The sequence below is a fragment of the Pinus tabuliformis genome, chromosome J (assembly GCF_031772625.1).
Source record: "Pinus tabuliformis cultivar Carrire ecotype Pingquan chromosome J, CPIR1, whole genome shotgun sequence".
Lineage (NCBI taxonomy): Eukaryota > Viridiplantae > Streptophyta > Pinopsida > Pinales > Pinaceae > Pinus > Pinus tabuliformis.
The window spans coordinates 465,914,820-466,203,177 of NC_142295.1; the positions used below are offsets into that span (position 1 = coordinate 465,914,820).

General features: G+C 37.8%; 1 pseudogene; it reads left to right on the forward strand.

Annotated features, from left to right (window-relative positions):
- Window positions 1-10,472: 10,472 nt before the first annotated feature.
- LOC149227858 (uncharacterized) lies at window positions 10,473-151,861 on the forward strand (annotated as a pseudogene).
- Window positions 151,862-288,358: the final 136,497 nt, after the last annotated feature.

Here is a 288,358-nt window from a genome sequence, read left to right on the forward strand (position 1 = left end):
TTGTTGTGGTTACATGCATGATAGATGTTAGCCAATCAATGTGGTCATATACACGTTCGTCCGTTAGTCATGCATGGTAGTTAACTTCTTGTTATATGCATTGCGGTCATACACATGATGATTATGGTCATTGCATTTAAGATCTTGATGTTATAAGTATCATGCTAATATGGAGTGGCCTATGCAGATGGTTACTGTTACGATATTCAGGTATGAGTCAATATACTTGTGATATTGTGTCGTACTAATCTAGACTGACTTGTGCAAATATTATAGTCTCCCTTGAGATACAGTGAGGTATGAGTTTGATTATGTCGTTTATCTAAAATGGTATGTTTACAGGTTATTTGAATGTTTGATTAATTGCATGATATGAGTATGTGTCTATAAGTTTTCATGAAGGAATGATCTTGTTTTAAAGCAGTTGTACTGACACAATATGTGTTGAGACAACTGATATGCACTTGAGTGCAAGTGAGTGCTAGTTGTAGTATTATGACTAATGATTGTGAGTTGATTATGACATGGTTGTTAGTATTGGTAAAGGTTGATTTCAAATTAATAGACATGAGGTCTTGATCTTTGGAACATGTGACTGACATGTGTGAATGGTTGCAGGGGAACATGCTTGGCATTAGCATGACAAGGTAACTTAGCGTGATGTGATAGCACATAATAAGACTCAATTGCAGCAAGGAAAAAGGTAAAAGAAAGGAATTGGTGAGAATTCCTTTGGATATGTTTGGAAATCGCATTTCCAATTGAATGAGTGCTTTGCATGAATATAGGAAGTCTTATTAACCTTGATTTTGTTTGACATTATGTGGATATGTGTTATATTCCACAGGTATAACAATTGATTTCCAGTTCTTGCTAGAATCGTGAAGGAATTGGAGTCCCTTGAGATATGATATATGTATGTGTTCAGTTATAGGTCAACATGTTGGGTACAACAAGGTAAGGTAACTGGTATATTGTTACGTTTGTTATGCATTGAAAATTATGTGTTTATGGCAATATGATGTAGGCAATTGCATGGCAAAAGAGACTACCATGAAATCTTGAAAGGGCTCGGGTTGAGCTTTATTAGGAACCCATGGATATTGAGTCATGGTGTATGTTGAAATTTTTGTGCTTTCAGTGCTTTTTTATTTGTTTGTGATTTATTTGTAGCTTTGTTTATGTTTGGTGCATGGCCATGCCACTTTGTTTGTGGTGTCGTATTGCTATTAGTTTCCATGGTTTTCTTCTTGTTTGTTTCTTGTTCTTGCCTTTTATGTTTTGAGGGCCTTGGGAATTGGTTGGAGAAAGAGGAAATTTAATGGATCATGGGGGGAGCTGAATGCAACCCAATAGGTAATGTAAGACCCAGATGAAGCCCGATGCATGAGTATAAGGGCAGCTGAAGGCAAAATTATGACAACCAGTTGGATTGGTTGGGTCCATTGGGGTAAATGGATGGTGGTAGGATAGACATGAGAAAGGTAATAGGAAAGGTAAAGTAAATGGATTTGAGGCATCAGATGCCTTGGTTATGTTGGGAAATGTTGTTCTCAATGTTGTGCACAAATAAAGGGAGATCTCTTAATCTTGACCTTATGATATCTGGTAATTGTGTTGTGATTATGATTATGCTGATGTTTATATATGTATGTATGTATGTCGTTGTCTGACAGGGTCATCAGGGATCATGATTTCTTTATGTTAATATTTATATGTATATATGTATGTATATATGTCATTGTCCGACAGGATCATCAGGGATCATGCTTGTGGAGGACTGGTTGCTTATGCAGGTGAATGGCATGAAGAGGTTCCTGGTTGATGAGGAATCAAGCAAGCAGAGTAGCCCTGATAGATCTATGAGTTTAATATCATGTGGATATGAATTGAGATTATGTGCTTATACTATGCCTATGTTTATGTCATGGAAAAGTATTGTTGAGGGATACATCAACAAAATGAAAGCAGTGTGATATGTGGCATGCTGGGACAAGCATGGATATTAGAAAGACATTAAAAGCAAGGTTGCTTGGTAGAGGCAATGTGGTTGCTGGATGTGCAGTATTGTTGTGGTATATATTTGTACATGTGGTGTCATGTACATGTTGTACGTGTGGTGTTGTGCACATGTGGTGTTGTGTACACATTGTATAGGTGGTGTTGTGTACATGTGGTGATGTGTGCATGTTGTACATGTGGTGTTGTGCACACGTTGTACATGTGGCGTTGTGTACAAATCATGCATGCGGTGTTGTGTACATGTGGTATTGTGTACACGTTGTGCAGGTGGTTTTGTGTACATGTGGTGTTGTGTACATGTTGTGTAGGTGGTGTTGTGTACATGTGGTATTGTGTACATGCGGTATGGTGTACATGTGGTATTATGTACATTACGTACATGTTATGCTGTGTATATGTAGTATTGTGTAGTCAGTGTATCCTAACATGTGTATTTATTATATTATACTATGTGTACATATATGTGTTATGTTGTACACTGGGTGTGGGTGTATGTGTTGTGTTGTACACAAGGTGTAGGTGTGTGTTTTGTGTTGTACATTGTATATGTATGTGTTCTACAATGTGATGGGACAGACATGTATGGGACTATTTGGATGCCCTTGTCATTAATATTGAGGGTTGAGGTGGTTTAGTCTCTACATTCCCTTGTTGTTGATATTGAGGGTTGAGGTGGTTTAGTCTTTGGATGCTCTTGTTGTTGATATTGAGTGTTGAGGTGGTTTAGTCTTTGGATACCCTTGTTGATGTTGAGGGAGGCGGTAGTTTAGTCTTCAGATTTCCTTGTTGCTTGAAGAGAAGAGAAGCTATTGGGTGCTTATCGGGTTTGGAAAACTGAACCAGTGTGTATATGTGGTTGAAGAGAAGAGAGGCACTAGGTGCATTTCAGGCTTGGAAAACCAAACTAGTGTGTATACGTGGTCAAAGAGAAGAGAAGGCACTGGGTGCTTGCAGGGTTTGGCAACCAATTCAATGTGTGTACAAAAAGGACAAAGAATAAAGGCTGAAGCAAAATAATCATTTGAAAGATAAGTGCAAGTATTTTATTTCAGTTTTTTATTATGCATGTGATCTATGATTTTGATTTATGATGGTTGCATTTGATCTATGATTCTGATTTATGATGGTTGAGTTTTTAGCTAATCAGATGTGATATGTTTATACACGATGATTTGATTAAAGAGTTAGTTTGACTTGTTGTGTCAGGAAGTAAACAAAATTGTAGGTGTACCTTATTGATGAGCCATCAATGAGGTATGATTTAAATTTATTTCAATTCCTTTTAGCCTAATGTAAATTATGTGCTTGGTAAAGGAAAGCAGGGAAATGCCCGGTTAGGGTGGTTGAAACTGACAGCAAAAATTAGTATCCGCAGCAAAAAGGAATTAGAACAAGCAACAATATGTTTGTAAAGCACTTCAGGAGCAAGGCCATTGTGGGACACTCATACCCAATAGTTTCCATTGATTTCCATGAGCACATTATGATTGGTATGATGGTTTTGAGGTAGGGATATGCCTTGGTTTTTGGACCTTCTAATGCGAGGAAACCTTACCAAGGGATGGATTTCCCGGGAAGGGGATGTTGAGTAACTTGGAAGGTGAGTGACTGCATGGAAGGGAATGACCATATTGTTCGAGGGACTGTGTAGCATAGAAGGGAAGGCCGAGGAATTAATTTTTTTTGGTCATTAGCATTTCCATATGGAATCATAAGCACATTGCGAGTGTTCCCTGGAACAGTGAGTCAGAACTTGTTCACTAAGGGAACAAGTAGTTTAAGGATTGTAGCATTGAACATTGGATATAGGTTTGACTTTGGTAGTGGATTTTGGACTTCCTAAGAAGGAGGTGAATACTGGTATTAATTTGAGGGTAGAGGTGTGAGCCTCTGGATTCCCTTGTTGCTGATGTGGGCAACATATCCTTTTATTTGTTGGTTAGAGAAAATGTGCATATGTATATATGTGTATTTGATTGTGAACACTGCATCAAGTTGGATTTATAAAGATCCATGAACAATATGTTTATTTGTTGGTTCAAGAAAATGTGCCTAAGCATGTGTGGTTGTTATTGTAAATACCATAATGAGTTGTGTTATAAAGCTACTATAAACAATATGGTTGTCATGTTTTCAATGGGCTGTCATTGTAAATACTACAACGAGTTGCGTTATAAATCTATATAGGTAATATGTTTTTTTTTCAACGGTTTGTTGGTCATAGGTGTCATAGAACACCGAGGACGGTGTTCCCCTAAGGGGGAGGGGTTTGTAACAACCCCGGGTTAAAAGTTCATGTAATAAAGGTTAATAAAGGAAAAATAATACCAAGGTCATGGGACACTTATTCTAAGATAAATGTTGGGCAAAACATCCTAGTGGATGTCACCTTCGGTTTATTATGGCTAAGGAAATTGGAAAAGGCAAAGAGGCATTAATTGGCATTTGTTTATGAAAATAACTATCAGTACAAATTCAGAAGTTAGCAGCTCCCCCTCCTCCTCATCAGTAGGCAATGGCTCGTCCAGGGCTTGAGCACATTCTCCAGGCGCCTCCAGTCGAAACATTTCTCTAGGGTTCCTTAGAGGGATCCTCTCTTCTCCGAGACTCCCGGCTTCGTATCTTTTTGTTTCTTTGATGATAGATTGTAGATTTTGGGGCTACTAGACATATGACAAAGCACCGACACCTCCTCTCAGATTACAGTGATCAGCATAAAGAAAGGTGAGGAGTTCACTATTGGTGATGACTCATCTCTCCTAGTGTCTAGTTGTGGTACTGCTAAAATTGAGAATATTGTGTACAAAGATGTTATCCATGTTCCTGGATTGGGACCAAACCTTCTCTCTATCACTGCATTAAAATAGGAGAAAAGGGAGATGAAGGGTCACAAATTTGCACGAGAGGGAAATTGAAGGAAAAATAGAGGAAAATGAAGAAAATAGAGGCCTCAATGATAAAAAGGATCTTGAAGATCAGTTCACATCCTTTAGTCAATTTTTCTTTGGAATTAGTTTTAGAAAGAGAGAAAAGAATGCCAAGAGGAGAAAGCAAGTAAGCGAAGGAAATCCAAGGAAATCAAAGGAAGGAAAAGGATAAGTAAGGACAAGCAAGGAAATCAAGGGGAAGGTTGGATTAACAACTTCAGCAGGAAGATTTTGCAGGTAACAGGTTGCATGTGTGGTTTCCTAGCTGATATGTGAATGCATGGTACATGCATTGGTTTATTTGATTCATTCCCTGTCATTGTCATGGGTTTGGTCGATTTGGTAATGGTTTTAGACTTGCCTTGCCATTTCCTGGATAACCATGGTGTGATGGGATTCTTTTCTTATTAAGATTTGGATTGTCGGAAGGTTTTGGAACCGGGTGAGGTGGTCTCAGGAAAATTCCCAAGGGTTGGGGGTAGAGGTGGTTTAATCTCCAGGAAGCCCTCGATAAGTGGGTGAAGACAAACAAATTCCTCAAGGTAATGGTGAAGAAACTTTGAGGCATCCAATCTTGTTTGGGTTTCTTGATCTCTTGACTGGTTTTGGCGAGATCGTGGTAGCCTGAGGGTGGAGGTGGTTTAATCTCTGGGAACCCTAGTTGTTTATGTCTTGAGATCCCACATTCATGCTTGGAATATGGCACGTGGGTGATTGGCTGAAAGAAATATTTGGTTCAACCAAATCTATGGTTGGGTGGTACATGGAAATCCCTGACTTGGTTGGATTTTTCATTAGTTAATAAGAGTTATTTTCCTATTGTATTATATGAGCACTTGTACTTGTTATTATGGTGATTTGATTGTTGTTATATCGTGGTTAATAATCTAGTTATATGTTGGTTTTAAGCATGGATTTGTAATGTACTCTAGTTATGACTTGTTCAAGATTTGATAAGTATTCGATGGTTATTAAATGCATTAGCTAACAAGTGTTATTACAACTATTATGAGAGGGAATTAGACCTTCTTGGTGATTCTCAGAGAAGTTTCAAACACCTATGATTAGATATGCATTCATGACCTATAGTTTACATGTTCACCACATGTTTGACAAGATGACTGTCATGGTTAGGCTTGGTTAGGTCAAGTCCTTGTTCAAGTTTTGTATGATTAGCATTGTCGTCAAGTCATTTATCATCCTGGAAAGTCTTAGGAAATTCAAGGTAGTGGTCTAGAGGTTGGCCTGGAATTGTGGCTCAGATCTCAAGACCACACCCTCTGAACTGAGGATTTTGGGTTACAACCACACTCAAAAAGGCTTGTGCATGCAGATGGAGTGTCACAACCACTCATGTATGCTTATGTATGTGGTTGGGAGTCCAAGTCACTAAAGAAGTAGTCTAGCTCAAGGTTGGGTCACCTGAGGTGGTTCTTTGGCCCCTGAGTATCCTAGAAGCCCTGTTGGATGTCAGTTTGTGGTTAAAAAGTCTCAGTCGTCATCCCCACTTCCATAACTAAAGCTTGGAGGTTAGTTCATGTCATAGTAACTCTTCTTCTGGTGGACTGGTGAAATTGAGTAAATGTGGGAGGGGGGCGTTAACACTTGCATATAATTACATTGGCACTAAATCTGAACGTTCATGACAAAGGAAAGTTCACAAGTCCTTTCAAGCACCCAACTCAAGGAATACTACCAATGCATGTATCACTAATATTAACACTTCTAAACCTTGATATTTTGTTTGACATGTTAATTTTAATTAAGTAGAGCATACCAAATTTCTAATTAATGTATTTCATATCTTGGTATGCATGGTTTTTGACTATTCACTTTTTTGAACAATTTGTGGACCACAAAAAGGCTTCATCATGGTGGCCAATACTCTCTAATACTCTCCGTTGTAAGTTTCAACTTCAACCTTTTTATTAATATTTTTTTTTCCAATATGCGTTAAGAAAAAGTAATAAAGTTGGTCTATAAAATACTACCCTATCAAATCATGTAGTATTTTTTTGGGTTTTTAAAATCGGTGATATAATAAAAGAATTTTTTTAATAATTAAAAATATTTAATTAAATTTTTGAATACATAGATCAATTTAAAATTGAGATTAATTATTTTAAATATCAATATTATATTACTAATAAATTAATTTTTTGGAAAAAACTAACGACACTATTGAAGATTTTCGCTGAGCTACTGCGCGCGCTCCTGCTCCCCAAGTGCCCCTGAACGACCTCCTCCCTACTCCGCGGTGGCCTGGGCCTTGGCCCTCGCCATGGCCCCTCCTGATTCACCACAGGAAATCCCTGATCCTCAGAAAGCTTTTGTAGATCTTGTGAAATCTCTCCCTCCTCAGCGCCCCAGACCTGTAATTTCGAAATTTGTTAAGAAGCTAGATGTTCTTCAAGAAGTTTAGCTGCCCCCAACCCTTCCTCGCATGGCAGCATTATCTCTTGCTGAAAAAGGTCTAATAGGACAATTCACAGGCCTCTGGCCATCTCCAAGAACAGTCCAAAGATGGGTTGAACGAAACTGGTCAGATAAAATCCAAGGGAAAATATCAATTAGGTTTTGCGGAAAAGGATACTATACATTCCATTTCGAATCCAAAGAGGACAAGGATTTGATCTTCAGGAATGGGTCGTACTTCATGGACTCCAGAGGCCTTTACCTCAATAAATGGACCCCAGATTTTGACCCAGAACTGGACATTCCCAGTGTTGTTCCGGTTTGGGTCCGTCTTCCCCATCTCCCTCTCCATTGCTGGGGAGATGAGTCTGTCCGAGCCATTGGGAATGCTGTAGGCAAATATATCGATCGTAGCGAGCCGAAGGACAACATGCAAGCCTGTGCAAGGATCTGTGTCGAAGTGGATCTAGGACGAGGATTGCCCGAAGCAATAAAGCTGAAAGTGGATGACTGGAGCCATGTCCAGCAACTGGATTACGAGCAGATACCATTTAAATGTAAGGTATGTCAAGAATACGGGCACTTTGCTAATAGATGCACTAAACTTGTTAATGCAGAGAGCGATGAGCAGGATGGTCAATGGGAAACAGTCAAAAAGAAGAAATCAACTCCTCCATCTAAGCCTCCTCTGGAGTCAGATAACCCTGGATCCTCTGTTCTTCGCCTTTCCTCTTCCTCCCCCTCTCCTTCTGTTCCCCCTCCGCCTGATCCGCCCCTTCCCTCCTCCTCCAACCCCTTTCTTGTCCTCTCCTCTCTTGATTCCCCCCTTGAAGACCCTCCTTCTGAGCCCTCTGACCCCCATCCAATCCAGATCGCCTCATCCCAGCCCCCCTCCGATCCTCCTCTCTCAAGGATTACTAGAAGCTCTTCGAAAGAACATGGAGCAACCAACGACACTTATAAAAAACCAGGACCAGGCAGAAAATCAACTAAACAACATAGGGATGAGAATGCCCAGAAAAACATAGCTATGGGCACTCAAACCCCAATCGAATCCTTCATTCAGGGGCATCAAGAGAAAGAGATAAGCCACAAAGATCAAGAGAAGCGAGCACCTCTCCGCACGCCCAATACACAATGGTTAAAATCCTATCTTGGAACAGCAGGGGCTTAGGGAACCCCTCTAAAGTTACTGCCCTTAAAGACCTAATTCACAGTGAGAAGCCAGAAATTATGTTGATCCAGGAGACAAAACAAGATCAACAGGAAATGAAAAAAAAATTAGAGCAGCAGAAACAGTATATAGGAAGCATCAGTGGCTCAAGAGGAGCCTCCGGAGGAATTGCCACCCTCTAGGACAATAGTAAATGGAACTGCACCTCAATCGATCTCCATCAAAATTGGATCAGAACAGCTCTTGAAAGCAAGACAGGCAGCCACCCAGTGATCATATACAACGTTTATGTTCCCAACCATTACAGAGACAAGGAAATTTGCTGGAGCGATCTGAAGACAAGCATCGATGAGGAGACAAATACAAACATAATTGTCGCAGGTGACTTTAACTTGGTCCTGCACGCCAATGAAAAAAGGGGAGGATCCTTCATCCCAGATCCCTTTAGAGGCCGTTTGGAGATCATCGCTCAGGAGCACGAGCTAGTTGATGTCGTGCCCAAAAACCGCAGGTATACATGGAGTAATCGAAGGATTGGCACTGGTAACATAATGGAACGGCTTGATAGATTTTTAGTCAGCATTGAGTACCTTTCATCCTTCACGGTAGGATACGCCAACATCCTCAACACCTCAGCCTCTGATCATTACCCCATCACTCTCACCTTAGAAGCACACTGTCCTCTTGGGCCTATCCCTTTTAAATATAGTCCCCTTTGGAATTGGATTCCAGCAGTTGGAGACATCGTCCAGAAAACCTGGATCCATCATGTTGAGGGCTCCCCAGGCTTCATTTGGGAAACCAAGCTAAAAAGATTCAAACAGGTTATAAAGGAATGGGCTAAGGAAAATTACCAAGAGCCAGAGAAAGTCAAAAAGAAAATCAAGAGTGAATTAGAGAGTGTACAAATAAGGATCGAAGAACATGGCTTAACGCAGCAAACCAAGGAGCAAGAAAGTGTATTATACGCACAGCTGAGTCACATTAATAGGGAGGAGGAAATCAAGTGGCGCTTAAAATCCAGACAATTATGGCTCCAAGAAGGAGACAAGAATACAACCTATTTTCACAAACAGGCCACTGCTCGAAAGCTCAGGAATAATGTCAGTACAATCTTGGATAATGAAGGAAATTTGCACAACACCCAAGAGTCCATAAGAAAAGCTGCCTCCAAGCATTATAGAGACCTCTTATCTGAAACCAAAGGGGAAGAAGACTACTCTGACTTTCTCCAGCATTTACCCAAAGGAATCACAAAGGAAATGAATGACAATCTCAACAAGGAAATTGAAGAAGAGGAAATCAAAAGAGCAATTTGGAATCTGCATCCTGATAAGGTGCCAAGACCCGACGGATTCCCCATCTGTTTCTATAGGAGATTCTGGAATCTCATTAAAAAAGACCTAGTCAAGATGATTCGATGGGGTCAAAGGAAAGGGAAAATTGGTGGGTACACCAACGCCACCTTCCTTGCCCTCATCCCCAAAGAAAATTGGCCATCTTCCCCCTCCAGATTCCGACCCATCTCCATCTGCAATTCTTCCTACAAAATTCTGACCAAGATTCTAGCCACTAGACTTAAACCCCTCCTTTCCTCCTTGATCTCCGAAAGTCAGGGAGGCTTCTTTTCTAACAGGCAAATCACTGATTCCATCCTCCTTGTTCAAGAAGCCATTCACTCGAGCCTATCTAGGAAGGAAAAAGGATTTGTCCTCAAGCTTGACCTGGCAAATGCCTTTGACAGAGTTAGGCACTCTTTCCTTATTGCTGTCTTAAAAAAGATGGGATTCGAGACCCCCTTCATTAACATCATCGTTGCTTGCATCTCTGGTCCCTGGATTTCTCCCCTGATCAACGACAGACCTGGTGAAGCATTCCAGTCCTCCCGGGGTCTGAGACAGGGCTGCCCCCTCTCTCCCTATCTTTTTATTCTCATGGCAGAATCTTTCAGTCGAGTTCTAGATCACAATCGGAGAGTAGGTCTAATAACTGGCATCAAATTCGGGAGTGGAGCCAAGAACATAAATCATTCACAGTTTGCTGATGATACTTTATTAATTGGAGGCGCCTCCACCACAATAGCAAGGCGATTCAAGAAACTTCTGGATCAATTTATGGGGTACTCTGGAGGATTGGTCAACCAACTCAAAAGCTGTATATATGGATGGAACTCTTCAAATCAGGTTATCCACAACATTGCAAATATATTTGGTGTCACATGCAATCTGGATTGGACCCACTTCTCTTATTTGGGTATGCTAGTGAGTCTTGGTCCTTTGAAGGCTGGAACCTGGAATGAAATTATTGACAAGGTTAAGAGGAAGGTGCAACAATGGGGTTCACTGTGGCTCAACCCAGCAGGTCGTCTCATTCTCCTCAAGTCAGGTATCACCTCTCTTCCCCTATATCGCTGCTCCCTCCATCATGCTCCTGCCACTTTCCACCACAAATTGGAAGTTGTTTTACGCCACTTCCTTTGGCAAGGAGGGAAAAATGACAAAAGCAAGTTTAATCTTGTCAGCTGGAAACAGGTTATCCAAACTCAAGAAAGAGGAGGCCTAGGTATTAGATCGCCAAAACTCTTGAATCTAGCCTTTGGTGCGAAAATTGTCTGGAGATTTGTCACAGGACCCTCATCGTGGTGGAAAAGGGTGCTGGAGACAAAATACCTCAACTCCCCCAGGCAACAACTCTTTGATTCCAACATACCAAACAGAGACTCCTCCAAAATTTGGCGACTATGCAAAAAAGTCCTTCCACTTATGATCCAAAATATTTCAAAAGTTCCTTGGGGGGGAGATAACATCAGCATTGGAACAGATAGAATCATGGGACAACAGCCCATAAACATGTATCAGGAAGCCAGGCCCATCATTGAGTTTCTTAACAACAGGGGTATCCACCACCTGGCCCAAATATCCTGCTGGGATCCCTTCTCCCATATTTGGACAGGATGGTCCTTCCCGGAAATCCCCAGCGAGTTAAAGCCCAATCTAAGCTATCTTCAGACCCTCTTGCACAATAAAGCCCCCATTAAGAAAAATGAGAGTGATGGATATCGTTGGGACTCAACTGGAACAAGCTATACAGTCAAAGCAGGCCATCAATTTTTATGCAACAGCACCTTCCCCACGAATTTATGGAATCAATGGAAAATTGTCTGGAGATCAGAAGCGCTTCCAAAAATAAAATTTTTTATATGGCTTCTGTTAAAAGGCAAAATATTAACAGCGGAGAACCTCAAAAAAAGAGGCATCAATGGCCCATCCAGATGTCCCAACTGCTGCAAAGCCGAAGCAACTATGCACCACCTATTCGTAGAATGTCCCTTTGCAATTGATTGCTGGCAAAGGCTGTCTACCACAGGTAATTTAGCTTGGAACTCTCAGCAGTCCGTAGCTGAGACAATACACATTTGGAGAAAACGCTGCCCATGGAAAGAAAAAAGAAGTAACCTGGTGAGGAGAGTATGGAACACTCTCCCCTACACCTTACTATGGCGAATCTGGTTAGCAAGGAATAAATTTTTTTTCCAAGACAAAAGCTCAACAACAAGAATGATCTGCAACAAGGCTAAGAGTCTTGCCCTGGAAACTATCTCAGTGAAGGCTACAGGGAATATAGATGCAATAAAGTATAGTGTGGAAGAACGAGACTTCATAAGTTACATACTGGAGAAAAATTACAATGTGCAGAAAGGCAGCATGAAGGAGACCCAAAGCAGGGTAGAAATGAGTTCATGGAAACTTAGATTAAAAGAGGAAGAATTCGCTAATTGGATCCAAAATTGCAACTGTTTTTTATCTATTTTTCGATGGGGCATCCAAGTCAAATCCCGACATAGCTGGCATAGGGGGACTGATCATCAATGCCAATGGGGATCACATCCTCCATTATGAGTGGGGTCTAGGGAAAGCTTCGAACAATAGAGCTGAAGCATTAGCCTTGTATCAGGGTCTAATTCAGCTAAAAAAAATGGGGATAAGATCGGCAAAAATCTTCGGGGACTCTTCCATTGTCATCCGCCTCATGGTCCACCAAAAGGATTCGCCCAATATTCACCTACAACAGATCAACAAGCATAATCAGTTGCTGCACCAAACAATGGATGATATACAATATTTTCACATTCTCCGCAACCTCAACAGGCAGGCCGATGGTTATGCGAATAAAGCATGTGACAGGTCACCCGGCAACTTGTGCTGCAACACCGAGGAATCCTACCAGCCCCTGCCATGATCCACATCATTCATCTTAGTACCAATCTGGTCAGCTCCGTCAGACAGGATTGGAATCAGGCTTCACAAGTTTTCAGCAAAAATGCAATCTTCAGAAGGAGTTGGCAAAGATTTCGCCTACCCTGCAATCTAGTAATTATGATCAGTCCCGCCGGCATCTATCCTTTCAGATCAGCCTCACGGGCTTCTCAAGACTGGCCTCCGTTCTCCTCGAGCCTCCCTCAAGATTGCCCCATCTTTCCCGTGACTGGCTCTTCCTATATATGTTCCTGCCCTCCTCATTTCTTCATCGCCTCGCCCTGCTCCTTTCCTCACTGCTCTTATCTTTGCCTTCGTAATCAAGAGGTCTCGAGCCCACTTCTCTGGGCTCTCTCCTCCCCGTCCCTCTGTTGCCCTCTTCTGGGTAGACCTCTATTGTTCGGCCCTCAGTGTAGCAACTCTTCGCCCGCCCTCGCCTCTGTCAAAGTTTCTCTCTGCTTTTCCCGACTCTGTCCCCTTGTTAGTTCTGGCCTTTCAGTTCTTTACAGTGTGCTGTTGCTCTCCGACCCTCTTCTGTGGTTTTTGGCATCGAAAATCTCAGTATCCCGAGCAGTGAGATCCTATTCTTGTTGGTCCTTTTCTATTTGCCCTTATTTTCTATTCCTTCCCGCTACAAAAAAAGTCAAGGCGCCAAGCAGGCAGCAGGGGACGAAAAACCGGAGGAATCAATTGCAAGACATATCAGTCATATAGGAATAGATTAAAATGTTTTGCAAATGTTTAAATTTGCTGTTTGAATATGTAAGAATCTACAGTAGTCTAGATAGTTTTAGAAACAGAACAAGAAGGAGTAGGATCAAGGAGAGATATGTTTTGTAACTCCTTTGATTCAGGTAGCCTCCAACACCTAATGTATCTTAGGAGCTCTGGCTCTCATCTTTTTTTCAGCCACTAATACAAGCATCCGACTTTGTTAAAAAAAAAAACAATTAATTTTTTGGAGCTTTTTTGGTGGAAAGTGGTAGATTTTATTATACCTCAATTGATAATTTATAATGAGTAATGCTCTCATTTATAATTGTAGAATTTATTATTATTCAAAAAAAGCATACCACTTAATTGTTATTCATGATGGTAGGATTTACCATTATTAAAAAAAAACATACAACTTAGTTGTTATCTATGATTGTAAGATTCACCATTATTCAATAAAAAAAACATACCACTTACTTGTTAGGAATGATTGTAAGATTTACCATTATTCAAAAAAGTTCATTCTACTTAAATGACCCGCTCTTGTCCATGAAAGGATAGTTTTTTAGTTTTACGACATGTACTAGATCTTGATTTATTAATATATTTTTTCATATCAAAGTCATTACAACAATATATTCAATGTGAGTTTAACATGCCACCTAGGTGAGGCATCCTAGTTAGTGACTGCCTGTGAGCGAGGATGTTGGTCCCTTATGTCTTGGGTTCAAGTCCTCCCTGGGTGAAAAATGTAATCAAAGTGATCAAAAAGTGAACAAATGTAATAAAAAAGTTAACAACGAAAGAATATACAAAAAAAATGTGAGTTTAACATGTCACTTGAGGGAATTGAACTTGGGTGGAGATGATGATAAACATTCCTCCTAACCACCCAAAATAAATCCAATTGACTAACCATATTATATTATACTTTTAATAAATCAATTTTAGCTTTGTTATTAAAAGTGGTAAACTTTATTATAACTTCATTGATAATTTATAATAAAGATAATTGACACTTATGATTGTGCACTTTTCCATTATTAGAAAAAAGTCATATCACTCAAATGAATTATTGTTATCCTCAAGAGGAGATATTCTTACTCTTACTGGAAGCATTAGATCTTCTTCTTTCTTTCTTTCATTTTATGTGACTGGCAGAATCAACAATTGGGGTGGTCTCATACTTGTGCGATATGTGGTCGATTCCATTCACTACCATTATAACCACCAGGTGCACCATGCTTGTCCCTAATGTGGACACAAATTAATGAGGGGATCAAACTAAGGACCTCATAATATTTTACATAGCATGTTTTATATGCTTTTCCAAGTGAGCTACCCCTAAGGTGCTTAGATGCATTGGATCTCAGCCTTTAATATATTTTCTTATGTTTCATATGTTGAAAAAGGAAAAATATTTTATTATTTTATTGTTGTTATTTGGTATTAAGCGGAAAATCAATAGTGTCACACGGAATGAGTCGATCTTGCGGACAAGATAGACCTTCCTAGAATCTAACGATATCTAGTGACAAGCAAGCCAATCAAAAACTATCTTTCTCTAAATATGCAATTACAAACAAAGGCAAACAAGCGTTTTAGGCATACCTTGGGTCCAATGCAAGTTTGTGGAAGCCTCACTCCTTTGATCCAAATGAGCTCCCTTGTAGCGAATCTGCAAACACAAAAAGGCAAACAAATTAAATAGCACCTGAAAAGCCAATATCGTAAAGCATACTTAACATGATGATCAAGGAATTCATGAAACAAATGACATAGGACAATTTGTTGAGAAAAATGAATCTGATTGTATTAATTCAAATCAAAGAAGAACTTTACAACCTATGCCTTGATGCTGTACAAGCTTCTCCCAGGGTCCAATAAGAAGTCTCCTCTACTTTGACAAGTTTCACTCTCTTCCCAATGAAGCCAAAAGGTATGTGATCTCTCCTCTCAAGCTTAACTAGGAAGTCTCAATTCCACCAGCATTTACCCTAAAAAATGTTCAGCTTCTAACCTCCCTAGCAACCAGCCCAATGCCTTAATTTATAGTGCAATGGAGGGAAGTTACTAGGTCCTCCTTCAAAGGGATAAATCCCTCCCTCAAAGGGATAGCTCCTCTCATCAAGGGATTAGCTCCTTCTCTTTTGGGATGCATGAACCACCTAAGAGCGACCAATCCACGTCAAAATTCCTTCTAGAATCATCTAGAATGAACCTAAAGTGAGTTTTTTAGAATAAACTTGTGCCTTTTTGACTTTCACAGGGGTCCGCACCCACTCCTTTAGGGACAGAGCGGGTAGGTCCGCAGGTATTGTGAACAGGGGGTGCAGGACTGCAGGCAACAGTGAGAGAAAGTGTGGAACCAGAGCTTTGTTGATTTTCAATGTCTTTCTCTCATTTTCAAAGCTTGAATTGAAGAGATGAGGTCTGAGACTTGCTTAGGAGGAAAGTACAAGTGATGATAGACCCATACTGACTGCAAATAGTCATGGTGACGATATTTTTGTGTAACAGATTGCCCCCTAAAGTGCGAAGTCTGTAGTAGATGAGGATTTCATTTATCATTTAGGAAGAGTGAAGTACTTTATCATTTCGAGGATCATCTTGTGGAGAGCTCAGTCAGAACCTGTAAAAACATTCAATGCAAAATATATATAAGAGATCATATCATCGCTAAGGTAGGCATTCCCATACTCAGATCAAAACTGACTAGAAAACTAACTACTGCTCTGATATAGGAATGATCTTGTAATACATCACAAGTATAGAGACATGTAGACACAATATGGACGCAACCATCTGTTTATGAATAGTCCACAATATAATGAATACAAAATTCCTCGCAGCCTAGATTGCGAAAACTAGATCCAGGGTCTTCATTTCTACTTCTCGAAACAGTACGATTCTATCCATGCGAATGAATGTGTTGAAGTCGAACATGGTAGAAACCACTTGATTACCAGTCAATGATGTAAACTGTTAACAAGTGTGAGAGAAACCACCAGTAATGTCAATGGCTCTCAAAGTACCCAGTACAATCCATGAGAAGTGAATAGATGTGTTGATGTCGAACATGTCACGGAATCCTTTGATCGAAGGTCAATGATGCAACTTAACGTCAAAGGCGAGAAACCTGCCATTGAGGCATGTAGATCCCAAGGTACTGACGATTTCTAGATCATCTTTCTAGATAGTGAGCTGAAGTCGATAGAAAGCGATCCGTCGTAGGCAAGCCCACAACACGAAATCATAGATCAAGTTGAAGAAATTTAGTTGCAAGCACTGACTCAGGGATGGTCAAGATGGATGACAGATATTTTGCAGATGAATGGCTTATTGGCACTGACCTCTTGAACACATAATGACACAGCAGATGGTTTGGTGACAATTGACCCAAAGTTAATACCCAGAAACCGGCTGAAGGCTTTCAATGTGGTTTGATCAACTGTTAGGCAAAGGATTTCCCAACCCAGGTGAATAAAAGTGTCGTGTTCAAGAGTGGTTACAAAGTATGACAAACAGGCTCATTTTTCTCTCTTTTCCCCCACCATTTCTGGCAAGTACCTCTTTATTTTTGACAAGCTTGAGGAGGATAACATTTGCTTGATTATAAGCTCATCCTTCGGATGAGTCCAACTTAGTTTAAATTTGAACCCTAAGAAGGAGTGGTTCGTTTCTATTTGTAATTCAACAGGTCCTTTACTGTTAAATTTTAATGAGTCCAGTATAGGAGAAACTCGGCGTTTTTCAATTTTAGAGAGTCTAAAAAAACTTAAGAAGACTCCAGGGTTGACTTTTTTCGTAAATTTGTGTCTCCCAAGCCCAAAAAGTATAAAATAATACTTGAGAGAATTGCTTGATCTTTACGACCAAGGAGTACTTTTCGTAATTAGTGCCCCTGATCCGAAAAAGTAAAAAAGCGATCAATGACGCGTCGTTTTATAACCAATATCGAATTTAAAATGACAAAAATCTGGCAATCCTTTCATGTTTTTACGGTCAGAAAAAGCGCTGTAAGTGGACTGTCTTTTTAGTTCCGTTTTAACGAGTTTAAAAAGAAAAACTCGATGATATTTTCATGTTTTAGGAGTCAGAAAAGAGCTTAAAGGTGACTCTAAATGTTTTTTCGTCGAAAATGACCGATTTCGCCTGAAAAATCCGTTATCTTGAACAAAAATTGCAACATTACTCATACCTGTTTGAGATGGATAAAAATGCTGCAAAAGTTACCTTTCTAAAGTGAAACATAAACAAATTTACAATTCATTTATTCAACAAACTTATAAAAAGGACTTTCGTCAATTCATTTTTACCATTTGAAATTTGGGTGAGAAAATAGTGCTTTTGGTCAAAAACTTCCCGTGAAGATTGCGGAAAATCCATCCGTCGGAATTGAACGCCATCTCCTCCAGGTAATCCACATCATCCTACTCTTCAATTTCAACTGTTTCAATTGGTTTTTAGGGTTTTATTTCATTTTTTAGAGTGTTTTTAGGCTAGAAACCCGCGCGCGGGGGCCCGCAGGCATAACACTGGCAGCCCACGGACCCCGACTTTTCCTCAATGGGGAAAAAGTTAGGGGTCCACACCTTCCATGAAGGCAAGGTGTGGATCCACGCACTGTCTCTAATAGAGAGGGTGTGGTCCCCGCAGCAAGGGTTTCTAACCCAAAAATTCTCAAAATTGACCCAAACAATTTAATTTCTTGCATTCTAATTTGCCTTTTTGTTGGATGTAGAGTATACATCATGCTTGATTGGCGAGAACGGGAGCATGAGGACGTAGATCTTGCTGCGTTAAATCACCAACCTTCGATCGATGCATTGAAGGCATGTGGCTTGTACAAATTCTGGGCTATACCTGGCATGAGGGCCCAAGTGGACTTCTTGCAGTGGCTGGTAGACAAGTGGAGCATACAGGATCAGTGCTTCTTCATTGGTGGCCACCAGCTCGAAATTGAGCTGGCAGACATATAATTTTTGACTGGTTTGCCTAAGAGAGGCGAAAACTTGACTCTATTCGGGACTAGGCCAGGTGGCCAGTCTGTCGATAGCCTCCAGCTAGAGTTCTGCAACAACCAGGCTAGAGACAAAAGGATAGACATTAAAACCATATCCTGTCATAAACTCATGGTGATCGCATTTACTGTTACCAGGCTTTGCGGGAGCGCCGCACTACATATTTCCACTGGATCCCAGATGCGGATGGCAGTTGACTGCTTTCGAGGCACCATCTTCAACTGGTGCGATGCTGTGTTGGCTAATGTAAAAGGCCAACTGACTAGAGCCAAGAATGGACAACTGAAGACCTTTGGTTAAGGTGCTTTACTTGTGAGCTTTGGTCTAGAGAGGGTCCCGATGTTGGTCCCACAGCACCTCACTGTTGGAGCTGGGCTTCCTCGAGAGCCCAATGCGATGGGTTGCAGTTATGGCCCGTCATCCTGACAAGGGGACAGAAGTCGTTTGATTCAAACCTGAGTATTTCCATTGGTTGGAAAACCAAGTTTTTGCTATTCAAGACTTCCCTTACGCTGGGGTAGATTTTTGCGGTGACCCAGACATGGCTCTTGCACCAGGAGAGAAATGGGATGACTCAGGTAAAATCATTTTCAACATTTTCCTATTAATTTTTTTTTTTGTTTTTATGTCGTCCCAAAACTGATAGTAAAAGTTTCAAATGTAGATGTGGGTCCACAATGACCAGCCGCTCTCTGGCCTTACGAGAGGAAACAACCAGCTGCAGCGGCACCAGCCCCACAGGACGAATCAACAGAGACCTTGGCCGAGTTGGAGAGTCATCTAGAGTGCTTGACAGGGGACATTCCAGAGACCGGCATAGATGACATTCCTCGTCGACTACAGCGCTATGTGATTGGGGTCCTAGGACCTTTTAGGAGGTTCCTTTGTAAGGTGGCCCGTACAATGGTTTCTTATCGAGATCATCACTAGTGATAGGATGATCACTTATTGTAGACACATATGACATTTTTGATTTTTGTACTTATCATTTTTGCCGATCATAAGGTGTTTTTCAACCTATGATCGAGGACGATGTATAATTTGACACACTCCTATATTATACTATATCACTATTACCAGCTCATGTTGTAAAACATGTTATGGAATGCTTTTAAATTTACATGTATGATTATTGCAAATGTCTACTTAACATTCGAGAAGCAATTGCATCTGCTAATGTATTTAAAGATCTTGGAATATGCTGATATTCAATATAATCAAATTCACGTTCCAAGAGACGCACTCTCCAAAATAATCTCAATAACACTGGATTTCTAATGGCATATACTCTATTAAGCTATAATACAACGAGTTCAGAATCTAACCTCACTATCAAACTACGAATCCCAAATGAAATAGATTCAGATAATAACTCAATCACTGCACTATACTCTGCAATGTTGTTCGTTGTTTTACCGAGGCTTACCCCATGCATAGATACCAACTCGTCAGAGGGTGAATAGATAACCCAAGCTACGGAAGAAATGTTCCATGTATTATGACAAGCAGCATCAGCGAAACCAATGTATGTTTGGAGAGGCATCAACATCTGAAATATCAAGAGTAAAACCAAGATAAGAAGGAATAATGACGAAAAACACTCTCTAAGCTAAGCACACTTTTTAAACTAAAACACACCAGGCTAGAAAGAAAACTATCTTAACTAAAAATCTCCACACCCATTCTTTAAGCATAATACCTCTTCAGGTAAAGACCATTTCTGGGTTTACCTAAAGAGTCCACGTCAATGTTGATCAATTCATAGGCCCCTTTTGCTAGCTTTTGCTTGACAACATAGGGACCATGCCACATAGGAACGAATTTCCCAGTGCCTAATTTATCATTAGCTTGATCGTACAATAAGACTAGGTCTCCTTCCGAAAAATTTCGAGGGGTCACATTTCGATCATACTGAGCTTTAATACGTTTTGCGTGAGTTTCGATCGCCAATGCAGCATCACGTCGATTCTCATCTAATTGAGCCAAGTATAACAAACGTTTTTCCTCTTCGGAAGTGGCTGGAAGTAACTCGATGGCCATTTGCAATGACGGGATTTCGCATTCAATGGGTAACATAGCTTCCAGACCATAAACTAGTTGGAAAGGAGTGAACCCTGTTGACGTTTTTACTGAGGTTCGATAAACCCAAAGCACTGAACATAACATGTTATGCCAATTCGACCGATGAATCCCAATGATTCGTCGGATCATGATAACTAAAACTTTGTTGATGGATTGAACCAGACCATTAGCTTGTGGATAATAAGGAGTTGAACTATCGTGATGCAAGCCAAGCTGGCCTGTAAGTTCGGTCATCATAACGTTTCGAAAATGATGCCCATGATCAGTGATAATCGCTTGTGGAACACCAAACCTAGAAATTATATGATTGAACACGAAAATTGCAGTTATTTTTCTGTCTGCCTCAAATGTAGGCATCGCCTCGGCCCACTTGGTAAAATAATCTACCGCAAGGATGATATACGCATGCCCCCCGGCCGAGTGAGGGTTACATGTAATAAAATCGATACCCCATTTGGAAAAAGGACCAACGACAATTATAGGGTGGAGAGGAGCAGGTGGAGCATGCATCTTTCGATCAAAAATTTGGCAGTTGTGGCATTTTCGGACCGCGTTAATACAATCTTTAAACAAGGATGGCCAGAAGTAGCCAGCGCGCAATATCTTTTGGGCTGTGGCATACCCAAACATATGACCACCACACACTCGAGAGTGACAGTCATTTATAACCCTTTCAGCTTCCTCATGAGTTAAACAACGTCGAAAAACAGAGTCCGCCCCGCGGCGATAAAGAGTATCTCCAATAATTCTGAATTGTTGGGACTGGAATCGTATTTTTCGACGTTCTGACCTTGAAATTTCTGGCCAAAAGGATTGGGTCTGGAGATAAATGATGATATCCCCATACCATGGATCTAAAGTGCTGATTAGAAACAAGGATTCATCCGTAATGGGCTCCTCCGTCACAGTTTCTGTGTCAGCACGCGGGAAGTCACACATTAACTCCGCAAAAACTAAAGATTTCTTCGACTTAGAGTTTTCAAATTCCAAGTCGAACTCCTGCAGGATCACAATCCATTTGGAGTACTTGCCCCCTAACAATTGCTTGGTCAAAATATAGATCATAGGGTTGCAATCAGAAATTACTGTAGTTTTACGTAGTAAAATGTAGTGACGAAAACGTTGGACAGCTTGAACAGCTGCCAATGCCAATTTCTCCACATGTGAGTATTTTAGCACAGTTGGATTTAAAGTTCGACTAAGGTAATATATCACATGTTCAGTACCGAATTCATCTTCCTGAACTAACACCATTCCAATGGTGGAATGGGAGGCGGCGAGATACAAGAAGTAGTCCTGGTTGTAGTTGGGAGGATGTAATAACAGTGCATGGGTCAACGCGTGTTTTAGTGCATCAAAATATTTCTGAGCTATCTCATCCCAATAGAATGGAGTATTCTGTTTCAACAACCAGGTAAAACCCTTTGTAACCTCGACGTAGTTACGAATGAATCGTCGTAAAAAGTTTGCTTTCCCTTGCAAAATTTGGAGTTGGCGAAGACTCGAAGGAGGAGGCAATTTGACAATAGCCTCAACCTTCGAGGGATTAATGCGAATGCCGGCTTCCGAAACAACAAACCCCAGCAACCGACCCGTTTCTATACAGAAAACACACTTGTGTGGATTTAACCTAATCCGATAATGCCTACACCTCATAAAGATTGCTCGTAAATAGATGAGATGATCAACTCGATGTAATGAATGAGCAGGAAAATCATCGAGATAGGGTTGCACAATGTGCTTGATGTCATGAAATGCATAAGACATGGCCCTTTGAAAAGTTGCCCCGACATTCTTGAGCCCAAAAGGTAATTTGCAATAAGCAAATGTCCCCCATGGACAAATGAAAGCCGTTTTTGGTTGATCGGCAGGTAGAATTTTGATTTGATTGTATCCGGAAAAACCATCCATGAAGGAAAATATTTCATTGCCAGCACAATCATCAATGATGTGATCGATATAGGGAGTTGTGTAATTGTCCTTTGGACATGCTCGATTAATGTCCCTATAATCGATACATATTCTTATTGTCCCTTGCTTTTTGTTAACCAGAACAATATTTGATACCCAATCCGTTAACGGAATCAGATAAATGAAACCTGCTTTGAGTAATTTTTCAACTTCTGCTTTAGTCGCAGTAGCTTTTCTCGGGTGAATCTGACGCAAACGTTGCCGGACGGGTTTAGCGTCCGGGTAAGTTTTGATTTCAAGAACAACAATTGCGGGGTCAATTCCTGGCATTTCCTTATACGACCAGACAAACACGTCGCGGAATTCTCGAAATAGGGCCTTATATATTTGAATTTCATCTTCCGTACACGAGTCACCTATATGAAAATTTTCAACAATTCCAGGCTTAACCAAAATGTCAATAGGAATAGTTAGAGAAATGTTTCCCAAATTTAACTTTGAATCAAGATTTTTCATTGGATTTTGAGGTTCCTTCACATATTCAGTCGTAAAAATTGATGAAAAATCTTTTTCAAAACGATCATTCTCGTGTAAGAACGAAGATCTGTGATGGAGATCTTCCCATGGTAAATCATCGACACATAGGATTTCACGAATTTTCTCATCAGAGTGAACAAGTTCAGAAAACGTTGTTGAATCCAAGTTTGATGTGAAAAGTGATTCCTCATGGACCACATTCATTAAGTCAATTTTGGTTGAAGATGGGTCGGAAAACGACTGCACGACCTGATATGCAATTTCATATAGACTCAAAGGCATAACATCACCAAATGAGTCTATCTCAGATTCGAAAGGTACGATCCAAGGATCATCATAAACAATGGTGTCTGACGAAATCATATGAATGGTTGCAAAAGAGGACGATGTGTTGATCAGAGGAAAAGGAAAAGTTCCCAGTAAACTGGCATCTTTAACTAGTCCTACTCCAACATCCTTATACGGGATAGTCGTTTTGCCGACATGCTGAATGCTTTCAGAAGAGGCTGGGTCGGACGAAAAGTAAGTCAACTGGTCTATTGCTACGATCTTTCCATTATGAGGAAAATTTATAACCCGAAATACTGATGAAACAACAGCGGTCATAGCGTAAGACCAACTACGACCCAAGAGAAGGTTGTAATCTAGAGGGGCATCAACCACCTCCACATCTAGATTAACAGTTTTTCCTTCAACCCCTATAGGTAAATCCTATAGAATGCAAAAAGGATGAAACCCACGGCCATCAAAGGCCTTTAGAATCATCGGGGATTGATTTAGTGAAGGAGAACCAAGAGATCTCCAACACTGTATCAACATAATACACGTTGAGGCTCCCTCATCAATCACAGTCCTATGAATAGGTCTGTTTTTTACTATCACTGGGATCTGGAAAGCCATTTGATGAGGTAAGCGCGGTGTACTATTTTCTAGATCGAAAATTATAAGGTTCGAGTCCTGAACGTCAACAGCTCCTATAGCCGACAAAAGTAATTTACGTTGTGCTGGACATGATTGCAGCACTTCCAAAGCTGACATTGCTGAAGGTGAAACAACTAAATCTTCAACAATGTTATAGTTCTGAGTCGCTTTCGCATGTGGATTGAAAGCTGACTTTCGAAGTATACCTTTGGCGGGCGGTTTGATTACTAAGTCTGGATTAGGTTTCTTGATCTGCAGTGGATCGGAACCGGGAGCTGAGGTTGATGGGTTAGAATGAGAAGATTCTGCTTCTTTACCATCAACAGGACTTTTACTACCATAATCATGCGATCGAGTCGCAATCCTAACATGGGACATCATCAGTATGGGTTATTCATTGGCATTTGAGGAAGAACCTATCATCATACTATCTTGACTTGGAAAAGGATCCTTCAAAACAACAGGCATTTGGGAACCTTTGACAATATTCGCAACCTCTGCACAATGAGGGCAGTCTCTTGTAAAATTCTCTTCGTCACAAATGAGACAAGGATAACGAGGTTTACATTTTTCATCAGTTGATTCTGCTTTTTTTGGTTTCTCTTTCAAATTTTTGTCTGTTTTATTTTTCTTCTTCCCTTTCTTCTTACCATCGGATTTTGATTTGGCTGTAGATGATTCTACAACATGAATATCGGCGGAAATATCCGCGTAAGAATCTCCTGTCGGGGAATCTGGAAAGGTTATGATAGGAGAAGAATTCTTGGAAGTCTTCTTCTTACTTTTGGTATTAACCATGCCAATCATACCGTCAGCATCATGAGACCCTGAAGGAGCTGCAACGATTTGATTTTGCTTAGGAATATCGGGGATTTTCTCGTGTAACGTACCTGACTGAGTATAAACTAAGTCAAGGTACTCTGCTTGAGCAATTACTTGCTCCTCAGTAACGACTCCGGCCTTAGCTACATCCTCAGTGATCTTTTGCAATAAAGATTTTACAAACCATTCAGTTAAGCTCTGATCCGGAATAAAAACCTTCACTAAGCACCGTCGACGTCTCCATTCATGAATATGATCCGAAATGTAAGTGGACGTCGACTGCTTTAATGAAGTTAGTAATTCCGTGCCATTGTCATATCTGACTGGCAACTGAAAATGAGCTAAAAACGAGGTAGCTAACTGACTAAAGTTATAAAAAGTGGCTCGCGATAACTCAATGTACCACTTGGCCGCAAGACCAATTAGAGTGCGCTGGAAAAGCCTTAGACATATTGAATCATCTGAAATGGAATTAGACGCACACCAAAGGTGATAAGTCATCACATGGTTCGACGAATCCTCTCCTGATTTGCCTTCAAACTTAGGAATATCACTAGGCAACTTATTCGGCATTGGCGGCCAAAACGAAAGATAGTTAATGGGATCGTTTGTTAGGCAAGACAAGTCAGGAAAGTCCAAAGTTGCGATAAACGGTAACTGACGATTAGGGTCCCTAAAACTCTGGGTCATGAGACCAGCCCCAGGAGGAGGATATCCAAGATAACTAGGAATTGGAATTGCATTTGGGATATTGTATCCTCCCGGAAAACTAGGATTAACCGGACCGTACTGGGGTTGTTGAGGTTGTTGATATGTATACCCATGGTACGATTGATACTGATAGATTGGCTGCTGCACAGCAGGACCGAATTGGTATTGTCCCTGGTACGGTTGATAAGTAAATTGTGGTTGACTTGTGACAACCGTACTTGAACCAGGTTGTCCTATAGGCATCTGAACCGAAGTTTGAATTGTGGATCCAGACTGAGGTAAAGATGTCTGAGAACCGGAGCCGTCGATACTCTAGAAGTAGGTGGGGTAGATTGAACAGATGTTGCAGCAGTTGCAACAGCCGTTTGAGGCGGATTACGAGGCATACTAGGCCTAGGCTGAGAAACTACCGAAGGTACAGAAGTTTGAATAATAGACTGGACAGGTTGCTGGTGTGAACCAGAAACTAAGGGTTGTCCAGTTTGAGATGACAACTGTACATTCGGTTGCAAGACCTGTTGAGTTTGCGATGGATCCCACACTAAGTTCATTCTGGGGTACGGACCCATAATAGGTTGAGAATATTGAGGACCATAACCGGGTTGAGGGTAGGGTTGATAATTCAAAGGTACATTTCCCGTTCCTTGAACATATGATTGACCGGAGGGTGGTTGGAAACCTTGGTTCGAGTACTGACCTTGGGGTTGATACCCTTGAGGCATGTACTGATACTGGGGTTGACCTTGAGGTACATATTGATACTAGGGTTGACCTTGAGGTACATATTGAGTCTGGGGTTGACCTTGAGGAACGTACTGTCCCGTAGGTATGTACTGTCCTTGAGGTTGCCCCTCAGGTGCAAATTGGGTACCTTGAGGTTTCCCCCCAGGCGATAATTGAGGATTTTGAGGCTGCCCCCCAGGTGGTAACTGGCCACCTTGAGGTTTAGGATTAGGAATAGTACTTGACATCATGAGAATATCTTCTACACTCAACGGCTTAGTACCATTGTTTCCAGTTAATAACCCTTGTTCAATGGGTTGAGGAGATGCTCCCACAAAAGTACCAGAAAGTGACTGATACCCAGAGGGAACAGAAGGACTGCCATACAAAAAGGATTCTGGCGATTGAGAAAACATGGACGACTGTCTTGACATATTTAACGGAGGATAGTAACCTCTAGGTGTTGGGTGATAAGGAATACGAGGTGGTGAAAAACTTAGCCCCGGGTTTTCCAAAAAATTAGTCAATGAAAGATACCAAGCACTGATCCTAGGTGGACTGTAAAAAATTGATTCACGCTCCATAAGTTCAATAACAGGTTGATTTTCAGGGATAGGGATGCCTACTTCTTCTTCCGGAGTAGCAAATTCTTCAATAGCTATAAGTCCAGAAAAAAGATTTTGGGTAATTATTCTTTCTACCCTGGGTGAACCAGGACCACTAGAAGTTGGAGAGGTAAACCTCGATGTTGGAGTAGCAGCAAATTCACTTTCAGGTTCAAATATTTTAGGTTCCTCACCTATATCACTAGTAGATGAAAATCTACCAATAATTTCGGAAACAGACACTGATTGTGGATTACAATCTGCTACTAAAGCTTGAAAATCAGGATGTACTACTAGAGAAGACTCTCCTTCTTCAGGTGACCCAACTCTACTGTCTCTAGGAGTTACGAAGGCTCTTAACCCTTCAGGCTGGCTCGGTGAAAACTCAGGAGGTTGGCCCCAAAGTCTACGGGACTTCCTCGGTAATTCAGCCACGATTAAAAAATTTAACTACTTCACACGCAAACAAAGTAAAATCTCAATGAAAACCACCTAAAGCCTCTAAAGAACCAAACAAATTTGAATCACACGCCTAAAGAATCTAGGAGATCAAACCACACACAAACAATAACTTCCCATACTGAAAACACTAGTTGGTGATGAAGCCCAACGTCGCAAAGTTCAATACAGAAATGGCGGTTGGAACAGTTACCCCGACAACCTGCTTAATGAATAGACTGGCACAAGTTCCTTCACTAAACCGTCTCGAGTGAAGAGAACCCCCCAAAAAATCCAAGTGAGTCTAGCCGACCTCTGCTCCATGTACAGTGGAATCTTCCCACCATTGTCACCTTAGGAAGAATCCTATAGAATATGGTCACTAAGGTTACCAACGGAAACAAATATACCTGGGGGAACAGTCTACAATCCGATACGCATGCAAGGGCAGAGTAACAAGCTCAATCCCCTTGAAGGATCCTTGACATAATCCAAGGTTTACCAACAAGTGACCCCAGGCTCCTCGAAAATGGTTAATCCGAGGTTTACCGTTTTTAATACGTGAATATCTGGCGTCGTTCCCAATGAGGAAGGATTGATTCCCACACTGGTTCGAACACGATCTCGTGCTTCTCCTTTAAGAGGAGCTTTCCCAGAGCATAAATGCAACAATTGGATTTCTCTCCTACCGCAAGATACAGCTACTTGTTTGTGTTACTATCTTGGAGAGTTAATTACTCCCTACTCCAAGACACTAGCCTAATCTATGTTGGTGTATCAGAGCCCTAGAAACAAAAAGATTACTAGATAGATTTTACTTTAAGCGTTATTTTTATTGGTTTTTGTTTAAGTCAAGAGGTGCGGAGATGAAACTCATGGTGTGAAGACTCGACTCAAAATCACTAAAAAATGCACTTAAGATGATTAAGCAATCTTTTCCCTTCAATGAACTTCTAGCTAGGAAAGAGTTTGAGAATGCAAATGCTTGTAAACACAAATCTTTCTTAACAAACAAATTAAAAGAAGAGCTTTTTGTCTTTTCCAATGCACTCAAAACGAGGCAACTAGTTATTTTCACAAAAATTTCCCTTTTCTTTCAAAACACTCAAATACTACAAAAACAAACTTTTTCCAAAAGAGACTTTTTTATTTTTTATAAAACACTCAAAACTATGGAACTAACTATTCTTGAGATCTATAAACTATAAAAAACTATTTGAAGCCAAAGCTTACAAGATGTCTTTTTCAAGGATGTTTTACATAGCTATAAGCAAACTAAGGACTAATTTGTCCAGAATCACAAATCAGTCAAAAAACAACCAATTTTTGTTTTCTTTTCTAAAAATGACATCCAAACTTTTGACACAAGATTTTTCGAAGTTTCATAAAGAGAAAACACAAGGTGGATTCCTCAACAAAGGTATATTTTGGAAATGGTCAGACTCATAAGAAGGCTAGTAAAAACCAAGGTGGTCTGAGGCTTCTACAGCTTCTAAGCTCAAAACTACTACAAGACAAAAATGAAAACCAAACCCAACAAACAAAACTTCTAGGAATTTCACCTAAAACCCTAACACCAATGGAATTAACCTAAGAAAAGCTTCTGACAGGTTATATGCAGGTCTGGGCAGGGGATAATAACATCTAAACAAAAACTAAGCTAACTAACTGAGAAAATCTTAGGTTTTCCAAAATTTTGACAGGGTCCACAGGCCCACAGTTAACACAGGTGCGGTACCGCTCTGTGCTAAAAGCAAAAGTACGGATAGGTCCGCACTGTGTCCCAAGCCGAGGGTGCGGTCCTCTCCCAAAGTTATGAAAAACAAAAAATAATCCTAGATCTGCTAAATCCACCCAATTCCACACACAACAAGCCAAAAACAGAAAGAAAAACACAGTTTCTCAGGTCAAAGTAAAAACAAGGAAAAAATCAAGTCCCCAGCGAAGTCGCCATTTTGTCACACGGAACGAGTCGATCTTGCGGACAAGATAGACCTTCCTAGAATCTAATGATATCTAGTGACAAGCAAGCCAATAAAAAACTATCTTTCTCTAGATATGCAATTATAAACAAAGGCAAACAAGTGTTTTAGGCCTACCTTGGGTCCAATGCAAGTTTGTGGAAGCCTCGCTCCTTTGATCCAAATGAGCTCCCTTGTAGCGAATTTGCAAACACAAACAGACAAACAAATTAAATAGCACCTGAAAAGCCAATATCATAAAGCATACTTAACATGATGATCAAGGAATTCATGAAACAAATGACATAGGACAATTTGTTGAGAAAAATGAATCTGATTGTATTAATTCAAATCAAAGAAGAACTTTACAACCTATGCCTTGATGCTGTACAAGCTCCTCCCAGGGTCCAATAAGAAGTCTCCTCTACTTTGACAAGTTTCACTCTCTTCCCAATGAAGCCAAAAGGTATGTGATCTCTCCTCTCAAGCTTAACAAGGAAGTCTCAATTCCACCATCATTTACCCTCAAAAATGTTCAGCTTCTAACCTCCCTAGCAACCAGCCCAATGCCTTAATTTATAGTGCAATGGAGGGAAGTTACTAGGTCCTCCTTCAAAGGGATAAAGCCCTCCTTCAAAGGGATAGCTCCTCTCATCAAGGGATTAGCTCCTTCTCTTTTTGGATGCATGAACCACCTAAGAGCGACCAATCCACGTCAAAATTCCTTCTAGAATCATCTAGAATTAACCCAAAGTGAGTTTTTTAGAATAAACTTGTGCCTTTTTGACTTTCACAGGGGTCCGCACCCACTCCTTTAGGGATAGAGCGGGCAGGTCCGCAGGTATTGTGAACAGGGGGTGCGGGACCGCAGGCAACATTGAGAGAAAGTGCGGAACCAGAGATTTGTTGATTTTCAATGTCTTTCTCTCATTTTCGAAGCTTGACTTGAAGAGTTGAGGTCTGAGACTTGCTTAGGAGGACAGTACAAGTGATGATAGACCCATACTGACTACAAATAGTCATGGTGACGACATTTTTGTGTAACAAATAGCTAAAATAATAAATCATTGTTGCTATCATGAATCAAGTAACGTCACTACCAAGAAAAAAACCCCCTTATCCTAATATGATAGACCACAAACCATACCGAATGAGGTTTGTCAAGATTCAAACTAAGGTGGGCAGAATTATCGTTGTGATCCCATCCACTTAGGCTACCCCTCAAGAGCAAAATAAATTTGAACTTATTTTAATGAGTTTTCAGGTATTGAATAAAGTTAGCCTATAAAATCTAACCCATTCAAATTATGTAATGCATTTTTCATTTTTAGAATGGGTGTTATACAAGATTATAAAAATTTAGCAATCATAATTCTAATTGAAATTTTGAAGATATAGATCAATTTTAAAATGAGAAAAATAAACTTCTATAAGTGTTTATCATTAATAATATTAATAAGATATTTACCTAGATGGGGTGTCCACAAATGAGGATGTGACTACTGTTGTGTGTTGCTCATTTTCCACATTGGATGCTATTATACTCCCTTCATCTACAAGGAAAGGAGATGTTACGACATCCCCACTCAATGGGAAGGTAAATCATGAGGAGTAATACAAGCTTCTCCCCAATTTCGTTTAGCTCCATGTTGTTGTGGGAAGGTTTTGGAGACTCATACTAGATTCTTTTGGTAATGAGATGTTTGGGTAGGTGGAATTCCAAGCAAGAGAAGACAACATTTTAGCTCAAGCATCATGATTGGCTGGAGAGCACTTGAAGACTAACTAGCCCTGTGTGTTTAAAGCACTCGGGGGTAGCCTTCTCCATGGCTAATTGAGTAGAATTTTATGGTAACCACTTGTTCCCTCTATTATTAGTTTTTTTGTCTTTTTGTTTCATTGTCTTAGTCTGGGATGGGATAGAGGACTAAAATGTAAGGGTCTCTACCAGGAAAAGGTCATAGCCTAGTCTATCCCAAGGGTGACAAGGTTGACATGGCCCTTTTGTCTTACTTTATTTTGGGTGGGAAGTGTGTCATGTTTGGTTTCTGTCTTTGGGTGGCATATTGTTTGTTAGGGTGGAATAGCTTAAGGTGCTGACCTAGCTAGAGGGGGGAGGAAGAGGGAACATAATATGGGTGCTTGCAAAGCCTCCTCCTTAACACACCCCAATCATCACTCCAACGTTGCAGGTGGCACATGGGAGGTAGAAAAAAATTACCATAGTAAGTGCTTGAAAGGGGCAAAAGGGATGGAAAGCGTTGGAGAAGGAGATGGAGGTGAAAAGGTAGAAACTCATGGAGGCTCAGACTCTTGAGGAGTTTCAAGAATAGGTGTTTGACTAGGTCCACTTGTGCACATGGGAAACTAATTTTTTCAAGATTGGTGAAACATACTAAGTAGTGAAGACTATAAGAAGTTCTATAAATATGCTAGTTAGGGAGTATCTCCAACCCCCCCTTTGTTTGAAGTCATGGTTTAGGCATAGTTAGTATTTTTTTTTTTTTTTTTTTTATTACTTACTATGTATAGACATAGGCAAATAGTTTTTTTGCAGATCCTTTTTGAAAAATTAGTTGATACACTATATCAAGAAATGGACATGATGGATGACAATAGGTCGGTAAGGGAATTGATTAGCTCGTGTGTGTATGTGTGAGAGAGAGAGAGAGAGAGATTATGTTATAACTTTATTTTCAATTTATAAGGAGGATAGTTGTTATCCATAATTGTAAGTTTGATCATTTTTCAAAAAAAAAACATATCACTTAAAATGACCCACTATGATCGGTAAGAGGACGAATTATTACCATTATTAAATATATTTTATCTTGAGTCATTAATCTATTTCCTTATATTTTTATCATGTTGCTAAAAGAAAAATAAATTTTAACTTATTTTTAGTCAATTTTTACTTATCACATAAAGTTAGCTTGTAAAATATAATCTTAGTTTATAAAATATGAACTTATTAAATCTTAATAATTTTTATTTATTTATTTTTAGTTAGTGATATGCAAAATTTGAATTTTTGAATAGATATATTAATTTAAAAATGAGGAAAATAACCTCTATAAATATTGATTATTAATAATGCCAATATCATATTATCAATAAATCACTTTATTTAAAGGTGGTTATATTTATTATAACTCCATCATAATGTGTACATTTTTTTATCCATAATTTCAAGCTTTATCATTATAAAAAAAAACAGAAACAAACCACTTAAAATGACCCATTATAATTCATAAGCACATTAATTGATGCTTATTCTTACCAAATGCATTTCATCTTGAGTCGTTAATTTATTTTTTCCTTAACTTGGAAGAAAGAAAAAACCTAAATTTTAACTTAATTTTGTATATAATTATTATGTATAATATTACATTTTATGTTAAAATTTAATTTTACATTATTAGTACCCTCGATTGGGGTGTGAACTGTCACAATATCCCTCTCGGGATTTATGACATGAGTGATAAGATGGGCAGATCAATTGAAGCGCGACCACCTCTCGTCCCAAGTGTGTGTGGTAGCTGGCAAAGGACAACAGTTGGAAGTATTGCATTTAATGCGATAGAGGGCGTTGCAAAGGTAAATCACCAAGTGGTGGAGGAAGGAAACCTGTTTAATGCAATTTCCCCAGTTGAAGGTGGTGGTCGCAGTGGAGGTCTTTGGCGCTCAGAGGTCAGAACGTCGGCCTGCTCGGGTTGGCGTTGTCGGTTCCTGGACGAGCTTACCACCCTTCGGTTTATGACACTGGTATATGGTATGTATCTTTCTCTATGCCTTTGCCTCGGTGTTTGTGGCATGTTCGAATGGAAGAAAGTAGGGATGGATGTCATGCTGTTGGTAATAGGAATGATGGACGGTCTAGAGTTGATTGTTTGGTTCTGTGGAAAGTCTATGTTGTTTTAATTTCTTGGTGTGTGATGGAAATCTTGTTTTCGGAAATGGGCAAGTTGGGTGGTTTAGGGGTCGTAATTTGGAAGCCTGGACAATTCTAGGTGTCTCTGTTTGTTATATCTGTGTTGTTTCTTTTCCTATTTCTATCTTATTTGGCATACTTTTATCTAAAATGGGTATGTGTGTCCGTAGTTGGTTTCCCTACAAATTCCATACTGGCTGGTGTGCAGAGAGGGAGGGTTATGTAAGGGTTGGGTGTTTTTTTACTTTCGCTCTGAAAGCTTCTACTTTGCATTTTATTTATGATTACTCTGTGGTGAAATATATAATCTTGAAGCTCAGGGAGCCAGTTTTTGTTGTTTGGTCCATGCAAAGACTTGAATTATTTAGTCCTGCTTTGCATTATGGTTCTTCTGTGACTATAGTCATATGCTACTACATCCCTCGACATTGGAAGCCTCCAAGGTTTCCTCTTAGATTTTGGACTTGGATCTCTCTCAACAATCAATGTCTCTTTCTTGTTTTTAATGTAATTGTCTCAGACCTGAGTCATCATAGTGTGTTCTATGGCTGCGGGTTGACCTTTTGGAGCCGACCCTCGTCATGTCCTTACTGTGAGTCTATCCAGTGTTTAGTCAAATTTATAACAGGTAAGATGGTGCGTTCGACCCCTAGTGCTTACTCGTCAGGAAATGACGGCCAAAGCAAGAATAGGAAGAAAGAAATGAAAGGTGGCAGGGGTTCCCTCTCTGTTATGCCTCTGAAAGAAAGGGGCAGAAGGTCGAATGCACAGGTCATACAGGAAGCAGTGCAATTTTATACAGTTGGTACTCCAGCCTAGGTGCGTTAGCTGATTGCGTCTTGGAAATTGGTGCTTAACCAACATGCGGTGACTGAAATGCAGGTGACAGAATGACGTCTCTTAGCTTCGGATCTGGGGCATACCCGTGGTCATACCACCAAGTACAAGTAGATAGTTCTTTTATATTGGCTCATGAATAATTTGATGACTAAAGCGATTATGACTGTGTCAACCAACAACTAAGTTAGACACTGGCCTCGAGGATATCTAGAATGAATTTCAACTGATCCAATTCCTGACACAACAATAGAATATTCTCCTGTGTCATATTGAGAAGAAAATACAGTGTCCCTTTCAATCAAAGTTACTCGGTTCCAGTGCAAAGGACCCTGCTCTGGTAGAGTCCTCTGAAGATGAATAGTGTTTAGGATGTTAGATGACTTTTTTATTATCTATATGTATGTTATAAATGTTGAATAGTAGGTATTGTTTTAGTTATTTTGTTGTGGATGCACCTTGGTAATTAGACACTCAAGCCTATAAGGCCAAGTTTGATAGACTTAAACTCGTGAAATTTTGGATGGCTTATAATGCGTTTCGGTGGCCAACAGATTTGGTTTCCCAATGGGCAGGTTGAGGCCACCGAATGACTTTTTACGATTGTAACTTGCCTTGATTATGAATGAAAGAAGAGGTCCTACGAAGCTTACAAATTTTTTTTATTTACATTATTAGTACCTTTTGAAAGCCAAGACTATAGCGATCCTTTTATCATTGACTTTGTATTAACTATCCATTTAACTATAATTTTTTGCATTAATTATATTCTTTTAAATTAACAAATATAATATTTATTTTTTTGAATTAATGAATTGTATTTATCTACTATGTTATTGGTGGATAGATTTGAAGTGTTCTTGTGCAATTGCAAGTAAGACTCCATTTTTTTTTAGCTTTTGCTAAGTTCCCTGGTTTTCGTTGACTTTATGGTTCTATAGTTAAGGCATATTAGTTAATTTTTAAAGTATTTGTGTGTAGTGAGATTGCAACTTTTGTTGAATTGCCTCACATTTTTTAGCTGGATGGCCACATCAACTTAGTTATTCTTTAAAGCTAGAAAATCATAAAATTACTCACTTGTCACAATTTTATTGGACAATGTACCTAAACCTTACGATGTTAGATCTACACTGAGGTTATTTTATTTTGACATTATTCCCCAAACTCTTCACATAAAACATATCAAACATGAACATCAATTTCTCCCTTAGTATGATTTCCAAGTCTTTTATTTAAATAAATTAAAAGTGGTTTTGGTTGCAAATAATGTGGAAAGTGAAAGCCCAAAAGTGATGTTTTTGTTACGTTGACATGGGAAATCTCCAAAAAAATGATGGCCTCTTGGTAGCCTCCATATGGTAAAGCTTCCTTGGAAATCCATCCAATTAACGTTTAGATAGAAATGTCCTCACAAATTTCATAGATATAATTACAAATTTTTGGTTGGGAATTATTCATTTTTCTCTTCTTCTTTCCTCGATTTTTATCTTTTATTTGAATGTTATAACTTTAGAATTCAAGATCCCTATGCTAGTGCCATACAATTAGTGAGATAACAACCCATCCTACTTTATTTTGGCATGAGCTTTGCAATAGGCAAGATCAATGTCTTTAATAGATGGTCAGGGCTACCCAATACAACCACCCAAATTTACCATTTGCAGCAATTAATTGACAATGGAGAATATTCATATGTCAATTTTACACCTTTGGTTCTCTTCTAAGTCTCGGGTGTAGCTTTTAAACCTGCACAAATAATTCCTGTAAACATATTCTCAATATAAAACATCAAAGACTCAATAACACATGCACACAAGGAAAAGAAGATTGGTTTTTCTATATCTCTCAATGATTGCATAGTCGTTATACAATTCTCTATTAAAATATGGTTTCCTTCTATATTGTAACTCTAGTTAAGAGTTGATATAGTCGAACTTAACCACTAGTAGGCTATCAGGTTGTGTTATAACCGAGCCACTAGGAGGAAGAGACATTCCAATTTTTTTAGAGCATTTTGTTCCATAGCTTAGCAAAGATAACCAAGAGGGATATGAGGTAGAGCACATAGAGAGGATTTGTCCATTGCAGTATCCCATCGGCCACAAGCCTTACTTCTTTGTACTTGTAGCCATATTTCACGATAGAGAAAGAGAACGAAGCGACCCCACCTTGTAGTTGGGTTTTCTCCCGAAAGGGTTTCCCAGAGCATATTTTGTGTCTTATGTGTGTGTGTCTAAGCTTATTTTGTTATTATCTATTTTTCTTCATATTTTCCATTCACATGCATGCACTAATTATAGTTAAATCTACAGATCTTAAAGTTTAATTAAACTATAATAGTGTAGAATCTAAGATTTTTAATAAAATATTATTAGATCTATTGTGACGAACTGTCCAGTAGAATATCCATGGAAGTTTACGAATCATATTCGTATCAGAGCGAGTTTTTTTCAGGTATTTTGTGGAGTTTGTAGGGGATCTAGGTTGGCAGGGTCGAAAATCGTAAAACCCTAATCATGGATGACGAATATGTAAATGACCCTCGTGATCTTGCAAAGGTGAGGTTTTCACGGCTGGAACAAGAAGTTGCAGAAATAAATTTTTATGTAAACCTAATCATGGTGGCCCTGAGAAATATTCTAGGGAATTTGGAGAAGATGGGGGTTCAAATTCAAAGGAGAAATCATAAGGGGGAACAGGAGATTGGGAAGAAACAAAGAACCAGTCGAAGAAAGAACCCAGGAAAGGTCAACCTGGTTCGAGTGTCATGAATCAGTCCCTATTTAAAATGGAAGCAAAAGTAAATATCAAGTTGTACCACGATGAGATTGACGCTCTGAAGCTGAACCATTGGTTGTAGCAACTGGAATTTTATTTCAGCATACATCAGATCGAGGAAGGGAAAAAGATCTCATTTGAGCGACTAAAATTGGAGGGCCACACACTCACTTGGTGGGAGAGCCACACAAAAATCCTAAGGTTGGAGTGAGAACCTCCAATGACTAAGTGGGAGGATTTCAAAACCCTCATTAAGTCAAAATTTTATCCCATTGGTTACATGGAGGACCAGTGGATCAGGTGGCATTAATTTAGGCAAAAGTTGGGCCAAAGTGTGTAAGAGTACACCACAAAATCTAAAAAGATGGCTATAACACTGGGTATCTCTCCAAAGAACCCAGATGTACTCCTCAAGTATCTGGGGGGGTCTACACCACCATATGCATGAGAAAGTGATGCTATTCAAGCCCAAAATGGTGGATGAGGCTTCTGTATAGGCACAATACCTGGACAACACATTTCTCAAGAGAGCGCACTAAAGTGGATCGAAGCAGAAGGAGAAACATGACGCTTCTAAGGAGGGAAAGAAGAAGCAAAAAGGTGCAAAAGATAAAACTATGAAAACCACAACACACTAGTGCAAAGATATTAGCAACCACTGAAACCACTGCAACATTGATGGCCATACAGAGGAGAAGTGTTGGAAGTTGAATCCGTAGATAAACCCGAAGAATAAGAAGAAATATAATAAGAAGAAGAGCCTCATGACCACTGATTCGAGTAACCAAGTTGAAAGCAACTCGGACGTGGATGAGAAGATCGTTTGTACATCAATGCAGAAGGAAGTGAATCTGAGTAACCTTTAGCAGCAGGAAGAGAAAGAAATGACCGAACCATATAAATATACAGGTCAAGAAGACAAATATTAATGCTCTGTTTGACTCAGGATCATAGGGGAATCTCATTGCAACATAATTGGTCAAGAAGTTGGGGTTGGAAGTTCATTATCATCCAAACCTATATCCACTGAGATGGGTAAATAAAGATGCATAGTTGAAGATAACTAAACAATGCAAAATTATATTTGTTGTCAATGTTGATTTTATTGATGAAGTAGATGTAGATGTGGTTCCCCTTGATGTATGTGGAGTCGTGTTTGGGAGTCCATACATGTACATGTGTGATGCAATATTCATGAGGAGAACCAACAAGTATTGGCTCATCAGGGATGGAAAATCATTCATCATCAATGTGCATAAAGGTAAGTTGAAAATTTCACTGTAAAGTGCCAACTAAGACGAGCAATTGATCAGTTTCGGCAAGAAGTATGTTTTATTGTTTTTACGAGAAAGTCAATCTGAAGAGGAGTCAATAAGGGCCAAGGCATCCCTGGAGGGGTGTACTAAGAAACAAAAACAACAATGGCAGGAGTTGTTACATGCATATAGGGATGTGTTCTGAGATCCTAAAGGACTACCACATAAGAGGGAAGTGGAGCACGAGATACAACTATTGTTGGGCTCCTCCTTACCAAATATTGGGTTTTACAAGCAGTCTGTTATAGAAGCAAGTGAGGTGAAGAAATAGTTGTATCAACTACTGGAACAGGGTGTGATTCATCCGAGTACATAACCATGTGGGTCACCCATCGTCATTGTGTCGAAGAAGGATGGGACTTGGTGGATGTGTATAGATTACAAGGTGTTGAACAAAACTATGCTCAAGAAAAGATATCCCCTTCCCAAGTGTTATAGACATTTTTGGGCACTGTAACCCCAATCATAAATGTCCATAAACCAAGGGCTCCTAAGTCCCTAAAAGTGTTGTTCCGACCCCTAAAATAACATGGTCAGCTGATTACATCATCTCCCAGAAGTTCTCCATGACAAACTACTCAGAACTGGTCAAAACTGGACCATCTCACCTGCTCCATGGTCAAAGTGCGCTGCATCCCACCTAAATGCACACGGGAGGTGCGATGCATACTGAAAAGCACTTCTATGGGGTGCGATGGGCAAGAGTGGACAAATGGCAGGGTCAATTTGCGAGGTGGAAGATCATGGAATCTTTCAGAAACTTCTCCTGTGACACTTGCCTCTCTGCATTCGCCCAGGGATGAGTAAGAGATCATCAATGTCCAAGTGGAATCAAGAACTATCAGAGAGAGGACACTAATCAAATCTCAGAAGCTGACTCACCCCCCTTTCAAACATCTATATATGGATCCCTCATCCCAGAGATCCAGAGGCTGGAATTTTGTATCTTGCAAGGAAGTGCTGCTGGTTTCTTGGTGTAACATCATAGGGTTGGGTGACCTAAGCTTTTCATGAGGTGAAGAAGGGCTTTCTTGCTGAGAGGATGACGCTAGGTCAGACCAATTGGTTGTAATCCTCTTTGCTATTCTTGATTATTAATAAAGCTATTCAAGTTTTCCTCCACATTCTTGTATGATTGATGATATATGCATTTGTGTGGTCAATATATATCTGGTCCTATATTGTTTATGATAGTAGATCTCTGTTCTTGGATAGTGTTATGCTGCTTTGATTCCATAGGTGCTCTTTGAAGTTGGGTAGACGAGGAAGCGAGTGGCAAAGATCTATTAGAAGGGAGAGGAATCAAGCAAGGAACCAAGCGCAAGACAGAGGTTGGTCTCCTTTGTTCCCCTCTTATCTACTTCTCATAAAGGAAAACAAAAGTAGTTTTAGTTAGTTTGTTTCTAAGATAGCTACCAGTCTTAGTGGGACTAGTAGCTCTACATAGACACTAGATTTCCCGATAACAAAATGGTGACTCCACTGGGGAACGAATAGATTGTTTGTTTGTCTATATTTGTTTTCTTTATAAACTTACAGACGAAGCCTGAAGTCAAGCCAGCTAGCCTTCGAATTGCATTTTCTATGGAAGTGCAAAGTAGATCAATGCTGCTTCAGTCTTTCTCCGGGTTTTGTTTATGAACTGAACAATTGATTTACAAACTCTCTAATTGCCCTTGTGGTGGCTCTAGTAACCTCCTTAGATCTACCCCTGTGATTTATTTACTGATTATCACTTGCTCAGCCTAAATCCCTGAACTGTGCTGCAAACTGTGATCAAGAACTGGATCAAAAGTCTCGCACTGTACCATCGCACCCTCTCTTCAAGGATATCAGTATGCATCGCACTTCCCGTGTGTTGTAGGTGGGATGGATACTGGAATCCCTGTGTAACAGGTGCGCTTATCAGAAAAGGCTAATTTTGCCTCCAAAATTTCGTTTTTCTTCACTCTTTTCAACTCTATTAAGGAGTTTTGCTGTCGGTAGTCAGTATACCTCTGTTTGAAACCCCCTTCCTTGCCATTATTCCACCTCCATTGTGGAAATAACTGTAAATGTTTTTATGTATTGTGAGCCATTTTCAGTTATCTTTTACAAATAAGTAGCGTAATTGAACTGTTGTTTCTTGATTTGGAAGTGTCGCAAGTGTCGTTTTCAGTCATAGAAGAGAATCCGATTGTTCTTGATAGTCGATTACACTGTTACTCTTGTATTTGATTTGAATTGGTAGTTTTTCAAGTGACGAAAGCAAGTTTTCAATTCCAAATCGCAAAGTGTCGTCATTGTCTTCATTTTGTCTTGAAAAGAAGCTTGTTAGTAATGTCACTTTGAAAAATAATTCAGATTAGCGCTTAGCTTTCTTTTATCATTCACACATTAAGAAGGCTGAAAACAAATACATGCATGTGCATTTGCATTTAGACTATTTTTTGGTTTGATTTAGGACAGTGCATATAGTGTGTGCTCTCTGCTCTATGTTGAAAGAATATGATCTCTCTTTCTTTAGTAGGTAGGATTTTCATTGCAAAAAGAAGATTAAACGATTGTTTATCATCTTAGATTGCATTTTAGGAATTGTATATCTACATCACGCGGTGAACCTGAAAGGAAAATTTCTTAAGTAAGATCAAATGTAAAATAAATTTAATGAATCTAAAAACGCTTTGGAACCTAGTGCACAACATTTAGAAGTCTAGGCTAGAGACGTATTTTGGCGTCGTAAAGCCTGGTAACTGTTGTTTTCATTGCTGGTTGGGTGATTCCTCCACTTTGAGATGACAAGTGCCAGTACGGACTTGTGCTCCCACGTACCGTCGAGTATATATCGGGAGACCACAATAGGATTTATCCTTTATCCATAGGAAGCCATGTTTGCCGCCCTATCAATCGCAATGCACTGAACATAGCATTCGAGAAGATTGACTACCGAACCGTAAAAAGTATTCTGCAGTTTTGCATTTGGTTTGGTAATCCCTCTGTCTAGATTTCCAGAGTAGTCTCTTTCATTCCTTTTTAGACTCCTTAAAGGAAAAGGTCCATCTGAGCACTTGTCACTTCAAGCTCATTAAAAATTGAAGGCGACTAGAGTCATCTTTTGTTTTTTCTCGACTCTTAAAAATTGAAAAAACAAGTTGTGTCAAAGCGTCTAAAATTCATTTAATTCGGAAACATATTTCCCCTTGATTTTTAGTTGATCGAGTAATCCGCAATCGTGGAAGAGAGTCAATTTAAACCCCATCATTCGCAAAGGCTTACGAGTCAACTGTCTTTGTCTCCAGAATCAAAACTGTTATAGACGAAGCAAACTCGCTTAACCGGTTCAAAATCCCCTGGTAAAGTTAGAACGAGTGTTCCGACACCATCGGAGACACCGGTTACTCCAAAAATTTCTAGTATCCCTACCTCTATAGAAGAAGTTCCGCAGCCATCAAAGGACAGTAGAGCTGATCCTAGTGTGAAAGTAAACACTTGTATTACTGAACTAGCTCCATCTATAGCTGATTCGGAAGGTGTTATTCCCCAAACATCTGTCACCGCAGAATCTATACCTTCTTCGACACCGGAAAATTTTTATGGACCTGACGGTCTACCTCTTCCACCTGGTCTGATTGCCATAGAAGAGATTGTGGAGGATCCTCCATCGCAATTTGGAGTCGGGATCACCCTATATCCTTCTTCATCAAAAATTAGTCTACCGTTATCAGAAGCTCCTATAGAATCGCTAGGAAATATTTTGGATATACTAGAAATGTCTGAACAACTGGCGACATCCAGGACTGTGTCATCTGACACAGCGATGACAGAACTTCCTGCTGTCACTCCAACAATGTTCGCCGGCATACCATCTGTCCCAACTAGCTCTCAATCGCTAGATGGGGCCCACTCAGGGGCTATTTCGACAGTATGGTCCGTTCCCGTTTGTTCATCCGGAATAATATCCGAGAACTCTTATGTTGAGTCTCAACAAATTGATCCTTCACGGTGTCAATTTGGGCAGTCTAGTCCTCAAGGGCAAAGCATTCCTTTAAGTACCGGATTACCGCCGTATGGGGGGCAATATACCCTTTCATTGTCTCCTCCGGGAGGACAACCATACAAGATTTCACAACAAAATTCAGGTTATGCTGGAATTACATCTAGCAGTTGGGTACCAGTACTGCCTCAACAACCAAGAGTTGTATACTCGATGCAACAATGTTTACCTATGTCAAATATACCAACTACGCCGGCTATTGTGACAGTGTCACAAGTACAAGCGTTGCTTGTTGTATGCCAACCTCAAGTTTCTCAGGTTGTAGTGCAATAGCCTCTTATCCCTGCGACTCAACCACAATCGCCATCTAGTGGAATGACACAGGCCCAAACGGGTACAATTACCCCTCATCTTGGTCAAACAGCCAGTATTGGACAACAACACATGGCTTCACAACCATGGCTGGTGCAATATCAACAACCGCAATTCCAACAAGTTTACCAGGGATCTGAGCAACAAATATTTGCAAATAATGGGCAGCCGTATATTCAAAACGGTCAAAATCAACCATTCTATAATGGTTATGCCCATTAACCTTACCAAAGTTACCAACATCAAATGCATTATGCTGGTATGCAAAGATCAACTGCTCAGGCAATTCCATCTTATCCTGGGTATGCTTCGCCAAACCTGAATCAACAGTTACCCTTCGTGGCGACTTTAGAGTTACCAGATCTAAATCGGCTAACGAACGATCCAATTGCTTATGCCCCTTGGTTTCCAGTGATTCCGCATAAACTTTCGTCAGATATTCCTAAATTTAATGGGAATCTGGGTGAAGACCCGTCGAATCATGTGATGACATTTCATATGTGGTGTTCATCAAACACCCTAAACAATGATTCAATTAGGCTTCGCCTTTTTCAGAGAACGTTAACTGGTCCGGCAGCAAAATGGTATATTGAATTACCTAGAGCTTCATTTGATAACTTCAGTACCCTAGCCATAACCTTTTTAACCCATTTTCAGTTACCCATAAGGTACGAAATGGGAACAGAACTTCTTACCAATTTCAAGCAAACGATGGCCACTCACATATCCGATCATATTCATGATTGGCGACGTCGTCATAGAATGGTAAAAACGTACGTTCTTGATCAACTTTTAGATGAATGGTTTATAAAGTCATTATTACCTTCCATTACAGAAGATGTGGCAAAGGGAGGAGTCATCACTGAAGAGCAAGTTATTGCTCGTGCACAATATTTAGACTTGATTTATACTCAGTCTGGCACGCTCTACAATAAAATCCCTGACGCTCCCAGACCGGAATTTTCCGTTCCTCCTCCTCCTAAATCGAACAATGACTCTCATGCCGGGGATGGCGTGATTGGTACAATAGACACGAAATCAACAAAGGCTACATCTAAAAAGGCCCGTAAGATTTCTAGTCAAAATGCAAAAGAAGAACTTCTTGCCTCGGAAGTAAATGCCGTCTCAACTGACAAAGGCAAAGAAACCAAGCAACCAGGAGGCAAGAAGAAAAACAAAGGGAAGAAGACGAAACATGAGGAATCATCACCTGAAAAATCTTCTGCAAACCCTTCTGGAGATAAGAAACCAAATCGTCCATGTCTTATATGTGATGAGGATCATTGGACAAGAGAGTGTCCATATAAAGCTGAGCTTAGAAAATTCTTCAAGAATTCGAAAACCTCGGTGGTATTAACTGATCCGTTTCCAAATCTAGAAACAAATATGGTTGCAAGTGATAATGCTTCCCCATCCCAAGTGCTGATGTTGTCGGTTTCGAAACAAAAAAATGATGCTTTGATAATGACAAGGAATAAAGATTACGGGAATCCACAGCTGTCAAACAACAAGGATAAAGATCAACCTAGTAGTTCGACAACAACTTCGACAGAAGTTGCGCCACCCATCATTCCAGAGCTAACAATAAAACCGCCAAAGGGAGTAGTACACAAGTCGACATTTAATCCTCGTGCCAGAGCAGCACAACATTATAATATAGTGGAAGATCTGGCCCAATCGCCATCCGCTATGTCGACACTTGAGGTACTGCAAAATTGCCCCTCCCAAAAGCAGGATTTATTATCAGCAATAGGTGGGATTGACCCAAAGGATTCTAATCTAGTGTCCTTTAATCACAAAGGATATGACCCTCAATTACCAGCTCAACTAGCTTTCCTCATTCAAGTGAAAGCCCTCAACAAGACTGTTCATCGAACAATTATTGATGAGGGGGCATCTACATGTATTATGTCGATGAGTTGCTGGAAAACTTTAGGATCTCCAACCTTGTCGTGATCTTCGACGACATTAAAAGCATTTGATGGACGAACATATACCCCATATGGGATTTTAAGTAACTTGGAATTTGAACTGGGGGGAAAACAGTAGAAATAGATGTTGAAGTAATCGACGGAAACCTCGATTACAACATTCTGCTGGGAAGGCCCTGGATATATGCTATGGCTGCCGTTGTGTCGACCTACTTTAGAAATATTTCATTTCCCTTTCAAGGAGGAATTACAATTGTCGACCAACAAACATTTCTCCCCAATAGTTCCCAAGTTACGGGAAGCATTCCAATGATCCATGGAAGCCCCCATTCGCTTCAAAATATCGGAGTAGGCCTACTAGAAGACCCTATATTAATGGGGACTTTTTCCCTCCCACCTCCAATCAATCTGGCGGCAGTGGCAATAGTAGAAACCTGCAATATGATATCTTCTATTCAAAAGATCTCAGAAATCGATATTAGCATGGATCATCTGCAGGTATTGCCTCCAAGCCCACTAGAAATATTGTAGCAATCAATGTTTTTGGCATGGGAGGCAAACCCAAGTCAATGCTCATCAAGCGTTTGGATAGATAGGTCTAAGGAATATGGCACCCCTTTAGATCCTTGGTCGCAAATGCAATACACCGACGAAGGAATTGTTCAGTCAATGATAATTGACAGGGTGCCATGGGAAGATTACAACCATCGTTCCCATCTTCTGGATTGTCAAGAAGATACTCCTGATGACCTTCATCATCCTTCAGTTTTTGATTTCCTATCAAATACTGTAAACACGGTGGATTCTGAGCGAAACTTGTCCAATATCTAAGAGACTATCGCCATAAATATCTCGACCAAAATAGATCTTGTAGAGAATCTTTATGTTGGCAAATGTTGTTCCCCTCCAGAAATGGAAATATATAAATTTCTTTTTCGCGAATTCAGAGATGTCTTTGCTTGGTCATATGATGAAATTCCAGGCATTAACTCAAGTATAGTTGAACACGAGATAAAGATGTATCCAGATGTAAAACCAGTACGACAACAGCTCGCTGCCATCAAGGCAGAAGTTGAAAAACTTCTCCATGCTGGTTTTATTTACCTAGTTCCTCTAACCTATTGGGTATCGAACATTGTTCCTGTAATGAAAAACAAGGAATAATTAGAGTGTGCGTCGATTATAGGGATGTAAATCAAGCTTGTCCAAAAGACAACTACCCTACACCCTTTATTGACCAGATAATTGATGATGCCCCGGTTGTGAAATATTTTCATTTATGGATGGATTCTTTGGGTATAATCAAATAAATATCCGCCCACAGGACCAATCAAAGACTGCATTTATTTGTCCATGGGGCACATTTTCATATCGCAAGTTACCCTTTGGTTTAAAGAATGCAGGGGCAACACTTCAGAGGGCAATGAATTATGCCTTCCATGACATCAAAAACATCGTTCAACCACATCTCGACGATCTTCCGGCTCATTTGCGAAAGAGGACTGACCATCTGCAGCATTTGAGAGCCATATTTCTACGTTGCCGACACTACAAGATATGACTCAATCCACGTAAATGTGTGTTCTGTGTCAGTTCTGGTCATTTGCTTGGCTTTGTAGTCTCAAAGGACGGGGTTCATCTTGACCCATGTAAGGTTCAGGCAATCATAAATTTTCCTTCACCTTCAAATTTGCTTCAGATTCAGAAACTCCAAGGGAAAGCAAACTTTTTGAGGAGGTTCATTCCAAATTACGCCGAACTTGCTAAAGGTTATACACGTCTATTGAAAAAAGAAGTACCCTTTGTGTGGGATCAAGTCGCGCAAGCTTCCTTTGATGCTTTAAAAGAATCCCTAATGAAAGCATCATTAATGTACGCTCCTGATTATCAAAAAGAATTTAACCTGTATCTGGCTGCAGCAGATACAACCATCGCAATGGTTTTAGTTCAAGAAGACAACATAATTGAACATCCTATATATTATTTGAGTAGAAACTTAAATCCTACAGAAATCAAGTATTCCTACGTTGAAAAGCTAGCTCTCGCAGCTGTTCAAGCGATACAGAGATTTCGACACTACATCCTCTTTCGAAAAACTACCATTTTATCAGATTGCAACCCCATGACTTATATATTGTCGCGACAATTGCTGGGGGGAAAATATTCAAAATGGATAGCAATTCTTCAAGAGTTTGATCTGGAATTTGTAAAATCCAAATCGAAGAAATCAATGGTATTCGCAGAATTACTATGCGATCTCCCATCGTCGTCCAATGATGAAACATCCGAAGAAACCATCGTGGATGAATCTTTGTTTCTGATATTCTCAAGCAATCCATGGTATGGAGATATAATCATCTATCTCCAAAGCCAAAAATATAGGTCTAATACCTCTCGCTCGGAACAAAAACGTATTCGATACCAATCAAAAGACTACATGATCGTTGGTGATACACTTTACCGTTGTGGTGTCGATACAGTTCTCAAGAGGTGCCTCACCCATGAGGAGGCGGAAGAAGTCCTGAATGATTGCCATTCAGGCACGTGTGGGGCACATCAATCTGGTTACGCTATGCCACAATTTTTTTTACGAGCATGATACTTCTGGCCAACAATGTTCAAAGATTGCATAACCGCAGTCAGAAGTTGCCATGCATGTCAAATTTTCGATAGAAAAACCAGAAGACCACCCGCACCCCTGCAACCAATAGTTGCTGTAGGGCCATTCGCCAAATGGGGCATAGATTTCATGACATGTAACCCCACCTCGACCATTGGGCATGCGTATATCATAGTCGCGGTAGACTATTTTACCAAATGAGCCGAGGCGATGCCTACATTAAACAACACCGACAAAATAGCTGCCCTTTTATTTTTCAATCATGTAGTTGCCAGATTCGGCGTTCCACAAGCCATAGTCACAGATCATGGATCACATTTTCGCAATCACATGATGGTTGAATTGGCTGCCAAATTGGGGTTGTCCCACGACAGCTCTTTCCATATTACCCGTAGGCCAATGGACAAGTTGAAGCAATCAACAAAGTCTTGAAGCGGATGCTGCAAAGGATGATTGGAGTCCATAAAAGGAGTTGGCACCTAATCCTGTACTCGGCCTTGTGGGCATACCGAACATCGGTAAGGAATGCAACCGGGTTTACACCCTTTCAACTGGTGTATGGCCTAGAAGCAATCTTACCAGTTCAGTGTGAAATCTCGTCCCTCAAACTCGCAGTCGACCTTCTCCCCGGAACTTTAGAAGAGGAGGCTCATTTCTTGGAACTAATCCAATTGGATGAAACCCGTCGTGATGCCACTTTGGCTAACGAAGCCCATAAGAAATGAGTCAAAGCGTAGTTCGACAAGAATGTCAAACCCCGTGTCTTCTTAGAAGGTGACTTGGTCTTACTTTACGACTAGGAATCTGATAAATTGGGAGCAGGTAAATTCAAATCCTTATGGATGGGCCCCTATATTGTTAAATGTGTGTTAGAAAAAGGAGCCTACGAGTTAGTAGATTATGACGGAATTCCACTGGCACAACCCCGTAACGGGTTGTACCTTAAGCGTTACTATGCATGATTCAGTGTAGTAACCCTTATGCTTTTGTTAATTTTTTGTTTTCGCTAAGGGTAATTGTTTTGGTCAGGTAATCCACTTTTTACATTTGTTGCAGATGTTGAACCTATTGGAATCATTTGTTGGATATGTTGACGGGGCGAGTCGTAGGTCGCGGAACCTATCTTCTGCGGCCTGGGCCATTTTTGATCCAAGCGGCGAGTTAATAAGTTTCAGAGGGGTATGTATTGGTCGGTCAACAAATAACATCGCTGAATATAGCGCGTTGATAGAACTCCTCTCTGATGCCATCACCCATGGCATACGCCAACTTGTCGTCAGGCTAGACTCACAACTCGTCATCCTACAACTCATTGGCATCTACTCCGTCCGAAATCCAGCTATCTATCGCATGTTCCTAAGTGTCAAGATTTTGGAAAGGTAATTTGTTTTTATTCAATATCAACATATTTCCAGAAACTTAAACACATTAATAGACTCATTGGCAAATTATGTGTTAGATAGACATTTGCAACATTCATAAAAAGAAGCATTTCATCAATATTTGCATCAGGATCATGTAACTTAACCAAAATAAAACTCCGAAAATAAAATATATATATATATATATATATATATATATATAACTGTTTATGGTTTACACATAATGTTCTGTAACCAAGACAAAATTGGTCAGATGACCCAAAACTCAAAATGCTAGGGGGCACCCTAGTCTAATGATGCTGGTGATAACAAGTCACCGCCTGTGCAATCATGCGTAAAAGCCTAGTCCATCGACTCGGCATGCCAGTAGTATGTCACTGCAACCTCAGAGGCAGCTCGTCAGTCCTCACGTCCGGAATACCAAGAGTGAGGCCTTCGACCTGATCCTGCAATGCTAAAAGAGTCTCGACCACATCAAGGTTGCGAAGGATAGCCCTTCCCACAACCTCTCCTGCTGGAGTGGCAGCTGGCACTCTCAGGCGTACTACTGGTCGAACTGGTCCAACATCTGCATGAGTACATGAGTTTTGATTAGTCCTGATAGAAGAAAGCACAAGAACGTTATAAAGAGAAATGATAAACAGAGATATGGTCAAAGAATTTACCGATGACACCCCACTGCTCGCCAACCGATAGTACCAAATCCGGGTCACCTCGAAAATCCATACCAGCATATGGATACTCAGAAAAAACCATCTCCTGATGGTTGAACCACTCGAAGAAGGTATCAGAAAAGGAAACCTGGGACTGACCAGCATGTCTGGCCATAAGGTCGACCCATCTCTGCATCCGTGGCTCAGTCGGTGGAGGTAAACCAAGTGAAACATACTGCGGCTGCATTAGTAGGATCTTTTCCAAGGCAAAAGCGGTCAAAATAGAACCATATCCAAAGTTCTTCAATCTTCTGTTTTTCACCTTGGTCAGTTGTTCTTTCATCACAGAGAGTACTGCATCACACCAGTTGAACACCTTTGGTTCAAGGCATTCCAGGGCATACTGCATATAAGACCTGTTGGCCACATGAAGAGCCGCACTACCAGCCAGTCTAGCAAAAGTGAACAGAATGGTCCTCAGGGACCTGTCAGTGACATCTCAGATATTGATCTTGCTGTCCTTACTCGGCTGAGATCCCTCTCTATAATACCTGCGAATGTAATTTCTCATGGATTCACCCCCACGGGCCGAACCTTATAATGAGATAGGGGCACCATGCCTCGATAAGCCGGTCAAAAAATAGATGTCCACAATAGTCAAAGGGATGGATTTGCCCCTGATCTAGAACACCTGGTTGGTAGGATCCCATGCATCGAGGAAATATTGCAACAAGTTGATTTGTTGCCTCATGCTAGAGATGCAGAAAAACTTGAACAGGCCACAGTTCCGCAGTGCATTTACCTAACCGGATCATGTAAACAAAGCATGTCCTCTTCTTCATGCTCATTTTCTCACCATGTAACAGGCATTTTGCTCCAATGAATCTCTGAAAACAAACAAGAGAAGAGTCAGGATCCTGATTTGGTGAAAAACATGCAAAAATTTCCATGAAAAACTGTGCACAAGTTTCCCTCCTTGCGCCCATCGCACCCCCAGTAGTGTACTGGGTGGGATGCATGTTGACTGGCCAATGGCCAAGCCAACATGCATCGCACCTTTCGATATAGGAAGGGTGCAATGGGGCCATGGCGAATTCTTCAAACCCTAGGGACTCAGAAAAACCAGGAAACATGCTCAGAATTCAAAAAGGAAAGAATGAAACTGAAGAGCTCAGGTTTAGCTCTTACCTGGTCCAGACGACGCCAAGAATCGTCCACATAATCTCCCGTAATCAGCTGGTGAAAATCAAGGGGGAAAGCACCTCCAAAGCTCCAACAAGCCAAAGTCCAAATGAAATGGTAAAATGAGAGGTAAAAACCACTTTTAAATTACTTTTCACATAATTCAAGTAAAATATTAGTGTTTTGACTCATTTTTCAAGCGTATATTATTTGTTTCTAGCTAGTTTGATGAAGCAATTGAATAGGCAGTACAACCTTTGAAGGAACAAAGTTGTCAATGGTAAAATCAAGGTAATCAATGACCATTATATCGAGCAGTTTTAACGCAAAATTCAAGCTCGTTAAAAAATAAACATAAGCAATGAGCAAACGTTCCCCCAGAGTTTAAGCTCATTAAAAAATGAACCAATTTTCGGTAAATAACCATCATGAATGCATTATCATCAGCCTTCGAAGCCTTGGTCGTGTTCTCATCATCACCTCCACTCTGTATTGGTAGATCATTCACCTCCATTTGATTGTTTACCCTTTTTGAGGAACAGCTGCGAAGAGTGATCCTGTTAGCCATCCTTGTGACACTGCCGTGATTGTAAAATTCCAAACCTTACCTGGAATTAGCTGCTACCCAAATTTATCACTCGTTCCTCGAAAAGCGAGTCTCCTTTAAGCTCTTTTCATCTGACTCGTAAAATATGAAAAGATTGCTGAGCAATTGGCCTCTCCAGCTCGTTAAAGTGATCGAAAGTGCTATCCCTCTTTTAGATTTAATCTTTTTGGACCTGAGGGATTATTACACAAAAAGATCGAGCGCTTGCTTTGTTCGGCTCGTTAAAATTACCGAAAATTCATCCCTTTTGTATTATTTTATACTTTTTCGGACTTAAGGGATTATATGACGAAAAAGGATTGTTGGAGTTTTCTTTATGTCCCTTTTCAAACTCTCTAAAATTGAAAAGGACCGAGTTATCTTTGTCGTTAAACTTGTTAAAACCGAATAGCGACAAACTTGTCCATACAGACAAGAACGAGTTTCACTATCGCTAGGCTCGTTAAAACATAGCGATGGGTTTGCCCAAAGGGAAAATTATAGAACAAGCATATGTTATCCTCCTCAAGCTTGACAAAAATAAAGAGGTACTGGTCAGTAATGATTGGGGAAAATTGGGAAGAAAACTTGAAGAGACTTTATTGGTAGCAAGTCTCTCTTGAACATGACACTTTCACTCCGCATCCGAGTCGGGTTGGGTTGTTCCGTTCACTGGTCATATCACCATTGGTCCATCACACCATCCATATTTGGGGTTAACGCTACCAATCCATCATGTCAGTGTCGCTGGTATGTTCAAGAGAAGTCACTCAGAGAATTCACCTATGTCTCATCCACCACAATACCTTTACGGTCCATTCTTTCATGACTGCCACACTGAACCTTATATCATCAGATCGTTTTCACCTCCATTAAAATCATTTGCTCCGTTCCGTGTCATAGATGTGGGATTCACTAAGGCCCTCCTATGACGGTTCGCTTCTTGTCGACATCAGCTCATTATCCAAGAAGTCGATCTTGGAACAACCCTTTCAGTACTTTGAAGCTTGCATGCCTCAACGGCAAGTTTCTCACTTTCGGCGACAAGTTTACATCAATGGCCTTCGACTGAAAGATTTTGCGTGGTGTTCGACGCCAAGTCCCTTATTCACACCACGTGAATTGTACTGTAGTACCTTGAGGGTCATCATCATTATCGGTGATTCCTCTCGCGCCTGTTAACAGCTTACATCATTGGCTGGTAATCAGGTGATGTCTTTCCATGTTCGACTCCAGAACATCTCTCACATGGATCGACTTGTACTTTGAGTGAAGATCGAACGAGATTGAAGACCCCGGATCTAGTTTCATCCATCCAGGCTGTGATATATATTCAGGAGAATAAAGACATCAAATGTACATCATTGCTGCACAGATAATCATCCAATCAAAGGATGATGGCTCTACCAGAATCATCAGTCTGCACTCAGACGATTGTCTGTCTTATGTACATGAGAATGAATTTATAAAGCTGAGCATGGGAATGCCCGCCTCAGCTAGATAATGAAAATATTATGAAGATAATGTATTGTATTGTATCTTATTATAGGTCACCTTCCAGCTCGAAAAAAACTTCAGATCCTCATGATAAAGCATTTCACCCGACATCGAAAGATTAACGACCTCATGCTTTAGGGGGCAACTGTTATAGACATTTTTGGGCACTGCAACCCCAATCATAAATGTCCATAAACCAAGGAATCCTAAGTCCCTAAAAGTGTTGTTCTGACCCCTAAAAGAACAAGGTCAGCTGATTACATCATCTCCCAGAAGTTCTCCATGAAAAACTACTCAGAACTGGTCAAAACTGGACCATCTCACCTGCTCCATGGTCAAATTGCGTTGCATCCCACCTAAATTCACACGGGAGGTGCGATGCATACTGAAAATCCCTTCTATGGGGTGTGATGGGCGAGAGTGGACAAATGGCTGGGTCAATTTGCGAGGTGGAAGATCATGGAATCTTCCAGAAACTTCTCCTGTGACACTTGCCTCTCTGCATTCGCCCAGGGATGAGTAAGAGATCATCAATCTCCAAGTGGAATCAAGAACTATCAGAGAGAGGACACTAATCAAATCTCAGAAGCTGACTCACCCCCCTTTCAAACATCTATATATGGATCCCTCATCCCAGAGATCCAAAGGCTGGAATTTTGTATCTTGCAAGGAAGTGCTACTGGTTTCTTGGTGTAACATCATAGGGTTGGGTGATCTAAGCTTTTCATGAGGTGAAGAAGGGCTTTCTTGCTGAGAGGATGACGCTGGGTTAGAACAATTGGTTGTAATCCTCTTTGCTATTCTTGATTATTAATAAAGCTATTCAAGTTTTCCTCCACATTCTTGTATGGTTGATGATATATGCATTTGTGTGGTCAATATATATCTAGTCCTATACTGTTTATGATAGTAGATCTCTGTTCTTGGATAGTGTTATGCTGCTTTGATTCCACAGGTTCTCTTTGAAGCTGGGTAGATGAGGAAGCGAGTGGCAAAGATCTATTAGAAGGGAGAGGAATCAAGCAAGGAACCAAGCACAAGATAGAGGTTGGTCTCCTTTGTTCCCCTCTTATCTACTTCTCATAAAGGAAAACGAAAGTAGTTTTAGTTTGTTTGTTTCTAAGATAGCTACCAGTCTTAGTGGGACTAGCAACTCTGCATAGACACTAGATTTCCCGATAACACCAAGGTAGATGATATGTTGGATTAGTTGCAACAAGCAAAGTACTTCACCAAGATGGACTTGAAGTCTGGATATCACAAAGTTCAAGTCAAAGAAGAAGAAACCTAGAAGACTGCCTTCAAAACCAGGCAAGGTTTATATGAGTGGTTAGTCATGCCATTTGGACTATGTAATGCACCAACTACATTTATGAGATTAATGAATGATTTACTACGTCATTTTATAAATTCATTTGTTATTATCTATTTGGATGATATATTGGTATATAGTACTACCCAGGAGGACCATATTTCACATTTGACACAAGTGTTGGAAACATTGAAGAAGCACCAGATGCTAGCAAATCTCAAAAAGTGTGAGTATGGTCAGTGCCTACTAATGTTTATGAGGTCAGGAGTTTCATTGGGGTAGCACAATACCTAAGGAAATTCATAGCCTCATTTTTAGTAGTAGAAGCACTAATCCATGCCATAACAACAAGTGGCAAGAGTTTCCATGGGGAAAAGGTCAACAAAAGGCTTTCGAGGAGATAAAGAAGAAGATCAGTCAAGCACCATTTCTAGCATTACCAAACTTGTAGCAACCCTTTGAAGTGGAGATAGATGCGAGTGGGTATGCTATGGGAGTTGTCTTGGTACATGGAGGAAGGCATGTATGCTACCATTTTAAAGTATTTCATGGGGAAATCCTTAACTACCCTACTTACGATAAGGAACTCTACGTACTGGAGCAAGCTATGAAGAAATGGAAGCAGTATCTGATGGGAAAAGAGACAATAATCCACATAGATCACCAATCGTTACAGTACTTTCAAGCCTAGAGTAAGCTACAACAAACCAAACATTACAAGTGGATGGGGTTTTTACAACAGTTTATTTGGTGATCAAGTATAAGAAGGGAAGCACAAACAAGTTGGTCGACATGCTTTCAAGGCCACTCACATCAAATATTACAACTTTGGGGACTCTTATGCACATGTATCCCTTCACCCATGATGCATACAGAGAGGCATATTCAGAGGATGAAGACTTCAAGGAGATGTATCAGTATTTGGAGAGTTAGAGTCATGTGCATGATGGCGATAACACCATTGAATACCATCTCCAGGATGGGTTACTATGCAGGCTAGATAAGCTATGTGTTCCTAAAGGTGAGTGGTTGTAACTAATTAGAGAGGCTCACACCTCCAAGGTTGCAGGGCACTTTGGTTTAGGGAAGACTGTGGCTAATTTGCAGAGGTATGTTTATTGGCCCATGATGTAAGAACAAGTAGCTAGGTTCATAAGAGGATGCATTCTTTGTTGTACCAAAAAGGATAGTAACATGAAACCGGGTCTATATCATCCCTTACCTAAACCTACTCGTCGTTGGGAAAGCATTTACATAGACTTTGTGGGAGGTTTATTGACAACCAAGAAGGGACATGACTACCTATTCAAGGTAGTTGACAGGTTCAACAAGATGTGTGTTTTGATGTCTTGTAAAAAGACCAACAACGGGCAATAAGCAACAAATTTGATCTTTGGATAGGTTTGGGTGCACTTTGGGATACCAAGGAACATCATTTTAGACATGGATACAAGATTTCTCAGTGAATTATGGACTACATTGTGGGAGAAGATGGACACGAAGTTGAAGATATCTACAACATTCCACCCACAAATATATGGGAAGACATAAGTGGTTAACAGGAGTTTGGTGAAGCTTCTAAGGGGATACAACTAGAAGCATTCGAAGGCCTGGGATGAAAATGTATTTTATATACTACATTCTTACGACAGATCAGTCCACACTTCTACATGAAAGTCCTCATTTGAAACTTGTTTTTGATATTTACTGCTTTCACCATTGGACATTGCATTTGGGCAATAAGGAGGAGTGAGGGAAATCTTACAGGATACACTTGGAGGGCTGAAATTTTTATAGAGAAGATCAGGCAAATCCATCTATAGGTACAAGAAACACTGCAAAAGTTATAGGAAAAGTATAAGGCTAGACATGATCAACACATAACAAAGAAATTGTTCAAGGTGGGAGACAGAGTATGGCTATAGTTGAACAAGGAGAGGCTGCAAGGGCCTCGTAAGAAAATCAAGGCTATGAGGTATGGTCCATTTGAGATACTAAAAATGTGAGTGATAATGCGTATCGACTTAATTTACCACCATACATGCGCTTTTCCTGTGTGGTGAATGTAAAGAATTTGAAACTCTATGAGCCTTCCATGCTAGATTAGGAAGATGAACATGTCCTACCTTCTGTGGAGGATTTGGCACCAGATGCTTAGGAAAAGTTGACAAAAGATACAGTTTTACAGAGGAGATTCATAATTACAAGACAGGGGCAATATTAATTTTGGCAAATTGGGTTGAAGGGACAACTTTGAGGCAAAGCTAAATGGTACACCAAAGAGAAGGTGGAGGAAAAGTTCCTCACCTCATTCAGTAGAAGCTTTTTGGGATCCAAATCCTCCCAAAATGGGGAGGTGTGATATTTATTGGATCATTATATTGTTTTTCATCCATCTTGATGCAATCCGAGTGGAAAAAGTGGAGGAATCAACTCAGGGGACCATTTTTACCAATGGGACCCAATTTGGAAAAATAGGGCCTGAAACCTTTTGGGAACGTTTTGAGGCATCAAATGATGTTTGGGGGTAAAACTTTGTTGCTTTAGTGTGGTACCTTTTTATTTTTTTCTACACACAAAGATATTTCCAACTATGCAAGAAGCACATCAATCATATTCCATATGAAAAAATTATGCCACTCAGAAGTTGACCTTCCTTTTTTCACACCTATAATTCAAGAGGATGTCATGTCAGCCCCCATTATTCATGGAAAAAGGCCTAGCCACATGACTGTGATGTAAAATACCCTTGAAGAGTCTATATTGTAACTCTAGTTAAGAGTTGATGTAGTCAAATTTTGTTGATCTAAAGATGATTTGAGGTTGTCATTGATGTCAACCCAAGCAACACAAGTACTCCCCCTGCGATTAGGGCACCTCTTCCTATTTCCTTCTCTCCCCCTTTTACATCAATGGAAAATGGTAACTCCCCCTGACACACAACCATCCTACAGACCTGTACACACTTCCACTCCCCCTTTATTTTATGAATAAGGAAAATCTAATGAGAACTTGGGAGAATCCCAAGCTTCTGGCGAAGATATTCAAATGCTTCATGAGGTAAAGGTTTAGTGAAGATATCAACGATTTGTTCTTTTGTACCAACATATTCAAGTTTAATATTATTTTCAGTGACTTGTTCTCTAACAAAATGGTATTTAATGGGAATGTGTTTTGTTTTTGAATGCATGACAAGATTCTTGGAGATGCTGATGGCACTGGTGTTATCACAGAAGATGGGAATAGGCTCACTGAATTGTACTTGGAGATCTTGCAAAGTTTGTTTCATCCAAAGTACTTGAGTACAACAAGCTGCCACTGCAATGTATTCTGCTTCCGCTATAGATAGCGAGATTGAGGTTTGCTTTTTGATCAACCATGATACGAGACAACCACCTAGATATAATGATGTTCCACTAGTACTCTTACGATCATTAACACTTTCTGCCCAATCTACATCTATAAAGGCTTGAATAATAAGATTGTTTCCCTTGGGATACCACAAGCCATATTCTATTGTGCCCTTTAGATATCGAAGAATTCTTTTGACGACAATAATATGTGATTCTTTTGGTGTTGCTGGGAATCTTGCTACTTGTCCAACTGCTTGCATAACATCTGGTCGGGAGCCTGTTACATATAGAAGACTACCAATCATAGATCTGTACAACCTCTGATCCACATCCTTAGATGAGTTGTCTATTCTCAATTTGCGAACCTGTTACCATCAGAGTAAGGACGGGTTTGCAATATTCCATTTTGAATTTCTTCAACATTTCCTTGATATACTTGGCTTGACATATAAATATTCCTTTCTCTTGCTGAGATATTTGAAGCCATAAGAAGTATGTCAACTCATCAAGTAAAGACATCTCGAACTCACTTTTCATTTTTGTAGCAAAGTTCTTACTTAGTCGATCATTATTGCTACCAAATATTATATCATCCACATATACCTCAACGATTGTTAAATTATCTTTATCTATTTGTACGTAAAGATTGCTATGAGCAGTACCTTTCTTGAACCCTTGTTGACGTTGTTGGGTTGTGTTATATTCTTTCCACGACTAACCCGCGTAGTGAATCGGGGGGTTAGAGGGGGGTGGGTAGCCCCCCTCTACGGGGTCCGGGGCAGCGCCCCGGGAAATTTTTGTTTGGACCCTATATTAGGTTTGGCGAACCTACCTATGGTTTTCGGTCCATGGTTTTGGACGCGATGGTTTTCGGTCCATGGTATTGGATGCTTCGGCATGTATAAATATGTATTGTAACATTGAAAGGAAATTAATGAAAAATATAGCTGGTAGTCCCGGTTTTGGGATCCAAGGGAAAATCTATGTGTATATGTGTTTTATGTGTTATGCTCTCGCATTGTTTATTTTTCTGTGATTTAGAATTCGTATGCAGGTAATTTTTGTACGGGGTTAAAACCTACATTTGGTATCAGAGCTATTTTGGCTTCAAGGGGACGCCTTCGTTGCTGAGGGGTTTTGTTCAGGTCTATGGTAGACCCTGTTCAGTGGGAGATCTGCGAGATCGAATCTGGTGGTGAAAGAAGATGGCGAGCAGCGGAAAGATAGAGATCGAGAAGTTCAATGGTCAGAGTTTTGAGTTGTGGAAACTCAAGATGGAGGATCTGTTGGTGGATAAAGATTAGTGGATCGCGGTAGATCCACGTACTAAACCAATGGGAGTAACCGATGAAGAATGAAAGAAGTTGGATCGGAAGGCAAAGAGCACAATACGATTGTGTGTCTCAGATTCAGTATTGCTGAATGTATCAGGGGAAGCTACGGCGAAGGCTTTGTGGGACAAGTTAGGGACTTTGTACCAATCTAAGTCTCTGGTGAATAAACTGTTCTTGTGGAAAAAGTTGTATAACCTGAGGATGAAAGTTGGAGACTCGGTGACAGAGCATCTGAAAGCATTTAATACTGTGGTAAGTCAGTTAGCATCTGTTGATATTAAAATTTCAGATGAGGATAAGTGCATCAGTTTGTTGTGTTCTTTACCAGATTCGTGGGATAGTCTGGTTATTGCAATAAGTAGCATTGCAACTGCTTTGCAGTTTGATGAAATAGTCTCAGCCTTGCTGACGGAGGAGATGAGACGGAAAAATATGGAGAGCTAGAATGGTGATGCCTTGTCTGTACGAGGACGGTCCCAGAATAGAAACAAAAATAAGTCATTGAGTGGGAGATCTAAATCTAGAGGGAGATCTAAATCTCCAGGAAAACCTGTAAAGGTGGTGTGCTGGAAATGCGGAAAGGAAGGTACTTCAAAAGGGATAGTAAATCTAAAGCTCCTGATAAAGGAAAGGGATCTGATGATGCTCCTTCTGTAGAGGCGAAAACCACCTCAGATGAAGGTGGGGATGTGTACTTGGCTTCTTCAAGTACACATGTAGATCATGAGGCATGGTTGATTGACTCAGGTGCATCTTTTCACTTCACTCCCCATAGAGAGTGGTTCTATGAGTATGAGAAATACGATGGTGGTGATGTCTTCTTAGGAGATGATAGGAAGGCTAGAATCATTGGTCGAAGAAAAGTAAAGTTGAAGTTGCAAGGTGGAAGGGTTAGAACACTTCAGGTTGTTCTGCATATTCCTGCATTGGCCAAAAATCTGATTTCTATAAGCAAGTTGGATGATGCAGGTGTAAAAACAGTGTTCGAGAATGATACCTGCAAGATGGTTCAGGGAGCACTGGTATTGATGCGGGGAGTTCGGACTGGAACTCTGTACAAGATGCAAGGTAGCACTGTTGTTGATGGGTGCAACAGTTTTGTAGTTCCTGAAAGTGGAGCTGGCAATCTAGTGGTCTCTGGAGAGAAGACCATGTTGTGGCATCAAAGGCTTGGAAATATTGGAGAGAAGGGCCTTCGAATACTTCATGGTAGAGGTATGGTAGAAGGTATGAGTAATAGCTCTCTGGATTTTGATTTCTGTGAAAATTGTGTATATGGGAAGCAGAATCGGGTGAGTTTCCCCTCTGGTGCTAAGAGGGCGAAACATATATTAGAGCTTGTGCATAGTGATGTGTTTGGACCTGTGAAGGTTCCATCACTGGGTAAGTCTGTGTACTATGTATCATTTATAGATGACTTCTCAAGGAATACATGGATATATTTCCTTAAGAAGAAATCTAAAGTCTTTGACAGTTTTAAAGAATTTAAGGCTCTGGTGGAAAATCAGACAGAGAAGAAGATAAAGGTGCTAAGGACAGATAATGGTGGAGAGTTTTGCAGCAATGAATTTGAAGAATTCTGTAAGAAGTGTGGTATAGCATGGTAGAAGACTACTCCATATACACCTTAACAAAATGGAGTCACAGAAAGAATGAACAAGACATTGATGGAAAGGGCAAGAATAATGCTCAGTGGTGCCGGATTAGGACATGAATTCTGGGCAGAGGCGGTGGATACTGCATGTTACTTGGTCAACAGGTCACCTTCATCAGCGTTGGAAGATAAGACTCCACAAGAATTATGGACTGGTAAGAAACCCTCTCTTTCAAATCTGAGGGTATTTGGATCTGATGCATATGTACATGTTCCAAAGGAGAAACAAACCAAGTTGGATAGTAAATCTGAAAAGTGCATCTTTATTGGGTATAAGGATCGTTTAAAGGGTTATAAGCTTTGGAACCTAGTCACATGGAAGGTTGTGTACAACCGAGATGTGGTGTTCATAGAGGTAAAAGATGTTATTAAACATGAAGTCCAACCAAAGGAACCTGATAAGATAGAGTTTGAACTAAAGGATGAAGAATCAGACTCTGCAGCAGAGGAGGAATAGAAAGATGAAGAGCCACAAACTCCGACACTGAGAAGATCAGTTCGAGAAAGAAGGCAGCCAGAAAGGTATAGTCCATTTGCTTTCTGTTCAAATTTTGCTTTGTCTGTTACCGATGATGATCCCATAACTGTGAAGGAAGCAGTAGATTCAAAGGATGGAAAACACTGGAAAGAGGCCATGGTTGATGAAATGGCATCTTTGCACAAAAATGAGGCTTGGGATCTGGTGGAGTTGCCGGCTAGAAGGAAACCCATTGGCAACAAATGGGTGTTCAAAAAGAAGACAAATGCAGAAGGGAAGGTGGAGAAATACAAAGCTCGGTTGGTAGCAAAAGGTTATTCCCAGGTGCCGGGAATTGATTTTGGTGATATTTTTTCTCTTGTTTCCAAGGTAACTTCTATTAGGTTACTTTTATCTGTTGCTGCTGCTTTTGATTTTGAGGTAGAACAGATGGATGTGAAGATATCTTCTCTTCACAGGGATTTGGAAGAGGAAATATACATGAAGCAACCTGAAGGCTTTGCGGTGAAGGGTAAGAAAGAACTAGTATGCAAGTTAAAGAAGTCTCTGTATGGGTTAAAACAATCACCAAGGATGTGGTATCAGAAATTTGATACATTTTTACGGGGACTTGGCTTCACCAGAAGCAAAGCAGATCACTGTGTGTATTTTAAATTAATTGGTGACCGTGTTATTTATCTGGTCTTGTATGTGAATGATATGTTGCTGGTTGGAAATGACAAAGAAATTATCCAGGATTTGAAGACCCAATTGTCCTCCAAATTCGACATGAAAGATCTTGGTGCTGCTAACTATATTTTGGGCATGGAAATTAAAAGAGATCAGGCAAAGAGGAAGCTCTAGTTAAACTAGAGGAAGTATGTCGAGACAATACTGCAGAGGTTTAATATGCAGGATAGTAAACCAATGAAGGTTCCTATTCCTGTAGGTGTGAGGTTATCTGCTGAACAGTGTCCCAAGACACAAGAAGAGGAAGAGGACATGTCTCGTGTTCCATATGCGAGTGAAGTCGGTAGCTTGATGTATGCAATGGTCTGTACTAGACCAGACATTGCACATGCATTGGGAGTATTGAGCAGGTTTATGTCAAAACCAGGGAAGGAGAACTGGATAGCAATGAAGCGGGTTTTCAGGTATTTGCGTGGCACTAGTGATTATGGTTTGTGCTACCAATGAAGACCAAGATTGGATAGAGTGTTGGATATTTGTGGCTTTGTTGATGCAGACTGGGCTGGAGATCTGGATCAGGGAAGATCTACAAGTGGGTATGTGTTTAACCTATTTGGAGGTGCAGTTAGTTGGATAAGTAAGAAACAATCTGTAGTGGCACTATCAACTACAGAGGCAGAATACATGGCAGCCACTCATGCAAGCAAGGAAGCAGTTTGGTTGCAGAGATTGTGTTCAAGTATGGGGTTAGCACAGGGAGCTATAAGAATAGACCGTGACAGCCAAAGTGCAATTTTCTTAGCAAAGAACCCTACTTATCATTCAAAGACAAAGCACATTGATGTTCAGTATCACTTTGTGAGGGATATGATAGAAGACAAAAAGGTGTTGCTGGTAAAGGTGGACACTTTGAAGAATACTGTAAATGCATTGAAAAAATCCGTGAGCTCTAAGAAGTTCTCTTGGTGTAGAGAAACAATGGGCATTTCAGGGCTGGAAAAATGACTAAGCTCTCTTGTGGCCCCCTGTGGAAAGAAAACAACAAGTGGGAGATTGTTGGGTTGTGTTATATTCTTTCCACGACTAACGCACGTAGTGAATCGGGGGGGCGGAGCCCCCCCCTTCGTTGCGCCGATTGCACAGCGGGGGGTTTGAGGGGGGCGGGTAGCCGCCCTCTACGGGGTCCGTGGCAGCGCCCCGGGAATTTTTTTTTTGGACCCTATATTAGGTTGGGCAAACCTACCTATGGTTTTTGGTCCATGGTTTTGGACGCGATGGTTTTCGGTCCATGGTATTGGATGCTTCGGCATGTATAAATATGTATTGTAACATTGAAAGGAAAATAATGAAAAATCAAGCTGGTAGTCCCGGTTTTGGGATCCAGGGGAAAATCTCCGTGTATATGTGTTATGCTCTTGCATTGTTTATTTTTCTGTGATTTAGAATTCGTATGCAGGTAATTTCTGTACGGGGTTAAAACCTACAGACGTAGATATCCATCAAGACAAGCATACCATGCTCTGGGAGCCTGCGTGAGACTATACAAAGCCTTCTTTAACCTGTAAACATAGTCTTCTTTTTTTGATAGTAGAAAACCTTTAGGTTGTTCGATGTAAACTTCTTCTGAAGGGTAAAAGTCAGCATTTCTGAATGGCGAATTAGAAGAAGAAGTTTACATCGAACAACCTGAAGGTTTTCTACTATCTGAAGAAGAAGACTATGTTTGCAGGTTAAAGAAGGCTCTGTATGGTCTCAAGCAAGCTCCTATAGCATGGTATACTCGTCTTGATGGATATCTACGTCAACAAGGGTTCAAGAAAGGTACTGCTGATAGCAATCTTTACGTACAAATAGATAAAGATAATTTAACAATCGTTGAGGTATATGTGGATGATATAATCTTTGGTAGCAATGATGATCAACTAAGTAAGAACTTTGCTACAAAGATGAAAAGTGAGTTCGAGATGTCTTTACTTGGTGAGTTGACACACTTCTTAGGGCTTCAAATATCTTAGTGAGAGAAAGGAATATTTATATGTCAAGCCAAGTACATCAAGGAAATGCTCAAGAAATTCAAGATGGAAGATTACAAATCCATCCTTACTTCGATGATAACAGGTTGCGAATTGAGCATGGATGACTCATCTAAGGATGTGGATCGGAGGTTGTACATATCTATGATTGGTAGTCTTCTATATGTAACATCCTCTCGACCAGATGTTATGCAAGCAGATGGACAAGTAGAAATATTCCAAGCAGAACCAAAAGGATCACATATTATTTCTGTCAAAAGAATTATTCGATATCTAAATGGCACAACAGAATATGGCTTGTGGTATCCCAAGGGAAACAATCTCATTATTCAAGCCTTTACAGATGCAGATTGGGTAGGAAGTGTTGATGATCGTAAGAGTACTAGTGGAACAACATTCTATCTAGGTGGTTGTCTTGTATCATGGTTGAGAAAAAAGCAAATCTCAATATCGTTATCTACAACGGAAGTAGAATACATTGCATTGACATATTGTTGTACTCAAGTCCTTTGGATGAAACAAACTTTGGAAGATCTTCAAGTACAATTCAGTGAGCCTATTCCCATATTTTGTGATAACACCAGTGCCATCAGCATCTCCAAGAAGCTGGTCATGCATTCAAAAACAAAACACATTTTGATCAAATATCATTTTGTTAGAGAACGCATCACTGAAAAGAATATCAAACTTGAATATGTTGGTACAAAAGAACAAATCATTGATATCTTCGCTAAACATTTACCTTGTGGAGCATTTGAATATCTTCGCGAGAAGCTTGGGATTCTCCCAAGTTCTAATTAGATTTTCCTTATTCAGAAAATAAAGGGGGAGTGGAAGTGTGTACACGTCCACAGGATGGTTCTGTGTCAAGGGGAGTTACACTTTGACATTGATGTCAAAGGGTGTTGTGGGGAAAAATGCCTATGCAGGACGATCCTATCCACCTAAGGTGTGATAGTGCCTTAGCAACAAACAGAGACAACTATTCTAGTATTCTTTCCTTTATGAATTAAGAATGAAGAGAGAGATAGATGGACTAACCGGTGTCTTCCGTTTGTCCCTCGATCCAGCTTCTCTTCTCTTGGAGAGTTCCCAGCCACTTGCCTTCTTGCTCGCCCAGCTTCAAGAGGTTTCTGCAAGATCACAAGAAGAGAACACTACACAAGACATGGATTCATATTCATAACTAGTTCAGGATTAGAAATAAACTAAACATACTAATGCAATCATACATCAAGAATACATCAGCATATAGGAGAAACCAAGATAGCTTTATTGATGAATAACAAGGTTCAGGAAGAGATACAACCCAGAGGGCTCCAATCCAGCATCTCCTTCCCAGCAAATGGAATTCCTATCTTCACCCCCTTCAAAGAAATAAGCACCCAATAGTTCCAGTCTCAAACCAACAGCAATTCTTTGCAATAACAAAATTCCAGCCTCTAGATCTCATGGAGGAGAGATCCATATATAGATGTTTGGAGAGAGGATGAGTCAGCTTGAGATGTGACTAGTGTCCTCTCCCTCTGTCAGTTCTTGAGTCCACTTGGAGGTTCTTGCTTCCACTTGGAGATTTGGAACCTCTTACTCATCACCAGTCGAATTCCCTGAGGCAAGTGTCATTTTGGAAGCTTCCTGGGTTTTGACACCTTGAGAAATGAGCTTGCCACTTGTCCATTCTCGTTCAGCGCAGGTAGCCAGTGTTCCAGTTGACATTCAACGCAGGTAGCCAGTGTTGGCTTTGACATTCAGCGCAAACAGCTAGTGTAGCCACTGAAATGATCCTGATTTGACTTGTTTTGAGTAGTTTTTGGTGGAGAACTTCTGTGAATTGCTGTGGTTTGTTAGCCTTGTTCCTCTAGGGGTAGGAACAACATGTTTAGGGACTTTGGATCCCTTAGATTATGGACATTTCATGCTCAATGCTGTAAGGCACAAAAATGTCTATAACAGTTGCCCCCTAAAGTATGAGGCTGTTTATCGGGTGAAATGCTTTATCAGGGGGATCCGAAGTTCATCCAATGCTGGGAGGAGACCTGTAATAAGATACAATACAATACATTATTTTTCATACTGCTTTCATGATCTAGCTGAGGCGGGCATTCCCATGCTCAGCTTTATAAATTCATTTTTCTGTACATAGAACAGACAATCGCCTGATGGTAGACTGATAATTTTGATGAAATTAACATCCTTTGAGTAGGATGATCATCTGCTGCAATGATGTACATGTCAATGTCTTTATCTTTCCTGAATATATATCGCAGCCCGGATGGATGAAACTAGATCCGGGGTCTTCAAACTTGTTCGATCTTCACTCTAAGTACAAGTCGATCCATGTGAGAATTGTTCTGAAGTCGAACATGGAAAGACATCATTTGATTACCGGTCAATGATGTAAACCGTTAACAAGCGCGAGAGGAATCACCGATAATGAAAATGACCCTCAAGGTACTGCAGTACAATTCACGTGGTGTGAATAAAGGACTTGGCGTTGAACACCACGCAAAATCTTTCGGTCGAAGGTCATTGATGTATACCTGTCGCCGGAAGTGAGAAACTTGCCATTGAGGCATGCAAGCTTCAAAGTACTGAAGGGGTTGTTCCTAGATCAACTTCTTGGATAATGAGCTGATGTCGACAAGAAGCGATCCGTCAAAGGAGGGCCTTAATGAATCCCACATCAGTGACACGGAACGGAGCTAATGATTTTAATGGAGGTGAAAACGATCTGTGACATATGATTCAGGGTGGCGGTCATGAAAGGATGAAGGATAATGTATGGCAGTGGATGGGACACGGTTGACTTTTATGAACGACTTCTCTTGAACATATGGCGACACTGATGCGATGGATTGGTAGCATTACCCCAAAGATGGATGGTATGGCGAGACCATGGATGTGACCGGTGAATGAAACAACCCAACCCGATTGTGGTACGAAGGAAAAGTGTCATGTTCAAGAGCGACTTGCTACCATCAAAGTTTTCTTTAGTTTCTCCCAAATTTTCCCCAGTCATTGCTGACCAGTACCTCTTTATTTTTGTCAAGCTTGAGGAGGATAACATATGCTTGTTCTATAACCTGCCCTTCGGGCAAGCCCATCGCTATGTTTTAACGAGCCTAGCGATAGTGAAACTCGTTCTCGTCTAAAGACAAGTTTGTCGCTATTTAATGATTTTAATGAGTCTAACGACAAGGATAACTCGATCCTTTTCACTTTTAGAGAGTCTGAAAAGGTACGTAAAGTTAACTCCAAAAGTCCTTTTTCGTCATCTAATCCCTTAAGTCCGAAAAAGTATAAAACAATACAAAAGGGATGAGTTTTCGATAGTTTTAACGAGCCGAACAAAACAAGCGCTCGATCTTTTTGTGCAATAATCCCTCAGGTCCAAAAAGATTAAAATCTAGAGGAGGGATAGCTCTTCTGGCTGCTTTAACGAGCTGGAAGGCCAAAACTCAGCAATCTTTTCATATTTTACGAGTTAGATGAAAAGAGCTTAAAGAAGACTCGTCTTTTGAGGAACGAGTGATAAACAGGGTTAGCAGCTGATTCCAGGTACAGGTTGGAATTTTCCAATCACAGCAGTGTCACAAGGATGGCTAGGTGAAATCACTCTTTGCAGCTGTTCCTCAAAATGGGTAAACAATCATATGGAGGTGAACGATCGGCCAAATGAAAAGTGGAGGTGACGGTGCAAACACGACCAAGGCTTTAATGGTTGATGATATTACATTCACAGTGGTTATTTACCGGGTAGGTTCATTTTTTATTTTAAAATGAGCTTAAACGCTGGTGGAAACACTTTCTCATTGCTTATGTTTATTTTTTAACGAGCATGAAGTCCGCGTTAAAACTGCTCGGATCTTGCGTTTATTTTTTAACGAGCATGAACTGTGTGCTAAAACTGCTCGATCTTATATGGTCAAATCTTGATTTTTACCATGACTAGCTTTGCCCTTTTCAAAGATAGTACTGTATCCTCAATTGCTGCATCAAACTAGTTAGAAATGAGTAACATTTGCATGAAAATGAGATTAGAACCCTAATATTTTGCTTTGAACTACGTAAAAAGCAATTAAAAGGTGTTTTTACCTCTCATTTTACCATTTCATTTGAACTTGGTTTGTTGGAGCTTTGGAGGTGCCTCTTCCCCCTTGATTTTCACCAGCTGATTCCGGGAGATTCTGCGGACGATTTTCGGCGCCGTCTGGACCAGGTAGGAACTAAACTCTAGCTCTTTCTTTTCATGGTTTCCTTTTTCCATTCTGTGCCTGTTTTCCTGTTCCCATGAGCCCCTGGGGTTTTGCTAGGGCGCTCTTCCATCAGCGCAGGCAGTCCATTCGAAACCTGTGTTGAATGTCAAGATGCATGAAGGCAGTTTGACCTTCAACGCAGGTAGGACACTAGCCATTTGCGTTGATCACAGAAAAACAATTCTATTGCACAGTTTTTGATGAAATTTTGCCAGTTTCTCATCAAATCCAGGATCTTACTCTTTCTCTTGTTTGTTTTGCAGGGACTTTTGAGCAAAATGACCCTCACATGGCGAGAACGAGAGCATGAAGAAGAGGACATGATTGCCCTCCATGACCCTGTCACGGTGAACGCGCTGCGGAACTGTGGCCTGCTGAAGTTCTTCCGTATCTCTAGTATGAGAGCACAGATCTATTTACTGCAGTATATGATTGATGCTTGGGATCCTATTAACCAAGTATTTCAGATCAGGAGCAAATCCATCCCTTTGACCGTGGTAGACATTTACTTCTTGACTGGTTTGTCGAGGCGGGGTGCCCCCATTTCTTTGTCAGGTTCGGCCCGAGGGAATGACTCCGTGAGAGATTATGTCCGCCAGTATTGCAGGGAGGGATCCCAGCCGAGTAGAGACGGCAAGGTTGTTATCCGTGAGATTACTGACAGGTCTCTCAGGTCCATTCTGTATACTATTGGTAGGATGGCCGGTAGCGCATCTCTTCATGTTGCCAACAGATCTTATGTGCAGCACGCCTTGGAGTGTCTCCAACCGAAAGTATTCAACTGGTGTGATGCAGTGCTTCTTCAGATGAAAAGTCAGTTGAACAAGGTAAAGGACGGGAAGCTGAAGAACTTTGGATTTGGTTCTATTCTGATTGCCTTTGCCTTGGAGAAAATACCACTGATGCAGCCTCAGTATATTGCACTCGACTTGCCTTCTCCCACCGAGCCACGCATGTAGAGATGGGTTGATCACATGTCTAGGCATGCTGGTCAACCTTAGATTTCTTTTACTGATACCTTCTTCAGGTGGTTCGAGCGTTAGGAGATGGTCTATTCCGAGTATCCATATGTTGGTATGGATTTTCGAGGTGATCCGGACTTGGTACTGCCGGATGGCGAACAGTGGGGCGCTATTGGTAAAATCTTCGACCATATTACTGTTTACTGTTCTTATTTATAATGTTCTTGTGCTTTATTCTATCAAGACTTTAATCAAACTCATGTGTGCATGCAGATGTTGGTCCTGTTCGTCCAGCAGTTCGCCCGAGAGCGCCGGTTGCTGCCCCAGCAGGGGAGACTGCCGGGAGGGTTATTCTCCGCGACCTTGATGTGGCCGAGACCCTTACAGCTGTGCAGGAGCAGGTTGAGAGCCTTACTCTCGGCATTCCCGATGTGAGGATTGATGAGTTAACTTTACAGTTGCAGCGACATACTACTGGTGTGCCTCGATGATGGACTCGTCTCTTGCGCATGATTGCACAGGCCGTGACGTGCTATCATGAGCATCACTAGGCTAGGGTGCCCCTTAGCATTTTTGAGTTTTTGGGTCATGCGACCGATTTTTGTCTTGGTTACAGAACATTATGTATGAACGATAAATAGCTTATATATATATTTTGATTTTCGTGGTTTATTTTGGTTGAGTTATATGATCCATATGTACAACATTGATGATGTGTCTCTTTTTACAAATGTCGCAAATGTCTATCTAACACATAGTTTGCTAATGAGTCGGTTAATGTGTTTAAGTTTCTGGAAATATGCTGGTATTGAATTAAATCAAACTGTCTTTCCAAAATCTTAACCCTTAGGAACATGCGATAAATAGCTGGATTGCGAACGGAATATATACCATTGAGTTGTAGTATTACGAGTTGTGAGTCTAGCCTGACGATTAGTCGGCGTATACCATGGGTGATGGCATCAGAGAGTAACTCTATCAACGCGCTATACTCAGCGATGTTATTCGTTGATTGCCTGATACATACACCTCTGAAACTTACTAACTCGCCGCTTGGATCAAAAATGCCCCAGGCTGCGGAGGACAGGTTCCGCGAACTACGACTCGCTCCGTCGGCGTATCCAACACATGTCTCCAGAAGGTTTGACGTCTGCAATAAATGTAAAAAGGTGGATTACTCGACCGAAACAAACACTTTAGCGAAAACAAAATACAACAAAAGCATACAGGTTACTATTTAAGCATAGTAACGTTTGAGGTACAACCCATTACGGGGTTGCGCCAGTGGAATTCCGTCATAATCCATTAACTCGTAGGCTCCTTTTGCTAACACTCGTTTAACAATATAGGGGCCCATCCATAAAGAATTAAATTTACCTGCTCCCAATTTATCAGATTCTTGGTCATAAAGCAAGACCAAGTCACCTTCTGAGAAGACACGGGGTTTGACATTTTTGTCGAACTGCGCCTTGACTCGTTTCTTATGGGTTTCGTTAGCCAAAGCGGCATTACGACGGGTTTCATCCAATTGGATTAATTCCAAGAAACGGGCCTCTTCTTCCGAAGTTCCAGGGAGGAGGTCAATCGCGAGTTTAAGAGACGAAATTTCACACTGGATTGGCAAGACTGCTTCCAGGCCATACACCAGTTGGAAAGGTGTGAACCTGGTTGCATTCCTTACCGACGTTCGGTAAGCCCACAAGGCTGAGTACAGGATTAGGTGCCACCTTCTTTTGTGAACCCCGATCATCCTTTGCAACATACGTTTCAGGATCTTGTTGATTGCTTCAACTTGTCCGTTGGCTTGCGGATAATACGGGGTAGAGCTGTCGTGAGATAGCCCTAGTTTGGCAGCTAATTCAACCATCATGTGATTGCGAAAATGCGATCCATGATCTGTAACTATAGCCTGTGGTACGCCGAACCTGGCGACTACATGATTGAAAAAGAAAAGGGCAGCTGTTTCACCAGTGTTATCTAATGTAGGCATCACCTCGGCCCATTTGGTAAAATAGTCAACGGCGACTATAATATACCCATGCCCCCCGGTTGAGGTGGGGTTACATGTCATGAAATCGATGCCCCATTTGGCGAAAGGCCCAACAGCAACTATTGGCTGTAAAGGTGCGGGTGGTCTTTTGGTTTTGCTATCAAAAATTTGACAAGCATGGCAACTTCTAACTGCGGTTATGCAATCTTTGAACATGGTTGGCCAGAAGTATCCTGCTCGTAAGATTTTTTGTGTTGTAGCATATCCAGATTGATGCCCCCCACACGCGCCTGAATGACACTCATTCAGGGCTTTTTCGGCCTCTTCATGGGTGAGGCACCTCCTCAGAACTGTATCGATACCACGACGGTAAAGCGTATCACCGACGATCATGTAGTCTTTTGCTTGGTATCGTATACGTTTCTGTTCTGAGTGAGAGGTGTCAGGCCTGAACTTTTGAGTTTGGAGATAAATTATTATATCTCCATACCACTCATTGCTTGCAGATATCAGAAACAAACTTTCGTCCACGATTGACTCTTCCGATGTTTCATTGTTGGACGACGATGGGAGATCGCACAATAATTCTGAGAAGACTAAAGCTTTCTTTGATTTGGATTTTACAAATTCCAGATCAAACTCTTGAAGGATCACTATCCATTTTGAATATTTTCCCCCCAGCAACTGTCGCTACAATATATAAGTCATGGGGTTGCAATCTGATAGAATGGTAGTTTTCCAAAAGAGGACATAATGTCGAAACCTTTGTATCGCTTGAACAATAGCGAGAGCTAGCTTTTCAACGTAAGAATATTTGCTTTCTATATCATTTAAGTTTTTACTTAAATAATATATAGGATGTTCAATTCCATCGACCTCTTGAACTAAAACCATCGCAATGTTCGTATCTGCTGCAGCCAGATACAGGTTAAAATCTCTTTGATAGTCCGGGGCATACATTAATGATGCTTTTACTAGAGAATCTTTCAGAGCGTCAAAAGAAGCTTGCGCCACCTGATCCCAGACAAAAGGTACATCCTTTTTCAAAAGACGAGTATAACCTTTAGCAAGTTCTACGTAATTTGGAATGAACCTCCTCAGAAAGTTTGCTTTCCCTTGGAGTTTCTGAATCTGAAGCAAATTTGAAGGTGGAGGCAAATTAATGATTGCCTGAACCTTGCAAGGGTCGAGATGAATCCCATCCTTCGAGACTACAAAGCCAAGTAAACGACCAAAACCAACGCAAAACATACATTTGTGTGGATTGAGTCTTATCTTGTAGTGTCGGCAACGTAGAAATATCGATCTTAAATGTTGCGGATGATCAGTCCGCTTTCGCGAATGAGACCTATCTACCCAAACGCTTGATGAGCGTTGATTTGGGTTCACCTCCCATGCTCGAAACATTGATTGCTACAATATTTTTATAGGGCTTGGGGGCAAAACCATTGCATGATCCATGTTGATATCGTCTTCTGAGATCTTCGTGGAAGATATCATGTTGCAGGCTCTTACCAATGCTACTTCCCCTATATAGACTGGAGGTGGAAGTGCGAAAGTTCCCATTAATGTGGGGTCTTTCAGTAGGCCTACTCCGATGTCTTGAAGTGAATGGTTGCTTCCATGGATCATGGGAATGCTTCCTGTAACTTGTGAACCATTAGGGAGGAAGTCTTGTTGGTCGACGATCGTAATCCCTCCTTGAAAAGGGAATGCGATCTTCCTAAAATAAGTCGACACAACAGCTGCCATGGCATAGATCCACGGTCTTCCTAGTAGGATGTTGTAATCAAGATTCCCATCGATGACTTCAACATCTATTTCTACTATTTTTCCTCCTAGTTCAACTTTCAAGTTATTAAGGATACCGCACGGGGTATAAGTCCTTCCGTCGAATGCTTTCAATGTCGTCGAAGATCGCGACAAGGTCGGAGATCCTAAAGTTTTCCAGCAACTCATCGACATAATACATGTAGATGCCCCCTCATCAATAATTGTTCGGTGAACAATTTTGTTGAGGGCTTTCACTTGAATAAGGAAAGCTAGTTGAGCTGGTAACTGAGGATCGTATCCTTTGTGGTCGAAGGATACAAAATTGGAATCCTTAGGATCAACCCCACCAATAGTCGATAACAAAGCCTGCCTTTGGGATGGGCAATTTTGTAGTACTTCAAGAGTCGACATAGCGGATGGCGATTGGGCCAAATCTTCCACTATGTTATAATGCTGCGCCGCTCTGGCGCGAGGATTAAATGTCGACTTGTGTACTACTCCCTTTGGCGGTTTTATTGTTAATTCAGGAATGATGGGCGGTACAACTTCTGTCGAAGTTGTTGTCGAACTGCTTGGTTGATCTTTATCCTTGCCGTTCGACACCTGCGGATTCCCGTAATCTTTGTTCCTTGTCGAAATCAAAGCATCATTCTGCTATTTTGAAACCGACAACATAAGCACTTGCGACGGGGAAGCATTTCCACTATCAACCAGATTTGTACCTGGATTAGGAAACAGATCAGTCAACAGCTGAGGTTTTAGAACTCTTAAAGAATCTCTTAAGCTCAGCTCTTAACGGACAATCTGCTGTCCGATGATCCTCCTCATCGCATATCGGACACGGATATTTCCTATTTCCAGGAGGGTTTGAAGAGGTTTTTCCAGGGGATGACTCACCTTGTTTCTTCTTCTTCCCTTTGTTTTGCTTCTTCTTGCTTCCTGGTTGATTGGTTTCTTTGCCTTTATCTGCTGATACGGCATTTACTTCCGAAGCAAGAATTTCGTCTTTTGCATTTTGATCTGAAGTCTTACGGGCCTTCTTGGAGTTGGCCTTTGTCGACTTCGCGTTTGCCGTGCCAATCACACCATCGCCGGCACGAGAGTCACTATTTGATTTAGGAGGAGGAGGAATTGAGAATTCAGGTCTAGGGGCGTCAGGTATTTTGTCGTAGAGCATGCCAGATTGAGTATAGACTAAGTCTAGATATTGCGCACGAGCAATAACTTGCTCCTCTATTACGACTCCTCCCTTGGCCACATCTTCCGTTATGGCAGGAAGTAACGACTTTATAAACCATTCAGCTAACAACTGATCGGGAACGTACGTTTTCACCATCCTGCGACGACGACGCCACTCATGTATATGATCGGATATATGAGTGGCTGTTGTCTGCTTGAAGTTGGTTAAGATTTCTGTTCCCGTTTCATACCTTATCGGTAATTGAAAATGGGTTAAGAAAGTCGTGGCTAGGGAGCTGAAATTGTCGAACGAGGCTCTAGGTAATTCAATATACCATTTAGCCGCTGGACCCGTTAACGTCCTTTGAAAAAGGCGAAGCCTTATCGAATCATCGTTCAGGGTGTTTGATGAACACCACAGATGAAAAGTCATCACATGATTCGATGGGTCTTCACCTGGATTTCCATTGAATTTAGGAATGTCAGATGGAAGTTTGTGAGGAATCGCTGGCCACCAAGGGGCGTAAGCAATCGGATCGTTGGTTAACCGGTGTAAATCGGGTAACTCTAAAGTTGCCACGAATGGTAACTGTTGATTCAGGTTAGGTGAAGCATATCCAGGGTACGATGGAATCGCCTGAGCAGTGGGTCTTTGCATACCAGCATAATGTAACTGATGTTGGTATGACTGATACGGTTGGTGGACTTGACCACTGTAAAGTGGTTGGTTTTGACCGTTTTGAATATACGGTTGTCCACTGTTCGCAAAGATCTGCTGCTCAGAACCTTGGTATACTTGCTGGAATTGTGGTTGTTGGTATTGCACCAGCCACGGTTGTGAAGCCATGTTCTGCTATGCTATACTAACCGTTGGACCAAGGTGTGGGGTAATTGTACCCGTTTGGACCTGTGTCGCCCCACCAGTTGGCGATTGTGGTTGTGTCCCAGGGTCAAGGGGCTGTTGCATTACAACCTGAGAAATCTGAGGTTGACATACAACAGGCAACGTTTGAACTTGCGACACAGTTACAATAGCTGGTGTGGTTTGGATGTTCGACATAGGTACACATTGTTGCATAGAATACACAACCCTTGGTTGTTGAGGTAGCATAGGTACCCAACCACTTGATGTAATTCCAGTATAACCTGAATACTGTTGTGAACTCCCGTATGGATACCCTCCCGGAGGGGGTAATGAAAGGGCATACTGCCCCCCATACGGTAGCAATCCGGAACTCAAGGGGATTGTTTGTCCTTGGGGACTGGATTGCCTAAATTGACCTCCAAATGGATCAATCTGGCGAGTCTCAACATAAGAGTTGTCGGATATTATTCCGGATGAACAAACTGGAACAGGCCACACTGTCGAAATAGTCCCTTGGTGGACTCCTTCTAGCAGTTGCGAGCTAGTCGGGACAGATGGTATGCCGGCAAACATTGTCGGAGTGACGGCAGGGGCTTCTGCTGTCGCTGTGTCATTCGACACAGTCCTAGATGTTGACGGTTGTTCAGACATTTTGAGTCTATCCAATAGATTGCCTAGCGATTCTACAGGAACTTCCACTTGTGGTAGGCTAACTTCTGATGAAGGAAATAGAGTGATCCCGACTCCAAACTGTGTTGGAGTACTTGCTTGCGGATCCTCTACAATTTCCTCTATCGCAATCAAACCAGGTGGAAGAGGAAGACCGTCAGGTCCGTAAAATATTTCTGGTGCCGAAGAAGGGGTTGAATCGACAGCGACAGTTGTTTGAGGAGCAAGACTCTCTGAACCGGTCACAGATGGAACTGGTTCAGTAACGCAAGTATTTGCCCCCAGACTAGGATCAGTGTTACTGTCCCTCTGCGGCTGTTGAACTTCTTCTGTAGAGGCAGGGGTTCCAGAAATGTTTGGAGTAACCGGAATCTCAGATGTTGTTGGAACACTTGTTCTAACTTTGATAGGAGATTTCGAACCGGTTAAACGAGTTCGCTTTGTCCATACTGTTTTCTATTCCGGAGACAAAGACGGTTGACTCGTAAGCCTCCGCGAACGACGGGGTTTCAATTGACTTTCTTCCACGATTGCGGATTACTCGATCAACCAAAATACAAAAGGGGAAAGTGTGTTTCCGAATTAAATGAATTTTTTAGACGCTTTTAGACACAACTTGCTTTTTCACTTTTAAAGAGTCGAGAAAAAGCTAAAGATGACTCTAGTCTCCTTCGATGTTTTAACGAGCCCGAAGTGACAAATGCTCGGATGGAATTTTTCTGTTATAGAGTTTGAAAAAGGCCAAAAGGAACTGCTCTGGAGTTCTAGGTAGAGGGTGTGCCAAACTTTTCGCAAAACCGCAGAATACTTTTTAGGGTACGGGCGGTCGATCTTCCTGAATGCTGTGTTCAGTGCATTGCGATCAGTAGGGCGGCCGACACGGCTTCCTAAGGATAAAGGTTTTATGCCTATAGGGGTCTCCCAATATATACGCGACGGTACGTGGGAGCACAATCCGTACTGGCGCTATCGTCCCTCAGGAGGAATCACCCACCATCCACGAGATCGACAGTCACCAGGCTTAACGACGCCGGAACACGTCTCTAGCCTAGACCTCTATGTTGTGCATTATGTTGCAAAGCGTTGTTAAATTCATTCAATTTATTTTAGGTTGATCTTTTTAAAGTTTGCCTTTCAAGGTTCACCACGAGATGTATGATACACATTCCTAAATGCAGTCTGAAGATGATAAGCAAGCTTTATATCTTTCAACTTTGAAAATCCTAGCTACTAAGGGAAAAGAAAGACACCATCTTTTCTCAAAGAGCAATCAACACACTCTAATGCACTTTTCCTAAATCAATCATGCAAACTATCAAGATGCAAATGCACAATGCAGGTGTTTGTTTTCCGCTTTCTTAGTGTTGATGCCTACAAAAGAAAGCTTTTTGCACAATTTTGAATTTGCTTTTAAATGACAAATACAAACAAGTTTACTTTTTCGAAATCAGAAAGGGTAGAAGAGGTTACAACACTTAACAATTTTCAAAATAAACTTTTGTTTCGACACTTTAAAAGAGACAAACTCAAACCAATAAGCAAAAGCAAATGTATAATCAACTGTAAACAGCCAATGAACTCTCTCCTAAGATCACAATAAACAGATCTGAATCAAGGGCTACAGGATGATTACTTCACTCATGCAAAGGAAGACTGCAAATGATGCCACAAACACATAAAAACACTCACAGTCTTTTTGTACAAAAGGAGGCGGAATCTAAGCAGAGAAAAGGAGTTATCCGACTGGTACCTATGCTGGTTATAGGCTGCAAAAATCAGAGATCAAAACAAGGCAAAACAGAGCAGAGAACCCCAGCTGCACTAGGACAAACTGGTTCAGCGCAACCTCAACACAGGGGTTTTGACATTCAGCGCAGGTAGCCTTCACGGGACCTGCGTTGAAATGCAGAATCCCTTCACTGGGTCTGCGCTGAAGGAGAAACTCTCGTTTCCCACAGGTTCTGGGTCACAGATTGCTATTTAATTCACTGTTTCAGGCCAAATAAAAGCAACAAGCAAGGTACAACTAAAGGGATGCTTTGAGGGAGTACTAAGATCTATCACAAAGGATCATCAAATCATTTGTGAGTCTATAGTTTAGATCATAGACAAGTCCAGTGATTGGATCAAAGCAGCAACTGTCTACTTTGCATCCGGGAAAAGCAGATGCAGTTCGATTGTTGCTGTCAAGTCTATGAAGTAAACAATGATAGAAACACAAATAAAATGACTAAACAAATCTCCCCAGCGGAGTCGCCAATTTGTTGTGGGGAAAAATGCCTATGCAGGACGATCCTATCCACCTAAGGTGTGACAGTGCCTTAGCAACAAACAGAGACAACTATTCTAGTATTCTTTCCTTTATGAATTAAGAATGAAGAGAGAGATAGATGGACTAACCAGTGTCTTCCGTTTGTCCCTCGATCCAACTTCTCTTCTCTTGGAGAGTTCCCAGCCACTTGCCTTCTCGCTCGCCCAGCTTCAAGAGGTTTCTGCAAGATCACAAGAAGAGAACACTACACAAGACATGGATTTATATTCATAACTAGTTCAGGATTAGAAATAAACTAAACATACTAATGCAATCATACATCAAGAATACATCAGCATATAGGAGAAACCAAGATAGCTTTATTGATGAATAACAAGGTTCAGGAAGAGATACAACCCAGAGGGCTCCAATCCAGCATCTCCTTCCCAGCAAATGGAATTCCTATCTTCACCCCCTTCAAAGCAATAAGCACCCAATAGTTCCAGTCTCAAACCAACTGCAATTCTTTGCAATAACAAAATTCCAGCCTCTAGATCTCATGGAGGAGAGATCCATATATAGATGTTTGGAGAGAGGATAAGTCAGCTTGAGATGTGACTAGTGTCCTCTCCCTCTGTCAGTTCTTGAGTCCACTTGGAGGTTCTTGCTTCCACTTGGAGATTTGGAACCTCTTACTCATCACCAGTCGAATTCCCTGAGGCAAGTGTCATTTTGGAAGCTTCCTGGGTTTTGACACCTTGAGAAATGAGCTTGCCACTTGTCCATTCTCGTTCAACGCAGGTAGCCAGTGTTCCAGTTGACATTCAGCGCAGGTAGCCAGTGTTGGCTTTGACATTCAGCGCAAACAGCTAGTGTAGCCACTGAAATGATCCTGATTTGACTTGTTTTGAGTAGTTTTTGGTGGAGAACTTCTGTGAATTGCTGTGGTTTGTTAGCCTTGTTCCTCTAGGGGTAGGAACAACATGTTTAGGGACTTTGGATCCCTTAGACTATGGACATTTCATGCTCAATGTTGTAAGGCACAAAAATGTCTATAACAAAGGGGGAGAGAAGGTAGTAGGAAGAGGTGCCCTTATCGTAGGGGGAGTAATTGTGTTGCCATCAATGCCAAAGGGGGAGATTGTTGATCTAAATATGATTTGAGGTTGTCATTGATGTCAACCCAAGAAGAACCAAGGATGAACCTCAAATTACATGGCACATTGTGAATCATCATTCATGGTTTCTCATCTCATAACCATTATAGGAATACTCTACTCAAAAATATCTTTCTATTGGTATATAACACTCCTTGTAATTCCTCACGACTTGTAAGTTATTCAAGATTGAAGTTAGTAACCCCAATTAGTGGGCTAAAAACCCATGGGGTTATGGAATGTAATTTATCATTGATTTTGGTCATTTAGTATTCAATAATTGATAATTTTTTAAACTCCTAAAATCCCTCCAACATTCTCTATAGAAGCCCCTCTCAACTCTATAAAAAGAAATCTCATATATCCTCCAAATGTAGCGATCGTGGAATTTTCGCTATAACTTTATTTCTATGAAGTATTAGATGCTGAAATTAAAACCCATTTGAGACAAGCTCCTGATGAATGTTTTGACCAAATTTCAGATCTTGGTTCGCTATATTTTCGGAGATATGATCTGTGGATGTTAAGGTTTTTGCAGGCTCCCGAATTTCATCTCAAAGATGTGACCTTGGGAAAATCGTCATAACTCTCTTTCTGAGAAGCATATTGAAATTCTGTCAAAAGTGGCAGATATTGCATAGAAATTAGTTTTATATGTATCAATTTCAGAGCCAAAAGAGGAAACAGTGACACGTGGCACGCCGTACAAGTTCGCTCTACTAAACTAGTCCATAATTAGGTCATTATGAGAGATTGGGCATAACTTTTCATTGAAGAATCCAAATCGGGTCAGACCCATGGCATTGGAAATAAGACTCATAGGGATACTACAGGATTGAAGATCACATATTGGGGATCTAAAATCATAGAGATACATTAGATTCAATATCGTGCTCCTAGAAGGCAAGAAAAAAAACTAGATCAAGTGCTGTCAAGGGGTGCAAAGGACCAGAGTTTCTAGGGCAGCAAAGAGCAAGGTGCAACAAAATGATGCAGCAGAGGTAAGCTCCAGGTAAGTATATTCTGTATATGCATGTTCATCTCTTAATTGAATTAGATTATTTGTATTCTAATTTGTTGCTTTTGTTTAGCACTGACATATGCTCTGCAGGATGAGGTAAGTTTTGCTATTAACATGTCATAAGTATTTCCTTGAAGACTTTTTGCAGGTTTATATATTCATCAGGAGAAGACTCAATGCATAATCTAATGTTATGAAGAGTGAGAAAGGGTAGCATGACAAGAGAAGTAATCAAGGTGTAGAACAACAACAAGAATTTCACCACATGAAGTCTTCAAGTGGGCAACACCGCATACAGTCATTGTAAAAGTATCATTGTACAAAGTCATTGTAAAAGCATCATTGTAAAAGTTGTACAAGTGTCTATCTACCAAGAGTTGGAGAGGCAGTGTCAGGAGATCTAGGATCATCATTAGGTGGTTGTGTCATAGTTTGGGTTATGGTCTAGTGTGTCTTCTTCTTCTACATCATTCTATATCATTGTAAAGTGGACCATTTTCTGTGGTACGAGAGTCCATTCTTCTTTTATTCTTCTATAGGGTGGTAGGGTGGTGCTAGGGTGAGTTTTAGCTCATTGGATGTTGGGGTATCCGTTCAGTTGACTACTGAAGAATCTCGGGCGTTGGAGCGTTCATCTAGTGGGAGCTAGAGAAGAATGCTTTTATAGATTATAGGAAGTTGTAGCTTTCTTTTCAATTGGAGTTTAAGATTAAAGAATTATTAGAAAAGAGTTTAGTGGTTTTTGTCCTGGAGGGGGTTTCCACCTTAAAAACTGTGTGCATTTGTGTTCCTTTTGTTTACCGCTATCATTGTACAAACACTGATAATAATTGAAGATTACTAATGCTTTGAAAGACTAATAATAATATTAATTGAAAGGCATACTGATTCACACCCCCCCCCCCGCCCTCCCAGTATTTCCAACAAATTTAACCACCAGTAGGCTATTGAGTTGTGTTATAATTGGGCCACTGGGAGGAAGCGACATTCCATTATTTCGAGAGAATTTTGTTCCATAGTTGAGCAAAGATAGCCAAGAGGGATAGGAGCTAGAGCACACACATATGATTTGTGCACCGTAGCAACCCACGAGCCACATGACTTACTTCTTTGTATGTGCAACCATATTTCCTGACAGAGAAAGAGAGGGAGAAGTGACCTCACCTTCCAGTTGGGTTTTCTTTGGAAAGGGTTTCCCATAGCATAATTTTTGTCACATGTGTGTGTGTGGGTGAGCTTATTTTTCCCATTCTCTATTTTTCTGCATATTTTCCATTCACGTGCATGCACTAATTACTGTTAAATCTATAGATATTAAAGTTTAATAAAACTGTAATAGTGGAGAATCTCAGATTTTTAATATAATATTATCAAATCTATTGTGACGAACTATCCAGTGGAATATTCACAACAGTAAACAGATCAAACCCCACCAAGGGGGGCCAATGGTGACAATTATATGGGGGGGGCAAGGCCCCCCATTAGGAACTAGAGTATAAACATGGGTAATCATGCAAAGAATATAACACATATCCAACATTCTCCCACTTATTGTTTTCTTGTTATATAGGGGGTCATAGGAGTACATGATCAATAATCCAAGGAAGTAATGCCCATTGTTTCTCTACATCAAGAGGACTTATCAATGCTCACAAATTTTGTTAATGAATTTGCAACATTATTCAAAGTGTCCACCTTTACCAGTAGCACCTTCTTCTCTTCAACCATATCTCTCACAAAGATATACTTTACATCAATATGCTTTGTCTTCGAATGATAAGTAGGGTTCTTTGCTAGGAAAATTTCATTTTGATTGTCACAATCTATCCTTATAATTTCTTGTAGCAACCAAATACTTCAACACATACTTTGTAACCAAATTGTTTCCTTGCTTGAATGAGTAGTTTCCATTTATTCAATGTTTATAATTGAGAGTGTTGCTACATACAATCTCTTACTCATCCAACTAATTGCTCCTCCAAATAGGCCAAGCACATACCCACTTGTAGATCTTCTACAATCCATATATCCAAATTAATATGCATCAACAAATCCATGTGTCCAACACTCCATCCAATCATGGTTTTCCTTGATAGCACAATCCATAATTAGTAGTGCTATACAAGTACTTGAAATCCCTCTTTATTGTTGTCCAATGCTCCTTCCCTATTTTTGACATATAACTGCTCAATACTCCCACTACATGTTCAATGTTTTATAGGGTACAGACCACTGCATACATCAAACTTCCTTCCACACTAGCATATCAAACATAAGACATGTCTTCTCCCTCTTCCCGTGTCTTGGGACACTAATCTACAGATAAATTTACACCTACAGGATTAGGGACCATTACAAGTTTACTTTCTTGCATATTACATCTTTGCAATATTGTCTCAACATACTTATTTTGAAGTAACCAAAGTTTCTTCTTTGTATGATCTCTTTTAATTCCCATACCCAAAATGAAATTTGTAGCACCAATATTCTTCATGTCAAATTTAAAGGACAATTTAGTTTTCATAACCTAGATAATTTCCTTGTCATTTCCAATTAGCAGCATATCATCCAGATATAAGACCAAATAAATAATATGATCACCAACTAATTTAAAATATACATAGTGATCCACTGTTCTCCTTGTCAAGCCATGTCCCTATCTATATATATATATATATATATATATATACACACACACACACACATATATACATATATATATATATATATACACACACACATATATATATATATATATACATATATACATATATACATACATATATACATACATATATATATATATATATACATACACACACATATATACATACATATATATATACACACACACACACACACACACACACACATATATATATATATATATACATATATACATATATATATATATATATATATATATATATATATATATATATATATATATATATATATATATATATATCAAATATCAAATATTTGATACCACATCTTTGGTGATTGATTTAACCCATATAGGGACTTTTTCAACTTGTATACTAGTTCTTTATTTCCTTTCACTACAAATCCTTATGGAAGATTCATGTATATCTCTTCTTCCAGATCCCCATGTAGGAATGTTGTCGTCACGTCCATATTTTCTACCTCAAAATCAAAAGCATCAATAATTTATTAAAGAAATCTAATAGCAACTAACTTGGCATCAGGAGAAAAAATATCACCAAAGTCAATTCTATGGATCTAGGAATAACCTTTGCCACTAACTCAACTTTTATTTCTCCACTTTTTCTTTTGCATTCAAATTCTTCTTAAACACCCATTTGCTTCCAATCATTTTTCTTCTAGCTGGCAACTCCACTAGATCCCAAGCCTCATTCTTGTCCAAGGCTCCCATTTCTTGAACAATGGCCTTTTCTACAATTTTCCATCCTATGAATCCACTACCTCCCTAACTGTTCTAGGATCATCATCAGTAATAAAGAAAGAAATTTTTTAAATGGAATTCAGGTGGAGTATACCTTTCTGGTTCCCTTCTTTCTCGAACCAATCTCTTGAAAATCGGAGTATGTGGTTCTTCTTCTTCTTATTCCTATTCTTTTGTAGAGTTTGATTCATTATATTTCAATTCAAAATATATTTTCTTTGGTTCTTTATCCATTTATAAGACTTCTTATTTATTAACATCTTTCTCTTCACTAAATATCACATCTCGACTATGTTAGTGTCAGTCAGTTCAGCCTGTCACCCGTGATCAAATATGCTCTTACAAGGTGTTGTTAAGGTGTCAAGTCAAATTTTTGTCATTGTAGTGAATCTTCAAATAAAAATTTGGTTAGTGGTTGTTGTGTCTAGGTCACTGCTGCTCCCTTCACTTACTCATGGTCTTCATCACTCATCATGGTCATTGTCTTCTTCGAGGTATCATATCTTCATTTAAATGTCTTGGGTCATGAAATGGTTAAATTCCTCATTTTAGGTCATGGTCTAGGGTTTCACTCCATGTGTCGTCATGATACCATATGTCAAAACAAAAACATGTCCATCATGTGAGTTAGTGGATAAAGGGAGTTAGCAGCTTAGGGAAAGAAAAATAAAGGTAAAGGTAATGTTTTATTTCAAATAAGACAATGCTGCAGTACACTACCTCGTCTCATCATTTCTCAAAGGGACATATGATGTCATGCCACTACCAAAGCAAAAATCAACTTTCAAGCTACTAGGACACATCATCTCTAAAGATGGCATCTGCATTGATCCTACAAGAGTGGAGGCCATTCAACAACTACACTTCCCTAGGAACAAGAAGGAGATTTAGTTGTTCAATGGGAAAATTATTTTTTTGAGGAGATTTATTCCAAATCTAGCTGAGCACTTGAAAGAAATGACAAATATGTTGAAGAAGGACAGCGAGGTAAAGTGGTCTTTGGAGGCTAAGAAATCATTTCATGCGCTAAAGTTTGCATTATCTACTGCTCCTATTTGATTAGCCCATATTATACTTCAGATTTCATCATCTTTTCTTTTTCTTCTAAGCATACATTAGCAACAGTCCTAATGCAGAAAAAAGATCAAAAAAATGAGGAGCTTATAGCATTCTTCAGTCACACTATAAGAGATGTAGCATTGAGATACAATATCATTGAGAAGCAGACATTGATGTTGGTAAAATCCCTCAAGGATTTCCGAGTTTATATTCTACATTCTCATACCATTGCTTATCTCCCTACTGCAGTAGTAAAAGAAATTCTTGTGCAAACAGATCCTGAAGGCAGAAGAGGTAAGTGGATTGCAACCATGATATTTCCGGGAAAACTAGTGTCTATTCAGAGCTGCTAGTCCCACTAAGATGGGTAGCTATCTTAGAAACAAAAAATTCAAAGTAACTTGTGTTTTCTTTTATGAGAGATAGATGAGAGAGAAGCAAAGAATACCAACCTTAGTCTTTCGCTTGGCTCCTTGCTTGTTTCCTCTCTCCTTTGATAGAGCTTTGCCACTCTTTTCTCACTTGCCCCGCTTCAAAGAACACCTGTAGAGTCAAAGCAGCAAAATGCCATCAAAGAATAGAGATCTATAACCATAAACAATGCAGAATCAGATGTACATTAACCATACAAATGCATACACAAATACAAGATTCAGAAATATACAAGTATATGGAGGAAAACTCAAATAGCTTTATTGATAGAAGTAGTAGAAGAGAGGATTAAAACCCAGCTGTCTGATCCAACATCATCCTCCCAGCATGAAAGCCATCTTCACGTCATGAAAAGCAAGATCACCCAACAATACAATGTCTCAAAGAGAAACCAACAACACTTCCTTACAAATTACAAAATTCCAGCCTCTGGATCTCTAGGATGAGGGATCCATATATAGATGTTTGCAAGGGAGTGAGTCAGCTTTTGGGATTTTGATTAGTGTCATTTCACTGATAGTTCTTGGTTCCACTTGGAGATTTCATGATCTCTTACTCATCCCTGGGTGAATTCAGAGAGGCAAGTGTCATACAAGCAGTTTCTAGAAGATTCTCTGAGTTTCCACCTAGCAAAATGCCTCTGCCATTTGTCTGCTCTCGCTCATCGCACCCTACAGAAGGGATTTTCAGTATGCATCGTACCCTTTGTGTGTAGTAGGTGAGATGCATCGCACCCTCAGCATGGAGCAGTCTGTATGGTCCAGTTTTGACCAGTTCTGAGCAGTTTTTCAGGGAGAACTTCTGGGAAATGATGTAATCAGTTGACCTTGATCCTTTAGGGTATGAAACAACAATTTTAGGGGTTTGAGAGCCCTTGGTTTATCGACATATGTGATTGGGGTTGCAGTGCCCAAATATGTCTATAACAATTGCCCCCTAAAGCATGAGGTCGTAAATCTTCTGATGTCGGGTGAAATGCTTTATCATGAGGATCCGAGGTTTTTCGAACTAGAAGGTGACCTATAATAAGATACAATACAATATATTATCTTCATTATATTTTCATGATCTAGCTGAGGCGGGCATTCCCATGCTCAACTTTATAAATTCATTTTCATGTACATAGGACAGACAATCATCTGCTGTTGCAGACTGGTGATTCTTTGCATGAAGAGTCATCTTCCCTGGCTAGATGACTATCTGTGCAACTTCTATGTACAATTGAAGTCTTTATTTTCCTGAATATATCGTAGCTGGGATGGATGAAACTAGATCTAGGGTCTTCAAAACTCGTGCAATCTTCGCCCGATGTACAAGTCGATCCATGTGAAAAGATGTTCTGAAGTCGAACATGGAAAGACATCGCCTGATTACTAGCCAATGATGTAAGCTGTTAATAGACGCGAGAGGAATCACCGATAATGATGATGACCCTCAAGGTACTATAGTACAATTCACATGGTGTGAATATATGAGCTAATGTCGAACACCATGCAAAATCTTTTGGTTGAAGGTCATTGATGTAAACTTGTCGCCAGAAGTGAGAAACTTGCCACTGAGGCATGCAAGCTTCAAAGTATTGAAAGGGTTGTTTCTAAGTCAACTTCTTGGATAATGAGCTGATGTTGACAAGAAGTGACCTGTCTTAGGAGGGCCTAGATGCATCCCACATTTACGATGCGAAATGGAGCAAATGATTTTTGTGGAGGTGAAAATGATCTGATGATATGAGGTTCAGGAATGGCGGTCATGAAAAATGAAGCGTGGATGTAATGCAGTGGATGAGGCGTTTGCTGGATTGTGAATTCTCTGAATGAATTCTCTTGAACATATTGGCAACATTGATATGGACTGGTAGCGTTAACCTCATGGATGGCATGGTGGACCAATGGTGACCGTGAATGGAAAAACCCAACCCAACTCAATCACGGTGATGGAGTGAAAGTGTCATGTTCAAGAGTGACTTGCTACCAATAGAGTTCTTCAAGTTTTCTTCCCATTTTTCCCCAGTCATTGCTGACCGGTACCTCTTTATTTTTGGCAAGATTGAGGAGGATAACATATGCTTGTTCTATACTTGTCACTATGTTTTAGCGAGCCTAGCGACAATGAAACTCGCTCTTGTCCGTATGGACAAGTTTGTCGCTATTGTTTTAACGAGTTTAACGATAAAGATAACTCGGTCCTTTTTAGTTTTAGAGAGTCTAAAAAGAGAAGAAAAGGAAACTCCACTAGTCCTTTTTCGTAGTATAATCCCTTAAGTCCGAAAAAGTGTAAAATAATACGAAAGGAATGACTTTTCCGATCACTTTAGCGAGCCGAAAAAGACAAGCGCTCGATCTTTTTGTGTAATGATTCCTCAGGTCCAAAAAGATTAAAATATAGAGGAGGGATGGCACTTCCAATCACTTTAACGAGATAGAGAGGCCAATTGCTCGACAATATTTTCATATTTTACGAGTCTAAAAAGAGCTTAAAGGAGACTAGTTTTTGAGGAACGATTGATGTTTTCGGATAGCAACTAGTTCCAGGTAAGTTTGGAACTTTTCAATCACAGCAGTGTAAAGAAGGTGGCTAATAGAATCACTCATCACAGATGTTCCTCAAAAGGGTAAACAATCAAGTGGAAGTGTATGGTCAACCAAATGAATGGAGGTGACGGTAGGAACACAACCAAGGTTCAAAAGGGCTGATAGCAAAGCGATCACAAAGGTTATTTACCAAAGGTGGTTTCATTTTTTAATGAGCTTGAACCAGGGGAAAACTATGCTCAGTGCAGGTTTATTTTTTAACGAGCTTGAACCTTGCGGGAACATTGATCTTTTTCCTTTTTATGTAACTTAGGAACGACCAAACTATAAAGCTAAAAAGCTAAAACCGCTAAAAAGCTAAAAAATGAAATTGGTCGTTTTTGCTTGTATAAAAAGGTTTGCATGCCCCTAGCATAAAAAAGTCTTCAGTAACCATATAGAAACTTACTATGGTTAAGCAGGATGATTTTCTGCCAATACTTAGACAAAACACTTCCTGCACTTTGTTTGCCAAATAGACAAAGGTGAAAGGTCACTCGGACCGATCACATAACTTACAGGGAAACTTATCTCTACAGCTGGGTTTGTCCGCAAAATAGACAAGGGTGCATGCCCCATAAGCTTCGTTACATTCACCAGATTATCATAGTAATTAGGTGGATGGAATGAAGGTTCCTTTACGAGATCAAGTGAAAGACTCGACTTGGAACTTTGCTCAGCCTTGTTTCATTTTTTAATGAGCTTGACACAAGACAAGGAATTCTGCTCAGATCCTTGGTTTCATTTTTTAACGAGGTTGACACCAGTCAACGAACTATCCTCTGGCGACCTTTGATCACAACTCATAAGGGGTCATGAAGGAAAGATCTGGTTCCAATGCCCCTAGTACATATTGTACCACATCACTTAATTGAGTCATGTCAGTCAGATTTTCAACTATGAAAACCTCGCTGTGATTGACACTATCAAAATGGTCAGAGTCCTTCTTAATCTTTGATGATGTAGAAGATATCATATGACAGGTTTCCACTGTGGCCACTTCCGCCAGATTACTTGGAGGCAGAAGGGCAAAAGTACCCATTAAGGAAGGGTCTTTTAGGAGACCTACTCCTATATTTTGAAGCGATTGAGAACTTCCATGGATCAATGGAATGCTTCCAGTAGCTTGTGAACTGTTGGGGAAAAAGGTTAGTTGGTCAACGATTGTAATTTCACCCTGGAAGGGAAATGAAATCTTTCTAAAATATGTTGATACAACAACAGCCATAGCATAAATCCAGAGCCTGCCCAGTAGGATATTGTAGTCAAGGTTTCCATCAATGACCTCGACTTCAATTTCTACTGTCTTGCCCCCCAGTTTGACTTGCAAGTTACTTAACATCCCATACGGCGTGTATGTTCTTCCATCAAACGTTTTTAATGTTGTTGATGATCGTGACAAGGGTGGAGAGCCTAAAGTTTTCCAGCAACTCATTGACATGATAAGGTAGATGCCCCCTCATCAATGATTGTTCGATGAACAGTTTTGTTGAAAGCTTTTACCTGTATGAGGAAAGGGAGCTGGGCCGGTAACTGAGGTTCATATCCTTTATGATTAAAGGCCACTAGATTGGAGTCTGCTGGATCAATCCCACCTATCGCTATTAACAAAGCCTGTTTTTGGGATGGGAAATTTTGTAGTACTTCAAGTGTCGACATGGCGGATGGCGATTGGGCTAGATCTTCCACTATATTATAATTTTGTGCTACTCGAGCACAAGGATTAAATGTCAATTTATGTACTAATCCCTTAGGTGTTTTTATTTTTAATTCAGGATTGTTTGGTGGAACAACTTCTGGCGAAGTTGTTGTCGAACTACTGGGTTGATCTGTAGCCTTGTCATTTGACGACTGTGGATTTCCATAATATTTATTCCTTGTTGATATCAAAGCATCATTTTGTTGTTTTGAGATGGATATCATAAGCACTTGGGATGGGGAAGCACGATCACTAGAAACTAGGTTTGTTTCTGGGCTCGGAAATAGACTAGTCAACACCGCTGGGGTATTTGAAGTTTTTAAAAATTTCATAACCTTAGCTTTATGTGGACAATCTTTCATGAAATGCTCGTCATCACATATGTAACATGGATAATGAGGTTTCTTTTGCCTAGTAGGGTTTTCAAAAGATTTTTCAGGAGGTGAATTTTCCTGTTTCTTCTTATTATTTTTCCCTTTCTTCTTGTCCCCTGGTTGCTTAGGATTTTTGCCTTTGTAGGTTGACATGACATTGACCTCCGAGGCAAGAGGTTCTTCATATACTTTTTGACTAGAAATCGTACGGGATTTCTTATATGTAGCCTTTGCAGTTTTTGTGCTTGTCATACCTATCACGCCATCGCCAGCATGAGAGTCTTTATTCGATTTAGGAGGAGGAGGAACGGAAAATTCCGGTCTAGGAGCATAAGGAATTTTGTCGTAGAGCGTGCCAGACTGAGTATAGATCAAGTCTAAATATTGCGCACGAGTAGTGACTTGCTCTTCAGTGACAACTCCTCCCTTAGCCACATCCTTCGTAATAGAGGGTAACAATGACTTTATAAACCATTCAGCTAAAAGTTGATCAGGAACGTATGTCTTCACCATTCTTCGATGACGGTGCCACTCATGAATATGATCAGATATGTGAGTGGCTGTCGTCTGTTTAAATTTGGTAAGGAGTTCTGTCCTTGTTTCATACATTATGGGTAACTGAAAATGGGTTAAAAAGGTAGTGGAAAGGGTGCTAAAGTTATCAAATGAAGCTCTAGGAAATTTTATATACCATTTAGCTGTCAGACTAGTTAACGCCGTTGAAAAAGGTGAAGCCTAATCAAATCATCATTCAAGGTGTTGGATGAACACCACAAATGGAATGTCATCACATGATTCGATGGATCTTCACCTGGATTTCCATTGAATTTAGGAATATCAGAGGGAAGTTTATGAGGAATCGTAGGCCACCAAGGGGCGTAAGCAATTGGATCATTTGTCAGTTGGTTTAGATATGGTAATTCTAGAGGTGCTACAAAGGGAAACAGTTGATTCAGGTTAGGTGAAGCATACCCAGGATAAGATGGAATCGCTTGAGCATTAGGTCTTTGCATACCAGCATAATGTATTTGATGCTGGTAGCTTTGATAATATTGATGGGCATAACCATTATAATATGGTTGTTGATAACTGCTTTGGAAATGAGATTGCCCATTACTTACAAAGACTTGTTGCTCAGGTCCTTGGTATGATTGCTGGAATTACGGTTGTTGGTATTGAACTAGCCATGGTTGTTGGACCATTTGCTGTTTTCCAATACTAGATGATTGACCAAGATGAGGAGTCATAGTACCTGTTTGAGCCCGAGTCGCTCCAGATAAGGAGGCACTGACCTGAGGTTGTGATTGAATCACTGAGACGAGAGGCTGTTGTATTGCAACCTGAGAAACTTAAGGTTGACATACAACAATAGCGCTTGTACTTGCGATACAGTCACAATAGCAGGTGTAGTGGGAATATTTGACACAGCATGGACTGGTTGCATTAAATATACAACCCTTGGTTGTTGAGGCAGTATTGGTACCCAACCGCTGGATGTAATTCCAGTTTGACCTGAACCTTGTTGTAAACTGTCATATGGTTGTTCTCCAAGAGGGAACAATGAAAAAGCATACTGCCCCCCATATGGTTGTAATCCGGTACTTAAAGGGTAGATTGGCCTTTGAAGACACATCGGATCGACTTGTTGAGTTTCAACATACGAAATACTAGATGAGAATCTAGATGAAGAAATAGGAACTGACCATGTTGTCGAAACAGTCCCTGATTGGACTTTGACTTGTTGTTGATAACTTGCCGGGACAGATGGTATACCAGCAATCATTGTAGGAACGACAACAAGAAGCTCTGCCATAGATGTGTCGGTTGACACAATCCTAGATGTTGATGGTTTTCAGACATGTTTAGTCTATCCAAAAGATTTCCTAGCAATTAGACAGGAACTTGCGATGAAAAAGAACTAACTTCTGTAGTAGAAGGATGTAAGTGGATACCAATTCCAAAATGCACTAGAGTACTGGGTGGAAGATCCTCCACTATCTCTTCTATAGCAATCAGTCTGGGTGGAAGAGGTAGACCATCAGGTCTGTAAAATATTTCTGGTGCCGAAGAAGGTATAGACTCTACAACGATAGATATTGGAGGGGTGACACCTTCCGAATCAGCCCTAGATGGAGCTGGTTCAGGAATAGAAGTGTTTACCGTTACACTAGGATCAGTTCTAACGTCCTCTTGTAACTGCGAAACTTCTTTTGTAGAGGCAGGGGTACTAGAAATAATTGGAGTAACCGGAGTCTCTGAGGATGTTGAAATACAAGTTTCAAATAAACCAGGAGACTTCGACCCAGTTAAACGAGATTGCTTGGCCCGGAATGGTTTTTTTTTTCCGGAGTCAAAGACTGTTGAATCGCTATTCTCCGCGAACGACGGGGTTTTGATTGACTTTCTTCCATGATTTCGGATCACTTAATCAACTCAAAAATTAAAGGGGAAAAATGTTATTCCAATTTAAATGAATTTTAAGACACTTTAACGCAACTTTCTTTTTCAATTTTTAAGAGTCGAGAAAAAGCTAAAGGTGACTCTAGTCGCCTTCGATTTTTAATGAGCCTGAAGTGACAAGTGCTCAGATGGACCTTTTCTTTTAAGGAGTAAAAAAGGAACAAAATTGACTGCTCTGTAAGTCTTGCTAGAGGGTTTACCAAATTGATCATAAAATTGCAAAATACACCTTGGCGATAAATGATAGAGAAATTACCAAGGACTTATGTACGATAGTCAATCTTCCCGAATGTTGTGTTCAGTGCATTACAATCGATAGGGCGACAGACACGGCTTCCTAAGGATAAAGGATGATAGCCTATTGTGGTCTCCCAATATATATACGACAGTACAGAGAGCACAAGTCCGTACTGGCACATGTGTTATAGACAATTTTGTGCCTTACAGCAATAAGCATGAATTGTCAATAATCCAAGGGATCCAAAGTTCCCTAAACATGATGTTCCTACCCCTAGAGGAACAAGGTCAGCAAACCAACAGCTCTCAGATCAGTTCTCCGCTTGAAAACACTCAAAAACAAGCAATCCTGAAATCAAAGCAGGTGCTCCACTAGGCTTCTGCGCTGAAACACAACTGCTCCATGGTGTACCTGCGTTGCAAAGCAGGTAGAACAAAGCCCACCTGCGTTGGGCGAGTTTGGACATGTGGCACAGTGAGTCATTGCTTTGGAATCTTCCAAAAATGACACTTGGGTCAGGTATTTCACCTTGTGATGAGTCAGAGGCTTTGTTTCTCCAAGTGGAAGCAAGGTTCGCCAAGTGGACTCAAGAACTGAAGATCAACTAAAGATTAACTGAAGAGAGAGAGGACACAAGGCAGCTACACATCAGTTGCAAGCTGACTCATCCTTTCTCAATTCATCTATATATTGAGCTCTCTCCTATGAGCTCAGGAGGCTGGAATTTTGTGCAAAGTAATGATATGCTGTTGGTTTCATTCTTGAGTTATTGGGTGATCGTTTGAGAGAGGTGAAGAAGAGCAATTCTTTCTGCTGGGAGGTGTTGCTGGGTTGGAGCCTGCAATGGTTGTAATCCTCTCAGAATCTTTATTTCTTCATTAATAAAAGCTATTGAGGTTCTTCTATGTGCTCTTGTTTCAATTATGTATTGTGATGATTGCATGTTTGGTTTACACTAATCCATGAACCAGTTATGATTGCATGCCTCTTGTAGTTTCCTTCTTTGTTGTTTTGCAAGATCTCATTGCAGCTGGGCGAGCAGAAGGACAAAGAGCTAGGAACAAGCGGCCAAAGAGGAGAGTTTGGATTCGACATTAAGCGCAAGGCAACGGTTAGTGCTTTCTCCATCATCTTTTGCTTTCATAAAGAAGTAAATCTTCAGTAGTTTGTTTTACAGTTGTTGCTAAGGAACTGTCACCCTTAGAGTGGGTTAGGGTCATCTGAGTCGGATACTTTTCCCTACAACAAACTGGCGACTCCGCTGGGGATCGTATCCGTTTGATTGTGTTTGTAGTATTTTGCTATTCATTTCCTGAACAAAAGAGTACCAAATCGAAAAGCTTTTGACTATATCAAAAGCGAAGTAGAGGGGCTGCTACTCTTGCTCATTGTCTGAGCAGATTCATGATTTGAAGAGCTGATCTACAAAGATCCTTGTAAGCTCTTAGTGATAGCTTTGCACCTTCTAAATCATCCCTTTGATTGTGCTTGACTGATTGCTTCTGATTTGAGCAAAAACCGTGCATTTTTGAGAAAATTATGACCCGGAAGCTGTGAAAACGCAAATCTCGTTTTCCAAAGCATGTAGTACACAGGCTACCTGCTTTGCAACGCAGGTCCCGAACTAGCTATCTGCGCTGAGAGCCAGTTTGACTGTGCAGAGCCTGCGTTGACCCAAATTTGCTTAGTGCATTTGGGGTTTCCTCCTTTCTCTTGCCTGTTTTCACTTAGTTTTGCTGCTAGGTGTCAGTCTTGTGCCTGTTTTGAAACCAATATTACTTGCCATCATTCTGCCTCTGTTATATAACGAAATTGTACTTGTTCTTTGTATTTCTTGCTCATTTACAATTTCCCATAACGAAAAGTAAACTAGTCATGCTTTTGGCCTCTTAGATCTGAACCTGTGTTAGGCGTTTTGCTGGTCTAAAGAGTTAGCTTGTTTGCTGTCCATAGCTGGTCAGTCATTTTACTTTCGTTCGTATGGTTTGATTTCATGTATTTCCAGTGATTAAGCAAGTGAATCTTAAGGTGTCTTTTGATTTTGGACAAGCTTGTTTACTTTCGCTTTAAATCGAAATCAAAGTTATATAACCACTTTCTTTTTGTATCCATCCACATTAAGAAAGGGAAAAGAAAATACATGCATTGTGCATTTTGCATTTGAAAAAAGTTTGCATGATGATTTAGGAGAAAGTGCATTAGTTTGTGCTGTATGAACTGTGTGAAAAGAATTTGCCTTCTTTCTCTCTCAGTAGTTAAGATTTTCATCAGTCAAAAAGATTTGAAAAAGCTTGCTTCTCATCTTAGGCTGCATTTAGGAATTTGTCATATACATCTCGTGGTGAACCTTGAAAGGCAAACTTTAAAAAGATCAACTTAAAATATACTGAATGAACCTAACAACGCATTTGAAACATAACGCAAACATCTAGAGGTCTAGGTAGAGACGTGTTCCGGCGTCGTTAAACATAGTGACTGTCGATCTCTACGAAGGTGGGTGATTCCTCCTGAGAGTCGGTGGCACTAATACGGACTTGTGCTCCCACGTACCGTCAAGTATATATTGGGAGACCCCTATAGGCAATTATCCTTTATCCATAGGAAGCCGTGTCGGCCGCCCTACTGATCGTGATGCAGTGAACACAGCATTCACGAAGATCGACCACCCGTACCGTAAAACGTATTCTGTGGTTTCGCGAAAGGTTTGGCACACCCTCTGCCTAGATCTCCAGAGCAGTTTCTTTTGGCCCTTTTCAAACTCTATAACTGAAAAGGTCCAACCGAGCATTTGTCACTTCGGGCTCGTTAATACATCGAAGGCGACTAGAGTCATCTTTAGCTTTTTCTCGACTCTTAAAACATGAAAAAGCAAAGTTATGTTTAAAAGCGTCTAATAAAATTCATTCAAATCGGAAACACAAATTTTCCCCTTTATATTTTAGTTGATCGAGTAATCCGCAATCGTGGAAGAAAGTCAATTGAATATCCGTCATTATCGGAGGCTTGCGAGTCAACCGTCTTTGTCTCCGGAATCGAAAACAATCCGGACAAAGCGAGCTCGTCAAACCAGTTCAAAATCTCCTGTAAAAGTTAGAACAAGCGTTCCAACAACATCTGAGATTCTGGTCACTCCAAACATTTCCGGAAACCCTGCCTCAATAGAAGAAGTTCAATCGCCACAGAGGGACAGTAATACTGATCCTAGTCTGGGGGCAAATACTTGTATGACTGAACCAGTTCCATCTGTAACCGGTCCAGAGAGTTTTGTTCCTCAAACATCCGTCGCGGTCGATACAACCCCTTCTTCGGCACCGGAAATATTTTACGGACCTGACGGTCTTCCTCTTCCACCTGGTCTGATTGCGATAGAGGAAATTATAGAGGAACCGCAAGTATCCACTCCAATTCAATTTGGAGTAGGGGTCACTCTATTTCCTGCTACAACAGAAGTTTGTCCATCACCAGTGGAAGTTCCTGTAGAATCACTAGGTGATCAATTGGATAGACTAAAAATGACTGAACAACCGTCGACATCTAGGACTGTGTCGAATGACACGGCGACGACAGAATTACCTGCTGCAAATCCAACAATGTTCGCCGGCATACCATCTGTCCCAACTAGCTCGCAGTCGCTAGAAGGAGTCCATCAAGAGACTATCTCGACAGTATGGTCTGCTCCTGTTTGTTCCGGAGTAATGTCTGGTAACTCTCATGGTGAGGCTCATCAAATTGACCCTTTTGGGAATCTAATTAGGCCATCCAGTCCTCCAAGGCAGGCAGTTGCCTTGAGTTCTGGGTTGCTACCGTATGGGGGGCAGTACCCATACGGGAGCTCTCAACCTTATTCAAGTTATGGCGGAATTACAACGAGTAGTTGGGTACCTGTGCTATCCCAGCCACCGAGAGTTGTATATTCTATGCAACAGTGTGTACCTGTGACAAACATCCCAACTACACCGGCTATTGTGACCGTGTCGCAAGTTCAAACAATGCCTGTTGTGTGTCAACCTCAGATTGCTCAGGTTCTCATGCAACAACCACTTGACCCTGCGACCCAACCACAATCACCTACTGGTGGGACAACACAAGTACAGTTGGGTACGATTACCCCACATCTTGGTCCAATGGTTAGTGTAGTGCAACAACCCATGGTGTCGCAACCGTGGATAATGCAATACCAACAGCTGCAATTCCAACAAGTGTACCAAGGTTCTGAACATCAAATATTTGCGAATACTGGACAACCATATATTCAAAATGGTCAAAATCAACCACTTTATAGTGGCCAAGTCCATCAACCGTATTCATCATACCAACATCAACTCCATTATGCTGGTATGCAAAGACCGACTGTTCAGGCGATTCCATCGTATCCTGGTTACGCTTCACCTAACTTGAACCAGCAGTTACCATTCGTGGCGACTTTAGAGTTGCCTGATTTACATCGGTTAACAAACGATCCAATTGCTTACGCCCCTTGGTGGCCAGTGATTCCACACAAACTCCCGTCCGACATTCCTAAATTCAATGGAAATCCAGGTGAAGACCCGTCGAATCATGTGATGACATTTCATCTATGGTGTTCGTCGAACACTTTGAATGACGATTCGATAAGGCTTCGCCTCTTTCAGAGGACATTGACAGGTCCGGCGGCAAAATGGTATATAGAATTGCCTAGAGCTTCGTTCGACAATTTTGGCTCCCTTGCCACAACATTCTTGACCCACTTTCAATTACCAATAAGGTACGAAACGGGAACAGAGATATTGACTAACTTCAAACAGACAACCGCGACTCATATATCAGATCATATACATGAGTGGCGACGTCGACGAAGAATGGTTAAAACATACGTTCCTGATCAGCTTTTAGCTGAGTGGTTTATAAAGTCATTACTTCCGGCTATAACGGAAGATGTAGCAAAGGGAGGAGTCGTAACAGAAGAGCAAGTTATCGCTCGTGCACAATACTTGGATTTAGTATATACTCAGTCCGGCACGCTCTATGACAAAATACCAGACGCCCCTAGACCAGAGTTTTCAATCCCTCCTCCTCCTAAATCAAACAGTGACTCTCATGCCGGTGATGGCGTGATTGGCACGGCAAACACGAATCCGAAAAGGACCAATCAAAAGAAGGCCCGTAAGGATTCGAATCAAAATGCGCATGAAGAAGTTCTTGTTTCAGAAGTAAATGCCGTATCGACAGATAAGGGCAAAGAAACCAATCAACCAGTAAGCAGGAAGAATCAAAACAAAGAGAAGAAAAAACAAGGAAATTCGTCTCCTCAAAAAACTTCTTTTGGAAAAGGGAAACCACCTTCTGGGTGTCAGATATGTGATGAGGATCATTGGACAAGAGATTGTCCATATAAAGCCGAGTTTAAAAGATTCTTAAAGAATTCACAAACCCCAGCTGTATTGACTGATCCGTTTCCTGATCCAAGTCAAAATCTGGTTGATAGTGGAGATACTTCCCGGTGCCAGGTGCTAATGGTGTCGACCTCTAAACAACAGAATGATGATTTGATTTCGACAAAATGCAAAAACTGCGGGAATCCGCAGTCGTCGAACGGTAAAGGAAATGATCAACCAAGCAGTTCGACGACAACTTCGACAAAAGTTGTGCCACCATTTACTACGGGAAGCATTCCTATGATCCAGGGAAGGAATCACTCTCTCCAAAATATCGGAGTCATTTTCCTAAAAGACCCTACTTTAATGGGTACTTCCACATTGCCGCCTTCAAGTAATCTGGCGGAAATGACCACAATGGAATATGAGACCTTCTGTTTCTAGCGGATCTAAAACTTCGAGGATAGTTCCTTTCTCAAGTCAACCTCGTTTAAAAAATGAAATAAGGAGTAAATGAGGATAGTTCTTTTACTATGTCAACCTCATTAAAAAATGAAACAATCCCCTTTCCAGATCTAAATGGTAAACCTTCATTCCAACCAACAAAGTTGAATGCAATGAAGCTTGGGGGGCATGCACCTCGTTTTGCGTTATTATGCTGGGGGCATGCAAGCGTATCTTCGAGCAGTTTTAGCAATGTTCATGCTCGTTAAAAAATAAACGCAAGAATTCGAGCAGTTTTAGCAATGTTCAAGCTCGTTAAAAAATAAAGGCAATCATCGAGCAGTTTTTGTGCAGAAGTTCATGCTCGTTAAAAAATAAACGTAAATTGTGAGCAATCTTTCCCTAGTAGTTCAAGCTCATCCAGAAAAATGAACCGGTAAACAACCTCGAGAAATGTAACCTTTGAAAGCCATATTAAAAGCCCTTGGTCGTGTTTATATGCCATCACCTCCATCTGTTCATTTGGCCAATCGTTCACCTCCATATTTTTGTTTACCCATTTTGAGGAACAGCTGCGAAGAGTGATTTCACTTAGCCATCCTTGTGACACTGCCGTGATTGGAGAATTCCAACCTGTACCTGGAATCTGCTGCTATCCCTGTTCATCACTCGTTCCTCAAAAGGCGAGTCTTCTTTGAGCTCTTTTCACTGACTCGTAAAATATGAAAAGTTTGCCGAGTTTTGGCCTTCCAGCTCGTTAAAGCAACCGGAAAGCTATCCCTCCTCTAGATTTTAATCTTTTTGGACCTGAGGGATTATTGCACAAAAAGATCGAGCGCTTGTTTGTTCGGCTCGTTAAAGCAACCGAAAATTCATCCCTTCTGTATCGTTTTAAACTTTTTCGGACTTAAGGGATTAGATGACGAAAAAGGAATTTTGGAGTTAACTTTTCGTGCCTTTTCAGACTCTCTAAAAATGAAAAGGACCGAGTTTTCTTTGTCGTTAGACTCGTTAAAATGATTAAATAGCGGCAAACTTGTCTTTAGACGAGAACGAGTTTCCCTATCGCTAGGCTCGTTAAAACATAGCGATGGGCTTGCCCGAAGGGCAGGTTATAGAACAAGCATATGTTATCCTCCTCAAGCTTGACAAAAATAAAGAGGTACTGGTCAGCAATGACTGGGGAAAAATTTGGGAGAACCTCACAGCATTAATGGTAGCAAGTCGCTCTTGAACATGACATTTTGTCCTCCGTAGCACATCGGGTTGGGTTGTTTCATTCACCGGTCGCAGAATCATGGTCCTCGCCACACCATCCACCATTGGGGTAATGCTACCAATCCATCACATCAGTGTCGTTATATGTTCAAGAGATGTGGTTCTGTAAAGAGTCAACCGTGTTCCACCCACTACCATACATTATCCTTCATCCACTTCATGACCGCCACCCTGAATCATACATCACAGTTTGTTTTCACCTCATCATAATCACTAGCTCCGTTCCGTGTCACTGATGTGGGATTCATTAAGGCCCTCCTTTGACGGATCGCTCCTTGTCGACATCAGCTCATTATCCGAGGAGTTGGTCTAGGAACACCCCCCTCAGTACTTTGAAGCTTGCATGACTCAATGGCAAGTTTCTCACTTCCGGCGACAGGTATACATCAATGACCTTCGACCAGAAGATTTTGCGTGGTGGTCGACGCCAAGTCCTTTATTCCCACCATGTAGATTGTACTGCCGTACCTTGAGGGTCATCATCCCTATCGGTGATTCCTCTCGCGCTTGTTAACGGTTTACATCATTGACCGGTAATCAAGCGATGTCTTTCCATGTTCGACTTCAAGAAATTCTCACATGGATCGACTTGTACATCGAGTGAAGATCGGAAGAGACTGAAGACCCCGGATCTAGTTTTATCCATCCGGGATGCGATATATATTCAGGACATAAAGACATTTGATATGTACATCATCGCAACAGATGATCATCCTTTTAAAAGGATGATAAATTCGGCAGAGAATTATCAGTCTAGCATCAGACGATCGTCTGTTCTATGTACCAAAATGTATTTATAAAGCTGAGCATGGGAATGCCCGCCTCAGCTAGATCATGAAAAATGTATGAAAAATAATGTATTGTATTGTATCTTATTACAGGACACTTCTCAGCAGATTGAATGAACTTCGGATCCTCTCAATAAAGCATTTCACCCGATAAACGACCTCATACTTTAGGGGGCATCTGTTATAGACAATTTTGTGCCTTACAGCAATAAGCATGAATTGTCAATAATCCAAGGGATCCAAAGTTCCCTAAACATGATGTTCCTACCCCTAGAGGAACAAGGTCAGCAAACCAACAGCTCTCAGATCAGTTCTCCGCTTGAAAACACTCAAAAACAAGCAATCCTGAAATCAAAGCAGGTGCTCCACTAGGCTTCTGCGCTGAAACACAACTGCTCCATGGTGTACCTGCATTGCAAAGCAGGTAGAACAAAGCCCACCTGCGTTGGGCGAGTTTGGACATGTGGCACAGTGAGTCATTGCTTTGGAATCTTCCAAAAATGACACTTGGGTCAGGTATTTCGCCTTGTGATGAGTCAGAGGCTTTGTTTCTCCAAGTGGAAGCAAGGTTCACCAAGTGGACTCAAGAACTGAAGATCAACTAAAGATTAACTGAAGAGAGAGAGGACACAAGGCAGCTACACATCAGTTGCAAGCTGACTCATCCTTTCTCAATTCATCTATATATTGAGCTCTCTCCTATGAGCTCAGGAGGCTGGAATTTTGTGCAAAGTAATGATATGCTGTTGGTTTCATTCTTGAGTTATTGGGTGATCGTTTGAGAGAGGTGAAGAAGAGCAATTCTTTCTGCTGGGAGGTGTTGCTGGGTTGGAGCCTGCAATGGTTGTAATCCTCTCAGAATCTTTATTTCTTCATTAATAAAAGCTATTGAGGTTCTTCTATGTGTTCTTGTTTCAATTATGTATTGTGATGATTGCATGCCTCTTGTAGTTTCCTTCTTTGTTGTTTTGCAGGATCTCATTGCAGCTGGGCGAGCAGAAGGACAAAGAGCTAGGAACAAGCGGCCAAAGAGGAGAGTTTGGATTCGACATTAAGCGCAAGGCAACGGTTAGTGCTTTCTCCATCCTCTTTTGCTTTCATAAAGAAGTAAATCTTCAGTAGTTTGTTTTACAGTTGTTGCTAAGGAACTGTCACCCTTAGAGTGGGTTAGGGTCATCCGAGTCGGATACTTTTCCCTACAACAACATGTCGTATCAAAGAGGAGGAATCACCCAAACTATGATGAAAACAATAGTTACTAGGTTTTACGACGCCAGAACACGTCTCTAGTCTAGACTTCTAGATATGTTGCGTTAGATTCCAAAGCATTTTTATGTTCATTGAGGTTTATTTTATGGTTGATGTTGCTTAGAAGTTTGTCTTTCATGATTCACTATGTGATGTAGATGTGAAATTCCTAAATATGCAATCTAAAATGATAAACAGTCATTTATGTTCTTTTAGCAATGAAAATCCTAGCTACAAAGGAAAGAAGATAACGATTTTTCTTTCAGCAGAGAGCATAGAGCACACACTAAATGCACTTTCCTAAATCAAAACAAGCAGTCAAAATGCAGGTGCACATGCATGTATTTGTTTTTCCGCTTTCTTAATTTGTGAATGAAAAAAAGAATGCTAAGTACAGATCTGAATTATTTTCTTTCAAAGCAACAGTACTAACAATTTTCTCTTTTCAAAACGAAAGGAAGACTAAGATGACACTTTTTGATTTTGAATTTAAAACTGTTTTTGACACTTGAAATACTAATATTTTCAAAATCAAGTGCAATGACAAAAGTACAATCAACTATCTAGAAGAGGAAGACTTTATGACTCTCTTCTTTTGATTCAGAATGACAATTACGAAACTTGCATCAAAGATGACAGTTCGATTAGGCTAATTTCGACAAAGGAGGATTGCAAATGATCGACAAATACACAAAAACATTTACAATTCCTAACTGATGGAGGCTGAAATAATGTGAAGGAGGATGGTTACAACAAGAAGGTACTAATCATGAACAACAAAACTACTGAATAAAGTTGAAAACAGAGAGAAAAAAACAAAATTTCAGAGAAAAAAACACAGTTTACTCCATCATCGCACCTGCAACATAAAGAAACAAAGATGCATCTCACTTACAACACACGAGAGGTGCGATGCATCCAGGTTTCACAGTTCAGATAGTGCGATGGGCCAGGGAGAGAAACTGAGCTCGGTTTTTGCTCAAAACTTGCAGCTAAATTTAGTGATTTATACTGAGTAATGATGTACAGTAAACACAAAGCATAAGGGTAGGATTTTATGAGGTTCTGAGCTACCACAAGGGCACTTAGGATGCTTTGTAAGTCAGATGTTTAGTTCATAAACCAACTCGGAGATTGACTGAAGCAACGTTTATCTACTTCGCAATTGCATAGCAAAGGCATTTCGAAGGCTAGCTGGCTAACTTCAGGCTCCGTCTGTAGTTTATAAAGCAAACAACAAACAAACAAAACAAACTATTCGTTCCCTAGTATGGTCGCCATTTTGTTTCCGGGAAAACTAGTGTCCATTCAGAGCTGCTAGTCCCACTAAGATAGGTAGCTATCTTAGAAAAAAACAATTCAAAGTAACTTGTGTTTTCCTTTATGAGAGATAGATGAGAGAGAAGCAGAGAATACCAACCTCAGTCTTTCGCTTGGCTCCTTACTTGTTTCTTCTCTCCTCTGATAGAGCTTCACTACTATTTTCTCACTTGTCCCACTTCAAAGAACACCTGTAGAGTCAAAGCAACAAAATACCATCAAAGCATAGATATCTATAACCATAAACAATGTAGAATCAGATGTACATTAACCATACAAATGCATACACAAATACAAGATTCAGAAATATACAAGTATATGGAGGAAATCTCAAATAGCTTTATTGGTAGAAGTAGTAGAAGAGAGGATTACAACCCAGCTGTCTGATCCAGCATCATCCTCCCAGCATGAAAGCCCTCTTCACCTCATGAAAAGCAAGATCAACCAGCAATACAATATGTCAAAGAGAAACCAACAACACTTCCTTACAAATTACAAAATTCTAGCCTCTGGATCTCTAGGATGAGGGATCCATATATAGATGTTTGCAAGGGAGTGAGTCAGCTTCTGGGATTTTGATTAGTGTCATTTCATTGATATTTCTTGGTTCCACTTGGAGATTTCATGATCTCTTACTCATCCCTGGGCGAATTCAGAGAGGCAAGTGTCATATGAGTAGTTTCTAGAAGATTCTCTGAGTTTCCACCTAGAAAACTGCTTCTGCCATTTGTCTGCTCTCGCAAATCGCACCCTACAGAAGGGCTTTTCAGTATGCATCATACCCTTTGTGTGTAGCAGGTGAGATGCATTGCACCCTCAACATGGAGCAGTCTGTATGGTCCAGTTTTGACCAGTTCTGAGCAGTTTTTCAGGGAGAACTTCTGGGAAATGATGTAATCAGTTTACCTTGATCCTTTAGGGTATGAAACAACACTTTTAGGGGTTTGAGAGCCCTTGGTTTATCGACATATGTGATTGGGGTTGCAGTTCCAAAATATGTCTATAACACATGCTGGAGTATGACTTGGAGATAAAGCCTACAAATCTCATCAAAGGACAAGGGTTAGCCAAACTCATGGCCGAATCAAATCTACGTGCACTCGATATCAATTTGATTGCTGCACTATTAGAAGAACAAGAAGAAGACGATCCTTTATTGTAGATGTACGATATGTTCATGTCCTCATCCTGGTATTCCGACATTGTCTATGTCTTGCAGCATTTGAATCCCCCTCCGGAAGTCCCCAAAGGTAAAGCTAGATCACTGAAACTCAAAGCTTCAAAATATTGTGTTCTGGATGGTGTTTTATTTTGGAAAGATCCTGGAGGTGTGCTACTGAATTGTTTGGTAGAAAATGAAGCTAAAGATATAATGAAGGATTTTCATAAAGGAGATTGTGACAGACATCACTTTTGGAAAACTACAACAAACAAGATCTTAAGAGCTGGCTTCTATTGGCCCACCCTCTTTTCTGATGCATACAAAACAGTCATGAGCTGCCATGAATGTCAAATTTTTCAAGGAAAGAGGAAACTTTTTCCATTACCACTACAACCAATTTTGATTTTAGCTCCTTTCCAGCAATGGGGTCTTGATTTCATTGGTGAAATCCGTCCTTCATCTTCAGCACAACATAAATGGATATTAACAGCCACCGACTACTTCACAAAGTGGATTGAAGCTATCCCAACCAGGCAAGCTACTAATTATGTCATCATTCAATTCCTGGAGTCCAATATTTTGTCTAGATTTGGCTGCCCACAGAAAATAACTACAGAAAATGCTGCTGCTTTCAAATAAAAAGAATGGTGGACTTCTGTGCCAAATATCATATTGTGCTAGGACATTCTACTGCTTATCATGCGCAAGGGAATAGCCTTGCTGAATCTTCCAATAAATCTTTGGTTAACATCATAAAAAAGGTCCTGGAGGTAAAAAAAAAAAAAATTGGCATAAAAAACTCATCAATTCCTTGTGGGCGGACAGGGTCAGCACCAAAAAATCAATAGGTATGTCTCCTTTTCAGCTGGTATACGGAGTTGATACAATATTTCCTTCATCTCTTGCTGTCCTAGTAATGAAAATCCTACAGAAATTGGATAGTGAAACTAATGACATACAAAGGAGAATAAATCAGATGATTCATTTACAACAGACAAGAGAAGAAGTTTTTTAGAACACATCCAAACTCCAAGAAAAGATTAAAAAGATTTATGACCACAAAACCAAGGAAGACAATTTCAATCTGGGAGATGTGGTCCTTCAATGGGATGCTAGAAATGAAGACAAAGGTAAAAATGGTAAGTTTGAAAACTTATGGAAGGGACACTACAAAATATTTACTTTCAGAGGAAAGAATGCTTTCTTGTTGGAAGAAATGGATGGAAGAGATTATCCAGGAGGGGCGACCAATAGTAGGCTTCTCAAGCACTACTATGTCTAAAAAATCGTGAAAAGTCATCATCATTGTACATACCGGTGTGTATTTTACTTCTAGCATTTCAACTAGCTATCATAAGAGTTTGAAGCCCGAAGTGAAGGCGCTAAAGCTCTTTAAGTTAGTACTATCTTAATTTTTTTTTTATTCAGTTTTTCTGTCATGTCAAAAGGTCAGTCAGTCTTAAGTCAAATGTCAGTTTTTATGCATGTTGACTACATTGCCCAATGAATAAGGCTACTTGGCCTACAGTGTTCTTGACACCTCCAAGGAGCTGCCATCCCCAGTTGGAGCCAATGTTAGTGTCAGTCTTGTTAGACTGTCACCTGGATAAAATATGCTTTTACTATGTTTTTCCAGGCTTTCAAAATCAAATTTTTCTAATACTAGGTTTACACAGCAAATTTGGTCATTGCTTGGTCAGTCTAAAGATGAAGTCATTGTTTGGAAATTCACTCATGCTAGTTGCCTATCACACTTTATGAAGGCATCAAAATAAAAATGGGTCAGTCATCATCATCATCATAATCATTCCATTTAGGTCTCAGGTCATCCATTAGGTCGCTAGGGTTTCCAAGGTCCATCATTTTCATGAATAAAACCAGCAGTGAGTAAAACATGACAAAGAAACTTTTGGAGAGTTGATCTTGATTTTTTTTTTTTACACACTCCTTGTACTCTCATGTTATCAAAGGTTCCAGAAAAAGAAGCTCCAACACTTAGGAAAGCAAAGGACATCTCAAGTTTGCAATGGTAAAGGTAACTATGTTTCATAAAGTGAAAATCAGTTTCTAAAGGAGGGTGGGTCCCATTTATTTTTTGAAAAAGCGAGGAAAATTTCCCTATATAAACTCAAAAGCCCCATAACTCCTTCATCCACATCCTATTCACTCTTTATCATCAAGCTATCTCACCCAAAAAAGAAAAAAATTTGTTTTCCTAGGAGAAATTAGAAAAAAATTGTAGGCACTGTGTAGAAGCACTGCGTTGCGCTTAGGAGATAGGTGCTATGCTTAGAAGAACTACGCAGCGCTTTGGCGCTGCGCGTAGGAACATTTCGCTGCACGTAGGACAGAGTGCCCCGAAATTCATCAAAACTCTCCCAAACTTCATTTTTTCACTTGCCAACTTGATTTCACTCACTTCTAATCTACAGAACAAGTAAGTACACCATCATCCTCCATCTTTTGCTTTCCCAATTTCATCTCATGTCAATGATTCTTCAAGTTAGGGTTTGTAGCAAAATTTGCATGGGAAATGTTAGGGTGAAAATGGCCATCATTATTTTTAATTTCCAAAACATGTAAAATGATATCCTACACTTGCATACATGTTTAATGAGCCATTTTGACCATTTTACCCACCTCAAAACAAAGTTTAAACACTCAAAAAGCAAAACCCTAGCTCATTCCTAGAGGTTTTTGAGCAAGTCTCATCATAAACCTTGTTGTTCCCACCTACAAGAAAATCATCTTTCCACTATTTCTCCACTCATTTTCATCAGCTTTCAAAGTCATCTCACCTTTCCCAATACCCCTCCCATCATTTTGTTAAAAATCACCTACATATCACTTCATTTCCATTCACACCTCACATCTTATTTTCGCTTCTTGCTGCTAGGGCTTTGTGTCATCATGGAGGAAAAATCTTCGCCAGAAAGAAAGAGACAACATAAAGGAGGGAGGATCCTCAGATATGAACCATCAAATTGTAATACAATCAACTTCTATCCTTTCATCAAACAATGCTTTGAGGATGTCCACTGCTTGGAATTTTGCAAAAGGGTGAGTGAGGTGGGATTTCATGAGCAGCTAACAGATTGGGTATCAACACAACTGAAAGGAGAAACTGTTGTCATTGCTGGTGTTGAGTTTAGTTTCTCAATGGCCTCCATCTAAATAGCAACTGGGTTACCAGACAATTGCAAATATTGGTTCAAAGGAATGAGCCTAGATCTTGAAAACTACAAGCCTTTCTTGAAGATGCCATACAGAGATACACATACTCACCTCATGCCTTTCAGATATTTATTGGAGAAATATGACCCTTTGATGAAAACTGTAATGAGGTTCTTCACTTGTGAAGGTAGATTCTCTAGGTTGTATGCCTATCATATTCGCCTCCTGATGCATTTCACCTCTCAAAAACCACTCCACATGTGTAATTATCTATTTAGGAGCATTTCCAAAATGTCTGAAAAAACACAATTAAAGGACAAAGAGCACTCCCCAAGCTTGTTCCATCGCAGTCTCACCAAAGCCATTGTCCTTCACCAGCTGGCAGAGAGAGGTATGGCTTGGGAAACCTTTTTAGAAGCAACCTTGAAATGGCATGAGAAGAATGCAGCATCTCAGTCTCCTAGTGCGTCAAAACAACAAATAGAGGTGGGGTCATCTAGAAAAATAGTGGAGAAGACTCAGCTATCCAAACACGAGGTGACTAAAGTGTATAAGAAGGGGCAGAGGCTTGTGTTTTTCTTCTCACAAAGAGAAAGGCGCCAAGCCTTCTTCATCGACAAAGCATGAATCGACACCAAAGGATAACGACACAGTTGAGCATGAGTTTGAACTAATTGATCTAGGGACTCAAGATCAAACCACCAACATGAGACAAACTATCATGGATAAGGACTACCAAATCAAGGAGCTAGCAATCAATTTGGAAAGGGAAAAATATGTTATATCATTCCTTGAATAGGAAAACAGTCAACTCAAAGAAAAGGAGTTGATCCTAAAAAAGGAAAAATCCAAGTTAATGTAGCAAGTCGGAAAAGGTAAGAAGATCATGAAATCAAGAGAGCTTGAAGCATCAGAGGTGAGAGGAAAAAGGAAAATACCAAGAAAAAGAGGCCTAAAGAAGGCATTGGAAGAAGAGGAAGAACACATTCTCTTAAATGAAGACCTAGACCTAGAGGATAGGATTGCTCTTAAGATCAATGAAGACAAGGAATACTAGCTCAACAAGGTGAATCAACACTTGGAGAAGATGCTTGAGAAGGAAAACATGGATAATCAATTGCTCATACATATGGCGCACCACTACCAAGCTCAAAACATGATCGCCAATGCCAAGGTTAAGCAGCTTGAAAACAAGCTTAAGAAAACCAAAAAAGACCAAAAGGATGGGGTAAACTTGGAGATGCTTGCTAAAGAATCTATGAAGGTTTAAAAACATATTTTTACACCTTCCCTCCAATTTTGAGCAAACTCTGAGCATTTTGAGTTTTTTTGAGAATTTTTGGGCTAAATTAAGGAAATCAGCTGCTCCAGAAGGCGCTGTGATTTTCCCTTAGGCCTACAGTTGAGGAAAGGTCTACATTTTTGGAAAGCTCTTGCCATCCTCTAAAAACCCATTTGCTCATATTTTGCAGAGGTGGCTCAGTTTTGGAGAAAAAGGCAAAAAAGTGACCAAAAACTAGCATTCTGGACCATTTTTTGATAGGCGCTGCGCTTCTGGAGTGACCTTGGGAGAATGGATTTTTTAAGGCCTTCCCATGGTCCAAATTCTGAAATTCAAACTATTCTGGAAACTAGAATTGAAGGGCTAGTTGACTGTTCTCTCAGTTTTTCATTTTGACCCTTGGAAGGCACCTGAAAATTAGCTCAAAGTCGGCGCTGCGCTTCTGCACTTTTTTGTGTTTCAAATTGTAAATTTCACTGTGTAAATTTCTGGTTTCTAGTTTGACTTAGTCAATGTCAAGATTCTCTATGCAATGGCACTAGTTACGAGGCTAGGTGATGTAGGCATGAATAAATGTACATCATAGGTAGTTTTTTGTGTTTATTAGGCCTCATAAAAGAAGCAAACTCCTAAACAAACTCTTCATGAAGTGTTTGAGTTTCACCTTCTCACTCTCACCTGTTGGTTGAGAGAATCTTGGAGTCAGTTCTTCCACCAAGGAATTCAACTCCTGAAGGTGGGTAAGTGGTCTAGGAGAGTCTATATGTATGATTTATCTTCAGGAGAAGGAGGTTGAACTTTTTGTGAAGGAAGCTTGCATGTAATCATCTTTTTAGCTAATACAGAGACAGGTTGCAACTATTTTCAAGGAACTCTAGCCCAGTGAGTTCATGGTGCTTGTACTTCATTCTTTTTGTTTTCTAATGGTCTAAACATCTTTATCTACATTATATTTCTTCTTTCTATGAATGCCTTACAATAAAATACACAGAATTCTTGTTTTTCAAGCTCTGTTATCTGGTTTTCATAGTTATGTGTATGTCTTCCTAAGCTAATGAAATCATGTTTATTTATGCTCATTAGTTTCTTCCACACTATATCCTCTATACTACACTGACAATACTCAAAATACACCATGGCTTCTGATATCTAGCTCCTTCTCATATTTTCTCCTGCACTCCTACAGCCTAGACCTATTTGTGGCTCCAAACCCTAAGTTTAGAAAACCCTAAAAACCAAATTTTCACAAACAAACAAACAAATACACAGACTATACACAACTTTCTTAGTTTCTAAGCTCCAAATATTATAACATTTCGAACCATCTTTATAACCAATAAAGATGCACCTGTCATATTGATTCGAAATTAAACAGGAATGCAATAAAATATAGATATAACCACAAATACCTAGATGCAACAGAAATAATACTTCATTTCATTAATATCAAAGAACTGAAATATGCTTACAACCAGAATGGAAATAAACTAGCTCGGCGATGGTAGGTTATCTTTGAGAAGAGATGTGGCAGATGCATGCCTCTGAACTGTGTTATAATGAGGCTCAAAGGCCTATTTATTTTTTAGAAATAATGGAAATCCCTAAACATCCATAAACCTAACCCTAGGAGATGAAGCACCAAAACTGTGGGCCCCATTTGGGTAAATTGGTACATCAACTTCCTGGGGTTGTAACTTTGGCATATGATCTTCGTTTAACACGCACAATAACTCATTAGAAATATCTATCTGAGGAGTACAACTTCCATATGCAAACATCAATATGAGCCTCATGTTTACCCATTAAAAAAAAAACATCATTTAGGGCCTCAAAATGGCTCCGTAAGTTTAGGACTCGAAAAACTGCCAAAAATAGTAAACTGTGCTACAATTAAGGAAATTGAAAAACTGAAAGAAACATTGGTGGGGGTCCAAGTGGAATATGTGGGTGGCCACAAATATCCACCTGGATTAGTCCTCCCCCCTTAGGAAGCAATGGCCCCATTGCATTGAGTGTCTCCATGAGATGGGGAACTTCTGCTGAACTTGGTTCCTGGTGAGCCACTTGCCTTGGTGTAAGAGTTGTCCAACTTTGACAACTTGATACAGTTGGATCTTTTGTTGGCGAGTATTCTTGATATGTGTGTCCATGATTTGATCAGTTGTGGCCTGTTCCATGAAGTTTGGGTTTAACTCTGTTGGTGTCAGTTGTTCTACAATGTCAGACGTGTTCAATAATGGTGGAAAGTATGGATGAAGGCGATCCACATTGAACACTAGGTGTAGGCCAAGGAACGGTGGAATGCTAAGCTCGAAATAATTGTCCCCTACAACCTTAGTGATGGTGTACGACCCATATTAGAGTGGCCAAAGCTTATGGTGGGGCCCAACGAGGTGCTCCTTCTGCAAATGTAGCCAAACTTTTTCGCCCACTTGGAACTTTTGTGGCACTCAATGTTGATCATGTCATTGCTTGTAATTTACATTTTCTATGTCCAATATGTCATGGATCTGCTAGTCGATGTGTTATATATGCTCAATGAAGTTGTTAGCCTTGTCAGCTTCAGACTAGATAAGGAACGAAGCTCGTCTGAGAAGCTACAAATGGCATGGACACATCAATGGGACATAGAGGCTGGAATCCCAACCCCACCTGAAAGGGGCTATGGCTAGTTGAGCTATGGAGAGATCTGTTATAGCTGTGATGGAAATAAGGGAGGATTTCGTCCCATGTGCATGGATGCTTCAAGTTGTACATGCATAGAATGTGTATGATCATCTTGTTGGCAACCTCTATTTGGCCATCAATTTGGGGGTGGAAAGTCGTCGACTTAGTCAGCTTGGTATCTAACATCGACTAGAGACTTGACCAAATTTTACTTAGAAACTTTTTGTCCCGATCTGAGATAATGGACCATGGGGTCCCAAAGTGTACCCATACTCATTCAAAGAAGAGCTTCACAGTGGCTTTTGCTGTGATAGTCTTCTTGCAGGCTGCTATAATAGTCATATTAGAGAATCTGTCCACGAACACGAAAACATAGTCTTTTCCATGCTTATTAGAAGGGAGGCCCGACATGTAATCCATGGATATGGATTCCCAAGGTCAACTAGGAGTAGCCAGAGGAGTATATAGGCCTTATTTTTTGATGGTCAGTTTGGCAATGGCGTAGGCAGTGCAAGATCTGATGAACTTCCCAACATCTTGTCTAAGGTTCGGCCAATAAAAATACTTCTGCAACACTGCCACTATTTTTTCTACTCCAAAGTGTCCAGTGACTCGACTGTAGTGCGCCTCCCAAATCATCTTGGCATGATCACTTGAAGGAACACAAAGGTGTCCTAGGTGACATAATAGAGTATGCTAGAGGTGAAAATTTGGAACTTGATTGCCTTCGAGGAGCGTCTAGTATGTGTTGTCAAATTCTCGATCGCTTTTGTACAAATGCGATCACCTCGAAGTCTCGTGCCCACGAGAATCGAGCATAGTGGTTAGTGACATGAATGATGGTCAACTGAGGAAATATGCAACATTATTGGTGCTGCCCTTCTTGTAATTAATGTTCAAATGGAACTGATGCAGGTATGTGGACCATTTCTGATGGTGATAATTCTGCAACTTCCCTTGTGTTTGTATGAATTACTGGGGTCAGTGGTCTGTTTGGATGACTGTTTCCTTTCCCAAAATGTAATTCTTCCATTGTTGTTAGGCTTGCACCATGGAATACATCTCTTTGTCATAGGTGGGATACTTTCAGACTGTGTCTGAAAGTGTCTCACTGTGATATGCCACTAGATGCCCCTGCTAAGTAAGAATTGCACTAATAGCATAGTTAGAGGCATCTATCTCAATCGAAAATGGTTGTTGCAGGTCTAGTAGTGTGAGAACTGGTGCAGAGTAGAGGCGATGCTTCAACTTGGAAAACAACTTCTTTTGGGATTCAAACCAAAATAAATTTTCTTTCACTTTGCCCTTGCCGCCTTGACTCAAAGGCCAAGTGATATGAGAGAACCCAAACACGAACCTATGGTAGAAATTGACAAGAACTAGAAAGCTGCGGAGCTCCATTAGAGTGCTTGGGGTTGGACAATCCCAAATGACTTGTATTTTGGCTGGGTCCACATGCACACCCTGCTCATCAATGATGTACCCCAAGTATTGAACCTAGTTCATACCAAAATTGCATTTGTCCAAATTGACACACAGTTTGTGTTGTCGTAGAGTTTGGAGGACCTGTTGAATATGGCAGAGGTGCTCTTCCCAACTCTGGATGGAGATCAGGATGTCATCCAAATACACCACCATGAATGAGTTGGTTAAGGGTTTCAAGATGTCATCCATTAGCCTCATAAAGGTTGCAGGGGCATTCGTCAACTTGAAAGGCATGTCCAACAATTCGAAAAAGCCCTCCTTGGATTTGAAGGCAATCTTCCACACATTAGAGGGTTCGATTGGTACCTGGTGATACCCAGACTTCAAGTCAGTTTTTCTGAAATATTTGGCCCCCCTTGAGTTGGTCTAGAAGGTCATCAATCCATTAGATTGGATACCTATTTAGGACAGTGAACTTGTTCAACGCCTGATAGTTAATACAGAGTCTCCAGGTCCCATCCTTCTTTTGTACCAACACGATCGAGCTCCCACAGGGTGATGAACTTGGCCTGATGTGCCATTTCTACAACAACTCTTGAATCTGTCTATTGATTTGATCGTTCTCCAGAGCAGAGCATTGATAGATTGGTCCATTGGGCAACGACACACTTGGGTTTAGATCAATGGAGTGCTTGACCTAATAGTGTAGAGGTACCCCTATGGGTGAGGTGAAGATGTCCATGTACTCTTCCACTACCTTGTTTATCTGTTGTTGTTGTACGGAGGAGCCCTGTTTAGAGGCTATGGCCACAATCTTCTTCTTTCCCTAAGGGCGAATCATAAGGAAAACAAATTTCCCAGTTTGGGAAATGATCTTACTGTTGGGCCTAGACTCATAAACAACATGTCGCTTCCACAACTATGATTGTCCTAATAATACATCTCAAAATTCAAGAGGAGCAACATCACACAATACCTAATATGCTAAGGGCTTGATGTTGTCGGGAAGGCAACATTGTTGGCTGGTGTGGAGATCTCACCCTTGGTGAAGCCACCCGATGGTGTATGATTGCAGGTGTACTGTGGTTGCTAGGTCGAATTGCTTGACGACCTCTACTAAAATAAGGTTGTTTTGGCTCTCGTTGTCGACAATGAATTGCAACAGAGAACCCTTCACCCACATATGGGAGTGGAAGAGGCTCCCACCCTCCTTTGGATCTTCGGGCTCATTCCTCTGGATCTTCGTGGTGGCAATGGTGGAACTGACTTCTGCATCAATAATCTTCTTCCCTTTTTCATTCCCCTTATCAGGTTCAGACTCAGACTCAGAACATGCATCTGATTCGAAAGCCTTCAGCTCAACCACTGGTGATTGCTTGGCCCGACACTCACTTGTGTTGTGACTGGGGCTCTTATGGAACTCACACCATTTTCTCGTGTCCTTCTTTGTCGTCGTGGTGTTTTTCTTTGCTCGCAGCTTCGATAGGTTTACCTGGGTTGCCCCACCTTGGCTTTGTCCTTTGTTCTGCAGCTTGGGGGCGCCTTTCCCTTGCTTCAGATTCACAGATCCAAAGTCTCGCTTCTTCTATTTAAATTTCTTCTCGATCTTGACAACATATTGATAGGCAGTGCTGAGTGAGGAGATGTCTAGGAATTCCATCTCATCCTGGATGTAGTTGTGTAGATAGTCGCGAAACTTGAGTACCAAATGTTGCTCATAATCCTTGATACCCAACTTCGTGCGAAGGGTATGAAAAATATTTGTGAACTCTGGCACATCTTGGTCCCTTCCCTGCCGTAGTGTGGTCCACTTTATGTATTTATCTTCATAGCTCCTGACAGGGTAATATTTCTCCTTGATGTTGCATCAGAAATAATTCCAAGTGGGTGCAACTGAGAATAGTGAGGGTTCACTCTCGTCCTTCTTATCGCAGTAGGTTTGCCACCAGTCCTTGACGTGGGGGTCGACTTTGACGAGTGCAAAAGAAATATTTTCCCAGTTGGAAAAGTCATGAACTGAGAAATATCCTTTTAGCAGACTTAACCATTTATCAATGACATCCGCATCTATATGACCTTAAAATTTGGGGATGTTAAAGTTAACTTGTACCTTAAAGGGAGTGGTGCTCCTACAGTGGTTGTTGAAAGGTAGTTGCCGAAGAATATGGGCAAAGTTTTCCATCATCACATTCCTCTGTCGCTTGAGGGGTTCTTCAAGCAATATTTTGAAAGGATCTCATGCTCCCTCATCTTTCTTTTCTTCTGCCATGGGAGACCGTCGGGGTTTTGCGGGGCTAGTCTTGCAAGGGTTCAACTAGTTCGAGCCCTAACTCCTTATACCCCGACCTCATTGGGGACATGCAAAGAAAAACAGAGAAAGAGCAGACCTCTTTGATACCAATGATCCAAACTTAAATAGGAACGCAACAAAATACAAATATAACCACAAATACAGATATGCAACAAAAATAATACTTCATTTCATTAATATCAAAGAACTGAAATATGCTTACAAACATAATGGAAATAAACTAATTCGAGCGATGGTAGCTTATCTTTGAGAAAATATGTGGCGGTTACATGCCTTTGAACTATGTTACAATGAGTCTCTAAGTCCTATTTATTATTAAGAAACAATGGAAAACCCTAAACACCAAAAACCTAACCCTAGGAGATGAAGCACCAAAGCTATGGGCCCTGTTTGGGTAAATTGGTACATCAACTTCTCGGGGTTGTAACTTTGGCATACGATCTCCGTTTGACGCACACAATACCTCATTAGAAATATATATTAGAGGACTACAACTTTCCGCTACAAAAATCTATTAAAAACTCTTGTTTGCTCGTTTACCAAAAAACCATCGTTTAGGGCCTCAAAACGGCTCCAGAAGTTCAGGAATCGAAAAACTGCCAAAAATAGTAAACTGTGATACAATTAAGGAAACTGAAAAACTGAAAGAAATAGTGGTGGGGGTCCAAGTGGAATAGGCGGGTGGCCACCAATATCCACCTAGATCACATAGTTTCTATCCAACTCAATTATGTTTTCCTTTGGAAAATGTACATATGCATCATAACCAAATACCCTAAAATGTGTGAGAGAGGGATTCTTCCCAAACCATACCTTGTGTGGAATATTATCATCCAACATTGATGGGGGTGATCTATTTACTACGTAACATGCAAAATCACTGCCTTTGCCTAAAATTCATGTCCTAACTTGACCCCACTAAGCATGCTCCTTGTTCTTTCCATCAATATCATGTTCATCCTTTCTGCAACTCCGTTTTGCTCAGGTGTGTATGGAGTAGTATTTTTCCATGCTATATTGCACTTCTTACAAAACTCTTCAAATTCCCTCTTGCAAAATTCTCCACCATTATTTGTCCTCAACATATTTATTTTCTTCTCTATCTGATTTCTCATTAGAGAATTGAACTCTTTAAGTCTATTAAATATTTCAAATTTCTTCCTAAGAGAATATATCCATGCATTCCTTGCGAAGCCATACATGGTGCATATATTTACCTTGTGATGGAATCGAAACAGGTCCAAACACATCACTACGCCCTACCTGTAGTATTCATTCTGCTATTCTAGCCCAGAGGAGAATCTCACTTGCTTTTGCTTCCATATAAGCAACGTTCACAAAAATTAAAATCTAGATAACAATTTGACGTACCTTCTACCAAACCATTACCATGTAATACTCGAAGGCCCTTATCTTCAATATGTCCCAATCTTTGGTGCCACACCATAGTCTTTTCTCCAGAAACTATAGGATTTTTTCCTTCTTCTAATCCACTCTCAAGAACAATGGACCTATTGCAACCATCACTAGCAGTAATTCCCAGTAACTTATATAGAGTTCCAATTCAAACTCCCCTTAGCAATACCATTACCCCTCACACCATCCTACAATCATCATTTTTAAACATTGTTTTTACACCTGCATCACTCATCTTGCTTACATAAATCAAATTTCTTGTCAATCCTAGGATGTGTTGAACATTAGGGAGTGTTCCTTCCACCCATGAGCTTCAACTTGACTTTTCCTTGTCCTATGGTTCTAGTTGTTGAATCATCTCATAAGAAAACATTTCTACCATCATATCATTAATACTAGAAAAACCACTCCATGTGGGGAATCATATGAAAGGATGAACCTAATTCAACCAACCATGCCTCATGTTCTACGCACTTGGAGAAGCCAAGTACACATCCCCTCCTTCATTCAAGGAGGTTTTGTTTTCGTAGAAGGAGCACCATTAGATCCCTTCCCTTTCTCAGTAGTTTTGGATCTACAATATTTCTTGTAATGCCCTTCTTTTCCACATTTCCAACATAGCTTTACAATTTTTCTTGGAGATTTAGATCTCCCTCTAGATTTAGATCTCTCGTTTGAGGACTTACTTTTATTCTACTATGGGAGTCTCCTCTTACAAACAATGCATCTCTGTTTTGGATTTCCATGCTTTTCTATTTCATATCTTCTCATAACAAGGATGAGACTGATGGAAACTTAACTAAAATGAGAGGGGGGTGAATCAGTTTAGCACATTCATGGACATTAAATTTGTTTTATTTTAATTGGTTAACTGAACTATTGAATGATTTCTAATGTCTCCATCTATGCGACAACATATGAGGATTCCAAACCAGGTTCTGAGGATTCCAAAGCCAGTTCTGATGTCTGCAACAAGATCGAATGAGATGGGACAGTAGATGGGAATGTCATACGAGTTTTTTAATGTCGTAACAACCATCCTGTGACCTGACCTGGTGTTTCTCCAACGCTAGCTGCATGCACAATTGCTTAAAATTCATTGTAGGTTGAAGCTAACAGAAAATCCATGGAGTGCGTTGCTAATGTCTCTAGCAATGTGACAGTAGATGAGGATTCCAACTCGGATCCCATAAAAAAATCCGCAGTAAGTGAAATGCAGAACAGTAAGAATGATAAGCTTGGGACAATGACATCGATAACCACATCGACACATCTACCCACCTCGATAAGCAAACACGTTGTGAATCTGTCCAACAACCGAATTGACCAAAACACTCTTGATCTCCTTGAAAAAGGATTAAATTTTTCCATTTCCCCTCGCACCATTCCCAAAGAAGACATTCTTTGCAACATTGAGTATGGGATCAAGGAATTACCTAACAACATTAAAGAAACTATTAGACAGGACTGTTCGATCATCCTCAAAAAATCCCACCCTCCCAAAAGAAATATTTCCAAACAAGAGCATCTAGCATTCAAAACCTTAGACCAAAATCCTAATATTGTGGTCCTAAAAGTTGACAAATGTGTTGCAACTGTCATCATGAAACAAACGAATATAATGAAAAGATGATATACCAACTCACCAATAGTGGTTGTTACATTAAATTAAAGAAGAATCCCATAAAAAAGATCTCTAGGAATGTACAAATCTGATAAAAACAAGTAGAGAGCATAACATTAAAAATATAATAGAAAACAACCCCTACACCCCTAGGATCTATGGAGCCCCAAAGATACACAAAGAAGGTATCCCCATAAGACCCATTGTCAATACCATAGGAGGTCCCACTTACCATCTGGAAAAATACCTCGCTAAGAAACTTAAACCTCTGGTTGGTAACACAAGTTCCTTTGTCAAAGACTCCACTCACTTCATCAATGAGATCAAACATTTAAACCTTGATCTGAATGACATATTAGTCAGTTTTGATGTTAAATATCTCTATACCAACATTCCCATAGATGAAGCCATGAAAGTGGTCCATAAAATCACAAACTCTGACACAACCAAATTAATTGAAGTTTGTCTCAAATCAACCTTCTTCAGTTTTAAAGATGAAATTTATGAACAAACTTGCGGTGTAGCCATGGGATCTCCTCTATCTCCTATCATTGCCAATCTCTTTATGGAGGATTTTGAAACTAGAGCCATTGAATCTTCCCCATTAAAACCCAAACTTTGGGAAATATTTGTTAATGACACTTTCATTGTTTGGCCTCATGGAAAAGAAAAATTAAACATTTTCTTGCAACACCTAAACATCCAATCTAATTATATCAAGTTGACCATGGAAATGGAGGAAAATGGCAGTCTTCCCTTTCTTGACATCCTAATCAATAGAAACTAAGATGGTTCCATATCTCACTAAGTCTATCGTAAGAAAATCCACATGGAACATTACCTGCATGCCAACTCTCACCACCATCCATTCAAAAAAATTGGTGCTCTCAACACTCTAGCAACCAGGGCTGTACGTATTTCGGATTAGGATCACTTTGAAAAAGAGAAGAATCATCTTATGGATGTATTCGAAAAGAATGGATACAATAAACACCAAGTGATCAAAGCCTTTAAGAATGCTAAGAATCCCAAAAACAAACAACCTCTAGATGATCATGTGGGCAAGGTTCACCTCCCCTACATATTGGGCACAACAAACAAAATTGTGTGTATTTTAAAAAAGAACAATATTAGAACCACTTTCAAACCCATGAACACCATGAACAGATGCCAAAAATTGGTCAAAGACCCCTTTGATCCCAAATGCCATAAGGGAGTTTACATGGTTCCTTGTTCACGCGATAAAACCTACATTGGGGAAACCGATCGATCTATCCTAACTAGGATTCAAGAACATGCCGCCGACATAAAACACAACTGCTCTAAAACCTCAGCTTTGGTTGAACATTCCAATAAAATCAATCATCATGTTTGTATTGAAAACTCCAGTGTGGTGGCCAAAATCGATCATTATCACCATAGAAAATTTAGAGAAGCCATAGAAATAGGTAAACACCCTAACAACCTCAATCGAGATGAAGGATGGAAAATAAGTGACAATTGGATTCCTACTTTAACCTCCTAAATCACCCTCTCCTAACATCTCCCTTCCCTCTTTTCACTTGACCTTTCACCTCCATTTCTAACCTTACTTCTCTCTCTCTACACCTCACATTCTAATTAATCACTAACCCTAATTTTAACTTAATTTTTAATTTAGATTTTAACTAAAAATGTAAGATTTATTTATTTATTTGTTTATATATTTTTAATAATTTTTTTTTAAACTAAAAAAATTAAAATAAATAAATTAATTAAAAAAAGATTCTAAATTAAAATTATTTTTATTTTAATCTTAATAAAAAATTTGGATTAACATTAATATTAATATTATTAATAATTAATATTAATTCTTAATAATTTATTCTAAATTAAAATTAATTCTAATCATTTATTCTAAATTAAAATTAATTTTAAATTAAATTAATTATAAATAAAATCAATTAAAATTATTTTTATCTCTTTTTTTTTTTGTTAAGCTTGGAAGGATTCTAATTTTCGATTTTACATGTCCATTATTCACCTCACAACGGGGGAGAGTAGTACAAGATTCAAACTCAAGATCTTCGGTTCGGTGAGACTTCATTCCACGACCATCGCCACTTGAGCTACCCCAAGCAGAAAAAATTATTTTTATCTTAATCTTAATCAATTTTTTAAAAAAAATTGGATTAATATTATTATTAATATTACTAATAACTTTTAAAATTTAACAATATTCTTAATAAAATTCTAAATTAAAATTAAATAAATAAAATTAATTATAATTATAATTAAAATGATTTTTATTTCAATCTTAATTTGAAATTCAATTAATTGCAATTAAATTAAAATTATTAATTGTAATAATTATTAAGTATTATTAATAATTATCATTAATTATTAATTATCCTTCTGTTACACTAAAAAATGTCACCTTGACTACTTACAGTTAGTATGGCTCAAATCAACAGTCATGCTACCCTCTTAGGCAAGTCTCATGCCTCTGTTATCCATCTCAAACTCAAAGAAGAGAGAAAGTCTTGTAAAAACTATGTTTATCTCTGGGGTCGCAGGTTCTCTCTAGCCTTACCTGCGGGGACGCTGACCATGTTCACAAAATCTGCGTCCATGGACGCTCTGTATGTTAAGGGACAGGTGCGTCCCTCTGTAAAAGGCAAAATGCGCGAGTTTTATCTTGAAAAAGTTACTTGTGGTTACTTCTAGAACATTCTAGAGGTCGGTTTGATGAAATGGATGCGCCTCCAGTTGGTTCATGTATCTCTATTAAGGGGGAACTTATCCCATCAATAAGGGAGCTATCCCACCCAAAGAGGGGGATGATCCCATTGATAGTGGACCTGAATAACCTCTTTACAGCACTATAAATAAAGACATTGAGCCAGAGGGAAAGGAGGTTGGAGCTATACATTTTCTTTGGGTAAATGCTGCAGGATTTAGGTCTTCCATTAGAGCCTTTGTGAGGAGAGATTGTCTTTACTTGATTCTACTTGGAAGAGGGTGAGCTTTGTCAAAGTAGAGGAAAACCCTTGATGGACCCTGGGAGGAACTTGCACAACACCAAGGCCAGGTTGTAAGAGTTTCTTTGTTTCGTTATTTATACAAACTGGTTTATTTTTCTCAATAGCTTGTGTTAATGAGTTATTTCATGTGTTCCTTGGTCTGCATGTTGAATATATGTTTTATTATATGAAATGCAAGTGCTTGGTAATTGTTTGATTGTTTGTGGTTGCAGGAATTGACTTGAAGGAGGAGCTCATCCGGATCGTCAAGAACGGACTTCAACAACAGCGTTTTGGAATAAGGTAAGCCTAAACACTTGTTGTTTTCATGTTGTAAAAGGTGTATTTAGAGAAAGATCACTCCATTTTGTCTTGTTTGTCATTAGAACGTCTTAGACTTCTAGGAAGGTCAGTCGTGTCCGCACCCTTGACCAATTCCGTGTGACAAATTGGCGACTCCACTGGGGATCGAACCCAGAATCTCTGTTGTTCATGAAATCAAAACCTACCCGGATGCTAAACCCATTCGGCAACGGTTGCGTCAGATTCACCCTCGAAAAGCGGCTGCGATTAAAGCAGAAGTCGAAAAGCTGTTGAAAGCAGGTTTCATTTATCCGATCCCGTTAACGGATTGGGTATCGAATATTGTTCCCGTCAATAAAAAACAAGGAACAATAAGAATCTGTATCGACTATAGGGATATCAATCGAGCTTGTCCAAAAGACAACTATCCTACACCTTATATCGATCAAATTATTGATGATTGTGCCGGAAGTGAGATGTTTTCCTTCATGGATGGTTTCTCAGGCTATAATCAAATCAATATTCTACCTGCCGATCAACCAAAAACGGCATTCATTTGTCCATGGGGGACATTTGCTTATTGCAAATTACCTTTTGGGCTTAAGAACGCCGGCGCTACTTTTCAACGGGCGATGTCTTATGCATTTCATGACATCAAGCACATTGTGCAACCCTATCTCGATGATTTGCCTGCTCATTCTTTACATCGAGCTGATCACCTTGTCCATTTACGAGCAATCTTTATGAGGTGTAGGCATTATCGAATTCGGTTGAATCCCCACAAGTGTGTTTTCTGTATAGAAACAGGTCGATTGCTGGGATTTGTTGTTTCAAAAGCCGGCATTCGCGTCGATCCCTCGAAAGTCGAGGCTATCATCAAATTGCCTCCTCCTTCGAGTTTGCGCCAACTCCAAAGTTTGCAAGGGAAAGCGAACTTTTTACGCCGATTCATCCCAAACTACGCCGAGGTCACTAAAGGTTTTACACGGTTGTTGAAACAGAACGCACAATTCTTTTGGGACGAGATTGCCCAACAATCTTTTGATGCACTGAAACACGCGTTGACCCATGCACCGTTATTGCATCCTCCCAACTACAACCAGGACTACTTCTTATACCTCGCAGCTTCGCATTCCACCATTGGAATGGTGTTAGTTCAAGAAGATGAATTCAAAGCAGAGCATGTGATATATTATCTTAGTAGAACCTTAAATCCCACTGAGTTAAAATATTCGCATGTGGAGAAATTGGCCCTGGCAGCCGTTCAAGCTGTCCAGCGTTTTCGTCACTACATTCTTCTTCGCAAAACTACGGTTATTTCGGATTGCAACCCTATGATTTATATTTTGACAAAACAACTGCTAGGGGGCAAGTACTCTAAATGGATTGTTATCCTGCAAGAGTTCGACTTGGAGTTCGAGAAGTCCAAGTCTAAGAAATCTTTAGTTTTTGCGGAATTGATGTGTGATTTCCCGAGTGCTGACACAGAGACTGTGGCAGAGGAGTCCATTGCGGACGAATCTTTGTTTCTTATTAGCACTTTAGATCCGTGGTATGGGGATATAATCATCTATCTCCAAACCCAAACCTTTCGGCCTGAAGCTTCCAAGGAAGACCGTCGAAAAATTCGGTTTCGATCCCAGCAATACAGAATTATTGGAGATACACTTTATCGCCGGGGGGCAGACTTAGTTTTTCGACGTTGTTTAACTCACGAAGAGGCTGAGAGAGTTTTGAATGATTGTCACTCTGGAGCATGTGGCGGTCATATGTCTGGGTATGCCACAGCTCAGAAGGTGTTGCGCGCTGGCTATTTCTGGCCGTCTATGTTTAAAGATTGTATCCTTGCCGTCAGAAAATGCCACAACTGTCAAGTGTTTGATCGAAAGATGCGCGCTCCACCTGCTCCTCTCCACCCTATAATTGCCGCTGGTCCATTCGCCAAATGGGGCATTGACTTTATTACTTGTAACCCTCACTCGGCCGGGGGGCATGCGTATATCATCCTCGCGGTTGATTATTTTACAAAATGGGCCGAGGCGATGCCTACATTCGACGCAAGCGGCAAGACAGCTGCAGTTTTCGTATTCAATCATATCATAACTAGGTTTGGTGTCCCACAAGCAATCATTACTGACCATGGGAGCCATTTTCGAAATGTCATGATGACTGAGCTTACAAGCCAGCTTGGTTTGCGCCACGATAGCTCTACTCATTATCCGCAAGCCAACGGTTTGGTTGAGTCAATCAACAAAGTTCTAGTCATCATGATTCGACGGATCATTGGTATCCATCGAACGAATTGGCATAACATGTTATTTTCGGCGCTATGGGCATATCGAACTTCAGTGAAAAATTCAACAGGTTTCACCCCTTTCCAGCTAGTTTATGGCTTAGAAGCTGTGTTACCTATTGAATGCGAAATCCCATCACTTCAAATGGCTGTCGAATTACTTCCAGCTACTTCCGAAGAGGAGAAACGGTTATTATACTTGGCTAAATTAGATGAGACTCGACGTGACGCTACTTTAGCTATCGAGACTCACGCGAAACGAATGAAAGCTCAGTACGATAAAAATGTAACCCCTCGAAGTTTTTCGGAAGGAGACCTAGTACTATTATATGATCAAGCTAACGATAAGCTAGGTGCCGGAAAATTCGTTCCCATGTGGCATGGGCCCTACATTGTAAAGCGAAAGCTAGCAAAAGGGGCTTATGAGTTAGTTGATTTTGATGGGGACTCTTTGGGTAAACCCAGAAATGGACTTTACCTAAAGAGGTATTATGCTTAAAATGATGGGTATGGAGAAATTTTTAGATAGGTTAGATTTCCTTTCTAGCTAGCAAGTGTGTTAGTTTAGTCAGTGTGCTTAGCTTAGCGAGTGTGGTTTTTCGTCATTATTCTGGCTTATCTTGGTTTTACTCTTGATATTGTAGATGTCGACGCCTCTCCAAACATACATTGGATTTGCTGATGGTGCTTGTCGTAATACACGGAATATCTCTTCCGCAGCTTGGGTTATCTATTCGCCCTCTGACGAGTTAGTTTCTATGCATGGGGTAAGCCTCGGTCAAACAACGAATAACATTGCAGAATACAGTGCAGTGGTTGAATTATTATCCGAATCTATTTCATTTGGAATTCGACGTTTGATAGTGAGGTTAGATTCTGAACTTGTTGTATTACAGCTTAATAGAGTTTATGCCATTAGAAATCCTGTGTTATTAAGGTTGTTTTTGAGAGTGCGTCTCTTGGAACGTGAATTTGATTACATTGAATATCAACATATTCCAAGGTCTTTGAATACATTAGCAGATGCAATTGCTTCTCGAGTGTTGGACAGACATTTATAATAATCATGCAAGTAAATTTAAAAACATTTCATCATACATGTTAAACAAGATAAGCCGGTAATAGTGATATATATAGGTAGAAGTGTGTCAAAAATATATACATCGTCTTCGATCATAGGTTGAAAACACCTTATGATCGGCAAAATGATAGTACAAAAAGTCAAAAATGTCACATGTGACTACAAAAGTGACTAGTCAATCACTGGTGGTGCTCTCTGTACGACACCACTGCGCGGGCTACCTTACGCAAAAATCTCCTAAACGGTCCAGGGACCGCGACTACGAAGCGCTGAAGCCTGATAGGAATGTCGTCCATAGTAGTCTCAGGTATATCTGCCGTGAGACGCTCTAGATCATGCTCCAACTCAGCTAGTACTTCTGCTGTCGCATCCTGTGGGACCGGTACCGGTGCAGCTGGATGTAGTCTATCATAAGGCCGGAGGTTGGCTGGACGCTGTGGTCCAACATCTGCATTTTGAAAAAGTTTTACTATTAGTTTTGAGACGATATATATAAAAAATACAAAAAATACATAACTAGAAAACTTGTGAAAATAAAAGTACCTCTGTCGTCCCATTGTTCTCCCTGTGGAAGAACCATGTCCGGATCACCTCTGAAATCCATTCCGGCATACGGAAAGTCCTGTATCACAAAAAGCTGGCCCTCTAACCAGTCAAAATAACTATCTGAGAATCGAACTACTGTCGCGCCCTCGTCAGGATGCCGGGCCATCACCGCAACCCATCGTATCAGCTTTGGCTGCCGAGGACCCAAGATATCAACAGTGAGTTGCTGAGGGATCAGCATTGGAATTCTCTCCAAGGCAAAGCTCACGACTATAGGCCCATATCCAAAAGTCTTTAGTCGTCCGTTCTTTGCCTTGGTCAGTTGGCTCTTCATATGAGCCGACACAGCTTCACACCAGTTGAAAATGGTGCCTTGGTAACAGTCAATTGCCATCCGCATTTGGGATCCGGAAGCAATGTGTAAAGCGGCCGCGCCGCAAATTCTGGTAACCGTGAACGCTATGACTTTGAGTTCCGGTAGAGTGATGTGTTTTATCTCTATGCCTTTTGAATGGTGAGCCCCACGTGTGCACCAATCCTCGCGGAGACTATCAAGGGATTGGCCACCCGGCCTAGTCCCCGCAAGACTGAGTTGCTCACCTCTGTTTGGCAAGCCAGTGAGAAAGTATACATCCGAGGGCTCTATCTCGAGCTGGTGCCCTCCTATGTAAAAGCATTGTTCTTGAACGTTCCATCGCTCAACCAGCCATTCCAAGAATCTTACCTGGCCCCTCATGCCCGGTATGGTCCAATATTTGTATAATCCGCATGCTCTTAGGGCATCCAGGGAAGGTTGATGATTTATTGCAGCTTCATCTTCCTCTACATGCTCTCTTTCTCTCCAGTCTAACATGATTAATGCCCTGCATATCAAAAATAGCAATTAGAAATTGATTTGGGAATTTTTGGTGGTTTTTTGAGAGAGTTGGGGTTTTGAAATGCGCGTTTCTCGGAAGACGCACCCCGGCTTTGTAGCACAGGGCGCCCGGACGCAGCTGGCCTGAAGGCGGGCTGCGTCTTCCGACCGTTTTCCCGTATGAGAAAAAGTCGGGGGACGCAGGTCACCCGAAGGGCACCTGCGTCCGCCGAGAGGCGCATTCCAAAACCAAAACCCCCCAAAAAATGAAACTAAAACCTAAAAATTGATTCTAAACGGATAGAAATGCAGAGTAGGATGTGTAAAATACCTGGATGAGACGGCGTTCGATTCCGACGGTCAGATTTTCCGCAGCGACCACGGGAAGTTTCTTGTCAAAAGCTCCTTTTTCAACCTCAACAGTGAAACGGTAAAAATGACATGGTAAAAGGTCTTTTTATAGGTTTTTTGGATGAATTAGTTCATTTTTTACCATGAAAAGATGTTTTTGAATGTATTTTTGCCTATTTTAAACAGGTATGAGTAATGTGTTGCTTTTGTGCAGGACAAAGGGATTTCGAGGGAAATTGTAATTTTTCACAAACAAAAATATCAGAGTCATCTTTTAAGCCCTTTTCTGACTCCTAAAACATGAAAAGATCGCCGAGTGTTTCTTTTTCACTCGTTAAAACGGAATTAAAAGACGGTCCCCTTTTAGCTCTTTTCTGACCGCAAAATCAGGAAAAGATTGCCGGGTTTTTGTCGTTTCGAACTCGATAAGGAAATAAAACGACGTGTCCTTGATCGCTTTTTACTTTTCAGGTCAACGACACTATTATGAAAGTACTCCTTGGTCGCAAGATCAAGCGGTTCCCCCAGGTATTATTTTATACTTTTTCGGGCTTGAGGGACACAAATATACGAAAAAGTTCAACGTGGAGTCTCCTTTAGTTTTTTCAGACTCTCTAAAATTGAAAAACGCCGAGTTTCTCCTATACTGGGCTCGTTAAACTTTTACAGTAGAGGACCTGTTCAATTACAAACAGGAACGAACCACTCCTTCCTAGGGTTCGAATTTAAACTAGGTTGGACTCGTCCGAAGGATGAGCTTATAATCAAGCATATGTTATCCTCCTCAAGCTTGTTAAAAATAAAGAGGTACTTGCCAGAAATGGTGGGGGAAAAAAGAGAAGAATGAACCTATTTGTCACCTTTTGTCTCAGAAGAAACTTTATTACCGCTCTTGAACACGACACTTTTCATTCACCTGGGTTGGGAAATCTTTTACCTCACAGTTGACCAAACCACTTTGAAAGTCTTTAACCGGGTTCCGGGGATTAACTTTGAGTTATTCGTCACCAACCCATCTGTCGTGTCGTTATGTGTTCAAGAGGTCTGCAAGCAAAAACTTTCATCTGCAAAATACTTGTCATCCATTTGACCATCCCTGAGTCAGTCCTTACAGCAACATTTCTTCAACTTGAACAATGATTTCGTGTTGTGGGCTTGCCTGCAACGGGTCGCTTTCTATCGACATCGACACATTATCTAGAAAGATGACTTAGGAATCGACAGTACCTTGAAGTCTGCATGCATCAATGGCAGGTTTCTCGCCTTTGACGTCAGTTTACATCATTGACTTTCGATCAAAGGATTCCGTGAAGTGTTCGACATCAAAACATCTATTCACATTTCACGGGTTGTGCTTGGTACTTTGAGAACCATTGACATTACTGGTGGTTTCTCTCACGCTTGTTAACAGTTTGCATCATCGACTGGTAATCAAGTGGTTTCTAACATGTTCGACATCGAATCATTTAATCACATGGCTAGAATCGTACCAATTCGGGAAGTAGAAGTGAAGACCCTGGATCTAGTTTCTACCATCCAGGCTGCGAGGAGTTTTGTATTCATTATCTATGTAGACTAATCATAAACAGATGGCTGCGTCCATACTGTGTCTACAAAAGTCTATAAAAATGATGTACTGCAAGATCATTCCTGTATCAGAATAGTTAGTCCATTAGTTAAAGTTTTGAATCTGAGTATGGGAATGCCTACCTCAGTGATGATATAATCTTATCCATGTATTTTGTGTTGAAAATTGCAGGTTCCAACCAGGCCATCCACAAGACAATCCTTGAAATGATAAAGCGCTTCACCCTTCCTAGAATTACAAAACCCTACTCTATTCCAGGCTTCGCACTTTAGGGGGCAATCTGTTACACTAAAAAATGTCACCTTGACTACTTACAGTTAGTATGGCTCAAATCAACAGTCATGCTACCCTCTTAGGCAAGTCTCATGCCTCTGTTATCCATCTCAAACTCAAAGAAGAGAGAAAGTCTTGTAAAAACTATGTTTATCTCTGGGGTCGCAGGTTCTCTCTAGCCTTACCTGCGGGGACGCTGACCATGTTCACAAAATCTGCGTCCATGGACGCTCTGTATGTTAAGGGACAGGTGCGTCCCTCTGTAAAAGGCAAAATGCGCGAGTTTTATCTTGAAAAAGTTACTTGTGGTTACTTCTAGAACATTCTAGAGGTCGGTTTGATGAAATGGATGCGCCTCCAGTTGGTTCATGTATCTCTATTAAGGGGGAACTTATCCCATCAATAAGGGAGCTATCCCACCCAAAGAGGGGGATGATCCCATTGATAGTGGACCTGAATAACCTCTTTACAACACTATAAATAAAGACATTGAGCCAGAGGGAAAGGAGGTTGGAGCTATACATTTTCTTTGGGTAAATGCTACAGGATTTAGGTCTTCCATTAGAGCCTTTGTGAGGAGAGATTGTCTTTACTTGATTCTACTTGGAAGAGGGTGAGCTTTGTCAAAGTAGAGGAAAACCCTTGATGGACCCTGGGAGGAACTTGCACAACACCAAGGCCAGGTTGTAAGAGTTTCTTTGTTTCGTTATTTATACAAACTGGTTTATTTTTCTCAATAGCTTGTGTTAATGAGTTATTTCATGTGTTCCTTGGTCTGCATGTTGAATATATGTTTTATTATATGAAATGCAAGTGCTTGGTAATTGTTTGATTGTTTGTGGTTGCAGGAATTGACTTGAAGGAGGAGCTCATCCGGATCGTCAAGAACGGACTTCAACAACAGCGTTTTGGAATAAGGTAAGCCTAAACACTTGTTGTTTTCATGTTGTAAAAGGTGTATTTAGAGAAAGATCACTCCATTTTGTCTTGTTTGTCATTAGAACGTCTTAGACTTCTAGGAAGGTCAGTCGTGTCCGCACCCTTGACCAATTTCGTGTGACACCTTCCCTAAGACATGGTCGACTACCATCATTCCCGTTCCATCACTATTTCATACCTCTATTTATTCATTCCATCGAGATTTGCCTTATACACTTATTGATCTATCTTGATGATGAGCCACAATGGATGGCTCGAAACGTCGATTCAAACAATTATGGATGCGATGATTCCGGAAGAAAACTCCACACAAAATACAAATCGCAGAAGCCTCAAAACAATAACATGCACCTTATGAACATATTTAAAACACAAACATGTAATCATGTAAACCACAGCATAAAATCAACACATAAAAACATCACATATGGACACCAAATATAAGTGGAAACCCATAAAGGGAGAAAACCACGACTTTGTTATTGTTGTGATGCAAAGGCAAGCTCCAACTCCCTCATTACATTAGATTTTCTATAGGCACCAACCTACAGGAGGTTACTACCTCAATTTCTTCTGCAAGCTACAACATACAAGGAAGCTGAAACTCCCATAAGTTTTCTACATACTACAACCCACAGGAGGTTGCTACCTCAACATACTCCAACATGTTATTTATCAAGATGCATCTTGAAAGGAGACTAAAATCCCCTGATAGATAAAGAAAACAATGTGTTGCTTACCTGGTCCATAAATCTTCATAGCTTCATCTCTCTCTCTAGTTCTTCTCCTCAAATATGATTCACATCTTCTCTATATGTGCAAGGTGATAAGCAACTCAAATAAGCTCTTACATTCTAAAAAACTCTCTAAATTTTTAGCCTTACAACCATACACATTTTTATAAAAAATCTTTGATGGTTGTTGATATTCTAAACATGAATATGAAGTAAAAATACTTGTCTCTTTGAATTCCACTCATTCATTCCACACCTTTTAAGATTTTTAACATTAAAATAAAATAAATGCTTCACCGAATATTATTTTTGGCCACATGTAATGACTAAATCAACAATCATAATAGCCATAGACTTTGCAACATACATTATAAATACATCAACAATTATATCATCACAACATCAAAAGCATAACAACATTCTTCATGCCTTTGCCTTGCATCATGTATTTTCCTTGCTTCACAATAATGTTTGATAACAAACCAACTTAATATATGCAACTACATTTCCATAACTAACTCATCAACACAATTGTGCATACACCAACTATTCCATGATAATTTGTTGCTCCTTTATTCTATTGTCAATAGTTCTATCATATCTAACATACCTTGCACCCAAACATAGAAAGCATTAAAATGCATACCTCTACCACACTTTTGTCAAGCATCATGAGCACCCAGCATCACAAACACCAAGCATACCTTGTACATCAACTGCAACATAACTTGTTGCTCATGTTGCTGCTTTTCCATCTCTTTCATCTCAAGCATACCAAGTCATCAAGTATACTAAGCAAACCTTGCTACTCCTATTGTTTCTTTTCCATCACCTTCATCTCAATCATACCAAGTCATCAAGTATACTAAGCCAACCTTGTTGCTCCTACTGTTCCTTTGCCATCAATAATAATAATGCCAACAATCTTCCCTTTTCGAATTTATGGCAACACTGTGTTCCTCTTCCATTTTGTCTTAAAAAAATATTATCCATACCTTTGCTTACCTCCCCCTTTGAAATCAATGGAAATGGGTATGAAGAGTGAAGAAAATTCTCTAATTGTGTAAACATCCTCTATGTAAACTCCTTGACTGTGTATAATTTCCTGATCTCCTTTTTGCATAAATGATGGCGTAAGTAAAAGTAAATATGGACCCTTTAAATGCTTATGCTTAGACCAATTGACATCATTTCCATATCTGCTAAATGCAGTACAAATGGTTAAAGGTTGAACTAAGGTTTTGCATCAAACAACCTTGAATGAATTGAATTACTAACTCTAGGTCCAGACTCATTTCTACACTTGGGACAAGCCCAAGTATTACCTTCCTACATTTTCAACCTAATGTATTCTCCATGTCTATTATTCAATCACACATCATAGAAATGGTTAGTACAAACACACCATATCCTCTAGCGTGATGCATGCACTAATCCACACTAGTATTTTTCCTTGATTTTGATTACAAAGCCAAACAATGATAGCAGTAGAAACATCAATGAAAAAGCTACTATTTTTTGTTGTTTGAAATCTCTTCATTCATCCATGAAATTCATCAGCATGCAAGGAGTCACTCTTCAAATTCTACGACTCTTTTTCATTGTATTTTTCATCTCTACATTCATAATAAAGTGATCACTTCTTTGTATTGCTTCCCATTCACCTCTCCCTATATAGTACTATGGTGCTGCATTTGATGCGTTGCTATCTCAACATTGCTATTTCTTTTAGAACCATTCAAGATGGATTTGGCATTTGAACATATATGACTTTAGAGAACTATTTATACATCCATATGTGAAGATTCTTCTAGCGATGCCTTCATTTTGGAATGAGACTGCTCAATGATATAGCCAAGACCACAAAGAATATTATAAGAATGATTATTTGGTGGGAGATATTTTCTTTGAAAATTGAACTATGTCCATAGGTGACATCTATTATTCAATGTTAACTTGCCAAAGTGAGTGCATTTGTAGTAAATGATGCTCAATAGTTTGATTTGTAAACATCTTTACCCAACAATTCAGGATTTGTAGAAAGTGATATGTTTCCCCTATAAACAATATTTAATATTGGTGCCAAGTCACATCTAAGCAATTGTAGACATTTGACATCAATGCTGCATTTAATATATACACCAAGCTTGGATTGGAATTTCTCCATAATACCATCCAATCATTGTATACCACTAGAGATCAAAGATAAATGGGGAATTGATAGGGATGTCCTTCACTACAAAACTACATGCAGGTCACAATTAAGTAGAAATGGTTATGCCCATTCCACCCTGTCTCAACATGTTTGTTAATTAATAATGCACCAACAAAAACCCTAATTCACATAAACAAATTCCATGTATAATATCAATGTACCAATATAACCAACCAATATAACACTCATCAATGTTAAATTATGTGCCTTATATATCAACATGTATGCAACCTTATATATCAACACCAATTACAACAATAATATCAACGTAATCAACACTATAATGCAACACAAAGGAGCAATATATAACGTAGCGTAGCACCTTCAACACCACCAAATCTATTTGTATTGTAACATTGTCCAAGGAAGGCCAAACTATCAATTGGAAATACTCATTGAACACTATTCTTTATTGATGAAGCTAACCAAGTTTGAGATTTGGGGTATTCTTTTATTTTAACGATTCATTACCATAACTAATTCTTAACCATAGTTCCGATGCCATGTATCGTAAATCTCAACCACAGTCCCATGCTAATGAAAGTTGCTAGCTCATCTGCATATGTAGCATCCCAATGAATCTTTAGTCCTACCACTAATGATGTCTTCTGCATCCTTGTATGAACTTATATTGCGGAACTCACGACTTCAGCTTGCATCTAAGCGTGCTTAGAATCCTAGGAAGGCCATTGAATGTCACCTGGTGAAACACCACCATATAATATATCAATGAAAATGCCATCATATAATAACACAAGTAAATTTTTGATACATTCAATTAATATTAAATAAAAATAATAAGAATAGAGTAGGTTTGCTTATGGTCATTTTATGCGGATCCAGTACAGTTGATAGTGATTTTTGCACTGAAAAATTATGACACTGATGTTCTGAACAATATGAGACTCTAGCAACTTATTCAATGAATATGATCATCGGATAAGCTTATAATTTGGATGAATATGGAAATCCAAGTAGGAGAATGAATGTTAAATAGTGGGCGCTAATGCTTCAGTATGGTCTCGCTCCAACATAGTTTTCAGGAGACTCTTTTTTTTTTTAATTAATTCTTTATAAGAAGAGAGTTATATGAGAAGAGTTTCCAGGAGACTTTTTCTTTCTTTTTCTAAATTCATTATAAGAAGAGAGTTATATGAGAAGATGGAGATGCACAAACCAACATTGAGTTGGTAGTTTGCTAATGGAAGGGCATAAGCTTCCCAATGCTAAGACTCCCACGGGAGGAAATGTGCATCGTGTACACATAGGTCGAATTATGTATACACTGTGATAGGTAGTGTGTATATATATATGACTTGTCAAACTCAAGTGTCATCTGGTAAAACTCTCAACGCTTTTCACCATTATATACTGACGCTGCACAATATGAATTGAATATATAACATTGTAACCATTGCCGTAGTATATCAACGTTGTCGTATATATGTTGCAATATATATAGATAATGCCCATATGTGATATATTACACATTGCAACGAGTTGTAGCACATGAAATTGCCAATTTATGATATTATGCCAATATATAATCACAACAATATATATAATGTCAATATAACACATGATACCAATTCACATATAATATCGAGGATAAACAATTGATATAATTTGGATGCATTTGTTGACAACATTTGGATGTGTTATGCTTCCAAAATTTTTGTTTGTTACCTTTAAACCTAATTCTTTGTCACCTCCTAGCATGACCTCCCTCTGTACTCCCATTCCAACTAAGTAACGCTTCATTCTACCACTGCTTCCTGTAGACTCTTCCCATTTTGTCTCTTATCACCTCCGTCTCTGTTTGTCATAATCATCGCACTACATTACCTTTTTGACTGTTCAATGCACATATCCAAACAACCACACCATTACAAATACATACTCTCATGGTCGCTGAAGTCTCTTTGGAAAATCAAAATTTTGCTTCCTTCAGTCTCCTCTTATAATTATCTTCCGCAATTTAAATGTCACGTAGTTTTTGATTTTTCAATCTCATAGTTTTGTTCTAGTCATTCTTCTCTCCACAATGTTTAGTCATTGAATTTTCATTTACATTTGATTTGATTTGAATTTCTTTTTGAACAAGATTCAGATATTGAGTCATGCTGCATTGTTTGTATATTTGTTTGCTCCTGTCATATTTAATTAGACTTCTCGACGCTCGTCATCCGCACAACCTCCAAAACAATTCTTGAACTTGGAAATTTGTCTAACATTGTTGACCATCTGGATTCTTGCTTTCATGTTATAGAATTTGGGTATTTTTTTTTTAAACTTTGGGGGCCAACAAATGGAGAAGCCTTCCTGATGGCACCATGATTTATATCCATTTTTGCGTTAGATGCAATCCTTTCCTCATTTGTCCCTATAAACACACCATTTATTGATTCATTGTCTCACAAATCTTGCTGTTTTATCTTGGTGAGATTATTGAAGCTTCCAAATGTGATGAATCCATTAGAAATAATCAATGTTTCTACAACGGAATCTACTTCTGGAGATGGTGTATAACAGAGGAAGCATCCTGGCAGTCTTACGAGCTCTACCACATGCTTTTGCCTTGTGTCTAAAGGATCTACCAATGAATCTATAAATCAATAATCAATAATCTGCAAACCAGTTGTATTTGGATATCAAATCCATGTAGCATATACTGGAGAAGGCCTTCTTCTCTTCAATTGCATAGATACCTTGCCAAATCCCACCTTTCTTCAAAACTCTTTCTCTAAAACTATGTGTCTTTGCATCTACCTTAATAACCGCAGAATAAACGACCACCTTGTAATTTCTATAATCATGGCATGCAAGAGGTGTTTCTTTGAAATAGGAGACTGAATATCTGAAGTAATATGATGATACATAACCAATAAATAGTGCCCATTTAATGTCCATAGGATTATCCCAGGACCGAGGATAGAGATTCATAAATTGCTTACCCCATCCCTTATGTGCAATATCAAGCTCATCATCTTCGCCCTCTAGATGTATTTCATGGATAACAAGTGATTTTGACCAGCATTATGAGAGTCTGGATCAATTTCCAGGAATTGCTCATATGCCTCTATCTGAAACATTATATTACCCGCATCCTTGTGCGAAACCCCTAGATTATTATAAGCTTTTGCATATGCAGGATTTTCCATTATAGCCTTTTCAATAATGCTTGCAACAAGATCCATTTTACCCTGGACAATGAGACCACTTTAAGATTATTAGGAGAATGTGAAAAAACTAGATTTGATCAACAAATCCATCTTTTAGCACTCCATAACTTTGTCAAAATTATCCTTGCCTTTGTAAATGACTCATAAATTATTGCATGCTTCCGCACAATGTGGATTGAAGTGCTGGGTAAGCTCATACATCACAATTATCATGTTAAATTTTAGTAGTTCACCATATGTAATACACTCACATAAACCCCACATACTAGACACTCAAGATTGACCTTATAGGTGTCACAAATTTCTTAAACAATGGGTCCTATGTATTCTTCTTCAAATAAGAATCGGCAAGTGCTTCAAAAATACTTCCTCTTTTTCCATCATTTATTGATCTGGGTGGCTCTAGAAAGACACATAGGACAAAGAGGGCTCAAAAATCAAAGTGCTCAGAATGACTTTGAATTAGGACCATAGCGTAAATCTCGTCGCCCTGATCGTGGAGGTGCGAATGGTTCATCAAACTGAGCTCGTATGAGGGAGAACGGGTTAGTCAAAGTTTGGTCAAAGTTGCGCTACGGGGCCAGGTTTAAGTGTCCTACAATTTGACTGACCCCAAGGCATGAACCTAGCTCCCAAAATCGGTCGAAATTGTTGTCTCGTTAATTTTCCCAATGACCCTTATTTTCTAGAAGTTTCAAAACACCTTTCTCTTTATAAAAATCCAAAATATATATTTTGATTATTATAAGACCGATGGGCCACAACCTCCCATTGGCCAAATCGCAAATCGCATCCATAAACCAAAGTTATTTTAAGGCCGACGAGCCATAACTCCCTGCCAGCCTAATCGCCCCTTTAAACAACAAATCGCATATATGTGTTAAGACCGACAGCCATAACCCCCGCCGGCCTAATCGCAATCACAATCAACATATATTTAGGATCGGCAGCTGTTACCCCCGCGGAACCCTCCATACATTCTATCGCGTATATATATATATATATATATATATATATATATATATATATATATATATATGTATACATATATATATATATATATATATATATATATATGTATATATATATATATACATATATATATATATGTATATATATGTATATATATATATATATATATATCCACGTATTACGGGGCGCGGGCCATCAAAGGTGGACCTGGCCCAAACCCCAAAGACCAACCATATTATATATCACCGATATATATATCGGCGAAACCACCACATATCGTGCCGATATATATGCGATAACAACGCCATATATAGTGCCAATGGCTGATACCTCAAATGCGCCGATCGCCGATTTTATCACCGATATTATATATGTCAACCACCATATCCGATCACTTTAATCCACCGACATATGTAAACGTGCCGATTTCATATACGGTTGTGTCAGTGCGGGGTTTAAAGGGCGGGCTGCCCAATGCGGACCCGACCCCCATTAATGCATCATTTTGGTTTATAAAAATATATATGGAGAGGCAAGATTTGATCCCCCAACCTCTCCTCAACCAACGTATATTTTTACTATTGAGCCATAATTGCTCATCTTGGTAAATCCAACCAGGGTTTTTTATTTAAACTCAGAGTTTTACCTTTGCACATAGTTCAAGGAGGCAGAAGGCGGACACGCTTTTCGAGGCAATTAATTAATATTTTAATGCAGGGACCATGAATTTTGCAAGAGGGCAAAATCTTCACTTTGTCAGAAATTGACAAATTTTATATGGTTTTTACACCTCTCATCGACACGAGCGCAACGATGCTGTCTGTTTCTCCATCAAAGTTTTGCATTTTCGGTTATCTTCAGAATACACGTGGAACTATGATTTCAGCGAAAATAGGTAGCAGAACCATGAGCCTTGAAATTTTCCCAAGGAGGTAAAATTTTGTCATGTTAGATTATAGTCAATTTTATACTTGTTTTTCATGGTTTTCCGCAGGGATCGCAATGGCGAGATCAAATTCGCCATTTGAGTTTCAGATTTCCAGTCCATCCATGGAATAAAATCTTTGAGAAATCCTGGGGGAATCTAAAAGATTCCTTGAGCCCAGAATTCTCAACTTCTCAGAATTTGGATTTTAGACAGTCAATTCAGCACTACTCGATGCAAAAAATATGATGGTGTCTTCATATTTCTTATTTTCTCATTTCTTCTTCTAGCTAATTTTCTAAGTGCTAGTGTAGATGTCCACATTCATGTGCGAGTAGTCATCTTCATACGATCGATGCCTTGAGATCGATGGTCCGAGCAGCTTTAGCAGTGTGACATCCACTTCTTCAGATGGCCCTTGGTTGTGAGGTATATGATGTTTTCATGTGCTGATGATTGATATGTTCCTCTTCTTTTCCGCCTACAGATGTATTCATTAATGTTCCTTTAAAATGCAATTTAACACATCACGAAAGTAAAAGGTCTTGGAAGGGTCCTTCGTCACACCCAGACCTGGATCATTTATGAAAGTATAATATGGAGATTGGTTCTGGTAGTTGGCAACAATAATATTTCTCATTGTTGCAAACATTGTTCTTATTGAAACAAGCCATCTCAATTTTATTTATTTATTAATTATTATTATTATTTTTCCATTTCTCATAGGGATTCTCTTTTTTCATTCCCATAATGCTGTCAACTTTTGGGGTTGCTCCCCCCTGCGATATTTCACATTTCATGACTACTACTCCTCTAACTATGACATTAACAATATTCTTCTTTGATTTCATGAGCATCTCCCCTAGAGACCAAGCTGACTTCAATTCATTAAAGTCATTGGCTACTCCTTTTTCTTCCTCTTCCACACCTTATTGTTCTACCTTCTTTTATATGCATTTGTTTTTGACTAATTGTTTCGCCTGCCTTGTTTTTCTTCCATCATATGTTTTGAATTCTTTAGTGTATTTGGTAGCTTGCAATCTTTGGCTTTATGTCCAAGATTGTTACATTTGTAACACCTTGTTTGTCCAAGAAATGGAGCGAATGGTGTGTATTTTCTTGAGTTATTCCTACTCTTCTTTACATACATTGCATTCAACAACTTTATGTCAAAATTCATTACACAAATAACAATAACCATAGAAATGACTTATGTCCCTGGTGGCAAATTGCCTTCTTTGTTTTCTTCCTTGAGGGAACCTTCTTGTTTGTTGCATCTTCCACTGATTAGTCACCATTTACTTTCTCTTACATTTTGCTACAACATGTCCAAGATCATGGTAATAAAAACACTCGATATCTTTCAAGGAAGCAAAAAATCTCCTTTGAGATATGTTGATGGCAAAAAATGACCAAAATTAGCATTTAGGTAGACCACCCGATTAGGGCCCCACTTAAGCCCTTATCCATTTGGGATGGTGGTTATGACTGGTTCTAATGGGTCTAATTACCCTCTCATCCTTCCTGCTAACTTGTGATATATCTAATTACTTATCGACAGGAAGAAACAATCAAAAATACCTCCTTGTAGTGCACTTCCAAGGAAGCAGCCCTTAAGCTGAAACAAGGGCTTAACCAAACCACACTAGAGTTTTCCCATGCGTAAGGATACTTCTAAAAATCTATTGAATTAATTTCTAAATGCAAATCTACTCTAAAATGTAGGCAACAAAAAATATATCCTAAATCTATCTCGATTGGGAAGATATAGATATGGCCCCAATCGAGAGCAAGATAATGAAGTTTGGACCAAATTTTAATTTAGAATAAAATGAAGTCAATAAGTGAAGGAAATAGTTCTAGGACTTACTACTAATTCAAGCAAGTATACATATTCAGCGATCTGACGAATAGTCATAAGATCTCTGCTGCAGATACATCTAAATCCAAATAAAATGAATTCAAAACCAGTGACATGACTGCATTAAGGAAATAGTTATCATAAAACAATCATGTAGTTAACCCTAATGACATGTCCATATATTCAAATTCATTTCTGAACTTGATATCAATTAGATCCAACAAGAAAATATAGTTTTTCATTGATTAAATAAACATATAATTAAATTGAATCCACAGTAGTGTAGAACTCATAAATTAGACACTTATCTGGATCAACAATTGAATCAAATTGAATTAAAAGAAGACTATCAATTGGCCTTTAACCTTGATGATAGCGTACAAAAGTTTCAAATCTAATCAAATCTCTCTGAGTACGTGAAATTCTTAGAAAATTTCATGATAGCATGAAATTTTCAGAGTTGTAACACATATTTTTAAATATGGTCCAAAAGATACCTAATTCTCTATAATATTCAGTCCCCTAAAGTAGTGCAAAAAGCCCTCTTTTTGCAAATAATTGGAACCCTTGTCTCCTTCTCAAAATTATTATTTATAACTTACAAAAAATCTCCCCAAAACTAGAGTTGTTGAAGGAAGGACTCAAATTTCCGATTTTAGTTGAAATGAATCTATTTCTTGTTCTTGCTGGTGCAATTCCAATGATCCAAGATCCCTTTGCTTCATCCTCTCCAACAAATTATCTGCGAAAAATAAAATTAAAACCAATTAAAAATCAAGAGAAAACTCAGATTTCTAAATTTATGAAAAGCCATTAACTAATTCAAATCTAACTCATCAAATTAATAAAATAAAATTCTAGCTTTGCATTAATTCTCTTTGGATATATTCTCTAGTAAAATTGTTAATATGAAACGAATTTGAAACAACAAGCCCTTTGAGCAAATTAAAATGCTTTAAAACAAACTCCAAAATTGATCTTTTTTATGTAATTTCATTACCTTCACTTATGCTAACTTTTTTGGAGTGTTTAATGACCAAATCTAGTCATGAAACTAGCTCTAGATTCTTCTCCATGAAATAAACTCTCCAACAAGCTCTTGCTTGCCTCATTTGACTGAATAAATTCCAAAGATATTTCTTTACTAGAATTACATTTTTGGTCAATTAATTTTAATGTTTTAATTCAATAAAATTAAAAAAATATAACAAAAACAAAAAAAAACAAACAAAGAAAACAATAAAATATTAAAATAAATTATAAATAAACCAAATCAATTAATCACAAATAAAAATGCCCCAAGGAAGGGCTTATACATTAAATGTGAGGAGAAAAAAGTGGAGAGAGGGGCATGTGGAATGTGGAGCCTCCTCCCAACTCCATTATTAGTCCCTGCCTCTGGTATCGCAGGGACTATAGCGTTCGATCGAGCGTTGACCGGGTATTAAATCACTTTGACCGATTAACTAATTGTAGATTTTCAGAGCTTAACCAAAGTTTATTGCTAACAATTTTGCGTTATGAAAATTTTAACCAAACTTTTGAATTGAGCCTCTTATTGCAAGCTTCACGTGCCCCAATGCTATTTTTAGCGAGGGGAAGCTATTTTATCCTAAGTTTTTTAACTGATGGTTGGGGCAAGTTATTTTATTTAAAGTTTTTGAAACAAAGGTCGAAGCAAAGTTTTCGTTTTCAAAGTTGTTGAGACAACATCGCATAAACCCGTCGAGCTTACAAGCTTACACTTGTCACTGTTGGTTGCCAGGATTGTTTACAGCTGCCACATTCATTCCACCACCCTCTTACGCCCTCTTCCTCTCTTCATTGCATCGCAAACATGTTGTTCTTCTGCTCTTCATTCCATTGCATGTTAGCTTCCGCTCGGGTTTGTTCAGGCTGCCGGGATGAAAATTCATTGAAATGATCTCTGTTCCAGGCACGTTTATTGAAATGATCTTTGAGGTAACAACCACAACCCTCTGTATTCCCATGCTGAAGTCACAAACAAAAAATTCTATTGTTGAATATGAAATACCTGAAATTGTTTACGCTTCTTCCTGTATGTAGGATTAGTGGTAGCATCAATCTAGCTTGATAGAAGGGCGAATGCACCCATTTTCACCGGCCTGGTAAAACAGACAGAAAAATCACAGGGGGTTGCTAGCATCGTTTAAAATCTGTCGAGAAATCCTGTAGAAACAAGGCAGCAGACACAGATATCTAATCTTTGCTAGCGTGATGGTAATGACCAGAAGAACAAACATGGATTCCAGAACTTCATGCTCATCAAAGTTGAGCTTGTGGAAGGATTTCATCTCCCAAAAAGTTCCGCCTGTAAATTTGTTAGCACATATTCATTCAATGTTTTCTTTTCTTTCCATGCACATATTCTTGTTGTAATGACAATGTCCAAATTATTTATTGCAAATATTTTTGTTATAATTAATTACATGAAAGATTTCATTGTTATTTATACTACGCAGAAAATACTTGTGTAGCAACGGAGCGGAAGACGCAAGCTGCAGACCAACCAAGGCAGGGGGAAGGTAAGTAGTGAGGCTCAACCCTTTCTGATTCCTTCGCCCATCTCAGTTATACAAAATAAAATAAAAAAAGAGAAGCACCGCTTGCAAAATATTACACTCTTTCTTCTGAACAATGAAAAATGTTCCATTTTTAAATAAGTTACTGGTCTAGTCGACTCCTAGCTAGCTGGGCCAGTGCAGAAGCCTAACTTTCATGGACTTGTCAGTGAATAATCTTCAGGGTCCGATACCACTCGGTCTGGCTTCTCTGGATCACATAATGGAATTAGGAATATCTAGAAATTCCTTGACGGGGAATCTCGACGGGAGATTTCTAGCCAATTGGACGAATTTGGTGTCGCTTCAGCTGCAAAACAACTTAATCTCAGGGAGCATACCTCCGAAGTGGGGATGTTGAAGAGACTCGAACTCCTATTCCTCTTTCACAATTCCTTTGAGGGGCACATTCCGACAGAGATAGGGAACTGTTCCAACTTGCAGAAGCTTGACATTTCACATAATTCTTTAACCGGACTGATTCCTGCCGAGCTCGGAAAGTTAACATCTCTCGTCATACTGAATCTCTTTGAAAATGGCTTGACGGGAAGAATTCCAGAGGAACTCAGAGAATTGAAGGCACTGATAATGCTAGACATTTCCGGCAATAATCTGATGGGATCCATACCGGAGGGCATATTCCGGCTTCCTAATTTGAGCCTTCTTTATCTGCATAACAACAATTTATCTGGAACAATCTCTGGCAGTTTTGGAAAATACAGTAATTTGACAAAGGTAAGCCTATCCAACAACAGTCTCACCGGAAACCTAAAGACTAATTTCATATTGTGTTTGGTGGCAAGAAGTTGAGAGGCGGTGGTAGCCAGCTACCTGAGAGGTGGCAGACGACCTCTTCGATTCCTCGGCGGGCATTTGCGATCACCTAGAAGACGTGCGTGACATCAGTGAGAGGCAACGTGGGTTGCATGCAAGCACGATGTGGACCAACGTGGGTTGCATATCAGCAGGGACTACCGCTGCTTGCGGATCTTGTTTATATACACAATGTAACGTAGTATAAAGCCTCCTTGGGAACAAAAAATCTCTGTACATTTATATATGGTAAATGCTTTCTTGGTTTGGGGAACGTTCCCCATGACCTCTTTTAATGTTGTTTTCCCGAAGGATATGGTTGGGAGGCCTAGGGAGAAATGATTTCGGAAGAAACCTCCGAGAAGTTTTGTGAGGTTTTTTCTGTGATCATTTCCTCTTAGGAATTTTTTTGGCTTTTTTTAGTTTGCGTGCGCGCATATATATATATAAAATAATTAAATATTTATAAATTAATTATGTGTAATTAAAATAAATTAGATTAGTTTAATTGACTAACAACATTTATTGATAGAAATTTAATTAAATAATTAAAAATGTTATTTACAAGCTAAGTAATCTAATTAGCTTAATTAATTGAAATAATTAATTTATTTCAACTATAACAATAATTAATTTATCTTAACTAAAATTAATTAGATTAACTAATTAAATAAGTTATATTACATATTTAACTGTACAAATTTATAAAAATGATAAGATACACATTTACATATTTTAATGCCTGGGCAATGAAATTCAACCAAACTTTGAACAAACGTCATTTTCAAATCACAAGTCCAAATTCAGCTAAATTTGAGTTGTTGGGAAGTTGGCGAGAAACCACACAAAATGGAGAAATCAAAGTGGAAAACCGAGAAAAGTGAAAATATCCCAAATAAAGTATCATATAAGTGATTTGACCAAAATTTACATGGAGCGTCCCCATAATAAATTTTCAAAAATTATTGGGGTGTTGTGGCCACAACGATTGGCGACACACGGTGATGAAAGAATTATCTCTTGTTAAGATAATAAGACTACGTTTTACCAAAGATTGAAAATAAAGCTTTCCATTTTTTTTCACACATAGCACCATTCCCAAGGGTTCCACATAAGATAAAAAAAAGTAAAAAAATCCCATAAAGATAAAATCACTTAAGTGTCCAATTCTAAGACAATGAATCTAAATATAAGGAATAATCATTCTCTTATGTTCTCTCCATCATTGGATAGTAAAGATAGTTAGGAGGTGTTAAATATTAACACGCATCTATTAGATATAAAATTACCTCTTTTCTACCGACATTGGTTCATTTCCAGCAGGCCTATTCAGTACCCTGACGAAGATATCTCAGTACCATGTATGCATCGAATCACTGCCAGCAAGCTTGTTTAGTACTTCGGTGGGTTTGCACACACTTCCCAGACATATGTGCCTTCAACTTCCTTTTGCCACCCTTTTGATTAACACATTTTGAGAATTGCTTTTAGCACATGGGTAAAGAGAGAAGGTGATGTAGATTTATGAAGGAACGAAAAGAAATATAGATATAAACAGAAACACAAAGCTACAATGAAAACATAACTCATTAATAACAAAGTATTGAAAACAATTTACATGGAGAATGGAAATAAATTAGCTCATGGAATGAAAACTTATCTCTAAGAAGAGGTGTAGCGGTTACATGCCTTTTGAACTGTGTTACAATGAGGCTCAGAGGCCTTTTTATTATTGAGAAATAATGGAAAACCCTAAACATATAAAAACCTAACCCTGGGAGATGAAGCACCAAAAGTCTGTGTGCCTCGTTTGGGTTAGTTGGTACATCAACTTCCTGGGGTCATAACTTTGGCATATGATACCTCGTTAGAAAGATCTATCCGAGGACAATAAATTTCGATAGAAAACTTGTAATTGCCACACCTTTTTTCGAGTCTTCCCATTTTCCAAAAAAAGGTCGTTTAAGGCCTCAAAATGGGTTCGGAAGTTTAAGACCCAAAAAATACCAAAAATAGTAATTTGTGCTACAATTAAGGAAACTGAAAGAAACAATGGTGGGGGTCCAAGTGGAATAGGAGGGTGGCCACCAATATCCACTTTAATCAATTAGGTGGTACAAGAGGTTTTATACTTAAAGCAAGAGATGTAATACCATTTGAGTTTGACCCCACTAGTGTTCTCTTCATCTACCAAAGTAGAGAATTTTATACATGGATGAATATGGGAGGGATTCGAAGCAAAAAATGGAGACAATTCATTCCTTTATAAAGATGAGCTTATACCACATGAATAAAATCTTGATGTTCCCCATGGTCAATTAATGCACGAAAAAGGTGAAAACTTGATAAAAATGACTTTTAGGTAGATGAAATCCTATTGAAAAGGGAGAGTAAAAAATTTCCCCATGCATGCCCACCAAGGTTGCGTAAGAAAGATTCCCCCATTAAGATTTCAGAAATATTACTCACTCCAAACTAAACAAATTGGAAGACCACATTTTAAAAATTGCAAATGGAAAAAGAAAATTCAAACCAGAAGGATAAGATGAATGGAAAGCCAAGGTTCATAGAAAACTTTAGCCAAACAATATATAAAAATATACCTCAACTAAAGAGTAAATATGAAGAAAACAAGTGCGTCTGACTTAAGTCGAGATGTTAGGAATTTTTATCTTGCGAAGTTGTGCATAATTAGGCTTTTTAGTCAAACAAAACTCCTAAATCTAGACAACAACAATGATTAAAAGATGAATTTATATCAGATGTCCCTTGCTTTACAAAATTCTTGTTTCAAAATCAAGACTCAATTGAAAACTTAGCAAGGGTTTAATGAAGGCATAAAAAAAGTTCAAAAATTCCTTGATTTAGCTTATTTGCAATTTGATTAGTATCTTAATGCTTTGCCTAGCCCAAAAGCAACCAAAACGAGACGAGTGAATTCCAAATATTAGCAACCTTGGGTTGTTAGATTTTCAAAGAAATTCTCAAGGACTTGCAAAAAAAATCTTAGATCAACTAGAACCTAAAATAAATTTGTGACCAAAGTCATAATGGAAACTAGTAAAAGATGAACATAAACATATGAAATTTATCTTTGAAAACTATGGTTATAATTTACCTTAAAGGTCTTGACCTTTTCCAAATTCTAGGCTTTACATAAGTAATCTCCTCTTATGATAAAAATAAAAAATGTGAAAAAAATGCAACCTTAATGAAATTTACATATGCCCATGATTATCAGTTTTATTAAATCTACTCTAAGGTGAGCAGTAAGCCTATGAAAAAAATTTACCAAGAGAGAAATGGTTTCATGCTCATGATTAAATTTTCCTTAAAATGTTTAGATCCGTGCTTTCAATAATAATACTAACATGAAAATCAACCCAATTTAAAATTGCTTTGTGTTGCTACTTTGATATTCTTTTTGCAAATTTATATGTAATGACCTTCTCTTCGGGCTTTCCATGTCAAAGTTTACAGAACTTGCAGAGCTAATTTGCAGGAAACATATGTCTAAGAAAGGGGATTTTGCAATGCAATAGTTGAACTCCATGTTGAAATATGACAACGAAAATATTCCAATTTAATTTGTCCTTGAATTAAATTGTGAATTAAAATCGAATTTAGTCTTAACAGCTACTTGGAAATAATTAATTAATTTATTTTAAATTAATTAGTTGGAGAAATTCAAGTTAGAAGTCTTTCTGAAGTCATGTAAGAGTTATCCCTTAAATTAAGGAGATAAGATTGAGTTATATTTGAGTTGTAATTAATTAACTCAGTTTAATGATTTAAGTCTAGTTAAATTAGTTCCAAATTGTTTGAGGAACTAATAGTGAGTTAACAATCAATTGATGCATTAATGCACTCAACTAGTTTACTCCAGTTAACTGAAGATTCCCTCATCAGAAACTCATGCATGTCTATTATGAGAAAGACCTAGTTGAGATTAATGTTCAAGGACAATGTACTATCAGTTGCATGTGTTTTGTTGTGGAGAAAACTCATGCATGCAGTCAAGGATTCATCCTTGAGGATTGCGCTGTTTTGAAGGTTTGCTTTTTCCACTTGGTAATAGGCTAATCATCCACAAGGAACATCACAAGGAAATAGGAGCTTGGAGGGCAGAGAGGAAGGCTGGAGAGAAGCCAAGATTGCGTATGAGCATCTGTGAGGATTGTACTGAGAGCTGGCTAGCTGTGAGAGCTAAGGCTTTGTATAATTCCTATGTATTTCCACCATGTATGATAATACAATAGTGTGGGGTTTTTATCTGAGACTTTCCCCAAATTATTTTCATGCGTATTGTGCCATTGATTATTCTTCTTCTGGTTATAACGTTCAGCTTGATCTTTAAGCTTCCGCAAATTGATAGTAGAAGTAGGTTATAGTATTCTACTTTGATTTATATTGCATTATCGGGTTAACCTATCACATATTTTCTACATGGTATCAGAGCTATGAACAGTATACTGAGAAGAGAATTCAAAGTTTGAAGTTCAGGGTTGCAGGTGCAAATCGAATTCATATCATACTTCAAGGTTGGACAATGGCGTTCTATGGCTTGAGACTCGAGTATGCCTTGGAAGGTAGCTTGAATTACATAGCATGGAAAGATATAATGGAGGCTGTATTAGAAGGCAATGGCTTGAAGGAATTCATTGATCAAGAAATCCCAAAGCCAACTTCAACTAATGCACAAGAGTTGGCTGAGTGGAAGAAGTGTGTGGCAAAGGCGAGACAGATCATCCTTGAGGGAGTTCAAGACCATATTGTCTCGAGTCTCCATGGGAAGGATACTCCATTTTCAATGTGGAAGACATTGAAGGACCTCTACCAGAACAGTAGCAACCAGAGGAAATTGGTGCTCAAGGTTAAGCTTCGAAGAATCAATGTGGAGAAGGGCGATACTATTTCCACATATTTGAACAAGCTCACTACCTACAGAGATGAGCTTGGCAGTGTGGGAATAACTATTGCCGATGATGATATGGTGAGCCTCGCTCTCCTTGGCCTTCCAAAGAGTTGGAATAGCTACCAGGACTCTGTGAATGGAAGGGAGAAACTGCTGGATTGGGAACGATTGTGGTTGAATCTTATGTAGGAGGAGATCAGGAGGAGCACATGAGATGGTTCTTCATCCAAGAATGATGATGAAGAAAATCTGGCCTTAGCAAGTAAGGCGAGGAAAGGGAAGGGGAAGGCTTCCCATCTCAAATCGAATTCTTCTCATGGAGGGAAGAAGGGTGACATGTCTAAAGTAAGATGCTTTAAATGTCACAATATGGGACGTTATGCGACTAATTGCCCATCGAACAAGTCCAAGAAGGGATCCTTAGAAGGATCAGAAGGTGAGGCATTAGCCTATCAATTCGAAATGGACTTTACCCTCATCGCATGCATGGTTTCATCGATGATGGGTTATGTATGGTATCTTGACAGTGGAGCCTCATTCCACATGACCAGTGATAAAAATTTATTCAGTGCCTTGGATGAGAAATACGTCAATATGCGCATAGAGATGGGTGACAATGGAAGGTATAGTGTTTCAGGAGTGGGCATAGTTGCTTTTTAGAGGGAGCATGGAGCTCCTCTCACCTTGAAAGATGTGATGTATGTGCCTGGACTGAAGAAGAACTTGGTAGCGGTCGCGATGTTGGAGGAAAAAGGCTACAATGTTGTCTTCAGTAAAGGAAAGGCGTTCCTAAGACACATAGCCACGAGTCAGACCAAGAGGATAGGGATTCAGGTGAAGAATCTCTATAAAATAGAGGTAGATGATTATGCAACATTGAGTACAAAAGAAAAATTGGTGCAAAGCCAAGACATTGGCGAGTTGTGGCGCAGACGGTGGGGCCATTTGCATCATGGGGCTTTGAAGATAATGCAACAGATATCTACAAGACTTCCCAAAGGTAAACTTGAGCAAGTTGACACATGCAAAGGTTGTACCTTGGGAAAGTACACCAAGTCTTCCTTTCATGATCAAGATAGTCTAGTAGAGGCTATCTTAGAGCGAGTTCATACTGATTTGTGTGGACCATTCTCGACAACATCCACAGCGGAGCAAAGGTATTATGTGATTTTCATTGATGACTATTCTCGTAAATGCTGGATTTATTTCATGCAGAAGAAGGACCAAACTTTCCCAAAGTTTTGTGAGTTCAAAGCTTTGGTCAAGAAATGTTAAGTTATTGTATGTTCTATGCTTATAACAGTTTACTTCTTTTTCTTATTATATTCCACAGATTAGCAATCACATGTACATAAAGTAAAGTGCAGATAGAACATTAAACGATCGACAGAAAACAAGCCAAGACAAGAGACACAAGATGTGGCGGCTAGCCAGGGACAAACCACACAATGTGTGGGGAAAACCTTTGATGAAATCTTCTTTTATGTTCAAGAATTCAGCAGAGAGAAATAGTACAATAAATCTGATTCATATCAGCAGTAGCAAACCCTAGATCAGTAGCATCAGCATTAGCGGCTTCATCATCAAACTAGGACAGACGATATCTCACAAACCAACTGTCGGATTGGCTTGATTCCACCACCAAAAGTTGCGGCTTCCAGAGGAGGTTCAGATGAACCTACAACATAGTTTAGATGAGGATATCTTCTAGTACAAGCAGGTCAATCTTTACTTCTGCAGTTGCAGCTTCAGTTTCGGAAGTTTCCGGCTTCAAACTAGGGCAGTCGATATCTTGCAAACCGTTCGTCGGATTGACTTCATTCCACCACCAAAAGTTGCAGCTTTTAGAGGAGATCCAGATGGAACTATAACGTAGTTCTAAGGAGGAGATATAATGGTCAACTCTAGTCAAACTTTGGATCTGCAGTTGCAGCTTAATGTTCAACAACTTCCGGCTTCACATGTGTGAGAGAGAGACCCTTTTCTACGCAATAAAGAAGAGACTCATTTCTGCGCAGTAGAGAGAGAGATGTGATGAGATGAGTGAGTCCAAATGAGGAAAAGTCATCCTATATTTATACACAATGTTGGTGATTGAATATATGCGACTGTTGGGCTTCTAAGCCTACATGAGTTGTTGGTCGGCTTGATAATAATTCCATAATCAAAATAAATTCATATCTTCATGAATACTTATCAGAATCGGATGATATTTATATCAATCCTACACCTCTCGATGAGAGGAATTTAATAAAAATATTATCAGCCATGAATAGATGACCCACATGAAGTTTTTCCCTAGTTTCCAATTTTAACAGTCCCTCTCAACTAGGGAGAACTTCATCTGCATATCGGTCATTACTATTCATCCATCAAATGCATTGCCCTGTACAGCCTATCCCTTTCCCTGCTCTGCTCTATTCTACCTGTTCTGCTCTATCTTGTTCTGCCATGTACTGATCTGTATTGTTCTGCTCTGTTCTGCTCTGCTCTTGCATTGTTCTGTTTTGCTCTGCTTTTGTCTGAATTATGAAGAAGAAGAAATGATCGAGGCTGTATCATACTGACTCAAAGTCAGTGTCAGAGTATGTACCACTAGTCCTAGACCAGTCTCAACCAACCTGAAGTCAACGTTATAGTGGGTACAACTCCACTGATCCCAGACTAGTATCATCCTCCACTGACTCAAAGTTAGTCTCAGAGTGCATACCACTGGTCCCAGACCAGTCTCAACTGACCCGAAGTCAGCGTCATTGTATGTACCACTCCTACCACTGGTCCCAGACCAGTATCACAGTCTCAGAGAGTGTACCACTGGTCCCAGACCAGTCTCAACCGACCCGAAGTCAGTGTCATAGTATGTACCACTCTCACTGGTCCCAGACCAGTACTGCACTGGCACGAAGTCAGCCTCAGAGTATGTACCACTGGTCCCAGACCAATCTCAACTGACCCGAAGTCAGTGTCATAGTATGGTACAACTACTACCACTAGTCCCAAACCAGTATCACTGATCCCAGATCAATGGAGGTCATCCTAGCGTAGGGAGTACAGTAGATACAACGATGCGTCCATTGGTACTACTATGGTCCCTAACTTCATTTCCCTCTTCATTGATCAGATGAGAGGTACTTCCCATGGGTCCTAGACTGCATGGGTAGGATGCCTCGACAGGAGAACTAATCAATCCTGTCCTCACAGGAGAACACATCAATCCTCCTACAACTGCCATGGAGAACACATCAATCGAGGCCTCACAGGAGAACTAAGCATCTTGCTACATAGGAGAGAGAATCATCCTGTTCCACAAGACAACGAATCATCTTGTCCCACAAGAGATCAAATCATCTTGTTCCAGTGCACACCACCAGGGGAGGGTGAGTCACCCTGTGGTCGTATGTTGCTCCTGTAAGAACCGAAAGCCCTCAAAGCTCCCAGAGCTCAATGTATGCAACATGCAGGACCCTTGTACAAGGGTTTCTTGAAGACTCCAAGCCATTTGGGAAAATCACAGATTAGATCTTTTCTCGGGACTTTGATAAGGTGTATCGACCTGTACATCATCTTAATGCGATGGAGCCTCCTTACTCATTGACTTACAATATCCCAGATGATGTCTATCTGCTGGAGCAATCGACGTGTTATCACTCAAGAAAAATTTCTAAATTGTTCACATCAGTTCGATTGTTTGCCAAAGGGTTGGTGTCAATTTTGGGTCTATTCTTTTCATCTGGTTTTAGAGTCTAAATAGTTTGAATAGGAGTCTTGTTAAGAGTATTGTTGGTATGTATAAAGGGGTCAATTCTTTGTTTTAGTCTATCATTGGTCTCACATCTCACATGGATATCATATGTCCAAACTCATTTCAAAGCCGAAATTGTCTAGGTGATTTCGTAGCGCCTGTAATCATTTTAAAGTGGTTTTGCAGCACATAAATCCTTTTTAGCAGTTTCGCAGCGCAACATGTTTTAGGTGGTTTCGTAGTGCATAATTCATATTTTGCACTGGCTGCGCTACGAAATTGGGGATTTGTTCGAATCCATAGCCATTCTTTCACAGCTGTCATATCCATCAAAATCCATCAACAGTTGTCAGCCTATACACTTCGTCTATCATATCCGACCGCTTATCCTCATCATTAGGTCGTTAGGTGTCTTGGTACTGGCACATGTTTGCAGTTGTATTTTACTTAGCGGTTTTGGTCGTTCAATCAGGGTTTTCAAAATAGTATCAGAGCAATCAGGGAAATGTTCTTGTGGGTTTTGCTTCTATTCTTCGAATTTGGAGCAGTCTGAAACTATTCCTTGTAAACAATCTTGAGCTCAGTTTTCAGGGATATTCTCATTGTACTGGATATTCTGTTTTCTGAGATTTTTCACCCAGCTGAAAGACACACTTGAGATCCGTGATTTTTATACACGACCTAAACGAAAGCCAAGCCATCCATATCCTCGGAAGGCAGGCACTGCTAGTCAAATTGGTCCATCAACAAATGAAGAGGAGAACAGGTCACTATCAGCAGTTTCATCTGCACCTGACAGATTGTGTGCAGGTTCCAATCTAGGTGGTGAAACTCGGAAGAACGCAGCATTTGCTCCATACAATGCAAGACTGGGACCACTTCAAACACATGATAACATCAACTTGCAGGAAACAAATATGGAATCATCCAGTACAAGCATTTCACCATCAAGTCTCAAGCTATTTGGCCAGACGGTTTTAGTTCCAACTAATGAGTCAGGCTTAGATGTTAATGTTAAAGGAGCTTTCCAAGAGTTTACGTCTCATAAGAAGGAGAGACACTCATTAGATGGTCAAATTCCTGAGAATTCAAAGTTGGAAAAGATGAAAGGATCGTTGCATAATGTTGGTGTGAAGGCTAAAATGAAAGTAGTTAAATCTGAGAATGCCTTGGGGGTGACATCCAATATTCCACCATCAGACTCAGAGACCAGTATGCTCGAAGGTAGTGGTGAATCAAATGCAAATATGCCCTGCAGGGAAATCCATACAGCACAACAGGACTCGGATGAGCCGCTATCTGAATTGGATAACAACATGAATTCCCTTTCTAGAGAGCATCAAGCCTCTGTTCCTATATCCATTTATTCGAGACATATTCCAGTGCAAAATGTTGAAGGAGGGGCAGAAGAATGTGTGGCAATCAATACACTGAATGGTAACGGATCATTGTCTGACATAACTGGGAAGATGAAGGCAGATGTTCAAACTTCATAGCTAAATGTTTTTCCACCCTTTCCTGGCATACCAGGTTTGTCGTGTCCCAAGTCTGGACATGCTGATGGTTTGCCAGAAGTTTTACCATCAAGTTCAGATCCCAACATAACTAGCTGTAATGAAGAGTCCTGTGATGTAGAAATGCAGATAGAGAAACCAAATTGTCAAGTGGAAGAATAGGATGATAATGCACTTTGTATCAACTTGCCCAATGGAGAAACTACAAACAGTAGATAGGTTATAAAAGAAAGGTCATCAAGTGGTTCAAATACACCTTCAAGTGCTGACCCTGAAGTTGATCCCTGTTTGGGGATGAACACTGAAGTGAAGGGCAATAGTGAAAGGGATTTTGAGTTTAACTGGGTTGGTAGTGGAAGTTCTGATGCAGGAGGAGAAGAGGTATTAACCAGATTCATACAGTTATATTTGGAACAGTGAATGGTGTTATCGGTGTCATTGCATCCTTTCCTCAGGAGAAATATCTATTTCTTGAAAAGTTGCAAGCAAATCTTGTCAAAATGATCAAGGGAGTAAGGTGCTTAAGCCATGAACAGTGGCGATCATTTAGCTATGAAAGGAAGACTGTGTTTTTGAAATTACACAACAGTTTTGTAGCACGCTACGAAACTGCTGTAGCTGCATATTACAATTCAGTTGATCAATTATGATTGACAAAGCGGAAAATATTTTTGAAAGGTTTTGTCATCACACAGGTACATGAAATGGTGGACAGCACATCAAGGATGTGGCAGTCTTCTCTATTTTGGGTAATTAAAGGATAAAGGACATGCTTCTTTGGATTCGAACATTTTGAGGTAAACCAAAGACCAGTAAAACAGGGATAATTTCCTATGTTTCAGGACAATGGAAAACGTGTGACATTGAAGACCAACATGGAGCCTTGAAGATCCATCACAGCCAAACTAAAAGAGACCACTTGTCAGGGAATAAATCCTGATTGTAATAAATGCTACATTCAGCATGATGTAGAATTAGAATCCTAATTGTTTTAGGATTCTAGAGCTGTCAATTAACAGTCAGTTGTATTTATTAGTTAGTTAAAGGGTTAATAGGTGTCATTAGAAGTAGTTTTCGAGTTCCCTTAATGTTTAAGGAGGAATCTCGATCAGTTAGAATAAGAGCTCTATATATAGCTGAAACAGCAATGTAATCAGGGTTGGAAATTTTATGCAAAAGCTTGTATTTGGCCTATGTAAGACTCATTTTCAGTAATACATGCTTGACTTTACTTCTCAGGATTCATGAAGGATTTTTTATGTTCAGAATATGTGATGTTGTCATTTTCTTAATTCTTACAGTGGTATGGATGTATAATCACTCAGAATTCACTGAATGTGCTCTGACTTCCTGTATACATTTATAAACTGTGTGGTCCCATATGAGTTTATGTTCTGAATGTTTAAATGCTGAATGCCCTGACTTCCATGTAGGGTTGAGTTCATTGTTATATTGAGGTGTTGTTGACTCCATAAGCCCAATGGATAGTTTTGTTTAATGTGTTTCCACCATTCATATTTTTCACAGTTGTTCTATAAGAGTTAGCCATCTTATCTTTAATCAAAATCATTAATCCATCAAGAGAGAGCCCTCTCAGGTTGAGGAGGCTAAGCCTTAGCCTAAAGTAGGTTTGAAATAGTTACTTAGAGTCAACCTGACCAGCAGCCTATTAGGGCTTGATTTTGAGATAACACGACGAATACGGGATTCCTCAATAATCAAATCTCACCTCTAGTTGTTACAGAGAATCATAGTGGTATGTGTTCAAACAGCTCACTGAAGAGCTTCCCCAACCAGACAGCTTCAAACGAGATCATACTCATAGATATGTATTCGTTCTCGGTGGTGCTTATGCCAACCGACTTCTGCTTCCTACTCATTCATTATATCAAAGCAGATCCCAAGGAGAAAAAACACCCGGAAGTTCTCTTACGGTCCTCCACATTGCCTGCCCAGTCAGCATCTGTGTATCCAAATAGTCTCACATCTCCGGCAGTGTATCTTAACCCATAAGTGATAGTGCCATGAAGATATCTCAGCATATTCTTGGCACCAATCCAATGTATGTGGTGGGGTTCAACCATATGTTGACTCAACGTGTTGACTACGAAGCATATATCTAGACGGAAGTTCACTAAGAACATTAATGCTCCGACGAGTTGCCGATACTTGGTAACATTTCGTAAAACAGGTCCAGCAGCGCTACCGCTTAACTTCTTGAAGTCAAGCTCCATTAGTGTAGTTACAGGCTTGCAATCCACCATACCGAATCTTTCCAATATCTTCACCACATATTTTCCTTGAGATAGGAAATTTTCTCCTGGCTTCTGCCACACTTCAAGTCCTTAGTCCTTCATTTCAAATTCAAAAGCCAACTCCCTCTTACATTTTTGAATGAGAGGGTGTGAACCTATTAGAAAGAGGCCATATACATACAACACCAGCATGAGAGGCTTGTCATCTTCAACCTTAAAGTAAAGGTTAAGATCAGCTTCACTCCTAGTGAATCCCAACTTCATCAAGTAGCTATCAATCCTCTCATACCATGCTAGGGGTGCTTGCTTTAGCCCATAGGGAGCCTTATTCAACTTGCATACATGAGATTTTCAATCATAAATTTTAAATCCTTTGGGTTGCTCCACATAGACCTCTTCTTTGATTGAACCATGCAAGAATGCGGTCTTGACATCCATCTGATGTAGGTTCCATCCTTGTGAAGCCACAAGGGTTATGATCAAGTGGATGGTCATATATTTGGAAACAGGTACAAATATCACATCATAGTCTATACCTTCCTTCTGGGAGAAATCACGAGCAACAAAACGAGCCTTATACTTTTCTGTACTTCCATCTGCTACATGCTTTATCTTGTAAAGCCATTTGGAAGTAACAACTATCTTGTCCTGGGGTTTGGGAACTACTTCCCAGACATCATTCTTCATGATATAATCATATTCTTCGGTCATAGCATCCTTCCATACTTGATGCTTGACAACATCTGAGAATGATGAAGGCTCATTTTGTATGATTGTGCTCATGATGGTCAGGTATCCCTGATACCTATTAGCTTTCTTACTTTCACGAAAGGTTCCTCGGGGTGCAGCATGTCCTTCAGCATCATCAAGTAGCCCTCTAAGCCATGAAGGCCTCTTCCTAGAAGAGGAAGGCTGATGGGGAGGAGGATCAATCAGATCCATGGGTTCTTCTACATCAGGCATTGATTCATCATCCTTTTCTTTTGGTTCCCTGGTGTCAGCTTCTTGAGAGCTCCTCAAAGTCGGAAGATTGTTCACCTTGCAGAGAGCCATATCTTCGTCAAAGGTGACATCATGATTAATTATGACTTCCCTTTGATCGGCTACATAGATTTTATAGCCTTTAGTATTTTAGCCATAGCCCACGAAAATTCCCTTCTTTCTAGATGCACCCAATTTATTTCTTTTCTTGTTCGGCACATGAAAATATATAGGGCTTCCAAAAATTCTAAAATGAGAAAAATAAGGTTTCTTACCGGTGAACTTTTCTTCAGGAGTCTTGGAACCCAATGCTTGATGAGGGCATCGATTTTGTACATATATGGTAGTGTTTGCAGCTTCAGCCCATAGAAACTTCGGAAGTCTTTGATCATGTAGCATGGCCCGAACAACTTCCATAATCATGCGGTTCTTCCTTTCCACCACACCATTCTGTTCAAGAGTATATGGTGTAGTAGTCTCCCTCTTGATGCCAGCCTCTTTACAAAAATCATGGAACTCATTAGATTCATATTCAGTCCCATTATCAGTTCTTAAGATCTTGATCTTCTTTTCGGTTTGATTCTCGATCAGGGCTTTGAAGTGTCGAAACCAAGAGAACACTTCATCCTTCTTTTTCAAGAAGTATATCCAGGTATTTCGAGAATAGTCATCTGTAAAAGTGAGATAATATGAATATCCTCCCAAGGAGTTCACAGGCATCATACCAGATATGTCTGAGTGAACTGGTTGTAATATATCAGAGGTCTTGCTTTGACTTGAAGGGAATGGTCCCGTTTTGAGCTTTCCTTCGGCACATCTCAGACATACACCTTCTTTCTCTACTTGGAATTCGGGCATCCCTGTTACCATTTGTCTTACATCGGGTAGAGGTTTGTAATGAAGGTGGGAAAACCTTCAATGCCAAAGTTTGGACTGAAGAGTTGTGTCACAAGACATGACACCTAGCGGACTTCCACTGACTTGATATAAAGAATCAAGTCGAAACCAAAGAGTGAAAGCATCTTTAACATTATTTTTCCATATACGTACCTTGCCATCACTGAAGGTTACCTTGTAGCCTTTTGTTAGGACTCAGAATTGATCAATTTTGACCTTATATTTTTGCCATAATATTATCCTTTTTCAGTCATAGGTTGAAAGCTTTGATTGTATAATGACTTAATCACCCCAAGGTACGAAGTAACTCTCCGCATATCTATATGTTTAATTGTTCATTGCATATTCATGAATATCTTTATATTTATCTTTGGAAAAGTTAATTAAGTTGCCAAATAATCGCTGGACTGTTTAAAGTCTGCAGGAATTATAATTATAGTTGCTGTAACACCAGAAACAGCAACTACGCAGTTGCTGCAACACCAGAAGCAGCAACTACGCAGTTGCTACAGCCAGCAACGACAACCATCTAAAGCAGGAGAATGCTATTTTTGCAACAACTGGAAATAACAAACGGCAACTATCTGGAGATCGCCAGAATTCCACGCTGACGCGGCATGATCAGCAACTGCCCAAAAAGGGCAAAACACAGTTACAGTTGCTAAAGTATCAGGAACAACACGGGTTTACTAAAACAGCAACCATGGGGAAACGGCGAAGGATAATACGAGGATCCTAAGAGGACGGTCGAAGTTCGGTTACCAGCTGCGTAACAGAAATAAACTCAAGAAAGAATACACTGTTGCACTGTTATAACAACATTCTGTAACTCTTATTTTTGGCTAACTAAATGAACTGTGATAATCTATTGTAATAGATGTCTCCTCTATAAAGAGGAGACATCTACATTAGAGAAGGGGGGAGAGAAATAGTTTTTGTAAGGGGAATTTTGAAAGACAACAGCAAATTCTGAACTTTTATTGTACTGAATCTTTTTGGAAGATGAATAGAAGATTGTTCTGAGTACTTAATCCAACAGTTGTGTTCTGGGGAATCTTGTGAGAGGGACTGGGCCCACCTTCTTCACAAGATTCACCCATTTACTTTTCTGTCAAGTGTGTAAGTGTGTTTGGTGACTTATTTATCCTGATACTCTGTTTGGATTCTGTAGCATTACCTCTGATAGTTTCCTTTTTGCTGGCACTCTGTTTTGTTAATCGTTTAAAGCTGTACTTCACCGGTGAATTAGAATTTCAGTGTGTTAGAATTTCAGTGTGTATTAGCAATCTGGTTACAGGGGCAGGTGTTGAACGTCCTTGCTTGGAGGATAGGGTCCTGATCCTCTGATAACAGAGCATCCATCACTTTTCTTTTCGGATTTGTTATCTTAAATTAACTGCTTTCATTTTATCTTCACAGTACACTGTTATGGCATAACGTGAGAATTACGCATACTACAGATTTTTAATGATTTTAGAGTTAAGTACATACAGTACATGGTAGCCTTTGCAATAAAAAGACTTTCCCAGGTTGACAATTTAATGTGGTACTTGATTGTTAATTAATAAACAATTCAACTAGCCAACATTTTGGCGCCGTTGCCGGGGAAGGCAACTAGAGATTTCTAAAGGCATTAATGATTTCTTTTTGAGAATAACAGGTGCATGAGAGGACGCAAGAAACCTAATTTCACAGGCGGCAAAGGCGGAGGAGGAAGAAAAACTTATATTGACGAAATCATCTCAAAGGCTAAAACATCACAGAGGACAAGTTCCTGGAGACCTCAGATCCAGTATTCCTCACAAACAGATCGACAGACGGAGGAAGTACTGAGACCTGAAAGGAAGCTGGAAGTACTAGAATACACTGAGGAACCGGTAGAAGAACCTGAAGAAACAGAAGATACAAAAGATAAAGCAAGTGATTCAAGAAAAAGACCAATGGAGGATAACAGAACAGAAGGAAGAGGGGAAAATTCACTCTCTACCCTGGAATTCCCTATTGGGGAGCTCCCGAGAGGGGAAACTCCCATGAAAAACATTCCACTCTCAGCATTACCCAACTTTCATGGGTTATCCTCTGAAGACCCGGATGAATTCCTCTTTGAATTCGACATACTATGTAGAAGTTATGATTATGTGAGCCCTAATCAGAAACTAAAACTGTTTCCAGCAACACTGAAAGGGAATGCGTTAAGATGGTTTATGAGCTTAGGAGCTCAGGCAATCACTACCTGGGATCAGATGAAAGAAAGCTTTCTGGCTAAGTATCAAGATTACTGTCGGACAAGAGAAAGGAAGGAAGAATTGTTTAAAATGGTTCAGAAGGAGGACGAGAATCTGGAAGATTTTGTGGAAAGATTGCAGTATAATCTGCAGCGGTCTGACCATCCTAATATGAGTAAAGATATTCTGAAGACTATATTGCTGAAAGGGGTACGAGATGACTGCTTGGACATGTTAAACATGCTGGGAAAAGGGGACATTTCCAAAGAACCATTTGATGAAATTATCAATCTCTGCATGAGATGTTCAAGAGGAGCAGTAAGCAGATCAAAAAGCAGGGACAATGTATATTCAAGAGTTCAGAAGTCAGCAAGTGGAGGAGCAACAAGGGCTGAAATAGGTAATTTATTAGAAGAATTTAAAACTGACATGTTAAGCTCTTTTGCTTCACAAATTGATGCTCTGCAGGTAAAGAAGAAACAGGTAGAAGCAGAAGCTGCCCTAGCTATTTTTTGTTCCAAATGCAGAGAAAAACACCCACTCAGGGAATGCTCACTAGATAAGGCACCAATCTGCATGATCTGCGAAAAGGACCATGAGACCCAGCAATGCCCCTCTCTGCCTGGAATTAAAGCAGCACTGCAGTCAACTGAAGAAGAGGCTGAAGCAGTGTACCTGATGACACAGAGGAGGCAATGGCCACAGAGACAAGGTATGAATTCTAACACAACATTTAATCGTTGGAATAATCATTCTCCTTTTCAAACAAATTACCCACCCATGAAACAAATGCAGTACCCACCCTTTAACGCAATGAGTTTTCCACCTATGCAACAACCAAATCTCCCTTTTCCTGATCCTACCATATGGAATCCTTGGGCTCCCCAGCAACCGTATTTCAATCAATGGAATCCAGGCTGGGCAGCCCAACAGATGCCATTTCCTCAACAACAACAGTCTCTTTCCTTACCATCTAATACTCCTCCAAATAACCAGGCAATTAGACCGCAGCTGCCTGTGCAACCCAACCCCAACCCAAATAATAATAAAGCTTTGCAAGTAATTGATATTCAAAATCAGCCTGTCTTCCCCATGCAATGTAACGATATCCATCTTCGTTCAGGGAGAATTGTTGAACCCATCATTGATGACATCACTGACTCTGATAAAGAGGAAGTTAGAAAAGAAAAACCTGCTAACAATAATGCTGAAACAGTCGAATCAACATCTAACAACATTGATCAGACAGCAGATCCACCATTCCCTGAACGATTGGCTCTCACTAAAACACTGGAGCAACCTGCTTTTAACCTTTTGGGTGAACTACAGAATTTATACGTTAAAATTCCATTGTTGCAAGCGCTAAGAGATGTTCCCATTTATGCTAGGACTGTTAGAGATATCTGCATAAAAAAACCTGGAAGAAAAGCTAAGGACCCCCTCACAGTTCATGTGATGGGAGAACTGACTGCTTTAATGACAGAAAAAGATCCTCCTATGAAATATGGTGACCCTGGTCACCCTACAGTAACAGTGCAGGTTGGAAAAACTCTTGTCTCTAAAGTTCTAGTAGACTTAGGAGCTGCAATAAATATTATGACATTAGAAACAGCACAATTGCTTCAGTTAAAAAACTTTATTAGGGAAACACCAACCATCCTAGAATTGGCTGATCGCTCTATAATTAAACCTGAAGGGGTCATTGAAGATTTAATAATTTCTGTAGAATCCTGGAATTACCTAGCTGACTTTGTGGTGTTACAAACTAAAACAAAGTTGGGGGGTCATCCGCTGATTCTAGGAAGACCTTGGCTGGCTACAGCAGATGCTTTCATTAACTGTAGATCAGGATCAATGACCATCTCTAATGGGCAGGAAACAAAACAGCTTACCCTTTATCCTCATGCTACACCCATGATTAATAATGACAACTCTGTATGGGTAATTATGAGGATGAAGAAACCCAACCTATACTGACTATCGGACAAGCCTTAACTTTCAAAGATTCTACCGAAGATGAATTAAGCAGCAACTTCATTTTTGAACCTTCTTCGGTCAACCCAGAAATGTACAGTCACTTTACTGCAATCTTGGAATATGAAACTCAGCAGAACTTGGAAGATAAGAATTTATTTCAGACAGCAGTAGGCAACCCCTCCAAAAGTACAACAATAGAAATTGAGCCTGGCAAAACATTAAATATAAATTCTAATTTAAGTGACAATGAAAAACATCAATTAATGAAGTTACTCCAGGAAAATAAAGAATCATTTGCATGGGACTATACAGACATGAAAGGGATCTCCCCTGAGCTATGCACTCACCGGATTTATATTAAAGAAGGATCTCGGCCAGTCTGTCAACCCCAACGGCGAATGAATCCCAATCTAAGGGAAATTGTGAAGGAGGAACTTCAGAAACTCTTGAATGCAGGATTTATATACCCTATATCTGATAGTGAGTGGGTTTCCCCACTTGTAATTGTACCCAAGAAAAATGGTAAATGGAGAGTATGTGTGGATTACAGAGCACTGAATAAAGCCACTCAGAAAGACCATTTCCCTTTACCATTCATCGATCAGGTATTGGATAATTTGGCAGGTAAGAAGTTCTTTTCATTCTTGGACGGGTTCAGTGGATATAATCAGATTAAGATTGCACCCCAAGACCAGGACAAGACCACGTTTACTAGCCCTTGGGGGACCTTTGCTTACAGGGTACTTCCATTTGGGCTATGTAATGCTCCATCAACATTTCAAAGAGAAGTGATAGGGATTTGTTCTGATATGTTAAATGATTCATTAGAAATATTTATGGATGACTTTACTCCTTATGGAGTGACTTTTGAGGATGCACTGCAAAATCTTGAAAAAGTACTTAAGCGGTGTATAGAAGCACACCTTGCCTTAAGCACTGAAAAGTGCCATATGATGATGAATCAAGGTATTGTATTGGGTCACTTTGTCTCATTCCTAGGAATTCAAGTCGATCCAGCTAAAATACAGGTAATTCAGACTCTCCCTATCCCCAAAACACAAACTGATGTAAGAAGCTTTTTAGGACATGCTGGATACTATAGAAGATTTATTAAGAATTTTTCCAAAATAGCTTCTCCTTTATTTGTGTTATTAACAAAGAATGCTGAATTTAAGTGGACTGATGATTGTGAAAAAGCATTTAATGAACTTAAACATCAGTTGTCTGCAGCTCCCATTTTGAGAGGACCTGATTGGGCACTACCCTTTCATATATCCTCTGATGCCTCAGACACTGCAATTGGAGCTGTCTTGGGTCAGGAAGAAAATAGTCTTCCCTATGCCATTTATTTTATCAGTAAGAACATGACACCAGCTGAATTAAATTATACAGTCACTGAGAAGGAATTCTTAGCAGTTATTTATGCAATAAATAAATTTCGACATTATATTACTGGCTACACTACTTTTGTGCACACTGATCACTCGACCATTAAATATTTGATGAATAAATTAGTTACAAATGCCCGAGTCACCAGATGGTTGTTATTATTGCAAGAATTTGACATCACAATTGTAGATAGGCCAGGAAAAGAAAATGTAGTTGCTGATTTCCTTTCTCGATTAAAAACTGATGAAAATGCTCCAGTAGATGATTCTTTTCCTGATGAATATTTATTTGCAGTATCTGCTCACTCACCTTGGTATGCAGACATTGCCAATTATCTAGTTGCAGGAAAATTACCATCACACTTATCACACAGGGAAAGAAGAAAGATCATCCAGCAAAGTGCTAGGTACAACTGGATAAGCGGGTGTCTTTTCCATACAGGAATTTATCAGGAAATCTGAAGGTGCATTGGTGAAGATGAAATTTATGATGTACTAAAAGCTTGTCATGATGGCCCTTGTGGAGGACATTTTGCAGATAAAAGAACAGCACACAAGGTACTCAGATTGGGTTATTATTGGCCATCACTCTTTAAAGATGCTAGAAAATATGTCAAGGCCTGTGATAGCTGTCAAAGAATGGGCCAGCCTAATCACAGGGATGAAATGCCTCTCAATCCCCAGGTAATTCTTGAACCTTTTGAGAAATGGGCATTAGATTTTATAGGTCCCATTAATCCTCCATCCAACCAAAGAGTGTATATATTAGTATGCACATATTACATGACTAAATGGGTAGAAGCTAAGACACTCTTGAAAGCTAATGAAGAAGCAGTATTAACATTTTTATTTGAAGAAATCTTTGTTAGATTTGGATTGCCTAGAGAATTAGTCACAGATGGAGGACCTCCTTTCAACTCTCATGGCTTCAAAAATACGCTTCAGAAATATCATATTAAGCACAAAATGACTACACCTTATCACCCCCAAGCAAATGGGCAGGTAGAAAGCACCAATAAAGTCATAGAAGCCATCTTAACAAAAACAATAAAGGAAAATAGAAGGGACTGGTTTCAAAGGTTGCCCGAGGCATTGTGGGCGTATAGAACTACTTGGAGGAATACCACAGGTTTTTCACCCTATGAATTAGTTTTTGGAAAGAATGCTATTTTCCCTGTAGAGTTTGAGATCAAAACTTTAAGAACTGCTTTAGCTGTTAACCTTGATTTTACTGATGCACAGACAGCCAGGTTACAACAACTTCAAGAATTGGACGAGAAAAGACTGGATGCCATCCATCAGACAACCATGATACAGCAACAAAGGAGCAGGTGGCATGACAGAACCATCAAGCAAAAGCAGTTTCAGAAAGGTAACTGGGCTCTACTCTATGATTCCCATTTTGAGAATTTCCAAGGTAAGTTAAGAACAAGGTGGTTAGGGCCTTATGAAGTGGATGCTGTTTTTCCAAATGGGACAGTTAGACTTTTAACAATTGATGGAAGCAGAACACCGCTACTAGTGAATGGCTATCGACTTCGGTTATATCAGAGGCCTATTTCTAAAGAAGATTTTAAAGCCACTTGCATGGCAATTAAACAATATTCTTTTCCGGGGGAACTTGTTGTCCCTCAAAGCACTTAAATATTTTTTTACTTATGCATTTTTTTTAGATTAGATATTCTTTTTATTTAATTACTAATAATCCCTGCCAAGGGTTACCATATTATGTTTCAGTATTTTGCAGATTTGAGCTGTGGGAAATAGCTGAGAACGAAAGCTTTAAAGGAATCACTTTTCGGATTTCAAAATTCCCGTTGCTGCAACACCAATTCCTGTTGCTGCAACACCATTTCCTGTTGCTGCAACACCGATTCCCGTTGCTGCAACACCTTTTCACGTTACTACAACATCTTTTCCCGATGACGTAACATCATTCCCAGTGGCTGCAACACCGATCCCCGTTGCTGCAACACCACTTCCCGATCCCGTAATACCTTTTTAGCAATCCTCTCATTTACAAAAACACCAGTCTTATCACCTCAGCCCCCAAGAAACGAGTTTTTATAAAATACACCACTTTTTGTGATGATTACAATCCTTCACTATCACTTCCCGTCATTATTATTAGAAATCGCCGGTATTCCCATGCTCCTAGACCCGTGGTAATCATTATGATCCAGCAAAAGATAAGACAAGACTTTTTGACGCAGCAACCAAAAAGGTAAAACATAAAGGTACGCATGATTATGTATGGACATTAAATAATAGTTAATGCGGAGAAGCTGATAGGACTACCAAATAATTGTACTTCCAATCATATCACTTACGCGTAGGGGGGGGATTACCAAAGCACTCTCATAATTACATACTACGCCAACTGCCGCCGTCCTTAAACTCTCCCGGCAATATGTAAAAGTCACCTTATCACGGCATGTTACCATTTGCAATGGTTTACTCTGAATTGAATTCGGAAACTCGGCTCTGAACTGTGAAATTCACTGAACAGCAGCTATGGGAGGAAATCTCATTACACATGAACCTGGCACAACAGCACTTCTTGAGCTCTATCCCGAAGTTTATCAGATCTTTCTGCAAGCGGGATGGATAGATTATTTCAGGAGACTTCCAGACTTCGATGAGCAGCAAGTCCTCGAATTTGCATGCAATTTAACAGAAGGATTCTCTGTTGTTCAAGGAGTCCAAATCCCAGTCACGGAGGAAGTCATAGCCCAAGTTACCGGGCTACCAGCTAATGGCATACGATGGTTCAGTAGAAAGCACTTGATCCTTAATGTGCAGCAGGATTTTCTTCAACCTGGCGAGCAGGTGGAACCGAAGGGCAGAGGTGTAGCACTTCAGTCATTGCCTCAACCATGGCCGAAAGTTGCTGAATTTGTAAAGCAATACCTGACGTGCGAAGGCCGGTACCAGGTAATTTACCAGCACGATTTTGTCTTGTTGAATCATTTGAGGAATGTTCAGTTGATAAATATGCCATATTATTTATTGCGATGTCTCAAAAATATGTCACGTTATACTGTCAACGCAAAGCGTCCGCTTCTTTCCCTGAAACACCACCGTTTAGCCCAATTGCTGATAAATAGAGGCCTCGCCTTAAATAACCCTCCACCCCCCATTAATCCCCACCAAGAGGCAAAATTCCACAGCCGGAACATGAAATTCCTCATCAAGAAGAGGAAATTCTTCATCAAGCTGAAGACATACCTCAGCAAGATGAAGAAATCCCTCAGCAAACAGAGGACATTCCTAAGAAAATACCCATAGAAATCCCTCAGCAAACAGAGGACATTCCTGAGCAAATACCCGTAGAAATCCCTCAGCAAACAGAGGACATTCCTGAGCAAATACCCGTGGAAATCCCTCAGCAAGCAGACGACATTCCAGAACAAATGACCAAAGAAGTCCTCCAGCAAACACCCCCACAAGTTGCTGAAAATGAACAATCAGCGGTAGAAATACCCGCAGAAACAATCCCATCCCCCAATAGAACCAATCCTTCCATTCCCATACTTGGTATTTCTACCGATGACTCTGAAGATAACATCCCTATTACTCTCCTCAAACGGAAAATACAGCAGAAAAAGGGAACCCCACAAAAAAGAAGAAGAACTAGGGCTTCGGCTAAAGCAGTTGCTATTTCTGCCTCTATCCCTAAGAAAGTTAGCCGGAAAAGAAAAATGTCTGAATTCCCTGCTCCTCTACCAAAGCAAAGGACTCGGTCGTCTGTAATAGCTGAAATTCCTAGCCATACCTTCCCTAGCTCACCACCCATCACCTTAAAAACCCGCATTCCCACCAGCCCTGGAAACTCCTCTCCCTCACCCTCGGAGGCTGAGATGCAGAGTGTTCACAGTTTCGTGACATCATATTTTAAGACAGCTGACACATAAGAACCAGCTGTCGACACCCAAGGTAATATTGGCCAAGAAGCCGCAACACAAGAAACAGCTACTACCCCAGGTGACACACAAGAACCACCTGTCGAAGGTATAAGGGATCAAACCAATGATGAAGCACAACCTCTGCCTCCACTAGAACCTGCTACTCCACAAGCTCAGCCGACCATAGCTGCTCTGTAGGAAGAAATTGAATTTCTGAAGTCCCAGATTCAGGACTACCAGGAGGAAATAATAAGGGTCAAGGAAGCCTATCAAAATGAATTTAACCTGCATATTTTAGCACGAGTAGCATCTGCAGCAGAGAAGAGTAAGGACAATGAATATGTGTGTGCCAATTGTGGCGAGATATTTACTCAAGCAGGATACAAGGTAGTGGCAGAACCAATGAATGAAGTTCCTGTTGTTGTGGTGGAAACAAAAGAACATGTTGTTACACGGATGGAAACACCACAACCCTTTGCTCAGACAGAAGAACCTGTTGTCACACAAGAACCAACAGGCTCTCCAGAAAAGGTGCAGGAACAGACAGAAGAACCTGTTGTCACACAAGAACCAACAGGCTCTCCAAAAACGGTGCAGGAACAGAAAGAAGAACCTGTTGTCACACAAGAACCAACAGGCTCTCCAGAAACTGCACCAGAGCAAACAGAAGAACTTACTGACACACAAGAACCAGTAAGCTCTCCAGAAACTGCACCAGAGCAAACAGAAGAACTTACTGACACACAAGAACCAGTAAGCTCTCCAGAAACTGCACCAGAGCAAACAGAAGAACTTACTGACACACAAGAACCAGTAAGCTCTCCAGAAACTATGCAGGAGGTAACAGAGAATAAAGAAGAGGAAAAGTCACCACGGCCTACCCAAATTGCCATGGAACGAGAAGAAAAAGAAGTTACAGCAGGAAATGAGGAAAAAGGCATAGACTCACCCCGGCCTACCCAAGAGGAAGAAATGGTTACAGAAGAAAACAAAGAAGAAAACATGGACTCACCCAAGCCTATTCAAACTGCCATAGAAAAAGAAGAAAATGAAGAAGAAAATATAGACTCACCCCGGCCCACCCAAATTGCCACAGAACAAGAAGAGGAATCAAATACACAGGAATCAATACAGAATATAGAACATGAAGAATAAACAGTAGCTGGAAATGGAAAGGAAGACATTGGATCATCCCGGCCTACTCCAATTATCACAGAGCAGATTACCCTTGTTGATGCCTTTACACAAACAAAACTTCCCTCTATTAGTGATGCATGCACAGAAACAGACAGTTTTCAGGAACTAAAAGGAAAATGGTGGAGAGAATATGAGCTGTCACAAGGCAAAGCATTCCAACAGCAAAAGGGGACCTGGTTTAATTATGCATATAAGAACTGGGAAGCACTTGAGCAGTGTAGAGCTCAGTACAAAGAAATTAAGGAGCTAAAAGCCAGATTGTCCCAGATGTTTGAGTTATTCCAAAGAATACTTGCCACGAGGAAACCCTCTTTCAATTATGCAACATTTTTGAGGGAAAGACTCACATTCTTACAGATAAAGGCTGTTAGAGAAGGTAGACCTCATCAGGTGGTTACATCAGAGCAATTTATGCAAACCTTTGCAGAGGCACCTAAAAATGATCAAAATTTGTTATGCGAGCTCTATCTCCATAATGAAGCCATGTCCGAAGAAAGAAACATGAATATGATACCTGTTGTTGGTGACATACAGCTGAGAGCCTTCATCTCCTTTTTAGCTAACCAACTTACATGGCAAAACGCCTTTACCTCAGCTCAACATAATGAACAGAATTGCCTTCTGTGGATTAGAGTTGAACTGCAGAACGCAGCCACCTTCATTGCACAACATCTAAGAATGGTAAGTGATCCTGAAATGAAGGACCACGTTAGGCAACTACAAGCAGTGGTCCTGAGAGACTGTCAACATTATGTGAGAACTAAGGCACCCTTGGCTGTCAAGGCAAATAACTTGTTTTGGGAAAACTGCCCCAAGGAGAGGCAGGAATATCACCCTTATAATCCACCTAATTTACAGGTAGCACTCTCAAGGGTACCTCACTATGTTAGATGCATGCAACACTGTGCTGAAAATTGGATGGGTTATAGATTTAAATTTCCACTTCTATGGTTATCTGGTGAACAATACAAGGGCCAGTTTGGATTATCCAACAACGAAGAAGCAGCAGCATGGAGGCAAATACAGACTGTCTGTGGGTTCAGGAAGAAGTTTGATGCCACTTCCTATAACTATTGTCTCAGTAATCTACACTGTTCATCCCAGTACTCCGACTCAGACTCAGAGTAAGCATTGCATAGGGACATGCAATCTCTTCAGTTGGGGGGGATGTTAGGACTCAAAATTGACCAATTTTTACCTTATATTTTTGCCATAATATTATCCTTTTTCAGTCATAGGTTGAAAGCTTTGATTGTATAATGACTTAATCACCCCAAGGTACGAAGTAACTCTCCGCATATCTATATGTTTAATTTTTCATTGCATATTCATGAATATATTTATATTTATTTTTGGAAAAGTTAATTAAGTTGCCAAATAATCGCTGGACTGTTTAAAGTTTGCAGGAATTATAATTATAGTTGCTGTAACACCAGAAACAGCAACTACGCAGTTGTTGCAACACCAGAAGCAGCAACTACGCAGTTGCTACAGCCAACAACGACAACCATCTAAAGCAGGAGAATGCTATTTTTGCAACAACTGGAAATAACAAACGGCAACTATCTGGAGATCGCCAGAATTCCACGCTGACGCGGCATGATCAGCAACTGCCCAAAAAGGGCAAAACACAGTTACAGTTGCTAAAGTATCAGAAACAGCACGGGTTTACTAAAACAAAAACCATGGGGAAACGACGAAGGATAATACGAGGATCCTAAGAGGACGGTCGAAGTTCGGTTACCAGCTGCGTAACACAAATAAACTCAAGAAAGAATACACTGTTGCACTGTTATAATAGCATTCTGTAACTCTTATTTTTGGCTAACTAAATGAACTGTGATAATCTATTGTAATAGATGTCTCCTCTATAAAGAGGAGACATCTACATTAGAGAAGGGGGGAGAGAAATAGTTTTTGTAAGGGGAATTTTGAAAGACAACAGCAAAGTCTGAACTTTTATTGTACTGAATCTTTTTGGCAGATGAATAGAAGATTGTTCTGAGTACTTAATCCAACTGTTGTGTTCTGGGGAATCTTGTGAGAGGGACTGGGCCTACCTTCTTCACAAGATTCACCCATTTACTTTTCTGTCAAGTGTGTAAGTGTGTTTGGTGATTTCTTTATGCTGATACTCTGTTTGGATTCTGTAGCATTACCTCTGATAGTTTCCTTTTTGCTGGCACTCTGTTTTGTTAATCGTTTGAAGCTGTACTTCACCGGTGAATTAGAATTTCAGTGTGTATTAGCAATCTGGTTACAGGGGCAGGTGTTGAACGTCCTTGCTTGGAGGATAGGGTCCTGATCCTCTGATAACAGAGCATCCATCACTTTTCTTTTCGGATTTGTTATCTTAAATTAACTGCTTTCATTTTATCTTCACAGTACACTGTTATGACATAACGTGAGAATTACGCATACTGCAACTTTTTAATGCTTTTAGAGTTAAGTACATACAGTACGCGGTAGCCTTTGCAATAAAAAGACTTTCCCAGGTTGACAATTTAATGTGGTACTTGATTGTTAATTAATAAACAATTCAACTAGCCAACACCTTTGTCTTCCATTGCCGAGATGGACACCAGGTTCTTTCGGAGGTTAGGTGCATTTAATACATCCTGGAGTTTCTAGCCTTCTTGAATGGTTGACCTCTTCCTTGATTTCTAGCATTCCTTTTACCCTTACTATTGAATTTTCCATCCCTTCGATTACCATGAGAGGGATTTTGATCATCGTCACGGTGAGAGTCCTTTCTATCAGGGCATTCCCTTGCATAGTGACCTGCTTTATTGCAAATGTAACATTGTCCTTTTCTTCCACCCTTAGGTCCAACCTTTCTTTTCAATTTGACCCAGAATTATTTCTTTTCTTAGCATGAGAAGAAAAAGCAGCAGGAGGACCTTTAGGCAAGGGCATTTCTTGCTCTTCTACCCTTGTTTCTTCTTGAATGCATCTAGCCATTAATTCCTCGAAACCAGGAATTACATTATTGTTCAGAAGAGTAGTCCTGAACACATACCATTCGGATGGTAATCCTCCAAGAGTTGTGAGTGCCATTTCTCTGTCAGTAATAGTCTCCCCAATAGATAGGAGATCGTTCTTGATCTCGGTGATTCTTAAGAAGTATGCTTGCATACTCTCATCTTTACCCTTCTTGATTTCCCTCAGCTTATTTCTAAGAAACAAAACTTGATTTGCATCATTAACTTTAAATAAACTCACAAGTCTATCATAGATTTCCTTGGAGGTGTCTAGATCAGAGATGTAGGCCACCAAGCGCTTGTCGATAGAGTCCCGGATGATCTTCTTCGCTTTAATTTCTCTGTTCTTCCATTTGTTCCTGGCAGCAGGAGGTGCATTTGATGGAGGCTCAACAATATTGCCTCTCACATGATCCAACACTCCTTGATCCTCAAGGGTTAGATCGATAGACATCTTCCATCCGTGATAGTCAGCTTTCTCACAGAGCTTGTCTTCGGCAGGAAAGAGTGTTGAGGACCCCATCGTTCTTTTAGGATAGCTTTGCCAATCTTCTCTTCAGTGATTGCTCTTGCTCTTGCTTGGGCTTTGTCTTCACCTCAGCTCTGATACCATGTTAAGTTATGGTATGTTATATGCTTATAACAATTTACTTCTTTTTCTTATTATATTCCATAGATTAGCAATCACATGTACATAAAGTAAAGTGCAGATAGAACATTAAACGATCAACATAAAACAAGCCAAGACAAGAGACACAAGATGTGGCGGCTAGCCAGGGACAAACCCCACAATGTGTGGGGAAACCCTTTGATCAAATCTTCTTTTATCTTCAATAATTCAACAAAGAGAAATAGTACAATAAATCTGATTCATATCAGCAGTAGCAAACCCTAGATCAACAACAACAACATTAGCGGCTTCATCATCAAACTAGGGCAGACAATATCTCACAAATCGACTGTCAGATCGGCTTGATTCCACCACCAAAAGTTGTGGCTTCCAGAGGAGGTTTAGATGAACCTACAGTGCAGTTCAGATGAGGAGATCTTCTAGTCCACGCAAGTCAATATTTACTTCTGCAGTTGCAGCTTTAGTTTCAGAAATTTCTGCCTTCAAACTAGGGCAGTCGATATCTTGCAGACCGTCCTTCGAATTGACTTCATTCCACCACCAAAAGTTGCAGCTTTTAGAGGAGATCCAGATGGACCTATAGCACAGTTCTAAGGAGGAGATATGATGGTCAACGCTGGTCAAACTTTGGATCTGCAGTTGCAACTTCAGGTTCAACAGCTTCCGGCTTCACATGTGTGAGAGAGAGACCCTTTTCTGCGCAGTAGAGAAGAGACCCATTTCTGCGCAGTAGAGAGAGAGAGATGTGATGAGATGAGTGAGTCCAAATGAGGAAAAGTCCTCCTATATTTATACACAATGTTGGTGATTGAATAGATGCGACTGTTGGGCTTCTGAGTCTACATGAGTTGTAGGTCGGCTTGATAATAATTCCATAATCAAAATAAATTCATATCTTCATGAATACATATCGGAATCAGATGATATTTATATCATTCCTACACTTCTCGAGGAGAGGAATCTAATAAAAATATTATCATCCATGAATAAGATGACCCACATGAAGTTTTGCCCTAGTTTCCAATTTTAACAAGAAAGAGTCAGGGAAGAAGATCAAGGCCTTGAGAAGCGACAATGGTGGAGAATATGTCTCTCAAGAGTTTAAGGACTTTTGTGCAGTGGAAGGAATTAAATAAGAGTTGACGACACCTCATAACCCACAGTAGAATGGGGTGGTCGAGAGGAAGAACAAAACTATTGTAAGGGTAGCATGAGCAATGCTGCATGACCAAGGCATACCACTTCACTTGTGTGCTGAGGCATGCAACACAACAGTCTATTTGTAGAATAGAAGCTCGCATCGCATACTTGGGATAAAGACACTAGAGGAAGCTTTCTCCGGTAAGAGACTAGATGTGGGTCACTTCAGGATCTTTGGCTCATCAATATATTGCCATGTGACAAAGGATGCGCAGAAGAAGCTTGAGCTGATAGTAGAGTTGGGGATATTTGTGGGGTACACTGATACACCTCACAACTATCGGTGTACTTGCCTACCAGTCGGAGGACAGTGGTTCGTAGAGATTTCAAGTTTGATGAGAAGAAGGCCATGTGAGTTTCCCTTGAGAGGGAGATCCAACTACAGGCTGTGGAGGAACTATTGGTTCCTAAGGAGGAGGAGCCTCATACTGATGCGGAGCAGCTGCATGTAGAGGTTCCAGGAGTGGAGTCATCCACTCAAGCAGAGTCTTCTAGAGATGGATGGAAGCGCACAAGAGAAGCCGACAGATTGTTGGAGGATGCGAGAGAGAATGTGGGAGCACCATCTTCTCAGCGCAGACAGAGGAGGTCAACTGAGAGGTACACTGGATACATGGCCCTTGCTGGGGAATGTTTTGATATCGAGCCATCTTCCCGTGAGGAAGCAGTGCAACAGATGATTTGGGTTGATGCTATGGTGGAGGAGTATGACTCCATAGTTTGTAACAATGTTTGGGACGTGGTTCCAAGACCGGAGAACAAGTCAGTTGTGAGTTCTTGTTGGCTTTACAAGGTAAAGCAAGCTGCTGATGGTAGTGTGGAGAAGCATAAGGCAAGATTTGTTACCCGTGGATTTTCACAGGTCGAGGGGATTGACTATGATGAGAATTTTGCTCCTGTTGCAAGGTACTCATCTATCATATCGATGTTGGCACTATCAGCACAGATGGGTTGGAAGATCCATCAGATGGATGTGAAGACAACATTCCTTAATGGCCAGATTGAAGAAGAGGTGTACATAGAGTAGCTAGAAGGTTTTGAGACCTTCGATCATGAGTCACATGTGTGCCGACTCAAGAGAGCGTTGTACGGGCTAAAGCAAACACCTCGTGCTTGGTACACTAGGATAGACAACTACTTCACCGGGTTGGGCTGCAAAAAGAGTGAAGCAGATGCAAATATGTACCACATTGCGGTGAAAGGTAAGCTGTTGATCATCGTACTTTATGTTGATGATCTCATATTGACTGTTGATGATCAATTGATTATGTCTTGCAAGGAGGACCTTGCAAGAGAATTTGAGATGAAAGACATGGGTCTCATGCATTACTTCCTTGTAATGGAAGTGTGGCAGAAGGATGGGGAGTTGTTTGTGAGTCAAGGCAAGTATGCCAACGAGATACTCAGGAGATTCCACATGGAGAAGTGCAAGCCCCTGTAGACTCCTCTAGCAGGTAACTAGAGGAAGGAGGTTGCTAGTTCAAGAGAAGTGGTAGAGGCTACTGTGTATAGGCAACTTGTGGGTTCACTGATGTAATTAATGAACACATGACTAGATTTGTGCTGTACGGTGAACCAGCTGAGTCAAGCGATGGTTCAGCCTACCAAGATGTTTTGGAAGGCGGCAAAGCATGTATTGAGATACCTCAGAGGCACATCTTATTATGGATTATGGTACAGATGGACAGAGGGAGTGAAGCTACAAGGCTTCACTAATGTAGATTGGGAAGGGAGTCCATCAGATCGGAAGAGCACATCAGGAGGGATTTTCAACCTTGGGTTAGCGACAATTTCTTGGTATAGCAGGAAACAAAGGTCATTGCACTCAGCTCGGTAGAGGCAGAATACATGGCTGCAAGTCAGGTAGCATGTGAGGCCATCTGGATGCGGAAAATCCTAGTTGGTTTGTTTGATTAGAGGATGGATCCAACTGTGATCTATTGTGATAATTAGAGTTGTATCAAAATCTCTGAGAATCCAGTATTTCATGGTAGGTCCAAGTACATCGACATTCGATATCATCATCTTAGAGACTGTGTAGCGAGGAGGATCATGTTCCTACAGTATATTTCGACAGAGGAGAAAGATGCTGACATTTTGACAAAGGCAGTGTCAAAGTGTAAATTCGAGTTCCATAGAGACAGGATCGAGGTGGAAAATAATCCCTTTCTTGTTGAGAGGGAGTGTTGAAATATGGCAACAAGAATATTCCAATTTAATTTGTCCTTGAATTAAATTGTGAATTAAAATAAAATTTAGTCTTAACAACTACTTGGAAATAATTAATTATTTTATTTTAAATTAATTAGTTGGAGAAATTCAAGTTAGAAGTCTTTCTGAAGTCATGCAAGAGTTATCCCTTAAATTAAAGAGATAAGATTGAGTTATATTTGAGTTGTAATTAGTTAACTTAGTTTACTGAGTTAAGTCCAGTTAAATTAGTTCCAAACTATTTGAGGAACTAATAGTGAGTTAATAGTCAGTTGATGCATTAATGCACTCAACTAGTGCTACTCCAGTTAACTGAAGGTTCCCTCATCAGAAAGTCATGCATGTCTATTCTGAGAAAGACCCAGTTGAGATTAATGTTAAAGGACAATTTACTATCAGTTGCATGTGTTTTCTCATGGAGAAAACTCATGTATGCAGTCAAGGATTCATCCCTGAGGATTGCATAGTTTTGAAGGTTTGTTTTTTCCACTTGGTAATAGGCTAATCATCCACAAGGAACAACACAAGGAAATAGGAGCTTGGAGGGCAGAGAGGAAGGATGGAGAGAAGCCAAGACTACCTGTGAGCATCTGTGAGGATTGTATTGAGAAATGGATAGCTGTGAGAGCTAAGGCTTTGTATAATTCCTATGTATTTCCACCATGTATGATAATACAATAGTGTGGGGTTTTTATCTGAGACCTTCCCCAAAGTATTTTCATGTGTATTGTGCCATTGATTCTTCTTCTTCTGGTTATATTGTTCAACTCGATCTTTAAGCTTCCGCAAATTGATAGTACAAGTAGGTTATAGTATTATGCTTTGATTTATATTGCATTATCGGGTTAACCTATCATATATTTTCTACACTCCAATTAATAATTTCACACAAACATTCGTCAATCGTAAATTAGAAAAATAATCCTATGTAGAGTAAAATATAAATTAAGGAAGAAAAAACATGAGATTATACATAAAACAGAGTGAAAGAATTGTCAAGAGGTAAATAGCTAGATGGGGCATACAAATGGCAAGCACTAATTGGAAAATAAATATGATGAGTGAGTCGATGTATCTTCCAACACCATCCCAGAGAAAAAAAAACTTCCTAGAAGAATCTATCCCAGAAGAAACTCAAAGTAGGGCTTGGAATATCTTTCGGGGTTCAAATAGTCTTGGGTGATATGGAAGATGGACATACACAAATGCTACATGGAAGAAGAAAAATTGGCTGTTAGAAAACAGGTGGCAAGTGGGTCAGCCTAGAGGTGACATTTAGTGACGCATCTCCAACATCAACTCGGAAGAAATTTTCCGAGAGGAAACTTGTGTGGAATACTTGTGAACATGTTCCGTGGTGATTTCATTTGGGGCTATGAGATTATATGATTTGGGAAAATCGTGTGGAAGTCAACCTCATAAAAAAAATTCCTGATAGTAATGAATGAACATTTGCTTCGAGAAATTTTCGGGAGAGTAAGTTCCAGGGTGGCGACTCAAAATGGGAAAATGTGACATGAAAATCAACAATAGTTGCTTTTGAAAATTTTCTTTCTTAGTGCGACATATTTTGGAAAAGAGTTATAATGCAAAGGGATAAAAATTTACCAATGAATCAAGGTTATTTTTTTCCAAGTGATAAATCTTTGCTGCAATTTTTCAACCTTTCCCACTTTTGCAACTTTTGCCTCAATTGTTTGCTTGCCCACATATCTTTTCAGGACGAAAAAGCACTATTGTATTTATTGCTTGCCCACATATCATGCAACTCTTTAAATGCTTTATTGCCTATCAATGACATAATTCTTTATTTCTGAAATTAATTTCCCGCCATTCCTAACCAAGGTCAAGCTATGCCAACAAAATAAGATCATCATTACTCATTTCATAAATTTGCAAAGAAAAATAAATACATATGAAGGCACTTTAACATATTGATTAAAATTAAAATTTTGATAAGATGTAAACTTCCCTAAATATTTCCATAGGTAGATTTTATTGAGGTGATTTTGAACCATTCTTTTCCTAAGAGGTTTACAGCTCGCTTATTCCATACCTGCATTTTAAAAGAAAATAAAATAAAGACAATCTAACTAAACTATCCCTACTCCTATCCTAATCTAACAGGGTAGATTAAAAACTAAGTAAAATCATACTTCCAGTGAAGCCATTCCATTAAATTTATTTCTACACAAATGTAAACATAAAAAAATAATAACATAAATAAAATTACTGTTGAACTATTAAAAGAAAATTTAATCGTGGTATGTACAATAGTTTTTTATGAATTAAGTAAAATAAATTTATTTACAAATTTCCACCCTTGAAAAGAATTCTCCAACCATGTTTCGAATGGATCATACAAATTAGGATGGATCTCTGTTAATGGCTAGACATGATCCCAAGGAGGACATGATGGCATATTGAGTTCAAATAATTTATCTTTAAATACTCTAGCTTGAAGTGATAAGTTAATATTATGTACAAAAGGCAGAACACCATCATAAATCTTCTTTAGATTTGAGATTTCCAAGCAATCCTTATATTGACCATGAAAGGTTGAATGGAAATCCAATGAATCTATTAGAAGCTTTTTCGATGGGTTATATGGTTGGCCAAATTGTAAGGTTACTCTTTCAAGCACCGATTTTTGTTGAGAATATATGTCAAAGACTAAAATAAGCTCACATGTCATAAGCATCAAGTGTAAAAAAAAAACTTGAAATGCTTGATGCTCATCATTTAGGCATTGAACTTTATTTTCATTAATTATTGCATTTGACAAGAGCTCAAGGGTTGATTGCTTAAAATGGCAACATAAAATGTTAAAAAAATTAAATATAAAATTCCTCAAGAGATTCGTCTACATCCATGTAAAGATTTTCAATTTCTAAACACAAATCTTCATAATTGTAATTTTGATGGGCTAATAGAGATACCTTCATAGAATGGTTCCATGAATGTATTGATTTAACTAGAAGAGTTTTGAACCATTTTCAAATCCATCCTTGGAATGTGAGAGTAAACAACCTGCAAATTTCATTATCATTAGTAATATCGAAAGATTCACATTTATGCACAAACTGACAAAAATGATCTAAAGCATAAATTTTACTCTCACTGTCATACTTCATATTAGACAAGGATTCAAGATGCCTCTTGGGTATGCCTATAGTAAGATTGTGTGAGCTAAAAGCATGACCAAAAGTAAGAATGTACACAAGAACCATGGCTAGTTAAAAAACTTTTAAAACAAGACTCCAAACAGACAATCTATATGTGACCCTCCTTTTAGTGCTAAAAAAGTTGATGGCCAAAAATGACAAAATTCAACATTTATGGAGACCACCATATTAGGGCCCCAGTTAAGCCCTTATTCATTTAGGATGGTGTCTTTGACTGGTTCTAATGGGCCTAGTTAGCCTTTCACCCTTCTTGTTGACTTGTGATAAATCTAATTACTTGTCAACAAGAAGAGGCAATCAAACATACCTCCTTGCAATGTGCTTGCAAGAAAGCAGCTCTTAAGCTGAAACAAGGGCTCAATCTAGCCACACTAGGGCTTGCTCCTATGTAAGGAGACTTCTAAAAATGCAGTGAATTAATTCTAAATGTAAATCTACTCTAAAATGCTGATAACATAAAATAAATCCTAAATCTATCTCAATTGGGAAAATATAGATTTGGCCCCAATCGGGAGCAAGATAATGAAGTTTGGACCATTTTTGAATTGAATAAAATGAAGTCAATAAGCCAAGGAAATAGTTATAGGGCTTACTACCAATTCAAGCAAGTATATAAATTCAACTATCTAATGAATAGTCATTATATCTCTACTAAACATACGTCTAAATCCAAATAAAATGAATTCAAAATCAATGACATGAGTGCATGAAGGGAATAGTTCTCATAAAACAATCACGATTAAAACAAAAAAAACACTTTGTCATCAACATGCTAAATAATTAACAGTAATGACATGTCCATCTATTCAAATTCATTTCTCAACTTGATATCAATTAGATCCAACAAGAAAATATAGCTTTTCATTGATTAAATAAGTGTATAATTAAATTGAATCCACTGAAGTGCAAAATCCATAAATTATACACTTATCTAATCAATAATTGAATCAAACTGAATAAAAATAAAGCTATCAATCAACCTTTAACCTTAACATTAACGTACAAAAGTTTCAAATTTGATTAAAGCTCTCTAAGTACATGAAATTCTAAGAAATTTTCATGATAGCATGAAATTTTTAGAGTTGTAACACATCTTTTTAAATCTGGTCCATAATATATCTAAATATCTACAAAATTTGATGCCCTACATTAGTGCAAAAAACCCTCCTTTTGTAGAGAATTGGAACCCTTGTCTCTTTCTCAAAATTATTATTTATAATTTACAAAAAATCTCCCAAAAATGAGAGTTGTTGAAAGAATGACTCAAATCTTTGATTTTAGCTTGAAGGAATCTATTTTTTCTTCTTGCTGGTGCAATTCCATTGCTCGAAGATCCCTTTGCTTCACCCCCTCCAATGAATAATCTGCAAAAAAATAAAATTAAAGCCAATTAAAAACCAAGAGAAAACTTAAATTCCTAAATTTACGAAAAATCATTAACAAATTATAGCTTCTCATTGCTTCTCGTTGGAGTTATTCTTTGGTAAAATTGTTAATATGAAATGAATTGGAAACAACAAGCCCTTTGAGCAAATCAATATGCTTTAAAACAAACTCCAAAATTGATTTTTTGTTCCAATTTCATTGCCTTCACTTCTGTTAATTTCTTTGGAGTATTTAATGACCAAATCTAGGCATGAAACCACCTCCAAATTTTTCCCTGGCTTTTCAACGAGCTCTTACTTACCTCATTTGTTTGAGTAGAACTCAAAATATCAACTTCCAAAATTTGAATTCCAAAATTAATTATTTGTCCGAAATTACATATATCTGAGTAAATAAATTAAAAAATTAATTCAATAATTTTTTTAAAAATATGAATAAAACAAAAAAACACAAAGAAAGAAAACAATAATTTTTTTAAATAAATTATAAATAAACAAAATTAATTAATCACACATTAAAATGGTCTAAGGATGGGCTTGTACGTAAAGGGTGAGGAGGGAGTGGAGGGGCCAAGTGGAATGTGGAGCCTCCTCCCATCTCCACTATTTATAGACACAATGTAACTTAGTTTAAAGCCTCCCGAGAAACAAAAAAAATCATGTAGATTCTAATAAATGGTAAATGCTTTCTTGGTCTAGGGAACCTTCTCAAGGACCTTTTTTAATGTTATTTTCATGGAGGTTAGGGTTGAGAGGTCCGAGGAGAAATGATCTCGAAAGAAACCTCTGAAGTTTCTTCTGGGATTATCTCCTGTGGAAATCTTTAGGCCATATGTATATATATATTATTTAATTATAATTACAATATAATTACATTAGTTAATTATAATTAATAAAATTAATAATATTTATAAATTAATTATGTTTAATTAATATAAATTATATTATCTTTCTTAATTAATTAATTAAATTAATTGATAAAAGTTAATTAAATTATTAAAAATGTTATTTACAAACTAAGTAGTTTAATTAATTGAATTACAATTAGCTTATCTTAATTAAAATAAATTAGAGAAGTTAATTAAATAAGTTGTATTTACATATTTAACTATACAAATTTATAAAAATTATAAGATAGAAAATTACATATTTTAATGCTTAGACACTGAAATTCAACCAGAATTTAAACAAGCATAATTTTTAATGGTAAGTCCCAATTCAACGAAATTTGAGTCATTTAGAAGCTGGTGAGAAACCATACACAATTGAGCAATCAAAGTGATAAACTGGGAAAAGTTAAAATCTCACAAATAAAGCATCAAAGAATTGATTTGATCGATATTTACATGGAGGGTTTCCATAATAATTTTTCAAAATTTATGTGGGCGTTGTGGTCACAACAATTGGCAAAACACGAGGATGAAGCTGTTATCTCTAGTTAAGATAATAGGACTAGATTTTACCAAAGATCAGAAAGAAATATTTCCACAATTTTCTTGCACATGAAACCATTCCCAAAGGTCCCACATAAGATAGAATCTGTTGTCACCTTCTAAAAAGAGAGTTCTAGTTGTACAAAGAGGGAAAAAGAATAAAGATGTTTATGTTTGGAGCTATCCTCCAAGCCATAGAAGCACTGAAAACTAAATTGGACACCATCTAATGGATAATGCTCGGAACTAGCGTTCCAACAGTATATGGAACTCCCCAAATGGACTCCAGAATCAAAAGTTAGAGTAGGTTGAATGTTACCCTTGAAAACCAGAAAGCAAAGGAAAATGTTTAAGTTTAATCTCAGATCTCACAAATCAGAGTTTTCTAAAGAAGAAACAGGGGAGTGCATCAGCAATCATAAATCAACGATTGTCGATATCAGCTTATTGCTGATGGGAGGTCTGAGAGCATATCGCAAAACGGTGGATCAGGCAATGAGGCAATTGACGCTTTGTGTAGTCAAGCTCTGATAGTGCATATTCACATATCGGCAATTGGGGGTCCATGGAACATGTCATATCGACGCATCGCAGGTCAGATGTACAACATATTGGAGGTCCTGTATTGACAGGTCAGACAACATGGAAAATCGGAGGTTCAAGAGATCCCACATATCGACAATCGCAAATATCTAAGGTTCCAGCTATCCCGCATATCAACGATTGCAAGTATCAAAGGGTGCAAACAAAGGCGCTGTTATGAGATTTTCGATTGCGATATCTCGGGTGGGCCCAATCAGCGTTTGACGGTCGAAAGTGTCAAAGGGAGAAAAACAAAGGCGATGTTATGAAACCACTGATTGCAATATCCCAGGTGGTACCAATTGGCGTTCGACGGTCGCAAGATATAGAGGGCATAGACCCTCCCTTATCCTTTTTCCAAGTGGGCCAAACCACATCGTGCATCGAAGATCATAATGTTGGGGAGGAGGCACCAAAGGTGAACATCAGAAATCATCGATATACGGGATTCCATGTGACAAAGAAAAAAACCCTTAGAGGGGAGTCCAAAGGCCCTAGCACTCGATGACTAAGCGCCTGGCCATAGCCCCTGGTCACATGAAGAAAAATGGGCTAAAGTGGATCAAAATGCCTCGTCCCATAAGGGATTTTAATGGGAAATCATGATGTGATAGCTCCATGATGAGGTAATGCAGAACTTTAAAGGCGTGGTGGGTCGGCAATTGAGGCATTTAAGAAAGGAGATAGAGCATTCAAAAATCAACATGGGATGACCCTGCTAGGCCCCTTGTGACATGAAATTGGGGTCGACACTGACAGAGTAAATGAAGACATGGAAGCTCTGGAGGACTTGATGATCTAGCATGGTGCTCCATGCAGGGGGAAGACAAAGTACTGCCTAGGCGACCTCTGCTTCTGTACTGTGGCATTAAACTGATAGATGACCGTTCCTAGTTCTGAAGAATGAATGATTAAAGTAGTATAGGCATAAGCAATTGGACTCAACTGAGTGACACAGGAGGCCAAACCTTGGGCAAGCAACAACCTGAAGCAAAGGCGATCCCATGGATGGGCATGGAGATATTTTGTTGGTGTTTTCATCCGATTGTTGAATCATTTTTTTATCCTGTAATGTGTCGCCATTTAATGAAGCAATTAATCTTTTGTAGTCATTTTTTGGCCAACGAGCCATCTTAGGCCGAGACAGCTAGTCGATCCAACAAATGAGGCTCGACTGAGATATTTTGTTGTAATTACTATTCAATGCTCCCGTCTCTAGATAAATAGTGGGAAGCAACACTTCACAAACATTCATAATCCTAAAGAAATAACTACATGTTATTTTCGAGACTGTATGACTTTATGATATGCATCTTTCAAAATATTAAGGAAATGGTGGTGATTCCTCCTTCGAGTACTATGGTATGTTATCCCTCTATTAAATTCCATTATGTTCATGTTTCCTCTATGAATTCATGTAATCTTAGCTGCTAGAATTTTTTCATATCTTTTTACAGATTCATTTGTATTGACTCGTTAATGCATGTGCCTGTATGGATATTTTATATTATCTTTAAAATTTCACTCCATGAATCATCACATCCATCCTCTTTAATCCATTATTTCTAAATTTAACTCAGATAAGTGTAGAATTCTAGAGGCTTCAAGTTCTATGTGATAAGTGTAGAATTCCCAACGCTTCAAGCTCTATGTGGTGAGTTACTCTATCTCCTTATCCTCTCTCATTGCTCTGCCAAAGCTTATTAAACTGTAGGTCCTTGAAATACTCACCCTCCACTAGTTGATACATATTTATGTGAGTTGTATATGTGAAGAAGTACCATAAATACCTAGCTTACGCCTTTAGATGAACAAACCAACCCATGATGTTTATTATATGTGTGTGTGTGTGCGTGTGATGTATCTAGTTTCCTGAGAATCATATGAGACACACAAAATCTAGATGTTCCAGGCACTGGTCTTGTAAGCAATCTGAGGCTGTCTCTGGAAGGGACAACATCTTTTGGCGTCGTTGTCGGGGAACTTATTGAAGGAATTTTCTCGTGGGATATGACTGTTATAAACATATTTGGGCACTGCAACCCAAATCACATATGTCCATAAACCAAGGGCTTCTAATTCCATAAAAGTGTTGTTTCATACCCTAAAGGAGCAAGGTCAGCTGATTACATCATCTCTCAGAATTTTTCCATGAAAAACCACTCAGAACTGGTCAAAGCAGGACCATACAGACTGCGCAGTGCAAAGGGTGCGATGCATCTCACCTGCCACATGTAAAAAGTGTGATGCATACTAGAAAGCCCTTTTGTAGGGTGCGATGAGCGAGAGCAGACAAATGGCACAAGCAGTTTGCTAGGTGGAGACCCTAAGAATCTTCTAGAAGCTGCTCATTTGACACTTGCCTCACGGAATTTGCCCAAGGATGAGTAGGAGATCATGAAATCTCCAAATAGAACCTAGAACTATCAGAGAGATGACACTAATCAAAATCCCAGAAGTTGACACACCCCCCTGCAAATATCTATAAATGGATCCCTCATCCCAGAGATCCAGAGGTTGGAATTTGGTAATTTGCAAAGAGGTGCTGCTGGTTTCTCTTTGAAGACATTGTTGGGTGATCTTGCTTTGTGTGAGGTGAAGAGGGCTTTCAAGCTGGGAGGATGGCGCTAGGTCAAACCAAGTGGTTGTAATCCTCTCTTCTACTACTTTTACTAATAAAGCTATTTGAGTTTTCCTCCATATTCTTGTGTATCTCTGAATATTGTGTTGATATATGCATTTGTATGGTCAATATATATCTGATCCTATATTGTTTACAGTGAAAGATCTCTATGCTTTGATGGTATTATGCTGCTGTGAATCTACAGGTGCTCTTTGAAGCGGGATAAGTAAGGAAGTAGTGGCGAGATTCTATCAAAAGGGAACGGAAACAAGCAAGGAGCCAAGCGGAAGACTGAGGTTGGTACTCTCTGCTTCTTTCTCATCTCTCTCTCATAAAGGAAAAACAAGTGATTTTAATCTGTTTGTTTCTAAGATAGCTACCCATCTTAGTGGGACTAGCAGCTCTGCATAGACACTAGATTTCCCGATAACAAATGGCGACTCCGCTGGGGAGCGATTAGTTTGATTTCTTGTCTCAATTTGTTTGATTCATAAACCATAGACAGAGCCTGAAGTTAAGCCAGATAGCCTTCGAACTGCATTTGCTATGCAAGTGCAAAGTAGATCAATGCTGCTTCAATCAATCTTCGGGTTTGTTTATGAACTGAACAATTGACTTGCAAACATCCTAAGTGCCCTAGAGGTAGCTTGAGTAACCTCATTAGATCAGCCCCTGTACTTTGTAGTTATTGACTATCATTTGCTTGGCCTAAATCCCTGAACTAGGCTGCAAACTGTGACCAAAAACCAAGTTAAAGCCTCGTCCTTGGACCATCGCACCTTCTCTTCTTGGAAATCTGGATGCATCGTACCTCCTGTGTGCAGTAGGTGGGATGCATCCCTGTTTCCCTGTGTTACAGGTGCGATGATCAGACAAGACTAGTTCTGCCTCCGAATTTTGGTTTTTCTTCACTCTCTTCAGCTTTGTTCAGGAGTTTTGCTGTCTGTGATCAGTAGACCACTATTGAAACCCCCTTTCTTTGCATCATCCAACCTCCATTGTACAAATATTTGTGAATGTTTTTATGTATTTTTCGCCATTCACAATTCTCATTTACAAAATGGTAGCTTAATCGAACTGTTGTCTTTTGATTTGAAAGTGTCGCAAGTGTCGTTTTCAGTCAAGGAAAAGAATCCTTCTCTTTTTGACAGTCGATTACACTGCTACTCTTGTATTTGATCTGAATTAATAGTACTTCAAGTGTTGAAAGCAATGTTCAATTCAAAATTGCAAAGAGTCGTCTTGTCTCCCTTTGTGTTTTGAAAAGAAAATCGTTAGTACTGTCGCTTTGAAAGAAGATATAATTCAGATTTGTGCTTAGCATTCTTTTTGTCATTCACACATTAAGAAAGTGGAAAACAAATACATGCATGTGAATTTGCATTTAGACTGCTTGTTGATTGTGATTTAGGACAGTGCATCTAGCGTGTGCTCTCTGCTCTATGTTGAAAGAATTTCATTTCTCTTTCCTTAGTAGCTAGGATTTTCATTGCAAAAAGAAGATCAAACGACTGTTTATCATCTTAGATTGCATTTTAGGAATTGTATATCTACATCACGCGGTGAACCTGAAAGGCAAATTTCTTAAGAAAGATCAACTGTAAAATAAATTCAATGAACATAAAAACGCTTTGGAACCTAATGCACAACATCTAGAAGTCTAGGATAGAGACGTATTCCGGCGTCGTAAAGCTTGGTAACTGTCGCTTTCATCGTAGGTTGGGTGATTCCTCCTCTTTGAGACGACAAGTGTCAGTACGAACTTGTGCTCCCACGTACTGTCGAGTATATATTGGGAGACCACAATAGGCTATATCCTTTATCCTTAGGAAGCCGTGTCTGCCGCCCTATTGATCGCAATGCACTGAACACAACATTCGGGAATATTGACTGCCGTACCGTAAAAATATTCTGCAGTTTTGCAATTGGTTTGGTAATCCCTCTGTCTAGATTTCCAGAGTAGTCTCTTTCGTTCCTTTTCAGACTCCTTAAAGGAAAAGGTCCATCTGAGCACTTGTCACTTCAGGCTCATTAAAAATTGAAGGCGACTAGAGTCATCTTTAGCTTTTTCTCAACTCTTAAAAATTGAAAAGCAAGTTGTGTCAAAGCGTTTAAAATTTATTTTAATCGAAATAACATCACTATTCCCTCGTTGGTCTTAGGTCGAGAAAATGGATTCCACCAAACAAGGATTTCCCCTTGGGGGAAATCCTATTCCTTTCTCCTCTTGGGGAGATGTTGATGTACCTCATATGGTCACATTGTCCCTTCCAGGACTGACAATTGGCCTGTCAGTATGGCTTTTCTTGACCTCTGTCGTTCAAAGCACCGTGATTCTTGAACAATCGAATCAACAACTAGATGATACCAGAGTTCCCCCCCAACCTTCTACTTTGTTTGTCTCTTCCTCTCTTTCTTCCTCTTTGCTTGGTGAAGATAGTAAAACTAAAAACCAAGTAATTGAGAAGAAGAAGAAGGGGAAGGAGAAGAAGAAGAATGAGCCAATGGTAAAAAGGGGCAACCGTACATCGTCTAGCGAAAATCCACACATTGCACCATCCAAACCTAAATCTCCATGTGTCATCTACAAAGGATACCACTATCACCGAGATTGTCCTTGCATCCCATGGATCCTAAGGGACTGGTCTCCTCGCTTGCACAATTCGGTGTCGTCAACCTCTGACGATCATGTTGAAATTACACCGTCAACTAGTGAAAGCGAAGTCACTAGACAGAAAGGAAAATCTAAATTTCCCTGCAGATTGTGTGAAGGCGATCATGCCCTCCACCATTGCCCCTTCCTAGACGAAGCTAAAAGAGTCTTGGATAATCATCCCGCATCACCGCAACGACTCCCTCCTAGATACAAGAAACTCTTGCCGAATCCATTACTAGTTGAAAATTCGACTGACCCACCTTTGGTGTCGGTTGAAGCACCTATCATTGAAGATAAACCCTCTGAGTCCACATCGGACCAAAGTCAACAGGTCGAGATGGCAATCGACCCCATCTTGGCTTCAGAAGATTTACCTTCAGATGATACAATCACCAAAGAGAATGAGAACGACACCGTTCAAATTCTTTTCGTAAACACAGACTCCGATGAACATGGGGGAAATTTGCCCATCCCTTTACCACAGGAAGGAAGTTCGTCAGAGTTGTATCCGGCCGTTTATTCGGTCCCACCTCCAAGCAACCTAGTCGTTTCCTTCGATTGGAATCTACTAGGCAGACCCCGTTTACCATCTAATGTACCATTTCGAATCATAGTGCAAACTTACAAAATGGTCATGGTTGGTACCATCATAGATGAAGGGGCTTCTGTGAGTATCCTTTCCTTAATTTCTTGGAAAGCGCTTGGTTCACCATCGCTTTTTCCTGAGATGCGAAATCTGACAGGCTTCGATAAAGGAACCAGTCAACCGTTAGCGATCCTTCCAAGTTTGCCTATAACTTTGAGAAGGAAAACCGTTTATCTGAACGAAATGGTAGTCCAAGGACCTTTAGATTACAATCTACTCTTTGGGCGTGAATACATTTATAGCATGGGAGCCATTGTCTCCTCACTCTTTCGAGTAATGTGTTTTCTGCATGAAGGCAGAGTGGTCCAGCTCATAGACTAGCTTTCATTTCCCGGTTCACACATATCTAATAGTAAAATGCCATCCCTAACAAGTCTTTTTGTGCAAGGAATGTCTCATCAATCTCCAGTCCGTCCACCTGATGAGCGCGAGTGATTCGGTGGTCGTGACTGAAACCCAGGGGGCATGCACCCTGGTTTGCTTCGGCAGGAAAAATTCAGGTATAGGGTAGGTTTCCACAGAGGATATATGACTGGTCTGACACACCCGTCCGTTTAGGAAAATGGGATTAGACTGGAATAAGATACCTCTATTAGAAGGTAGGCCTTTCCCGATAGAACAAATGTTTTTTCTGCAAATTGAAGGGTAACTTGGAAAAGGTAGGTCTTTCCTGATAGAACAAATGTTTTTTCTGCAAATTGAGGGGTAATCTAGGAAACTCTACTTCGCTATACCTAGGGGCATGCAAACCTTTTGCATGAAAGTGAAAAAAGACCATTTATTTTCTTAGTTTGTAGGTTCTTAACCCTTTAAACTTGTAGGATTGGTTGTTCCTAGCTTACATAATAAAAGGAGTCGGAGCATAATTTCGAATGGTGCAAGCTCCCTAAAAAATGAACCTATCGATGAGACATCCTTATTATACGACTGGCACGAGCAGTTTTACGTGAAGTTCAAGCTCGTTAAAAATTAAACCTAGCAATGAGCATATGTTCCACCAGAGTTTAAGCTCATTAAAAAATGAACCCACCTCCGGTAAATAACCATTGTGAATGATTATCATCAGCTTTTGAGCCTTGGTCGTGTTCTTACCATCACCTCCACTCTATTTTAGCTGATCATTCGCCTCCATTTGATTGTTTACCCATTTTGAGGAACAACTGTGATGAGTAATCCTATTAGCCACCTTCTTTACACTGTCGTGATTGGAAAATTCCAAACCTTACCTGGAATCAGCTACTATCTCAAAACATCACTCGTTCCTCAAAAAACGAGTCTCCTTTAAGCTCTTTTGATCTAACTCGTAAGATATGAAAAGATTGCTGAGAAATTGGCCTCTCTAGCTCGTTAAAGTGATTGGAAGTGCTATCCCTCCTCTATATTTTAATCTTTTTGGACCTAAGGGATTATTACACAAAAATATCGAGCATTTATCTTGTTCGGCTCGTTAAAACTATCGAAAAGTCATCCCTTTCACATTGTTTTATACTTTTTTAGACTTAAGGGATTTTATTACGAAAAAGGAATATTGGAGTTTTCTTTCTGTCTCTTTTCAGATTCTTTAAAATTGAAAAGGACCGAGTTATCCTTGTCGTTAAACTCGTTAAAACAATAGCGACAAACTTGTCCATTCAGACAAGAGCGAGTTTCACTGTCGCTAGGCTCGTTAAAACATAGCGACAGGTTTGATTGAAGGGAAAATTATAGAACAAGCATATGTTATCCTCCTCAAGCTTGACAAAAATAAAGAGGTACTGGTCAGAAATGACTAGGGAAAATTGGGAAGAAAACTTGAAGAAACTTTATTGGTAGCAGGTTGCTCTTGAACATGACACTTTCACTCCATCACCATGATTGAGTCGGGTTGGGTTATTCCGTTCACCGGTCATATCACCATTGGTCCACCGTACCATCCACTTTTGGGGTTAACACTACCAATCCATTTCAGTGTCGCCGATATGTTCAAGAGAAGTCGCTCAGAGAATTCACCTACCCAACTTGTGTCTCATCCGCTACAATACCTTCACGCTTCATTCTTTCATGACCGCCACCCTAAACCTTGTATCATCAGATCGTTTTCACCTCTACAAAATCATTTGCTCCGTTCCATGTCGTAGATGTGGGATCCATTAATGCCCTCCTACGACAGGTCACTTCTTGTCGACATCAGCTCATTATCTAAGAAGCTGACCTAGGAACAACCCTTCCAGTACTTTGAAGCTTGCATGCCTCAATGGCAAGTTTCTCACTTCCGGCGACAGGTTTACACTAATGGCCTTCGACCGAAATATTTTGCGTGGTGTTCGACATCAACTCATGTATTCACACCACGTGAATTGTACTGCAGTACCTTGAGGGTCATCATCATCATCGGTGATTCCTCTTGCGTCTGTTAACAACTTACATCATTGGCTGGTAATCAGGTGATGTCCTTCCATGTTCGACATCAAAACATCTTTTCACATGGATCGACTTCTACTTTTGGGCGAAGATTGAACGAGTTTTGAAGACCCCGGATCTAGTTTCGTCCATTCGGGCTGCGATATATTCAGGAAAATAAAGACATCAAATGTGTATCATTGCTGCACAAATAATCACCCAAACTAAGGGATGATGGCTCTACCAAAATCATTAGTCTGCACCACAGACGGTTGTCTGTCCTATGTACATGAAAATGAATTTATCAAGCTGAGCATGGGAATGCCTGCCTCAGCTAGATCACGAAAATATTATGAAGATAATGTATTGTATTATATCTTATTACAGGTCACCTTCCAGTGCGAAAAACCTCGGATCCTCATTATAAAGCATTTCACTCGACATCAAAAGATTTACAACGTCATGCTTTAGGGGGCAACTGTTATAGACATATTTTGGTACTGCAACCCCAATCACATATGTCCATAAACCAAGGGATTTTAAGTCCATAAAAGTGTTGTTTCATACCCTAAAGGAGCAAGGTCAGCTGATTACATCATCTCCCAGAAGTTTTCCATGAAAAGCCACTCAGAACTAGTCAAAGCAGGACCATACAGACTGCCCAGTGCAAAGGGTGCGATGCATCTCACCTGCCACATGCAAAAACTGCGATGCATACTGGAAAGCCCTTTTGTAGGGTGCAATGAGCAAGAGCAGACAAATGGCACAAGAAGTTTGCTAGGTGGAGACCCTGAGAATCTTCTAGAAGCTTCTCATTTGACAATTGCCTCCCTGAATTCGCCCAAGGATGAGTAGGAGATCATGAAATCTCCAAATGGAACCTAGAACTATCAGAGAGATGACACTAATCAAAATCCCAGAAGCTGACTCACCCCCCTGCAAATATCTATAAATGGATCCCTCATCCCAGAGATCCAAAGGTTGGAATTTGGTAATTTGCAAAGAGGTGTTGCTGGTTTCTCTTTGAAGACATTGTTGGGTGATCTTGCTTTGTGTGAGGTGAAGAGGGCTTTCAAGCTGGGAGGATGGCACTGGGTCAGACCAAGTGGTTGTAATCCTCTCTTCTACTACTTTTACTAATAAATCTATTTGAGTTTTCCTCCATATTCTTGTGTATCTCTGAATATTGTGTTGATATATGCATTTGTATGGTCAATATATATATGATCCTATATTGTTTACAGTGAAAGATCTCTATGCTTTGATGGTTTATGCTGTTTTGAATCTATAGGTGCTCTTTGAAGCGGGACAAGTAAGGAAGCAGTGGCGAGATTCTGCCAAAGGGGAAAGGAAACAAGCAAGGAGCCAAGTGGAAGACTGAGGTTGGTACTCTCTGCTTCTTTCTCATCTCTCTCTCGTAAAGGAAAAACAAGTGACTTTAATATGTTTGTTTCTAAGATAGCTACCCGTCTTAGTGGGACTAGCAGCTCTGAATAGACACTAGATTTCCCGATAACAATGACAAGTTAATAACTCTTTGTGTAGGTGAGAAAAGATGTTCTGATTGCATCCTCATCACCTTGGCGACTCCACAAATCCCATTATCATTTATCATCCTAGATTTTAGAAAGCCTCACACTCCCTCAGATAACTCTCAACAGAAAACCCCATCTGTACTTGACCCAGAGAAATTAATTTTCAGCATCATTCTTTGAAGCCTCGTCATCCATCTCCCAACCCTCTATCATTCACTGCTCATAATTTACTCCTAAGATCCTTACATAACCTGCTCTCAGTCTAGCCACTCCAACCACTGTGGTTTTGGCCCAAGTTCCTCTGGAAAATATCAACCCCCCTCCATTAATTTAGATGGTTTTTCTCGGTTTTTTACTGAATAAATATGCCCCTCTTGATTTACCTCAATCCCTAAGTGCTATGCCTCAAGACTACCTAAAACGTTTTCCTAGGTTCAATGGGAGGATGAAAACACTGCACAAAGACACATTGAAACCTTCTGTGCTTTTACTGAGAATCTAAATGTAGAACAACTGGACGTGGTACTGAGACTCTTTGTGCAATCCCTTGACAGAGAAGCAAGAAAATGGTTTAAATCCCTACCTAATGCCTCCATCACTACCTGGGAGGAACTCGAAAACTCTTTCACACAAAAATGGGTGAAAAGAGAAATCGTGAGCATGTCCTCACAGTGTTCAACGCTATAAGGAAGAAGTCAGAAGAGGATATTTTAGAATTCATAAAAAGGTTCAATAAGCAGTATAATAACATGCCTGGTGAGATAAAGCCTCCTCAAGTTGTTTCTCACGTAGTTTTCATGGGAGCCTTTGAATCTGACTATGGTTTTACCCTAAGAGAAAGGAAGTCTCGCACTTTGGATCAAATCCAAGTTGATTCTCTTAAGGTAGAAGCAAATTTCACCTCGGCAAGGAAGTCAAGAGGTAAGGATGAACCTATTGAGAAGAACAGTGGGAAAGAAGAAACTTCCTCCTCTCATCAAGCTAAATAATCGCTAGATCTAAAGTGGGAAGAAATGGATAAACTCATCAAGAGTTTATCACATAAAGTGGTCAAACTTGAGCTAGAGAACAAGAGTCTCCCAAAACCGAATACTCAAGGTAACAACTAAGGTCATAACCCACAGTACAGAAGGCCACCATTGCAGATACTTCCAAGGGAAAGAAAGGAGAAACTCGATCAAATCCCTCATCCTCTGTATTTAGAAGATGATCCCAATGAACAATCATTGAATACACATGAGATGCAGGGAAACTTATATCCCTCTTTCTCTGAAGAAGAACATGAAAATATGGTTCACCAGGAGACAAGTCATGATAGAGAAGCAACAAAAAATGAGGACGACATAGGTGATTATTGTAAAAAGTTTTTGGAATTCATGCAAGCACAACTACACCGAAGGTATGATCTAATATCTTCAAGAAAGAGGTCGAGGGAACCAGAGTAACAAGAGGGAACTACTCCCCAAGATATTCCCCCAGTGCTAGATAAAGGGAAAGGTAAGCTGAATCCTAACACATATAAGGTAAAAGTCTCCTCAAATAAGGAATGCAGTAGCTTCGAGGAACACACAAAAAATAAGGCACCTGTTCTGATAAAGACTACTAGTGATAAGGAAAGAGAAGCAAAGCTAGGAGGTGTAGAAAAAGGGCAACCTGCATTCAATCTTCAAAAGGAACTTGAAAAGGTAAAGATTCACATTCCTCTAATTGAAATTCTAAATCAACCCACTTATAAGGCTCAAGTCTCCCAGTTCATGCTTCCATCCACCTCAACAGTGACCCATGACTGTTTAAACCTTCAAGAAGAAAGACCAATGGTTGTTTTTGGGCCTCTTGCTGAAGAACTTGATCCTTCCATTGCACCCTTCTATGTGACCCTGGTAATTCATGACCTATTATTGCATAATTGCATGTTGGACTCCGAAGCCTCACATAACCTCATGCCCTTATCCTCGATGGAACAACTTGGCTTGCAGATCACTAGGCCCTACAAGGACATATACTCCTTTGACTCTAAGAGTGTCAAATTCTTGGGAATGATAAAAGATCTGGTGGTAAACCTGGATCAAATCCCTGTGAAGAGCATAGTGATGGACATCATAGTGGTAGATATTCCCCCTCGATTCAGCATGCTCCTATCTAGGTCTTTGGGTTCCAAGGTGGGGGGCTCTATCAAGTTAGATCTAAATTATGCCACTATTCCCACTTTTGGAGGCGAAGAAAGGAGGTTGTACATAGAGTCCAAATTTGTAAAAACTGTGACCCCAGATGAAGGTTCTATGAATTCTCTAGTGTATGGAAAATAAAGCGACCTCTCCTGCCTGTTCCTAGAAGAATATGAGACCATCTTAGAAGAAACACCAATACACCTAACGATGCAGTTAGAACACTAACACATAGATGAAAACAAAGTGTGGAAATTATACTTTGACGAAGAAAATTCCAAAGAGGGAAATGGAGCAAGAGTATTGTTGGTATCTCCCGAGGGCAACTTGATACCCCTCTCATTCAAGCTAGAGTTTGAGGCAACCAACAACGTGGTAGAGTATGAAGCATTTCTCCTTGGGTTACAAACAACAAGGAATATGAATATTGAATGCTTAACTGTGCATGGAGACTCTAAGCTGATTGTAAAGAAGATCATAAATAACTTCCATGCTAAACACCCCAGATTGAGGACTTACCAAAATGAAGTATGGGATTTGATTGACAACTTCTTCCTAGCCTTTAATATCCAAATTCTTCCCAGAGAAGGAAACATAATGGCTAATTCCCTAGCTATAGCAGCAAGCAATTTCAAACCCCCTCAAAATCCGCTTCTCAGGTATGATGTGGAGGCCAGATATAAACCCTCTATACCTGATAATGTCAAGCACTAATAGGTATTCGAGGACGATGAGAATATCAAACGATTTATAGAAGTAGTTGGGGAGTTCGATAAATCAACCATTAATCAAGGAGCGAAAAAATAGGCAGATCAAGAACCCACTTTGTGGGAAGACACAGTGGCTGGACATAAAATTCTATAACTGAAAAGGAATACCATTCCTCGTGGGCTAGTCCCACTGGAAAGATTATTTAAGAAGGATGTTGTAGCCTCCAAACCAATGGCTCTGGAGATGGAAGAACACGTAGAAGATTGCAATATCGGCTCAGAAGATGAACCCCAAATGGTTAGACTATCAAAAGGAATTCGCTTGCAATATAAACAAAGGTATTTAAATCTCTTCAAAACCTATAAGGATGTTTTCTCTTGGTCTTATGAGGGATTAAAATAATTTGATACTAAAATCATACAACATAAGATTCCTTTAGAGAGTGGAATAAAACCATGCAAGCAGAAGCTCAAGCAGATTAATTCACTCTTACTCCCCTCCATTGAAAAATAAGTGATGAAACTTCTACAGGCTAAAATCATAGTGCCTTTAAGTTACTCGGAGTGGGTGGCCAACTTAGTCCCAATCCAAAAAAATAATGGAGAAATAAGGCTATGTGTAGATTTTCGGAACCTTAACAGGGCATCGTTGAAAGAAAAATACCCACTGCCTAAGATGGATTACATAATGCAGAAGGTGGTTGGGTCAGTCAGAATGTCCATGATGGATGGATTCTCCGGTTACAACCAAGTGGCAGTCCACTCTGATGATCAAAATAAGATTTCTTTCACCACCCCTTGGGGAACTTTCATGTATGCTTGCATGCCTTTCGGTCTTCTTAATGCAGGGGCCATGTTTAAGAGAGATATGGATATAGCTTTTGTAGGGGAGCAAGACAAGTTCATAGTGGTATATTTGGATGATATCACAGTCTTATCTAAGATCGATAAAGAACACATCCTCCACTTGAATCTCACCTTCGAGAAATGCAGGAGGTATGGACTATCTTTGAACCCCAAGAAGTCCCAGTTTTCCTTGGGTGAGGGGAAGCTACTAGGACACATAGTAGTGCAAGAAGGAGTGAAAATTGATACTAAGTGAGTTGAAACTATCTGTCACATTCCTCTACCCCAAAATAAGAAATAGGTCCAAGCCTTTTTGGGGAGAATCAAGTTCTTGAGTGGGTTCATACCCAACTATGCAGAAATAGTGAAGGGTATTATAGATATGCTAAAAAAGGAAAATGAATTCAAGTGGATCCCTACCCCTCAAGATTATTTTACTAGAATTAAAGAAGCTTTGGCTGAAGCACTGGTACTAGTCAGCCCTGACTACTCAACACCTTTCTATATCTTTTCTTTTTCTTCTCTGCATACTATTGCTGCAGTTCTGCTACAAAAGAATAAAGATGGTTATGAACAACCCATCACCTTCTTCATCCAAGTCCTGAGGGATGTTGAGCTAAAATATAACATCTTGGAGAAACAAGCCTATGCACTAGTCAAGGCTTTGAAGGCATTTTGAGTGTATGTGCTACAATCAGAAATCATAGCATTTGTCCCAACGACAACGGTTAAGGACATCCTTGTGCAAGGAGATAGTGAAGGAAAAAGGGGTAGGTGGATAGCAAAGATACATGAATATGAGTTAGACATAAAGCCTACTAAGCTCATAAAAGGCTAGGGGTTGGCCAAGGTTTTATCAGAATCTAATTTCCAAGCTTTAGGGATAAACTGATAATAGAGGAAGGAAGAACAAAGGTTCAATAGAACGGGATTAAAACATCAAAGCAAAAGATATATGATAAATATGAGGGATCACCTTGGTATAAGAATATCATCCATTATCTCTTATTCCTAAGGTGCCCACTAGGGTTGGATAAATCCAAATACAAAACTCTGAGATTGCAAGCTCAAAAGTATATCATATCCAATGGTCAACTCTACTGGAAGGACTTGGTGGAAGTTTTTCTGTTATGTTTGGTAGAAGGTGAAACTCATAAAGTGATTGAGGAATTTCATGCAGGGGTTTGTGGAGGTCATTATATTTGGAAGACCACAACACACAAAATCCTCAAGGCAAGATTATACTGGCCTACACTATTTGGAAATGTTCATTCCCAAGTCAGTTCATGTCAGAAGTGCCAAGTATTTGCTGAGAGAAAAAAAATTTCTCCTCTCCCACTTATTCTAGTGCATGTGGAAGAAACCTTTAGACAGTGGGGACTATACTTCATAGGAGAAATAAACCCACCTTCCAATGGCCAACACAAGTGGATATTAATGGCCATAGATTATTTCACCAAGTGGGTAGAGGCCATCCCAGCCATAAACGCCACAGACTCAGTGGTAATCAAGTTTATGGAGGAGAACATATTATCTTGCTTTGGTTGTCCTATCAAAATTATCACTAACAATGCTCAAGTCTTCAAATCTACAAAATTCACCAGCTTCTGCCAGAAATTCAATATCATCATCAGACACTCCACTACCTACTATCCTCAAGGTAACGAATTAGCTGAGTCCTCAAACAAAACTGTGGTGAGAGTGCTAAAGAAGACCATCATTGAGAATCAGAGGAACTAGGATACCCAATTGAAGTTTTCCCTCTGGGCTAACCGAGTGACTCCTAAACAATCCACTAGAAAATCACCTTTCGAGCTAGTGTATGGAAAGGCTACAATCTTCCCAATCCAAGTGAAAATGCTAGTGGCAAAGTTACTACAGGAAGATGAGGAAGAGCCAAGTGCTTTGACACGAAGGATAAACCAACTGGTGGAACTTCATGAAAATAGAGAACAGGTGGGGCTTAAATTGGAAAATTACCAACAGAAGATGAAATCCCCATTTAACAAGAAGGCCAAGGATTGACCTCTTCAACTAGGAGATTTAGTTCTCTGATGGGACGTTTGACGAAAAGAAAAAGGAAAACATGGAAAGTTCGATCCACTTTGGTTCGAAACTTTAAAAATTTCAGAAGAGAAAGGAAATAATCTGTACCTACTCAAAAATCTAGATGGTGAATCATTGAAACTACCAGTAAATGGCCAGTTCCTCAAATTGTATTTTCAGAATTAAAGGTACATGTCTTGCACCCATTGTAAATACCAGTGTGTGTATTGTAATTATTATGATATGAAATTTCTAATTTCTTTTGAAAATTCCACTTTCGCAAGATTATCATTTATTTGTAAAAGACTCCATGCCCAAAATAGAAGTTCACAGTCTGTAGGTTCTTGATGCATCGTAACCCAATGCCCCGTCCCCAGGTGGAGCCAATGTTGTCACCTTCTGAAAAGAGAGTTCTAGTTGTACAAAGAGGGAAAAAGAACATATATGTTTGGAGCTAGACTCCAAGCCATAGAAGCACTCAAAGATAAATCGGACACCATCCAATGGATAATGCTCGGAACTAGCTTTCCAATGGTATATGGAACTCTCCAAATGGACTCCAGAATCAAAAGTTAGAGAAGGTTGAAAGTTACCCTTGAAAACTAGAAAGCAAAGGAAAATGTTTAAGTTTAATCTCGGATCTCGCAAATTAGAGTTTTCTAAAGCAGAAGCAGGGGAAGGCATCGACAATTAGAAATCAATGAACACCGATATCAGCTTATCACAAATTGAAGGTCTGAGAGCATATCACAAATCGATGGATAAGGCGATGAGGTAATCAACGCTCCATGTAACTGAGCTTCGATAGCGCATATCGATACTTCGGCGATCGGGGGTCCATGGAACATGTCATATCGATGCATCACAGGTCAGATGTCCAACATACTGGAGGTCCTGTATCGGCGAGGTGAATCAATGGGTTAGGAAGCATGGAAAATCAGAGGTTCTAGCGATCCCGCATATCAGCGATTGCAAATATCTGAGGTTCTAGCGATCCTGCATATCAATGATCACAAGTATCAAAGGGTGTAAACAAAGGCAATGTTATGAAATCATCGATTGTGATATCCTGGGTGGGCCCAATTGGTGTTCGAGGGTTGCAAGTTTCAAAGGGAGCAAAACAAAGGCGATGTTATGAGATCACCGATTGTGATATCCTAGGTGGTCCCAATCGACATTCGGCGGTCGCAAGGTATAGAGGGCGCAAACCCTCCCTTATCCTTTTTCCAAGTGAGCTAGATTGTATCGCACATTAGGGATCACAATGTTGGGGAGAAGGCACCAAAGGCAAACATTAGAAATCACCGATATGCGGGATTCCATGTAAAAAAGAAAAAATACCCCTAGAGGGGAGTCCAAAGGCCCTAGCGCCCAATGACTAAGTGCCTGGCCATAGCCCCCGGCCACATGAAGTAAAAGGGGCTAAAGTGTATCAGAATGCCCCATCCCGTAAGGAATTTTAATGGGAAATCCCGATGCGATAGCTCCGTGACGAGGTAATGCATAACTTTAAAGGCGTGGTGGGTCAGGAGCTGAGGCATTTAAGAAAGGAGACAGAGCATTCACAAATCAGCATGGGTTGACCCTATAAGGCCCCTTGTGACATGAAATAGTGGTCGACACTGACAAATTAAATGAAGACATGGAAGCTCAGGAGGACTTGATGATACAACATAGTGCTCCATGCAGGGGGAAGATGAAGTACCGCCCAGGTGACCTCTGCTTCTGTACTGTGGCATTAAACTGATGTTGGGTTGCGTTATATTCTTTCCACGACTAGCCCACATAGTTAACCAGGGGTTAGAGGGGGGGAGGTCACAGGGGTTTGAGGGGCACCCGTAACTACACTTTATGGGGTCCGGGGCAGTGGCTTGGAAAATTTTGGTTTTTGACCCTATGTTAGGTTGGGCGGACCCACCTATGGTTTTGTGCATGATTTTCGCACATATTTTTTAGACGCGATGGTTTTTCGGTCCATGGTATTGGACGCGATAGTTTTCGGTCCATGGTATTGGATGCGATGTTTTTCGGTCCATGGTATTGGATGCTTCGGCATGTATAAATATGTATTGTAACATTGAAAGGAACACAATGAAAAATCAAGCTGGTAGTCCCGATTTTGGGATCTAGGGGAAAATATCTGTGTATATGTGTTTTATGTGTTCTGCTCTCGCATTTTTTATTTTCTGTGTTTTAGAATTCGTATGCAAGTAATTTCTGTACGGGGTTAAAACCTACAAATGATAGTTGATTGCTTCCAGTGCTGAAGAATGAATGATTATAGAAGTAAAGGCAGAAGTGACAAGACTCAGCTGAGTGACATAGGAGGCCAGACCTTGGGCAAGAAACAACCTGAAGCAAAGGTGATCCCATGGATGGGCATGGAGATATTTTGTTGGCATTTTCATCCGATTATTGAATCGTTTTGTAATCCTATAACATGTCACCATTTAATGAAGCAATTAATATTTTGTAGTCATTTTTGGGCCATCGATCCATCCCAGGCTGAGACAGTTGAGGCTTGACTGAGATATTTTGTTGTAATTACTGTTCAATGCTCTCCTCTCCAGACAAATAGTGGGAAGCAACACTTCAAAAACGTTCAGAATCCTAAAGAAATAACTACATGTTATTTTAGAGACTATATGGATTTATGATATGCATCTTTTAGAATATTAAGGAAATGGTGGTGATTACTCCTTTGAGTACTACAATATGCTATCCCTCTGTTAAATTCCATTATGTTCATGTTTCCTCTTTGAATTCATGTAATCATAGCTGCTAGAAATGTTTCATATGTTCTTATAGATTCATTTGTATTGACTCGTTAATGCATGTGCTTGTATGGATCTTTGATATTATATCTTTAAAATTGCGCTCCATGAATCATCGCACCCATTCACTTTCATCCATTATGTCTACCTTTAACTCAGATAAGTGTAGAATTATGGAGGCTTCAAGCTCTATGCGATGAGTGTAGAATTCCTGACGTTTCAAGCTCTATGTGGTGAGTTACTCTATCTCCTTATCCTCTCTCATTACTTTGACAAAGCTTATTAAACTGTATGTCCTTGAACTACTCGGCCTCCGCTAGTTTATACATATATTTCTGTGAGTTGTATATGTGAAGAAGTAACCGAAATACCTGGCTTATGCCTTTAGATGAATGAACCAACCCATGTTGTTTTATTGCGCTCTCTCTCTCTCTCTCTATATATATATATAAATATATATATATATATATATATATCTATATATATATATATATATGTATATACACACACACACACACACACACACACACACACACGTGTGTGTGTGTGTGTGTGTGTGTGATGTCTCTAGTTTCTCGAGAATCATATGAGACACACAAAATATAGATGTTCTAGGCACTGGGATTGTAAGCAATCCGAGGCTGTCTCTGGGAGCGACAACAGAATCGAAGAAAAATAGTCCCATAAAGATAAAAGTATTTGAGTGCCAACATTACTTCATTTCCAACAGTCCTGTTCAGTACCCCTATGAATATATCTCGGTACCATGTATGCATGAACCTACCGTCAGTGACCCTGTTCAATACTCTGACGGGTTTGCACACACTTCTCACACATATGTGCTTTCAACTCTCTTTTTCCACCCTTTTAATTATCATATTTTGAGAATTTCTTTTAGCACCGAGGTGAAGATAGTGGGGTGGTACAAGAGGTTTTCTATTGAAAGTAACATATGCAATACTAATTGAGTTCAACCCCACTAGTCTTCTCTTCATCTACCAAAGTAGAGGATTTTATATGTGGAGGGGTATGGGAGGGATCCAAAACAAAGAACAAAGATGACTTGTTCCTTTATAAAGATGAGCTTATATGACATGAATAAAATCTCGATGTTCCCCATGGTCAATTAATGCGAGAGAAAGGTAAAACCTTGATAAAAGTGATCTTTAGGTAAATGAAATCTTATTGAAAAGGGAGAGTAAAAAAGTATAAGAAATATTCCCCCTTTAGACTTCATAAATATTACTCAGTGCAATCTAAACAAAACAAAAACCACACTCTAAAAATTGCAAATGAAAAGAGAAATTCAAACCGAAAGGATAAGATGAATGAAAAGCCAAGATTAATAGAAAACTTCAACCAAACAATATATAAAAATATACCTCAACTAAAGAGTAAGTATAAAGAAAAGAAGTGTGTCTGACTTAAGTTGAGATATTATCAAGTTTTGTCTTGTGAAGTTGTAAATAATTGGGCTCTTTATTCAAACACAACCCATAAAACTAGATAACAAAAATGATTAAAAGATGAAATTAAATCAGATGTGCCTCACTTTACAAATTTATTGTTTCAAAATAAAGACTCAGTTTAAAACTTAGCAAACATTGAATGCAGGCATAATAAAAGTTCAAAAACTCTGTGATTTGGCTGATTTGCAATTTGATCACTACCATAACTGCTTTGCCTAGCCCAAAATCAACCGAAACAAAGAAAGTAAATTCCAAATATTAACAAGTAGGGGTGCTAGATTTTCAAGGAAATTCTCAAGGACCCGCAAAAACAAAACTTAGATCAACTAGAACTGAAAATAAATTTGAGACTAAAGACAATATGAAAACTAGTAAAAGATGAGCATAAGCATATGGAATTATCTTTGGAAAATATGGTTATAATTTACCTTAAAGGTCTCGACGTTTTCCAAATTCCAGACTTTAAAGGAGTAATCTATTCTTATGATTAAAATTAAAAATGTGAAAAATTGCAACTTTAATGAAATTTACATATGCCCAAGATCATCTGTTTTATTAAATCTAATCTAAGGTGAGTAGTAAGCCTATGAAAAAAATTCACTAGGACATAAATGGTTTCATACTGATGATTAAATACTCATCATAATTAATACTAACATGAAAATCGACCCAAATGAACATTGCTTTGCGTTGTTTCTATGATATTATTTCTATAAATTTATATGGAATGGCTTTCTCTTCAGGCTACCCATGGAAAAGTTTGCAGAACTTGCAAAGATAATTTGCAGGAAACAAAGCTATAAGAAGGGGAGTTTTTTGGACAGTAATGGAGTTCCAGATAATCAATTCACACAAACATTCGTTAACCATAAATTAAAAAAAATCCCATGAAGAGTATAATATAAATTAAGGAAGAAAAAACATGAGACGATATATAAAACATAGTCGGCGAATTGTCAAGTGGTACATAACTAGATGGGGTGGACAGATGGAAAGCACTGACTGGAAAATAAATATGACGAGTGAGTTGATGGGTCTTCCAACACCATCCTGGAGAAGAAAAACCTTCCGGGAAGAAACTACCCCAGAAGAAACTCAAAGTAGGGCTTGAAATATTTTTCAGGGCTCAAATAGTTTAGGGTGATATGGAATATGGAAATACATGGATGCTACGTGGATGAAGAAAAAGTGACAGTGAGATAAAGCGTGGCAAGTGGGCAAGACTAGAGGTGACATGGAGTGATGCATCACCAATGTCAACTCGAAAGAAACTTGCAGGGAATACTTGTGAATATGTTCGAGGGTGATTTCATCCAAGGCTACGAGATTATATGATTTGGGAAACTCGCATGGTAGTCAACCTTGAATTTTTTTTTCCTAGTAGTAATGAATGGACATTTGCTTTGATAACTTTCCGAGAAAGTAATTTTGAGGGTGACAAATTAGAATGGGAAAATGTGACATGAAAATCATCAATAGTCGCTTCTGAAAATTTCTGTCTTAGGTTGATGTATTTTGGAAAAGATTTAGAGTGCAAATGTATAGAATTTAGCAATGAACCACAATTTTTTTTTTGCCAATTCAGGTTTTCCCACTATTGCAACTTTTGCCTCAACTGTTCACTTTCCCACATATCCTACGACTCATTAAATGCTTTATTGTTTTGTAGTGACATAATTCTTTATTTCTGCAATTAATTTGCCACCATTGTTTCCCAAGGTTGAACTACACAAACAAAATAAGATCATTATAACTCATTTTATAAATTTGCAAAGCAAGAAATACAGATAAAGGCACCTTGACAGATTTATTATAATTTAAATTCTGATAAGAAGATGTAAACTTCCCTGGACATGTCCATAGATAGATTTTATTAGGGAGATTTTGAACCAATCTTTTCCAAGAAGAATTAAGAGGTTTTCTAATCGCTTATTCCATACTTGCACTATAAAAGAAAACATAAATAAAGCCAAACAAATTAAACTATCCCTACTCCTATCCTAATCTAACAAAGTAGATTAAAAACTAAGTAAATCATACTTCTAGTGAAGCCATTCCATTAGCTTTATTTTTGCACAAATGTAAACATAAAAAATATTAACATAAATAAAATTATTGTTGAATTATTAAAAGAAATTTTGATCCTAGTATGTACAATAATTTCTGATGAATTAAGTAAAATAAATTTAATTCCAAAATTCCTCTCTTGAAAGGAATTCCCCAACCATGTTTCGAATGGATCATGAATATTAGGATGGATCTTTGTTAATGGATGGAGAAGATCCAAAGGAGGACATGATGGTAGACCAAGTGCAAATAATTTAGATTTAAATGCTCCAGCCTGAAGTGATAAGTTAATATTGTGTACAAAAGACAAAACAACATCAGAAATCCTCTTCAGATTTGAGATCTCCAATAAATCCTTAATATGATTAAGAAAGGTTGAATGGAAATCCAATGAATCTATGAAAAGTTTTTCTGATGAGTTATATGGTTGGTCAAATTGCAAGGTTACTCTTTCAAGTGCCAAATTTTGTTGAGAATATATGTCAGAGGCTAAAATAAGTTTGCATGTCATAAACATCAACTATAAATAAAAAAATTGAAGTGCTTGATGATCATCATTTAGGATTTGAATTTTATTTTCATTAATTAATGCACTTGACAAGAGCTCAAGGGTTGATTGTTCAAAATACCAGCATAAAATGTTAAAAAAGTGAAATATGAAATTTGAATAAAAATCTAAAACAAACCAAAATAAATTAAGAAAATATAATAAAATTTTATCATTTACATTAGTGTTACAAGATGAATTAATAGGGAAACTTTGCGACCAACAATTATTTTCAATATTAGAATTGCCACTAGGGAGTTCCAACAAGATTTTATCAAAACAAGATTCCAAGTGAGTATTAGAACATGTTTCATTGTAAAATTGAAAATCAGGCTCATCGAAATGTTCAAAATCATATTTGTGCTTAGCCAAAAGGTAATAAAGTTAAGGCATGAGAATTTACTAGATTAAAGCTTACTTTTAGACATGATTCACTTTGTAAAGGATGAGAATCTATGCCATCAAAATCAAGATACTCATCAAATATAACTTCTCTTTCCTGAAAATCACATGGCTGATTTAAATCAACAACATCGTCAAAAGTATAAGAGAGAGATTCAAAAACAACATTGATGGACGAAGAACCATCATCCAAACAAGTCACATTCACGATGAAATCAGAACTAGTTGAAGGAAATATTTCAACAGAAAGATTAGTAGAATAACTATTAAATGCATTTAGGCTTGAAAAAATATTCAGATACAAAAAGTAGTGATTTCTAGAATATAATGAATTAGATGCTGGCTGAAAATTTTCATCATCGTTGATAAAATTAGAATGTTTACTTAATGAAAAAATTTTAGTTATTGAAGTAGAAATTAGTTCTAAATTTACCTCTAAAGAAGAAAGATTAAAATGTTCATTAGTTATATCTTGTTCTTGATTTATTTTTATTAGACCTTTTTGCGGTTTACTGCAAACATTAGGAAATATTTCAGTTTCATTTTCAGATTTCGTATTTATATTTGTACAATCCTTTTTGGGAATCTGAAAGAGTGTAAAAAAACCTCCTAAATTCTATGGTTGTGATATATTTTCAAGTTTATTTATGGGCTGAATAAAATCAAATTCAGATTCAAGATTAATTAATGAATTTGAGGCATCTTGTTCTTCATTATTTGATTTAGTATGTTCATACTTAGAAGGAACAAGAGAAGTAAAATACTTAATTAGATTTTCTTTTGGAGGCAACTCACCAAAATGGATCTATAGCAAAGTGACTTGAATCTAGCATAAAATTCCTTAAGAGATTATTTACATGCATGGAAAGATTTTCAATTTCAAAACACAAATATTCATAATTGTAATTTTGATGTGCTGATAGAAATACCTTCATAAAATGATTCCATGAATGTATTGATTTAACTGGAAACATTTTGAACCAATTTTTAATCTGTACTTGGAATGTGAGAGTAAAGAACCTGCAAATTTCATTATTGCTAGTAATATCAAAATATTTACATTTATCCAGAAACTGAAAAATATGATATAAAGCATAAATTTTACTCTCAATGTCATACTGTGATGTAGGAGCATGAGGCTTGAAGACAAAAGACTTCGAATTTTATTCCAAAGGCACAAAAAAAGTTTACAAGCAAAGGAGTGGAATCCTTTCGCTGTCACTTTACAAATCTTTCTAGATAGGATTTGAGCTAGAATTCAGGGATTTGAGTTATCTTGTAATTAATTCAAGTAGTTAGGCTTAGTTGAGATTTTCGAGGAGAATATCATGCAGATTAGATAGGATTAGGCAGTTTCGATCCATTGATTTAAGATCTGGTTGTTGTATGTACATGTATTTATGTAAGTTTTGAATTAATGTAAAGGGATTTGGCTGTGGAGGATTAGACTGTAAAATTTGAAATCTCTCTGTGTCTCTGTGTATTCTGTGCATGAATGGTCAATCCCAGAGGTTTTAATTTCCTTCGAAATATTTCTGAATTCTATTGATTTCCAGTTTGGTCCCTTTAAAACTAGATTTTATATAATATTGTGTTATCGCGTTTAAATCTTCATTCACTGTGTATTGAGTTAATTGGGATGTATTACGAAATCATAGAGTTTAGTTAGCGATATCTTGAATATAACTTAGAGACAGATTAACCTTGGCGGAAGTGCTAAATCTTAGCGGAAAGAGGAAATGCTGAAAAATTCACGAGAAACCCAGGAAAAGATCTGAATCGTCCGATCGACAGATCCAACAGATCTAATGGTCATCACGTGCTAGCAAGTGCATGCGTTAGTTAGAATAAAAAAGCAGTCTTCGTAGGAGTAAGTTGTATCTCACGTGGTCTCAAGATGGTAAGTTGTATTTTGAAATTTCATGCGATTACACTTAGCGGCCGACACGCAGCACAAGAAAACTGCTTCTCATGTGCTCTTGGCCGTTATACATTGCGCAAGATTCCATGGGAGATTACGCGACAACTATTGGATCAAGCGGGTTTGATCAACGGTGGAGATCGTTTGGACTAGTTGGTGAGCGGGTGAAGAAATAATCGTCAGATTAAGGAATGAGATCGACGATGGAGATTTAATGCGCTAAAGGTTTGTAGAATTTCAGATTCGATAAGGTTATAAACTGTGGTTTTATTTACTTTTGATTCCGTGGAAAAAGTGGAAGTTTTCCATATTCAGAGAAAATTTAATAGTTCTGCTATGTTAGTAGAATAGTTAAAGATGGAAGTTGATGACTGATACTCCAAAGGGAACCCGAGAAGAAGTTCCACCCGAGATTGAAGAAATCATTTCTGGTTTTGAACGATTATCCTTAACACCTGCAACCAGCCCACCATTAGTGGTATCAGAGTAGCCTACTGACACTGAGTAGGATCTCAAAGATTAGAAAAATAAATCCAACATGGCTTTCAGAGTTGGAGGAAGACGTGGTAGTGGTCGAAGAAGAGGAAGACCAGTTGCAAATGCTGAAGTGTTAGAAGCTATGCAACAGATGCAAGCTAGATTAGAAGCAGTGGAAATGGGAAATCAAGGAGATGTAGATGCTGGAGATGTCAATGAGCTTGAAGTTGAATCTATAGAAGAAGAGGAACCTGCATAAGTTATCCCTGAAATGAGATTCTTTAAATCTGTGTTGGGATCCACATCTAAACCCATACTTGAGGGTTCAGTTTATTTAGGAGGTTTAAACCCTGAGGAGTTGATAGATTGGATTAATGACATGGATAAATTATTTGATTATGAAGAAATGGAAGAAGGAAAGACAGTGAAATTTTTTGTCACAAAATTGAAAGGACATGCAACACTTTGGTGGGATGGAGTGTAGGCAAAAAAAAGGAGACTTGGTAAGCAGCCAATTAAAAAGTGGAACACGATGGTGGCAAAGTTGAGAGGTAAGTTTTTTCCAAGTGATTATCAACTTTCATTATATAGACAGATGCAGAATCTTAGACAGAGGTCTTTAACAGTGAAAGAATACATAGAGGAATTTTACAAAGTAAGCATAAGAGCTGGACAAATTCAAGATACAGACAAGAAGGTTGCAAGATATATAAATGGTCTCAGAATGGAGATCCAAGATGAGATAAGTGTGCTGTTTACTAAAATAGTAGAAGAGGCTTATCATATGGTATTGAGGGCTGAAGAAAAACTCATGAAGAAGAAATCTGCCAGAAGTAGAGGTACTTTTAGAGGAAGGGGAAGTCAAGGTGGTAGAGGAATATCTACAACACCTAGAGATGGAGCTAGCAAAAACTGAAATCAACATACACCCACAGAAGGTGATGCAAGTGGCAGAAGGAGTTTTTTTCAGAGGAAGAGAAGGCAGAGGCAGAGTAAGAGAAATCAAATGTTACGGATGTAACAAGCTGGGACACAGAGCCTATGAGTGCCCAGAAAATGCAAGAACAAATAAGAGAAATGTAATTGTTGCTCAGATTGAAGAGGAAGCAACAAAGGTGCCAGAAGAAGAAAATGTACCAGAGAAAGGGGAATCTTTGGTAGTTAACAAAGTTTTGTTAAAGCTGGCAAATGAAGTTGTTGAACCAACATAGAGAAAGAATTTGTTCAGGATTGTGTGCAAGGTTCAAGGAAAATGCTGTCAAATGATAATTGATAGTGGAAACACTGATAATTTGGTCTCTATAGAAGTGGTGGAAAAGTTGAAATTAAAGACAAAGAAACATCTATGCCGTACAAGGTGTCATGGCTTCAAAAAGGACATCAATTGTTAGTGAATGAATAGTGTGAAGTAGAGTTACAGTTGGGAAAATACAAAGGCAAAATTCTGTGTGATGTGATGCCTATGGATGTGTGTCACATATTGTTGGGAAGACCTTGGCAGTATGACATAGGAGCTAGGCATGTTGGGAAAAAGAAGACAAACAAATTTGGTAATGATGGTATTAATCATATATTGTTGCCTATGGAAGAAGAGGATGCATCAAGAAAATTTGATCTAAAGACTCTATTGCTGGGTGCAAAAGAATACTTGCATCAGATTGAAGAGGATGAGGTAAATTTTGCATTGATTTGCAAACCCAAGGTAATAATTACTTCCACTAAAATTTCTGATTTGCCAATTGAAATTCAAGAGATGCTGGATAATTATTGTGATATCATTGTAGATGATTTGCCTAATGAGTTACCACCCATTAGAAAAATCAGTCATCATATAGATTTGATTCAAGGGGAAAATCCGCCAATAAAGCAGCTTACAGGATGACTCTGACAAAAAATGAAGAAATCAGAAAACAGGGTCAGTAATTGTTAAATAAAGGGCTGATTAGAGAGAGTTTGAGTCCTTGTGCAGTGCCAACAGTGTTGATTCCAAAGAAAGATGGAGGCTGGAGAATGTGCACTGATTCAAGAGCAATCAACAAAATAACAATCAGGTACAAATTTCCTTTACCTAGAATTCAAGATTTGATGGATTGTTTAAGTGGTGCAAGATATTTTATAAAGTTGGATTTAAAAAGTGGGTATCATCAAATAAGGATTAGAGAAGGTGATGAATGGAAAACTGCTTTTAAAACAAATTAAGGATTGTATGAATGGATGGTATTGCCTTTTGGGTTATCAAATTCTCCTAGTACATTTATGAGGCTTATAAATGAAGTGCTGAAAGAATTTATTGGTAAATTTGTAATAGTATATCTGGATGATATATTAGTTTACAACAAATCTAAAGAGGAACATATGAGACATCTGAGTTATGTATTACAAAAGCTGAAACAAGAAAAGTTACTGCTAAATTAAATAAATGTTCATTCATGAAGGAAGAGTTGGTATATTTGGGCTTTGTTGTTTCTGTTGATGGATTAAAGATGGATCCAAAGAAGATAAAGGCAATAATAGAGTGACCTTAACCAAAGAGTGTTTTTGAGGTAAGAAGTTTCCATGGTCTTGCTAGTTTTTATAGAAAATTCATAAGGAATTTTAGTAAGATCAATGCTTCTAAAGAAGGATAAAAAACAATTTAAATTGACTGTTGAAGCAGAAAAGAACTTCCAGCTGTTGAAAAGAAAGATCACTGAAAATCCTATTTCAATTTTTCCTGATTTTAATAAACCTTTCCAAGTGAAATGTGATGCTAGTGGAGAAACCATTGGCACTGTTTTAAGTCAGGAGGACATATCTGTAGCTTATTTCAGTGAAAAACTGAATGAGTCAAAGAAGAAATATTCTTCTTATGACAAGGAATTTTATGCAATTGTACAGTCATTGAAAAAATGGAGACATTACTTGATGTCTAAGGAGTTTATACTTTATTCAGACAATCATGCAATACAGTACATTATGTAACAACCAAATCTTAGTGAGAAACATGAAAAATGGGTAGAGTATCTTCAAAGTTTAATTTTATATTAAAACATATAACTGGCCAATCAAACAAAGTAGTATATGTCTTAAGCAGAAAAAGTATCCTAGTCCAAGAAAGTCAAATTCAAGTGTTGGGTTTTGATTTTCTTAAAGAATTGTATGAGAAAGATTTAGATTTTCAAGAGGCATTTGAAGCTTGTAAAAATCCTATTTTGTTAGACGGAAGTAAGTGGCTGGATTTTCTTGCAAGAAGGATTGTTGTTTAAAAGAAATCAGCTGGGCATACCAAATTTCTCTATGAGAGAAAATTTAATCAAGGAGAAACATAGTGGTGGACTTGGAGGACATTTTGGTGCAGACAAGACTTATGAGCAGTTGAATCAGTTTTATTTATGGCCGAAGATGAGATCTGAACTGGAGAAGTATGTAAAAAATTGTAAAGTTTGTCAGTATGCAAAGGGAAGGAGCCAAAACACAGGTTTGTATATTCCATTACCTTTTCCAAATAGACCTTGGGATATGGTAAGTATGGATTTTGTTTTGGGTTTACCATAAACTCAAAGAAGAAATGATTCAATTTATGTTGTGGTTGGCAGATTTTCTAAAATGGCACATTTTATTCCATGTTATAAAACCAGTGATGCTACTGACATTGCTAATATGTTTTTGAAGGAGATTGTAAGGTTGCATGGGTTACCTAAGAGCATTGTTTCAAATAGAGACACCAGATTTGTTGGTCATTTCTAGAGGACCTTGTGAAAGAAACTTGGTACTAAACTGAGTCTCAGTTCAACTTATCATCCTCAGGCTGATGGATAGACTGAAGTTGTAAACAAAAGCTTGGGTAATCTTCTGAGAAGTCTTGCAGGTGAACATCCAAAATAGTGGGATCAAATTTTGGCACAGGCTGAATATGCTTGTAATGATTCTCCTAATAAGAGTACAGGGCAGAGTCCATTCCATATAGTTTATGGAATGCACCCAAGAGGAGTGTCTGAATTAAGAGGCTTGGGCAAAGCTAAAATGAGAAGTGCTAAAGGAGAAGATTTTTCTTCAGAGATTCAAGCAATACATGAATAGGTAAAACAACAGTTACAGGATAGCAACATAAAGTACAAGAGTAGAGCAGATTTGAAGAAGAGAGAAGTTAATTTTGAGGTTGGAGATTTGGTTCTAGCACACGCGAGGAAGGAAATATTTCCAAAAAGGGAGTATAACAAGTTAAAATTTAAGAAAATTGGACCATGCAGAGTCTTAAGGAAATTTTCTGCAAATGCATATGAAATTGAATTACCCCCTGATATTGGAATATCTCCAATTTTCAATGTTGCTGATTTGTACAGGTATGAAAGTGGAAATGAAGGTGATACAACAGAAGATAAAGAAGAACAAGAGGTTGATTGGGTAAAACAGTTACCTACAACAAAGGCATTGCAGCCAGAAAAGATTTTAGATAAGAGATTGTTTAAGAAGACAAGGGGACAAGAGTATTTTCAGTATTTGGTCAAGTGGAAGGATCAACCAATTGTTGATGCTACCTGGATGACAGATGCCATGCTATAGAAGTTGGGCAGTTCTGTAGAAGAGCTCATGGACAGGAGCCCATGAAGAATTTTGTCCTCAGGAGTTTGATGCAGGAGCATGAGGCTTGAAGACAAAAGACTTCGAATTTTATTCCAAAAATACAAAAAAAAATTACAAGAAAAGGAGTGGGATCCTTTAGCTGTCACTTTACAAAGCTTTCTAGATAGGATTTAAGCTAGAATTCAGGGATTTGTGTTATCTTGTAATTAATTCAAGTAGTTAGGCTTAGTTGAGATTCTCGAGGAGAATATCATGTAGATTAGATAGGATTAGGCAGTTTTGATCCATTGATTTAGGATCTGGTTGTTGTATGTACAGGTATTTATGTAAGTTTTGAATTAATGTAAAGGGATTTGGCTATGGAGGATTAGACTGTAAAATTTGAAATCTCTTTGTGTCTCTGTGTATTCTGTGCATGAATGGTCAATCCTGGAGGTTTTAATTTCCTTCGAAATATTTCTGAATTCTATTGATTTCCAGTTTGGTCCCTTTAAAACTAGATTTTATATAATCTTGTGTTATCGCGTTTAAATCTTCATTCACTGTGTATTGAGTTAATTGGGATGTATTACGAAATCACAGAGTTTAGTTAGCGATATCCTAAATATAACTTAGAGACAGATTAACCTTGGCGTAAGTGCTAAATCTTAGCGGAAAGAGGAAACACTGACATATTTGCGAGAAACCCAAGGAAATATTTGAATCATCTGATTGACAGATCCAACAGATCTACTGGTCATCGCGTACCAACAAGCACATCATTAGTCAGAATAGAAAAGCGATCTTTGTAGGTGTAAGATGTATCTCCTGTGGTCTCAAGGTGGTAAGTTGTATTATGAAATTTCACGCGATTACACTTAGCGGTTGACATGTAGCACGAGAAAACTTATTTTCTCACGTGCTCTCGGCTCGTTATACATTGCGTAAGATTCCACGCGAGATTACACGACAACTGTTGGATCAAGCGGGTTTGATTAACAGTGGAGATCATCCGAACTGGTTGGTGAGCAGGTGAAGCAATAATTGTCAGATTAAGGAATGAGATCGACGATGGAGATTTAACGCACTAAAGGTTTGTGGAATGGCAGACGTGATAAGGTTATAAACTGTGGTTTTATTTACTTTTGATTCCGTGGAAAAAGTGGAAGTTTGCCATATTCCGAGCAAATTTATTAGTTCTACTATGTTAGTAGAATAGTTAAAGATGGAGGTTGATGACTGATACTCCAAAGGGAATCCGAGAATAAGTTCCAACTGAGATTGAAGAAGTTGTTTCTGGTTTTGAACGATTATCCTTAACACCTGCAACCATCCCACCGTATTACATATTAGACAAGGATTCAATTTGCCTCTTGGGTATGCCTCTGATAGGCTTGAGTGGCTAAAAGAATGAATGTAAGTGGGAATGTACATAGGAGCCATGTTTAGATAAAAAACATTTAAAACAAGACTACACACAATAACCTATCTGTGGCCCTCCTTCCAGCGCCAAAAATTTTGATGGAAAAAATGACCAAAATCAACATTGATGGGGGTCACTCGGTCAGGGCCCTAATTAAGCCCTTATCCATTTGGGATGGTGGTTCCGACTGGTTCTAATGGGTCCACTTACCCTCTCGTCCTTCCTGCTGATTTGTGATATATGTAATTACTTATAAACAACAAGAGGACATTAGACATACCTCCTTGCAGTGCACTTGTAGGAAAGCAACCCTTAAGTTAAAACAAGGGCTTAAGCAAGCCACAATAGAGTTTTCTCGTGTAAGGGGACTTATAAAAATGCAATGAATTAATTCTAAATGAAAATATACTCTAAAATGTAGACAATAGAAAAAGTAATGAATCCTAAATCTATCTCGATTGAATCGAGAGAAAGATAATGAAGTTTGGACTAACTTTGAATTGAGAATAAAATGAAGTCAATAAGCCAGGGAAATAGTTCCAGGGCTTACTACTAATTCAAGCAAGTATATATATTAAGCTATCTAATGAATAGTCATTAGATCTCTGTTGCACATACATCTAAATCCAAATAAAATGAATTCAAAATCAGTGACATGATTGCATTAAGGAAATAGTTCTCATAAAAAAATCATGATTAAAACAAAGACACACTTGCCATCAATTATCTAAATAGTTAACAATAATGACATGCCCATCTATTCGAATTCATTTCTCATCTTGATATCAATTAGATCCAACAAGAAAAGATATATTTTCATTAATTAAATAAGAAAATAATTAAATTGAATCCACAGTAGCGTAGAATCCATAACTTAGAAACTTATATGGATCAATAATTGAATAATATTGAATTAAATAATTCTATCAATCAACTTTTAAACTTGATAACACACAAAATTTTCAGAATTGATCAAAGCTCTCTAAGCACATGAAATTCTCAGAAAATTTCATGATATCATGAAATTTTCAATGCTGTAACACATATTTTTAAATATGTTCCAAAAGATATCTAATTCTCAACAAAATTTACTCCCTTAAAGTAGTACAAAAGCCCTCTTTTTGTAAAGAATTGGAACCATTATCTCCTTCTCAAAATTATTATTTATAATTTACAAAAAAATATCTAGAAAATGAGAGTTGTTGAAAGAATGGCTGAAATCTTTGATTTTAGGTGAAAGGAATCTATTTCTTCTTCTTGATGATGCAATTCCATTTCTCCAAGATCCCTTTGCTTCATCCTCTCCAACAAATTATCTAAAAAAAATAAAATTAAAACCAATTAAAAAACAAGTGAACACTCAAATTTCTAAATTTATGAAAAACCAATAACGAATTCAAATCTAATTCATCAAATTAATAAAGTAAAATTATAGCTTCTCATTGGAAACATTCTCTTGTAAAATTGTTAAAATGAAACGAATTTGCAATAACAATCCCTTTGAGCAAATCAAAATGCTTTAAAACAAACTCCAAAAATGATTTTTTGTTGCAATTTCATTGTCTTCACTTATAATAGTTTTATAACCAAATATGGTCATTAAACCACCTCCAAATTATTCTCTACGAAATAAGCTTTCCAATGAGCTCTTACTTGCCTCATTTGGCTGAATAGAACCTAAAATTTTAACTTCCAAAGTTTGAGTTCCAAAATTGATCCTTTGCTAGAAATTACATTTCTGGGCTATTAGTTTTAATGTTTTAATTCTAATAAAATTTTAAAATAAATTTTAAAAAATATGAATAAAAAAATATTAAAATAAATTATATATAAACAAAATTAATTAATCACAAATAAAAATGGCCGCTTACAGGTAAAAGATGAAGAAAAGGAAGTGGACAGCACGTAGAATGTGGATCCTTCCTCCCAAATCCACTATATATAGAGAGTTATAGGACTGGAAGACCACTCAAACTCTTTTTGGGCTTCTAGTGATTGTGGTGATCCTCTATGGTTGTGAACTGTGGGCTAGCAATACCTTCGACATGCAGTGGAGACAAATTGAGAGAATTCAGAAGAGTTTTATTACAAACAAATTTAAGATTAAAAGTGCAGTTCCTTATGATATCTTGTTAAGTGAAACGGGGACTGCTCCTATTAAAGCAATTGCTATGGTGCAAGTCATTAGGCATTTAAAAAAAATTGAGCAAATGGAAGAGGGTAGATGGCCTAAGGTTGTCTTTAATGATAGATTGTACAAGGGCAAAAAAACTTGGATGCAGCAAAATAACAAATGGTTTAGTAAATGAGGTATTTTCTTGAACGCGTGTCCATAAACAACAAAGAGATAAAAACTTTTGTTATGGAAAAGTTCCACAAACGTACTTGGGATAAGGAGCTAGGAAGAAAGAAAAATTACTATATTGAAGTGTTTAATCCCACTCATAATCATCAATAAAAAGCATACATAGAGGCCAATATCTCTTAGAGAGACAAAATTCTTATTGCTCAGTTAAGGATTAATTGTCATCAACTCCGTTGTGAAACAGAGTGCTAGCAAAGGCCAAAGGAAGTGTGGGAGGAAAGGGTATGCATTTTTTGTTCTTTCCGAAAAGTGGAAACAGAAAAACATTTCATTTTAGAATGCGAGGCTTTCAAAGACAATAGGGAAAGTTATGTAGATATGTTGGCAGCTTGCTCTTGGGATAAGCTATTTAGTGAGGGGTTTGTCGAGAAGCTGGAAGCATTTATTGTGAAGCTTCACAAAAAAGGGCCGAATACATCAAGCAGATGAAGAAGCAATCTGTCCCATAGGTTATATTTAGCCTCGTGGATGTTAAAATAATTTCTTTCTTTCTTCTTTCTATATATATACAATGTAATTTAATTTAAATTCTCTTTAGAAACTAAAAATATCTATAGATTTTAATATATGGTAAATGCTTTCTTGGTCTGGGGAACCTTCCCCACAATGGTTTTCCCTTGAACATCTTTTAATGTTGTTTTCCCAAAGGTTATAATTGGGAGGCCCTGGGAGAAATGATCCTAGAAGAAGCCTCTGGGAAGCCCCATGAGGTTTCTTTCAGGATCATTTCCTCCAGGAATCTCTAGGCCTTTTTTAATTAAATTAATAAAATGATTAAATATTTACAAATTAATTATGTTTAATTAATTTAAACTAGATTAGCTTAATGAACTAATTAAATTTATTAATAAAAAGTTAAGAAAATAATAAAAATTGTTATTTACAAACTAAGTAGTTTAATTAACTTAATTAATTGAATTACAATTAGCTTATATTAACTAAAATTAATTAGATAAACTAATTAAGTAAGTTGTATTCACATATTTATCTATACAAATATATAAAAATGATAAGATACAAATTTACATATTTTAATGCTCAAGAAGTGAAATTCAATGAAACTTTGAACAAGCACCATTTTTAAATCTTAAGTCCAAATTTGGTGAAAATTGAAACATTGGAAAGCTAGCAAGAAACACACACAATGGAGCAATCAAAACAAAAAACCAAGAAAAGTGGAAATGTCGCAAATAAAGCATCGAAGAAATGACTTGAAAAAAAATTACATGGAGGGTCCCCATAATATTTTTTCAAAAATTTATGGGGGAGTTTTGGCCACAATAGAATCTTCCAAAATTTTCAATTCATCTCTAGGAGCAAATGACCTTCTTGCAAAGAACCATTTCTTTGACTCATTCTTTTTATTTTGTTATGTTGCTTGCCTTTGTTTGTTTTCTTGCTAATCACATTGCTTGTCCCTTCTCCTACAAACCTTTTTGATGATGTCGTGTCCTCTTTTGTGGGTGCCTTTGGATTACTTCACTTTTTTGAACTTTTTATGGAGGCAATCTCCTCTTCTAGCTTTTTACTGAGTTTATTATTTTCATCCTTTTTTTTTTCCCATGGAAAAATTCGTAATTTCATTAAGATTAGAAATTACATTTTGTAGATGCATATGCATATTCAGAAAATATTTAAAAAGAGTCTATCATCTTCCGGAGAAGTAGCAAAGCTAGTTACCTAAATCCACGCAGGGAGGTAATAGCCCAAAAAAACTGTGATATGAATCCAAGTAGTATAGCATGCAACCGACCAAAAAGAAACTTGTTACCTTGATCCACACAGGGAGGTAACAGTCAAACCAAAGTACTGTGCTAATAAAAAATTTGATAGCAACATACCAGTCCAGTAACTGTGATAAAAAATATATACAAAAATATAGTATCAAAAGCTCTGTAAATTAATCCATAATGTCCATAAACGGCCGATGATAGTATTGGTAATGGGCTCCATCATTCTGTTCTCGGATCATCCAGATGCCCGGCTCCCAGAGCACAGCTTCTTTGGAAAGGCGGTCAACATCTATGTTCCGCTCCCTGTAGATGTGATTACATGTAAAATAATCAAAATGAGTTATCAATCTCAGAGTCTCATCCAGAATGTGTCTCAAAGAGTATGACCAGCAATAAGAAATTTTATTCAACCAGTCGCAAACTATTTTAGAATCCCCAAACAATTGTAAAGCATGGAAATTCTTCTCCAAAGCAAAATGAATAATGTGCATTGCTGCTGATAGTTCCGCAAAATTATTAGTGCCCCTCCTTAATCCCATGAGCAAACTATATGAGTGCTTCGCTGATATATGAAGAATGGCACCCCCACCACAACCATCTTCCTGTGCGGCCCCATCAAAGTATGCCCATGGCATGAGGGGGTCTATCCGTTCCTGAGTAATGTTCCTGGTTCGAGGGGGAGGGGGGTCATCGGGGATGAGATCATAGTCTGCCATGATCTTTGCAGCTATTATAGGCCATCTGGGAGGAGTATTATGAAAGATAAGGAGATTGCGGGCTATCCAGACAGCCCAGCAGAACAACAAGGGGAGGTTTCGCAATTTGTGGGGAGTGACTGTGGAATACCAAGAGTTCCAGGCCTCTATCAGAGAGTCCGCCAGCCAGTTACAAGGTGGGGAGGCAACAACTGTTACAAGGTCCCACAGCTTGCGAGCTTCAGGGCAGTTCAGAAACAGGTGGGATGCAGATTCACTATCATTGTTGCAAAGATAACACCAGTGTGGTCCATGGTAAGAACGCTTCATTAGATTATCCCCCGTGGGGATTTTATTTCTCAGTATGCACCACATTAATAATCTGGATCTGGGAGGTGCCTTCAGCTTCCAGAGGTGTTTCCACCAGGAATGAAGGACTAGTGGTTTCCTCGGCTCCGCCAGTACTAAGTATCCATCCTTTGGAGAATATCTACCCGATTTAGCCGACGCCCAGATGAGCTCATCTTCACCGTCGATAATGCGAATATGCGCCTCCGAGAGAGCCTGTGTAAAGTCCCTCCAGATCTACTGCCATAGAGGAGGGATGTTAAGCTGGAGGCCTGATTTCCAGGCCTGGAAGAGGAAAGTGGAGTTTGCCTCATCTGCAATGTGTGCAATGTGAGTAACGTTATGCTCTCGGAGGTGCATGAGAAGTTCAATTGGCAGTCTATGCATGTTCCCGCACCCAATCCACGGGTTGATTCCAATACGAACACTGAGTCCCGAATGAATCCTCCAAGTGAGGCCTGTGCGAATGGGGTCCAAAGCCTTCAGGACTGCCTTCCAAATAATCGAAATTCCAGATGTGATTCTGACCGGTCTCCTGATCCAGTCCAAGATCTGTAAAGGGGCGATATATTTTGAGGAAGCCACTCTCGTCCACAAGCTGTTAGAAGTGACCAGCTGCCAACCAAGCTTTGCTGCTAGAGCTGAGGAAAAATCATCAAGTTTTTTAATTCCCCAGCCTCCCCATTTTTTAGGAAGAGTGAGGGCATCCCATTTGACCCAAGCAAAAATTCTTCCCGGCTGACTACCCCTCCATAAAAATCTGCAGCAGAGTGCTTGAATCCTTGACAAAATGCCCCTTGGAATCCATGCCAGGGACATCCAATAAACAGGGGTTGCTTCCAAAACACTCTTGATGAGTGTGAGCCGGCCAGCCCGAGATAAATATTTGAGGTACCATAAGCTGAGTCTTTTCTCCAACTTGGCAATGAGCCAAGTCCAATCAGCTATCTTGTATCCAATGGGTTTTAACTTATACCCCAGATATTTCAGACCATCATCCAGTCCTATCTGTGCAAAGTGGAACCGATGGAGAGCAAATTGTATTTCATGCTGGGTACAGGCTGTGGCAGTTAGAGTAGATTTTCCTTCATTTATTGTCATCCCCGTGGCTTTCTGAAATAAGGAAAAGATAGCTCTGATGATTGTCAAGTCTCCAACGCTTCCATTGAGAAAAATCAGAACGTCGTCCACAAACAACAGGTGCGTGAGCGTGCAATCCTCGGTAATCATTATACCCTTTATTCTGCCTCTCCTGTATTCCTCTTTGATTATCCTGCTGAGCCCCTCCATGATCAGAAGAAATAGTAGCGGTGAGAGTGGACAGCCCTGCCTCAACCCTCTTGCCGAGAAGAAGAATGGAGATGCACTTCCATTAACCAGGACACTAAATGGGATATTAGTGATGCATCCCATAATCCATTTAATAAAATTGAAGGGGAACCCAAGATGGGTTAAAAGCATTCTTAAGTACAACCAATTCACTCTGTCAAAAGCTTTAGATAAATCTACCTTCAAAATCATACCTTTGATTTTTTGATGTGGAGCGAGTGTAACACTTCCTGTGCCGTGCCAATTGCCTCATGGATCTGCCTGTCCTGAAGGAAGGTGAATTGTTCAGGCGAGATGTGCTTCGATAAGATGGGTTTCAACCTGTTTGCTATAATTTTGGCTATAATCTTATACAAACAGTTACAGAGCGAAATAGGGCGGTATTCATCAAAGGAAGACGGATTATCAGATTTCGGGATGAGAGCTATAAAAGTGGAGGTTATGGCAGCTTCCAGACGTCCAGTAGCCCTGGATTCCTCAACTACCCGAAGGAGATCAGCTCCTATTAAATCAAAAAAGGCCAGATAGAACTCGATGGTCCAACCATCAGGTCCCGGGCTTTTGTCCTTGTTAAACCATTTTAAAGTGGCCTCTAGCTCCTCTAAAGATACTTCTTGCATCAGATCATTGCCTTCATCTTGCTCCACAAATCTGGGGAAAAGTTGGGCAACTCTGATGATTTCTGCCAAGTTTGCTTCCCTGGGGTCACTGTAAGCTTTCTTGAAATGAGAGTTGGCTAATGAGGTGAGCTGGGGGAAAGTGTTGGCTGTCTGTCCCTGTTTGTCCTGAAGTTGCCAAATGGTGTTAATCGCTTTCCTACCATTAGCAAACCTTTGATAAAATTTAGTATTTGCATCCCCCTCCTGCATCCAAATAGCCCTGCTCCTCAGCCTCCAGACATCTTCCCTATCCTTAAGAATTTTTCCACGGGCCGTGTAGAGGGATGTGATCTTTTCCTTATGCTCATCTGAACTATACAGTCCACCCAGCTCATTTTCAAATTCAGCCAACTCAAGCTCAACCTATCTCAGAGTTTGATCATCCTGTAATCTTTTTTGGTGTGCCCAATGTTTGGTCATCTTCTTCAGCTCTGTGAGGTTATTAATAAATCCCGCTGTAACATTTCCCCTCTCCCCTGGAGGGTTTTCTTTCCAGAATTCGGTCACCAAGCTGATAAACGAGGCTTCCTTGAGCCAGGTAGAGCAGAATTTAAATGGACCCTTCGGCCTAGCTCTACCTCCTTCCATTTCCATGTAGATAGGCAAATGGTCAGAGAGTCCACCCGAGCCAACCCATTGCCTTATGTTGAGTCCCAGATCTAGAACATGTTCTTTGACTAAAAACCGGTCCAGTCGCCTAGCCAATCCATTTTCACCAACTCGATTGTTTCTCCATGTGGCTTGAATCTTTGCTGAGGGAATGTCGATCAGGTGATGAACATCTAGAGTGGCCGAGAAGTAATCCGAGAGGGTGTCTCTCTGGGCACGATGACCCCAGGACTCTGAATGTCCTATGGAGAAATTAAAGTCCCCTCCAAGAATCAGATTATCAGCTGATAATAAATCTGATCACAGAAGATGTTCCCAGAACTCTGGTCGGTTATGACAAGGCCCATAAATGTTGATGATTCTAAAAGGCATTCCCAGGTCTGCCGAATGTACATCTGCCCCTATAAAACCAGCCCCTCCCTAGCAATTTAAAATCTTGATAGAACGAGAATTGATGCCCAAAGCGAGCCCTCCTGATCGGCCATGTGCATCCAGTCCCGAGAAATTCCATCCCGGGAGAGTACGCTCAAGAGTGCGAGTGATTTCTACAACAGGGCCTAGGGTTTCCTGTAAGAAGATAATATCCAGTGAGTCGGAAGTGAATAACCAACGAAGAGCTAGTTTTTTTTCAGGCCTAGCTAGCCCTCTACAATTGTAGGATAAAATCTTCATGGAGGGGGTTCTGAGGGGGCTTCTCTAGCTCTAAGGACCCCAAGAATAGTGGATTGTTTGCCCAAAGCAATATCATCATCCGCTTGTGATTGTGCATGCTTAATTTGAGAGGGACGACTACGGAGAGTCTTAGGAGGGGGAGGGGAAAGAATGAAGTCAAGGCCGACTTGATCCTGCTCCTGTTTCTTTGATCTTGAACGAGTATTGTATCTTGGAACAGAAAGAGCAGTCAAGGAGGCTGAGGGCACCCGGGGGGGGGGTACATAACAGGGAAGGGGGCGTGGGGGAAAAAATGTGCAGGGGGTGCAATATCACAAGTAATCTGAGCTAAGGCCGCCATAGAATTTACAATGCTCGGTCCCAAAGACAACCCAGATAATGAATTTTTATTAACATCAGAAAAGCAATGAGAGGGGATCAAGTGAATGGAGTTCATACCCGAAGTATTGGAGTCACCCGAGGCTGCCATGGCTGGTGCTGGAATCGGTGGCGGTGGACGATGCGGTGGCCTACCCCGCTTCCTCGGGATGTTCTGTGACGGAGCCGAGGTCTTAAGTCCTGAGCCAGATAATGCAGCCGTTCCTTCTGAGTGTGGAGTGGTGTTCCTAGGCATATCTTCAGAAGCCCTAGGTTGTTCCTCCCTTGCCGGTTCTCCGTGTGACTGTGCCTCCTGCTCCTGAGATTCCTGAGGAGCTTGTCTAGTAGCCTTCCTGTAATTCCACCCATTCAGAGGGCAATCTCTGAATAGATGCCCCACTTTGTGACAGCGCCTACACCTGAAGGGTACCCCTTCATAATCCAACATCTGTCGCCTCGTAGCATTCCTCCATTGTATGTTGATGTACTCAGGTAGTCCATCCGAGAGGTCAAGATGAACTAATATCCTGGCATAGGCCATTCTCCCAGTGGTTTGAAAAGAGGCATCAAAGGTTAGATAATATCCCATTGCATCCCCAATCCGCCTGAAAATCTCCTCTGTCCAGAAATGACAGGGAAGGCCTGGAAGATGAACCCAGATAGGCCCAGCCTCCACTCTTTCTTGTTCAGGGTCAAACATCAGCGTCCATCTCCAGAGGAGGACAGGGGCCTGGTCGATGTGCCAAATAGTGGAGAGAACCCAGTTTGTATGGGCCAGACATTTGAATCTCAGGGAAAACCATCCCTTGACAAAGGTTTGTACCCTGGGGGGTTCTGTCAGATGATGACCCCAAACTTCCATCGCCCATTTTTGTAGCCTCTCCACACTGTAGTGCCTTCCTCTGACTCGTCCCACCAGAACTTTCTCCGCCGAATCCATTGACTCCAGTAACGGTGTGTCCTCAGAAAGCTTAAGGAAAATTTCACTGCTCCTCAGTTGGAGACACCTTTTCCTCTTAGATGCCTTTTTGTGTCTGTTGCTCATGCCTTCATTAAAACCACCAGGCTGTACCGCCGCTTGCGAGACCGAAGCCCTTTCTGCTGTAGGGCCTTTCACCGGGATGGAGTCGAAAAGCCCTGGAATGATGCCAATTCCTGTGAAGTTGCCAGGTAGAGGAGTCCCCGAGTCCAAAGGAGTTGACAAAACTGGCGTCTGAGTATCTAAAACTGGCTGATGACCTTCTTGGGGTTTGTACAACCCTGCCGCTGAGGGAATCGATCCCAAGCCCGGCCCTAGGGCTTGAATCCCAGGATGCTACGAGAGCTCTGTAACAGCCAAGGAGCAGGGCAAGAGTGGAGGGGAGATGAAATCCTGGATAGTCGAGGCTTCAATGGGCAGCGAGATGGAGGGAATGCGAGGCCTAGAGATGGCAGGGAGGGCTTCTACTTCCTCAGAAAATTCATGGTCGAATGAAAACAAATCCTCCGCTGTGGTCCCAGGCTGAGTCCAAATGGGCAAGCCCTCTGTAGGATCCGTGGAATAATCAACGATATCCTCCATAACTGTCAAACCAGCTAGCTGACAGCTGCTTGCAGTATCAATGCAAGAAACAGAGTATGTCGGTTGAGGAGGACCGAAAACCGTCTCGGGTTAATACAACTAACCGGATGGCTGAGGCCGTAAACAGCTAAGGTGAGAGGTTTAGGTAGCCGCAGTAGTGAAGCTGTTACGGGGTTGTCATCCAGGGCGTTCTCCCATCCCTGAATCCTGTGAACGGGTCTGCTTCAAACCCTAACCCCAATCACCAGTCGTGAGCTCCCGAGACATCCTGCCGACCTCCCTCCAAAAAATAAAAAATCAACAGTTTATTCTTTTCATCTATATCACTTTTAGCTGAAATAATATTAGCCTCTAATGTTTCATATTGTTCTTCTTTCTTCTTCAGTCGACTGCTCATCACCTCTTTTATTCTCCTTGCTTCTTCAAGTTGTGTCCTCAAAACAATAATTTCCTTCTTATACTCATACTCTCTTTCTTCACATATTTACAACGATTTCTTTTGATATCTATTCTCATTTGCAACTCTTTCTATTTTAGTTAATGATAAGTCTAGCCTAGCATGATGTTCATCTATCTTTTCTTCATGAGAATTAGGTACATTCATATTAGCAGAGATCTCATTTGACTAGATGGTTTTCTTTTGACATGATTTTTTCTTCCTTTTCTTTTTCTTCTCCTTTCCAACACTGCTGCTAGTGGCATCTCCTTCATGCATGTTGAAAATTGGCAACAAGAAATTGCTAAAAATAGAAGTGCTAAAAATAGTAGTTTGGGCATCAGTGCTGGATTGGGCAACAGGGAATGAAAATCGGAAGTGCTAAAAATAGAAGTTCTATTTTTAGCAGTTCAAGTTGGATTACTATTTTTAGATAGTCCTCAGTCTAAAATAGGAAGTAAAATTCGAATTTGGTCTTACCAGCAGTTTGAATATTAATTAATTAATTCTCCATGAGTTAATTAGTTAAGGAAAATCAAACTTGAAGTCTTTGTGAGAACATGCAATAATTTCTCCACTGATTGGGGAATGTGTCCTTGATTTTCTCCACTGATTGAGGAATTAAGGATGAGTTCTATATTGAGAGGATTAGTTGACTTAGTTTAACCTAGTGAAGTTCAGTTAGATTAATTTAACAAGTTGTTAAATTAATGAGATACAGTTTGTTAATGCTTGCATGCATGTGACAACTGTTATTTCAGATAATTGAGTATTCTCTCATGGATAACTGATGCATGGCAGTTCAGACAGAGACACAATTGAGATCAGAGAAGGGACAGTGTACTATTAGTTGGATGTATATTTTTCCTATAAAGGAAGCTCATCCATGATGAGGATTTATCTCCTTCAAGTTTGTGCAGTTAGATCAGAGGTTAGTGAGTGTGTGAAGAGGCCAATTCACACAGGTGGCAACATTGGACCCCAAGGAAACTGCACAAGGAAATAGGAGGCTTGGAGGGAAGAGGAGAAGGTTTGTGAGAAGCCTTTGACTGTCTATGAGTAGCAGAGGGATTGTACTGAGTGCTGGATAACTTTCGAGCTAAGGCTTTGTGTAATTTGGACAGATTTCCACTTGTATGATAATACAGAGATGGGGTTTTAGGCTGGTGCTTCCCCTAGTTATATCTTTTGTGTTATGTGTGATTGATTCCTTCTTATCAGTTATATGCGTTCTTATTGATGTTGCACATGGCTAATTAAGCTTCCGCTAAATTGTTTGTAGAAGTAGATCAAGTGTTTTGCTTTAGTACATTGCATTACCAGGTTGATCTACAGATGGGAAATTTCTACATGGTATCAGAGCTAGCTGATTTGTAGGAAAAATTCTAGAAAATTCTGCATGATATCAGAGCACAGTTGATCAAGGAGAGAACAATATACTGAGAGGATATTTCAAAGTTTTGAGTTTTGGGCTGAGAGTTTTCAGAGCAGATATGAAAATTTCTATACAAAATTTTCAGAAATAGATAGAAAATTTGGATTCCTTGCGGAAAAATACCCAAAATCGAAAAAAAATCGGCTGAATCGGAGTTCGGTTGAGGGAGATATCGCTGATTTGAAATAAGCTCTTCTTCTAGAAAATTTCGTGATAGCAGGAAAGTGGAAATAGATTGGTGTGCTAGCCAAGAACTTGTATGCACTTGAGGTACAAGATGCATGCAAAGCCTTGAGGAGCAAGGCGAAGGTTAGAGACTTGGTGGTTGAGAGGGATAGTATATTACCTCTCAACATGCAGCACCAAAAGAAGTCTCAGATAATTGTGGAGGAGCCACGATTGGTGTAGCAGCTTCAAGAGGTTGTGGAGCAGCCACAACAGGGAAAGCTGAGAGGAGATCCAGTAGAGACATTTACTCATGCAGAGACCTCTAGTAGGGGGAAACTTCGAGCCAGGTGGGCAGAGGGATCACATGCAGCCATACCTCCAGGTAGGAGGTGGGGCGATATAGAGTGATCATCCCAAGGAGGAGGGGTAGGATCCTTGAGGTACCAAACCTCTTGGATGAGACCTTGCTACGGGAGCCCCGATGTGAAGTAGTAGGAACTGACTGATTGGGTAGAGACAGATGCAGATGGAGTGGCAGAGAGAGCTACAGTGCAGGGAATCCCAGGACAACGCAGAGCATGCAGGTTGTAGCAATGTGAGAGGCACAAGGGTGTTGCACTGTGCAGGGTAGCACAGAGAAGGGTGCAACGGTGCGAGATGCATGGAGATGTTGCAGTAGAATAGAGGTCAGAGAGGGAGCACTTGTTAGCAGCAGGTAGAGCTTCAGTATCAGAGTATGTTTCTAGCCCAACAAAGTGGTCAGTTGGGAGTTTTTTTGTTCCGAGAGTTGCTAGAGCAACCACACTTGGTAGATGTGTTGCATGAAAAACATTCCAGAGGCACATGATCGGGTTTGAGAGGAAGTCTTTCTTGTTGAGAGGGAGTGTTGAAAATTGGAAACAAGAAATTTCTAAAAATAGAAGTGCTAAAAATAGCACTGCTAAAAATAGTAGTTTGGGCATCGTTGCTGGATTGGGCAACAGGGAATGAGAAATGGAAGTGCTAAAAATTGAAGTTCTATTTTTAGCAGTTCAAGTTGGATTCCTATTTTTAGACAATCCCTGGTCCAAAATAGGAAGTAAAATTCGAATTTGGTCTTACCAGCAGTTTGAATATTAATTAATTAATTCTCCATGAGTTAATTAGTTGAGGAAAATCAAACTTGAAGTCTTTGTGAGAACATGCAATAATTTCTCCACTGATTGGGGAATGTGTCCTTGATTTTCTCCACTAATTGAGGAATTAAGGATGAGTTCTATATTGAGAGGATCAGTTGACTTAGTTTAACTTAGTCAAGTTCAGTTAGATTAATTTAACAAGTTGTTAAATTAATGAGATACAGTTTGTTAATGCTTGCAAGCATGTGACAACTGTTATTTTCAGATAATTTAGTATTCTCAAATGGATAACTGATGCATGGCAGTTCAGACAGAGACCTAGTTGAGATCAGAGAAGGGACAATTCACTATCAGTTGGATGAATATTTTTCCTATAAAGGAAGCTCATCCATGATGAGGATTTATCTCCTTCAAGTTTGTGCAGTTAGATCAGAGGTTAGTGAGTGTGTGAAGAGGCCAATTCACACAAGTGGCAGCACTGGACCCCAAGGAAATTGCACAAGGAAATAGGAGACTTGGAGGGTAAAGGAGAAGGTTTTTGAGAATCCTTTGACTGTTTATGAGCAGCAGAGGGATTGTACTGAGATCTGGATAGCTTTCGAGCTAAGGCTTTGTGTAATCTAGACATATTTCCACTTGTATAATAATACAGAGATGGGGTTTAGGCTAGTGCTTTCCCCTAGTTATATCTTCTGTGTTATGTGTGATTGATTCCTTCTTATTAGTTATATGTGTTCTTATTGATGTTGCTCATGGTTGATTAAGCTTTCGCTAAATTGTTTGTAGAAGTAGATCAAGTGTTTTGCTTTAGTACATTGCATTACCAGGTTGATCGACAGATGGGAAATTTCTACATGGTATTAGAGCTAGCTGATTTGTAGGAAAAATTCTAGAAAATTCTACAATGCATAAACTGTAACCTATCCCAGATTTCTTTTACAAATTTTATATTTATCACTGTCTCAAGATCCTTAGTATGAAGGTTGTTATATATTTTACATTTTTCCTGAGCATTCCATTGTTGTTCTTGTGTAGAGGGGGAATCTTTATAGTATCCTTCACACACTGTCTTCTACACACAAGGTCCATAGGCTATCAGTTATGCTTTTACCTTATCTCCCCATTCACGAAAGTTTGTTGTACTAAGCACATGTACATTTTGATATTCCATGACTCAACTATATCTACCTTCCAACTACTAGGCTTACACAAAAGGAATCAAATCTGATATCAATTGATGGAAACTTAACTAAAATGAGGTGGGGTAAATCAATTTAGTACATTAAGTATGGACATTAAATTTATTTCATTTTAACTAGTTAACTAAGCTATTAAATGAGAAACATACACCTTATGAACAACACATTTAAAACACAAACAACATGTAATCATGTAAACCACAACATAAAATTAGCACATAAAATCATCACATATGGACATCAGATATAGGTGGAAACCCATAAAGGGAGAGAACCATGACTTTGTTATTGTTGTGATGCAAAGGAAAGCTACTACCCCCTTATTAAATTTCATTTTTTGTAGGATCCGGCCTATAGTAGGCTACTACATCAATTTCATCTGCTAGCTACAACATGTAATGAAGCTCAAACTCCCATAACTTTTCTATAGGATACAACCCATAGGAGGATCCTACCTCAACATGGTCCAACGTATTATTTATCAAGCTGCAACTTGAAAGGAGACTACAATCCTATGATCCATAAAGAAAACAATGTATTGGTTAACTGGTCTATAAATATGTATACCTTCATCTTTGTCTCTACTTCTTCTCCTCCTCAAATATGCTTCACATCTCTATTTGTGTCAGGTAATAAACAACTTAAATTAGTTACATTCTCAAAAAATGTCTAACTTTTTAGCCTTTCAACCTCACACTTTTTTATAAACAAGCTTTGATAGTTGTTGGTATTCCAAACATGAATATGAAGTGAAAATATTTGTCTACATGTAATGATTAAATCAACAAGCATAACAACCATAGTATTTGCACATACATTAGCAATACATCAACAATTATATCATCATAACATCAAAAGCATAACAACATGCTTCATGCCTTTGCCTTGCATCCTGTCTTTTCCTTGCATCACAACAATCTATGATAACAAATCAACTCAATATATGCAACTACTTCCATAACCAACGCATCAACACAATTGTGCATACACCAACTATGTCATGATACTTTATTTCTCCTTTGCTCTGTTGTAAATAATTCTAGTATATCTAGCATACCTTGCACCCAAACACAATAAGCATTAACATTCATACCTCTGTCACATTTCTGTCAAGCATCACAAACACCAAACATACCTTATACATCAACTGCAACATACCTTTTTGATCCCGTTGTTCCTTTTCCATCACCTTCATCTCAAGCATACCATGTCACCAAGTATACTAAGCAACCCTTGCTACTCATGTTGTTCCTTTGCCATCACCTTCATCTCAAGCATACCAAGTCATCAAGTATACTAAGCCAACCTTGTTGCTCCTGCTCTTCCTTTTCCATCAATGACAACAATGCCAACATAGATACTTCACCAAACTTTAAAGTAGTTGCATTACTACCTATGTTAACGACTAGATCATCCCACGAGTCTAGTAGAGAACATAAAAAATTGATGCACTTATATTCATATGAAATATAAATATCAACAGATAATAACTGACTTACCATACTATTGAGGGCATTCTTATTCTCTTTCACGGAGTCTCCATCCTTCATCCTCAAGTTATATAACTTCTTTCGCAAGAATAATTTATTCACCAGGGACATAGATGGATACAAATCCCCTAACTTGTCCTAAAAAGCCTTTGGTGTAGCTTCCCTTGAAACATTAAGTAATATCAAATCTAAGAGACACAATTGTATTATGCTATTTTCCTTTTGATCCAACTTGGTATAATATTCTACTGACATACCTGTTTATGCAACACCCATATCCACAATGATCCATTGATCTCTATCCACCAATAAATCTTCCATTTCGAGCTTCTATAGCTAAAATCTCCACCCATCAAATTTCTCAATCTCCTCTATCTTTTAATTGATCGTTATTTCATTTTCACCACAAGAATCACTTGTGCAAATTTTTCGTTGTAATAGGGCCTACCATATTCTCAAGCCAAACACCTTAGCCACAAAGGCATCCCCTTGAAGCCAAAACTTCTTTGATACCAAATGTATGTTTTAACCTTGCACAAATAATTCCTACAAACATATTCTTAAAATAAAACAGAAAAGATTCAATAGTGCATACACAGGCACACATACAAATTTGCACAAAGATTTTACCCTGGAAATCCAAAACCAAGAAAACTATACTAATTTTTTATATCTCTCAATGATTACATTGCCACTATACAATTCCCTCTTAAAAGAGGGTTTCCTTCTAAGAAAAACAACCCTAACATAACTTGTATAATCATATCTATGATCTATTGATGAACGATTCATATTGACTTTGAAATTACAATATTTTACAAGGCATATTTTCCAAAAAATTTGCTTCGGGGACACTACCCTTAAAAGCTCATGTTAGGGGGGGCTCCATAGAAGTGTTGTTGTCCCCCCTTGGAGCCCCAATGGAACAATTATACAAGGGGGAAAGCCCCCCATTATGAACTGGATTCGAAACGCAACTAACCCTGCAAAGAATATAACACAAACCTAACATCAGGAAATGATTACGGGTATTGCCTTATGCAAAAGAGAAGTCACGGTATAAATATAGTAATGGAAGTTCAATTTTATAACAATTCGACACTTAAAGTATTTATTCCTAGTTAACATTGGCTATTGGGAATTGCAAGCTCTACCTTTTGTTATTCAATCAATGAACAAGTAGCTCTAGATAGATTTATATGGGTTTGAACACTTTGCAGTAACACATACGATGCATATTGATTACTTACTGACTCTTATAGTATGTAACTCTTATAAAAATTGTAATTCTACATTAAACACTTTAGCCCTATATCACAACAATATTTTGCTAGAAATGCTACAAAGTATAAGAATTTGTCAAATAGATACAACCTTTGTGCTTTTTGATCAATATTTAAATTCCCTAGAAATTCTTTAACATCCAAATCACTTTGATGTTACATTATGTTCCCTCATACTCTTCTTATATTAATTTAATTTCTCCATATGCCAATACAATATAGTGTTGAATATTTGTTAAAGGAGTAAATTTCCTTTTCTATAGGGAAATTCAAAGAGTAGTGAAATTCAAAGAGCCATTGAAACCTTGTTGCACTGGTCAATGTGGCTTTACAAAAAAGGTGGGCAAGCTTGTGTATAGTATATGCACCCATCTAGAATCGTCATTCTTTCGGGATATAGTGCACTTAACTTAAGCAACTTGAAAATCATCGATGACACTCTTTCGACCCTCCCTTCGAGGATTCAAAGCTGGATCAACGTTTTAGACATGCTAGAAAGCTTAGAGATGCATTTACTTGTAAATAAACTTTACCGATAGGTGGTTACAACTCGAAATAATTTGTGATATAAGTTAGCTTTTAGTTTTTTATTGGGAAATAAAGTAATCAATTTTCTGTGTTGTTATTCATCAATATTAAAGGAATCTCAACATTTTGTAATATCATATCGAAGATGAGAAATATGACAATCGATTTATCGTTTACTTTGTATTAATTAACTTTTTGACCATACTTTTTTGTTTTTATTATATTGTTTGACATTATAATTAATTAAATATTTAATTATATATATATATATATATTTTGATATTATTGAATTTCATTTTTCTATCTTATTAGTGGATAGATTTGAAGTATTCTTGCACAACTGTAAGTAAGATTTTAGTTTTTTTTGGGTTTTTTGTCGAATTTCCTAAATTTTCGAACTTCATGACTCTGTGAAGGAGAATTAGCTAATTTTTAAAGCCAAAAGCTCCAATTTTTGCTAATTATCTAATTTTTAAAGCCAAAAAAAATATAAAAACGTTTGTATGAAGTGAGATTACAATTTTAGTGAGGTGCCCCGCTTTTCTTAACTTTATGGTTTTATAATAAGGGAATATTAGCTAATTTTTAAAGCAGTTGTGTGCAGTGAGACTGCAACTTTTGCTAAATTGCCTCACTCCTTTTAGCTTTCAATGGTTACATCATCTTAATTATTATTTAAAGCAATAAAATCATAAAAAGTTCACTTCCCACAATTGTACTAGACAATGCAACTAAAGATTCTAATGCTAGATTGCTACATTGAAGTTATTTTATTATGGCATCATTCCCCAAGTTCTTCATAGAAAGCATCTCCAAAATCTATGATGAAAATCCAAATCGAACCACTAATCTATACTTGGCAAAGGATCTCCATGCCTCTCTAGTATTGAACATTGGACGGGGTATTCTAGTGATTGACTAGTCAATTTTCACGAATAAGGTGGTGTGAAGAATGTGAGAAAATTGGCAATATGGCAAAGTTGTAATATTTCTGATTTACATTTCTTTGATTCGATTTGATCACCACCTGCAACACCATTGTTGTAGAGCTTCCTTTGTATATCGTGTTGCTACCACTAAACAATAATTTAATAGTTGTTATAGCACTTATGTGGAGTTTTACCTGTGGTGGTACATCAATCCTCAGACTCTAGACACTTTTTTCTCATGTTCAGAGGAAAACCATAATATAAAAGCCATATGATTATCCCAAAAGGCCAGTTCACTAATTTTTTTTGGTTTCTCACTTCTAATTTATATGATAGTTGATGCAAACAATTATTTACATAGAAGAATAAAATGTTAACACGACAGAAGGATAAGGTGGATGTTGCTAGCCATAATATCAAATTTTCTCTAACTATTTCATTGTTTGTGGATTGATATACCTGAATTTTACATACATTGTATAAGAAAAGCAAGTGTGAGCTCACTATTATCTGACTTAGTGGTGGTCAATTTAATCTTGTGACAAATGGTAGCCTCATGATTCCCTTGCACGAGGAGAACAAACCATGTACTTAGTCATATTAAATTTGACTATTTATATAATGCCCCATATTACATTTAACAAGAATATGTGATTATCTTTTTTTCCATATAAATTTAACATATATAACACCTCATATTTATAATATTATAAATATTTATATATAATTTTTATAGGTGTAGTCTAACTTATAGATGAAATAACCTTTTTCACTAGAATTCACCAAAATTCGACAATACAATTTCAAGAATTTTTGTTGTTTAAAATTCATTTTTGAATGCATAAATAGATTCAACACCATGAAAAACCCCTCAGGCAACTCAAATTATGCAAATTAAACAATTTAAACTCAAGTTTTAAAAATCTCTATCCGATTTTAATTAAAATTAACCCAAAACAATGTAGTGAGAAAAAAGGTCATTTTATCTATAAATTAAATTACGCCATTTTTATATACTAATAAATAATTTAAAATTATACATACACCTATAAAAATTTTCAATTAAAAATAAAAATTAAATTAAATTAAAAAAATAAATAAACATATTTTACTAACATCATTTTAAAGATAAATTAATGATTTAAGTTGTGATTAAGATTATTAAAAGAATAACTCATATCCTAATCCATTGTAAACTTATGATTGCAAAGTAACCAATCATAAAACTATATAACCATAATAAACATTATCAATTTTTAACACATCGTTTACTTAAAGTTCTATTCTTAGAAGTAGTGCATTTTATGGATAAGGAAAGAAGTAATTAAATTTTATTTGCCCTGAAAGAGAGTTTGGGACGCTCAGGTTTGGTCTCCATCTAATCGGAGCTTCCGCAAGTTTTAGTCTCTTGCCTATATATATATATATATTTTATATTTTGTAATGTAAAGTATGTAATATTTATAATATAATTATTTAAGTTGATCTAATCATTTTTTATTTGTAGTAGTTATGTTTTATTTATGATAACATGGGTATAACAAAAAAGAATAAATGTAAAATATTTCTTATTTCTATGTTTAGTTACCTGGAAATAGCTTTAATATCATAAACTCATTCTATACTTAATCTTGGTTATGGGAAGTGGTTTGGCACTAAGAATTAATGTGGTACATTTGGAGTCCTCATGCAAATATGTGGTAATCATGGACACCTTGCTCTATTCCCCAAGCGCATTTCAGCTAGATTGTCAGATAGTTTTAGCTAGATCGTCAGATAGTTTGAAGGATTTGAGCCTTAGTGATGCAAGTTCTCATAGGTTGAACTCCTTCCAATTATAGAACCATTATGATCAATCCTTTGTTTACAAAGCTTTTCGATAACATGGTAGAAAATAGAATCAGTAAGTGGGCAGAAGTAAAAGAAAAAAGGGCAAAAGGACAAGCGCATTTTAGGCTGAAGCATTCTACAATGGATCATGATATCATGTTGAGACACATTATTGAAAAGGTTTGGGGGGACAAAGAAGAAGATTCTGCTGCTTTGTTGATTTGAAAAAGGCATTTGACACAATCCCTAGAGATAAGTTGTGGCGCAGAATGGAAGAACTTGAAATTCCTTTGCATTATAGAGCCATAGTCCATAGAGTTTATGAAGAGGTGAAAGTCAAAATTAGAACCCCAATGAGTATTTCAAAAAGCTTTAGAAGTGACATTAGAGTCAAGCAAGGTTGCCCTCTATCCCCTACTCTTTCTGGTTTATATATCGATAAATTGGAAGAGTGACTAAATCTGCAAGGTGGAGATGGTGTTCAGTTGGGGTAGTTTGTGATAAAGATTATTTTATATGCTGATGATCTTGTATTGATTTCTAAATCGGCCCATAGATTGCAAATGCACCTATATGTCCATGAGCATTTTTGTAGAGTAGTGGGGATGCAAGTCAATACTAGCAAGACCAAAAGAATGATTTTCTCTAATAAAAGGAAGTAAAGCCAACATACGTTCTTCTTTGAAGGCAAAATTCTTGAAGAAGTAAATGAGTACGAGTACCTAGGGATTGATTTCAATAACAAACTTAATTGGGAGGAATGTAGAAAGAAGAGAATTTTAGGAGGGTGGAGAGCATTATATGCTCTTCAAAACAAATGTAGAGAGGTAGAGTTATGGGATTGGAAAATGATTAAAGTGTTTTTTTGACTCCTAGTTTGTCCAATGATGCTATATGGGTGTGAATTGTGGGCTAGCATCACCCTTGTCTCAAAATGGAAACAAATTGAGAAAATCCAAAAATGCTTGATCATGAGCAAGTTCAAAATAAAAAGTTCGGTATCTTATGAGATAATGTTGAATGAAATATGAGCAACTCCCATCGAAACAATTACTATGGTGTGGCTCATAAAATATCTAAAAATAATTGAGCAAATGGGAATAGGTAGATGGCCTAATTTTATCTTCAATGAAGGCATGAGGGAAAGAAAGAAAACACGGATGAGACAAAACTACATGTGGATGCAAAAATGGAATATCTACCTCAATTCTTGTCCCACAAATAACAAGGAGCTAAATAACTTTTTTATGGAGAAGTTTTGTAAACATGTATGGGGCAAAGAGTTGGATAGAAAGAAGAAGTACTACACTCTGGAATTCAACCCTACTTGTGATCTCCAAGAAAAAGAATACATTGGAGCTAGCATTTCGCAGAGGGAAAAGGTTATTGCTCAATTAAGAACCAACTTGCATCAACTTCGGTGTGAAACAAGATGATGGAAAAGGCCTAAAGAAGCTTGGGAAGAATGGGTGTGTAAATTTTGCACGTCTGGGGTAGTGGAATTGGAAAAACATTTCATTTTGGAATGTGAGGCATTCAAAGACATTAGAGAAAGTTATGGGAATATGTTAGCATTAGTTTCTTGACATTGTCTTTTAAGCGAGGAGATTGTTGGAAGGTTAGGCCAGCTCATCATCAATTTGAATAAGAAAATGATTGAATTGAAAAAGGTGAAAAGAAGGGAACAGATTGTTCCATAGACTATTTTTAGTCTCGTGGACGTTAAAATATCATTTAATTTCATTAATGCCAAAGGGATAACTATTATTCTTTCCTCAAATCTTGATTAATTAAACATAGGGAATGTTGGTCTAGATCCTTGCGAAGGAGAGGCCTGAGATTTCCATGGAGAATAGAAGAGATCCACATTTAATGATGATATTGGTGAGTGATGGAGAATGTTTGGTTGGCATGGGTCTATATATGGTAATTCCTTCAAGTATTTGGATAGCTACTCTTAGTTTCTCTCGGTGCTTCTCGAGTTTTGGTATGTTGGTAAGTTGTGTAGCGATGGGAACATAAGATGTTTAGTCCCTGGAGGATGAAGCAACAAGGTGGAAGATGGTGACAAAGTTCCTCTTCAAACTGTTGATGGGTTGTCTTGATCTCCTGACTCGTTGGATAGATTTGATTGAGACAGATAGGGAGGAAAAGGCAGCTCTGATGGAAGCTAAATTTGAGAGCTTGGATGCGAGTATTGATAGGAAGTTCATTAGGCTTGAGGCATAACTGATGCACCACAACCCAGAGCTTGTCAGCGATGGTATTTTTACAAAGGTCAATGAGCTTTTGATAGGAAAATTTATCCTCGGCACTGAGGAGGCACAAGAATCGACTGGAGAGGGCGCAACAGTTGGAGGAACAGGAAAAGTAAAGTCTGTCTTTTGGATGGATAAGGATGAAGCCATACCTTCTAAGCTCTAAGTTATAGTTATTTTATGTACTGCAAGTTCATTTTGTTAATGGGTCAATTTTGTAGATCATATGGAAGATATCATTGTAGAATCTTACTTTGTAGAACCTGTAGATGCAACAACACCATGCTCTGGATCTATTGGAACCTAGAAGCTATTGAGATCACAAAGTTATGTTTTGTTTTATCTTATGTAAATGGTTATGGCCATGTAATACAAACTTTATGAAATAAAAATAACCGTTTCGTTAAAAAAATGGATGATATACAAAAAATTAAAATTTTAATTAGACTTTTAAAGATGCCAATTTAGATTCATCTTAACTTGAGATCTACCAAGCGTCGTGAGGAATCAAACTTCTTTTCATTCTAAAAAGTGTTTATGCCTCAAGAGATTTGATCCCTCTTTGCACTTGGTAGATCTGGAGTTAAGATGGACCTAGGCCAGTTTAATTATTAATTATAATTAACTATACTTATAAATATAATTATTATTTTTATTTATTTATGTTTATTTTATTTTTTTAGTTGTTTCTATTTTCATTCTTTTATGTATTTTTACTAAGTCAAATTGTTTTAAGTAATAATTATAATTATTGATTTTATCTCCTTTTTTAATGTAATTTGACCAAGTAAAATGTTTACATAACATAATAGGACAAGACAACATCTCTTCTATACTGGGTTGGAGAATGCCTCTCAATAATATAAGTTAATTTAAAATTTATATATATATATATATATATATATATATATATATATATATATATATATAGATATAGATATATTAATATTATGAATATATCAATTTTATTTGTTTTCATTGAAGGTGGTGAAACTTATTGTCTTTATTGACCATTTGCATTGAAAATAGTTGTTATCCATCATTGTAGACTTTTCCACTACTAAACAAACTATATCACTTAAATGACTCATTGTTATCCGTAAAAGGATAGATTCACACTTTTACCAAATACATTGAATTTTTCTTATGTAGAAAATGAAAGACTAAATTTTAATTTATTTTCTGGAATTTTTAGTTATTAAATAAAAAATAGTTCTTTTCAACAAGTCATGTGCAAGAGGGGCCATTTTCAACCCCAAGGGGAAAATTGTCTACGCATTCATACATAATTTCAGCATCATGACAAATAACAGAGTTGAATCATATGCTCTCTTGCAAGGAATCATTCAAACCATCAACTTTCACATAAAAAAACTTGGTATATTTGGCAATTTTTCTATCATCATCAAGCATGTGATATACAATTTAAATCCAACAAACTCATGTTTTTCATCTATACTAGATATATTCAAGCAAGTTAGTTGTGCACACATGAGGTTAATTAGTATATTATCCTCCATGACCACAATATCATAGCTCATTCCAAGGCCAATATTACATCCAGGCAAAATGGGGTATTTTACATGTCTACAATCATGTTTATAAATACCCAATTTCGTAACTTGCCTTCTTCATCTAGAGTTGGCACATCATTAAGGAAAATGACAATAAACTTGATAAATGCTTCACATACACCTCAAACGGCAGGGATAATACATAGTTGTCCTTAATATACAATTTCATTAGTTTGCACTTCACATAATGAATGTCATCTTCTGAATACCTAAAATCACACTAGAATTGTAGCATTGTATAGTAGAAAGAATCCACCACCCTTCTCTAGTCTTAGGGGAGGGGTGTAGTAATTGGTCTCATCAAGCTTCAACAATTCAATCCGATCTTCACTTCCTCAAGGTTATCCAGGATCACCAACCTGGGTAAGCATTCTATTCTTCCTTTCTCTATACTCTGTCATTACTTGCTATTTGTTTCAAGTTAGCATTGGGATCTTCTAGTTTAGAATATATCACCTTGCCCATACTAGATGTTATGAAACCAGCTCAAGAAAAGATAGAAAAGATAGATCAACGCATTAGAATTTAGCCTCTTCGAGGGGGCAACCTCCTTTACATTACATAAATGAACAATTCTTGGATGATTCAAATGAAAAAACCTCCTTTCTATATATAGGAGTCTAAGGAGTCACAATATAACCCAGCCGACCTAACAATAATAATATAAAGCCACAAAAATAACAATAGAGGGATTCTATGGGGCACAATAATAAAAATATGGGGACAATAAGGGCACAACAATATTAATGAGGGGTACAACTACAATAGCAATGGGGTAATCACTAGTATTATAGGGACCTAACATGCCCCTCTCCTTCAAAAAAGTGTTGTCCTCAACGCTTGAGTACTTCTGGATGCTTCTATATAAAATTCTCATCCTCCCATGTGGAATCTTCAGCGGATAAGTTCTTCCACTTGATGAGATACTCCGAAATTGATCGATTTCGTAGCTGTCGAGTTCTTGTTTCTGTGACTACTTCTGGTTCCAATATAATTTTTCCTTCCTTGTCAAGTTCTGGCAATATTGTTTGAACTGGGCGCTTATCACCTATAACCTTCTTTAAACATGAAACATGGAAAACTGGGTGCACTCAAGATGCTACAGGAAGCTCCAATTTGTATGCCATAGTACTAATATTTTGCAACACCTTGTACGGACCATAATACTTTGGTGATAATTTGTTATCCTTCTTAGCTTGCTTGAAGGACATTTGTTTATATGGTTGTAGTCGTAGGAATACCCAATCATATACATCAAAACTTCTTTCGCTGCGATGTTGATCTGCCTATTGTTTCATTATATTTTGTGCCAACACGAGGTTATCCTTTAAGAGTTGGAGGACTTGTTGTTGATGTTCGATGTGATGTTCCACTGCTTGAACCTTCGAATTTTATCTTAAGTATGATGTGCTGGATGGTGGATGATATCCATAAAGTGCCATAAAAGGGGTCATTTTTGTTGCTATATGGAAGGAAGTGTTATACCATCATTTAGCCAGAGGCAACCATTTGACCCATTGTGTCTGTTTATTAGATACAAAGCAACGAAGATATCCCTAAAAACATTTGTTTACTATCTCAGTTTGCCCATTAGATTGAGGATGATAAGATGAGCTATGAGCTAACTGATTACCAAGACAAGAAAATAATTCTGCCCAAAAATTTCCAGTGAAAATGGGATCTCTGTCACTTACAATAATCTTTGGGTTTCCATGTAGCTTTTGAATTGTTTCCATAAATGTAGTAGAAACTGTACTGGCTTTAAATGGATGTGATAATGCACAAAAGTGTGCATACTTGGTAAGTTTGTCAACTACCACCATGATGACACTCTTTCCCTCAGACTTGGGTAAACATGTGATAAAATCCATTGAAACCTCCTCCCAACGTTGGCTTGGAATGGATAAAGGTTGTAATAAACCCGGGGTCTTAATTGTTTCAAATTTATTTTGTTGGCAAACCAAACATTTCGCCACAAACTTTTGAATATCCGATTTAAGGCCATCCCAAAAAAATTCCTTCTTAACCCTGTGGTAAGTTTTTAAAAACCCTGAGTGCCCTCCTAAGGGAGAAGTGTGCAATTCCATAAGAATCTTTTGTTTGAGTTGCGAATTCTTACAGAGGTATAAGTGATCTTTGTACCATAACGAATCATTTTGCCAGCTAAATGTATCATATGTACTAGAATCTTGTTGTAACTTTCGAATAAGTGCCCACACTTCTTCATCATTCTTCCATTCCTCCCTTGCTTCGTTTATCCATCTGGTCAGATAATAGAAATGGCGCGCAACAATGCTTCCACATCCTCATCCTTTCTTGAGAGTGCATCTGCCACCACATTTTGCTTCCCTTTTTTTTAGATGATTTAAAAGTCATAACCCAACATCTTTGTGACCCACTTTTGTTGCTCTTCAGAGGATAATCTTTGTTCTAAAAAGTATTTAAGGCTATCATGATCCATTTTTACCTTGAAGTGTCTTCCCATTAGGTAGGGTCACCATTTCTTAAGTGCATGTAGTATTGCCAACATTTCCTTCTCATAAATAGCTTTGTGTAAAAAAATTCCCTTGATTGGACGACTTTCAAAAGCAATGGGTCTTTCATCTTGCATTAAAATGGCACCAATTCCATTTCCTGAAGCATCACATTCCACAATAAAGGTTTTTGTGAAGTCTGGTGTAGCTAAGATCGGTGCTTGGCACATTGCCTCTTTAAGATGTTCGAAGGCCTTTGTTGCTTCTGGAGTCCATGAAAATGCATCTTTCTTCAATAATGTTGTTAGAGGTGCTGCTATTCTCCCATAATTCTTAACAAACTTGCGATAATACCCTGTCAACCTGAGAAATCCTCGCAGATGCTTTATGGATGTGGGGATTTTCCATTCCTTAATGGCTTTAATTTTTCTAGGGTCTACCTTAACTCCTTCATGAGATACAATATGACCCAGATATTCCACCTCTTGTACTCCAAAGAAACATTTGGATCTTTTTGCATATAATTGTTTCTCCTCCAATAGTTGTAGCACCCTGTCAACATGTTCAACATGATCCTTCCAAGACTTGCTGTAGATTAGTATATCATCAAAAAATACTAACACAAATTTTCTAAGGAAGGGTTTGAAAATGGAATTCATCAAACCTTGAAATGTAGAAGGTGCATTGGTAAGGCCAAAAGGCATGACCAAAAATTCATAATGACCCTCATGAGTTCTAAATGATGTTTTTGAAATGTCTTCAGTCTTCATTCTGATTTGATGATATCCTAAACGAAGATCCAACTTGGTGAAGTAAATTGATCCATGCAATTCATCTAGTAATTCATCAATGACAGGAATGGGAAACTTATCTTTAATAGTGAGCTTGTTGAGCTCCCTATAATCTGGACACATGCGCCATGATCCATCCTTCTTGTGCACCAATACTACTGGAGCAGAGAAAGAACTTTGACTAGGTTGAATTATACCAGCCTCTAGCATTTCTGCAACCATATGTTCAATTTCACTCTTTTGGGCATAGGGATATCTGTACGGCCTGATGTTTGGAGGAACACTTCCTGGAATCAGATGAATAGCATGATCATGATCACAAATAGGTGGGAGACCTTTGGGAGTCTCAAATACCTTGGAATGATTGTCCAGGACTTTTTGGAGATCTGGAGAAATAGATGATTTTGATGTGGAAACATCTAGCGAACATAATTGTGCAATTACATGTCTTTGTTCCTTTTTTAGAAGCTTTTTCATACTGTTAGAGCTGATTATCTTTCCCGGTTTCCCTGCAATACCCCTTAATTCAACTTCCTTTCCTTCCGCAGAAAATTTCATGAAAAGTTCTTGAAAATTAAAAGCTATTGTACCCAAGGATTGTAGCCATTGGACTCCTAGTACAACATCAGCACCTCCCATTGGAATGGAAATCATTGGGCTAGTCAATACATATTCTCCCATGGATAGCTTAATATTATGGCACTTTCCAGAGCAATTTATCGTTCCTCCATTTGTAATCATCACTTGACACTCTGGTGCTGGATATAGGAAGCAATTCAATTCTTTTGCTACCTTACAATGAATAAAATTGTGGGGTCTTCCTGAATCAATCAACACTATTACCTTTTTCTTCTTGATTTGTCCTTCTATATTGATGGTTTGAGGAGTGGTAATTCCAACCAATGCATTACAAGATATGGTCGGATTCATTTCTTCTTTATCTAGGCTTTGTTCCTGGAGTATATCCTCTTCTTTTGACCTTTCTTGCTCCTTTTCTTCTTCCTCTTCACAATCTATGTAGAATAATTTCTTTTCAGCACACTTATGACCTTTAGTGTATTTGCTATCACAACTGTAACAAAGCCCCTTTGCTCTTTTTTCTTCCAATTGTTGTGGTGTCAACCTTATAGGTTGTGGAAGGCTAGGAGTAACAACACTTCCATCTTTATAGTTGTGACTGGTATGCTTTCTGGTTGCCATAATTTTGCTTTCCATTTTTTTTGCTAATATGAATGCCTTCTCTAATGAATTAGGTTCCCAAAGGTGAACATCATGTTGGATATTATCCTTTAAAGTCTCCATGAACACATCAATCCTATGCTCCTCTGGAATATTTCTTACCCTTATGTTCAATTTTTGGAACTCCTCAATGTGCTCCATTACTGAACCCTTTTGTTTGAGACTTATCAATTGGCTAAAAAAAGTGTTGCTTTTTGTATCCTCATAATGTGTTGTCAATTCTTCTATAAAAATTGCCCAAGTGATAATTTGTATACGAGAGAAAAGCCAATGATACCATACAAACTGATTTGGTTCCAAATATAAAGTTGCAATATGTACCGTTTGTGTGTTTTGCACATTATTGAGATCGAAAAATTGCTCCATCTGTAATATCCATGTTGCGGGATCCTTGCCATCAAACTTCCTCATATCGATTTTTGGAATATGGTGGGTCTTCGATCCAACATTAGAGTCTATGGAATCATGATTAACATTTATTTTTTTCTCATCATGAGTTTCCTTTAGTACCCTTTTACCATTAGTGACCATTTCTTGTAGCAACTTATTCATATTTATCTTCAATTCTTCCATCTTATCATCCATGCCATCAATTTTAGCGTCCATGCCATTCATCTTAGCTTCCATGCCATCCATCTTAGCTTCTACGCCTTTCTTTAAGCAATCCATCTTAGCTTCTACACCTTTCTTTAAACCATCCATCTTAGCTTATACATCTTTCCTTAAACCATCCATCTTAGATTCTGTTGCTTTTTGTGCAAGTGACACTTGTTGCACTTGTTCTTGTAATTTTGATATATCATGTAGCATTTCTTCCTCTTCTTCATGAGTCATGCTAGAGCTTTCAAGTTGCTTACTAGGTGTTTGCATTTTCTTTCCTCGGGACATTAGTTACTGATAATAATGCTCTACTAGCCCTTTGAATTCCTTCAAAATAAATTTTCAAACCAATCTTAAGCAAAAATTTAAAAGAATCTACACACCTTTTTTCACTTTGTAGGAGCTCGATATTGCCTTTGATGTATATCTGTACTTTCAGATCATCCAGTTCTGAAATTGTGACCTGCAGTAGCCCTCTATGTCCTCTTTCCAATGCCACTAGTTTGATCCAAATTGGATTCTCCAAGGAAGAGTTATGTGAAATCTCCCACAGTGACCTGATTATAGACTATTTCAATAGAGATAACTTGTACGACGTGCCACGAGTCACTATTTCGACCTTTGGCTCTGAAAAATATATACAAGAAACTACAGTCCGTCCTCTTTCTATACATTCTTACGAAATTTCAATCCGATGCTCAGAGAGAAAGTTATGACGATTTTGCCCAGGTCACCTGTTTGGAATGTAATTCAGGAGTCTATAAAAAGACCAACTTCCTTAGATCATATATCCACAAATATAGAGCGAAAAGCTCTGAAATTCGGACTCGAGGTTCAACGCGATTTCTTCTCAAATGGGTTTTTTTTAGCTTCTGAAACGTCGTAGAAAAAAAGTTATAGCGAAAATGCCATGATGACCTATTTGGAGCAACGAAACCCTGGAATCCAAAGCTCTGATACCAAATGTTATGAAACCAGCTCAAGAAAAGATAGAAAAGATAGATCAACGCCTTAGAATTCAGCCTCTTTGAGGGGGAAACCTCCTTTACATTACATAAATGAACAATTCTGGGATGATTCAAATGACAAAACCTCCTTTCTATATAAAGGAGTCTAAGGAGTCACAATATAACCTAGCCAACCTAACAATAATAATATAAAGCCACAAAAATAACAATAGAGGGATTCTATGGGGCATAGTAATAAAAATATGGGGACAATAAGGGCACAACAATATTAATTAGGGGTACAGCTACAATAGCAATGGGGTAATCACTAGTATTATAGGGACCTAACACTAGATGACGAACCAAGTCTAACCAAGTTCAAACTTAGACATTTGGTCTTTTTATTTAGCCACATTTTTCTCTTCTGCATGCTCATCTTTTAGAATTTGGAAGCCTTATCATTGCACCAATGGATAATAAGAGCTTTAGGGAAATTTTTCTTACTTTGCAGAAGCATGAGAATGACACCATCACCTTGAATTCTCATTGCCAATCCTTTATGGAATCCTCAAGTACATAGGAGCAATGTACCAACCTTAAGACAAAACTTGCAATGGGTTTGTTCTTCTAGCAGACGAGTCAATTGGATGCTTTAGAACAATTGGTTAAATCTCAATCGATAGAAATAAGGCACTTTAGGGGAACAACAAGATGATCCTCATCGAGCTCACATAGAATTATATTGGTGTTAGCTCTAAACGTTCATGACGAAGGAAAGTTCATAAGCCCTTTCAAGCACCCAACTTAAGGAAGGCTACCAATGCATGCATCACTAATCCTAACACTTGTTCTATTTTATTTGACATGCTAATTTTAGTTAAGTAAAACATACCAAATTTCTATTTAATGAATTTCATATTTTGGTATGCATGGTTTTTGACTAGTCGCTTTTTTGAACAATTTGTGGACCACAAAAAGGCTTCATCATAGCGGGTAGTACTCTTTGTTGTAAGCTTTAGTTTAACCTTTTTATTAATAAAATCATTTCCGATGTGTGTTAAGAAAAAATAATGAAGGTTTATTACCCTATCAAATCATGTAGTATTTTTTTTGGGTTTTTAAAATGCGTGACATACAAAAATATTTTTTTTAGTAATTAACAATATCTATATATATATATAATTGAGATTAATTATTAATAATATTATTATTATATTATTAATAAATTAATTTTGATTTTTTTGAGTTGAAAGTAGTAAACTTTGTTATAACTCAATTGAAAGTTTATAATGACTACACTCTTATTTCTAATTATAAAATTTGCTATTATTAAAAAAAAGACATACCACTTAATTATTATTCATGATTGTAAGATGTACCATTATTCAAAAAAAATATTATCTATGGTTGTAGGATTTACCATTATTAAAAAAAAAAGCATACCACTTAGTTGTTCCCCTTGCTTGTATGATTTACTATTATTTAAAAAAGTGCATACGATTTAAATGACCCACTGCCACGATTTACCATTATTTTAAAAAGTGCATACCACTTAAATGACCCACTGCTATCTATGAAAGGATAGTTTTTCACTCCTACTTCATGTACTAGATTTTGACTTATTAATTTATATTTTTATATCATAGCCATTACAATAATATAATCGATATGAGTTCAATATGTCACTTGGGGGAATTGAACTTGGGTGGAGATGATGATAAACATTCATCCTAATAACTAAAAAAAAGAATTTGACTAACAATATCAATATTATATTTTTATTAAATCAATTTTAAGTTTTTTTTTGTTAAAAGTGGTAAAATTTATTATAACTTCATTGATAATTTATAATCAAATAGTTTCCATTCATGATTGTACACTTTACCATTATTAAAAACAAATCATATCACTCAAATGACATATTTCTATCCAGAAGAGGAGAGATTCTTACTCTTATTGGATGCATTAGATCATTTTTTTTTGGTGACTAGTGGAATCAATAATTGGGGTGGCCTTATACTCATGTGAGACATGATCGATTCCATTCATTACCATTATAAACACTATGTGCACCATGATTGTCCCTAATGTAGACACAATTTAATTAGGGGATAACCAATGACCTCATAATATTTTACATAACATGTTTTATATGCTTTTCGAAGTGAGTTCCCCTTGGGTGCTAAGATGCATTGGATCTTAGCCATTAATCTATATTTCTTATATTTCATATATTCAAAAAAGGATATATATATATATATATATATATATATATATATATATATATATATATATATTATTATTATTATTATTATTATTTAGTATCAAGGGGGAATCGATAACTAGAAAAATAAATAATTTTTGCTACCAAGAATAACATAACATCGCTACCAAGAAAAAACAATCTGCTCAACCCAATATGATAGCCTGCAAACCATACCAAGAAAGATTTTCCATGATTCAAACAAATATGGACATAATTATCATTGTGATCCCATCCACTTAGGCTACTCCTCAAGAGAAAAATAAATTTTATCCTATTTTAATGAGTTTCAAACTATTGATAGAGTTAGCTTATAAAATCTAACCCTATCAAAAATTGTAACACTTTTTTTTTTTTTAATGGGTGATATACAAAATTTGAAGTTTTAGTAGTTAAAATTCTAATTGAATTTTTGAAGATATAAATCATTTTTAAAATTAAAAAATAAACTTTTATAAGTGTTTATTCTTAATAATATTAGTATCATATTTACCTAGATGAGGTGTCCATAAATGGGGATGCGACTATTCCCGTATGTCGTTCATTTTTCACTTTGCATACCATTACATTCCCATCATCTACAAGGCAAGGGGATGTTATGACATCCCCACTCAATGGGAGGGGAAACAATGGGAGGAATGGAAACTTCTCCCCAGTTTGGTTTAGCTCCCTGTTGTTGTGGGAAGGTTTTGGAGACCGGTATTAGATGCATTTGGTAATGAGATGTTTGGGTCGATGGAATTCTAGGCGAGAGAAGGTGGGACTTTAGCTCAAGCATTATGATTGGGTGGAGGGAACTTGAAGAATAACTAGTCATGTATCTTTAAAGGACTCGAGGGTATCCTTCTCCTTGGCTAAATGAGCAAAATTTGATGGTAACTAGCTGTTCCCTCTATTATTAGTTTTTTAGTCTTTTCGTTTCATTGTCTTAGTCTGGGATGGGATAAAGGACTACAATGTAGGGGTCTCTCTCAGGAAAAGGTCATATATTGGTCTATTCCGATGGTCACAAGGTTGATATTTGTTTCTAGGCCCCTCTATCTTATTTTATTCTGGGTGGGAAGTGTGTCATATTCTGTTTCCATCTTTGGGTAACATACTGTTTGTTAGGGCATAATAACATGAGGTTCTCACCAAGCTAGAGGGGAGAGAAAGAGGAAGCATAATATCGGGCTTACAAGGCCTCCTCCTTAACACACCTCAATCATCGCTCCAACGTTGTAGGTGACACATGGGAGGTAGAAAAAAATTACCATAGTAAGTGCTTGAAAGGGCCAAAAGGGATGGAAAGAGTTGGAGAAGGAGGTGGAGGTGAAAAGGCAAGTACTCATGGAGGCTCAAATTCTTGAGGAGTTGCAAGAACATATATTTGACTAGGTCCACTTGTGCACATGGGAAACTAAAATTTTCAAGATTGTTGAAACATACTAACTACTGAAGACCATAAGAAGCTCTATAGATATGCTAGTTAGGCAGTAGCTCCAACCCCCCTTTGTTTGAAGTAACAATTTAGGAACCATTAGTTTTATTTTCTTATGTTTATTAGTTACTATATATAGACAAAGGCAAATAGTTATTTTTGTAGATCCTTTTCGAAAATTAACATGGTGGATGACAATAGGCTAGTAAGAGGACTAATTTCCCTCGAGAAAATTACTCACCAATGACTTGATTATATCTTTATTTTTTTCATAATGTGAAATATATGTGTTTTTAGCTTGTGTGTGTGTGTTACGAGGATAGTTGTTATCCATGATTGTAAGTTTTATCATTTAAAAAAAGCATATCACTTAAAATGACCCACTATGATCCATAAGAGGACATATTGTTACCTTTAATACATTGGATCTTGAGTTATTGATCTATTTTCTTCCAATGGGTCATTAATATATTTTCTTATGTTGGTAAAAGAAAAATAAATTTTAACTTATTTGTAATGAATTTTTAGTTATCACATAAAGTTAGTTTCTAAAATATAAACTTATTAAATCTTGTAGTAATCATTCTTCTTTTAATGGGTGACGTGCAAAATTAAAAATTTAACAATACAAAAATAAAATTGAATTTTTGAATATATAGATTAATTTTAAAATGAGGAAAATAACCTCTATAAATATTAATTATTATAATATTAATATCATATTATCAATAAATCACCTTTTTTAACTCCATTATTAATTTATAATGAATATAATTTTTATCCATAATTGTAAACTTTATTATTAAAAAAATCTATAACAAAACCACTTAAAATGACCCATTATAATTCATACAATGATGAATTGATTCTTATTATGACCAAATACATTCATCTTCTTATTATGACCCAATACATTCATCTTGACTCATTAATTTATTTTTTTCCTTAGGTTGGGAAAAAAAATCTTGATAGATTTGAAGTGTTCTTGCACAATTGCAAGTAAGACTCTAATTTTTTTGAGTTTTTGCTAAGTTGCTTCACTTTCATTGACTTTATGGTTCTATAATAAAGGCAAATTAGTTGTTTTTTAGCTTTCTAGCCACATCAACTTAGTTATTCTTTAAAGCTAGAAAATAAGAAAACCATTCACTTCTCACAATTGTACTAGATGATGCAACTAAAGCTTACAATGCTAGATCCACACAAAGGTTACTTTATTTTGACATCATTCCCCAAGATATTCACAGAAAGCACCTCCAACATGAACATCAATTTCTCCCTTAGTATGATTCCAGGTCTTTTATTTCAAATAAATAAAAAGTGGCTTTGGTTGTAGGGAATGTGGAAAGTGCAAGCCCGAGAATGATGTTTTTGTTTGGAGACTCATACATTGACATGAAAAATATCCAAAAAATGATGGCCTCCTAGAAACTTCCATATGGTATAAGTTTCCTTAGAAAACCATCCAATCAACACTCAAATGGAAAAGTCACAATTTTCATAGGTTTAATTACAAATTTTTGGTTGGGAATTATTCATGTTCCTCTTCTTCTTTCTTGGGTTTTGACCTTTCATTTGAATGTTGCATCTTCGATATTCAAGATCCCTATGCTAGTGACATATAATGAACGAGATAATAATCCCAACTTGCTTCATTTTGGCATCTACTTTGTAAGTGGTGGCATCCATGTCTTTAATACACAGACATGGCTACCCAATACAACCACCCAAATTGACCATATGCAACAATTCATCGGTAATGTAGAATATTTAGAAGGGAATTTTACATCTTCTTTGGTTCTCTTCTCAGTCTTAGGTGTAGGTTTTAACCCTGCACATATAATTCCTGTAAACATATTCTCAATATAAAATGAAAAATTTTTAATAGCGCATACACACAATTTGCACAAAGATTTTATCTTGGAAACCCAAAACCAGGAAAATAAGACTGATTTTCCTATTTCTCTCAATGATTGCATAGTCATTATACAATTCCCTATTAAAAGAGGGCTTCCTTCTAAGGCAAAACAATATAACATAACTTCTACCATTATACATGCGACCTAATGATGAACGATCTAGATTGACTATGTAATTACAATTTCTTACAAGGCAAAGTTTCCAAAAATTTCACTTCAACCCCCCATGATGACAATTATATGGAGGGAAATCCCCCCTGTTAGGAATTGGAGTCCAACCATGGCTAATCATGCAAATAATATAACACATATCCAACATTCTCCCATTTGTTGTTTTCTTTGCATATGAGGGGTCATAGGAATACATGATCAATAATCCAAGGCAATAATGCCCATTGTTTATCGACATCAAGATAACTTCTCAATGCTTACGTATTTTGTCAATGAATCTACAAAATTATTCAAAGTGTCCACCTTTACTAGTAACACCTTCTTCTCTTCAATCATATCTCTCACAAAGTGATATTGACATCAATATGCTTTATCTTTGAATGATAAGTATGGTTCTTTACTAGGAAAAATGCACTTTGACTATCATAATCTATCCTTGCAACTTGTTGTACCAACCTAAGACTTGAACATAATCTTTGTAACCAAATTGCTTCCTTGCTTTCATGAGTAGCTACCATGTATACAATGTTTATAGTTGAGAGTGCGCCTACACACTGTCTCTTGATCATCCAACCGATTGCTCCTCCAAATAGGCTAAACACATACCCACTTGTAGACCTTCTATAATCCATATCCCAAACACAGTCTACATCAACAAAGGCATGTCTTTCCAACACTCTATCCAATCATGGTATTCCTTGGTAGCACAATAAGTAATCAATAATGCAACACAAATATCGAAAAAACCTCTTTATTGTTGTCTATTTCTCCTTCCCTGATTTTGAAATATACCTTCTTAGTGTTCCCACTACATGTGCAATGTAGGATTTTGTACATATCATTGCATACATCAAACTTCCAACCACACTGGCATATGGAACATGAGACATGTTCTCTTCCTCTTCTTGTGCCTTGGGAAACTAATCTGCAGATAACTTTACACCTACAGGAATAGGGACATTTACCGATCTACTTTCTTGCATATTACACCTCTACAATATCGTCTCAACATACTTCTTTTGATTTAACCAAAGTTTCCTCTTTTTCTGATCTCTTTTAATTTCCATGCCCAAAATGAAATTTATAGCACCAAGATCCTTCATGTAAAATTTAAAGGACAATTGAGTTTTCACATCTTAGATAATTTCGTTGCTATTTCTAGTTAGCAACACATAATACACATATAAGAAGAAATAAATAAGATGATCACCAACTAATTTAAAATATACACATTGATATTCTTTCCTTCTTATGAAGCCATGTCCCAATATATATGTATCAAATGTTTGATACCACATCCTTGGTGATTGCTTTAACTCATACAAGGACTTTTCAACTTGTATACCTACTCTTTATTTCCTTTCACTACAAATCCTTCTGGCTACTTGATGTATATCTCTTCTTCCAATTCCCCAAGCCTTCATGTCCATATGTTCTACCTCAAAATCAAAAGCAATAGCAACAAATAAAAAAAATCTAATAGAACCCAACTTGGAAACACGAGAAAACATATCACTAAAGTCAATTCTCTGGACTTGGGAATAATCTTTTGCTACTAACTGAACTTTTGTATTGCTCCACTTTTTCTTTTGCACTCAACTTCTTATTAAACACCCATTTGTTGTTAATGGGTTTTCTTCTAGCTAGAAAATTTGCTAGATCTCAAGGCTACCATTTCTTCAACCATGACATTGTTCTAGAGTGTTCCATCCTCTGAATCTACTACCTCCTTAATAGTTCTAGGATCATCATTAGTAAAAAACAAAGTAAAATTTAAATGGAACTTAGGTGGAGTATACCTTTATGACTACCTTCTTTCCTGAACCGATCTCCTAAAAACGGAAGTATGTGGTTCTTCTTCTTCTGATTCCTATTCTTCTATAGAGTCTAGTTCATTACCCTTCAATTCAAAATATATATTCTTTTGTTCTTTCTCCCTTGGTAGGACTTTTTTTTTATTAAAATCTTTCATTTCTCTAAATACCACATCTCGAATATACACAACCTTCTTAGTTTCTGGCCTCCAAAGATTATAACCCCCGAAACCATCTTTATAACCAATAAAGACACACCTTTCAAATTTATTATCCAACTCAGTTATGTTTTCCTTTGAAACATGTACATATGAATCACAACCAAATATCTTTAGATGTGTGAGAGAGGGATTCTTACCAGTCCATACTTAGTGTGGAATTTTATCATCTAACATTGATGAGGGTGATCTATTTACCAAGTAACATGCAATATCCACTACCTTTTCCCAAAATTCTTGTCCGAACCTGACACTGCTAATCATGCTCCTTTCTCTTTCCATTAATGTCATGTTCATCCTTTTAACAACTCCATTTTGTTGAGGTGTGTATGGAGTAGTCTTTTTCCATGTTATACCGCACTTCTTGCAGAACTCTTCAAATTCCCTCTTGTGGAATTCTCCACCATTATCTATCCTTAACACCTTTATTTTCTTCTCTATCTAATTTCTCACCAAGGAAATTTTTAAAGATGCAAAATTATATTGAAGTTTAAAAACATTGGTGAATCTTCTTATTTGACATTGCAACTTGTATTCAATATAAATATTTCTCACTTAAAGTGAATTCAATATGGTAGGAGCATCACTAGGTGTGAAGTAATATTGTGTGTTTGGCATGTAAGGAGGGCATGACTCAAGAATGTTAACTGTTAGACAGTAGTCCAGAAAAAGGAAAAGAGATGTTCAATGAACTAGGCCATATCATGAAAAAATGTCTGAATGATGAATTGACTAATGCAATAAATTAATTTTTTCACTAAATTTGCAACTAAGGTGAAGTTTTTGGACTATTTCCACAAGAATTGGGTTGCTGATGATAAGTTTAGTAAATTCACATACTATTTATTTTGTTTATATTTTTTTTGTTTCAGAAAGATAAGATATATTTACTAATATAGTTTTTACATTTAGGGATGTGGGTAAAAGGTTGCCAAGGTTTTCCTCATGCAAATCAGGAGACAAATAATGTTGTCGAATCATACCACTGTTATCTCAAGACTGGCTTTCTATCTAATCATAGAAAGAAATGTTCTTGTAGTATGGATTGGATATTTTATACTCTCCTCACAAATATTGGAACGTGTTACCAATTCAAGGATATTTTGAAAAAAGAAGGCTATTTGAACAACCACAAGAAAGAGAAGCAACTTGAATCGTCAATTGAAAAAGATAAAAGAAATCTAGATAGTGATTGCAACCCTCATGAGAGCATATCTCATGCTTATTGGGTGAGGAGTCAGAGTACACCTGATATGCAATATCTAATCACACAAATGTTTTCACTTGTGATTGCCCATGGAATATTTGTGGCAACATTTGCAAGCATTCCATAAAGATAGGTTGGTTGTATTCCCCTTCAATGAATTTATATTCTTTATTGGATCATGATACCAAACCCAATACATTGAATTCCCGTCCTGAGATCGCTGTAGAGGAGCCAAACCTCGATACAAATGTCAACACAACTATCATGGTTGATAAAAATGTATATCCAAATGTTGAAGAACTTCAGTTGGATAGAGAGGAGTTGTTTGGCTATGTAGATCTGTTGATGAATAGTCCTCCTGCTACTTTGAGTAAGACAACACAGTTGATAGGTTTGGTTAAAAACATGATGGATGATTCCAATGATCTTGATATTATGGAATATGACTTCACCCTTAAGCTGGGTACTTATGAGTCATCTTTGAAGAGAAAGAACAGTTTCCTTAGCCCTAAAAAGAAAAATAAAAGAGGCAAACAAAGTGGAAGCTTGGAAATTGATTTGAATGTCCCTGCATCTAATTATGAACCATTTTAGTTTCAACATCTCAACAAGCAAGGCCATCCTCGTTCCAACAATGCATCCTCTATTGTCCCGGGTAAGTTCCATAAAGTGATGAGATAAACATGTTTAGATTAGTTTATATAGACATAAACATTTCTTAATGAAGTAGTATGCAAATTTTTGTAGTGGCACAACATCCCACTAGTGTGTTTGATCCTATGGATCATCCTTCATTGGAGTATGCTTCATTGGTTGACAACTATCCAATTGGTGATTTTCTAGGTTTGTTGTGATATCATTCCTCTTAATTTTTTCTTAAATGTGTGTATTGGATGTTATTGATGTTGTTAATGTAGTGTCTGAATGTTTGCAGAGGTGCGACATCCCACCAGTGTGCCTTCAATTCAAGCACATAGATGGATGCACCATCGATCTAGTTATCACATCATTCAAGGTGCATTGGATGGGATTCCTAATTCATGTAGTCAATATTATGATGTGTGTATTACTTTACATGCCATTATTTTCTTTGATGAAAATTGCATTGTTATCTTACAGATGCAAGAGCTTCTCCTATGGATCATCCTCCACTGGAGCATGCTTCGTTGGTTGACAACTATCCAATTGGTGATTTGCTAGGTTTTTTGCTATATCTTTCCTCTTAATTTTCTCTTAAATGTGTGTAATGGATGTTATTGATGTTGTTAATATAGTGTCTAAATTTTTGCATAGGTGTGACATCCCACCAATGTGCCTTCAATTCAAGCACATGGATGGATGCACCATAGATCTAGTTATCACATCATTCAAGGTGCATTGGATGGGATTCATAATTCATGTAGTCAATATTATGATGTGTGTATTACTTTACATGCCATTATTTTCTTTGATGGAAATTGCATTATTATATGTTAGGTCCCTATACTACTAGTGTAGGCGCTTATTTTTATTAGTGAAACCCCCTTATTTTATTGTTGTTCCCATGTAGTCACCATATTATTATTATTATGCCCCATAGAAGCCCACTATTGATATTTTTGTGCCCTTACAATATTATTGTTATGTAGTCTCTGATTATATTGTGAACCCTTAGACTCCTATATATAGAAAGGAGGTCTTGTCATTTGTATCATCTAAGAATTATTCATTTGTGTCATGTAAAGGAGGTTTCCCACTTGAAGAGGCTAATTTTTAAGTCATTGATCTTTCTCTTCTCTATTTTGTGAGCTAGTTGCATAACATTATCTTACAGATGCAAGAGTTTTTTCTATGGATCATCCTCCACTGGAGCATGCTTCGTTGGTTGACAAATTTCCAATTTGTGATATTCTGATTTTCTTGTGATATCTTTCCTCTTAATTTTCTCTTAAATGTGTGTACTAGATGCTATTGATGTTGTTAATGCAGTGTCTGAATGTTTGCAGAGGTGCGGCATCCCACTAGTGTGCCTTCAATTCAAGCACATACATGGATGCACCATCAATCTAGTTATCACATCATTCAAGGTGCATCGGATAGGATTCCTAATTCATGTAGTCAATATTATGATGTGTGTATTAACTTACATGTCATTATTTTCTTTGATGAAAATTGCATTATTATCTTACAGATGCAAGAGCTTCTCCTATGGATCATCATCCACTGGATCATATTTCGTTGGTTGACAACTGTCCAATTGGTGATTTTCCAAGTTTGTTGCTATATCTTCCCTCTTAATTTGGTCTTAAATGTGTGTACTAGATGTTAGTGATATTGTTAATGTAGTGTTTGAATGTTTTCAGAGATGCGACATCCCACTAGTGTGCCTTCAATTCAAGCACATCCAGATGCACCATTGATCTAATTATCACATCATTCAAGGTGCATTTGATGGGATTCCTAATGTAGGTAGTCAATATTATGATGTATGTATTACTTTACATGCGATTATTTTCTTTGATGAAAATTGAATTGCTATCTTACATATGCAAGAGATTATCCTATGGATCATCCTCCACTGGAGCATGCTTCGTTGGTTGACAATTGTCCAATTGGTGATTTTCCAGGTTTGTTGCTATATCTTCCCTCTTAATTTTCTCTTAATCTCACTAGAAATCAATGGTGGAGATTTATCTCCCTCTCCTAATGAAGTAAAGCACAAGGGGTGTATGAATATAGCACAAGGGGTGTCAGCAAGTTATAATGGTTGGTTTCCAAAATTATAGTCAACACAACATAATGGATGTCACATGTTTATTTTGTTCATCAATTTTTGTTCATTGAAGCTCTAATCTAGATATTGAGCTTGCAAAAGGTTTATGTTTCACGTGATTCCAAATTCTCATATTGGGAGCATTGTTCCTAGTATAATATTGACATGCATTATTGAAAACTTGTGATGTGTCCCAAGAGTTGGTTATATTGTGCATGTCATTTTCCTGACAAACAAACAAAATGCCAAAGAGAAAGGTTTGGAAATCCAAACAAATGATTTGGAGACAACTTGTAAAAAAATATTCATCTATTCTGATTCCCAGTTTGAGAGCTCAACATGGAATACACATAATTTTGTCATAGGGATAAAATTTGTTTAGTAACTTGTATCATAAAAATATTGTAATATTTTATGGTTTCTTTCTCGGATATTATGGATATTAAATTTTTGTACATTTTGATATATAATGTATGAAAAATAAAATCTAAAGGGTTCATAACTCTCTGGGAAAAACCTTGTGTGTATTGTAGGATTTTCAAGATCAGTATAGTATGCTCTCTGCATAAGTTTGAAAGGTTTCAAAGATTCATGTGTTACCAGTTTTTTTTTTTTTTTTTTTCGTTCTTCTTCTATGTGCTTGTTCTCCTTTTTGCTGCTCATATGTTCATATCTTTAGTATTGGAATATGGTTGTAATGAACTAGAATCCATGTTTCATTTCTCACTCTCATAATATTCAATTGTTCTAAGCATTTTTCCATCTAAAGGTTACAAAAATAACTGTGTGGTGATCTAATTTTTTTTAGATCAATAGGCTATTCTTGTATTACATCCTAATTTTTTCAATATGAACAAAGAAGCCAATACTCATCTTGCCTCTATCAAATTTTTGAAGGATTTGCAGCTATTACTCATTTTTGTAAGCATAAGCACACATATGAGTACAAACATGAGTGGGGACGTTGCTTCCCCTATTTTCAAAATTGCTGCCTTGTATATGCTAATAAAAACTTTAGAATATGTTTAATCCAAAGTTTGTAACATGTATTTTATTAAACATGAAACATGACCTTATCATTCTTTAATCTTTCATGAAAAAGCATTTTCCAATGCTTAATAACTCAATTCATACAAACTTTCCCAGTTTTATGATTTTGTAGCTTTCCTATAGGCACTGGAAAATGATTTTCCAACGCTCCCGTAGGCACTGGAAATGATTTTCCAGCTCTCCCGTAGGCACTGGAAATGATTTTCCAGCGCTCTCGTAGGCACTGAAAAGTGATTTCCCAACACTTTTCTAAAGGATATTTTGAAATTTACTTTTGACTAAAAATTTACCATTGGTCCAACCTTACTAGCAAAAGTGGATGATTGCTTGCTATGAAAAGAAAGAAATAACCCACCCCCTTGCTACATTGCAATCGGTGACCAAACATAGAACAAATATTTCTGATTCAATAAATACAACAGTATACCTGGAGGGAATTCTTGATACAAGGGATAATCATGAAGTTCTCAGGGGATCAGAGCATAACCATAATACTCAATGCAAGGACAAACTACAAACATGTAACACTTTTACCAAGCATACAAGATAGAGCATTTTGAAAAGGGATACTCCCTCGAAGACAAGGCATTTGGATAACATGTCCATACTCATATGTGTGCTTAAACTCTAGTGGAAGGAAGCCATCATTAAAATGATTTTTATTTTAAACTTGTATTTTAATTTAAGCCCCCTTTTCCCATTAAAACACCTCACCATCCCAAAACCCTAAAAGCATGGTAGAAAAAGTCATAAAATTTAATTGAGTTCCTTATAAATTCCCCCTCAGTCATCCCCTGCCTTTTTTCCCTTGAAACTTTGATGAATAAATGCTTGGTTGTATTTGGTGTTTTTTTTCATGGTGCTGAAGTGTTAGCAATGTCATTTGCAATCAATTCTTTCTAAAAATCCAAGTTTCTTCCAACCAACCCTGTAGGAAATGTATGTATCTTTCTCAACTATATGTTGTTTGAAGATAACATGTCTGAGTTCAAGCCATTTCCTGTAAAAGAATGGTTTGTAGGATCATGTTTAGATGACCTCATCTTTATGCCTCTTAAAGGAATGTCTAGGTATCTGAGAGGGTGTTTTCCTGTACAACCTCTCAAGAATTGTCTATATCATGTCCAATATGTTAAGTAATGTTCCAATGGCCTTTGAATTTGTACTTTTGTTTAAGTAAAGGATGCTAGACATGGAATTAAGCATGTTAGAATTTCATACGTCTAAGTTGCTAAAATAGAACCCCAGAATGTAAAATGTAAAGATCAAACCAATTTAACTCAGAAGGGAATGGATGTGTTAAAGAAACAAAAAAGAGAGGATATACTTAAGATTTTTTCACAATAGTCATCATGTTAAGAATTGATATGTATTACAATTGATTACTTTTATTGAAATCAACCAAAGAAAGGAAAGGAATATCCATGATATGGAACAAAAGGATTTGTGTTACATAACTACTTTTACAAAGGTATTCCCATTCTCAAGAGATGGCCCAGAGTCTGCAAACAATCACCTACAAACATTCACCCATAAAAGTCGAGTTTTACCCTTAGGCATAGAAATCTACAATTATGTCCAACAAAAGAGTCCCATACATCAAGTCAACAAAGAGAATTTCAATAATAAACCGAGTGAAGAAAAATAGATACTATGACCTTGAATGGTACATATGGTGGGTTTTAGATTATCAACTGATTTATTTATTTTCCAGTACTGTTTTTTCGCAAATTATTTACACTAATTGGTTTTTGGAAGGGGATGGTAACTTATGCACCCCCTTTACAGTAGTTTTCCTCTAACAAGGGCCTTTTGCAAAATTTTAGTGCATTTTCTTTTATGCATTGGGTGCTATCTTTGTATCAGTTCCTATGGTGGTTAAGTTTTGCTTTATTTATTGCACAATTTGTATTTCACATTGCTCTACTTTTCCTACAATATCCTCTCTTTTTTAGAATATTTTAAATTCCAGTTTTTTGGTATTCATACTGATGGTAAGTAGTGCTTCTAATAAAGAGTGCTTAGGTAGTTATATGTTGTTGACCACTGATAGGTGATGTAAAGAAGGTATTGTTGTGATTCTTTCAGATTTAATACTTGGTTTGTTGCTTTTGATTTTCTGATTATTAGACAACCATCTTAGACTTTTTAAATTGCAAGCAATACATTTCTTGTGTTTGAATTTATCATTGTATACAATTTTTTCGTAGTAAAGTAAGTTTAATGAGGATTCTATTTTAAAAATATTCGTTTTGTTACAGTTTGTTTTTTTTACATGTAAAATATAATCCTTGGCTAAAGAGGGACCATGTTGGTTAGGCCAAGTAGTTATGCAGTTGTCAAGTTGAAATTTTGTAGCGGTCATAATGAGCCATTCTATTCTTCATGTAATGAGATGGGCATCCAGAAAACATCTTTATTGGTTAATTTGAACTACAATTTGTAATTCATTGAAATCTGCAAGCAAATATGAAAAGACTAATATGGATGTTTTGAATAATACATAACATTTGGATAGATTTATCATAATATTACTTACATTGACAAATTAATCCTGTTTGTGATTGAGACAACATGAGTTATATATTTCCAGGGTCACTTTCTTACATTTCACTTGTTTTAGTGTTTTCTGGAAAAAAAAGATAAATCAAATTCTGAAAGAAACCCACTAAAACAAGAGATAAAAACATTTTAAGCCATATTTCCTGCAATTTGCAAATGCCAAGGAAACATAACACACTACAATGTGAAAATTGAGACTAAACCTGGATTGTGAGGCTCAACCTGTACTTCATAGATAAATTTACTATATTGAAAGCTTGAAGGTAAGACTACCCCTATACTCTATGGATAAAATTTTGGATTGTCAACTTGAAGGTGAGTATAAGGCTATATTTGATAGATAAAATTATGGTTTGCAGAATGCAAAAGTTGTGCACAATTTAAATAGAAGGTTTAAATGTATAGCGTAATCCACATATTCTATTCAATTTTATGGATCTGAAAGTCATTGGATTTAATGTTTTAAATATTGTTTTCTTGCTTATAATTTAAGCGTAATTTTCCAATTCCAATAAAAAACATGAAAGAGGGCAATGGAGATTGCCAAGTGTTGTGTTTAACTCACAAAAATAAAACATTTTCACATTAATGTTGTGAACATTTTTAGGCCCCTTGACTAATTTAAACTTTAAATTTGGACATAATTGCCTCAATGCATTAGAAAATTCAAATAACTACATGGTAAAATAACACAAGAAAATATTTATAACCTCAACATCATTCGATTATTTATTCAAAAACCATGAAAATAATACATTTCTCCATATACTTGGAATATATCACATTTTTCCATATACTTGTCACCCATACAAGAGAACCCAATCATTGTACGTTAGGGGAAAATAATACATTAATGGGTTCTTCTTTAGTGAAAGAACCATGCCGTGCGAGCCCCCACAAAAATGATAACAAACACGCATTCCCATAATGGGGACCTATCTTGTTGTTGATTAATGAGTTTTGATGTAACAGATGATGATCTTATGCCATCATTGACAAATGCATACAGTAGATGAGTGGGCATTCTTTCTATATCTACATGGTAATCTATGTTAAAATATTGAAATTCATGACTCCAGATTTTGGCTTCTTTGTAAAGGGGTTGGAGATTTCCCTTTCGAATTTGATATGTGCCTTTCATCTGGTTGTAGATTAAATCGAAATTTGTGAATATGGTGATATCATTGACACCAATCTTTTTTGCCTCTTTTATCCCTTCGATAAGGGAAATATAGTATGCCTCGTTATTTCTAGTCCTTTCTTGCACTTCTTTATTTCTATGCAACACATGTTTTGTTTCACTGTTATGAAGAAAAAATTGAATGATTGCTCGTCTCGGATTAGGATAACAAGAGACTTCAATGCACATTATCCATTTTTGCACCATTCTTTATGCTTACAATAGTTGGAAAATAAGATAACAATAAAATGATATTAGAATTAAGCATTTAAATTTTAACCTTAAACAACCTGTAGTGCCAATAATAAATGAGGATACACTGCATTTAAGTGCATGCCCTAAGAAAACCCAAGAAATGCATATTGCCAAAAACCTCATGGGAAAATTACAAAAGAATAACTCCTTCATCCATTCACAAAGGACAATTCTTCAAATATTCATAAGCAGAAAGCCAAATGAAAGTTGAAACAATGGAACAGAATAATAAAATATGCATAATTTGTAAGATTACACGGAGAACAAAAGAGAAAAACATACAATAAAATTACTAGTCATTCAGAAGTGGCACTAAGGCTAGGGTAATAACATAAGAAAATCACTCAGGAAAGCATACAAATTCAGCAGATTTTGCTACATAACTATAGAAAACTGCCATTAAAGGATCAACAAGACACATTACTATGCATGCTTTCCAGTACAAACCAAACATATTCTGGACATGATTTCTGCTAAACTGGATTATAGAGAATTGGTTGTCCGCCTAGGTAATGCAGAATAATGTATGGACCTAGAAAACTCAGGAAAGCATACAAATTCAAGAAATTTTTCTCCATAACTGTAGGAAGAACTTCCATTTAAGGATTACCAGGCATAATTACTAGACATGCTTAATATTAACAAATTCTAAACTAGATTTCTACTAAGATTGGTCCCTTGACCAGGTAATGCAGAATAATGTAAACCCTCTACTAACAGTTACAACAAACAGATAAGAAAATTTACTCAGGAGGAGATACAACTTCCCAACAAGTAAATGTATACAACTTCTCTTGGACTTAAATGGAACATGTCAAAATGCACAATATAAATGATGTAAACTCATACCATTGATAGTGGTCTCAATTCCAAGTTCTACAACAAAGAATTTCCACATCATATCATATGCATGAATTTAGACCAAAGAAGGAAAAACTAATGATGAGCTAGGGACAACAAAAATGAATGTAGCATTATGTAGTGAATGGGAGATAAATTTCATTTTGGGGGTTTACATATCACATCCACAAGGGATTGGTATCACAATAACTTAAGGAGTTAAGTCCAAAAATAAAGATGAAATGCACAATTAATGGTGCCCTTAAAGTCAATCTTGCAAGTGAAAACTAAAAATCAACAGAGTGTTGCATGTGTTGGGATAGTGAAGGAAAAGACAAGAGTTTGTGTTTGTGTTTGTGTTTGTCCTCCTCCTGCGCCTTCAAATGGGAAATCCAAAAATGATAATAGAAAAGTAGTCTGAACAAGAGTCTCCTATTATGGACTGCTAGAAGAATCTGCAATGGAACACTTATTTCACCATTTTATCTATCTCTTTATAAAGACTGAACTACAAGACAAAACCAACACACTCCTCATTATTTTGCCTTGCTCTGCACTTCTCATACCAATGAGAATAAGATACTTATTCTTCTCTTTTCTAGTATGATGCATCTTTTAAAAACTGGACTATCTCATTCTTGGTAGTTTTCAAAGATATATAGATTTTCCTTTCTTTCCTATGGTTTGATGATAATGCTATTTGAAAGTATATTGGGTTCTCATTCTATTAAATTTCTCCATTTCATGTCTTGCTTCTATCATTCTTGTGATATTTTATTGTTCATGTGTTTATTTGGATATGGAGTTTTCCCTTAGATAATTCAACCAATCTTAAGTACATTGAAAACTAATGTGTTAGTGGAGAGAACCAAAAGCCTAAAACTCTATTAATTTGGGCTTTGATGTCTTGACCCTAGCTCCTAGTCATATGGATTGTTAATTGCCATGATAGAGGGCTAGTAGAGAAAAGAGGCTAAAGGGTGGAAGCTCGATAAAGAATAAATGTTCTCATGATCTGGATACTCAAATAACCATACATCTGGGAGTTTCTTAAGTGTAATACATGGCGAAAGTTTAAGCGTGTTCCAAATATCTACATATTTGGATATCTAGACATATGAAAAATCAATTAAAAGGAAACCCTTGAAAGTTTTAAATAGAAGAGACTTTACAAGGTTGGTATCTTAAATCTTGGAACCTAACATAATGGAACTCTAAGTGTGAAATTTATCAACATGCACTTCATTCATTCCTTCGCATGTACAACCTATTCCTATTGGATCTGCTTCTACCTTCTCATTATATTAGGAATGAGTCATACTCATTTATATATTCAGTGAAATTGGAATGTTTCCATGTATCATTTATCTAGTTTTTTCTCAATGGGGAAGTTGCTCACAAGTTTTGTGTTTGGGCCAGGGGGTAGAGAAGATGAGTAAAAGAAGTCAAGAATTGAAACATTGCAATGTTATTATGGAATCACAGGTGCATAATCCCATTTGGGTTTTTATCTTCTTATTCTCCCCTCTTTTACTTGCAAAGAGGAAGAGACGTGGCTCTTCATTTTTACTGAAAGATTGTTCTTGATGGGTTTTGTAGTTGGCATTGCGCCTTGAGAAAAGGCAACAAAAAAACATGCCTTACACACCTTGGTCATCATCATCTGGTTTAGACACCAGACAAAAAACATAAATAGTTGCCTCATGTGATGATTTCCAAAGATGTGATGAGCATGGACATTTTGAGGAATGTTCAGACAGTTCAGATTTAGTGTCGGCATATGACAAGTTCTAGAGGCTTGGAAGAACAATGTATCCTTGTTCCTCTAAGGCCTCATTTATGTCTGAGAAGGATGGAACAATTCCTACAAAGGATATTGTTTGTTCATGTTACCTTGATCTAAACACTCCAAACGAATCTTTGTTTGGCGCTAATTTAGGGTTTCTTGACCTGAACACCCCAAACGAATCTTTATTTGGCACTAACATTTCAAATGATCTTCATGACCAAATGTCAATGTTAGAGAGAAAATTTGTTGTTGCAGAGACAAAGAGGCAAATGATAGAGGCCGAAAGAGACAAATTTCCTTATGTAAAGGATTCACTTCAGTTTTTATAACCTTATGTTATGATAGTCCAAGGTTAATTTTCCCATAAATGCAAAATATGCGGCTACTATGCCCAAATCTCTTACAGTTTAAATGCCAAACAAAATGCACTGTTGAGGGATTTGTAATCTATATCTAAGAAGGAAACTGGTTTGAGTATGAAAAAATATATCGGAAATAACCAAAGAATCGACCCAAATCTTTTTTTGTAAGTGCTAATTTCTTTTAATGGTAAGAACTTTGCAACTATATTTCTAATTGGCGTAGTGCATACCAGTGAATTCTCCGACAACAAGGGAAACTGTGGTGTTGCGTCAAGAGAACAGGTGTCACAGGGGAGAACAAAGAGGAGCAAGGCTCGAATTTTGAACCTGGATCAATTTGAATGTGAAAAAGGAATGGGCGCGATGAAGTAGTTTGAATGGGAGGGGTCATAGTTAATGCAAGGTGTGGGCAAGGAGGAGCGGATGATGGGATGGGAGAGGGAGGAGGAGGAGGCGAGGGCACATATGGTGGGGCCCGACATGAGGCAGAGGGTGAGGGGAGGGTTGGAGAAAAATGTCACTGAGAGCTGGAGAAAATCACCGGAATGGATGTCAAAACATCCATTCCTTCGCATGTATAGCCTATTTCCTTAGTAGATCATCCCATTAAAGGAATGTGGATTTTTTTCCTTTGAGAAAGATGTATTTGAATATTAACCAGGTGAATATTTATCTTGGTGGTGAGAAGGTTGTAGGTGCTATGTGTGTGGTTGAATTTCTCCCAAAATATTTTATGTTTTAAGTACTATAGCTTTGCCCCAATAAATTGTCCTACAATTTACATTCATTTTGCTGCATCCCTGCATTTGACGTTCCTTTTTCTTTTGGCGAGTCATTAAATTACTAGATTGTGCTTAGAAGACAAGAATTTTACTTAGAGAATATTTATATACTAATATGTTACAACCAAAAGTATATTTATAGTATTACAAAAGTTTACAAAGTCCATATAATCCAAATTTTCAATAAGAATTCAGTTTTAAGCATATACACTAACCACCCAATTTCACTACAGTTTGAAACAATTCTACGAATTTAATAATCTTCGATATGGCTATGTGAACCAATAATTATTATGTCACTGCTTGCGCAGTGACATCTATGATAAGCTCCAGCCTATTAATCTAATCCGTACCGTGATTTTTTTCTTCGGATTTGCTAAGTTAACATAGATTTTGATCTTTTTATAAGTGGTGACATCAGTGCGCCGCCACATCCCTGGCTATTGATTTCGAGGATGGATTTCATCTTATACGACATCTCATTAATATCCCATGAATAGTCTATCATCATCAACTACATATAATGTTGACGTGATTCCAAACTAAATGTGACCCTTATCTTCCATCTTCTTTTCCATTTAATAATGACGTGATTCTCAATGGAGCAGTCAGGAGGTTAGAACAAATTCAAGTCAGGGGTCGGTATCATTTCTCCATTCCATCACTACTTCGGGTCCTCCTTTCTTTATTTGCTCGTACCCGACTCCTCCAAAGGCCCGGTAAGTGTGACTTCTAACTATCCAAGTAGACTTGCGGAATCTCTACGTAACTTTAGAATTTCAAAAAACGATATATTTTATGGATGAATACATTTAGAAAACCTAAAACTACAAAAAAGACTCATTTTAAATTGCTTAAAAACCTTCAATTAATTAAGAAAATTCAAATTCTAAGAATATAGAAACAAAAGAAAAAACAGTATGTAATTAAAAAAATTCAAATTCTAAGTATACACAAATAACACTGGGAAAAATATTTAATTAAAAAAATTCAAATTCTAACCCTATACAAACAACAATGGAATCAACATACAAAGCCCACCAACACTGGAAATAACGATGGAGTTAGGGGAGTCTATGCATGTACTAGTACATTGAAGAAACAAAATTCCTCAATTAAAGAAAAACTTGATAATATAATTTTACAATCGTAAAAAAAATTCCAAATAATTTAAGCTATAGTTTAATACAAGAATATCCATTCTCACCAGCATTAATTCAATAGGGAGAAATTGAAAACGTTACCTAATTAGTAGAGAGAAAGTGAACATTTAAATACCTCAGCTTAAGTTTAATTGAAAAAAAAAACTCCTTAATTTAGAAAACTTATAATATATTTACATAATTGTAAAATCAATTCCAAATCCAAAATATTTTAATGTTGAAATGTTTGCAACATGTAAAAAAAGTTACAGAGGAACAAGCAACAACATATTCACTGACAGTGATAGAAAAGCTGAGCAACATAATAGATATTCATGCCCGAAGTAAGCTTAAGGTGAGAATCTGACGAGTCTTCAACATCTGCAAGTTGATCCATTGTGCACTTGGCAACAATTCAGACTAAATCCTTATGCACTTGGCAACAACACTTTTAAACCTGCTAAAAAACAAATTGGAATTAAATCCTTCTGCACTTAGCAAATGAATTTTGAACATTTGGTTTTCACAATATATCTTTAAGAGAATGAAAGTCATCCTTATCAGATCCATAGTGATATTCACATAACATGCGACAAATACGTATGATTTAGTAATTTGTCACGAGGAATTTGTTATGCGATGTGTCAGAGTTATGGACACGTGGACAGAGACCTAGGTATCAGAATAATGTCGATGTTAAATATCATAGCACAGTGGATAGGTAGCAAAGTGGACAGGTAGCACAATGGACAGAGACCTAGTATCAAAATCTTATAGATTAGGATTGCCAGTTACCGATTTATTATGTGGTTAAAAAAAATATCATAGCATATTTCTAGTCCACGAAAAAGAAAAATGCAATGAGAGTTTTAATATTGATTTATTTATTTTTTAATATTGATTTATTTTCATTAGTGTGGTTTTTATGTTGTGTATAAATGATTTCTTTCATCGGAGGCATTTAATATTGGATTCTGCTTTTGAAATAATATCAAAAGTAATTTGTTTCTCATTGAAAGACTATTTCATTATATAGTATGAAAGTTCAAAACAATGGACAATAGCCCCTTGGAGTGGAGTATTGATTTCATGACTGAGAAAATGTGGCACTCAATGAATTTTGTGTGTGTGTGTTGTTTTGCGAGTATATATTGAAGATACTAAGTCGGTCACTTCCAATTAGATTTTCTTGTAAATGTAATAGAAATTGTTTATATAGCCCACTTAGGGTTACTTATACATAACTCATGCCTCTTTGTAGCTTCCATGCCGGGTCGGGTTCCTCGCTTATTTCCAGTCCAAGCACCCACTTCCTCGCCTTCGACTAACTCTGAGGCCCTCAACATGAGGTCGGGAGGTTGGCCCAACTAAAAGTCGGGGTTAATTTCCTTACAACTCTTTCCACCCATACCTGACTTCTCCTCAAGCCCGACTATGTCAATGATTGAGTCTTAAAATTTTCAATATATTATTCTCTAAAATTTTAGAAAATAACATATTATTTTAATGAAATGTATATGCTCAAATTTTGTCCATACTGAATTTTTGATAAACAATTTTTCCCTTTGCATAATTGAATTCAAACTAGAATTTGAGCTTATGCTATGATTTATTGTAGTCAAACAAGGAATAGTTTAATTAAGTTGTTTTATTCAGGGTGTACAAATCTCATAGCCTCGATATAGTTCCATTAGATACGTTTTTGACGCCTGAGTTTTCTAAGTCACAAGTGTTTGATATATCACACTTAAGAGTTATTGGATGGACTATTAAGTTATTGGCACCCAATAAGTTTGATCTAAAATATAGTCTAAATCATTTAGATGAATTTCCCATTTCCATAATTCAAAAATAAAGACAAACAAATATTTTCCCTATCGCAATATATATATATATATAAACATTTATATAGTAGTATATATATATATATATATATATATATATATATATATATATATATAAACATTTATATAGTAGTAAGAGAGGTAAGAGTAAAATTATAATTTTAAATTGCAAAATAAAATTTTAAATTGTTTTTAATGGCACGGTGTGTTATGACTAATAAATAAAATGATTTTTTCACTAGTTATATAGTTTCAAGTAAGATTCTGATTTCTTGTTATTTAAAATACATTTTTCAATGCATAAATGAATTCAACACCTTAGTTATTTCACCCATTAGTTACTTAGACTATGCTATTTTTAATTGGTTAAAAGTCTTTTTTTTTTAAAACATAATCTTTAAAAGAAATTACTAATAATGTAAAAATTTTCTACAAAATTATCTTAAATAGTTTTATTATTATTATAAATAATAATAATTATTTAATATACATTAAATAATATTAATTAATAATATTATTAAATAATATTAATTAATAATATATTTTTTGTGTAAGTTTGGCATGACTAAATTTTCAACTTGTCCAATATCTCACCTTAATCAAATGGGGAATTGAACCAGTAACTTCACATTAAGGAGTGCTTTCACAAAGCAGATGAGAAATTGATCCAGTGAATTCACATCCGAGACCCATAAATATTAATTAATAACAATTATACTTATTAATAATTATAATTAAATTTAAAATTATAATAAATTTTATTATTTAAAAATAAATAACAAAAACATTATATAAATATGTATAAACAAAATTTAATTTTAAAATAATATAAAAAGTAATTTGTTGCTAATTGAAAGAGTATTTCATTATGTAGTATGAAAGTTGAAAACAAAGAATGGAGTATTAATTTTATGACTGAGAAAATGTGCACTCAAAGAAATTTTATAGTGTATTGTTTTTCGAATATATATTAAAGATACTAAGTCGTAGTCTCTTATTAGCTTTTCTTGCCAATGTAATAGAAGTTTTTTATATAACCCAATAGAAAAATACTAAATCGTAATCTCTTATTAATTTTTCTTATTAATATAATAAATTTTTTTTTTTTATTTAACTAAATAAAAATTACATATACATAACTCATACCTCTTTTACAACTTCCATACCGTTGAGTCTCACCGGATTCTTCACTTAGTTCCAGGCCAAACACCCACTTTCTCACCTCCGACTAACTTCGAGGCCCTCAACATGAGTTCGGGAGGTCCACCCAACTAAAAGTTGGGGTCACTTTCCTTAAAACTCTTTTCACGCACGCACCTGCCTTCTCCTCTCCTCAACCTCAAGCTCGAGTATGTCAATGATCCAGCCTTGAAATTTTGAATATTAAGTTTTTCAATATGTTATTTTCAAAATTTAGAAAATAGCGTATTCTTTTTTATTAATGAGATGTATATGCTCAGGTTTTGTCAGTACTGATTTTTTGATAAATAATTTTCAAACAGCTTTTCCTCGGGGCATAATTAAATTCAAACTCGAATTTGAGCTTATGTTAGGATCTAGGGTAATTAAATAGTGAAAAGTTTAATTAAGTTGTTTTATTTGAGTTTAACTAAGTTGTTTTATTCATGGTGTACAAATTTCATAGTAAGATGGAGTTGATTAGATGTGTTTGTGGTATTTTTTTTTTTAAATCACTAAATATTTGATATATCTCACTATGCACTATTAAGTTATTGCCACTCAGGGAATTTGATTTCAAATATTATCTAAATCATTTAGATGAATTTTTTATTTTTCATAATTCAAAAATAAAAGCAAAACAAATATTTTCACTATCACATTTTATATATATTTCATATATATTCATAGCCAGTAAAAGAGGTGAAAGTAAAATTATGATTTTAAATTGCAAAATAAAAATTTAAATTGTTTTTAATGGCAAAGTCTTTTATGACTAATAAATAAAATGATTTTTTTTACTAGTTATATAGTTTCAAGTAAGACTATGATTTATCTTATTTAAAATAAAAATTTTAATGTATAAATGAATTCAGCACCTTAGATCTGGTGTATTATAATTTTCTAGATTAAACTTCTTAAACTCTAAGCTTTTGAGATATTTAAGAAAAAATTATTTCATCCATTAGTTAGTTAGACTAACTATTTTTAATGAGTTATTTTTTTTTTTAAACATAATAATCTTTAAAGAAAATTACTAATAACCTAAAAATTCTACCATAAAATTAACTTAAATAGTTTATTTTTTTAATAAATAATAGTAATTATTTAATATATATTAAATAATATTAATCAATAATAATTTTTTTAATAAGTTTAGCAAGATTATATTTTCAACGTGTCACATCAAAGAGTTCCTTCACTATCTATCCAAAACCTTTTAAACGTTAATTAATAAAAATTATATTTATTAATAATCATAATTAAATTTAAAATTATATTATTTAAAAATAAATAACCAAAACATTATATAAACATATAAAAAAATTAATATTTTTTTTCCTTTCCATTGTAATCAAAACATGAAAATAAGAAACTTCTCGAAAAACATTAATGTAAAAATATTACAAAACATGAAAATAAGAAACTTCTCGAAAAACATTAATGTAAAAATATGGAAATAGAAATTAATATATTTAGCACATTATTTGCAAATGAAAAAAGAAAAATTGATGAATATTTTTCTTTGTATGGCTTAATATGGAGATGAAAAGTTCTATGAATAAAGTTTATATTAATTTGAAAAATAATGATTTTTTTAATCAAGAAAATGTTATATAAAAATTGAAATTAATGTTTCAAAAAGATGTAATGAAAAATGGAAGAAGACTTTGTTTGAGAGATTAAATTTAATTAAATATATTAAATTTATAATTTGAATTTTGCAAAGTAAGAAAACTTTTGGTAAAAATCACATTATGATAGTTCTCACATCATCAGAATTCTAATGTGATTTATGGTCGGGACAAGATGAAGAACTAGATCTTGACATCAAGTAAAATAGATGAAGATAATTTTTTTTAGCTGGTAGATATAACTAAATAAATAATATTTTAATATAAGAAGATATTTGTTAGAATATATTTTTTCGTTACATTTTTTTTAATGTATAAATAATTTCAAAATAGTATACATTACTCAACCAAAATATATAAATTTCCCAAATCTGTATTAAATTTTGTCAAACTGGAAAAAAATAGTTGTAAACAAAAAAAAATGCTAAAATATCAAAAATAAAACTAATTGAGAATTTTATAAATTTCACAAATCCCTATTAAATTTTATCAAAATTGATTTAAATAATAATAATAATAATAATAATTTTAGGCTAGAGTCTAAAATGGTCTCACTGATCATAGAGAAGACTAAAATTAACCACTGAGAAACAAAAAGGATCATAACAATCTGCTCCCCGCCAAACAGAAAACCAGATTGCAGACATCAAGCTTGGAGAACCTGTGTTCACTGGAAATAGCAACATTAGAGGATGATAAACTTCAGCATCCGGAGAGAATCATCTGAACTTAATCGAAAAACAAAACCAAAAATTGATGAAAGAGCCAGAACTGAAGCAAAAGCAAGGTTAGAAATCGGGAGGAAAGAAGTCCTGGATGGAGAAAATATTGCCCTCATAGGAAACCTGCATGAACCAAGGTTAGAAATTGGGAGGAAAGAAGTCCTGGATGGAGAAAATATTGCCCTCATAGGAAACCTGCATGAACCAAAAACCTGGAGCCGCCTGAAGACCCCCTTTTTGATAAATCATTTGCGTCCCTTGGATTTGTTCCATAAATATTTGATCCTGTCAATCCATCCAAAGAGCTGCGGCTTCCTTATGATATTCTTACCAAGAACACCATCAACCATGACCTTTGAGTCACCAAAAATGGAAACATCCTGGAGATTGATAAAGAGGCAGAAATGAAGAAGGCCAGCAAGGGCCATCGCTTCCGCCTTGCTGTTTGATCCTCTCCCCCCGTTCCAGTAAATGAGAAAATGACAATTTTCATTTACCGAGATGATGACCCCACAGCCACATTGACCACCCTGTTCAGCCCCGTCGAAAAAGGCCCTCGGCATAGGAGACAGTTCCTGCTGAACCTCATTTCCTTTCTGTTCCGGTTCCTTGGATAGGCACTGCGGAATCGACTCATAAATGGAAATGATGATGGAGATGATTTCCAGAAAAGGGGAGGCCTTACTGTTGAAAATAAACTTATTGCGCCACTTCCAGATACATCATACAGTAATAATGAAGATTGATCTCCATGATTTTTTTTGAAGACTACTCCATAAAAATGCATTTGAAATAGAGGAATGAGACATATGCTGGATACCATGGGATTGCTGGAGAGTCCTTTAAAGTAGACGAGTTTTCTTGCAATCTAGAAAGAGGTGGAAGTTGGTTTCTTCTTCAGACCAGCAGATGGGACAAACACGAGGACCCTGCCATCCGCGTTTTCTTAAATTTTCCCAAGAGGGCCTTCTATTGTGGAAGGACAACCAGGAGAAAAAGATCATTTTAGAGGGACATCTCGATTTCCAATTAAAAAGAAACAGCGTAGACATATTTATTGTGATTTATGCCCTCCAATATATCACACTTTAATTTTATTTTCCGTGAATTTGAATAAACATATTAAATAAAAATTCCACCAAATTTATTAGATTACATGCACAAAATCCACCTATACAAAAAAAACAATAACATACAACCTATAAAAAAAATAAAACTTACACTATAGTGTTGGAACTAAGCAACAATATAGTGGTAAAACTGGAAATATACAATACCAACATAGAACTGGAGCAACAATATAGTGGTAAAACTGGAAATATACAATAACAGCATATGCATATCAAACGCATGTATGTACCTTCTATTGGGTTATTATTTGAGTCCAACGACATCGGGCCTTCATTTTTGAGCTTCACATCCAACAACATATGGCCTGGTAATTATAGAGTTTATTGCCATTAATAGTACATCCTTGGTTCAAATCTCATGGTCATCGAACAGATAATTCGTAACTTACCGTTTTTATTTTATGCAGCTTTTAGAATCACAAAAGAATATAAATTAATATATTATATGAATCAAATTATTTTGAATGATAACTAAATTTTTTTCAAATCGAGAATTCATAATTTACTATTTTTATTATATGTGTTATAAGACATTTAGTTTTTCCTTTTAATTGGGTATTAGTTTGTTTTTGACCAAAAATTTATGACACTTATCCATAGTTTAACATTAAAATTCAATTTTTATTATTATTGAAATTTATTTATTTGTAAGGTGATTGATTGAAGTCTTATTATGGGTTGTTTAGTAAATTCTATTTCTTTTAGTTACTAATTTTATTTTTTTATAGTTTTATTTCATTTTTATTTTATTTTTTTCTTTTTCTTTTTCTATTATTTCTATTTTCATGAATTATAATTTTTTTACAAATTTTTCAATTTAAAGTGACTTATTATTATATTAAAAACACATTTTAATAAATTTAATTATAAATAATTATATATTAATAAAAATAAAACACACACATATAGATGTATGTATTTTAAAATAAACAATATTAGTTAATCATATTTTTTAATTTTTGATGATGGCATTTAACAATATAATATTTTAATAGTTGTTTTATTTTTGTGATGAATTTTTTGCCTTTGTTACTTTTTTGTTTCATTAAGCTATATTTAAGCTAATACTAACTATTATGTAACCCTTGTTTTATTCATATATATATATATATAGAATAATTAGTATTGTAAAATTTGTTATTTGTGATATTTTTTTAAAGAATAAGGTTTATTATTTTTATAATGAATGATATTATATTTTAATGTATAATTATATGATATTTAATGTATAAAATGTGAAAGGATTCATAAGTTTTCAGAGTTGCAAAATCACTTAGTCATAGGTTTGGTTGCACTATGTTGTTGTTGTCGTTTGTTTGTTTGCTTTTTTTGTTTGTTTTTAAATTGGTTATTTTCGAGCCCTCAATCAACTACCTCTGCAAGTGAATAATTATATTTCACATCCCCTTCTCATTTATTAAATGAAATAATTTATTATTAAATAAAACAATTTATTCTAAAAATGAAAAGAAAATTTTCATGCACAAAATCCATACGTGGCCATATAATTTTTATTTTTATCTTAAAATTTTCATTTTTCCATAAATTTACTCTTAGTTATTTTACTTTTTATTAACTTGATTTTTTCATAAATTTGCTCTTATTTATTTCTTTTTACTTTTTCATTAAATAAAAATAGTTTCTTCATTTTATTATTTATTTATTATCATTATAATCAATTTTTCATTTATTTGTTGACTATTATTCTCACTTTTATTTATTTATTATTATTATTCATTATGTTTTTTTTAACTTTCCTCAAAGACTAAATTGTCATGCAACATTTTTAATAATATTAATATAATTAATAAATTAATTTTGATATTTTATTTTGGAATGTGATAAAATCTATTATAATTCAAATATCAATTTATAGTAAAAATAGTTATTATTCATGATTTTATGCTTTGTCGTTATTTAAAAAACCCATATTACTCATAATGGTAGGTTTTATCATGATTTAAAAGACCTATATTACTCAACATGAGATGATATATTCTTACTCTTATGGGGTGTAATGCAACTTGAGTCTTTAATTTATTTTAATATAGAATTATTTTCTATAATATTTTAATTTTTATATGAAAATTCGATTTTATATTAATACTTTTTTCTTAGAAATAAGTAATGGATAAGGCAAAATCAAAAGCATAAATCTATCTTAGAGGAGGTTTTTAATGTTGGCACCGAAGTTGATGAACACTAGACATGTTAGCCAACCCATTTGATTGTAATCAACACGCTTGTGTCCTTAGACATCACACTCACCACCTTGTATGGTAGCTCACATTAATTTTGCCTAAATATTTCATTATGAGTTTTATTGTTGCGCTCCTCGGTTGGCTTGTTTTTTATGCTCAATTGACCTCTTTGTTGTTGTTTCCTCTACTCGCCATGGGCTTTCTTGATATTTCCCCTCTATTCTTGTTAAGGTCCATCAATTTTCTCCACCCTCTCTTCTTTCCCTTCACAGAATTTGATGGTCATTCTTTGCATCTCTTGCTCAATGCAGGCACCTTGCTAGATGTTACTAAAGGCTCCACCATCTTTTCCTAATTCCATGTAGTCTATCCTTAATATTTGGGGTTATAAACCCACAAGAATATTTCTCCCCATTGTTACCATGGTGGTCATTCTTTGCATCTCTTGCTCAATGCATGCACCTTGCTAGATGTTACTAAAGGCTCCACCATCTTTTCCTAATTCCATGTAGTCTATCCTTAATATTTGGGGTTATAAACCCACAAGAATATTTCTCCCCATTGTTACCATGGTGGTCATTCTTTGCATCTCTTGCTCAATGTAGGCACCTTGCTAGATGTTACTAAAGGCTCCACCATATTTTCCTAATTTCATGTAATCTATCCTTAATATTTGGGGTTATAAACCCACAAGAATCTTTCTCCCCATTGTTACCATGGTCTGTCACTGGGCAAGCAGTCATAGAGGAGGTGGAGGGTGAGGGGCCATTAATGGTTTAAGAGCTCGATTTCATGCAAAAGCATCAACTTGCCACTTTTAGAACCATATACCTCCAAAAATTCAGTTAAATATTAAAAAAAGATAGATGGATGTCAGTCACAACTATCAAAGGACTTTAAGTACAAATGTTCTAGATAACATTGTACTGTGGATTCCCAACCTAGGGAATACTAGAGGATGGAAAAATCATTATCTCTATAATATGGATTTGTATTGACATTTATAAACCCTATGGGGCAAGATGTTGTTAGATTATAGGGATGCAAAAAATCCAATTCTAAACAAGCTAGAGAATTTGGAGTTGTTGCTCTTGGATATTGAAGCTCACCTTGCTCATCTCGAGCTTGGTCACTTCTAGGCCTAGGTAAATCTCCTCGCTACAAGGACGAAGCTCGATCCATTGAGGTGGATACATCTTTATCTTCCCGATGTTTATGTTATAGTTACTTTTTGTTCTAGTTAGGAGGCCCAAGATTATGTTTACTTTTCTTGCTATTTTCCTAGTTGGTTTTCCCTCTATAAGGAAAACTTTCGAACTTTGTAAATAATTAATTTTCCTCTTAGTTTTCTTAATGAATGATAATATGTTATTCTGTCTTTAGTCTGGTTTCCCAAGTGGTAGGCAAGAGATAAGAAGTAACTTATGGTTTTTGTAATTTTGGTGAGAAATCAATGAAAGTTTAACTTACAAAAAAAAAGGTACAAATTTATTAAATTAAAATGTTTACACTCAAAACCCACAATCATGCCTTAGAGTTAACAAGTGGATCTGAGTTGGGGTGGGATTGAGGTGGGAGACATTAACTTTATTAGTCCCAACTACCTATATTGCCTCGGGGTTAATCCAATTAAGTTTCACTAGGCATCCTGTGGTTTGTGATTGAACAGTCCTTCATTCAAATATTTCTCGAAAGAAGAAAGATCCCATGAATTTTTCCTAGGGAAAAAAGAGTAAGCTCTCAAGAATCTATTTGAGAATTTATGAGAGAAATTAGGTTTGTTGTTGAAAATGTTTATGTTGGTAAGGTGTTTTCTCTAAGATCTCTGTGTGATTATGATGGGCATGTCTATTACACTAATGGTCATCAATAGACACTAATGGTTGTGCGCAAGATCATCCATATATTTTGTCCATAACTCTACTGGGAAAGATGTTGTTAGATTGTAGGAACACAAAATATCCAATTCTAAACTAGCTGGAGAATTTGAAGTTGTTGCTCTTGGATATTGAAGCTCACCTTGCTTGTCTTGAGCTTAGTCACCTCTAGGCCTAGGTTAATCTCCTCGCTACAAGGACAAAGCTCAATCCATTGAGGTGGATACATCTTTATCTTCCTGCTACTTATGTTCTAGTTAGGAGGCCCAAGGCTATGTTTACTTTTCTTGCTATTTTCCTAGTTAGTTTTCCCTCTACGAGGACAACTTTCAAACTTTGTAAACAATTAATTTTCCTCTCAATTTTCTTGATGAATGATGTTATGTTATTTTGTCTTTGGTATGGTTTCCCTAGTGGTAGGCTAGAGACAAGAAATAAGTTTTGGTTTTTGTAATTTTGGTGAGCAATCAATGAAATTTTAACTTACCAAAAAAAGCACAAATTTATTAAATTTATTTTTTTACACTCAAAGCCCACAATCGTGCCTTAGAGTTAACCACGAGTTAACAAGTGGATTTGAATTGAGGTGGGAGACATTAACTTTATTAGTCCCAACTACCTACATTGCCTCAACTTTAATCCAATTAGAGAAAATAATCCAATTAAGTTTCTCTAAGCATCTTGTGGTTTGCGATTGAACCATCCTTCATTCAAATATTTCTCGAAAGAAACAAGATCCCATGAAGTTTTCCTTGGGAAAAAAGAGTAAATTTTCAAGACTATATTTGAAAATTCATGAGAGAAATTAGGTTTGCTATTAATAATATTTATATTAATAATGCGGTGTTTAAACTCTGTGTGATTGTAATAGACATGTCCATTACATTAATGGTCATCAATAAACAATAATCGTTGTGCACAAGATCATCTATATATTTTTGTCCTTTCTAGTTTTGTTCGTTGTTAGCAATTGAAAAGTCCCGATGCATGTGGTGCATTCCATTGATGTAAATTACGCAAGACCAAAAATTAATTCATAAAAATGGAACAATAACAACAATAGATTGAGTATAAATAAACTTCACTTCAATTGAAATGTTTTTTAATTAAAAATTTGAATAAATTGAACGCTCATACCCTACCAATTTTTTTTTGAAAATATATAATAAATAACCAAACTTTATAGGATTAAATTCACATGTAACAACAATTCTAGAAAGCCCCCTCATTAGAATACTATAGTTTAATGTTTGTTAATACCAAGTACATTGTTTAAGTTAATCACCAAGTACATCATTTATTCTTATCAATGAAGTTGGAATCATGAAAGCAAACAAGTAGACAATTTTTTTTTTTTTTTTTTTTTCTAAATCATTAAATATCTAATTCAAAATCAACCAAATCCATGCTTTGGTCCAGTTGTACTAAATTCTCATTGAAAAACCAGCCGAGTAAGAGTATAGGATATACATACAAAATCCATTTGCATAAGGGATACCTAAACAAAAGTGCGTAAACTTATAATTAAATGGATTAATGTTGAATTAAAATTTGGAAAAAGAAATAAGTAGAGATAGAATTACTTAAACATAGAAGCCGAGAATAATAATGTAGCATTTGCATAGATATATTTAGTTAAGAGTTATTTTAAGAAATTAAGATAATGTTTTTTATATCTTTTTAAATGATGTAGTATAATTATGAGATGTTTTTTATTTTTTTATATTGTTTTTGTTTAAAATTTAGTGGGGATTTATTGGAATGGAAAGTTTAAGCTTATCTATTTGTACATTTCAAGTGTTTCAAGGGTTTTAAGGACGTTGAATCTATTTATGCATTTAAAAACACATTTTAAACAACAAAAATACACAATCTTGTGAAATTTTTTATTTCTAAATTCTGGTAAAAATGTTAAAAATGTATGATTACTTCTTTTCAAATATTTTTTCCTAAATTAAATCATAAATGCACTTTTTATAAATGGAATCTTGAAACCAAATCATAATATTGTATTAACAAGCACATATTCCTAATTTAAGGTAAAAATACACCCCTGGTTGTTAAAAATGCCTCATTTCTCTTTCGAAACATAGGTAAAGAAATTTTAGCACAACCAATGTGCTAGTTCTTCAAATCTAATCATAAAGTATGTATATAATTGTGATGTGACCCTATAATTGCTCACATCATTGACACCTAATATGCTTACATCCACTTAGGTTGTATATCCTCCAAAGAAGGAAACGAGTTCAAAACTCATTAACAACACCTACACATCAATCCAAGGTTACAACCACAACTTAGTGTTTTCTATGTGTCAAAAAATTACTGGAGAGAAAATAAATTTACTAAGAGAAAAATTAAATTAACCAGCAATAATCATAAACACATGCAAACCTAAGACCATTTTTACCCTGGGAAATTCCAACTCTGGGGAAAAGCCTATCTAACATAATTCCATTAGATCAAGTGGCCAAATCCCTAGCTAAGCTGGCCAAGCGTGTCTTCATCGCTCACATCCCCTGGCCCATTACAATGAAGTTTTCAAAGGCTTCATTACATGAATCCCATGGGAATGAAACCATGGGTACTTTAAAACACATGCCCAAGACCACTAGCATTTGACCCAATCAATTTTCACTCTAGTCAATTTTACCTAACAATCCCCCCTTAAACTTTGACTTGGGGTTTTCTTCACCAAATCCAGCCAAACTAGTGAAGTGAGCCAGACCACCCTTACCTTCTTAAAGTTTATATCAAGAGTATTTGTTAACCTGACATTCCCCCTATCACTTAAGCCTAACACAATACTTTACCACTCATTTTGACACACTTATCTCATGATGCTCTCTTGATGCAACTCAGTGCAACCATAACGTGTCCTTGATACTCATCACCATTTCTCAAATCCCTCACTTGTATATTGCAACAAACTTTCATGATCAACATATGCCCCATGGTAGACATAATTATGATAGAAATTGTAGATTTTCTTTCTTTACAAGATCTTTGTCTCCTCTTTATCCTGAGACAACCTCGAGGCTTTAATCTTGAGCTCTTGTCGAGCTCAGTTCCACTGTGGGCCTCTTCGTCCCTCTCTTAAATTTCGACATGGAATTAGGGTTGAGGATCCACATTTCCTCTCCCCATTCCTTCTCCTCCACGACCCTGTCAAAATTTCCATGGTGCTTGACGGCATTGAGGAGTTTGCACGATCCATCCCCTACCCTTTTAAAACCACCAGACAACTCTACAGTCACCACCCGCCATGCTTATGCAAGAACCACTTGTATCCAACTCAAAGGTGCTTGTATCACAAATGATGGGAGAAGCGTTAAGGAGAGAGCTCCCCAACCCCAACTTGAATGTCTCCCAGGCTATATTTTATAGAAACTTCATTGCGCTTTGGAAAATTCACGTACCAAAATGGTAAATTTATGTCTTTTCCTTGATGTTTCAGTGAGCTTTACGATGGGAGGCGTTGTGATGACCTTGAATTTAAGGATCTATGTGTACTAACTTCAATTCCCTCTTCAAATTGTATTGTCAGCATGCCGTTCTTGGGATATTGCTTTCATTATTTAGGGAATTCCATCTCTAAAATTATTAGAGTACAAATAAGGATCTAGCTGAAATAATTATACAAACTCGTAAAAATTGAGAAATAAAATTGGAACAGAGAATGCTTTCGATGATCCAATATTGGTTTGAGAATTAATTTGTAAAACAACTAAGTTAAGAAGTTAGTTGTACATGCAATAACTAAGGATAATTAAAGCTAAATGAATTTAAGTGTGCTTTATGTTCTGTTAATGTTCACATGCACCACTGCAAGCACTAGAGTTAACTAACTAAAGCCAAGAGCACACCACATGTAAGCACTCGAGTTAACTAACTAAAGCCAGGTGCACATCACATGCAAGAACTAGAGTTGAACTGAATCTAATTAAGCTCACTAGGTGCATGTACACCAACACCCCCCTTTGTAACACCCTCCTCCCACATCTTCCCAAGCAATTGACCAACTCGGGTAAATATGCAGCGAGAAGCCACTATGATATGATTCGACTTCCTAAGTCACGTTAAGGAAGTTGAATCGATGAAACACATCAACCAACCTATCCACATCAACAACATAAGCCTTTGGAGACTTGTCAACCACTCAGAGATCTTGTCCCTAGGTCCCACTAATGTTCTGAACATCTTAAGCCTTAGTTTCTCTCATGATATAGGCATGATAACGTCCAGAAACCCAGAGTCACTCTCACAGGCTTGCTTGCCAGTGTCCAGAGACCTAATTTGCCAGTGTTATGCTAGTGTCACAGGGATTTGAGCCACTTTTTATGGCCTAGATCCCAGGTCAATGGCCATAATTTCATGATACCTTGAGAACAGTAAAATAACATGGTGTATTTGGGGTATGTGGTCAGTGGAGGAGAACTGAAGATAGATCCTTCCATGATGGAGGAAATGAAGCGGTCGGTGCCTACTAATGTTTTTGAGGTTAGGTGTTTCATTGGGGCAACACAGTACCTGAGGAAATTCATAGCCTCATTTTCAGTGGTAGCAACACCGCTCCACATCATAACAAGTGGTAAGAGTTTCTAGCGAGGAAAAGGTTAGCATAAGGATTTCGAGGAGCTAAAGAAGAATATCGGTCAAGCATCAGTTCTGGGATTACCAAACTTGCAATGACATTTTGAAGTGGAGACATATGCGAGTGGGTATGTTATGGGAGATATTTTGATGTAGGGAGGAAGGCCTGTATGCTACCATTCTGAAGTATTTGATGGGGCAATTCTTAACTACCCTACCTACGATAAGGAGCTCTATGCCATGTTACAAGCTATGAAGAAGTGGAAGCACTTTATGATGGGAAAGGAGACAATAATCCACATAGATCACCAATTTTTACGATACTTTCAGGCCTTGAGTAAGCTACAACAAACAAGGCATTACAAGTGGATGGGATTTTTGTAGCATTTTCATTTGGTGATCAAGTATAAGAAGGGAAAAAAAACAAATTTGATGACATGCTTTCAAGGCCACCCACATCAAATATCACTGCTTTTGGGACTCTTATGCACATGGATCCATTCACCCATGATGCATACAGAGAGGCATATTGAGAGGATGATGACTTCAAGGAGGTGTATCAATAGTTGCAGAGTCAGAGTCATGTGCATGATGGAGACAACACCATTGACTAGTATCTCCAGGATGGGTTACTCTACAGACTGGATAAGATATGTGTTCCTAAAGGTGAGCGACTGCAGCTGATTAGAGAGGCTCACACCCCTAAGGTTGCAGGGAACTTTGGTGTAGGGAAGACCGTAGCTAACTTGTAGAAGTATGTGTATTGGCCCAAGATGCAAGAGTGGGTAGCTAGGTTCGTAAGAGGATGCATGCTTTGTTGTACTAGCAAGCCTAACAACAGGAAATAGGGTCTATATCATCCATTACCTATACCTACTCGTCCATGGGAAAGCATTTCCATGGACTTTGTGGCAAGTATACTAACAACTAGGAACGGACATGACTACCTATTCGTGGTAGTTGACAGGTTCAACAAGATGTGTGTTTTGATGCCCTGTAAAAAGTCCATCAGTGAACTTGAAGCAACAAACTTGTTATTTGGACAAGCCTTAGTGCATTTTGGGATACCAAGGAGCATCATTTCATATAAGGATACAAGATTTCCGAATGCATTCAGGACTACATTGTGAGAGAAGATGGACATAAAGTTGAAGAGATCTACAACATTCCATCCATAGACAAATGGGAAGACATAAGTAGTCAATAGGACTTTGGTGCAACTTACGAGGGGATATAACCAGAAGCATCCAAAGACGTGGGATGAAAATATGGTATATATACAACATTCTTACAACAAATTAGTCCACACTTCTACAAGAAAGTCCCCATTTGAGACTTGTTTTGGCTATTTTCCACCTTCACCTTTGGATATTGCATATGGGCAACAAGGAGGAGTGAGGGAAGATCTTATAGGAGATACTTTGAGGGTTAAATTTTTTTATAGAGAAGATCAGGTAGATCCATTTACAGGTACAAGACACACTACAAAAGTCACAAGAGAAGTATAAGGCTAGGCATGATCAATACATAACAAAGAAATCATTCAAGATGGGAGATAGAGTATGACTACAGTTGAACAAGGAGAGGTTGCAAGTGCCTAGTAAGAAAATAAGGCTCTGAGGTATGGTCCCTTTGAGATATTAGAAAAGGTGGGTGATAATGCATATCGACTTAGTTTACCACTATATATGTGCATTTACTTAGTTGTGAATGTAGAGAATTTGAAACTCTATGATCCTTCCATGCTAGATTAGGAAGAGGAACAAGTCCTACCTTCTGTGGAGGATTTGACACCAGATGCTCAGGTAAAGTTGAAAGAAGATACAATTTTGCAGAATAGGTCCAGACCTACAAGACAGGGGCATCATGACCTTTGGTAGATTGGGTTGAAGGGATAAATTCCAGGCAAAGCTAAATGGTACACCAAAGAGAAGGTGGAGGAAAAAATTCCTCACCTCATTCAGTAAAAGCTTTTGGGGACCAAAAGCCTCCCAAAATGGGGAGGTGTGATCCAGATTGGATCATTATATTGTTTTTCATCCATATTGATGCATTCATAGTGGAAAAAGTGGAGGAATCAGCTCACGAGACCATTTTTACCGACAAGACCTAGTTTGGCAAAATGAGATCTGAAACCTTCTGGGAACATTTTGAGGCATCAAACTATGTTTTCTGGGGGGTAAAAGTTTGTTGCTTTAGCATGCACCTTCTCACACTATTCTACACACAAAGATATTTCCAACGACTCAAGAAACGTGTTAATGGGTGTCTGTATGCAAAAGTTAATGCCACTCAGAAGTTGGCCTTCTTGTTTTCACATCTATAATTCAGGAGGATGTCGCGTCAGCCCCCATTATTCATGGAAAAGGGGATAGCCATGTGTTTTTGATGTAAAAGGATCTAGAAGATCCTATATTGTAACTCTAGTTAAGAGTTGATGTAGTCAAACTTAACCACTAACAGGCTACCAGGTTGTGTTATAACCAAACCACTAGGAGGAAGAGGCATTCCATTCCTTCAAGAGAATTTTGTTCCATATTTGAGCAAATATATCCAGAAGAGATAGGAGGTAGAGCACATAGAGAGGATCTATGCAGTATAATAACTCTCGGGCCACAAACATTACTTCTTTACACTTTCAACCTTATTTTCTAGACAAAGAAAGAGGGCAAAGCGGCCTCACCTTCCAGCTAGGTTTTCTCCCAAAAGGGTTTCCGAGAGCATATCTTGTGTCTTATATATGCGTGTGAGCTTATTTTGTCATTCTCCTCTTTTCTGCATAATTTCCATTTGCTTGCATGCACTAATTACAATTAAATTTACAGATATAGAAGTTTAATAAAACTGTAATAGCGTAAAAATTCAGAATTTAAATGTATTATTATCATATCCGTTGTGAAGAATTGTCCATTGGAATATCCATGACAATTTACGGATCAGTTAAGCTCAATATACTAGTGTTTATTTTTATCTCCAACTTCACTCCTCTCCTTAAGCCACATTTTGGCCAAAACTTCCTCCAACTCAGGGAAACTTTTAGGGGCTAATATTCATAGGTGGGCTCATATTCCATGTTTTTTCCAAAAAAAGATTCACCAATTTGCATTTTTCTAAAAGTGAATTCACCCAAATTTTATAGTATAAAATTATTTTAGCTTAAAAATAGACAAAATTATATATTGTCTAATATAATATAATTAGAAATATAAACATTTTTACAAAATTATCATCAAACATTTTAAAATTTTGGATATTAGGGACTAGTAAGATTCACCAAGGTTGCTAAACTTCCATCCTTAAAATTTTCCCTGCTCCAACTGTTGGTTGCTCTACCATTAAGTTGCTTTGCCATGTATGAAGGGAACCTTTAATTGCTCAATATAGAAGTGGATATTGCTGTCTCCAAAAATTGGTGGGCAAGTTGCTAAGAAGTTTCAATCAACTGAACATCTTTAGGTCATTAATTAAAATCATGAGACTAGAAAAACCAAATTATCTTTTGAATGGAAGTTTACTAAAAATTATAGAATCTTAGTTGGAGAGGAAATTTTCCAACCTAAATAATTCCTTCTGAAAATCGATAAATACATTGTATATGAAACAATGTTAATCATGCACTAAAGTATGCGATGAATGATTTTTTTATTCCAATACTTCATTTGTTCCTAGATTGAAAGACACACTCTGACAATTGTTTCGGTATTTATATTTCATAAAATATTTTTTCTATTTTTTTTCAGTGAGCATTGCCCTTGAAATCATCCAAGTGCCCATGAGCTCAAAGTTTTGAAAGCTAAATATCTTGTGATGTTTTCATAATATTTTGATTACCTTACCCATTTCAATTCACCCACGTGACTAAATGATAAGTAGTGAGTTTTTCCAACTAAATCAAACTCCTTTGTTCCATAGTACAAAGTTGGAAAGTCACAGGATTGCAAAAAGAATTGACATTGAATCATGGCAATATTGCCTAATGCCACCTATTCTAATAATTGCCATATATTTTAATTTTTTAATTATCGAATTTGTTTTCTTATTAGGATTTTGTTCTCCAAGATTTCCTACACAAAAATATAATGTTTCGATGGTGCTACCAAATTGAAAGAGTTGTTTAAAGACGACTCTAGGTACAAAATAAAACAAATTGTTTTCCTTGAAACATTTTTGTTCATTTCAATTTCAATTAGACATACTATAGTCCTTTGTTTCAAAACATGATCACTCATCTAGGGACACCGTCTCCTATTGTAAGGAGACTCCAAATAAGAAATGTATAAATTTAGTAAGGGTTGCAATTATTGCTAGGATTTTGAATGTACTCATTGAGGGACATAATCTCCTCTTGTAATCAAATTCCAAATAAGAAATGCACACTTTACTCGTTGGAGCTCTTTGGACTTAACAAGCTCGAAGAGAAAAATGTAAGCTTTTTTCCATAATGCTTCTCATTCCTTGGAATGAACATTACCTAGTTCAAACACATTCTATCATATTCTTCCTTAAGCCTTGGGATGTACAAAGTCACAAATATCTTGGTCACCATTTCCATTCCCTATTTGGATTGACACAAATTACTATTATAAGAATTAATATCTAAAAACATTTGTACATCAAGACTCGGTACTTCATTCTATATACGAGATATGTGTAGCAACTTCAATACTGTTCAAATAACATGATCATGCAAATTTTACCCTACAATAATAAGTATTATTACTTTACCAGACAACATGATGATGCAAACTTCACCATAGAAGACTAATTATGTAAACTTTGCAATACAAGGCTAATTGTGCTTTTGGGTAGTGAATTGTAGCTTTAAGTCATGTGGATAAGAAAAATCATTAATTCAGAAGCATCTGAGACTTCTTGTCATTAGCATCGGAAACTTCCTCTATCCAACTCGTTAAATAGTGGCTACTAGCTACTCATTTATTTATTAGGCGCGAATATAATCTACCATGCAAATTCTTGTTTTATTATGTTATTCTGAAAGTAATTTGCATTTCCTACCAAATCACTTTAAAAGATGGAGAAATGAAAAAACAAGAAAAGGAGAGAAAAGGTATATTAAAACTTCATAAAACTAAAGTGTGAGATTTAAATTGTTTGATTTATTTGTATCCTATAATATCTAACAATATCCATGATAACATGATTATTCGGTAAGATTCAAATAATATTTAGGTTAAACCAATATTTTTAGAAACTTAAGAGATGGTGTTTTTTTTGTTGGCCACGTTTTCAAAATCGAGCCTATAATTTATTCTACTAATTTTAAAATTCGACCTCCCCTTTAAATAATCGAACCTATAACTTTTTCCTGAACATTGGTGCCCTTCGAATTTATGGTGATTCAAAAATCATCATTGATCATGTTATCGGCAAACATTCCATTAACAATGCCAATATCACTGGATGGATGCATAAAATCTCCTCTATCTGGAAATTTTCAACGGATTACTCCATCGCTCATGTAAAACGGGCCCAAAATATGATCGCTGATGAATTATCAAAGAAGGGCCTGCTTACACAGTGCAGAATATGGAAGTTGAGCATCTCAGTGGGGACCATCACGCATCAAGTTCATCAGTTCTCAATGCCAGGTATATAGGATAGACAAATGTCCTAGTATGTATCATGATCCTGTCTATTTTTCAACTGTAACATGCTCAGGTACCACTTTTTGTTTCATATCACTGATTATGGGTTTATTACTCATTTTGCCTATTGTATATGTATTCCCGTATATAATTGTCATGTTCCCATATGTTCTCATGGAGGAAATAAAATATTGCTTATACTTTCCCTATAACATACTTATCTATACCAGAATTTTTGTTCTAGAATTATATATAATATATCAAATAGCTGTGTTGAAATATTTTTGAAAAATATAAGGTTTAAAGATCTTAGTTATATATATATATATATATATATATATTAAATTACTTTACCTCTTTTTAAAGTTGATATGAAATTATATTATTGCATATGGAAAACTTACTAAACATGCATACCATATTTATTTTTGTTTTTGATTATAATTGACATTGCTATTTATCTAGAGAATCTTTAATTTTTATTTTAAGAGCGACAAATAAACTTACACATCTTCATCATACTGGCCTGTAGAATGAGCCTCTCGATTCAAACAACATAGATCCATCTTAGCCACAAATCTAACATGAGCAGAGAGGGATCAAATTTCTTTAGATGAAAATTTTTTTTTGAGTGCAAAATTTGAAAATAATTGCCCCTCTCTCTCTCTCTCTCTCTCTATATATATATATATATATATATATATCTATATATATATATATATATATATATATATATATATATATATATATATATATATATTTCATTGTTTATATTGTATTTTTAAATGCTATATAGAGTACATTGTGCACATTAAAATGGTATCAATTAACATAGATATTCAAGTCGTATTTAAATCTCGTGTTGAAATATTTTTGAAAAGTATAAGCCTTAAACATCTTACTCACATTTTTTTTACTTCTAATTACTTTACCTCCTTTTAAAGTTGATATGAAATTATATTATCACATATGGAAAACTTAATAAACATGCATGGAATATTTATTTTTGTTTTTCATTGACAAAAAAACTTACACATATATATACAAGGTGTAATTTTTCATTGTTTATATTGTATTTCTAAATGTTATATAGAATACACTGTGCACATTAAAATGATTTTTTTGTTATTAATAGGTTTTATTTTGTATAATCAATATTAGTTAACATGGATCTTCAAATAACCATGTTGAAATATTTTTGAAAAGTATAAGGTTTAAACATCTTAGTCACACTTTTTTTTTTTACTTCTAATTACTTTAACTCCTTTTAAAGTTGATATGAAATTATATTATTGCATATGGAAAACTTAGTAAAGAGGCATAGTATATATATATATATATATATATATATATATATATATATATATATATATAGAGAGAGAGAGAGAGAGAGAGAGAGAGAATATTTTATTTTTATTTTAAGACAAAAATACAAATCAATCAATCTAATCTTTAAAAGAAAATGCCAAACCATTGTTTTCTTTTTTAATATTATCGCAAGACATTTTTTTTTTTATAACTTAAATATATTTTCAAATTTAATTTTCTCTTCGCACTTCAACTTTTTAGTCGTAGTGTAGGAGGATACAAGTAATAGGAAAGCAAGTCCCATCACCAACTTTGGCCTATGGAGTTTTGGTGTTTGGAATCGATTTGCAAGTAGTTCCACCCATGTTCAAATCTTTGGAGGCGTCACCCATATGCCTGTATTGTAGGAGGATACAAGTAATATGAAAGCAAGTCTCATCACCAACTCTGGCCTCTAGAGTTTTGGTGTTTGTAATCAATTTGCAAGTAGTCTCATCCGTGTTAACCTCTCTTGCTTTTATTTACAAGTAATATGAAAGCAAGTCTCATCACCAACTTTGGCCTCTAGAGTTTTGGTGTTTGTAATCAATTTGCAAGTAGTCTCATCCGTGTTAACCTCTCTTGCTTTTATTTACAAGTAATATGAAAGCAAGTCTCATCACCAACCCTCTCTTGCTTTTATTTACAAGTAATATGAAAGCAAGTCTCATCACCAACTCTGGCCTCTAGAGTTTTGGTGTTTGTAATCAATTTGCAAGTAGTCTCATCCGTGTTAACCTCTCTTGCTTTTATTTATTATTAAAACAGAAAAATATTTTAAAATTGATAAAATGCTCATTTAGTTTGTGTTTTTTCTTTTGTTACCACACACACACATACACACACATAAAACAAGTGTGCTTATCATGGAATATATATATGACAAGTGTGTTTATTTTGGAATATATATATGACAAATGTGTCTATTTTGGAATAGAGTTTTTAGAGTTTTAATTTAATTGTCGATAATTATTATTTTATCATGTGGTGTTGATGTTGAAAGTTTCTTTTGGAACATTGTATAGTATTGCTAAGGTGTCTTGCATTATGGGTGAACATTTCACCCATCTTTAGAGATAAAAAGCTATATTATTGATATGAAGAGTGCTAGACCACGAATAAATAGATAAAAAAAATTGTTAGGAAATTTGAACGGTAAGAGATGTAAAGAGAATGTGAATGACAATAAACATTAAAAACAATCTATTAATAATCATTAATTTTAGAGGGGAAAGTTAAATTAAAATAAATAAGATGAATTATAATAATAAAATTAATAGAATGAACATATAATTAAAAAAATAAATAAATAAATTTGGAATATTAAATTAAAATTAAAAGATTTGGTAAAATTGACCTAAATTAATAAAGAACCTTAAGGGGATGCAAATGATAGTTAAAAAAAACTGTTAATAATTATTAATATTAGAGGGAAAAGTTAATTTAGATTAAATAAGATTAATGATAAAAATAAAATTAACAAAGAATTAAATTGAAAAAATGGTTATAAAAAAAATTACTAAAATTAACAAAAAAAATTAATTAAAAAATATATAGTAGAAATAACAATAAATTAATAATAATTAAAATATTTAGTGGAAGTAACAATAAATTAATAATATTTTATATTTAATTTTAGTTAAGATGACTAAATAATAAATTAATTTTTTTGGTTAAATTGAAATTAATACTAACTATACTAAAATAACTAATCTTATCTCTATGATATGTATCCTAATTGGACCAAAATCTATTTATTACTATTTTACTTTTGACCAACATGATATCTCAATTTGACCAAAACCTATTATATTACTATTTTACTCTTGACCAATAGATTTTAGCCAAAATGAAATACATATCATAGAGATAAGGGTTAGTTATTTATATTAAAATATTACTTTGTTAAATTAAAAGATGTGTGAATTAATTAAAAGATATAGTGAGAGTGACAATAAATTAATAATATTTTATATTTAATTTTAGTTAAATTAACCAAATAATAAAATAATAACATTTTATTTAATTATGATCAAATTGACTAAATAATAGAATAATAAGATTTTGTTAAATTGAAAATAATACTAACAATATTAAAATAACTAACTCTTATCTCCATAATATATATCTTAATTAGACCAAAATTTATCTATTAACCAACATCTATATCTGAATTTGACTAAAATCTACTATATTTACTGTTTTACTTTTGACCAATAAATATTAGCCAAATTGAAATACATAAGATAGAGATAAGGGTTAGTTATTTATATTAAAATATTATCTTTGTTAAAGTATAAATCACAAGCAAAAATCTTATTATTTTATTATTTAGCTAAATTGACAAAAATTAAATAAAATATTAGTCTTATTATTTAGTCATTTTGACCAAAAATAAATGCAAAATCTTATTATTAATTTATTGTTACTTTGACCAAATCTTATAATTTAGTTCATTGTTAATTTTAGTAATTTTCTTTTTATAACAATTTCTTTTAATTTAATTCTT